This window comes from Ambystoma mexicanum, chromosome 4p (genome assembly GCF_040938575.1).
Source record: "Ambystoma mexicanum isolate Mex_15411 chromosome 4p, UKY_AmexF1_1, whole genome shotgun sequence".
NCBI lineage: Eukaryota > Metazoa > Chordata > Amphibia > Caudata > Ambystomatidae > Ambystoma > Ambystoma mexicanum.
In genome coordinates, this window is record NC_090927.1 from 39,888,948 (window position 1) to 40,177,305 (window position 288,358).

General features: G+C 47.1%; 1 protein-coding gene across 4 annotated transcripts; it reads right to left on the reverse strand.

Moving 5' to 3' along the window:
* Positions 1-72,963: 72,963 nt before the first annotated feature.
* Positions 72,964-213,044, reverse strand: LOC138452937 (zinc finger protein 84-like). Of its 4 annotated transcripts, XM_069605304.1 has the most exons (4): positions 212,936-213,014; positions 211,718-211,831; positions 78,975-79,094; positions 72,964-77,879 (listed from the first exon to the last, which is right to left on the reverse strand). In XM_069605304.1, exon 4 carries the CDS (start codon positions 77,273-77,275, stop codon positions 75,815-75,817), a length of 1,461 nt encoding a protein of 486 aa, XP_069461405.1. In that variant the 5' UTR covers positions 77,276-77,879; positions 78,975-79,094; positions 211,718-211,831; positions 212,936-213,014; the 3' UTR covers positions 72,964-75,814. The 4 variants fall into 4 exon arrangements, with proteins under 4 accessions (XP_069461405.1, XP_069461403.1, XP_069461402.1 ...); XM_069605302.1 differs by lacking the exon at positions 78,975-79,094 and having other exon boundaries at positions 212,967-213,044; XM_069605301.1 differs by lacking the exon at positions 78,975-79,094.
* Between the last annotated feature and the right edge of the window lie 75,314 nt (positions 213,045-288,358).

Genomic DNA, 288,358 nt, shown 5'->3' on the forward strand with positions numbered 1-288,358 from the left:
AAATAAAATCCTGCTTCCAAATCAAATAGGATTTAGATCTAAAGCAAGTACTGCCCATAACCTCTTGATTAGGACATCTGCAATAGAACATGCATGGCTGCGCAGAGAGCTCAATGTTTACTGTGCATTCATTGACTTCTCTGCTGCATTTGAAACGGTGAAGAGGAACCGTCGATGGCAGAAAGTAAACAGTTGGAACATTCCTAAAGGCCTGTTAAAAATGCTGATGTTGTTATATTCTGATACAAATGTTCGTTTGAGATTGAATGCCACAGGGAGGCTATCAGCAATGCTGCCTACAGGTAATGGCATCAAACAAGGATGCATCGTGGCAGCAACCCTTTTTAATCTTTACTTGGCAGATATGGAAGAAGCTTTTGGTAACATCGGTGCCAATCCAGTGAAGGTGGGACACAGTGATTGGCTGGTTGGCTAATGCCGATAGATTACACTCCTAGTGGCTCGCAGCAAATGTTGGATGCTTTTGCCGCTTACTCCTTTGCCAATGGCTTGACCATTAATTTCGAGAAGCGTAAAGTGATGGTCATCCCGGCAAAGAACTATGTGTGGAAGTTTAGTAATGAGAGAGTAGAACAAGTGCACACATAAATATTTGGGTTTTCTAATTGATGACAAACTCAAGTGGGCTCGCCATTGGGAATCAGTGAAATCTCGATGTTTAGTAACAGCGAATGCACGAAGCGTATTTATCGGAAGAAATGTGGGGTACTCTACACATGCCATATTAACGATATACAGCTAAAGTTAGAGCTATCCTGCTATACGCAGTAGCAATATGGGGCCGTCAATATTGGAGACAGCTTATAGCATTTGAAGCGCTGCTACTTCGCAAATTGATGCGGCTTCCCAGGAACATCTCTGTGGAATATCTCTACCTAGAGTTTGACCTGTAAAGTGTTGTGATGTCTTATACTAGCCAATGTGTCATGTTTTTTGTTAACTTGTGTAAATTACAGAATGATACCATCACTGTAGCTTACATCAAGGCTTTTTTGAGACTGGGTGGCAGTTCAATCATTGGCACAGTGGCACAATTCAAAGCATGCATGGGAAATGGACAGTTGGATATATATCAATGGCAGTCATGGGTAGACTCAAATCTTGGCTAAAAAGGAACATGCGTGATTACAGTTATGAACATAACATGCGTGAACTTGCATGCAAGGTGCACAGTGGACCTTATAGCCAATATAGGCTCACCCGTCTAAATGTGCCACAATACATCGTGGCGTATCCTAGTGTCACTACCTTTGCACATACTTACTAAGGAAATGCAACTCCTCAGTAGCTCTTGAAACAATGGTACTGAAAGGCGTGCCTAAAGAAATGTGCCAGTGTCGTCTATGTGGAGGCGATGACATTGAATCACTTTAACATTTCATAATTGATTGTGGAAGTCTGGCCAAGTTGCCTTATAAGTTTTTAAAATCCTATAATAACATGTTTGATTTTAACAACATTGCTGATGTTTGGAGCAAGTTCATGCAGGTGATGATATTAATCTTATTTATTTTACTGTATCTTTTTATCTCCAAATTGTGGATAAGGGTCTCTTGGAGCAAACAGTAATGCTGCGTAGGAGCCGGAATAAAAGCTGCGCTGATGAAAGCGAGACCAGAATGAAGGAGACTTGCGTGTAAACGGGCAGATACAAGGAAAGACGGAGGGCGGTGGTTGGATGCTTCGGAAACTACCAGGAGCCCGAGTGCGGGATCCGCGTCTCAGCAGCCGTGCTGGCGCGGCCTCGGAGAGTACCCCCCCGCCGATGGCGAGTACCCCCCGCCGATGGCGAGTACCCCCCCGCCGATGGCGAGTAGCCCCCCGCCGATGGCGAGTAGCCCCCCGCCGATGGCAAGGACCCCCCGCCGATGGCGAGTACCCCCCCGCCGATGGCGAGTACCCCCCCGCCGATGGCGAGTACCCCCCCGCCGATGGCGAGGACCCTTCCGCCGATGGCGAAGACCCGCCGCTACTAATATCTGGCGCCTGCACAGCTGCTGCGGACACTGGTGCTGCTGCGGACACTGGAGCTGCTGCGGACACTGGAGCTGCTGCGGACACTGGTGCTGCTGCGGACACTGGTGCTGCTGCGGACACTGGAGCTGCTGCAGACACTGGAGCTGCTGCGGACACTGGTGCTGCTGCGGACACTGGAGCTGCTGCGGACACTGGAGCTGCTGCGGACACTGGAGCTGCTGCGGACACTCGTGCTGCTGCGGACACTGGAGCTGCTGCGGACACTGGAGCTGCTGCGGACACTGGAGCTGCTGCGGACACTCGTGCTGCTGCGGACACTGGAGCTGCTGCGGACACTGGTGCTGCTGCGGACACTGGTGCTGCTGCGGACACTGGAGCTGCTGCGGACACTGGAGCTGCTGCGGACACTGGTGCTGCTGCGCACACTGGTGCTGCTGTGGACACTGGTGCTGCTGCGGACACTGGAGCTGCTGCGGACACTGGTGCTGCTGCGGACACTGGAGCTGCTGCGGACACTGGTGCTGCTGCGGACACTGGTGCAGCCGCCAGACGGAGCAGGCCGGGGTCACATCTTGATGGCCGTGAGACCGCCTTGCTCTGAGCCCGTAGCACTGCACTCTACCCACGGAGGTCGCTCCATGGGGGCCGCCACCCGTGCCCAATATAGCCTTAGGGATATCAGCTTGTGCAAATGATTGGGGTGTCGGCTTGGAGACGGAGGGGCTAGCCGACGGGCAGCTGCAGAGTGGGGCAAGGGTTCTGCTGCCATTGCTCACTGTAAGGTGCCCACACGCAGCGGGCATCCACGAGGGGTGTGCGTGTGCCTGCTGGGCTCGCAAGCTGGCGCAGAAGCTGGGCAGAGTCCGCACCCGTGAAGGCAGGCAAGTGGGAGCCGCTCCTAGGTTCCTGGGCATTGCGGAGGAAACACGGATGTGCAAAGATGGTGAAGGAAACGTGACAACTGGCGAAAGAGGGCCTCCAGCCCCGCAAAAACATCCGCTGTGGACGGGACATTGCGCGACCAAGGCGACCGCCTTCAAATGTAGCAGCATCTGTCACCCGGTAGGCGAGGACCGCAGCGACTTCTACCCGAGTACTTTATGAAGGCCAAGATCAGACATTGCCACAATTCTGGAGCAAATGACGCCTTAGGTAACTCGCCAGCTCTGGCAGGGTTCGGACGATTGTGCGCGAAGCGTGAGTGACTCACTCTGGTGAGACTATAACACTGAAAGCTCGCGGAGGAGCACAGGTACCAGAGGGTGAGAAACGGAAAGTGGAGAGACACCAGTAAGGAAGTAGAAGATATCTGGCCGCAGAAGACGGAGTGGAGGCCACACTGTGCAACTTGATCTGAGAGGTCGGGGTGAGTGACTCACTCTGGTGAGACGATAACACTGAATGCTCGCGGAGGAGCATAGGTACCAGAGGGTGAGAAACGGAAAGTGGAGAGAGACCAGTAAGGAAGTAGAAGGTATCTGGCCGCAGAAGACGGAGTGGAGGCCACACTGTGCAACTTGATCTGAGAGGTCGGGGTGAGTGACTCACTCTGGTGAGACGATAACACTGAATGCTCGCGGAGGAGCATAGGTACCAGAGGGTGAGAAACGGAAAGTGGAGAGAGACCAGTAAGGAAGTAGAAGGTATCTGGCCGCAGAAGACGGAGTGGAGGCCACACTGTGCAACTTGATCTGAGAGGTCGGGGTGAGTGACTCACTCTGGTGAGACGATAACACTGAATGCTCGCGGAGGAGCATAGGTACCAGAGGGTGGGAAACGGAAAGTGGAGAGACACCAGTAAGGAAGTAGAAGATATCTGGCCGCAGAAGACGGAGTGGAGGCCACACTGTGCAACTTGATCTGAGAGGTCGGGGTGAGTGACTCACTCTGGTGAGACGATAACACTGAATGCTCGCGGAGGAGCATAGGTACCAGAGGGTGAGAAACGGAAAGTGGAGAGAGACCAGTAAGGAAGTAGAAGGTATCTGGCCGCAGAAGACGGAGTGGAGGCCACACTGTGCAACTTGATCTGAGAGGTCGGGGTGAGTGACTCACTCTGGTGAGACGATAACACTGAATGCTCGCGGAGGAGCATAGGTACCAGAGGGTGAGAAACGGAAAGTGGAGAGAGACCAGTAAGGAAGTAGAAGGTATCTGGCCGCAGAAGACGGAGTGGAGGCCACACTGTGCAACTTGATCTGAGAGGTCGGGGTGAGTGACTCACTCTGGTGAGACGATAACACTGAATGCTCGCGGAGGAGCATAGGTACCAGAGGGTGAGAAACGGAAAGTGGAGAGAGACCAGTAAGGAAGTAGAAGGTATCTGGCCGCAGAAGACGGAGTGGAGGCCACACTGTGCAACTTGATCTGAGAGGTCGGGGTGAGTGACTCACTCTGGTGAGACGATAACACTGAATGCTCGCGGAGGAGCATAGGTACCAGAGGGTGAGAAACGGAAAGTGGAGAGAGACCAGTAAGGAAGTAGAAGGTATCTGGCAGCAGAAGACGGAGTGGAGGCCACACTGTGCAACTTGATCTGAGAGGTCGGGGTGAGTGACTCACTCTGGTGAGACGATAACACTGAATGCTCGCGGAGGAGCATAGGTACCAGAGGGTGAGAAACGGAAAGTGGAGAGAGACCAGTAAGGAAGTAGAAGGTATCTGGCCGCAGAAGACGGAGTGGAGGCCACACTGTGCAACTTGATCTGAGAGGTCGGGGTGAGTGACTCACTCTGGTGAGACGATAACACTGAATGCTCGCGGAGGAGCATAGGTACCAGAGGGTGAGAAACGGAAAGTGGAGAGAGACCAGTAAGGAAGTAGAAGGTATCTGGCCGCAGAAGACGGAGTGGAGGCCACACTGTGCAACTTGATCTGAGAGGTCGGGGTGAGTGACTCACTCTGGTGAGACGATAACACTGAATGCTCGCGGAGGAGCATAGGTACCAGAGGGTGAGAAACGGAAAGTGGAGAGAGACCAGTAAGGAAGTAGAAGGTATCTGGCCGCAGAAGACGGAGTGGAGGCCACACTGTGCAACTTGATCTGAGAGGTCGGGGTGAGTGACTCACTCTGGTGAGACGATAACACTGAATGCTCGCGGAGGAGCATAGGTACCAGAGGGTGAGAAACGGAAAGTGGAGAGACACCAGTAAGGAAGTAGAAGGTATCTGGCCGCAGAAGACGGAGTGGAGGCCACACTGTGCAACTTGATCTGAGAGGTCGGGGAAGCGTGAGTGACTCACTCTGGTGAGACGATAACACTGAATGCTCGCGGAGGAGCATAGGTACCAGAGGGTGAGAAACGGAAAGTGGAGAGACACCAGTAAGGAAGTAGAAGGTATCTGGCCGCAGAACACGGAGTGGAGGCCACACTGTGCAACTTGATCTGAGAGGTCGGGGAAGCGTGAGTGACTCACTCTGGTGAGACGATAACACTGAATGCTCGCGGAGGAGCATAGATACCAGAGGGTGAGAAACGGAAAGTGGAGAGAGACCAGTAAGGAAGTAGAAGGTATCTGGCCGCAGAAGACGGAGTGGAGGCCACACTGTGCAACTTGATCTGAGAGGTCGGGGAAGCGTGAGTGACTCACTCTGGTGAGACAATAACACTGAATGCTCGCGGAGGAGCATAGGTACCAGAGGGTGAGAAACGGAAAGTGGAGAGACACCAGTAAGGAAGTAGAAGGTATCTGGCCGCAGAAGACGGAGTGGAGGCCACACTGTGCAACTTGATCTGAGAGGTCGGGGAAGCGTGAGTGACTCACTCTGGTGAGACGATAACACTGAATGCTCGCGGAGGAGCATAGATACCAGAGGGTGAGAAACGGAAAGTGGAGAGAGACCAGTAAGGAAGTAGAAGGTATCTGGCCGCAGAAGACGGAGTGGAGGCCACACTGTGCAACTTGATCTGAGAGGTCGGGGAAGCGTGAGTGACTCACTCTGGTGAGACAATAACACTGAATGCTCGCGGAGGAGCATAGGTACCAGAGGGTGAGAAACGGAAAGTGGAGAGACACCAGTAAGGAAGTAGAAGGTATCTGGCCGCAGAAGACGGAGTGGAGGCCACACTGTGCAACTTGATCTGAGAGGTCGGGGAAGCGTGAGTGACTCACTCTGGTGAGACGATAACACTGAATGCTCGCGGAGGAGCATAGATACCAGAGGGTGAGAAACGGAAAGTGGAGAGAGACCAGTAAGGAAGTAGAAGGTATCTGGCCGCAGAAGACGGAGTGGAGGCCACACTGTGCAACATGATCTGAGAGGTCGGGGAAGCGTGAGTGACTCACTCTGGTGAGACGATAACACTGAATGCTCGCGGAGGAGCATAGGTACCAGAGGGTGAGAAACGGAAAGTGGAGAGACACCAGTAAGGAAGTAGAAGGTATCTGGCCGCAGAAGACGGAGTGGAGGCCACACTGTGCAACTTGATCTGAGAGGTCGGGGAAGCGTGAGTGACTCACTCTGGTGAGACGATAACACTGAATGCTCGCGGAGGAGCATAGGTACCAGAGGGTGAGAAACGTAAAGTGGAGAGAGACCAGTAAGGAAGTAGAAGGTATCTGGCCGCAGAAGACGGAGTGGAGGCCACACTGTGCAACTTGATCTGAGAGGTCGGGGAAGCGTGAGTGACTCACTCTGGTGAGACGATAACACTGAATGCTCGCGGAGGAGCATAGGTACCAGAGGGTGAGAAACGGAAAGTGGAGAGACACCAGTAAGGAAGTAGAAGGTATCTGGCCGCAGAAGACGGAGTGGAGGCCACACTGTGCAACTTGATCTGAGAGGTCGGGGAAGCGTGAGTGACTCACTCTGGTGAGACGATAACACTGAATGCTCGCGGAGGAGCATAGGTACCAGAGGGTGAGAAACGGAAAGTGGAGAGACACCAGTAAGGAAGTAGAAGGTATCTGGCCGCAGAAGACGGAGTGGAGGCCACACTGTGCAACTTGATCTGAGAGGTCGGGGAAGCGTGAGTGACTCACTCTGGTGAGACGATAACACTGAATGCTCGCGGAGGAGCATAGATACCAGAGGGTGAGAAACGGAAAGTGGAGAGACACCAGTAAGGAAGTAGAAGGTATCTGGCCGTAGAAGACGGAGTGGAGGCCACACTGTGCAACTTGATCTGAGAGGTCGGGGTGAGTGACTCACTCTGGTGAGACGATAACACTGAATGCTCGCGGAGGAGCATAGGTACCAGAGGGTGGGAAACGGAAAGTGGAGAGAGACCAGTAAGGAAGTAGAAGTTATCTGGCCGCAGAAGACGGAGTGGAGGCCACACTGTGCAACTTGATCTGAGAGGTCGGGGTGAGTGACTCACTCTGGTGAGACGATAACACTGAATGCTCGCGGAGGAGCATAGGTACCAGAGGGTGAGAAACGGAAAGTGGAGAGAGACCAGTAAGGAAGTAGAAGGTATCTGGCCGCAGAAGACGGAGTGGAGGCCACACTGTGCAACTTGATCTGAGAGGTCGGGGAAGCGTGAGTGACTCATTCTGGTGAGACGATAACACTGAATGCTCGCGGAGGAGCATAGGTACCAGAGGGTGAGAAACGGAAAGTGGAGAGACACCAGTAAGGAAGTAGAAGGTATCTGGCCGCAGAAGACGGAGTGGAGGCCACACTGTGCAACTTGATCTGAGAGGTCGGGGAAGCGTGAGTGACTCACTCTGGTGAGACGATAACACTGAATGCTCGCGGAGGAGCATAGGTACCAGAGGGTGAGAAACGGAAAGTGGAGAGACACCAGTAAGGAAGTAGAAGGTATCTGGCCGCAGAAGACGGAGTGGAGGCCACACTGTGCAACTTGATCTGAGAGGTCGGGGAAGCGTGAGTGACTCACTCTGGTGAGACGATAACACTGAATGCTCGCGGAGGAGCATAGATACCAGAGGGTGAGAAACGGAAAGTGGAGAGACACCAGTAAGGAAGTAGAAGGTATCTGGCCGTAGAAGACGGAGTGGAGGCCACATTGTGCAACTTGATCTGAGAGGTCGGGGTGAGTGACTCACTCTGGTGAGACGATAACACTGAATGCTCGCGGAGGAGCATAGGTACCAGAGGGTGGGAAACGGAAAGTGGAGAGAGACCAGTAAGGAAGTAGAAGTTATCTGGCCGCAGAAGACGGAGTGGAGGCCACACTGTGCAACTTGATCTGAGAGGTCGGGGTGAGTGACTCACTCTGGTGAGACGATAACACTGAATGCTCGCGAAGGAGCATAGGTACCAGAGGGTGAGAAACGGAAAGTGGAGAGACACCAGTAAGGAAGTAGAAGGTATCTGGCCGCAGAAGACGGAGTGGAGGCCACACTGTGCAACTTGATCTGAGAGGTCGGGGAAGCGTGAGTGACTCACTCTGGTGAGACTATAACACTGAATGCTCGCGGAGGAGCATAGGTACCAGAGGGTGGGAAACGGAAAGTGGAGAGACACCAGTAAGGAAGTAGAAGGTATCTGGCCGCAGAAGACAGAGTGGAGGCCACACTGTGCAACTTGATATGAGAGGTTGGGGAAGCGTGAGTGACTCACTCTGGTGAGACGATAACACTGAATGCTCGCGGAGGAGCATAGATACCAGAGGGTGAGAAACGGAAAGTGGAGAGACACCAGTAAGGAAGTAGAAGGTATCTGGCCGCAGAAGACGGAGTGGAGGCCACACTGTGCAACTTGATCTGAGAGGTCGGGGAAGCGTGAGTGACTCACTCTGGTGAGAGTATAACACTGAATGCTCGCGGAGGAGCATAGGTACCAGAGGGTGGGAAACGGAAAGTGGAGAGACACCAGTAAGGAAGTAGAAGGTATCTGGCCGCAGAAAACGGAGTGGAGGCCACACTGTGCAACTTGAGCTGAGAGGTCGGGGAAGCCTGAGTGACTCACTCTGGTGAGACGATAACACTGAATGCTCGCGGAGGAGCATAGGTACGAGAGGGTGAGAAATGGAAAGTGGAGAGAGACCAGTAAGGAAGTAGAAGGTATCTGGCCTCAGAAGACGGAGTGGAGGCCACACTGTGCAACTTGATCTGAGAGGTCGGGGAAGCGTGAGTGACTCACTCTGGTGAGACGATAACACTGAATGCTCGCGGGGGAGCATAGATACCAGAGGGTGAGAAACGGAAAGTGGAGAGACACCAGTAAGGAAGTAGAAGGTATCTGGCCGCAGAAGACGGAGTGGAGGCCACACTGTGCAACTTGATCTGAGAGGTCGGGGAAGCATGAGTGACTCATTCTGGTGAGACGATAACACTGAATGCTCACGGAGGAGCATAGATACCAGAGGGTGAGAAACGGAAAGTGGAGTGACACCAGTAAGGAAGTAGAAGGTATCTGGCCGCAGAAGACGGAGTGGAGGCCACACTGTGCAACTTGATCTGAGAGGTCGACTCACTCTGGTGAGACGATAACACTGAATGCTCGCGGAGGAGCATAGATACCAGAGGGTGAGAAACGGAAAGTGGAGACACACCAGTAAGGAAGTAGAAGGTATCTGTCCGCAGAAGACGGAGTGGAGGCCACACTGTGCAACTTGATCTGAGAGGTCGGGGTGAGTGACTCACTCTGGTGAGACGATAACACTGAATGCTCACGGAGGAGCATAGATACCAGAGGGTGAGAAACGGAAAGTGGAGTGACACCAGTAAGGAAGTAGAAGGTATCTGGCCGCAGAAGACGGAGTGGAGGCCACACTGTGCAACTTGATCTGAGAGGTCGGGGTGAGTGACTCACTCTGGTGAGACGATAACACTGAATGCTCGCGGAGGAGCATGGATACCAGAGGGTGAGAAACGGAAAGTGGAGACACACCAGTAAGGAAGTAGAAGGTATCTGGCCGCAGAAGACAGAGTGGAGGCCACACTGTGCAACTTGATCTGAGAGGTCGGGGAAGCGTGAGTGACTCACTCTGGTGAGACGATAACACTGAATGCTCGCGGAGGAGCATAGATACCAGAGGGTGAGAAACGGAAAGTGGAGAGAGACCAGTAAGGAAGTAGAAGGTATCTGGCCGCAGAAGACGGAGTGGAGGCCACACTGTGCAACTTGATCTGAGAGGTCGGGGTGAGTGACTCACTCTGGTGAGACGATAACACTGAGTGCTCGCGGAGGAGCATAGATACCAGAGGGTGAGAAACGGAAAGTGGAGAGACACCAGTAAGAAAGTAGAAGGTATCTGGCCGCAGAAGACGGAGTGGAGGCCACACTGTGCAACTTGATCTGAGAGGTCGGGGAAGCGTGAGTGACTCACTCTGGTGAGACGATAACACTGAATGCTCGCGGAGGAGCATAGGTACCAGAGGGTGAGAAACGGAAAGTGGAGAGAGACCAGTAAGGAAGTAGAAGGTATCTGTCCACAGAAGACAGAGTGGAGGCCACACTGTGCAACTTGATCTGAGAGGTCGGGGTGAGTGACTCACTCTGGTGAGACGATAACACTGAATGCTCGCGGAGGAGCATAGATACCAGAGGGTGAGAAACGGAAAGTGGAGAGACACCAGTAAGGAAGTAGAAGGTATCTGGCCGCAGAAGACGGAGTGGAGGCCACACTGTGCAACTTGATCTGAGAGGTCGGGGAAGCTTGAGTGACTCACTCTGGTGAGACGATAACACTGAATGCTCGCGGAGGAGCATAGATACCAGAGGGTGAGAAACGGAAAGTGGAGAGAGACTAGTAAGGAAGTAGAAGGTATCTGGCCGCAGAAGACGGAGTGGAGGCCACACTGTGCAACTTGATCTGAGAGGTCGGGGTGAGTGACTCACTCTGGTGAGACGATAACACTGAATGCTCGCGGAGGAGCATAGATACCAGAGGGTGAGAAACGGAAAGTGGAGAGACACCAGTAAGGAAGTAGAAGGTATCTGGCCGCAGAAGACGGAGTGGAGGCCACACTGTGCAACTTGATCTGAGAGGTCGGGTAAGTGTGAGTGACTCACTCTGGTGAGACGATAACACTGAATGCTTGCGGAGGAACATAGGTACCAGAGGGTGAGAAACGGAAAGTGGAGAGACACCAGTAAGGAAGTAGAAGGTATCTGGCCGCAGAAGGCGGAGTGGAGGCCACACTGTGCAACTTGATCTGAGAGGTCGGGGAAGTGTGAGTGACTCACTCTGGTGAGACGATAACACTGAATGCTCGCGGAGGAGCATAGGTACCAGAGGGTGAGAAACGGAAAGTGGAGAGACACCAGTAAGGAAGTAGAAGGTATCTGTCCGCAGAAGACGGAGTGGAGGCCACACTGTGCAACTTGATCTGAGAGGTCGGGGAAGCGTGAGTGACTCACTCTGGTGAGACGATAACACTGAATGCTCGCGGAGGAGCATAGATACCAGAGGGTGAGAAACGGAAAGTGGAGAGACACCAGTAAGGAAGTAGAAGGTATCTGTCCGCAGAAGACGGAGTGGAGGCCACACTGTGCAACTTGATCTGAGAGGTGGGGAACCAGCTGAAATAAAATGTCCCAAATATTACACAAGGCACAAAACATTCAAGTGACCTAATAGACACTAGGGGGGGCTGAAGCATGTGACAGGCCAAGGTGGGAGCTGACTGAGCTGCGAACAGGAAGAGAGGAGGTGATCCCTGACAGCAATAACCACGATAGAAGAGACCACACAGTAGACCTAAGTACTGTTGTGCACAGTGGTGGAAACTGTGGTGGAAACGGAGGTTCTAAGAATAAGTTTGCAGGTGGTGTTGGGGCGCACTAAAGTGGTGTCTCCTCAGCGCACCCTTAAGCAGTACTTACTTTTCAAGTGGCCATACGGAGCATCTGTAGGCAGATCCCGAGTAGGGAGACCTAAGGATAGTGACCTGGAATGTGTGGGGATTGAATTCCTATATCAAACGTAACAAGGTGATGATGTACTTAAGGAGGCTAAAGGTTGATGTGGCGTTACTACAAGAAACTCACCTGACTAAAGAATGGATCGGGTGGTTGTGAGGAAGTGGAAAGGCATGTCCGGAGCGACATATTTGGCTTACGCTAGAGGGGTCCTTACGTGGATTGCACCACATGTACCGTTCCGATTGCTGCAGTCTACTATAGATGGTGAGGGGAGGATGGTAATTAAGGGATTGGTGGAGAGCACGGAAGTAAATATCATAAACGTGCATGCTCCAAATCATGACACGGGAGCCTATTTTAAGGACTTGTATGCTAAAATTAGCCCATATATGGGATAGGGCGGTTATATGGGGTGGCGACTTCAATTGCACATTAAACCCAAGACTAGACAGATCGGATGAGAAAGTAGGAAGGCCTGCCCCAGCTGCGAAAGTCTTGCTTACCCGATTGCAAGACTTTAGGTTGGAAGATGTGTGGAGATTACAGCACCCGCAGGAGAGGGGGTATTCACACTATTCTGCCCCGCAGCGCCTAAGCACCAGATTAGAATATGTGTTTGTGGGGTCGGAACTGTTGAATGTGATAACGAATGCAAAGTATAAAGCCATAGTCCTCTCAGATCATGCGCCACTGATAGTCACGTGGCAGATCTCACCCCGTAGAGAGAGGGTCCCAACCTGGAGACTTAGGGCAGAGGCACTGAAGGATGTGGCGTTCAGAGAAGGCCTGAGGGAAGACATAGTGGAATATTTTTGAATAAACACTGGGAGCGTGGATTCGGCTGGAATGTTGTGGGAAGCGTTCAAGGTGATGGCATGAAGGGCGGCTATTTCGAAGTCAAATTGGATCCAAGGTAGCATTATGAATGACTGGAAGAAAGTGGAAAGGGAGCTGGAATCTAAACTACTGGAGGTAGGGAAATCCCCAGAGGCAGCAGAGATCACAACCCATCTACAACAAACATGTAGAGGGCATTGGGAATAATTATGCAATTTGAATTATAAGAAAGAGTAGAGAGAGAACATGCTGAAGGTGATAAGCCAGGCAGGCTGCTGGCATGGTTGTACAGGAGTGAGACCCCACGGCAAGTCATTAGAGTGATCAGAAGTGCAGATGGGCAGTTACAAGATACCCAGGAAAAGGTCTCTGGGATAAACTACTGTTTCCCAGAGCCTGTAAAGTGAAATTGACTTTACTAGAGTTTTAAATTCCTAGACCCAGCACACCCAATCTTACAATAGAGTGCTGGTGGGGTTACTTAGTATCCCGTGTCTAGTTACTCAGGTAACATTTATATGTTACCCTTTCCTCACAGAATGGGTGGTGGCAGTGGTTTCGTAACGAACTACCAAGGTTTACCCTAACCGCGAACTGTTTGCAGCTCCGGTAACGTTAAACAGCGGGAGCCATGTTTTCCAAGATGGCTCAGAGCCTCCTTTGTTAAAATGGTCCCTGGTCTTTTTTTCGCCCTTTCGTTGTGGAAAGGTCCTTCGAGTTTTTCTCTGTGCGCCAAACCAGGTTTGGTCTCTTTGTTCATTTCGCCTTTGGCGGGATTCTGGAGTGAAACCCGCCTCTGGCTCCAGAGTGTCTGGGGTAGGCAGGAAGTGTGGGAGGTGCCCGAAACTCCCTGTGCTTAGTCTCCTAGGAGACCCAAATGCACTCAGTGATGATTGGCTGGCTGCCTGTCCGGCAAGGACAGCCACCCTGCTGGGTGAGTGGCAGCTAGGCTGGAATGAATGGGAGAGAACTGAATAAAAGGTAAGTCTTTTGGCTTGCAAGGCAGAGACGACCACTGGACGAAGGAACCGAAGAAGAGCTTGAAGAAGACGGCTGCTGCAACTCCTGGACCATTGGTTTTCCCAGTGAAGCCCTGGCTGCAGTGCCGAAACGCCAAGTTCGCATCAACAGAGAAGCCCCTGCAAGGACGACTTCTCCCTTTGAGTTGGTGGGACCAATCAACTCCAACGTAAGCCACCTGGACACCCATCTCGGAACTGGTTGAATTTCCTCAGAGTTGCTGCAGGAAACCGTAGAGCCAGGGAGAGGGACACCAGATTGTGAGCATTACTTTTAAGCTGGCTTAAAGATTTTGGAAGATCCTCCGGACTCCCACGAAGTCGTACCGACCAAGCGTGACCCCCCCCTCAGCCGAGTGTGGGACCCCAGAACAAGGACAGTCAACCTTGACAGCCATGGAACTGCGTTGTTGCTGTTGCGGTAGCTGAATTGCGAAACAGCCACTGAAAGTGTAGTTTACCAGTTGCAAGCTTTGACCGTCCCAGCGGGATGCAGAAGTCCCCCGACGTCCTCCCTCTTGTCCCCACGATTGAGGCCCAGGAACAGCGAGATCTGCAGGAAGAGAAGTCATCAGCTGCATCTTTTTCTTCATTGGAAGGTGCTGTAAAACAAGACTGAGCTAACTTACCTCTCGCGGTGAAAGTGCTTGAAACATTTGCAACTCATAAGTATAATCAGCTTGTGGCCCAACATTATATTCTTCTTTTCGCCAACAACTTCTAAGAACTTGTGCAGAGACTTTTTCGTTTACTCACCAGAAGTGCTTTATCCTATACAAGACTTTAGCCCATTGACTTTGGCCTAGTTTATTGAAATGAATGACTCTTCTCTTGAACTGGGAAAATATTTGCACTGCTTATGAAATTTGTGATTTCCTATGTTCTAAATAATCTTTATCTTTTGCTAATTTAAGAGTATTCTGAATGCCAACAGTACAATATTAATGTCCCCAGCACCCTTGTTACTGAACTCACCTGGGGGTGTAGGTTGTGTCTGTGGGCCATCCCAAAGGAGTCTTGTCTGATTCAGAAACTCAGAGTGTACAGTAGTGAAGTATATTTGTGTTTTACTAAATTATTGCTCCCTTCTAATGAATGCTTTATAACTGACTGATAAATTAATATTTTTTTATGCAAGAAACCTTGAGTTTATTTGAATACCTGTAATTGTAGACCTCTGTGTAACATCACTGCTGCTCACATTTCTGCTCTTGAGATAAACCTGGCTGCTCAACACGCTACCAAAACTGTGTAGTACAAGCTTATACCAAAGGTTGGTTTGCCTATACCTGTAGTCATAGTTGTTTGTAGTGTTCCCAGAGGGTACAAACTTTGTCTAACAAATGTAGGAACCAGAAACTGAGAACTTGTGTATATTCGAACGTTTGTGAAAACCCAGAGAAGGGCCAGCTGCAGAGTGGTCAGGCGCCGTAGGAGTGCTCAGTCAAAGGACTCTTGCTGGCCCCTTTTGTGTTGAGAACTACAAGTACCAGAAGGCCCTGGTCCTACAAAGGTCACGTCAAATCCTTTCTACAATCAGAAGTCTCTGACTGGTGGTTGAGAGAGAAGGCTAGGGGAAGGGAACCCCGCTTTCAGAGAAGATTGTTAACTGTGAAATAAGGCAAGTGTGAACCCGACAGAGGGATGCCACAAGAAAGCTAGGAGAAGGAAACCCCTGCTTCCTGAAGAAAATGAGAAAAACGTGAACTGTGTTAGAAATACATGAACTGTGTTAAAGAAAGGCCGACTATCGACTCTGCATCCGCACCAAGAAAACTGTTTTTATTCAAGCTTGCATCTCCGCGGCATTAAACAACACAGCCGAACTTTTCAAAGTCTGCAAGGAACTGGCCAATCCTGCAGCGGCCCTGGCTGCACACTTCATCACAAAAACCCAAGACATCCTTTCACCCTCTCTTCCACACCACAACATACACCAACACGGAGCCTCCCTTGGACCCCGCTCCACTTACCCGCTCTTCTCTCTCACCCGTCACACCAGAAGAGGTCACCAGACAAGTCCGATCTATGAAGGCTTCATCAAAACAGATGGACCCCTGCCCCTCCAAAACCATTAAAGACAATATCGCCTCCAATATCCCTAGCATTGGCTGATCTCTGCAATCTCTCCTCCTCCAATGGAGCTTTCCCAACTGCCCTTAAGCAGTCCCTTGTGCACCCTCTGCTCAAAAAACCCTCTGCCGACCCCTCCATTTCGGCGAACTACCGGCCTATCTCCATCACTAATTTCCGGGGCAAACTCCTGGAGAAACTGGATATCTCTGAGCTGCCCCTCCACACTGAATCCATTGGTTCCTTCCACCACCATCAATCTGGCTTTACAGCATCCAGAGGCACGCAAACTGCTCTTCGAACACCTGTGAAGAACTGCTCTCAAATCTTGACACTAACAGGCCCTCTATCCTCATTCTCCTCAACCTCTCCTCTGCCTTCAACACGGTTAACCATAACATCCTGGGAATCACAGGTCAGGCTCTGGTGTGGACAACCTCCGTCCTCTCCGACCGCCCATCCCAGGTGGAACTCAGAGACTTTCACTCGACTATCACTCTCTCAACCTGTGGCATTCCCCAGGGATCTAACCTGTCCCCTGTTTCTTCAACATCTATATGGCTGCGCTGGCACGTGCGATTGCCACTTTCAACTCTAACTTCCAGTGCTACGCAACTATCTTTCAGGCTACCCTCAGCCGCCGCCTCCTCCTCCTCCTCGCTTATATCCGATTGCCTTTCCGCTATTCAGTCACGGTGTGCTGCAAACGACCTCTGCCTCAACGCCACTGAGATTGTTCGTACTGGGACCCCGGCTCCCTCTTTCCCACTCTGGCCAGCCTCCCTTGGCCCTGCGCCCGCACCCACCTGCGAAGCAAGAAACTTTGGGGTCATCTTTGACTCCACTCTCTCCTTCTCCTCTCACATTTCAGACATCTCTAAAAAAATCCATCATCTACACCTCCTCAGAGGCACTAACTTTTCTCACTTTCCCCCAGAGGCTCACTGTCTCCAGAGCCCTGGTTCTCCTGAGGCTGGACTATTGCAAAAGCCTCTTCCTCAACCTCCCTTCTTCTGCCCTGTGCCCTCGGCAACTCATCCAGAACCGAATCGCGAGACTTATCCTTGGCATCAAGCCAGGGACGGTTACCAGTCATTTCGTCGAAAACATATGGTCGAATAACAAATTGATCGAATGAAAATGGTCGACAAACAAATGGTCGACATCTAATATACACAATGTAAACAGGTCAATACATCGAATCCAACTGGTCGAAAGTCAAATGGTCGACAAACCAATGAATAATATGGACAGTGAATGGAGGCAGATAGAGATGGCCATTAACATAAAAAAAGGGTCACAGGAAATAACATAAAGAGAAGAGTAAAGCACCTCATATGAGACCAGTGATCGCAGATGACGGTTAAAAACAAACTATCAGTTCGTCAGAAAAGTGAAAGGGAGAGCAGCTGATCAAAACACGCGAGTGAATAGCGTATACGTGACTAAAACAAAGGTGAGTTAAACACACTAAAAAAGCAAATTACAGAGTGGTTCACAGTTTTATGTTACAAATGGGGGGGTTCCCCCCCAAGCCCCTGTTTTTTTTATATACATACGAACCCTCCCAAAAATAAAATTAGCAATCAAACTTTTTTTTTCAGCATGTATATGTTCCATTTTGCATTTTTAAAGTAACAAACCTATAACTACAAACTCGTTTACCCAAAATACAAGTGGATTAGTTAGATTAATTTTATAATTTTGCTATTTCAGATACTGCTTGCTAGAAAAAATGGAATTCATAAAATCCCAAAGGGGCGCAGCGCAATTAACGTATGAAGGCTACATATACAATAAAGAATGCACAAAACAAGAAAAAAACTATTGGAAGTGTAAAGAGTACACCAAAAATAAATGCAAAGGAAGGGCAATAACTGAAGGCAAAAACATAAGTTTAACCTGTGAACATAACCACATGCCGGACAATACGGCGGTTTTCATAAAGAAAACGCTTAACGCATTGAAAGAAAATGTAGAGAATAATAAGAATGAAGCATCAACTTCACAGGTTGACAAGGCATATGAAAGTTTACCGCTTCATATAACGGCACAGATGCCAAACACGTAAAACGAAATATAAATCGCCTAAAACAACAAAAAGAAAACTTACCCATGGCACCAGTAAGTTATGAAAATATGGTTATACCGGAGGTATTACAAATAACAGAAAAGGGAGAGCAGTTTCTATGGAAATCTTTAGAAATAAAGAAGGAAAAAATGTTAATTTTTACTACTTTTCAAAACATAGCGCATTTAGGAAATTCAAACACTTGGCATGGAGGCGCTACATTTAAAACCTGTCCTACACCCTTTCATCAGTTTTATAGCGTTCATGGAACAGTAAATGAAACCGTTACACCTCTAATCTTCGTTTTAATGCCAGGAAAAACAGAAGAACTGTACAGCTGTATCTATAAATTAATTCAAGAATCATTCCCAGAAAAAAACCCAGAAACTATAATCATGGACTATGAACAGGGACAAATGAACGCATTTTCTAAAATTTATCCAGAAACGTATTCAAGGTTGCTTTTTTCATTTTGGACAATCACTGTGGAGAAGAATTAAAAATTTAGGTTTACGAACATTATACATAGAGGATACCGAATTTCAGCACCAAATCAAATGATTGTACGCTTTAGCATTTGTAAAAGAGGACATGGTTACTACATGTTATGATACTTTGATTGCATCTAATTACTATACTAATCATGAAGAACAATTAAGCACTTTACTTGACTACATGGAAAACACATGGATCGGGCAATTTACGAGACATGGAACCCGACGAAAAGGGAAATATGAGATTAAAATATGGAATTGCTACACATCAGTAATTAAAAAAAAAACAAGAACGAACAACGTACAGGAAGGTTGGCACAGCAAGATAAACAAAGAATTCAATTCAAATAACCCAACTTTATGGCACTTCCTCAAAAGTCTGAAAAATGAGCAAAATAGACAAGAAATAAAACTGTCCCAAACACGGTCACTCGAAAACCGACCAATAGCGAAAAAAAAATACAGAGACCATGAAGAAAGAATAACAAGCATAGTGCACAATTTTGAAAATACAGAGCCAATACAGTACCTTGAAGCAATAGCCTACAATTTGAAATGTTAAGAATAAATAAAAATGACTCACCGAACTGAGAGCGCAAGCTCCAGGCTCAAAATCCATTCCCCAAGTACAGGAAACCGACTCCAAATGGGGGCTGCGTCCACAATCCATCCATGATTGGAAAAAAACATAATCCACTTAAAAGGCAAACTCCAAGAAAAACCATTAAAAAAAAGAAAATGCATCCAGAGAGTGGAAATCCAATGTAAAATCCGCCAAGTCCATTGAATCATCCATCCACGAAACGATCCAGCAGAAAATAATACATCCAGAAAGTGGAAATCCAATGTAAAATCCAAAGAAACACAGAGATCCTCGCGTTACAAAAAAAAGCCATCTGGTGCGGTTAAAAAATCAGATCCATTAAAAAAACCATTCCAAGACACGACCCAGCGCAAAAAAACCCATCCAAAGGAAGAAAAAACCATTGCAAACTCCATCGGAAAATCCCCCCAAAAAAATCCATAAGCAGGTCCGGAGCGTGAGCAACAGGTATCCAACCGGGAAGAAGGAACTTCTAAAATGGCGTCTACGTCGCGAACGTACGACGTCATGCGTAACAAACTTTGTACAAGTTAAATTTACTATAGTATTGAAAAATGGTCAAATAGCACCACCTAGCGTTAGAAAATAAATACACACTTATAACTTTTTTGGATTAATAAAACGTTTGCAATATTTAATTATTTTACAGGTTTAACTATACAATGTTGAAAATAATTAAAATATTAAAAATATACAGTATATTCAACTGCATTAATGTAACAAAAGAGAAATATATACAAAGTATATGCTTGCATTTCTTGTATTCGACCAAAAATAATATATTCGACCAAAATGTATTTCAACCAAATTGTAATTCAACCAAATTCAATCGACCAAATAACTTTTGACCAATTTACAGTCGACCATTTGTCTGGACAGCGCCAGGGACCACATCTCTCCAGCGCAGAAATCCCTTCACTGGCTCCCCGTGGCTGCAAGGATCAAATTCAAGACCCTTTTCATTGTTCACAAGGCTTTCTGGGGCCTGGGATCTACCTACCTGCAACGCTGCCTACCTAAATACTGTCCCTCACGAGCCCTATGCTCATCTACCTCCAACCTTCTGCGAGTGAGCTGGTTCTCCAACCAGAGATTTGGAGGGAGAACCTTATCCTCAGCAGGTGCCTCCCTCTGTAACAACATCTTGAGCCGGATCTCCTTAAATTCGGGAACCTCCTCAAGACTTTACTCTTCTCTTCCTTCTCCCTCTCACTCTACCCTGCTAAGTGAGTTCTCCGTTGTTTCCCTCTCCCCCTCCTCTTCCTTACAGTATGCCGACTGGCAGCCAGGAGTATCACTGGTCCCTGGCACCCTGCAAGTCCTCTCACGCACTTGCCCCAGGACCCTACACCCCATCCACACTCAATGCACTTGAGACATTAACCCAAGAGAGTGGCTCTTTCTGCACTTACCCCAGTAACAACTGACCGGGTGCACTTGACCCTCTCCCGCCCTGTGACCCTCTGTGCACTTGCTCGTTCCTTACGCACCTCGCCTTAAGATCACATGTCTGTTCTCCCTTGTTTTCACCTCTTAATTGCACTGTAAAAAACTGTAGAATCGCTGTCACGCCTATTTGCTGTATCCCAAACTGTTAAACGTATTTTGTACGCACTTACTCTGTCTGTGCAGACTATTATTGTCTCCGAATTTCAAGGGCTCTGAGTGACTGTTTGTTTTTTCCCCCATGTTCCCACCCTCCTTGAGCGCTTTGAAAACACTTGCCTGTGCATAGGCGCTATATAAATAAACAATACCATACCAAGATAAGAGGTATTTATCAACAGTAAATCCTAGAATACTTAGGATTTACTTTTTACTCAAGATTCACAAAGCATTTGATTCTATACCAGGGGGTCGGCCCATTGTGAGAGGGATAGGTTGACTAACAGAAAAGTACTCGAGATACATCATATCTACGGAAGTTAGCAAGTTGCCTGCATACTTAAGAGATCCCTTTCTCGTAAACCTTCTCAACCTTGGCTCTCTTCCCACCTGCGTTCCATGCACCCTCTTCTTCGTTGCTTCAAAAGGCGTTGGCTCAAGACTAAATCCACGCCTGATTGCTCCTCTTATTTCTCTTATCATTCTCTTTATGATGACTGTTTACTTACTGCTAAGCGTCTTTATTTTTTTTGGATCTTTTATAAACTCAGTCTACTCACCCTAGGCGTCTTTTTCAAACTCTTGCACGTCTTCTCCCTCCTACTATTGATCATTCTGCTAATTCTACTCTTTAGCCTCCGATTTTGCTCACTTCTTTTCCTCAAAAGTACTGTTTCTTCGCCAGGACATCGAAGCATCTAAGTCACCCCAAGAGCCCTCTCCCTCTCCAGTTCCTATTCCTTCTGCCTCTATTACTCACTTTGCTCCTGTTTCTAACTCTGATGTTTTCATTTTGCTAGCTAAAGCTCACCCTACTGCTTCCACTACTGACTTTATTCCCTCTACGTTAATTCTGAAGGTTTATCCTTTTCTTGTACCCTATATTGTCTCCTTTTCCAATATCTGTCTTTTCACCTCCACTTTTCCTTTTATTATGTAAGCACGCAACTATTATTCCTATTTTGAAGAAACCCACTGCTGATCCACTTCGTCCTATTTCCCTACTACTTTATCTTTCTAAACTTCTGAAACGGCCTGTTCATTCTCAGATTCCCACGTTTGTTTCTAATTCTACTATTCTTCCCCAATTTCAATCTGGTTTCCGCCCCTTTCAATCTACAGAAACTGCTCTTTTCTCGGTGCTGCACTCTCTTCTTTCTATTCAATACTCTAAGCACTCATCCTTTCTCATTCTTCCTGATCCATCGGCTGATTTCGACACTGTTGACCACTCCTTCCTTTTGGCTTCACTTTCATCTTTTGGTCTTTCAGGTTCGGTCCCGTCTTGGTTTCACTCACTCTCTGATAGAACTTTTTTGATCACTTGGGCGGGCAAGTCCTCCGAGTAATTCTTGCTTTCCCATGGAGTGCCTCAAGGGTCGGGTCTGAGTCCTTTATTTTCGCTATATACATCCTATCTTGCGGCTGTTATTTCTTCCTTTGAGCCATCTCGCCATTTCTATGCGGAGGACACCCAATTATTTCTTTCCTTCTCCTCTTTCTCTCCTGAAATTCATCACAATCTTTCTGCTTGCTTGGTTGCAATTAAATCTTTTATTAAATGTCCTCCCATTATCTAACCCTCAATGCCGGAAATACTGAGATATTGTTCTTTCCCGCCAACACTCGTTCTCCTCATCTTGCACCCTCTTTTATATCCTTTCCTCCATCTCAGCTCTCTATCTCACCATTCACTTGTAATATTGTTCCTTACTTTGGCACAAATCTTTGTTTTTCCTATTACAACTCATTAACTTCCCATTCCTGTCGTTCATCTCTATAATATTTGCAAGGCTCATCCATTTCTTACCTTTCAAACATCTAAACTTCTAATTTCTTCTTTCATTCTCTTTCGAATTTTCTACTGTTCATCTGCCCTTCTTGGGCTCCCCAACTTGTCTTGCACCTCTTAAATTAGTGTTCAATACTTCTATTCGTCTTCTGTGTCTTCTCTGGTCGCAGGACTCTATAACCTCTTCTATTGTAACAATCGCTTGGCTACCTTGGTTGGCTACCCTTTCATTCTCAAATAAAAAATTTTCAGTCTATTTAAATTTCTGTAAGGTCCTGCTCCTAGCTATCTTACTGCTCTGATATCTTTCTATATACCATCACGTTCTCTTCGCTCTTCTTCTCAATTCATACTTTTGGCACCCTGTCCCCCGGTTCACAGTCTTGTTTTCGTTCCTTTGAACTCCTTGCTCCTCTTCACTGGAACGCTCTTCCACTTTCTCTTCGCATTATCTGTGTCTATTCTCTGTTCGGTGGTTCCCTGAAATCTAACCTACTTCAACATTCTTGAGTGATTCCTTTCTGGATTGTATTGTTTACACATTTATATTGTACTGTTCCGTATCCTATGTACAGCACTTTGGTTTAAGGCACTTAATAAAATACAAATACAAATATACAATGCATTTGACAACTGTTGGAAAGTTTTGCATGGACGGAAGATTATTGCCTTGTTACCTTAGATGTGAAAGCTTTATATACTTCTATTGAACATGTCTTGGCACTCAAGACCCTAGATCATATCTATGCTAGTAGATCTGCTTCGCACCTTCTACATATTACCATGTTAAAGGAACTATTGGAATTTACCTGACAGAACAATATTTTTCTATTTGATAATATCTTGTACAAGCAAACTAGGGGGGTGGCCATGGGGACCAATTATGCTCCCTCTCTGGCCAGCCACTACATGTTTAATTTTTTTTAAACATCTTTATATATTCTGAGACTGATTATACACCAAGAATAAAGTTGTGGGTCAGATATATAGAGGAAATAATCATGATTTGGCAGGGTACAGAAAGAAATGTATCTGAATTTGTTCGGTTTTTCAACAACAACATTTTTGGTATACAATTCAGATCCCACTGAGATTGATTTCTTGGATGTTCATTTACATGTCTCAGGCAATGCCATTATGTCTCAAACCTTTAGGAAAACTACAGAAGTAAATTTGGTTCTAATAGCGAGTAGTTGTCACAAACCAAGTACGATTCGGAACATTCCAACAGGCGAAAATATAAGAGCACGCCGAAATTGTAGAGAGCTGCCAATATTTGAGAATGACTAATATTTTTGACAAAGGTTTAGTGCTAGAGGAAACAAAGATATTGTGATGAATGCAAAAAAGAAAAGTCTTACTTCGAATAAAAGTGATTTTTATTAAACCCAAACAGTCTAAAACACAGGACATGCAGACTGTAAAAATGGTGACACAATATCCAGTTGAGAACACCAAACTGTGCAAGATACTACTGAAACACTGGAATATTCTGTTGCTTGATTCTGGCTTGCTGCCATATCTGATGGATTGACCCACTTTGGTATTTACACAAGCCACGACGCTTAAAAGGCAATTGAGCCCTTCTTTTTTTAAACCATTGCATGGACACAAAACCTATCTAAGCCAGGGTATTACTGGGGTTTTCAGTTATAGAAGGAGTAAAATGTGCGAGTACACCAACAAATGTAAATCTATTAAGATTAACATCCATAAATGAACATTATAAGTTTGAACATCACAAGTTTCATTAACTGTAGGACCAAATTTGTTGTCTATTCTATTATGCGTCTGTTCGGAACTCAGATTTGAACAAATAGGCACGGGATTTTGACCAGGACTGATTTGTGCTGTTTTGGGAATCAATAGTCATGGGAAGGTTAAAACCTTTGTTGAATATCTACTTAAGAAATGTAATAGTTCTACAGTACCCTTAATAATAGTGAATTGGGCATGAAAAAATAACTCGCATCTTATGTGGTGTAGCTGAGCAGGATTTGGTGAGTTAGGGGAGTTGCCAGTTAGACTGCGGTTAGTGGCTTAATAATGTGAAATATCAGCGGTTCTAAGGGCTCGTATTAACTATAATCTTTTTTCAATGTAGCCTTGCTGTTCCCTCACCACTAATGTAAGGTGTGGGAATTAATGGTCAGCTAAGTTTGCACATTTTGTAACATTTTGGAATATTTACTTTGGCGAGTGCACTCCTCTTGTATGTGTCGAAAATACTGAGAGTATAACACATTTTTGGGGCCCCTAGTTCATATATTTTCGCAGATATTGACGACTTATCTATAGACAAAGATTCACTATTATTGTGAAATGTGCAATTATAACATTACATTATTTTTGTGTCCGGTGAGTTTTGGGCTTCATTAGCGTTAGAAGGCATTTCCCACCGTGAAGGGTAGGGGAAGGACCTGGAAAGGACAAGCAAGCGAAGAATTGTGAAAAAAGAAGACAGGGGCCATTTTGGAAAAATTGTCACCTAAGGGTGCCATACCGTAGCTGTGAAAACAGCTTGCGAATAAGTTGCAAAGAATCGGTAGTAAAGGTCTCTGCCACCAGCCATTTAGGTTAAGCTTGTCACTAACAGCAATGTCACAGGAGTAGTGAGAAAGGGGATACACTGTATCTCTCCCAGCACTCCACATAAGGTGGGGTGGCTGGTCTCACAAAATATAATGTAGAGGATATAAACATCCTTTCTACCCTTGGGAACAGTTGTTCACACAAGGTGATACAGAGAAAATAAAAAGGGTACCCCAAAGGGCAACCCAGCAGCACTACACAGAAAGTGTTGTGTGCTGCAACAATAAAATACATAATCCACTGGGTTGAGAATCACAAGGACAATTCAAGACAACACAAATTTTAAAGAGTAAATTTGTTAATTGCCTTTTGTTTTAGCACACAGTAGTTTCAAAAGTCACACACAGTTTAGCAAGCCACATTTCCCCCCCGAACATGATTGATAGTGGAGCAGCTGCCCCCCGAACAGCTTGCTTTATGAAACACAAACAATAACCATTAGGGAACATATTAGCAGAGAAGTCTCGTCGACATACCTGGATGCATTTCCCTTATTTGTATTTTCTTTGTACAGCTGAACTGGGCCTGTCACAGCACCCTATTCAAGGATTACCTCGGCCATCAGTGATGTTTCACAGGTGCATTGATTCTGTTAGAAATGACAATGTTCAATAAGTTTAATGAAACAGCCGCCTAGTGAGGCCTTACTGTAGAACCATTTGAAGCACAATTGTTCTCACGTTTGGTGAAATGACACGTATTGTACATACTGCAAGCTCCAGCACACAGTGATGTAGCACGCACTGCAGACTATACTGCACCAAACTCCCAACCCCCTACCACTCTCCTCAGCATTACCAATCCTAACACGGCCACTCTACTCAGCTGAACCGGTCTTCACTGTACTCAGTCTAGGAAGGAAACCCTCCCACTCAGCCTGTAATATCTAGTGAATTATTATTCCACCACTCAGTCACCTCCACGCCCCAGAGACCCATCCTGCTTTCCTCCCATAACCTCCTGACAACCTGCTTCCAATAGCCAATCCTCATTCTTGAAATGCCCAACCTCAGAGCCCCTTCCTGTAACCTCGGAAGGGTTTCTGTGAGTACTTTCTTGATTCTCCTGAGAGTCTGTAAATGTGCATCTTAGAGCTCCTAAACTTTAGAGCCCCCGATCCTCAAGCTCAATCCTCCCTGCCCAGAACCCCTCCTGGACCCTACAAAGAGGATCCATTCATCTCCTCTTATAGCACCCATCCCCCTTCTTATAAGATGTGTTTTCCCCCTTCAGAACTCCAATCACCCTCCTGTAGCTGCAGAAAGCCTCTTCATGCAGACTCAGCTCTACCCAGTCCTGGGTATCTAAGTGCACATTTTAATTTCCCCATTATGACATATGCCAGTAAGTCCAAGCATACTAAGATTATCCAAAAAAGGTAGCAAACGCCCCTCTCTAGAAAGAACATGGCATGATAACCTGTTCTGTGGTTTTTTTCCCACTTTGAGAGTCCGCAGCCATCGATTTTTGCTCACTGTACCCTTCACAGATGGGAAATATCTATTTGCATATCAGTCTTTGTCCCGCCCACATGGGCGTCCAGTACCGAAATGCTGAGGCAATTCCCTTCTGAACAAGAATACCAACAGCAACCCAGACACATGTTTCAGGACTGAATGCAGGGGACCCTCATGAAACTCCCCTTAGTCCACATGCCTCCAAACCTTCGACAGTTTTCAGAGCCACCATCCAACTTTTTTCAGATAATTCCCAGGAGCCTGTTCAGGACGATAATCTCCCGCAAAGAATCCATTCACCTTTAAAGCCCCCTCTGACACCACTAAAAGACCCCTTCCCCATTGTTACCCCAATAGGACAGTTCTCCAGGTCAGCCAGGCATCTCCAGTGCCATTCTAACTGCAAGGCTCATGGAAACCCCCAAGCATGCCCCACACCCACCCCAGAGAGAAAACTCGACTGCATAGCTTCGCCTCCTGGGGTGGACAACCGTCCATTTTTCGCGAGACTGTCCCCAAAATGACAGCTTGGGTCCCACGTTGCGCAGAGTCACCCGTTGGTGTCAATGCACATGCATGTCAGGAGGCTTGCTGCGCTTTGCCCCACAGGCCCTGGACAGAGCTCGGCTAGGTCACTTCCCTGCATGTGTAATGGGGCTAGTTGTGCAGTCACCCCTGTTGGTGTCAAAGCCCATGCAAGTTAGGAGGCTTGCATGCACTTTGCCCCGTAGGCCCTGGACAGAGCTCGGCTAGGTGACTTCCCTGCATGTGGAATGGTGCGAGTTGTGCAGAGTCCCCCCCCTTGGGTGTCAATGCACATGCAAGTTAGGAGGCTCGCATGGACTTGGACCCATAGGCCCTGGACAGAGCTCGGCTAGGTGACTTCCCTGCATGTGCAATGCTGCTAGTTCTGCAGAGTCACCCCTGTTGGGTGTCAATGCACATGCAAGGTAGGAGGCTTGCATGCACTTTGCCTCGTAGGCCCTGGACAGAGCTCGGCTAGGTCACTTCCCTGCATGTGGAATGGTGCTCGTTGTGCAGTCACCCCTGTTGGTGTCAATGCACATGCAAGTTAGGAGGCTTGCATGCACTTTGCCCCATAGGCCCTGGACATAGCTCGGCAAGGTCACTTCCCTGCATGTGGAATGGTGTTAGTTTTATTTTTTGTTCTCTGTGTTAAAATGCCATCTGCAACTAATGTTTACCAGCCTCGAGAGCAGAGCGCACAAGAGCGGCCAACTCGAGAGGAAGCCCTGCTCCAACAGGGCCTTTACTACTGAGCATGCGCAGATCTTCGCTTCCGGTATCATATCCGTCAAGTGGCTTTGATATGGAACATGCCTGTCAAGCGATTTCTATCGAGCATGCGCACATCTATTTTCCCGGTTTAGCTCTGAATATTCTACGCATACTTGGCGCATGCGCAGACCCACGACTGCCCCTGTCTTGCTCTCGGGAGCGCCCTGTATTTTGCATGTGCTTAGGTGTTTGGCACTGATGGGATCGTTACTTGCTCACCAGGTGGCCAATCAATGCCAAATGCCTAAAGCGTCACTCTATAGCAATATTATTTTGGTGATATCGCTAGTGCTGCCACCTTATCCACTAACATCCTTTATTTATTTATTTTTTTTAAAAAAATTTGCAAGACTGGGTTAGAGGATTATTGGAATCTATATACAACATTTTCTCAGAGAGATGTATTCAGGAAGGCATTGTCTCTTTTCAGCTTCCGACTGGCCATCTTACAATGTATTTCAGGCCCATATTATTTTCCAATCAGGGACTTCTAGTCACCATGCAATAAAATATTGTTGTTCTAACACACTCCGTCAGTGTTCTGTCTATTTATGTTTTTCTTTTTGTGTTATGTTTCTTACTTTTGAGACCTTTCCACAAATTTTTAGGTGCACGCTTGTTTATTCAGCTTATTTGGATGGGAGTCAGCTTGTTTTGGGCGTGTTTTGGAAGGGCATTCAGATTATTTTTTCCTTCCGACCTGGCAATACTGCTGGGCATACTTGGCGCATGTGCAGACCCGCCATTACCACGCACTTTCATAGTGCCTCTAAAAGATTTTTTTTAACACCCATCTGCTACCCTTTCCAAACACGGTATTTGCCACGTGTCAATCTTTTTATGAACATGTGTAAAAAAAAGGAAGTGTAAAAAAAAAAAAAAAGGGACTTATGTATCCCTCTTCTCCTCGGTCCAACAGCAAACATATGCACCCCCACCTTGACCCGTACTCACCACCCTCCCCAATTCAAACCCCCATCACTGGGTCCTCCCTGTGTCCCCCCCTGACCCGTACTCACCACCCTCCCCAATTCAAACCCCCCTCACTGGGTCCTCCCTGTACCCCCCACCTGTACTCACCACCCTCCCCAATTCAAACCCCCATCACTGGGTCCTCCCTGTGTCCCCCCCTGACCCGTACTCACCACCCTCCCCAATTCAAACCCCCCTCACTGGGTCCTCCCTGTACCCCCCACCTGTACTCACCACCCTCCCCAATTCAAACCCCCATCACAAGGTCCTCCCACCCCCCCAATTCAAACACCCATCACTGGGTCCTCCCTGTGCCCCCCCACCTGTACTCACCACCCTACCCAATTCAAACCCCCATACCTCGGTCCTCCCTGTGCCCCACCGACCCGTACTCACCTCCCTCACCAATTCAAACCCCCCATCACTGGGTCCTCTTTTTTCTCCACTCCACCTCACACCTCTGTGTTTTACAACAGTTCCATCAAGACTGATAAAAACAAAATTGGCCTCATTACACGGTAGGCGGTAAGATACCTCCCTTACCGGCATGGCGCTATCAGCGTGTCCGCCTTCTCAAGACGCCGCTAATTGCATGCTATTATGAGTATGCGGACACGAGCATAGTGCCATGCCGGTAATGACACTACCGCCATGCCGCTAAAGACCCCGTAAAGACCCTTAGCTGCACCGACAAAGCGCTGATGGCACTTCCGACAACACGCAAATAGCGGTCACCGTAAAATAGCGGAACCGGAAATAGCGTCATCGCACAGGACCGGGAAAGAGCACGGCGGCCATCTTCAAAAACACAATCCATTGCCATCCTCTGCCCCCAGGACTTGTTTCCACGCCAGTCCCACACAAAAGCATCCCGAATACCCTGACAATGCCAAAGGCCATCAAGAAAGGCGCGGATCGCCAGCGCAAAGAGAAATTCACAAACGAGGAGCTGATCATGTTGACGGAGACCCTTGCCGCAAATGTTGTTTTTGCGAATGACATGCAGCGTGAGACCCTCATGAAAAAAAAGGCCATCTGGGCAGAGGTGGCCCAGAAAGTCAGTGCGGTGGGCACCACCACCCGCACCGTCAAGGACTGCAGGAAGCGGTGGGACGATCTCCACCTCCGGGTCCGCAGCATACTGGCTGCAAATCGCAACCTGGCCATGGCCACAGGAGGTGGCGCTGATTCTCCCATCAAACTCAGGGAGTGGGAGGAGACCTGCGCCAGCACAATTGGCGTAGAATCCATCGAGGGAGTCGGGGACATGGAGCGTGGTGCATCCATATCATCAGATGGAGGTGAGTGTACACATTAAACGATGCTCTGTGAAGGGTGAGGCCCCCCAAAATGTGAGCCCAGAATCAGCTCATGGATGCGGCCACAAACATACATGCACACAACCCTGCCCATGTGAGTGTCACACCCCAAAACACACACATGCACGCATCACCACATACACGTGCAACACAGGCCCATGCATGCATGACCCACCTGACATCCCCATTACCTGATTGCCAACTAACGAAGTCCCAATGCATAGAGCAGCATGATGTAATTAATCGGCATGAAGCACGTTGAACCATCACCGATGCTATTCCCTATTTTTGTCCCCCACAGGCTCACAGACAGACAGCGATGAGCAGGGCACTGTGTCACAGGCTCCCCAGCCAAGAAAAAGGCCAGGGCACAGGAGACAGGGGACACCGCCACCACATCAAGGGGCACAGGGAGGATTGAGCACCAGCAGAGGGGTAAACGCAGCAAGAGCGCCACTTCACCAAGGCCTGAAGCCACGGCTACAATTGCTGCACCCACTGCAGTGATCCCCCCATCACAGGAAACACCCACGGAGGCCCGCTCTCTGCTGCCACCAGTTCGACTGGTGAGGCAGCAGCCACCGCGCCGCTGTCTGACGTGGAGGAGACCATTGACCTGGACACGCAAATGCAGACCCCCAGCCCCCTGCAATCCATTGAGGCAAACCCACGCCCACCATCTCGATCCAGTAGCCATGGCCATTCTGGCGACAAGACCATGGAAGGGTGCTGGAGCCCACAGGTGTCCTCATCTAATGGCCGAGCCATGGACCCGGGCGCAGCAGCCAACCCACGAGCTGGACGCAGTGGCCATGACCTGGCTACCATCAGCCAGAGGCAGGTGGAAATTACAGCGCTGGTTGGCCAGCATGTGGAAGAGGCAGCCCGTCTGAGGGAGGAGGTTAGGGCTAATGCAAGTCAGACGAGAGAGGGCATGGAAGCCTGCACCAACAGGCTCTGCAAGGAGATGGCCCAACTGAGGCAGGTCCTCACCCGCATAGCAGACGCTATGGACCGACAATACCCACCCCCCCACCACAGGATCAACCAGGCACCCCCCTCCTCTGCAAGTTCACGGCAGACAAGCCCCCGCCGCCACTCCTTGCGCACCATGAGGCGCACGCCCTCCCAACCTCCTAATGGTGGTGGTGGGCATGAGAAGTGGGGCCAGCAAGGTCTAGCTGGCACATGTGCAGCAGAACACCTACGTTCTACAAGCCACACATGGGGTTGTTGTGAGGGGAGGGGGGAAAGGGTGTTTTGGGAGTGTTGAGGGGGGAGGGGGCAAAGGGTGTTTTGGGAGTGTTGTGGGGGGAGGGGGGAAAGGGTGTTTTGGGAGTGTTGTGGGGGGAGGAGGGAGGGGGAAAGGGTGTTTTTGGGAGTGTTGTGGGGGGAGGGGGGAAAGGGTGTTTGCACAGTTGGGGCCATGCACTTTTTGTTCATGAATTAATCATAATACACTGTTGACAAGTTGAAACACAGGCTTGGTCTTCATCATTGTGTATGTGTACTTTATTGGGGACAGGACCCATTGTGCGCTTCACCACAAACACCAGTGCACTAATACCCATATCCATCCAACAGAGTTGAACCATGTGTCTCAGAATATTTGATAGCTCAGATGCTGACACACACCGTGTCCCTCCTGGGCATTGCCTCTTGCATAACCTGCAGCCCTGTTCCCTCCGTCCTCATCTCCTTCATCATCCTCATCAGGTGGTTGCATTTGAACGTCAGGGGGAAGTGGCACATTCCGTCTGATACACATATTGTGCAGCATGACACATGCCATGGTGATCTTCGTCACCTTCTCATGGCTGTACAGGAGAGCCACACCCGACCTGCTGAGGCACCGGAACCGTGTCTTCAAAAGGCCAAATGTCTGCTCAATCACGACGCGGGTACGGGTATATGCACAGTTGTATTCCTCTTCGTGCCTGTTCTGTGGGTTCCGTACAGGGTTAAGGAGCCACCTCTTCAGGGCATAGGCAGCATCACCTGCATGGGTGGAACAATGGGGACTTGTTACTGTTCACCTCAATTGCAACCTGTACATTTCACACTAATCACCTTTGCATTGTGATTAGCATCCACGAATCCCAGCATGCATGGAGACGATCAGTGTAACTGCAATGTGAGAAGGTAAGCTAGTCCCTGCAAGTGGACGTGCACCATGCATGCCTCCGGCAGTATTTCCCATCTCCTGGGTGTGGATGGGTCCTAGGTGGTCCTGGGGCCAGACAACCTTTGTACGACACTGCTAGTGTACTGCCATTATGATTCTGATGTCCCCATGCTGTGAAGCGGCACATCAGTAGTGGTGCACGGGTGTGGTTCTGTACAATAGCTACAGGTGATCCCTTTGCATGCACTCAAGGGCGCATATCTGTTGTGATGTTGTTCAACGCACATTTACATTATGCATATTGGCTGAATGTTGCTGCTTTGTGTCATATAGGGTATGGTATGATGTGCAATGTGCATGTGGATAGATGTGTCATGTTTGGCGTTATGGATTAATGTCTTTGCTGTGCAGCTTACAATTTGCATGTGGTTTTGTGTCCGGTCCATTGTGGGCTGCCTTGGTGGACATTGGCGTACATCTGTATGTCCATTTATTGTACGGACGACAGTCCACACCGAGTTGGAGTATGCATCTCTCCCACCCCCAATCACACCCCACATCACACTGCCATGTGCTTCCCCTGCGACTCACCAAGTAGCCACGAACGTTGTCCAGCATGTCGCTCCATGTAGCGTGGTATCGTTGAGTTCCGCAGGACCATTGAATCATGGGTTGATCCGGGATATCGGGCACAACAATGTGTAATTATCTTGTTTGAGTCCCATACCATTTGGACATTGATGGAGTGGTATTGCTTTCTGTTTCGGTAGACTGCTTCATTGTGATGTGGGACCACCAATTCCACATGGGTACAGTCGATGGTCCTGATGCAACTTGGGATGCCTGCCAGTGAATAGAAGCCAACTTTGGTGTTGGAGATCTCTTGGGCAGTCCGTGGCAGGGATATGTGTTCACTTGTGTGCTTCAGGAGGGCATCGAGCACCTGGGTCAGCGTGTGTGAATACTGGTTGTGAAATGCCATGCATCTGCCCTACCGTATGCTGGTAGGTGCCTGTGGCCAGGAAGTGGAGCAGAGTTACCACCGTCAGTAGAGTGGGGGGTGGCAGTACGGATGTCTATGAGGCTCACTATGTCGTTGTGAATAATGTCCACAATGGTGGTGATGGTATCCCGGTCCAGACGGTACAGGGTGTGTATCTGCTCAGGGGTTAGGTTGAATGGACTGGCTCGAATCCTGGGGATTGCTGGCTGCCTCTGTGGTATGACTAGGTGCACTGGTGGGGTTTGCTGGGCTTGTCTCGCCATCCTCCCCCTCCTGTGTCTTCTCTGTGCTGCCTGGTGTTGGTGCTGCAATTCAATCATGTTCTCCAGCCCATGTAATGTTGCTAGTATTGGAACCATCTTGGTCTGGGAAGGGGTGTGGTGTGCTCCTTTTCAGCTGCCCCAGTCTCCATTGCCTCCACCTGTGCTGATTGTGGCCACCTGTGGCAGGTGGGAACACTACTCAGGTCTCTTAACGGGTGGTTCGCAATGCCGGTATTTCCTCCATGCCGGTATGGGCTTCTTTGCCCAAAACCATGCCGCTATTTGCATGTCCGCATGGCTTGTAATGGCCTGCTCTTAGTGCCATGCCGCTATTGCCGACCTGAGGGGTCGCGCGCCCACGGACTGGCCGCTATTAGTGGCACCATTCTTAGCGGTTCCGCTAATAGCAGTTGTCCGGGTTGTGATTAGCAAGGGATTTTAGCGATACCGGTAATCCCTTACCGGTATCGTTATTCCCTTACCGCCTAATGTGTAATAAGACCCAATGAAAGAAAATACATTTAAATGACTACCATGAGTCTGTCATTGCACATCATGCAGCTTTAAGCAGCACCCACCTTCCAATCACACAGCATTCACACCTCTTAAGGGACATGCCCAGGACTATAGCCACCTCACCTTTACCTGTATAGACACTGTCTGCAGCACAGGAATAGTGCTCTGGGTCAAATAAAGTCAGCGCACGATGGCGGTTTTACCTCAAAAAATAAGGCAACGTTGTCCCTGGCAGTTCCCACCCACTTTGACCTCTGCCCATAAATAACCAGTGTTTCTACTTTTGACAAAGCACATTTATGAATTTCTCGGGCCATTTGTAACTATCTCACCCTCGGTGTTCGTGCCATATTATAAGTTCTGACCCTATTTAAAGTGAATGCTGCTCCATGAATATTATGGATGCGGAATTGACGCGCATCATGTCTCGTCAAGAGGCGAGTGCTCATCCAGTCCTTTTTTCTTTCCATTCTGTGATTGCAGTTTTCCATGTCTCACATTTTTCATCACCTGGGAGGCAAGATTTGTCTCAGAAAGCAGGAAAATAACTATTTTCCATAGGATTATTTTAGGAGGGAGAAAGTAAAAAATAGCACATTTGTTTTGTAGAAATCTCTGGAGTCTCCTGCCTAAATCGGAAGGTTTGGCATGCATGTGAAAAATCCATGGCTTAAAGTCGCAGAAAGCAAAGATAACTCTGGATGGCGCTAAGATTTCAAAATGAGTTGAAATGGGCCAAACAAAGGGTGAACTGACCCTGGCCCGCCATTCAAATGCCCTTTTCACTTTAAATTCCCACCCGGGGAATCTCTCGCCCGCAGCAGCAGCATGCGTGTGATTCACTGAATATCACATCTTCTTTAGTTGTATATTTTAGCCATCATTTTATGAGGTTTTTATTTTTTAATTATATAACTGTTTAATGTATTTAAATGAGATATAATCCTCCATTTACTCAAAAATGTTCAATGAAATGCGATTTGAATCTTGTTGAGGATGTGATTGTTATTTTCACTTTATTGGTCTTGTTCCTGAAATAAAGCATTTTGGATGATGATGAAGAAACTCTTTTTGCGCATCTCATCTCGGGCAAGTACCGAGTTAAGTACCGCTTGGCCGGGGTGTTTGTTGCTGCTCGATTCCGTTCGATTCTGCTGCTGCTACTTACCATTGCTGAGGATTGGTGTTTTCCTGTCAGCAGTGAAGCTAATGCAGTAACACCACGCGGATTGACAGAGACAATTGGCCCGCCTTTGCCGCACAGGGATTGGCCGGTTTTCTTACTTTCCCCCATTAGACTTGTGTATTTGAATCCAAAGCATGCGCATCGCGCGCGTGCATCTCGGGCAAGTACCGAGTTAAGTACCGCTTGCCGCTTAGCCGCGCAGCCACAGAGCCACGGTAGAGCTTAACTCATTTAACATTTGGATTACTGTGAATATGCACTAAAATTACATTTTCTTTTCAGGTGAGACAGGCCGCAAAATATATATTTGCTTTTGTCTCTTGTACAAGCTTTTGTTATTGTTTGATTCTGGTTGAGCATTATACATTATCCTGATTTTGTAACTTTATCTTTCACTAATGACCGCTTATAGCTAACAACTAACATGCCTCACATTGTGCTGTTGTCGCTAGCAACTCAATCCAACCTATTAACACACCAATCATCACTAGACTCTGCCTTGTTACCTTAAACTTTCTTTTCTGCCACGTCTGTCACCCCACGGTCTGCTAATAAGCAAACAAGATTTCCATTCAATCTTCAAAGTAGCAGATCTGGCACGTTGCCTCTGTCTCCTGTTACTATTTCATCATGCGAGGTACACACGCCTTCCCCTCTGACAATCGGGAAAGTTAATGCATCCCAATGCACGCCCATGAGGCGAGTTAACACTCAACCGATTTCAGATATGACCATGATGGAATCTACTAAAAATTGTCATATTGTGCATACTTCGAAGTTGTCTATTTCTCCAATTGTATTTCCCCAACTATTATCAGATTCAGTTGCGCTTTCAATCCATGCCAGCACACGTGAGTCTGACCTCTCCCCTAGAGGGGTTGAATGCATATCTAGTGTTACCTCTGCAACTTGTGACTCTCCTCATGTGAATGAATTGCCTATGCTGAAGTCTTTTGCACTGCCAACTCCACGTCCTAACAACCCTTATCCAACTGACAATTCGGCGCAAATCATATTATTGATTCCACCAGCTCTCACAGCAATTAATACCAAACTCGTGATCCGGCGCTATTAGTGCCGGGGAGTTCGGCGGTAGGGCTACTACCGCCAGCGGTAACACCGCCGGCGTTACCGCCAAAGTCGTTATCAGGCCCTCTGTCTTTACAGCTAAACATGCATTTGTAAATACCTGGATGGACAAAGTTTATCATACTCTAGCTAAAGCCGATATAACTATCGACCTGCTGTTGTCCAAACCCGATAAAGCAAAACTGAAGATTCAGCAAACCGATTGGATAAACACTTGCAACCTTTGTCTAACCTTTCGTGATGGTGACATGGCCCGCTTTCCACCGAAAAAGGTGGGCATTCTGCCCCCATATTTGATACGATGCCCTTCACCTAAACATCGCAATGGCATACTACGCCTTCGCTTTAACCTGTGGGTCACAAGTGACATAAAAGCAAGGCGCCGGCTTGTGCGTGCAGATCAAAATTGATGTCGTTTCTGTAAAGTTGACACAATTCCCGAGACTCTTGTTCACCTGATCACCGAGTGTCCAATGTTAAGATCTAAAAGAGAACTTGTATTCACAAGACATTGTGAATATTTGGGGAATATATCCCAAACTGAATGCTGGGCGGCTCTATTGGGGTGTAACAACAGGGCAATACAACTTGCTGCTATTCATTTTTTACACAGCCTAAATTTAGAAGAGAATGTGGCACTATAACCATAACTGTCAATGGCAGATACCAGGGAACCCAAGGTCAATTGTTTGGCAATAATCTAATCTAATTGATCATTTTATTTCGTTTGCATAATATATGTATTTGAGTTTGTCCTTTTTCTCTTCTTATGGGAGTTGTTCGTTCTGTGTTTTTTCATTTTCATGATAAATGTAATGATGAATTAATGTCATTTTTAAGAAATATTTTATGAATTTTGTATTATGATATGTTTTGATTGTATTTTGAAAGGTTGATTAAATTCAGCCAAATCAAATAAAAAGAAAAAAAATAATATTGACACTGTTATTTATTTACATTTACACTGGTTAGAAGGATATGATCAATGGCCTCACTGCTATCGGTGCTCCTTCCAGACATTTATTATCGAGGCAGATGCATGTCCTAAAAGATGTATGGCTGTCTGCCCTGGCTGTTGTCAATAACTATGTTCAGATCTTATTAACCAATCCTAGAATACATGTCAGCCTGCCATACTGGTATAAAAGCCTGTTGTAATATGCAAAGTCAACATCCTGGGACTTCAGGTAAGTGAATCACGTGGATCAGGAACACTCAGGACCCATTGGTCCCCACCACCAAGGCAGCTCTTCCAACTGTAGCTCCTGGAATCTCTTGGAAGGAACCCTCAACAATATGCATGCATTCCAGAACTCACTCATGACATCACCGCTGTAGGCTCACCAACACAGAGGAGAGGACTGGAATGCAAGACAATAAACACCTCCCCATGCATTCCAGAACTCACTCATGACATCACCGCTGTAGGCTCACCAACACAGAGGAGAGGACTGGAATGCAAGACAATAAACACCTCCCCATGCATTCCAGAACTCACTCATGACATCACCGCTGTAGGCTCACCAACACAGAGGAGAGGACTGGAATGCAAGACAATAAACACCTCCCCATGCATTCCAGAACTCACTCATGACATCACCGCTGTAGGCTCACCAACACAGAGGAGAGGACGGGAATGCAAGACAATACACACCTCCCTTGCTTCCACAATAAAAACCTACAGAGGGATAGGGTACAGGGATGGGGGCAGGATACCACACACCTCCCTATCTTCCACAACAAAAACCTACAGAGGGATAGGGGCAGGATACCACACACCTCCCTATCTCAAAAACACAACAAAAACCTACAGAGGGATAGGGTATGGGGGCAGGATACCACACATCTCTCTATCTTCCACAACAAAAACCTACAGAGGGATATGGTCTGAGTCCTGAGTAACAGATTGCTCTGGAAACGGGGGCAACACAGATTCTACATTCCAATGTGCATTCTGATGTAATCGTATGCAGTAGGATGCTACACCTGTAAATAATGTTGTTATTACAGGCTAGTTGGGACCTCACTACTGGCCTGTAATAATAAAATGACATCACTACTGCTCTGTAATCAGTTATTATACTTCCGTTGTGATGCCATAATGCCTGCTGTTTGAGCCAGCTGTGGAAGGGGCTTCATTGATAGCCACACAGTTCTATGCACTAAGCTGGAGAATGCCGTAAATAGTGTTTTAAGAAAATAACATATAAGCAGTAAAGATGGGTTACAGGTAAGTATACAGGGCTTAATATTAGACCGCAGCAATGTAAAAACAGGCCTCAGAACATGCTTTTCATTAGAACCAAATTCACATTTTACTAACTTGCTTAGTAGCTGCAGAGGCTGGAAGCACATTGCAAATTACATGTTCCCAGGATCATACAGTAAGAAATGAACAGCCTTGATACTTTCGAGGTCAGGAAGTAAAGCTCCTGGGTGCTGGAGAAAGGCAGTGAGTGCACCATCATTTTATAATTCGCCATATTAGTTCATGAAACCGGTCTACTGACGGATTCAAAAAGTCCCACTGCGGTTTCAAATTTCCCCCTTGCACACGCAAGCCTGGGAAGAGGTTTGAAGAGTTCTTAAAATAGAACATTAAAAGGGTAACTTGTCAATGGTTCAAGGCTTCTTCAGTGTCATGATCAGTTGTAGTCCCATGAGAAATGGACGAAGATGACCGGCAGCAGATGTCTCAATGTTTTGGCACTATGATGTGGCGTTTATAGACCAGTTTATCGCATGAGAAATGGGTGAAGATGACCGGCAGCAGATGTCTCAATGTTTGGGCACCATGATGTGGCGTTTATAGACCAGTTTATTGCATGAGAAATGGATGAGGATGATCGGCAGCAGATGTCTCAATGTTTTTGGCACCATGATGTGGCGTTTATAGACCAGTTTATCGCATGAGAAATGGATGAAGATGACCGGCAGCAGATGTCTCAATGTTTGGGCACTATGATGTGGCGTTTATAGACCAGTTTATCGCATGAGAAATGGGTGAAGATGACCGGCAGCAGATGTCTCAATGTTTGGGCACTATGATGTGGCATTTATAGACCAGTTTATCCCATGAGATATGGATGAAGATGACCGGCAGCAGATGTCTCAATGTTTGGGCACTATGATGTGGAGTTTATAGACCAGTTTATCGCATGAGAAATGGATGAAGATGACCGGCAGCAGATGTCTCAATGTTTGGGCACTATGATGTGGCGTTTATAGATCAGTTTATCGCATGAGAAATGGATGAAGATGACCGGCAGCAGATGTCTCAATGTTTGGGCACTATGATGTGGCGTTTATAGACCAGTTTATCGCATGAGAAATGGATGAAGATGACCGGCAGCAGATGTCCCAATGCTTTGGCACTATGATGTGGCGTTTATAGACCGGTTTATAGACCAGTCCTAGGAGCTTAACCCTGAGGAGGCCGTGTAGACGCAGACTTTGCGAAGGTCTGCCTAGTTGAAACACTCCCTGCACTCACAAGGGGGTGCTGGCCTTAAAAGGAAGACTCCGTGCCGAGAGGACTCGAGAATGTCCAAAGAAGGATACATGAGTGTACCTGTGCATGAATGCACTGGGGGGAGGGATTATTTTTATGGTTTATAGAACGCACCCTCAAGCAGTGCAGAGTGATTGGCCGTAGTAGTCATGGCTTTTAGGTCCACTTTCCCAATAGGGAGTGAGTGGGCAGCGGCACAACTGCGTTAGTGCAGAGGGTTGCACAGTAAGTGACGGACTTCGTTAGACGAGAGTCGCGTGTGGTGCAGGCAATTGGTATAGTTGCATCTAAGCTCAATTGTGATCTGCACACCAAATTTATGAGTAAGTCAAAAATGAAAAACAAATATTGATGTTCGGGTGCAGGGGAAAAAACACGGCTCTGGCGCTGGAAGCCGTTACAATAACATGAACAATCACAGTGTCCTAAGGTAATGGAATCTCCCGTTCCCTGCACACCTTCCTAACTGAAAACAGTCACATGTTTAGTAAGGTTATTATTACATATTCCAAGAGATCCTGCAATTGGGTAGTTCTCAAGAACATTCAATTATGAAGAAAACAACTTTGATATTTCATTTGTAGATTATTTAATCAACACACATGTAGTTCAAATTAGGAGCTCAATGCGTTACGGGCTAGGCCCTTCCTCAGGAGCAATTATATCTTGCGAAATGTATTTCTTCACTCTATGGGTCTGATCATGAGTTGGGCGGTATCCCGTCTGGCATACTGCCCAACTTTATTAGCATTAGAGCCCACCCATCCGGCGGTATGACTGCCGGATCACGGTTTGGGCCCAATTGGGAATTTATGGCGCAATTACCGTGCAGTAATACCACCGGTGGTAATTGCGCCAAAAATTTGCATTTTTCCTGCCAGATTCGAGATTGGGTGGACCCTTAAATTTTGGTGGTAACACAGTTACCGCCGCATTTAAGGGCTGCCGCCCAACTCGTGCATCAGACCCAATGTGTAATAACTTACAGAGAGAAATTGTCAATCAATCTTATATAATTCACATTTGTTGTGTTTGCACAATATCTGTTAAGCACGCTCATTCTAGAGGATTGCCCTTATTAATCACCTGGTTAGCAGGAATGGTTTTGTTTGTTTCTTTATTTGTTTGGCGCATCCAACCCAAGGGTATCTGGGCGCCTTTCACACAGAGGTTACAAGTATACTTTCAACTTAGTTACAGTGGATGCAAAAATACAGCATATATACAACAGATACAGTAAATTATACAGGATAGGTGAGGGAATATATTCAGAAAAGTACCGGTGCAGAAGAGAATAAATGGGTAGTCAGGGAGAGGATACTTAGAGTCAAGAACTCGGATATTATCGTCTGTACAAGACTAGAACTATCCATTTGTGTCATTGGTAACCAGCCACTTTATGGTATTGCACCTAAACATGAAGAAGTGTTGGTTGGCTCTCAATGAGGGAGGTAAGGTGTTCCAGGCTAAGGCTGCCATAACAGGGAAGCTACCTCCTCCTGCTTTTTTTAGTTTAAATCTGGGCACGACCAGACAGGATGAATTAACTGTCCTTGTGGGTCGTGCAGTGGATTTTTTAATGTTTCTCTCGGTGAGGTAGATAGGGGCTGCTTGATTAAGGCATTTATGCGTTAATGATAACGTTTTAAGCATAATTTTGTCCTTAGTAGAGAGCCATTTGATCAGTCTCCTCAGATGCGAGGTATGTTCTCTCCTTGGAATGCCATGAGCTGTTCTAAGAGCATTGCTTTGCAGAATTTGGATTTTATTGGTGATGTATTTACTCGCCCCCAAGTACAAAGAGTTACAGTAATCCAGCTTGGAGAGGATAAGTGCTCTAGCTGGGATTGCACAGCTTTCTTCTGATAAGAATGGTTTGCAGGCCCTAATCAACTTGCAGGTGTAAGCTGTAGAGGACGCCAGGGCATTAACTGGTTTGTTGAATGAAGGCAGAGTCGAGGTAAAAACCTAGAGTTAACTTCTTTTACCACTTTAATGGTATTACTGTTGATATTGAAGGCGGTATAGTTTGCGCTCAATTTGTTGAGGTTGGCTGTGGTTCCGAGTATTAGGAGCTTGGTCTTATCATCATTCAATCATAGGCCGTGTGCGGCCATCCAGGTCTGAATGATAAGGTATATTTTATTCTCCAAGGCCAGGTCCTTGTCATACTCTCCTGAGAGAGGTATGAGGATCTGGGTGTCATCTGCATAGTTAGTGTAGGGGACACCCAGATGGTCTAGGTCATCGAACAATGGCTTTTTGAATATATTATACATTGTAGGAGATATACAAGAACCTTGTGGCACACCACAAGTTATCGGGATCGGATCAGAAGCTCCTAGTGGAGAGAAGATTCTCATTGTCCTGTTGTTCAGAAAAGATTTAATCCAGGTTATAGCGTCTTGTGAGAAATACGCTGCTGAGGCAAGGTGTTTACAGAGAACTTGGTGATCCACCAGATCGAAGGCGGCCGGGAGATCGAGGAGTAGCAGCAGTGCTGTTTTGCCTTGATCCTTGAGTACATCGATCTGTGGTTTTAGGTCTATTAGAGCTGTCTCCGTACCGTGACGTGGTCTGTTGCTCCTGCGTGCTCCACCATCCCTAATGCTACCTCACGTATCGTGTTTACAATGTGATGCTAAAGCTGCTAATCTTGCAAATACTTACCCTGTAGTGACTAATAAGAGCTGTTGATATAGTTAACGAATTCTGAAATGAATATGTGCTGGTGTAAATATTATAGACGTGTAACCCCTTACCATTTTTACATTATACATTATTACATTATATGAATCCCTTCACCCTCAATGCAATTCAATACAAGTTGCAGCTTGCGAGAAGGCTATCATCGCGGGCATATCCAAGGCCACCTCCCCTGCCTTCCCATTGAAGCCTGCCAGAGAAAGCAATGGCCTAGCTACACCGCCTCACCTCCCCCAATTCGGCTGGAGCCGCTTCAAACATTCATGATTCCCCCGCAACTCACATGGCCACGAACAGCCACCTGAATTATTACAGCCCAGCAGCAAAATCCGGCCATAACCAGAGGCCAGAGGTGCCCCCTCATAGGTCCCACGACCCACCAGTTCACCCCAGATTAATGACGCTTGTAAAAGAAGGTTGTATACGAATTGATTGTTTTACAACTGCTCGAATGACAATTGACCTTTTCACAATTGACCGAATTGTGAAGGTCAATTGTACCATATATGTGGGGGGAAACCCCCCACCCAACGCCAAACCCCCCAAAACATATATATATATATATATATATATTACCAAACCGATATATATATCGACAGCTTACCCCGTGCCCTGAGACCCGACCCCGTGGCCTATGATACCTCGTCAACAGGATAACAGCAACCCTGTATTGATGTATAGCCAAAGTACCCCACCTAATGCGCATTCCTCCTGTGTTGTATTAACCTGTAGAATAACCTATTGTAGGATTTACAGGGCAACTGACATTGCAGCATTGAATGAATGGGGTGTGCCTGGCCGTTAGGGCAGAAAGTCAAGAAAGGCGTCCATCAATGACACTGACCACGCCTGACCGGACAGCGCCTTCCAGATGAGCCCAGCTGACCTGCCCAACCCACGTTGGCACCCGGCAGTGTCCACCAACCACGGAGCGACGCATCACAGCTGCACATATAGTTAGTCGACGCCACCCAATCCCCATGTCTATGTGTCCCCTATAGTGTGTAGGTGCCCATGACACTTTTTGTAATTATAAACGCCTGTCTTTGCGATTGTCAGACAGAGCGCTCTCGGAGTTTGCAGAGTTCTTTGCATGCCCTATTTGACTTAGATAAAGCTTCCCTTGAGCTCACCCGCACTTGGTCCTAGCCTTATTCTCATTCGTGGGAGAGTCCATTATTGCCTCTCATTGCGGGGAGGGTCGTGCTATCTGGGGACGCTTGCCTTCAGTGGTGACCCCGATTGCGTGATTACATCTCCTGGTACATCCCTTCGATCCACTCTGGCATGAAAATCTCCGGTCGAAAGGGGAGACGCACGGTACGCCTGCTCCGGAAAGCTACCCGCCTACGGCGACTGGTACGCTTAGAAGTGCGCACACAGAGAAAGGGTAAGGGATCCCGTTTCAAAAAATCCCTTTTGAGTACCGCTCGCCGGAGCTGGGGCTGGCCGTTGAGCGTGTGGCTGCGCCGCCTGGACGGACCCAGTTCGGAGACTCTCGGTTCAAGACGGGCACGTGAGTATTAAGTGCGAGTGATCATAAGGGATAAGGGGAATAGGGCAAGGGAGCAGGATTTTAAAAAAAAAAAAACGAGGTCATTTAGAAAGGGGACACGTCTGGGATCACTAGAATTAATACTATACTTTCTTTCCTTTTTCTTTGCATATGGCCATTAGGATCAAAAGGTGAAAAGAGATAAAGAGACGGGAACCTAGCTCTGCAAGGAGGTAGAAGGCGGCGCCGCATAGTGCTATCTTGACTAGTACTGGGAATGTATGAACAAGTGGAGAATAAGATAAAGGTGTCTGGTAGAAAAGGGAGACACAGTGAATATATTAGTTAAGGCTTTTCTTTCATTCTTTCTGGGTCTATAAATGAAAATAGGTTAATATTGAGTAAAGACAAAAGAGAGATTTGTGTTAAAATAAAAAAAAGAGGGGCCCTCAAAAAAAAAACAAGGGAGGGAAAAAAGAGATTAAAGGTTAACTTTCAATAGGGTATTGACTATCATTGTATATGCATTATATGTGTTGAAACAGAGCCATGTTATGATGATTTTAGTGAATTGTAAAATGTGCATGATCATGGTGTGGTCACGGTAAGTGTGACCAGGAAACATTATAAGGTGGTAAGCCCAATGAATTAAGCTGCTTCTTTTGAATACCTGTGCTGGAAATATTGGTAGTGTGTAGAAGGTGGTTTGCTCTTGTATGTACCCCGTAAGTTATTTTTAGTATAAGCTACACAACCACACCCTCCCTTATTGCCAAGATGTCAAAATAGTATAAGGTTTTAAAGACACACATATATGGGATACATTACTCACCGTAATCGTATTTCTGATGCTTGTATCTGCTTAGATTCACATGCTGTGCATAGGCCGACATCTAGTGGAAGATGCGGAGTATTACAGTTTGTTTTTCGAAACTCGAAAATGGGCGTCGACACAGGGCGTGCCAGTAATACTATCCCTAGTGTGACGTCCACTGTACCCAAGATCCCTCACGCGTCTAGGATCCTCAGATTGTATTTTTTCTGACATGAGGTAGCATGAGGAGTAGCGTGAGTACAGATAATCCAAGCAGATAGACAGAAAGGTAAGACTACAAGCAATCATGCGCCTTCTCTCGGAGGGGAGGAAGGGTGGGTCGCATGTGAATCTAAGCAGATACAAGCATCAGAACTACGATTACGGTGAGTAATGTATCCCTTCTGAGGCTTGTGGAATCTGCTTAGATCACATGCTGTGCATAGATTAGCGAGCAGTACCAGAAGAAGGAGGTGGGATGTGAGAAGGGTCATGAGCAAATAAGTGTCTTAGAACCGCTTGTCCCACTTGTGTATCTGTCTTGGAATGGGTGTCAATGCAGTAATGCTGAGTAAAAGTGTGAATAGAGCTCCAAGTAGCTGCTTTGCAAATGGTGTCAGGGGGAACATTTGCAATGAAAGCCAGAGTGGCCCCAATGCCTCTAGTAGAGTGGGCCCTTGGCGTAAAAGGCAGAGTCTTTTCAGAGAGTGAGTAACACAGCTGGATACAGTTAATAATCCACTTCGAGATGGCACCTTTAGAGACGCGATACCCCTCTCTGCCTGTAGCTACGGAGACAAACAGTTGATCTGTTTTCCTTAGCGGTCTTGTATTATTTACATAGTAGAGGACCGCCCTACGCACATCTAGGGTGTAGTTTCACCTCAGCCGAGCTTTGCGGGTTCTGGAAGAAAGCCGGAAGCTCGATGGACTGGTTTACATGGAATTTTGATATAAATTTAGGTGAGAACCTAGGGTGTGTGCGTAAAACCAGTTTGTCTTTATGGATAGTAAAGAAGGGATCCTGCACTGACAGACCCTGAATTTCACTGACCCTTCTTATAGAGGTAATAGCTACTAAGAAGGCCGTTTTATAAGTCAGGTGTTTGAGACTGCTTTTATGCATGGGTTCGAAAGGGGGGCCCATGAGCTTGGCTAGCACCACATTAAGGTCCCACCCTGGCGGTGGGTTTGAAATAGGAGGGTGAAGTCTCTTTACTCCTTCCATGAAGGCTTTAACTACTGGTACTTTCCACCACAACACCTTGCTATGGGAAGTGGTGTAAGCCGAGAGAGCTGCCAGGTGTACTTTCAGTGAGTTAAAAACCAATCCTGCATCTAGCAGGTGGAGCATGTATGTAACAATAGTGGAAGGATTGCAATCAACTGGGTTGATTTGTCTACTCTGGCACCAGATAACGAACCTCTTCCACTTGTCAAAGTAACAGTGCCTTGTGTTTGGCTTCCTAGATTCCTTTAGGATGTCCATACACCTCTGTGGCAAATTGAGGTGTCCAAACTCTATGACCTCAGGAGCCATGCTGCCAGGTTCATTGAGTTGGGTTGCTGGTGCACTGTTTGACCTTGGTGCTGGGACAGTAGGTTGTACCAGGCTGGAAGTTTGATGGGCTCGCACACCGCCATCCTGCGTAGGTGTGGGAACCACGGTTGTCTTGCCCACATGGGAGCAACTAGGACGAGCGTCATCGATTCCCTGTTCATCTTGATCACCACTTTCCTGATGAGAGGAGTTGGTGGAAAAGCGTACGCAAACATCCCTGACCAGTTCATCCACAGGGCGTTCCCCTCGGAGTCTGGTTGGGGGAACCTGGATGCAAATTCTGGGCATTGTTTGTTTTTGCTTGTGGCGAATAAGTCTATAGTGGGGAAACCCCACTGAGAGAAGAGATCTTCTACGACCTCTCTGTGAAGAACCCATTTGTGTTCCTCTGGGGGGGAGTCTCTGCTCAGAGCATCCGCTAGGGAATTGAGCTCCCCTGGAACATGTTGTGATGACAGGAAGATGTTCCGTCTGAGGGCCCATATCCAGATTGTCTGGGCAAGCTTGGACAGATTTGGCGAGCGAGTCCCTCCTTGCTTGTTCAGGTAGAACATGGCTGTAGTGCTGTCCTTCCGGATTTGCACTGACAGGTTTAGTAGATGGGGCTCGAACTCCTGAAGCGCTCTGAATACTGCCAGAAGCTCTAGCAGGTTGATGTGGTTCTTGGCCACTGAGTGAGACCAGAGACCCTGAGCTGTGTGGTGGAGATGGTGAGCTCCCCACCCCGTCAGACATGCATCTGTAGTGACTACTGCCTGTACTTCGGGATCGTAAAAGGGTTTCCCCTTTACGAGATTCTCTCTTGTCCACCAGTGAAGGCTTTGTACCAGTGTTGGCAAAACGACCACTAGATCGTCCCACTGACCACTTGCCTGAGACCACTGTTTCACCAACCATTCCTGCATGGGACGCATGCGCTGGCGCGCGTGGGGGACCAGGTAAATGCATGACGCCATCATGCCCAGTAAACGCATTGCTTTGCGTACCGTTATTTGTTGACCGGACTGATAATGCGGAATTTGCCGTAGTATATTCCGAATTCTTTCTTCTGAAGGAAAGGTCAACCCCTCCTGGGTATCCAGGATTGCTCCTAGGAATTGTTTTGAGGTGCTTGGCACCAGGCTTGACTTCTTCTCATTGATTGAGAAGCCTAATTCGTGGAGGAGGTTGATAGTCCTTTGAATGTTTGTCCTGCAAATTCTTGGGGTTTCCCCCATTATGAGCCAGTCGTCCAGATAAGGGTACACTGGGATTGCCTCCCTGCGTAGGTGTGCAGCCGCCACCGCCAGTACCTTGGTGAATACCCTTGGTGCTGAAGCTATCCCGAAGGGCAGTACATTGAATTGGTAGTGGCGACTGTCCACCTTGAAGCGCAAGTACTTTCTGTGCGCTGGGAACATGGAAATATGAAAATAAGCATCTTTCATATCCAAGGTTGCCATGTAATCCCCCTTTTTTAGGAGGGGGATTACCTCTTGTAGCGTGGTCATATGAAATTTTTGGGGCTTGACATACTTGTTGGCAGGCCGTAAGTCCAATACTGGGCGCATTGTCAAGTCTTTCTTTGGCACAAGGAAGTAAGTTGAATAAATACCCTTGTTTACCTGGTGTCCCGGGACGAGTTCTATCGCGTCCTTTTGTAGAAGAATGGCGATCTCCTCGAGGAGAATCTTCTGATGTTCTAAGGAGTGTACTCTTTGTCGTGGAGGATGGTTCCGGGGACGCTGCAGTAGCTCTATACAATATCCCGTGGATACTGTTGACAGCACCCATCTGTCTGATGTGATCCCTTCCCAAGCCTGGGTGAAGTTTGAAATGCGTCCCCCTACTGGGGTTGCGTGAGAAGGGACCCTGAACTGAGCGTCACTGCTTTGGTGGAGGCGTGCCGCCTCCCTTGCTGGGGCTGCCTCTGCCTTTACCACGACCTCTCCTATTACCTCTGCCGTACCCTGGGTAGACTGTTGGTTGTTGTTCCACTGTGTACCCTACCCCTGGGAATAGTTAGATCCTCTCTGGGAATTTTGGCCGTGTGGGCGACGAAAATTACTATTCCCTCTCTGGTTAGGGGGTTTATTGGTTAACTGGCCAAGGGATTTGAGTGTCTCGTATTCGTCCTTGGCATTTTTCAGTGCGTCTTCGACCGCCTTACCAAACAACAGATCGGTTTCCACCGGTTTGTCTAACAATGATGCCTGAGTTTCTGCCTTAAAACCAGACTGCCGTAACCACGCATGTCTCTTGATAACAGTACCTTCTGCTATCAATCTGCCTGCGTTATCCGCGGCGTCGAAGGTTGCTTTCAAAATGCAACCAGACACGGCTCTACCATCTGCGGAAATCCGAGCTAACGGTTCAGGAGCAGAGGCCATGAGAGCCGCGATTTCTTCCCACTAATGGCAGATGTAGCTGGCCAATAGGGTGGTGGAGTTAGCAATCCTTGCTTGATAGGCGGACGTTGAGGCTACCTTCCTGCCGAAACCGTATAGTTTTTTGCTCTCCTTGTCGGGAGGAGCTTCTGACGAAGACAAGGGTGTTCCAGCCCTCTTACGAGTGTTGGTAACAACTAGGGAGTCTGGCTTCAGATGTCCTCTTATATAGAGAGGGTCAGACTGAGCTGCCCTGAAAAGTTTTTCAACCCTGGGATTGACTGCTCTGGTGAGGTTTGGGTTCACCAGGGACGGATCTATTCTCCGCTGAATGGATTTAAGGATAGGGATGGTCTGGGCAACCGGCCTCCTTTCTCCCACTAACTCTTCTGCGAAGTCCCTTTCCTCCTGTACACCGTGGTGTCAATGTGGAAATGTTCTGCTGCGCGAGCGAGAACCTCATTTAGGAGGGGCTGGTTATCGACCAGGGAGTCGGTAACCGGGGCTTCGTTCTCTACCGGGGAATCTACTCTGTATGTTTCCGGGTCATCCTCTTCTTCTTCCTGTTCCTCATCATCCCCATAGTAGCCCGTCCCGGTTTGCTCTTCTATCATACCAAATTCTTGGTCTCCACAAAAGGAAGCCTCTCCTTGATACTGTGAGTATGGTGTTGCGTAAGTTTGTACCTCGAAGGGTTCAGACCTCATTGGGGTTTCAAACCGGGCCTTCTTACTCGGGGGGATAGGATCAGTAGAACCTGAGGGTGTTGCCCCTTGTGGATCATACGAGAGGAAATGTTCTGGATTTTTATCATAAAAATCAGCCAAAGAAGACATTCTTGACATGACCCTATCTATGTCTTCACTGGACCATTTTTTGGAACTGGGAATGACTCTCTCAGCAAGTCCATGGGATTTATCTTGAGTAGCTTTGCTGGTTGTGGACCTATCAGCAGACCTGGGCTTGTCTGTCTGTTTAGGGGGGGTGGAGTGTTTCACAGGTGTGGAAGAATGTACAGGTAGTTTCTTCTGCTGTTTTCCCCCCTCCCCGTGCGTAGAAAAATGTTTTCCGTGTCCCTTAGTGGCTCTGGAGTTTTTCGACGCCTGGCGTCGAGGATCGGGAGAGGTGTCCCTGTCCTTCGAGCGTGGGGCCTCGCTGGCTTCAATTGCGGGCTCCGCCTCCTGGAGCGCGGCCTGGGGGTGGAAGTCGTCTTCGTCTTCCGACGATTGAACTTCTGTTAGCCTAGGGAGCGAGGCACTCTTGGCAAGAGTGGATGATTGCCTGGAGTCATGCGGCGATCTTGATCGAGAGCGCCCAGAGGACACCGAATCGGACCGTTCTGTCTGTGCCTCTTTCCGAGAACTCGACGTCGTCGAGTCTCGGTTGGACTTAGTGTGTTTAGTGTGTGTAGTATGTGAAGCGCTTGCGTCGCCGGGGGTCTTCCCCATAGCCGCCCTGCCGGACGACCTTCCGAGGTCGGGGACCTGCGCTCGGCTGTCTTTCGACGCCGTAATGCCCTCGCCGTCCGAAAGTACGCGTTGTTGCCATCGCTGAAGGCGCCCTCCGCTGCCATGGCCGCCTGCCTGGCGTGGTGGGCCCAACGCTTCGTCGAACGGTCCTTAAGTGTCTTAGGTTTAAACCTACTACACGCTCTGCAGTTCGCTTCAGGGTGGTCCCTCGGCAAGCAGAGATTGCACGTGGCGTGCCTGTCGACCCAAGGGTATTTGCGGTTGCACTTGGGGCAGAATTGAAAAGGGGTACCCTCCATACGCACCTTGAGGCAGCGGGCTGTTAAGTGTAGGAAATGTATAAGGTGTACCTATATACCAAGAGTGTAGAGTATGTACCACCCCCCACTCTCCCTACTTGCAGGGCCGAGGCCAGCGGCCTACCAGGCCCGGGCCGAGGCCAGCGGCCTTCCGAGGCCCAAATCCGTCGTGCAGCAGCCGACGGTCGATTTCTTCTCCAGCCGGCGTCGAGTGTCGAAGTTCGACGTTGGGGTGGGGAAGGATGCAATAGATTAATAATTTAAAATTTTAGCAAAAGTATGGCTAAGGCCAGGGGACTCCGCAAGATGCTTCCGACCAGTATGGCGGAAAAAAACAATCTAAGGATCCTAGACGCGTGATGGATCTTGGGTACAGTGGACGTCACACTAGGGATAGTATTACTGGCACGCCCTGTGTCGACGCCCATTTTTGAGTTTCGAAAAACAAACTAATACTCCGCAGCTTCCACTAGATGTCGGCCTATGCACAGCATGTGATCTAAGCAGATTCCACAAGCCTCAGAAATATATATATATAGTGTTACGCAAGCCAAACGCATACAATGGGGGCACAGACACCCCTGGCCCATATCTGTAAGAGTTTACCTGGATATGCTGAACGCATTCGAAAATACCACGATCAGTGGGTCACAGAGTTAAAGGGAGAAGGTCTGCCCCAAATATGGCCCGAAGGAGGATCATTTGATAAAAATGTTCTAGACATGGTGGCTACCTGCATCTTTATGTAATATAAGGGGAAACAGTTTCACAATAGGAGGGAGATATTAGATCTCTGGCTATTGTTTGAAGAGGTGCCTCCTATCAAAAAGATAGAACCGACGACCAATTTGCCGTCCACCACTGACAACCCATTAATGATACCCAAAGGAGATAAAGAAATGACAGAGGAAGAAAAGGCAGGTGAAGTGACACGGTTGTACCCTATACTTAATAAACCGGTGCCCGCAGAGGGGTATAGCGACCCCACCTATGTGCCCCCAACTCAAGCTACAACAACACATGGCCCGACTGCACCCCCGCCGTATGAAAGTCATAGACAGCGGGGACAGATCAGTACACCCGCAGTAGACATAGAAGTTAACAGAGGACTTAGATTCAAGGCTCTCATTAGCAAGAGAGGAATTATCTAGAATTAAAATATCTGTGAGCAAAGTGGGACTAATGCTGCCCGGTTAGAGCAAACACCAAGGGCACAAAACAATGACGGGCGATTGAGGAGGGGTGGCAGAAGGGGGAAATATTGTTCAGAATACAAGAAGAGCCCACGCGAATAATAGAAATAGACGGGGCAAGTGAACATGCGGATGATGAGATTTTGGTCACAGGGGGAAGAGAGGATTTGTGGTGTGATGTGGAGGACGACGAAGAAGAAGGTGGGAGATTAAGTGTGGCAATGGGAGGAAAGAGTGGGAGGATGGATAGTGCACATTTGGGGAAGAGCAATGGATGAGGAATGGACAGGACGATTAAGAAATAGGCTGGGGAGAATGGCTCCACTAGGAAAGAAGGGAACGAAGGTGAGTACAAGTAAGCGACAAAGGGGAAGTTACAACTCCCATTGATAGACAGGGGAGGAGGGAGACCAAACTACTTACCCTGGGCTCAAATGGATAAGGCCAATCTGTTAAAGTTGTTACCACCACTGTCCGGAGGGGCAAGTAAGTGGATATCTGCATTTGAGAAGCACACAGCGGGGGTCCCACTGGCGGTAGGGGATGTAAAAAGCCTACTAGTATCAGCGGTTGGGGACCAAGCAGACAGAGTGTCGGTAAAAGCCGGTTTGCCGTGGGTGACATTAGATTGTGACCGTCATGATGGTGCCTCATTCAACACAGTGCGAGCACGAGTGTGGGACGCATTAAGAGAAACATTTCCAGACACCCCAGATTTACAGTCAGTGATGCAATGTACAATGAATGAGGGGGAAGATGCTATGGATTACATTTTTCGGGTACAGGAGATGTGGAGAGCGGAAACGGGCACGCCCAGGTACCAGTCAACATCATTATTTTATTTCATAATAAAGTGAGGCCTGCCTAAAGAGGTACAGAAGGCACTTGACAAAATAATAGTACACCACTCAAACGGATAAAGGAACGAGAAAAAGAAATAGACAATAAAGATTGGCAGATGAGGCCAAGTTAGTACAAACGAAACTGGTGAAGATCGCTGCAGCAGTTGCGGCGCTCCCACATAGCAGGGAGGGAGAAGAAGAGGAGGAGGGGCTGATAGCAATACAGGGGAGGATGGCAGTGAATTGGGCAGGAGCGGGACAACCACAGTGGAATGGACAGGAGCCGTACGGAGGTCCGCAGTGGTAAGACTGGTCCCCTCGAGGGGGACGAGGTGGGTACAGGGGACGCAGACGAGGTGGGCAGGGGTACGGTGGTAATGGAGGATATGGAGGGCAAGGCCCCAGAGGTGCACAAGGGAGCTGTTGGAATTGCGGGAGGTGGGGGCACTTCTCACGAGAATGTAGTAACAGACCAAACAACGGATTTCAGGACATGGAGCAATACGGTAACCCCCACCCAGGGAGCCCATACGGCCTCCCAATGGGAAGACAACAGAGGCAACAGGAGCAAGGGTATGTAGACCAAAGACCTGTTCAACACAATAGAACACAGGGTCACCCACAGAACGACAAACCTATGCACTACACACCAGGAAACCCTTTCGCAACAGTCGCGAACGTGGCACCTGCACCCGCACCCTGCAGCGGTGTAGCAGTAGTGTCAGGCAATGCCTTTAGTCAAGGGGAGCCATGAGGCAGCCAGCATAGGACAGCCCACAGGGAACACTTGCGTGTCCCCATCCTAGCTACCACCTACAATGAAGCGGAGGAACCATTAGTGGGGGCGCAGATAGGAGACAAGCATTCATATTTATGGTGGATTCGGGAGCCGAAAAATCATGCATACGTGAAGGTTGGTTTCCGCTTTCTAACCGTAGGTTGGAGACGCAGAGGTTCTCTGGGGCTGTCATTGAAGTTCCTTACACAGAAGATTTGGACGTGACAGTGGGGGGTAAAACAGTGAGAACGCCCCTACTGTATTACGAACATTCCCCAATAAACTTGCTCGGAAGGGACCTTCTCAGCAAGCTCAATATGACTATATCCTTCACAGAAAAAGGGATAGTTTGCTCCAACCCAGGAATATGCCCGCTGCGTGTAATGCTAGTGGCACATGCACGAGCAACAGCACCAGAGATACGTGGCATGCCGGTAGACGAAAGTTTTCATTGAAGGGTTGAAAACTCTAGCCCAAGTAGTACCTGAGCTAAAAAGGTTAGAATGGAGGGTACCAACAGAATTCATCTTCCGCCCAATAGTACGCACAGACATTACACCGGGGTCAGTGATATCTTTAGATTTGCATGCGGTACAGATATCAGCCAAAAGAATTGCAGTAATTGGTATGGACATAGACGGGTGTGAATGGCGCACTGTGTTGTGCATCAATGCTGACATTGCCTTACGTGACCTATCAGACGAGGATCTCTTTTCAGACTCAGAAAGTGACGGAGAAATAATAATGAAAATAGCAATACCATGTGACATCTTGATACAAACGAGACAAGTGCCTGTACAGTTAATGGCTGTGGTGGGAGCACCACCTTCCTTTTTTGATGACGACATGAAATTAGTGCCAAGCAACTTGTGGACTACAGGCCCCCATGATGTAGGGTTGTTGCACGGAGTTACCCCAGTCACGATAAAACTAAAACCAGGAGCAATCCTGCCCCGAGTCAAACAGTACCCATTGTCCTGTGAAGCTGAGGAAGGGATAAAAGAAACGATAAGTGCCTTATTGGCTCAGGGAATAATAATAATACCCTCAAATTCCCCATGTAATTCTTGCATTTACCCGATCAAAAAAGCAAAGGGAGGGGCATGGAGGATGATCCAGGACCTACGCCCACTAAATGGCGTCATACAAAAAGAGTTTCCCCTAGTCCCGAACCCGGCATCGATACTTTGCAGTATCCCAAAAAAAGCATTATATTTCACAGTAGTTGATTTGAAAAATGCATTTTTCTCCATTCCCCTGGCAGAAGAGAGCAGATACTTGACAGCATTTACACTAGGGGGGAAAAGATATGAGCATTGCAGGTTACCACAGGGTTACTGTGAGAGCCCCAGAATATTCAATCTTATCCTCCACGAAGACTTGGGAAACCTGACAGCTGAGAGCACAATCATTCAGTACGTAGATGACTTGCTCATATGCGCACAGAATGAGGAAGAGTGCAGGAAGGACTCAGTTACTCTCCTAACACTGCTGGCCCACAAAGGGTACAAAGTGGACAGAGGGAAACTACAATACTGCCAACCAGAAGTATTATATCTGGGACAGCTGATATCAAAGGATGGCAAAAAGATAATACCTGACAGAGTAGAAGCGATCACAGCAGTAAAAGAGCCAAGAATGGTAAAAGAAATGCAGAAGTTTTTAGGAATGTGCAACTATTGCAGAGCATGGATACTAGACTACTCAGAATACACAAGACCCTTACTACAAGCACTCAAAGAGGCTCAGCGGGAGAATAAAGAAATAAAATGGTTAAAAGAGATGAGTGACTCATTTGCGTCACTGAAAGAGCTAATTTCAAGCGCTCCAGTACTCGCCAACCCGGACTATGAGCGCGAATTTTACCTATTTTCTCACTGCAAGGGAACACTAATGACAGCTGTTCTGACACAAAAGACATCCATGGGACACAAGCCATTGGCTTACTACAGTGGCACACTCGACGCAGTTATGCAAGGACAATTCGCGTGCGAACAGTCTCTCGCTGCCGCCGCGTTCGCCATTAAGAAAAGTGCCACTATAATGGGGTGCTCTGTTACATTATATGTGGAACACTCCCTTTTTGCAATACTGGAAAGATCAAAAAGCACACTAAAAACACAGCGAGCAACAGCGTACGAGATAATATTATCCAGCCCCAACATCCACATAGTAAGGTGCAGAACAGTAAACCCAGCGACATTCATAACAGAACCATGTACAATAGAAGACATGCAAGAGCACGATTGTGCAACATACACAGGAGAACAGGGAGAGGGCACGGTGGTAAGTGAAAATGCCCTAACGGAAGGAGAAGTGTACTTTGTAGATGGATCAGCATCAATTGACATGGATATAGGTGAAAAACATGTAGGAATGGTGGTAGTGAGATTAGAAGAAGGTGAGTACGAAGTGTTAGTACAGTATCGCCTACCATCACACTTTACCGCACAAGCAGCAGAACTTGTTGCCTTAATTGAAGCATTATGTGCAGCCAAGGGATGCACAGTCACAATTTACACAGATTCAGCATACATGACTACAACGGTACACGGTTGTCTGGCCTGGTGGGGGCGGAGAGGGTTTCGTAGGGCGGATGGGACCCCAGTACAACATGCCGAACTGCTACAGGAATTAATTGAGGCACTAAAAGAACCTACAATGGTGGCAATCGTCAAGTGCCAAGCACATACGTCCAATACAGATATTGTATCTTTGGGGAACGCGGCAGCAGACGCTGCCGCCAAGGAGGTGTCATATTTCCAAAAGGAAGCTGCAGGTGAGTACATGTTGCAGCAACAAGCGAGTGAGGAACTACCAGTAGGGTACAATGCCATGCCCATATCGCAAATACTAGAGTTGCAGGAAAGAGCAAGTAATGAAGAAAAAGTCTTGTGGGAAAAAAGGGGTTGCAGCCAGTCGGCAACAGATTTACTATGGCGCCAAAATAACACAGGTAAGGTGGTGATGCCCATTAAATTGATGGAGATAGCATTCCAGCAATTACACTTTCCAGCACACAATGCTAAACGCCACATAGCAGCAGAGATACAGGAAGATTGGTTCGTGCTAGAGCTCCAGGAACATATATCAAGATTAGCAATGGAGTGCACAACGTGTCAAATATACAATTCTGGGATGACATTACGGACACTCAGAGGGACAATTCCAAAACCCACGGGGCCCTTCCGGGAACTACATATTGATTACGCAGACATGGGGGAAAGGTGTAATGGGGCACGCTACATGATAGTAGTTGTATGTCCATTTTCAAGATGGGTTGAGGCTGGTCCATGTGCACGTCCTGATGCTAAGTGCGCCGCAAGGTTCCTAGTGAGGGAAGTATACCCGTGCTGGGGAATTTGCGACCTGATTCGCTCAGACAACGGCACTCATTTTGTGAACAAACTGTTCAAGGAAGTTACTGCATTATTGGGGATCAAACACAAGCGTTGCTCGATTTATCACCCTCAAAGTAATGGCGTTGTCGAGAAGATCAACGGCCTGTTAAAAGGAAGATTGTCTAAACTATGCTTCTCACTCAAAAAGAACTGGGTGTATTGCTTATCCCTAGCACTATTCGAGTTGAGAAACCAGCCAAGCAAGGACCACCACTTGTCCCCTCACGAGATTGTGACGGGGAGAAGAAAGCACACAGCACATTCTCCGCTGCGTAGACACTCAGGTGCACATAGAAGCGCCACAATATTAGGAGATGAGTTTACTGATTATCTGAAAAAACTGACTAGGGCAGCGCGTGCAATCTCAAGACAACTTTCACCGCCATTTACAAGAGAAGAGGGAAACCAAGCTGTGTCATTTGTGGAACAGGACCCCCAAGGACAATTGATGCCAGACACGGGGGAAAGGTGTAATGGGGCACGCTACATGATAGTAGTTGTATGTCCATTTTCAAGATGGGTTGAGGCTGGTCCATGTGCACGTCCTGATGCTAAGTGCGCCGGGGGATTTTATTTATGTTAGAAGTTTTGTGCGCAGATGGAGGTCCCCAAGATTCCATGGCCCATACGAGGTCGTTTTTTGTACTCCCACAGCAGTCAAGGTTAAAGGGCTATGGTAATGGATACATTAAACAGACGTACGGAGGGCCTACAACAATGTTCAGGAAGAAGTGAATGAGGGGGCACAGACAACAGCAAACGATAACAAATAAAAACATTGAATGAAAAAGGTGCCGTTAAAAAGAAGTATCAGGTATATTAATATGCTAACAAAGAAGATGACTTACAGGTACGATAAAAAGATGATTGAATAACATTAATGATTGAAATGAAAAATGGAAAAAGTGATCAAATAAGAATGAGAAAATCTCTCTCTCTCTCTCTTTTTTTTCTCAGCATCCATCCCCTCTCTCTCCCTCTATCTCACACTATAATTGTCTGGTGGATACAGTACAAAAAGAAAATGTTTACATGTATATACTTAATGCACTTTTATGTCTTAAATAGGAACAACGATGGCAACAAATGGGCAGCCCGCAACGGAAAGCAATAGAATATCGAGATATAGAAATGCTATAGTAGAAAGTTGTAGATATTCGTATGAATGTGGACTGTCTGTATGCATCGTATTATTTTTTGTGATACTGTTTGGCATAAGCACTTATTGGTTCATAGCATTAATCTCCGTCGAGAGGAATGAGGGGGAGGGGGGAACAGAAGTAATATTGCAAATGAAAATATAACAACTGAAAGGGAAAACAAAGGTGATTTTTTGGTATGGAACGGATACCAGCTTGTGTGGGGGTATAACAAGAAACCGGCCAAAACAATCAACCACTCCAAGAAAAGCACTGCTGAAATGAATGTTAGCATAAGTCCCCTGCCAAATGTCTCTAACTACAATGCCCACAGTCTAAATGACCGCAACCCTTCTGTCATATCGTGGCTTTACAATACCCCCACCACCCCGCCCACACAAGTAACCACCCCTACAGCAGCCAGTACATCATATCACAGAATGAAAGAAGAGAACAAAAAGATGGCAGAAAAGTTTGCAACCTTATATGATGAATGGAAAGAGGGGGGTGTGGGAAAAGGGGGGTATAGAGCACACATCGCCCATGAAGCTCCAAGATACCTTAGAAATAATAGAAGAAAAAGGGAGGTGGGAAGCAGGAAGTATGACGAGTATTATGGTCTGGGTTTAGATCAAATGGAAGATCCAAGACACCCTAACCAGACCAATAAATGGTATGCGGACATGAGCGCAACTGCCAAGCAAAGAACAAATGAGAGTTGTTATGCCTGTTCCCTTATCCCCCATGCCTCAGGAACACCCAAGGTGTTGCTACCAAAAGAATTGCCTCTGATAAATGCCCAATGTCTCCTTCATCTTACGCTGTGCAGAATTAAGAACACCTTTCAGGCACACGAGATAACTTTTAGCATGCTGCAGAACGAGAAAACATGCTACCCGAAAGTAGAAGGTGTAATATGCCTGAAAGAACCATTTTTTGTAATAAAGGGGACATTATTCACAGACAACAGATGGAAAGACGAAGAAGTTACATGCAAGGCGGAGGCGCTGCGGGGAGTGTCACCTGAAAAGCTGCAGTGGATCGAAAGAACGTGTACACCCATCTGGAAGGAGCACATCACAAAGTTAACATGGGTGACTGCTATTGAAAAACCGTTCAAACTGCAGAAAGAAATAACATATGAACTATGCTTCCAGGAGGAAGGAAAGATCGCAATGGGAATAAACAAAGAATGCAACAGGACTCTCACCATTCCAGACATGAGGAAAGGGACAGCTGCACTCATGGACACCTACTGGGTGTGTGGCCGTCAGGCATACTTGCATCTCCCACAATCATGGAGCGGCAGTTGCTCATTGGCCACACTACATTCAGCACTAATGTTGATACCAGAGAGCCACATCGGTGGGGGCAGGAAAGGGCAAGACGCCCCCCGCGAAAACAAGGCCCAACCAACAGAAGAACCGCAGATGTATGTTTTGTCCTCTGGCAACAAGGAAGAAATGCTGTCCCGAAACAGGTGATCATCAAACTACATAGCCAAAGCATTTTCAGAGCTATTGGCACAGATCCCAGACAGATATCGATTGTTTAGCTCTGCAGAGACTTTCTTTGCCTCACTCATTCCAAGCATCCAGGCACGGGCAAATGCTAAGTGGCTCCAAATAACACGCTGGGAGCTGATCCAGTTAAACGATACTGAAGAAGGTTTCAACGTGATCAAGGTAGATCTGAGAGCCCTGCGGCTAATGACAATGCAAAATAGGTATGTCATAGACCTATTAACAGCAATGGACGGAGGTGTTTGCCGAAAAATTGGAAGTGCATGTTGCACTTTCGTACCTTCTGAAGACGCAGATAATGGTACATTGTCCCACGTGATCGCAGCAGTGCACAACCTGGGAGAATTAAAACGGAACGTGGGGCAGAAGCAAGCACGTGGTTCGACAACCTCTTCTCCTGGGTCCCATCATGGTTGTGAATGACTGTCAAACTACTAATGCCCACAGTAGTATTTTTGCTTCTGATTTTTTGTGTGTGCCAGATGGGCCTTCGATGTTGTGCAGGTGCAGTACCAAATGGTACATTGATGATGGTGACAATGGGCAATGCTCGAGGCACAGTGCAAGCTATGCAGGAAGCTCAAGTGCAAACAGGCGAAGAGCCTGGGCCTAAATACCAGATGGTGCCGGTATACCGCAATGGGGATATAGTAGACAGATTATGGCACACAACAATCAGAGAACCGCGAGAACTTGAATGGTATACAGAGGTGTGGGTAGGCTTGGAGGGGAATAGGGATTGTATATACCTGACTTGTACCCCAGACGAATATGCTAGAAGGGGAGAAAGCCTGAGGGGGGTGTGCAAGGCCTGGATGCCCATAAAGGGCACCCCGGCATGGGATGAGGCGGTGGCTGATGAAAAAGAATGTGAGCAGTTGGGGGATTTACGGTATTCGTTACTTAAGTAACGAAAGGGGGAAAATGTATGGGAGGACAGGTCAAAGAGACCCCCCTCCCCTGCAGTTCCCTCCTTGTGATGTCTATGGCTCGTCAGGGGACCCCCTGCCACCAGGGCCCAGGTGGTGGGTGGACCACTGGCCGACACATGGACCAAACATACTGTATTAGGTTAGGTCCAGGGAACCATTTTGATAACCAGAATGCCATCTTAAGACATGATTCCTCGTGCACTGCAGCATGGCCCCCACCTCCAGAGAGTCCTCGCCTGCCCCTGTTGCTTCCACTCTCTGGCAGATCCGCTGAAAGCCCGTTCCCACGAACAGTCGGACATGAGCTAGTGTTAGAGCAAACACTGTATCTTTCACCCCGAAAATAACTGTAAAACTGCCCTCGATGAAACAAAAGCCTCAATCACACACCAAGAAACTGTTCATACATATATACATATATATATACACATTGTATTTACAACGATATCCTTTCTGCACGACCCCCGTGCCAAAAATATACAAACACTGTACGAACAGAAGAATGTGTTATTGTAGGACAACCCGGTCACGACACTCAAACCCCCTCAGTTATGTGCACCCACTCAGTGCCCCTGGCCCCCTACTATATTCTTCTCTAGGGATAATATAAAGAGAGTGATATCAAGTCCTTATGCCATGACTAGCCTGATGCTGCTAGAGTGCAAAGGAACACAAGCGCGACAGTATTGTAAATTGTTTTAACGAGATACATAGAATGCCATCAAATGTAAATGTACGAGTTTAACGTGTATTTTACTGCTGTCAACAGTATTGGTCTGTTGCTCCTGCGTGCTCCACCATCCCTAATGCTACCTCACGTATCGTGTTTACAATGTGATGCTAAAGCTGCTAATCTTGCAAATACTTACCCTGTAGTGACTAATAAGAGCTGTTGACGAATTCTGAAATTAATATGTGCTGATGTAAATATTATAGACGTGTAACCCCTTAGCCATTTTTACATTATACATTATTACATTATACGAATCCCTTCGCCCTCAATGCAATTCAATACAAGTTGCAGCTTGCGAGAAGGCTATCATCGCGGGCATATCCAAGGCCACCTCCCCTCCCTTCCCATTGAAGCCTGCCAGAGAAAGCAAAGGCCTAGCTACACCGCCTCACCTCCCCCAATTCGGCTGGAGCCGCTTCAAACATTCATCATTCCCCCGCAACTCACATGGCCACGAACAGCCACCTGAATTATTACAGCCCAGCAGCAAAATCCGGCCATAACCAGAGGCGCCCCCTCATAGGTCCCGCGACCCACCAGTTCACCCCAGATTAATGACGCTTGTAAAAGAAGACACCTAATATTGCACCAACATTGTGTAAAAGCATCCATCATTACTTCTAACGAGACCCAAAGCTCAGACAGCTTACCCCGTGCCCTGAGACCCGACCCCATGGCCTATGATACCTAGTCAACAGGATAACAGCAACCCTGTATTGATGTATAGCCAAAGTACCCCACCTAATGCGCATTCCTCCTGTGTTGTATTAACCTGTAGAATAACCTATTGTAGGATGTACAGGGCAACTGACATTGCAGCATTGAATGAATGGGGTGTGCCTGGCCCTTAGGGCAGAAAGTCAAGAAAGACGTCCATCAATGACACTGACCACGCCTAACCGGACAGCGCCTCCCGGATGAGCCCAGCTGACCTGCCCACCCCACGTTGGCACCCGGCAGTGTCCACCAACCACCGAGCGAAGCATCACAGCTGCACATATAGTTAGTCGACGCCACCCAATCCCCATGTCTATGTGCCCCCTATAGTGTGTAGGTGCCCATGACACTTTTTGTAAATATAAACGCCCGTCTTTGCGATTGTCAGACAGTGCGCTCTCAGAGTTTGCAGAGTTCTTTGCATGCCCTATTTGACTTAGATAAAGCTTCCCTTGAGCTCACCCGCACTTGGTCCTAGCCTTATTCCCATTCGTGGGAGAGTCCATTATTGCCTCTCATTGCGGGGAGGGTCGTGCTATCTGGGGACGCTTTCCTTCAATACTGTCAGGAGGCCCACAAGGGCTAAACAGCAGAGTAAACCATTAACAGAAGAGAATGTAGGGAGGCACAACATCAATACTGTCAGGAGGCTCACAAGGGCTACACAGCAGAGTAAACCATTAACAGAAGAGAATGGAGGGAGGTACAGCATCATCAATACTCTCAGGAGGCTCACAAGGGCTACACAGCACAGTTAACCATTAACAGAAGAGAATGGAGGGAGGCACAGCATCATCAATACTCTCAGGAGGCCCACAAGGGCTAAACAGCACAGTAAACCATTAACAGAAGAGAATGGGGGGAGGTACAGCATCATCAATACAGCCAGGAGGCCCACAAGGGCTAAACAGCACAGTAAACCATTAAGGGAAGAGAATGGAGGGAGGTACAGCATCATCAATACAGCCAGGAGGCCCACAAGGGCTAAACAGCAGAGTAAACCACTAACAGAAGAGAATGGAGGGAGGTACAGCATCATCAATACTGTCAGGAGGTCACAAGGGCTAGACAGCACAGTAAGCCATTAACAGAAGAGAAGAACAAGTTACTTTCTTACCTGGTAATGTTCTTTCGATGAGATGTTCCTCCGACGTATTCCACATCTATGACATCTATGACAGTAATTACCACAGCTGTGCTGCTTCGGAAAAATTTTCGGCGTCTGCGTCGATGACGTTGATACACTGTCCCTCGAGGGCCTCCGTCGAGAGCCGACGTCACTGGATGTTATAAGTAGGACGCACAACGCCTCTAACCTCAGTTGTAGTTTTTTACCCAGAACATGTTGCACCAATCTTCTGCCAGTATGACTACAGAAAGCCTTGCGGAAACGTAAGCTGCAATCGCATAAGACATTCTGTAGAGGGGCAGGCTGGGAGGGTGCGATGTGGAATACGTTGGAGGAATATCCCATCGAAAGAACGTTACCAGGTAAGAAAGTAACTTGTTCTTCGAAGGGATTGTGTCCTCCGACGTATTCCACATCTATGACAGACTCCCAAAGCAGTACCAACATATGGAGGAGGGAAAAGAATTTAGAATTTTAGAATGCCCAATCAAATTGCAGAATAGAGGACCGCCTTACCAAAGGCTAAATCTTGCCCATGGATGGAATCCAGGGAATAGTGTCTGACAAATGTATGGACAGAGGCCCATGTGGCTGCTTCACAAATATTACGAATGGGAACACCCCTCTGCAGAGCAGTGGAGGCAGCCACACCCCTAGTAGAATGAGCCCGTAAGCCCACAGGAGGGTCCTTACCCGCCAGACGGTAGCATTCAGAGATTGTCAAGATGATCCAAAGGGACACGGTCTGCTTAGAAACAGCTTGACCTAAACGCCTTCCAGCGTATCCTACAAATAGCTGATCGTCCACTCTGACCCGGGACATGCGTGAGATGTAGAAACTTAAAGCTTTCCTAGGATCCAACCTATGGAGCCTCTCCTCTTCCTTACCAGGATGCGGAGGAGGATAGAACGCCGTAAGAATTACCTTCTGGCTCAAATTAAATTCCGACACAACCTTCCGAAGAAAAGAATGATGAACCCTAAGGACAACCCTGTCCTTATGGAACACCGTGAAAGGTGGCTTGGCGGATAGTGGCTGCAACTCACTCACTCTGCGAGCGGAAGTAACCGCAACTAAAAATACAGTCTTAAAGGACAACAGTCTCAATGGACAAGAATGTAAAGGCTCAAACGGAGCTCCCATCAGGTACTTTAAAACTAAATTCAAAACCCAACCGGGCACCTGGAAAGGTGACAGAGGAAACACATTAGTTAGCCCTTTGAGAAACTGAGAAATCAAAGAAATCTTAAAATAAGAACACTCCTCAGACGAGCACTTAAATATGGACAGCGCCGCCAGGTAACCCTTAATGGTACCAACCTGCAGGCCCTTGTGGGCTAAGGAAAGCAAAAAAGACAAAACCACAGGAATGGCACATGAAAAAGGATCTACATTCTTTACCCTGCACCAGTCGCAGAACTTTCTCCAACGGCAACGGTACAGGGATTTTGTTGCTGGCCTTCTGGCTGAGAGCAACACCTCCATCACGTCTTCAGAGAGGTCCCAATCCTTGTACCTCAACCTTTCAGAAACCAAGCATGAATGTTGAGAGACTTGACCTCTGGATGGAGAACCTGACTCCCCTTCCGTGAGAGCAGATCGTCTCGGTAGGGAAGACGGCGTGGAGGGCAGATGGACATGTCGAGAAGGTCCGGGTACCACGCTCTCCTGGCCCATGCCGGAGCAATGAGGATCATTCAGGAACCGAACCTCCGTAACCTCCGCAGCACTTGCGGAATGACGGGGACTGGAGGAAACGTGTACAGCAGTGGGAAGGACCACGTCACTACAAACATGTCCCCTAAGGCTCCTCTTGGAAGAAATTCCTGCGAGCAGAATCTTTCGCACTTCCGGTTGACACTGGTGGCGAAGAGATCCACTTGTGGCATCCACCAAAGGCGAAGATCTCCAGGAGAATCTCCTGAGCCAGCTCCCACTCGTGAGAGACCGTGCTCTGCCCGCTCAGAGCATCCACCGCCTCGTTTTCGTCTCCGGACAGATGAACTGCCGAGATCGAAATTTCCTGCTGGATGGCCCACAACCACAGCTGCATCGCCTCTCTGCACAGTGGGAGAGACCATGCCCCCCCCCCCTTTTTGTTGAAGTAGTGCATGGCCACTGTATTGTCTGTCAGAATCAGGACACTCTTCCCCTGCACAGACAGCAGAAAAGCCTTCAGGGCTAGCCTGACGGCCCTCAGCTCCAACAGATTGATATGGAGTCTGGACTCCGACGGAGACCAACGACTGCTGACTGTCAACTCGTTGGCATGAGCTCCCCATCCCGTGAGGGATGTGTCAGTCACGATAATCACCTCTGGCCGGGGTAGCCAAAATGGAGCCCCCTTCATCAGATTGCCTTCAACGGCCCACCACAGAAGATCCTGGGCGACCGAGGGCGGCACCTGAACGGGATCCGACATCCTGCCGGAGGACTGCGACCACTGCATCTTGAGAGCCCACTGCAGAGATCTCATCCGCAGCCTGGCCTCTGGCACCAGTAGAATGCAGGATGCCATGAGGCCGAGCAACCTCAAGAACTCGAACGCCGGGAGACTCTGGGCATGTTGAAACTTGTCCACCATCTGCAGAATGTCATGAGCCCTCACCTGGGGAGGCGAACACTGTCCCAGGGATGTGTCGAGCACTGCTCCGATGCACTGGAGCCGCTGGGTAGGTGTCAAATGAGACTTCTTTAAGTTGAGGGAGAAGCCCAGCCTGTGAAGGGAGTGGCAGGTGACGGACAGATGATCCAAAACCTGCTTGGGAGAGCGCGCCCTGATAAACCAATCGTCCAGGTAGGGTAGATGTGAATCCCCTCTTTTCTGAGATACTGTTACGCTCACCTGGTATCCACGGGGACGCCACCGAGCCAGCTGGTCCTTGATGCCCTTCCCAATGGTTCCCTGGTGGTCTCGGTGTCGAGGGAGTTCAGCCTGGAAAATGAAGACTATATCAGGATTGGGCGACCAAGGTAAGTAGATTAATCCCCTACCTCCTTATGTTTCCAGCCCCTAAATGGTTCTCTTCTCACCTGGTTGCCGAAATCGGTGGGCTCTCTGTCCTGCTCTCTGGGCAGCTGCGCGTTGTCTTTTGTGGGCGCTGGCGGTCCAGTTACTTCACTGACTGCAGCCCTCTTAGTGTCTTTCAGGTAGGTCCTATTGCGATTGATGGCGTCGTAATTTTTGCATGCCTTTTGTCTGTTCTAATGTCTCTTTTTATTTCCTCTAGGAGCGCGGAGTGTCCACTGGGAGAACGGGATGTGCTGGTTCTCACCAGGAGATGATGGCGCGCTAAAGCGCTATGATGCGGTGAGGAGGCGCTTTGAATTTCGTAGGTCGCAGAGAGTACCCAGCGCAGATGGAGTTTCCAGAGCAGTGCAGGTGGAAAAGCAACCAGCCAGGTAAATCTTTAAGCGCTTTTATGGTTGTAATGTCTCTGGTACCTCCGATAATGATGTCCTTCTCCTTTTCTCAGGTCCCTTCGATCCGGGCGGCGAACTCCTCCAACAGAGCTGCCCAGGAGCTGCGAGCAGAGAAGGATGAAGATTGCAGGTAAGATTCTGCTGCTAGCGATGTTCTTTGTTTTCTGCAGGTCCGGAATTCACCAGGTTCGAGAGAAAGCTGGACACGGTGAGCGTCACGTTGCTAGAAGCAAAGTAACACGAAGCATGTGGTCTTGTTCAGGTGTGGTTTAAATAGCCACTGTAAAGTAGTCCAGGTAAAGTAGTCCCCAGGCCACCACACCCAAAACACTAGACCGCATAGCTTGGTTCTAGGAACCCAGCTATGTGGATGCCTCCATGTTGGCTGAAAGCCTAAATAAAGTAGTCCCTTAAGCAGATGCCTTTCCTAACTGATGAGCCATTGTTGTGAGGACTGGCCCCAAGAGGGCCTGAAGAGTGGATGCCCGGCCTTATTAATGATCCGAGCCCTGATTCCACCTGGCCAATGGGCTTGACAGTGGGGATCAGGGCTGAGGGACGTGACAGCTACGCTGCCACCACCACCATTAGCTTGGTGAAGACCCTCGGGGCAGAGGTCAATCCGAACAGCAGGACCCGAAACTGAAAATGCGAGTTGCCAACCGCTTATCTCAGGTACTTCCTATGCTTGGGATGAATCGGCACATGAAAGTAAACATTCTTGAGGTCGAGAGACACCAACCAGTCCTGAAGTTCAAGGGCCTGGAGGACTTGAGAGAGAGTAACCATCTTTAACTTGCCCTGCCTGAGGAGATTTTTCAAACCACGCACGTCCATGATGCGTCTCAATCCCCCGTCTTTTTTCGGGATAAAAAAATATGGGGAATACCATCCCTTGTTCCACTCCGCTACAGGCACCAGTGCTATGGCGCCTTTCTCCAGCAGGGATTTGATTTCCTGTGCAAGGAGCGGATCCAGACTCAAAGAGAGCTTCCCCGGTGCATTGTTGTGAGGCCTCTGTCGGAAAGGAAGACAGTAGCAGTGGGCTATGATCTCCAGAAACCACACATCTGAAGTAATGGCATGCCATTCTACAAGATGCTGCGCCAGCCTTCCCCCAACCGCGAACCATGGGACATGGCCTCATGACTGAGCGGAAGCGGCTGCGGCAGTGCCTGAAGGCATAGAGGCAACTGCCCGTGCGTCTTTGGCACCTTGAGTACCTTGTTTTCCACCTTTAGTACTCCTACATTGGCCCCTTTGACTGGCAGCCGCCCTCGATCTAACAAAGGAAGAGTAGTATCGAAAGGAATCTCCCCTCCATTGCTGTCCCCTAGGACGAAAAGGCTGAGGTTGACGTACTGCAGCGCTCAACGACTTCGCTGCAGCTTCGGAGGTCTGCAACCTCTCAAGGCTCTCGTCAGCCTTGCTGCCAAAAAGATGGACACCATCAAAGGGCATGCTGAGAGGCCGGGACTGTACATCAGGAGCAAATCCCGACCTTCGCAACCACGCAAACCTGCGCATCACAGTGCTCGCCGCCATGGACCGGCTGACACAGTCTGCCACGTCCAGACCCGACTGAACGGATTCACACACGGCATCCTTGCCATCCTGAACGAGGGCAAGAAAACCATCCCGTTCCTCCCCTTCGGGAATATGTTCAGCCGCCAAAGATACACAGTTCCACAGAGTGCGAGTGAATCTTGCCAAGGCACAAACGGAGTTGGCTGCCTTTAAAGCAATACCCCCAGATGAAAACACTTTCTTCGCCCAACCGTCAAAGCGCTTGTCGTCATTATCCGGAGGGATGGTAGGGTACGCAACCTGCTTTGCTGGGGCCGTAGCTGCCTGCACCACCAAACTCTCCGGTGTGGGGTGCGTAGACAAGTAGCAGGGGTCGCCACTGGCTGGACGGTATTTATTCGGTAGCAACTTATTCACTGCCGGGGAGACTCTCCGGAGAAGTCCAAGCCGCTGCCACCCTTCTTTGTAAGGCCATATGAAATGGCAGCACCGGGTCAGTGGGAGGACCTTGGTCCAAAATATCTGTCAGGTCATCCTGCAGAAAATCCACAGGTGGAGCAGACCACCCCAACCCATCACCCTCGACATGAGACGCCTGTACCACGACACGGCGTGTGTACCAGGCTCAGGCCTGCCACACTCAACCTCCGGAGAGGTTTCCAGACCACTGGCGTCATGTAAGGATTGACGCAGGTCTTCCATCTAGGTAGGACCCGATAACAGGTCATCAGGAACCTCAGGAGGAACCAACCCCTCCACATCTGACACTTCATCCACCTCTGAGATGTAATCCAAAGGCTGGAATAAATCCCTGGATGAGGGTACAGAAAAAGGCTCAAATACAGGCCTCACTGATTTACTCCGGGCCTTCCTCAGAGTATCCACCGGCCTGCGGGGCACCTCTGACAAATCCTCCTCAAAAGGCGGCGAGGGCGTCAACGGAATCGGCGTTGAGCGAGGCGCCAACGACTTCAACAATGGCTTCGAGGCCGGAGCCCCGAGCATGTCCTTCGACTGCCTCGGTGCTGAAGGCGTCGACGACTTCCTCGGAGGCGGAGCCTTGAGAGAGTCCCTCGATGGACATGGCGCTGACGGCGTCAATGCCTTCTTAGGCGGCCTCACAGGCTCCAACGGTCTAGAGGGCGTCGAGGAACGGGACCTGGCACGGCTAATGCGATCAACCTTTTCCAATTGGGACCTCGACGGCTCCTGATGATCGCACTGACCGCCCGAGCCCGAAGGCGTGCGAGCGGTGGCCCTAGCGCGTTCCTTGCCGGCTTCTCTCGAATCGCCATCATCTCCTTGCGAAATGCGTCCCATTCCGCCGGAGATGAATGCTTGTTTGGACAAGCTACCCCCCGTCGGCGGAGTCCTCGGACGAGGACGTGGAAGGCGACCGGTGACGGCACTTCCGCGAATGCCTAGAGGAGGCAGAGGAATGGCAGGAACCACTCCGGGACCGAGACCCCCCGGACTTACGCCGATGCAGAGAGTCGCCCCTCGAATCGTCGGTCGAAAGCCCAGCGGATTTCGACTTACAGGGTTTGGAAACCCTACCTATAGAAAACAACTTCTTCTGCTCCCGCAAGGCCTTCGACGTCAAGGACTGGCATTCATCGCAGTCATCGGTGGCGTGGCTCTCGCCGAGGCACCACAAGCAGACGTTGTGCAGGTCCGTAAGCGACGAAGATATATTTCACAATTAACCAAGTACAAAGAACCGATTCAACAGAAGAAGAACCGAGGCGTGCCGAGATTCCTAAGTAAAAACGTACTGAGGCTGGAGGCGTTGTACGTCCTACTTATAACATCCGGTGACGTCGGCTCTCGGCAGAGGCCCTAGAGGGACAGCGTATCGACGTCATCGAAGCAGGACGCGGAAGCTGAAAATCTTTCCGAAGCAGCACAGCTGTGGTGATTACTGTCATAGATGTGGAATACGTCAGAGGACACAATCCCTTCGAATGGAGGGAAGTACAGTATCATCAATACTCTCAGGAGGCCCACAAAGGCTAAACAGCACAGTAAACCATTAACAGAAGACAATGGAGGGAGGTACAGCATCATCAATACAGTCAGGAGGCCCACAACAGATACACAAAAGGCAGGACTCACGAATTATAGAACCCAGGATTCATTTACATGCAAGTCAAGTAGGCTGAACAGGATGTGATGCAGTCTCACTTCTCAGACGCATGACTGGTTTTTCCAAGAGTTCCTGAACCCTCGACAGTCGCATGGTTGTTCATGAAACCTATTACCAGCCCTAGTTCCACACGATTTACCAAATAATTCCTGTTGGTACCACATCGAACTAAACCTAGGTGTAGTTCCTGTCAGGTTGAGGCGACCAAACGCAGGCATCTCCCCACCACACGCATACCCAGGGACAGACACCATCCTTCTACAAAGTTTGTAGCTTTTTCCCCTTTGCCATCCTGACGATTCCTCCTCTGGACTCCTTGCCCGAATCTTGTACTGTCTCCTGAGCCTGCCTTGGGACATCTTGGCCTGCTCCTGTCTTTCTGCTAAGTCTTGTTAGGGGGACACTGCCTCTTCTCAAGCCCGATCTCAGTGCATGTTATGGACTCCTCCTTACTACATCCACTGTCCCATCTCTCCTTGTCCTCAATGCCTCCCGAACGTTACGTGTATTGTTCTTCAACTACATGACTCAAGCTGCTCCAAAAACCAACACCGTCTGAATGAGGTCTTTCAGTTTAAAAGTTCTCTTCCTTTTCCCCTGGGTTGGGCTTTAAGTGATGGTATTGAACTGTGTTCTGTAATTGAGGCAGGGTTGGGATTTGTTGCTGCTCCTACTGCACCTGAAATCACTTTGGCCTTAGGGGGCTGGCCCAAGCTTGCATCTGATCTGCCCGCCATATTGGATGCCACTTCTCCCTCCTTGCTACTCTCTAGTCTTGCCTTACAGGACCTATATGCTCCGTTTACTATCAGCATGTGACCTGAATATTGGAAAAACTCTTTGGTAAGTTTTTAAAATACCCTAAATGTGTAGATGAAAATGGGCCTCATTACAAGTTTGGTAGGCCGGGGAAAAAAGTGGCAGTAACTCAGATTTTTGGGGTGGCAACGGAATTATTGCTGTTTTTCACAAACAGTGGAATCATGCATTTGGAGGTAAAGTGGAGGAGTTACCTCATACAAGAAACTGGAGGTAAATCTGCCACTTTGCGCCACCTCCACCCCCACAAAAAAGTGAATTTACCAGGCAGTAAATCTGCCAAAAATCCCTATGGACTCCAAAAATTACGATTTACCACCACTTGTAATCCTGTGGTAAACCTATTTGACAAAGTGGCAGTAACAGTAATCACATTTGGTGGGAATTCTGTAGATTTACCACCAAATTACCTCCAAACTCGGAATGAGGCCCAATATATCCTCAGCGCAGGAATGCTGCACCATGAGAAAATGATTTGATAACTGAGCTTGCAACATTGCATTAAGCAGGGATTGCAAGAGCTCAGAGACACCATGTTAAATGGAATGCCAAAAGTAAGATAGGCTTCTCCATGCAATGTCACCCATAACAAGAGTGGCTTGAAGCTATGAAGCAACCCAGATTTAATGAGTGACACCCTTACAACACCAGTAACGTCCACCGCAGTGCTCTAGGTGACCAAAACAATGCCTGCATCACAGGAGATTATGTGCATGTATCACTTGTATAAACAGGAAACTGTACAAACAGTTAAACCATTGGAGTATTCAAATAGATTGCTTGCCCAAGTTAGATTGCCATATGCCCATCTGGAGATGCTGTTTTAAAACAGCTGGGAAGTGTAAGAAAACAGGTGTCCCACCTGCTACTCCCTGGGGATCTGTCATCTAGCTGGCCAGGACACGGCCATCGCTTTTGGATCCAGTTCCTGGGGGTGGACCAGTGCAGGAGGATCACCTGGGTGAGGGGTCTTCGGGGAGTGGGACACCGGATGGCGAGATGCGGCATCCCCTTCCCTGTAATACCTTTACCCCATCCTACCAGGTAGGATATGTAGGAACTCTGCCCTCCCCTTTCCTACACAAACACTCACACAGACAGCCTGCTCTGGGAGAAAACAGACTAACACCCTAGCAGTATACCTGACATGTCCCAATGCAATGGTCAGGTGTGGTCTGGCAATTACTGACCATTACTCACACCCGACTTCCATTGAACTTCCCCACACGGAGAAAAGGCGGAGCACAAAAGCACACTCTGAGCGAGGCAAAGCACACGAAGGGACAGAAGTTCCGAGATGGCAGCTGAAAAAGGGGAGAAAGACGTCAGATCGAGAAGGGTTCAAGAGGAGGGAGATACCTTTGACCTTTTCGGCAAAAAAACATTGCTTTCAAGAAATCGTCATATTAGAAAGAGGAAGGCCAGGAAACCAGGCAGAAGAACTCTGCATTGTGTGTCAGAGATATCCGGGGCACTCCTGCGTGGCTAATCGAGTTGGGGAGAATCTGCAGCCACCGTGGTACTGTCCTTGGCTCCACAATTAAAGAAGCGCCAAAGAGATCAACACAGCCGGTGAGTTGGGGAGACTGATACAAGACCGGTCTATGTTGAAGCCAAGGTTGCAAGCAGCAACATGGTATAACGAGCGCTTGAACAAACCTTGTTAAAATGTGTGTGATGAAAGACTGAGTAAAGTTCAACTTCTGATGAATGCTTGAACTGTGAAAGGAAAGATACAAAATCATTGGCAGAGTGGTCCGGCACTACGTGGGTGCTCAATCGAAGGTCTCTGTACAGTACCCTGCTGAGGAGTGACAGAAGTGAAAGTTAAAGTGTAATGAGAAAAGAATTGTGAATCAAAGTGGTCCTGCGAAAGGTCGAGCAAAATCCTACGCACAGTCGAAAGTCTTTGATTTTTGATACAGAAAGGAAGGTTTGGAAAATGAGAAAATGGTTCGAGCCCGGTAGAGGGAGACCAATTGAGAACACTGTATTAAGGTGGGTCTGAGACCGGCAGAGAGGGACCATGGTTGAACAAAGAATCACCTAAGAAAGAAAGGTACTTTGAATGTTTGCTTGTCGCATCAGGCCCTCTGTAATAAGAGATTTAGAATGACAAAGAGACTTTGGCACAGAAGGCCCGATATTGAGGTTTTGAAATGCATCCTCGTGCTGAATAAGCCAGAGAATGTGCTAAGCTCGAGTGTGCCACCTTGTCCCGTGCTGAAACGTGGGAAAGTGAAGCCAACGGCTCAAATTTCCTGACTTATAATTTCTTCAACACTTTTCTTTTGTATAACATCGTTTCCCACATCATTTGTATTTAGAAATAAGGATTGGCAATAGGTTTATTAGTATAGGCCCTTTTATTTTGACAAGACTCTACTAGGACTGCGTTATTTGATGGTTGTAGCTTGCTTCCATCTTAGACTTAGGACTGGATAGGCGTTTAATCAATCCATTGAAGTCCAATAAACACCCTTGAACTGTGATCACTTGTGTCTGTTTGATACCATGTCTTCCTTACAGAAGTAACGTTTAGTTGCATGTACTTTGAAAGTTTTCTTGTGTCACAAAGTGTTTCTCATAGATCTCATCTCAGATGGAAAATCCTAAGAAACGGTAACTTGAGAGTTAGGCCACCTGAAAACCTTACACCTTATAGATTCAAATATGATATCATTCACTGCTCATCTCAAACAGTTCACTTAAAATCTTGACTAGTCAGAGTCTGTTTTTTGATTGCTCACCGAAAAAGTCATGTAACTCACCTACTTATTGAGCAAATGTCAATAAATCAATCAACACCTGGGAGGTCATTTTAAGAGTGTTATAGCTGAAATGCTTGTCATTATTTTCTGCCACTTGTCTGAGTGCGAGGATGCTTCATCTATTCTTACACTCCAGCTGCAAGTTTTCTCCTAGAGCTTTGAGGTGGCCACATTCACTTCATAAAACCACTTCATAGATTTCTTTTACGACATTTTCACAGCTGCTGGTTTTAAACTCTAGACCAGGGGTTCTGGAACCTTTGGCAGTACATATATTTTGGACTAAAACGCCATCAGCCCTAGCTAGCCTAATCAATGGCTGTGATCATGAGGCCAAAATCGGGAGAGCCTTGGGTTGCACAGTGCTGCTCTACACTAAATTTGATTTAATTATATGCACCCTTTATTCATAAGCTTTCCTTGAGGCACTTTCATCTTAGATAGCATCGAAGATACACGATTACTGCTCAAAGGCATCAGTGTTTGAAGGTTCCGCAGGGTGGACTGCATGGGGGGTCTGCTTCATAGTCACGATTACTGCTCAAAGGCATCAGTGTCTAAAGGTTCCACAGGATGGACTGCATGGGGGGTCTGCTTCATAGTCATGGTTACTGCTCATAGGCATCAGTGTCTGAAGGTTCCACAGGATGGACTGCATGGGGGGTCTGCTTCATAGTCATGGTTACTGCTCATAGGCATCAGTGTCTGAAGGCTCCACAGGATGGACTGCATGGGGGGTCTGCTTCATAGTCACGATTACTGCTCAAAGGCATCAGTGTCTAAAGGTTCCACAGGATGGACTGCATGGGGGGTCTGCTTCATAGTCATGGTTACTGCTCATAGGCATCAGTGTCTGAAGGTTCCACAGGATGGACTGCATGGGGGGTCTGCTTCATAGTCATGGTTACTGCTCATAGGCATCAGTGTCTGAAGGTTCCACAGGATGGACTGCATGGGGGGTCTGCTTCATAGTCATGGTTACTGCTCATAGGCATCAGTGTCTGAAGGTTCCACAGGATGGACTGCATGGGGGGTCTGCTTCATAGTCATGGTTACTGCTCATAGGCATCAGTGTCTGAAGGTTCTGCACGATGGATGCATTGGGGGGTCTGCTTCATAGTCACCATTACTGCTCAAAAGCATTAGTGTTTGAAGGTTCTGCAGGACGGACTGCATGTGGGGTCTGCTTCGTAGTCATGGTTACTGCTGAAAGGAATCAGTGTTTGAAGGTTCCGCAGGATGGACTGCATGGGGGGTGTCTGCTTCGTAGTCCTGGTTACTTAGGGAAGAGCAGGATCATCATTGTGATGTTAATGATTAATTACCATTCAACTGCTGCGCTATCAGGGAGGAACCGGATGTCCATATTCTTTCTGTCCTAAACCAACGTCTGCATTCTGATTGCAGTTTGTGAGCCTTTCCTGATATTTCATCCTCTCCTCTCTCCTCGTGCACTCTTCTGTCTTGAATATCACATGTAGTCTCTCATGCAAAGCGAGTGGACTTTTCTCAATATGGCATTTCTGAAATGCAGGCTTGTTTCTGTGATGTTGTGTAAAAGTGAAATCATGACAGACACTTGACTGGCCTGGAAGTCAAACTGTTTTCTCCCATGTGGGCTCTTTCAGATTGAATTAGACCAGCGACCTGCAACCTGCAGCGTTCTAGGTGTTTTGAACAGCAACTCCGATAAACTCTTACCACTGACTATGCTCAATAGAGCTGATGGATGTTGTACTCCAAAACATCTGGATATCCAAAACACTTGTTTGAATTAACTAAATTGCTGGACTGTTATCATAGATTGTCTGTGTTATGTGCGGTCTTGAATCTTCTTAGCACCCCCTATTACCTGTATGGTTTTTGGTGCATAATAAATAAAATCCAAAGGTTGCAGGCCTCTGAATTAGACTTGTATCATATTTTCTGACGTCATTTACACAAAAAGGGATTTCTCATGTGGCCTTAAACTGATTTTGTAACTAAAGCATTTCAGACATGCAGGGAACTGACCAGCGTTGTGTCCTTTGTGTGTTTTCTCCCATCTCGATTTTGGTTGCCTTTCTGACTCAAGCTTTCCTGATATTCAAAGCACTGAAGGTTTTACTCCTGTTTGGATGCACATGATTAGCTGCTTCATTTCTGGAAGATACTTCTCAGACATGCAGGGGGCTTCCCAGACATGCAGGGGGCTTCTCAGACATGCAGGGGTCTTCCCGGACATGCAGCGGGCTTCCCAGACATGCAGGGGGCTTCCCAGACATGCATGGGGCTTCTCTGCAGGGCATTGTCCTCTGTAGTTTGTCACAGAGAGAATTAAAGATCATTAAGGGCTGATTTTTTTCTGACATTCAGCGCTGTAGTATGGTTCTTTTGATGCATGGGTTTTTTGTATTAAGTTAGTTTAGAATTCTTGGCTGAAGCTTTTCAGTCATTCACTGCAGGGGAGGTTTTTCCTGTGTGGCTTCTCTTATGGGTAGTTAGGTTGCATTTGTGACTGAAGCATTTCTGACATTCAGAGCACCGATAAGGTTTGGCTCCTGTGTGGCTTCTCTCATGGGTGGTTAGGTTGCATTTGTGACTGAAGCATTTCTGACATTCAGAGCACCGATAAGGTTTGGCTCCTGTGTGGCTTCTCTCATGGGAAGTTAGGCTGCGTATCTCACTGAAGCATTTCTGACATTCAGAGCACCGATAAGGTTTGGCTCCTGTGTGGCTTCTCTCATGGGAAGTTAGGCTGCTTTTCTGACTGAAGCATTTCTGACATTCAGAGCACTGATAAGGTTTGGCTCCTGTGTGGCTTCTCTCATGGGAAGTTAGGTTGCTTTTCTGACTGAAGCATTTCTGACATTCAGAGCACCGATAAGGTTTGGCTCCTGTGTGGCTTCTCTCATGGGTAGTTAGGCTGCTTTTCACACTGAAGCATTTCTGACATTCAGAGCACTGATAAGGTTTGGCTCCAGTGTGGATTCTCTCATGCTTAGTTAGGCTGCTTTTCTGATTGAAGCATTTCTGACATTCAGTGCACCGATAAGGTTTGGCTCCTGTGTGGCTTCTCTCATGTTTAGTTAGGCTATTTTTCACACTGAAGCATTTCTGACATTCAGAGCACTGATAAGGTTTGGCTCCAGTGTGGATTCTCTCATGTTTAGTTAGGATGCTTTTCACACTGAAGCATTTCCGACATTCAGAGCACCGATAAGGTTTGTCTCCTGTGTGGCTTCTCTCATGGGTAGTTAGGCTGCTTTTCACACTGAAGCATTTCTGACATTCAAAGCACCGATAAGGTTTGGCACCTGTGTGGCTTCTCTCATGGCTAGTTAGGTTGCCTTTATCGCTGAAGCATTTCTGACATTCAGTGCACCGATAAGGTTTGGCTCCTGTGTGGCTTCTCTCATGGATAGTTAGGCTATTTTTCACACTGAAGCATTTCTGACATTCAGAGCACTGATAAGGTTTGGCTCCTGTGTGGCTTCTCTCATGGGTAGTTAGGTTGCTTTTGTCACTGAAACATTTCTGACATTCAGAGCACTGATAAGGTTTGGCTCCTGTGTGGCTTCTTTCATGGGTAGTTAGGCTGCTTTTCCAACTGAAGCTTTTCTGACAATGAATGCACTGATAAGGTTTTACTCCTGTACGGGTCTTCTTATGTAGAGTTGGATATGTTTTTTGGCTGAAACTGTTATGGCATTCTGTGTAGTGATGAGGATTTTCTTCTGTGTGGGTTTTCTCATTTTGAGCAGGATGGGTTTTCAGACTGAAGCTTTTCTGGAATTCATTGTCCTGGCAAGGTTTCTCTGGGGGTTTCATTTCTCCAGCTTGGATTTTGTTTAGCAAAGTTAACCTCATTACAGGGTCAGCCATTTGTAGAGAACGCTCTACGTTCATCTCTCAGTGCACTCCTGGTTATAATTGCATTGTACAAAGGAAAGCTCTTTTTAGGAGCTTCAATTCTTCACCTCTGTGTGTCCATGCAGGTTTAATTTTTGACAACATCTCCCCATTTGGGTGTTCTCAGAGAATCTTACTGCTTTATTGTCTTATGTTCTTAGTATGCTGATTGTGAAAAGAACATGTTTTTTAGGGTTATTGGATCCAACCTTGTTATGTAGAGTTTTCGAATTCAATGTACTGATATTGTTTTCTACTATTTGCATTCTTTTGTGAATAAACATGCTATGAATTTAGAATTAAATAGTAATTCCAATTCAGACTTGCTTTCGGGTCTCCTGCTCATCCATGCATTTTCTTTTACTTTTCAGAAGCATTTCCTTCTCCCGGTTACCTTGACACTCTGAATATGCAATGCGCGTGGTGATAGAAATCCTGTTAATAATGCGAAGCTTCCTCCACTCCCAGTTCTTGACCAGACTGGCCTTCTAGAAACGTCCATTCCATGAGATATCCAACATCCTCCCTTTTGTTCAGGTAAACCATTCTTCGGGCATTTTACATCTTTACCCTTTGCATTTTCTGTGCAGGCTTTAGAAAACTGTAAAAGAAAATTGTCACATTATCTTTCTAGACAAAGAAAAAATAAATAGACGTGCACAGTAGTGTTTCATTGGTTTACAAATGTTTCACATGCCTTTAAGGCTTCAAATTCTAAACCAAAGTCGTAACATAGCCAACATTAAGGCAACCTCCTTTCCCCTTAAAGCTCCAAGCCAGAATATTGCATCTTTCCGATCATATTTCTCTACAAATCTCCTCTGCATTTTATTCAGTCTTTGTGCAGAGCCCTAAATGGTGCAGATGCCTTAGTGACCACACCCTTCCCTTTTCATTACATACTCTAGAAATACTTTCAATGTTTGGAATTTTAATGCAATCTCCGAGCACCAGTCTTGACTGGTTCACACACAGCTCCGCTTTCAGCCATTTCAGAAATATACTGGGGTTTCCCCAACGTCTTATATCCAAATAAGAGTGCTCTTGTTCTACCTGGCAACCCATATATTAATACCCAACTCTGAATAAAGATACTCCATGCAGGAGACGTTCCCCAAGCCAAGGGATCTTCTCTAAAGTGCGTCCTCTATGCATTTCAGTCAAGTGGCTGCAGTACATTTTATCAAACGTCCACAGACCGTTCATTATCAAGGAGGTGTTTGTTTCAGACTCATGATTAACCCACATTATTCTAGAGCTTGGGTATTACTACTTTTTCCTCATTCAAATACCAATTACACAGTCTATTGTACTTATGTGTAAAACTCAATATAAAAGGGTTATATTGATATTGGCCTTGGGTCATTAATTGGGAACACATTTCTGATGAGAAATAAGCATTCTTTGCAAGCTTATTGGTAGTGTAAAAAACATTTGTGCATCGCAACCACTAAATATTTTATTTGCCTCCATTTTTGGGTGGAAGTAATGGAAGTGGCCAGGATGCAACCCTGCTTTAGGTCACGGGTCATGTGACTATTGTCCACAAGCTCTGCCCCCGCCACACCCCCTTTAGTATCTAGACGCCCCTGAACTGGTGCAGTAATTAAGGCCAGTATTTTACCCCATACACATGATAAAATGATTGAGAAATCTGTAGATGGAGGATATACTGGGGGTCAGAACGCTGCCTTACCCGAGGCACCACTCGCTCTTGCAGCATTAGCACCACTGGTGCTTGGGGGCTGGGTGCGGGTTCAGTCTTGTTGTCACATACGCAGCATTCTTAAGCTTGGGGGTCTCCATGGTTTCCAAACTGCACAGACGTGGGGGCATAATCATCAGTACGGGTCATAAGCGATACATTTCAAAAAATACATGTATAACATCAGACTCATCATAGAAAAAAAATAGGGTCTCTTCAATATAAAACGCACAAAAACAAAACACAAGGACAAACATTTAACAATCAAGAGGAAAGAGAAACAACATTGATAAAAAAGACTAATATATACCTTTGTTTTCAGGTATATACATAGTAAACGGACGCACCAGGACGGTGCAGTCACTAAATGCACTGTCATGAAAACTATAGACAGACTTACAAAGGGGTGCAAAGGACGGTCAACAAAGCTGAAGTTACCAGATATTGAACTATGTGGGCACAGTGAACACTGTCGATAGATGCACCTAACTGATGCCGTCGCTATCAAGACTAACATGCATGCTAATACCAAACTCACTGCAATAATCTAATCTCGGGCTCCGGGGTCGAATGATCAAATATCCATATGCTAGCTTCTGGTAGTCTGTACTTCAATTCTGTCTCCCTTCTTTCTGGTTACCCTTGATCAGTGTCTATCACTGTTCCAATATCATGCTAATACGTAAGAGATCTTTCTTTTGTGGTATTGGGAGAAGGATCTTCCAACTAACAGGAGTGAGTCATTCAGTGCTGGGTCGAAGGGAGAGAGGGATACCCCCCCACACACGGTCCTTCCACAACAGCAGACTAGACTCTGGGCCTATAATGCTACCTTGGACCATCAGAAGACCCATGTATCTGGTACAAGGTGTGAAAACCTTAAGGTGTCTCACTTACTAGTGCCCAGGGATCTGTCATCCAGGTGGCCAGGACACGGCCATCGCTATTGGATCAAGTTCCTGGGGGTGGACTAGTAAGGGAGGATCACCTGAGGGATCCTCTGGAAGTGGCAGTGGGCCACCTAAGGGTGAGACGCGGTACCCCCTTCCTTTTGACACCTTTTCCCCATTCTGCCCGGTAGGATACTTAGAAACTCTACCCTCCCCGTTTCCGACACAAACACTTTCTCACAAAGTGAACAACACTTTCTCACAAAGTGAACAACAACGGACTAATACCTGAGCCGTTTAACTGACATGTCCCAACAGAAGGGTCAGGCAATTACCAAAAACTAGACACACCCGACTACCCTTTCCCTTACACATAGGGATAAAAGGCGGAGCACACAAGCACACTCCGAGCAAGGCCGAACGCATGACGAAGCAGCCATTCCAGGGAGGCAGTTCAAACAGAGGCGAAAGGTGGTGAGACCAGAAAGAATGTCAAGAAGGGAGTTGCCATTGCCCTTTTCAACCCAGACCTGCAAAGCCTCAGATGAAAGATACGTAAGACCGGGAATTACAACTGGCAGGTGGAGAGACTGATGTCAGCGGTACATGGCACGCTCCTGTACTGATTGCCAGGGCGTGGAGGCAGGTTGGCCATCAACGTACCATCGTTGACTCCAGCAGCAGAAAGGAACAAAGCGAGTCCAACACAGCTGGTGAGTCGGAAGCAACTGATAGTCGACCGGCTTGTGTTAGGCTCGAGGTTGCAGTGGCAAAAGTAAGGAGATAAGTTAAACAAAAGGTTGTTGATGAACAAACTGGGTACCAGAGTCAGAGTGGTCCAGCGTCACGTGGGCACTCAGTCGAAGGTCTCTAGCTGGTGCCCCTCTCCTGAACAAAGAGACTGTGTTGAACATTGCGAGTAAAGGAAACTACAAGTGCTACTAGGCCTTAAGGAAGGCCGGTATAAGGTGTTAAGGTGGTCATATACAAGGGTCAAGTCAAATCCTTTGTACAATTGAAGTCCTTGACAGACTAAAGAGGATTTGTTGTTGTGAACTAGCATTGGCACCCGACTGAGGGGAACGCTGTGCAAACTGAGGATAGGAAACCAGTGCATGCCCTAAGCTAACAGTGACCTGGCGAGACGTGATCGCCCTTCGGAAGGTCTGAGCCCGGATGAGGGGGGCCTAATCTGAACATTGTGCTACTGTTTAAAAAGACATTAAACTTTCGATTATTGTAGGGGAAAAGAAAAACTAAACAAAGGAACTGTGATATTGGGGCAAATGTGAACCCGACAAAGGAATGCCTGCAAAATCACAGCGATGACAGAACTATGTGAAGTCTGACTGGGGGCTAAAAAGAAAGCCTGACTGTGGATGTGAATCCTGCATAGTGTTAAACTACCTATGAACACTGTGATGACAAGTGTGAACTCGACTGAGGGATGTCCACAGTGAGTGGTTGGTCTGAAACTGATTGAGGGAGGCTGACGAATGAGAGTTGGATCGGAGCCCAGCTGAGGGGGATCCAAGGGTGACAGGTGTTCACCCCATGTAAAGATTACCAGAAGGAACTTTTATTTTTGTTGTTTTGGCATATCAGGCCCTCTCAAGCAAGAGACTTTGCATGAGAAGAGACTTACGCACAGGAGGCCCCAATACTGGAAAAGGAACTGTAACCTCATGCTGGAGAAGCCCAAGAGTGTGCCGTGCTCGAGAATCCCACCTTGTCCCGTGTTGAAAACGTTGGGAAGAGAGACCCCGGCCAACACTTCTTTCTTTTCTTGTGAACATTATCCCACACTCTTTTGTAACGTAGCGGTAAGGATTGGCAATAGTTTATTTTTAGTATAGGCCCTCTTTATTGACTAGACTCCACTAGAACCATATTATTTGACTGTCGTAGCTTTCTCCCATCTTAGAGTTAGGTTTAGCCTAGTTGCTTATCACACCCATTTTACAGTATAATAAACACCCTTGTACTGTGATCATTTGTGTCTGTCTTGCTTTGATATCATGCCTTCCTTACAAAGGGGACAAAGGGGAGTGGGCCGCTTTACAGATTTTGACGCGCAACTAATCCTACGGAGCCCAAAATGAAGCATTACAAGAACTATGGGATGAACTGCAGGCTCTCGACAAACCAACACACAGACCACACCTCACAGTAATACACTACTGTTAAAAGATACCAGCCCAAACACTGGCTACCCTCAGTCTGTACAACACCCACTGCTCTTGAGGTAGGTCTCTGCTTTATAAAGAATAAAATACAAATTTTACCATGCTTATATAACTCCTTCAGAGTCTCATTTGGGATCTCCTATTTTTCGTGTACAAGAAAGAGGGAACCCTTCCGCCTTGCATTGATTCCAGGTTATTGAATGCAACGACACTCAAGGATATACCCATGTCTCTTGATAAAAGACATACTGGAGTCCTCAAGGAAAGCCAAGATGTATTCCCACCTGAACTCTGCAGTGCCCATCATTTAGTCTGAATTAGACCAGGACACGATTGGAAAACTGCCTTCTAAATGCCTTTTGGGCATTACGAATACATGGCAATGCCCTAGGATATTGGTACTGCTCTGGCAGAGTTGCAATGCTTTATGTGGGTTTACTTTGATAATATCCCTGGGTTTTCGCCCTATGAGTCATATGTGTGTCATGTTCAAGAAGTCCCGGAGCACCCCAGGAAACAATTTATAGGCCAAACTAGAAAAATGCTTGTTTGATGTCGCTTTTATTGACTTCCTGGGGTACATACTCAGTCCTAGGGTTATTGAAATGGATTTACAGGTATAGGCCATCATAAACTGGAAAGGCCCTCCATGAACTCAAATCTGTTCAGTGTTTCTCAGCTTTGCAATTTCTTACTGTGGCTTTAGAGCAGACTCTGCACGGCCATCACAATATCTGACCCATCTTCTGAGCACCAGACGAAGATTCCAGTGGGCTGAAATTGAAAGGGCGGCCTTACAATCTCTCAAATAGGCCTTTATTACGGCTTTGGCGTAGAACCCCGGACAATGACCTACCCTTGTGTTGAAGTCTGCACAGATCACTGCAATCTTCAATGTTTCACAGTCAACAATGCAGAAACAGTAGACAAGCCTTGTGGCTGTGTCTGACTCTGCAGTACGATCACCTTTCTTCTAGGAACACAAAACAGAAAAGTGGATGCCTTGCCTCATTCTCTACATGAACCAGAGGAAAGAAATGCTGGGTTACTTCCTCTCACCCATAAACATATTCTAGCTGCTGTGGTTTCCATTCTACGAGTACAGCATCACAAAGCAGTGAATGCAGCCTTACCAGGAAACTGCATGGCAGGTAATTTTTGGTTTCTTAATAATTGTCTATAGCTTCTGACAGCTGATGTGCAACGTCAAGTTCTATCTTTCTTGCGCGATTCAAAGCTCGCCATGCACAGAGGGGTCTGAGGTAACAATTACTTCAGCTGCAGTTTTTTTGCCCAAGATGGGTCATTCAAGTGCAGGAATATATACACTGTGTCCATCCTGCACCCAGGAGAAAGTAGAAAGAGATCCCACATCCTCTACACTGAAAGCCCCAATCAGCCCATTAATGGCTCCCAGTGGGTCTACTTGCGCCTTGTAAATACTCAAATCAAACCATCAATAGGCAGGTACCACACCCCAACCAATGGCTCCAGCCAGGTGCAATTACTGCAAAATCACTGTTAGGCAAAGAATGCTTTGACTTACCCCCACCCACTTCAACCCCTGAGATTCAGGACATGTACCTCATTATGTTGTAGACTCCTCAGTGCACCAGCTTTCAGGACTTGTCTTAATTAGCATCACATTGTTTTATGAACACTGAGTCCCGGCATTGAGACTCCTGTACCCTGGCTCCCATAACCGGTCCTACAAGAGTACTCATTGCAGGAGAGGAGTGGTGGCAATAGTCCACAATCTATTCCTTGAACCATCACACACTGACCATCCCATGATCTGATTGTGTGCCCACTCCACATAAACCACCCTAACTGTTGCAAGCTCCTAGCCAGCCATAGAGAGTCAGCCGCCACCTCAATTCTTTACAGATGAACACCATTTCGCTAAAAATCAATTACTGCTAGCAAATGGCTAATGGCAAGTGCCCATTTTGCACTGTAACTGCTATTGTGAGGAAGTGCCATCTGGCAAGGGTGCAAAGTCCTGGCTTTTTAAAGTCCAATCACCTGGGGACTTGCGTCTTTAAAAGAAGGGGACTCCCACCCCTTCTTCAGATTCTCTCAGATCCTCTCAAGACACAAACATTTGCTCTGGAAGAAGTCTCAGTACTTTGGGAAAGTTGAACTTTCCAAAGCCCTCAGCCTGAGGTGTAGGAGAAGCGGTCCAAGGCAGAGATCAGCTCCTTACCCACTCGCAGGGCACATTGGGACTAAACTTTGCTGTAGAGCAGGACCTGTCACTCTACCCCGGAATCGCCTAAGCTGGAAGAGCAGACCCTGTACGGAGCCATCCTGTCCTCTGATCTGCCAGAGTGGGACTCACAGCAGCCGGAGGGACAGACCAGCCAAAGCTCACGGTTCTGCTGCACCTTGAACGAGAGGAAAGACACTGGCGCTGGTTTTTGCACTCCTCCAGAAATCTTTCATGCACTTCAAAACCAGCTCAACGATGCATCGTGCCCCAACTGAGCCAATCCCCTGCTAGGGCCAGATCAAATGCAATGCTGAGACCCTGATCCGAATCACTGGGGTGTCACATAGATACTCTGACCAGGGGTTACAACCAAGGCTCAACCTGGCTAGCCCTTGAATGGTTGCTTCACCGACCAGCACATAAGACCACCACATTGACGACTTCCGCCCGCTGACACAAACCAGTGGAGCGTCACTCGCTCCCAGCGGCTAAAGCCAGACTCAGCCTGGCCCAACTGCAAAGAGATGCTGGGACCACCCGACTTGCATCTTTGAAAGCCACCTACCACTGAGCAACCACATTCGCCGCTACTCAACGCTAGCTTGCTGTTTCGCTCCATATGATTGAACATGACCGAAATGAACTTCATCCGCTCGCATGAAAGTTTGCTAACCCACCAAGAACCAAATCCCGGTACTGCTTACCACGAACTGCCCCCACTCGGTCCACTTGGGGCCTAGAAACTGGTTAGGACACGATTGCATCTGTTAATATATCTTGTTTGTGGTTAGTAACTTACCCACCACCCCTGGGAACCACGCTCAGGGTGCTACTTTCCTCAGTCTGTGGCATCTTATCTGTCCTTCCTGTGAGGTGGGTTTTCGTAAAGTATTTTCCATTTGTTCTATTGCAGATGATGTGTCCAATTAAAGTATAAATATTTGTATAGAAAGTTGATCGGACGTTCCCTTTATTTTGCACTGTGTTTGGATCACTACTGGTTCACTTTCAACACCCCTCTTAAGAGCACAGCCTTACCTCGGCCCACGCTACCAAAAAAGGCAAGGTGGTATTTCTCTTTACTGTCCCTGTTTTACCTTTACGATTGTGCTGGTATGGTCTCAATGCGCTGTAGGTTGAACGCAGTTGGGGGACAGAGGTCCATGTATAGAAAATTTGTCAGAATGATATGATATATGATCGGTTATTTAAAACGTGCTTAATACCCAGAGGATTCTAAGCGCAGACCTGGGGATCGAACCTGTGGTGCTCTGTGTCGTCTTGTTTCCAAGGTGAGCAAGTTGCCCTTGAGCTATCCTCCAGATACATTGTGTGTGTGCATTTTAGCCAAAACGAGGGAAGTAGGGTGGCCAAGTCCCTGTTAGTCACCCATGTCGAGCAGGTAGATGGGTGCTATAAAAGTGTTGAGAGAATGCGAGGACAGGAGAGATATGATGCGTGCAGCTAGACTAAATTTTGTCATGGGGGATAGCTGCATTCTAATGGAAGATGTGTTGTTCACTGTGTCTTAGAGTGGTGCATGAGGATTTGAGAAAAACTAAACAGGACATTACGTATGATATAAATGTGCAATATATAAACATATATGACATTCATTACTCACTGTAATCGTATTTCTGGTGCTTGTATCTGCTTAGATTCACATGCTGTGCATACAGTCTGACATCTAGTGGTAATCACAGAATATTGCATCTTTTGTTCGAAGATTGAAAAGGGATGTCGAGCTGGGCGTGCCTGTAACACTATCCCTATTGTGACGTGTAGTGTACCCATGATCCCTCACGTGTCGAGGTCCAGCCAGTTGTTTTTGTTCTGCCATGAGGGAGCCTGAAGAGAATGCATGAGCGAGTGCAGAAGCAAGGAAGATGTAATATGTCCATGTTCCTTCAACTCCAAGAGAGGAGGAAGGATGGACGCATGTGAATCTAAGGAGATACAAGCATCAGAAATACAATTATGGTGAGTAATATAGGTCTTCCGATGCTCGTGAATCTGCTTAGAATCACATGCTGTGCATAGACTATCAAGCAGTGCCAGGAGTGGTAGGAAGTGAGAAGGAATGACAATGAAGAGATGTCTTAACACCGCTTGACCCACCTGAGAATCAATCTTAGAATGTGTATCTAAGCAGTAATGTTGAGTGAAAGTGTTGAGTGAAAGTGTGACCAGAACTCCAGGTAGCAGCCTTGCAAAGAGAATCAAGAGGAACATTTGCAATAAAAGCTATAGTAGCTTCTGTGCCTCGAGCAGAACGTGCTCTAGGCGTAAAGTAAAGGGTAACTGAGTAACACTTGACTTAGAGAGCGGGTCCCCCTTCTCTACTAGCGGCAACAGAGACAAAGAATTGATCCGTCCTTCATAGTGGTTTTGTCTTATAAAGGTAGTACACAACTGCTCTCCTAACATCTAGTGTATGGAGGCTTCTTTCAGCTGAGTTAGTGGGATGGTGAGAAAGTTGGGAGTTCAATGGACTGGTTTACATGAAACTTGGAAATCAATTAAGGTGCAAACCGTGGGTGTGTACAGAAAGCCACTTTGTTTTTATGAATAGTAACAAACAGGTCTTAAATTGAGAAAGCCTGCAGTTCACTAACCCTCCTAATGAAAGTAACAGCCACCGGAAAAGCAGTCTAATAGGTGAGAGGCTTGAGAACAGCCTTGTGCATGAACTCGAAAAAAGGAAATCACAGTGTGAGTGCATTTTAAAATACAGATTGTATGGGTTTAAACTTCATTAGAAGCAACTGTTGCCTCAATCTCACATCTAACACCTCGAACTACAATATCCAGGAGTGTTGTAGTCTGCGTGTTCTTTTTAATTTGCTCACTGGCACGTGATAAATCGGTTTGTGCCGGTCCATGCTGTCAGGGCTGTGGGGCTACTGAGTGAGTAAGCACTCTGTTTTCTGCACAATACTTGCTGCCTGCTACTGGTTATGCATCCTTTGCAACAGATTGAGATGGCCAGAGCAAACTCTGAACTACATTCTCCTTTGCCTGTGCATCGCTGCACCACCACGCATTTCGCCAAAATGCTGATTCAGCATACACAAAGTGGGTCCTCCCCCCCATTCTGTTTGGAATAAAACAAACAGTCGTGGAGAACCCGTACAAGGAAAGGGTTATTACACTCTTGAATCCAGTGTCGATTAACATGCAACCCTCTCCTCTCGCTACACAAGGTCATGGCAAATGCAAAGACCTGCAAAACCCAGCTGTTCAGGGAACCTATGATATGGCTGTCCATAGTCTCTTTTCAGAGCCCGTGATTACTCAAAGGGATGGGGTTCCAGTATCCAGTGATATTCCCCCCCACTCCCTCTGCTAATGTCATACTGGATTCTAATCTGAAGATGAAGTTAGCACTCCTGAACACTCGCGCCATCATTAAACATGCCACAGAGGTGGCAGATGTATTGTATTGACTATTCACAATCTTGACATGATCTGTCTCACGGAAACTTGGCTAAATGCATAAACTAATCATGCTGCACTATTGGCAACACCTGTGGGATATAAAATGATCAGATCGTAAAAAGGGCAGAGGTGGTGGAGTTGCTGTGATTATTTTAAATATGTTCTTAGCACTAACATTCTTGATGGCTGTAAACAGCTCTCCATTAGAATCTGGATTTTACGTCAAGACCGGAGGCGAGCATTATGCTATAACTTCTTTATTACTGCTTCCAACAGCTTTTAAAATTTTAACTTTTTCTTTCCTATTTTTTTCAGCTTGATAACTGCAAACACGAGAAAAAAACAAACAAAATACAGAGAGAAAAGATAGCTAAAAAACTACACTCCACATGAGTCCCTGCAGCATAGTAGTCATGAGCATCTGTCCTGCTGTCCAATCAGGACTCTTCCTTACGTACAAATCCCTGCTGCTCTAGGTCCTTTCCTCCTCTTTTTTGCTGCATCTGACAGCTAATTGACTCCATACTACCTCACAATACAGTGTTTGTGTAGAATTTGAAATATTTTCTAATATGTGCTTAGCATTGCACGTGCTAATAATGTACAATATATTATTATTGTAGAACATCACGTAGGTAGATCATACGCTTACATTTCTCACTGGCACCGGCATCCTTCATTCAGTGCGATCGAGTGTGTCGCGTACATACTATTCCAAAAGCATTCCACTTTCACCTTCTGTAGTATTATTACAGCGCCTTGCTTGACAGATTGCAGCAGGCCCGTTCACACAGCGGTGATATTATGACGCGCCAAGCGTCGGGCGGCGCATGCGCATTGGTTTACAACACATAATGTTTCAAATCGAACTCGGAACACAATTCCACCACTCGGCAGGCACTAAAGATGCTATAAAAAGTGCGAACACAGCGTTTCAATGGCATTTAAGAGGCTAAACTACTATTATTAGATACAAAAATAACATATATATATATATGTTTACACTGCACGTGGTAGCGGGCGTGTAGTTATGGTTAAGTTGCTAAACCCATAGGAAGACCACTTTTTGGGCGGCTTATAACTTCGCTCCCCCTGGAGGAATCCTCACCAAACTTTGCAAAAAAAAGTATATGGCCCGCTCTGCAAGTTTGGTGAGGACTCGTGCAGAAGTTATAGGGGGAGGCCCCAAAACATTTTTTTTTCCATGAATGGGCACAAACTTTGCGCACGGCTACAGCCCAAACGGCTGGATGGATTTTCACCAAATTCGTGGCCGGAGCGGGAGCTTTGTTCCGAAAGCGTGCTTTTGTGTGTTTGGTGAAAATCCGATTAGTACTTTTGTTGGAAAGAACTGAAATGTAAGTCTAAAAAAAATGAGTGATATCTGGCCCCTCTCCGCGGGCCCATTTCCCTGTTCGCTCCGCAGGCAGCCTTCTCATTGGCTTGCATTGGACGCAGCCGGTGGTTGGCTGGAGGGATGCGTGCTGTGCGTCAAAAGTTTTGGAAAGTGCCGCCATGGTGTATGGGAAGAGAGTGCCGCACCGGAAGGGGTTGCAAAACATGGTTTGCAGGATGAGGTGGGTGAAGGAGGGGATGAAAAGTTTGGGGGAGTGAAAAACGGAATATATGATACATTTGTTCAGGTCGAAGACGACTGTGGTGTACGCGAGCAATGCAGCAATTTGCAGGTAGCTCCTCAGGCGAAAACCTTCTGTGGTGACTGCATGGGCGCTTCATTGGGAATGTGGACTGCATTGCAGATGATGCCTAGAAATTGTCAATGTGTTGTGCTGTTTCCTAGGGGTGCCGGTGCTTATGTTGACTTTGTGGGTTTCCATTGTGTTATGTCGGTGGCTGTGGTACGTTTGTGAAGAGTGATACGTGGCCAAATGTTCCCATGCATGCCTGCATTGCCTTGCAGTGGTTGTGGGCAAAGCCTAGGCTTTTGGGTGCATGGGCGTACCCAAGAGCCTAGGGCTTGTGCACCACCCCCGCAATGCAATGCAATGCCTCCATGCATAGGAGAGCAGTGAGGCAATTTGCGGGTAGCTCATCAGGCGAATACCTTCTGTGGCGATTGCGTGGACGCTCCCTTGGAAATGAGGACTGCATTGCATACGATGCAAAGAAATTGAGAATGGGTGACATTGCCACATGGAAGGTTTTTACACCATCAGAGTTTTGCGATATGGACCATTTACGCAGCAATGCACATATACTTCATTGGCGGTTAGCTGCACAGGCGACTATCATGTTTCGGTGAGTGCAGGCAGACTCCATTGGGGATGGGGAGTGCATTGGAGACAATATGAGGATATCTCCAGTCGGTGTAATATGTTGTGTTGTGCCTGAAAAGCCCCTACTGCCTTGTGTGCATGGCTAGGGCCCTTGGACCCAACAGTCTGGCCACTGGTTGGAAGTAGGTTTCAGAATGTTGCCTTGTTTGGGTCTGTTTCTATACCCATACCTACCTGTAGTCAGGAAAGCTATGTGGCCCCATGTTTCCATGCATGGCTCTATTGCCTTCTAGTGGGTGTGTCCAAGGACTAGGCCTTGGGCACAACCCCCGCAACGCAATGAGGCCATGTATGGGACCACTGTGATATTGCTATGTGGATTGCACACATATGTATAAAGAGTGCATTCCCTTTGCCTTTGGATACGTTATTATAACCATACCTTCTGACATCCCACAGAAGGTACTCACGTTTGTAGAATCATTGTGGAGGACATGTTAAAGACTTCTTACAGCAGCAGTGGTGAGACATGCCAGCATTTGCCTTTGGAATGGTGCGGCTGAGAACAGAGCCTTGCTTCAGGGAGTGTAGTAAGACACTAGAGCATGCATGGGAGCACTGTGATAATGGTATGTCGATTGTGCACATATGTATACAGAGTGCATTTGATTTGCCTTCGGTAAGTTATTATAACCATACCTTGTTCCATCCCACACACTTTTAAATATGTAACTGTCCTAAGGTACTCGCCATTGTGGAGGACATGTTAGAGTTACTACAGCAGCACTGATGAGATATGCCACCATTTGCGCTTGGAATGGTGTGGCCGTGAACAGAGCCTTGCTTCAGGGAGTGTAGTAAGACATTGGGACATGAAAGGATTTTATTACCATCACACTTTTGCGACATGGACCATTTACACAGCTACTCACATAATTCATTGTCGGGTAGCTGCACAGGCGACTACCTTCAGAGCCCATTGGGGATGGGGAGAGTATTGCAGATGATATCAGGATATTTCCCTTCGGTGTACTATGTTATGTTGGGAGTGGCAAGCCCCTACTGCCTTGTGTGCATGGCTAGGGCCCTTTGAACTAACAGTCTGGCCACTGGTTGGATGTAGGTTTCAGAATGTTGCCTTCTTTGGGTCCATTTGTATACTGATATGCAACTACAGCATACACTCTTGGAAATATGCATGTCTCTTATGGGTGCTCACCATTACAGAATGTTGTGGAGGACTTTTTGCAATTAGTACACCACCAGAGGTGGCGTGCAGTTCCTGCACTTGCATATGGTGTAAGTCATTGGACTTGTTGCCGTTCACGGACTGACATGCCACCATTTGTATTTGGTATGTTGTGCCCCTGATAATAGAGAGTGAAGGAAGATATTGCGACATGATATGAGTTACTAAGCATCACATATTTAAAGTATGGATAATGTACAGACCGACCCACATACATTTGCACCGGACAAAACCATCTACGCCGTTAAGTCCCGCCATATACAGGACGGCAGGCCATCTGACTGTTAGCTTTCTTTTGCATACTTGTTGAGATGGCCAACAAGCGTGGTTGGCGTTCCTATTGTGTGCAATTGTAATGTGTGCATCGCTTCCATTACCTATACGTGTGGGCACGTTACACCATCACAACAGTCACTGGCATAGCTGACTTTAGTTGTGGAGAGTCGTTGGTCACGGCGTGCACTGCAGGTATTTTCATTATGTGCGTACCAAGTGTAGCACACTCTGTCATGTGAGCACCTAGCTCCGGAAAGGATAAACAAAAGCAAAAGCAGACATGCGCACACAGAGCATACGGTTCCAGAACATTCCCATACTTTACGAACACTGAATTTTTGCAAGTGCTTTATTTTGCTACAGAATGTTCAGAAGAACGTGTAAGGTGGCTGTAATAATCGCTCTTTCATTTCGCAAACAAAATATAGTGTGCAATGCTGTCTGTGCTCTTCTGTACTTCTTCGGTCGTTTGGCAAAGTGGAAAAGGGATTACTTTATGGTCCTTGGTGGGCCATGTGGAAGAACACATTCTTTGCAAGGTAGACAAGGTAGCAGCTGTTGCCTCTGGGATGCCTCACATCATAAGCATTTGCAGGTTGGTTCGTATTGCCGGAACTGCAAATGGACATACAGGCCCATATCGGTCGGCCCAGAGAACGACGACAGAAAACACATTGCTTATGGTAACCTTGCAATGCTTGGTCCACCACCCGTCTGTTGGAATGTGGAAGGAGTGGCACGCGCAATAAGGTGCAAGGTATCTGAGAAGAAACAGGAATAAGAATAGATGTAAGTAGCCGTTATTAGTGGCAGCGTACAGGACTTGAGTTTGTGGGAAGGATGACGTAATAGGTGGCTGCCTCATGGACCTTGTACTGTGTGTTATTGAGTAGCATCATATCTTAACCCACTGCCTTGCTCTCTGTTTTGTAGGTGATACTGTCCTTGTACGGCTCCACACAAGCAAAATGTCTTTGAAACTTTGCCGTGAGATGCTCCTTTCTTGCGTTTCCTTTTTTTTAAATAAATGACAGTGCTAGCGAGTGTTGTTAGACCCACGGCACAAGGTCTCTGTGTGTGTCCAAATAAAAAAATTAAAAAACAACCCTCATGGGGGGTCCCCTCGGATTGCAGGAGAATGCAGGAGCTGGTTTGCTAAAAAATGCAACATTGAAATGTGAGTTGTCGATTTTTGTGTGCCGGTTGACTGCTGAGTGCACCTACGCCCGTTATTACTTTCAATATAGTGAGGTTGTGTAGAACTAGTAATTGTTTGAAAGGGCATAGTAAGTGCAAAACAGGGAATGTAGCACTGCACGAGTGAGCATAGGATGTGATGTTTCACTGCACGAATTACGTTCCCTTTTCGCCTTGTCCTTTATGTCTGGATTTCGAGAGGCTGGGAAAGAATGGCAACAAAACGTAGTAGAATCACAGTTGCAATTTACGGGGATTGGTGGAGACATGCCACTGTAACGGCACATGATTACTGCCGTCACAAACCTCTGTATAATGCATATAGAGAAAGTGTGCGGTAAAGAACTGCAGCTTAATACATTTTAATCGTAATACACAAGTGATATAAAGTTGCACTTACATAACTTGGCCAAATGCCATGCTTGTATTGGGTGGGCGACAAATTAAAGTGTATCGCGTATGGAATCGTTGCAGACTACCTTTGGGGCACACGGGCAGAGCAACTGCACTGTAAGTTATGTATCCTTTTTTTCGACAATTCCATACAATGTCTGCCCGTGGAGCTAATCATGCTTCCCACTCAAGGTTGTTTTACAAAGAGCATTTGTCCTTTTGAAGAAGAGGTATGTTAGGATGCGCTTTCTGGAGATCATACTGGAAAAAAAAGGATCCAGGCGGCAACGTGTTTTGATTGTACCATGCATTTCCGAATGTTGGATAGTGTCATTACGGTGAAGTTAGTACGACGTATAAAGAGATGATGGTGCCGTACACATGCTGCACTGAATGCAGAGATGGCAACATACATAAAATTTGCTTTTACAGTCCCTAAGGAACATTTATATATGCAGTGTGTTACGAGGCAATGGTGGCCGATGGCAGACTGTGGGCGCGCTGGCTCAGCATACGTGGGTGGCAGGGCCATCGTACGTAGTTTGGTGTCTTGCAGCATGAACATGTTTGGGGCTGTCGATAAGAGACAAGGAATTACTTCTTACCTCCTTCAAACATTGTAAGGGGGGGTATGGTGTTCAAATGGTGTTTCCATTATACAATAAGAAAGGGAAACAGAAGTTTGAAAGTTTAAGGCGTAACGCAGTGTTTGACATATGGCTGCCGAGCTATGTACCATGTGCTGCAGTGACATCTATGTTGTAAACCTTCTTTTGAAATGGTGTACACAACAATGAAGATGACCTAGTGACAAACGGTGCCAGTGGAATGCGAGGAGCCAAATGTTGCAGCAGTTAGGACAGTTACGTAAGACATATAGATGCACTGATCAGATTATCGGGTAGGTTACTGTACTGTAGTGCATTCAGTGTGTCCACTTATAGGTTTAGGTGAACAGTGTACGTAGGAAACAGGTTATCTATTGTGTGTGTGGAAGAAATTCCAGGTAATGTGAACTGCAGTGGCTAAGGGGTAGGTGGCTGTGTTATGTGTGGGGTTTCTGGTACGTGGATAGATGTTTGTATGCATAGTTGTACAGTGCAGCTGCAGTTGTGGGCAGGGTCTACAATACTGAGTGTATGGCTGGAGCCCGTACACTGTACTAGGTGTAGTGAAGCGTGTAGGGCGTAGGCACAAGCTGCGTAGTGTAATGTAGGTGTACATTGCAAATTGTGGCATTGCTATGTGCATTGCAGAAATAAGTGCACACATTGCACTGTGGACATTGTAGAGACGTATGATACCAATAATTGCATACTTACTGTTTGGATTGGGGAGGGCCTGTGCTCTTTTTTGTGTATGCAATGTGAAATGTAGCAATCGTTGCTGCATTATCTATGTGAAAAGAGAACAGAACATGTTAGAGCAGGTATTTTGTTACTTTGCAGTCCACTGCATTGCATACATTTATTTACTTTGTGGACCCTCATAACTAGTACTTTTTAAGTACTATGCTTTGAACCAGTGTACTGTGCAATGTGCGCAGTTCCTGTGTTACTCTGCATAATCATTGGGTCTGTGGGGGGGAGAAAAAAAAACTTCAAAATTTCTTTGCTGCTATGGTGCACAATGAATTACACTAACGTTTGGAGTGGTTATAGCACTTTTTAAGGTGTACTTTTGAAGTGGGAGGAAATGTAATAGTTTACGGTTTCTGGCCTATACATGTAGGTAGGATGGGTGGCGTTGTATATCAGTTGGTGTTTTGTAAATGCTTACCTGGTTCCTTTTTGTAGCACTGTTTCTTCATACATTTGGTTGCTGCTGGTGTTTTGCAAGTATTGTGGCATTGTACTGTGCTGCTGCAGAATTGTGATGGTAGTTACGTACCTGTTGGCGTACTGTAACTGCTCATACTTTGGAAGTGTTCGAGGATATTTTTGTAGCACAGTAGTTGTTGAAGGTTGAGTTCGGTTGTTGTAATACAGCAAATAACATTGTAGTATTCTGGTTGCAGTTAGATACCAGATGGCGTATTCTAACGGTTTACAGTGTCTCATTCCTATAGGGTATGTTCACAACCTTGTGCATTCCTGTTGCTACTTTCACATCTGTGTACATTCTAAAGTGGTGGTGTACCATTATGGGTTTAGGTAGTGATAGTACCATATGTATAGCATTTATATGAGTATTCTTTGAGAGGCAGTGACGCATTTGCATAATGGTAGTTTCAGGTGTTACTGAGGATAGTTTTGAACCCTCGTACTTAGTACTTTGCCTTTTATCTATCATGTGGAAAATACTGCTGCTGTCATTTATGTACATGTATTGTTTGTCTGAGTGTACTCATTGGGTTCATTGGGGATACAATTATCCAACACACACTTTAATGCATTTCTTGAATGTTTGCTGTATGCGAAGTTGCTTTAGGTCGACAGTGTGGAAGGTAATTATTTGTGCCATTACGAGGGTACTGGTTGGTGCTGGGGAGTAAGGTATAGTAGTTTTGTACATCAATGACTACATTTTGGCTATAAGAATATTAAGTAGGCATTTACAAGATGTGCAGGTAATCTCTGCTTTGGAATGATGGAAGTATTGCATTCCCACCAGGAGCATTGCTTTCTAATGTATGCGGTATAGTGGCCTCTGGTTGTGTGTGTCGCCTGTGTGCTAGATTATGGTTACTGTTGTGAAGGCTTTCTTGCCAAGTGATAGCTGGCTATGTGTGAAGGCAGTAAGTTTGCAGTTGTTTTGGTTCCATCGGCATTGTATCTTAAGAGCATTACAATTACATATTGACTATGTAAGACTATATGTAGCGTTGAATGATTATCAAAATGTGCACGACGTACGGAATATGCAATGGTTTGCATTTTGCACCAGTTGCTGAAATGGAATGGAGTCACAGTTAGGTATTGCTACATACACAAAGCATTTGTGGGGACTTGCTCCCGAATGACATGGTTGCAGAGACTGCACGTATGTTTCCATATGTAGGAATGTGAAAGATTTCATTTATGAGTATGTTTTTCCTTTCCAGTATTTGTAGTAAGTACATTAGAAATTCCTGTGGATCTTCTTGTCGGTTTAACGTAAATTTTACCATTCCAGCACAGTAGTCCAATTCTTGCCTTACTCCTGAGACACTGTACATTTTGTCAGGATTACTTAATGCATTTCTGTGAAGGACAAGCATTTGTAAACACAACTGGTCTGCGCCATTTAAATAAATGTTTTCCACAATTGCTGGCATTTGGAATAGAACATTTATTGTTATATTTGCATAGCAATTAACACCTGTTGTATTAGACGATTTGAATGGACCAGGTATTTCTGTGTCTGAGCACGTTGATGGAAGGGTATGTGGTGTGTTTGAAGAGACACTTTTGTTTGTGTGTGGAGTTGGGTATGTCTTGTCTTTATTTACTGCTTTTGTCTGTGCTTTTGGTAGTTGATGTAGTATGAGCTGATTTCAATGTCTTTGGTGGAACTGTTGCCAAATCATTTAGAACTTCTGATGGAATGAGATTTCTTTTCAAAGGTTTGGGTTTCGGAGGACCAGGGTACATTTTCAGATGGGGTGTGTAGAGTGCACGTAGTCTATTTTACTCTATGATGCAAGGAATGTCTGTGCCGACTGCAGTTGCATCAACATTCACTAGCTATAGTCCTCCCAGTGTATGTAGCCGTGACAGTGCAACATAACTCATGCCTTCTTTAAAGACTGTGCTGCCAATGTCAATCAATGCTTGATCTAAGGTTAGGCCTTGCGATTTATGAATAGTTACTGCATAAGCTAGCGACAGAGAAAACTGTTCTCTGCGTACATACATGTCTTTGAAAAGAAGGAATCAAGTCATTCTGCGTCCTATCTTTTTAACTTCTGAAAGTTTGTCAAACTGGATGTTGACAAACTGAATGCTGTTGTCCCGTGGGTATGTCGGGAAGGCAAAACCAGAACTTTGTATCGCTACACAGTAGACCCAAATGCACTCCTAGGGGGACTAGTGTCCCAATGTAGTTCACTTGATCACACAATTCGTTACCTCACCTGCAGTGGGGGCAATTATTTGCTTAAATTTCAACACGGTTTTAGAATTCAAAGGTTAGATTAGGATCATACTTCCATGATAGTTTCTGTCGACATTAAATAAAAAGTAATAACAATGACATTTATTGTTATTCAAACAAATTCTTAAGTGTCCACATCCTTCATATGTTACATCCAATTAAAGTCAAAGACCATAAAAGTAGTGATACATATCAGGGACAGATGTCCTTGTTACTAACAAGATCCAATGGTATCCTAACCAACTTAGTTAGGTTTAAACCAATTCAAATTAGCTGGTTTCCGCGAAAAATATATAGGTTCCAGTGTTTACATACATTCACACATGGATTTTCCACATTTTGTCATAAAATCTTTATAGCACCAAAATAGCTAATTGTCGGTGCTCCTGTGACCAATGCGTTTCGGATCCATCTTCAGGGTGTGAGCTATATGTTCCTAGTCAGTAAAACTTCTCAGAAGAGGCCCTATAGGGTAATCAAAAATGAACATTCAAACATGGGACAGGCAGGGTCCTAATTTCAGTATTCTGCATATTAGAGAGTTACACTAACCTTTGTATTTCTTTAGCAGGGACCAATTCTGAACCTGTAAGGGTTAATAAATGATGTAAAGACGAGAGGGCACTTACATACGTTCTAACATTAGCTGAAAGCCAAGGGCAGAGGAAGTCAACAACTGTACCAAGTGCTCCATTAACTAAACCTTGCTCAACGTCAGGGTTACGCTTTAGCATTACTCTACAGTTTACACATAATGTTAACATTCTGTCCAAATCAGCTGTGTTGGAGGTAGAGTTTTCTAAGGTATTTAATCGTGCTATGGCTTGTTAACAGATATGTATTGTCATACCGTGTACGTCTAGTTTGTCTGTGGCGTGAATGTCCACTAGCGTTTGGTTTTCTTTTTTCAGCATTGTTGCATTGAATTGTGCACAGTTTGCTAGAGTTGGCATTAAGGACATATAGGTGACATTTTTGTGAGCTAATTGTTCCATGACATCAGTAGCATATGTGTTACACGCGTACAGCTCATGGATGCGCCTAGTATTGAGGGTAGACTGCGCCTCCTTTTATAGTACACCAATCCGTATGTTTTTTTAAATGTTGGCATAGGTGAGGTCTCTAGACTGATGCATGTTTTGAGTTAGTTCTCTGTATTGGAAATGTTGCCAGAGATTTACGTACCCAATGCTTCTAAGACTTTTACGGCACACTTTGTGTCCTAAGGTTTTGAAGATAGGTTCACCTTTCACTGGTGTTAATTGAAGAAGATCTCCAAAAACAATTACAGGTTTTCCTCCAAACAGTTCTTTGTAGTCTGTTTTGAGAACCTCTTGCAATCTGATGTGAATCAAAGCTAACACTAGGTTAGAAACCATGCTCACCTCATCTATTAGGAGCATTTTCATTTGTTTAAAAACTGTGTTGCTCCATGGCAGATTCTGCTGAAAGTTTATAGTACTCTAAATTTATTTTGGAAGGAGTAGTAATCAGTGTAGAGTGACTCCACCCATGTTGTATGCAGCTAAACCTGTGGGGGCGGTTACAACAGCTGAAAGGTTGTTGTTTGTTAATTGTTGGAGGTATTTGCTGATAATCTGTATTAAGAATGTTTTCCCTCACCCAGCTTCACCACTTACATACAGCAGTACAGGTTTGTAGTTGTCACAGGTACAAGTTTTACTTTCGTGTTGTATACCATGTTCAATTTTTTCACTTACTTCTAGAAAATTGGTACGCTGCTCATTGTTTATTTGGGATTTCAGTACAGACAACTCTTCTGCAGATTGATCATACTGAAACATGGCAGTGGTTACTTCCGTCATGGCTCATTCTGCCTCATTTGCTGCAAGTGGCTGACCAAGTGGTTCTTGGCTGCCTGTTATAGAAGGTTCACTGATCTCAGAAGTGTCTACATTTAGTTGTGCTTGAAGTTCGTCTTCTTTTTGGCGTTCATTGTCCAATATGGTTTTGTACCGTGAACAGATTCCATCTGTAATTGTACTGTCACTTGCATTGAAAGCATCCTCATATGAGGCGTGGGTGGCTAATAAATCTTCTTTTCTCCATGGTTTGAAAAGTTGCAGTAGAGCCATGTAGTACAGTCTTTGTGTTGAGGAGTTTTTAATGACAATTTCATATGATTAATGAGGCTGCGTTTGGTAAGTTTCACCACGCTGCCTTCACAACTTTCTACTCTGTATCTACCTTTTTTCTAATCTGGTTTAATGTTATTTTTGTATGAGAAGTTTTGGGATATCTGGTACAGGCACATGGCACAATACGCCTGTTTGGGTAGTATGTGTCCAATAAGTTGTTCTTCAAAATGTCCTGGCTGTTGGGATCGTTTTTGGCTATTGTTTGTATGTCTTCATACGATTTTAGTACTCTCTTTCTGGATGCAGCAGGACCAAGGCTTAGCCACACGTTTTCAGATTTCCCATATAAGGCGCGATGCCAGTTAAACGGTCTGCAGCTTCGTAGGAGCCACATTCTCTATGGGACAGCATTTTTATGCCAAAGCTGTACACATTTTGTGACAGTGTTTTGTCAGATGATATGTCCTCCCATAGATCTGTGAGCTCCGTTTTCTCTGCTTTGGTTAAGTAGGTTGTGAGATATCATGCAACTGCAGTGGAATTGTCTGCAATGACATTAACATTAGCATTCCATAGGAGGGCAATTATTGCATTGTAATCTTTGATGTACTTTGATGTTTCGCTCCTTTTTATGCAGTATGGATTCTTGGCAGATTTCCCTTTCACACTGTGTTGAACTGAAGACATGAAGCTGTTTACTTGCCCTGTTGCTGAAACTGGTCTAGGGAAACTAAAGCAGAATTTGGTGTAGTATTTGCCTCCGTTTTTATATTTGTGCCGACAATACTTGTCACACTTGTGTCTCTGGAAAAGCTAAATTTGTGCATGTAGGTTACTATGTATACTTTCTGAAGGAATTTCGCAAGTGACACTTGTGAATGAACTGCAAAACAGTTTCATCACTCTCCTCACCAAATTGAGGAGCATATTTAAGCCACAAAAGCATGTGGATGTGTGGTGCTCCTCTGGCTTGATATTCGTTTCTCCATAAGAAGTGTTCTACTTCTCTGAGGGGAGGAAGTGCGTTATTGTAAATGAAGTACAGCATGGCAAGGAAGCGATGATGGAAGTAGCGTGAAACATTTACAGGATCAAGCGGGCAAAGTTCTCCCGGTGTTTTCATGCCTACACCGGTTTTGTTTGTTTTTGCTATGCATAGGAAAGTGTGCAAGACTTCTCATGCATACTCTGCAAAACTTAAAGTGACAAACCATGTGGGTGGACCAAGGTTGCGCAGCATACACCGTACATCTGCGTGCCGTTGGACCCAGTACTCTTTCGTACCACGCATATATGCCAAGAGATTTGTAATACTTGACTGTAAAACTTTGTCCTCGTCTGGTACCTTTTGAAGTAGCAGTGTAATAAACATGTTTTGAAAATGGGAACCTGTTTTCAATGTGTGTGCAACTCTATACCATAGCGTTGCAAGTTCACTTTCAAAGAGGAGGTGGAATATGTACTCCCCTAAATCTAGGGTCTTTAGAAAACATTTGTAAGCAGCGGTATTCTTATGCTGTTATTTGTGTGCATTTTTCATCATATCTTCCACCTTTTCCAGTCGGTAAGAGTAGAGGAAAGCCTTGTGCTTCTACACTTTTTTCCCCATATACAGATTGGCGCTCCTTTGGCTTGCTGCATTTGATATGTTTCTAGTGCATCGTTTCTGGTGTCTTTGGAGTGCAGTGGGTGAATTGTAAAGTGGTCTAAAATATTGGGGCTGCAGTTGGATGTAGACGTTGAAATTGGCCAGTTTTGAGGAGTCCTGAATTATTTCGGTCGTTTCTCTCAGGTTTTCTTCAACGTTTATTTCTTTGTAGTATTCATTGTGGTTTTTAAGGTATTGCAAGGCTTCCCTAACTTTGTTTAAGTCCACTAGTTGCTGCCAAATTTTGTTGTCTTGTGTAGGTACACCATTTACTAGGATAATCAAAGATTCTTCTATTGGCCTTTGCACTCGTAGATTGTCTACATTTTCTTTCAGATCTAATGGCAAATAAACTACTTTCCCACAAATGCCTTTCAGTAATTCGGTGGGAGGCAATTTTGCAGTTTTCGGTTGAACTCGTATTATTGTTTCAAATGGGTGCACTGTTCGGATTATAATGCTCTCATACAAATTAAGCTGCTCCAGTGCGTTTGGCAGTGGAAATACTTGCAAATTATTACTTATTGCCCATGAAGGCCCTTGGTTATTGTCAAGTTTTGCAGTGCAGTATGTGCACAGTATAGAGGTGTTCGTAATTTCGTATTTGTTTTCAGCTATAAAGGTACAGAGCTAATTGAAACCGTTGGGATTCTTCATTGTCTTCTATTTTCTGCATTATATCTATAGTGCTGTTGCTCTTTCTATAGAAAGTTCTACGATAACACACACATACTTGGTTTGGCATTTCAGCAGATGTGCTTTTGAACTTTTTTTATTTCTTTTCTTTGTGTGTGATATAAAAAGTTGATAGCTGCAAGGTTGTCAGTACAGCTGCAAGATTGTCAGTACCGTTGTCTGAAAATGCTGGAGTTTGTAAGTGCTCTTCAGTTCCACAATATTTCCTTTGGATGTGCTCTATTTCTTTGAGCACTTGTTTGGCTGTACCGTGTAGAATATCATTTAAATGTTGCAGTGCTAAAGCTGGACTTTTTGCATAGTACAGTTTGTAAACTAGATTTCTGGCTCTTGAGTGGTGGGTTGCTAACATTTTGATACGGTGGAAGGTGCCTTTGCAAGCAGGACCAGAAATACAAGCTAAGGAATGTCCTTGTATTCCTGTGTAGTTGCGAACTGGACAGGAGTCCACAGTTTGTAGTATTTTTCTTTTTCTTTTCTTGTTGCCTTTGACATAGTGACTGAGGAACTGCTGCAAAGATTTGATTAAGCATTGGCGAACAGTACACATTGATGTGCAAGGCCATTTGTAGGTGAGACATGTTGGTTTGGTGGAATGGAGAGTAACATCTAAGCTTGATGGGGATATTTCTAAAAGCAGTGTTTCTTCTTCCATTATGGTATTGCGTATCTCATACCCTCGTCCACTCCGATGTAAGGCAATTTGGTTGGTTTGTTCTTGCTTGTATGATTCTTCATTGAAGTATGGCTGTGTGTTGGTGGTGTGACTCAGATGTGGCCAAAGGTATCTATTCCGATATTGCATTTGTTTCGAAGCAGTCCTTGTAATTTACCAATTAATCTTGTTAGTACTATCTATAAGAGCTTCCAGGATGACTTTTTTGTGGTAGGTTTTGAGGGTTCAGCGTGATTTCTGCCCTCTATTTATAAGTTCTGAAGGACTCTGTGGTGGAACATTTTTTGGAATGCTTGCATGTGGTTACATTACCATTTGTACATGCTCTGTTAGCAGTACTGCGCTTTGCACAGTTTTGAGTGCTTTTCTTTTTAGTCTCACATTTTGATAGATGAACTACACTGTCTTTACTGGTAGGTGCATCTGATTTCCTTAATGATTGGATTAGTTCTTTTTTTTTTATTGTTTAAAGTGCTTTTGGTTAATTAAAACCTTATACACTACAAAATGTTAACATTGACCATACATAGTTACATATTTCACATAGAAAATCATTAATAAACACATTTTAAAATTAATTCTTGTTTACAAACTAAATTCTAAAAAACACATTTACCAAATACCTCCCATTACACACTTCTAAATATAAAAGGCTGCCCCAATAAAAACCTTAATTTCTCCGTCATAAATAACTGACCAGAATTGGTCTGATTCAATTCTTTGCATGTCCCCTACTAAATTTGAGTACCCTTTAGTGTAGTATTCTTTTAAGTTTGGGCAAAGAGTTAAAATATGTCTTACTGTCTCCACCTCGATATTACAGTATCTACACAATCTTTCTGCACGAGGAATTTTTGTTCTTACCCCGATAATTTCATTACACGGGAGAATGTTCAACCGTAATTGTAATATGAATCTTCTCATAGCTTTATTTCCCGTGTTAAGCAGATACTGTCTTGGTGTAGCAGGCTTGAGGCCTTGGAGAGCATAAGAGGAATATCTAGACTTTTTGTATAAATAGGACTGATTGTCGCATAAATCCCAGATAAAAGCCTTATCTTTAAGGCTTTTCTTAATGTACATAATGTTATCTTTTCCCATATGTACATTATATCCTAGGACTTCTAGAAATGTTAATACTATTTTTTGTAAATTTAAAAAATAGGGATTCTTAAATCTGCCTTCACTTTTATTTTTACCTATAAGGTTGAGCATGTTACCTTCATCCCCATCCCCCAAAATTATTCTTAAATAGAGTTTGCAACATTCTATTTTCCATAGGGTCAAGAGGGATATTAGCCCCAATTCGCATCTTATCGCTTGTATTGGTACCGAATTTGGGAGTCCTAAGGCTGATCTCCAGATCTTCCCTTCAAGTAGATGCAATTTGCACAAATATTTGCTTTCTACAGTTTCCAGTGCATACATAATTCCAGGAATAATACAACTTTTATATATCTCGAGTAGACCTTCGACAGAGTGACCTCCTTTACTGGTGATATATTTTCTTATAACTTTCCATTTCTTTACTATTTTAGAACTCACCGCCTCTTGGAACAATTGTATGCAGGGATTGCTCAGAATAGGCATCCCCAAATAAGGGTAGGCCTCCACTACCTCCAGTTTAGTCGAGTTTATCTGCCACCTAGAAATAAGCCTTTTCTTTTCAAGCCTGGTGGCTCCAAGTACCATAACCTTAGTTTTGTTTATATTGATACTTAGGTTATTCTTTTCGGAGTACAATAATAGTCCATTCAACATTCTTTGCAACCCTACTGGAGTTTTATCCAAGAGGACGGTATCATCCGCATACATCAGGCCACAAATGGGTTTTCCCGCTACTATTGGTGGAAAGTTATTTATAGTCGAAAAACTTTCCCACATATCTGAGACATACAAATTGTATAATATGGGAGATGTCACACATCCCTGCTTTAGACCGGTGTTAGTGGCGATCTCTGGAGATATCATCCCTCCTTTGCCCAAACAGATGGAAACCGTGGTTTCCCTATACATTTCCCTCAAAAAGTGCAAAATTTTGGGACAGATATTTTTCTCACTTAGTTTCTTCCACAACAACCCCCTATTGACACTATCAAAAGCTTTTGAATAATCTACAAAGCACACATACAGTTTTTCCCCGTTATCCTTTGACCCTGCTATAATGTAATTCAGCATTGTTAGGTTATCAATGGTAGTTCTTCTCTTTCAACTTCCTGTAGAAGTTCTGCTGGCACTGGATGGCTACTTTCTATGCTTTTAGGTTGCGTGGCTCTATTTCTGCATTACTTTCTATGGAGTTGCAGTTTGGTAGGCATTGTGTAGTACCTGTTGGCGAAGAAAGGGAAGTGTGGGTGTGTAGATTTTCAAATGTATATGTGTGCAATGTGCATGAATCGGTCAATAGGAGGATGGGCATATAAATGGAAGTGTGTCACTGTGTAATGGCCTCTAACTTACGCTTGGGGACAGTATCTTACTATGTGGGATTAGTCTAATGGTGGTGACAAACACTGAGCACCTGTAGAGGTGTCATGAGTAACAATGAAGTACATACTGGTGAATTGCCGCAAATCTATATGCTACAATACAATAGTGCACTCTTCTAGTAAGACGTACAACACTATGATGGTACTGTACTGACTTTGTTGCTTGGTGAGTAGGTTTATTGCAGGTTGTATTTTAAAGTGCACACACCAGTGGCTTTCCGGAGCGAGGTCAGTACTGCACCTGTATAAGAAGATGGTAAGAAAATATGTTGGCTAATGGCATAATGCTTACATTTGTACAATACATTCTTTAAAACTATAGGGGGATGTCTCGGCAGGAAGAGAAAGTGTGTGCATATAAATGGATGGCTTACTATATGAATGGGGGTTTGGGAGCATACGCATATTTGTTAAGGGATGCAGGTGGGTTATTTGGGAGTGTATTATATGACGTCTTATTGAACACGTGTATTAGTGTAGGACTATTCACTTTCAAAATGGAGTACTTCGCATTTGTGTGTGCATTTGCATGTACTTCTCTGCATATATATGCTTGCGACATGAGTGGAGTCATTGTTTCCGGTGTTTAATGTCCATATGCGCATTGATGAATGTTACTGTTGTCAATGCACACATACATTTTTTTTCTTTTTTAAGTAAAGTAATCTATGAAGTGTGAAAGGTAAATGGCAGGAAACTTGTTATGCATGCAATGTATGCACTTGGCTTAGGTTGATGGGATACGCTGACTGATCCTTTTGTGTGCGATTTTTACAAATTTGAAAGGAGGTGCTTTAATGGGGAAGCATTGTAAAATTGATGGAACAAAAGAACAGAGTAACCGTTTGAATATAACAATGGCTGCTATGGGCAAATGGCAACTTTGCCAGCACCTACCACTGTAGGAGCCATTTCATGGTAGTTGAGAGAAAAAACAGTATGAATTTTGAGTACGTTATGGAGATTCAGTGCCAGTTGCAACAAACTTATACCAGTTGCAAATGTACTGTACAAAAAGTAGTGATACCTACAAGATGTGGTGATGGGTAGTGATGCCGATGTATGTGGATGCAGAACTCATAGATCATTTTACAGTACTTTCCAGTGCAGGTGCTTTTGATTCACAGGACACTTGAACTCTGCGTGTTTAACGGTTGGTATGGACTGTTCAACAGAGGTGATAGTGTTAGATGCAGAATTCTTGGATGTAATTGGTGAATGTATATGTGACCGTTTAACAGTAGCCAATGAGGGAATGCTGGGAAAACACTACTGGAAAGGGAAGACGCACTGGGCCTGCTTTACAGGGGCGCGGCCCTCGCTGTAATTGGAGAAAGCGCACGTGCTACAAGCTGTCCTTAATACGCTTGCCATGGAAATGGGACTACGGATTATCGAATCAGGTGTATGTCTGCTTTTCTGTTCCACAATAGGATGTTCTTCTGTGCCCATGAGAACCTTCATGCTTCTAGTGTGACGTTTGTCAGTGGAGCTGATATTTTTTTCCCCTATTGTAATTAGTCTTCTGTTCCACAAAGTAAAATGTAGTTTGCAGAAACTTGTGTAATAATGTAAGGAGGAAAAGCAGAGAGCAATCCCCACCAACTACCACACAAAAAGGTGTTTCTTTAAACCGTGCTTTACAAAATTAATAATAAACACTTTTCACAACTACCAACAAAGCGGCCCTTCTCTATCAGGCTTTAAATGTGTTAGCACAGCCCCCACACAGGACAATGTGTTCGCGGAAATTGCGGTATTTGGGAGGTGCGCACATGCTACATCAGGGTCTTTTCAGAGTGGCTGACATGGAAATGGGACTGTGCAGTAGTTGGGATTGGAAAATACGATTTCATGGGTGTGGTGTGTAGTAACAGATTGTGCCAGAACATGTGTTTGCAAATAGGAGTGGAGATGGCTATGGTTATTAGTAGGCGGACTATATGGCTTTTGGGCAGCTCCTGGATAGATTGGGTAAAAGTATACGCAGAACGCTGTGCACTGGCAGCACACCTTGGGTTCCGTAATGTCGATGTGCAGGTTCCTGAGCAGAGTCAACCAGGGCCATAACCTCATCCCATTTAGCGCAGTCGTAGCTTTCCAACAGAGTGGAATTGTTGGCGATTCTGGCTTGGTAGGCTGCGGAAGATGCTACCTTCCTCCCCATGGTATAGAGCTTCTTGCTCTCCTTGTCTGGGGGAGCTTCAGAAGAGGCCAATGGTGTACCAGCTCTCTTCCGGGTAGCTGTGACCACAAATGAATCCGGCTACAAGGGATCAGATGGTGCCGGGCGGAATAGTTTCTCTATTCTTGGGTTGACCTCCCTAGTTTGATTGGGCGTTTCAAGTGAAGGTTGGCTGCTCCTTTGAACTGACTTTAACATGGGTATAAACTGGGTAGCAGCCTTCCTGAACTCCAGGATGTTCTTCACAAAACATTTGTCTTGCTGAGTCTCTTGAGTGTCAATGCCAAAGTGCTCAGCAGCTTTGACTAGGATATCATTGAACAAGGGCTGATTATCCACTGGGGGATCAGGTCAAGGGGATCCTGTGGAACTGGAGAGTCCATAGCATAGACCTCTGACTCATCGTCATCATTATGGTCATCATCCCCATTGTCATCCACAGCATAATATTGATCTTCTTGATACCCTTCAGCATCTGCATGTAAATCAAAGTTCAGCAGAAGTGCGAGACTTTTTTGCAGAGGACATATCATAGATATCAGTAGAGATGAGAGATCTTTTCCCTGATGGATGGGATGGCGGACGGGGCTTAGGAGTTGCAGGTATAATCTGAGAACTGGAAGCCTGAGTAGTGGGGGGTGTATTCTGCAAGCTTTCAAGAACATGGGGGTGCTCTTCAAATAAGTTAGCAAAGACAGACATTGTGGCCATTACTCTATGTCCTGTGCTGAACAGGTGGCAGAGCTGGGGATTACCCCAGGGCAAGGTATAGCAGGAGTGAGGGGTATAGACAAGTTCTTGTCCCCCCTCCCCTTCCTCTAGTAGGATCTCATCATGCTCCTGTTCAGTGTCCCTGGCAGGGGTAGGCTCCTCACTATGAGGTTTGTCTTTATGGGCCTTATTTTTGTCTTTCTGGGAGTTATCCGTGTCCTCCTGCTTATCCTTGTGATTCTAGCTTTTAGAAGACGATTTCTTTGAACTAGGAGCTTTGATTAGGCATTCTGGGACATGTTTCTTGATTAAAGGAGAAAGTCCTGATTCTCTAGGCCTCCTCCGAGGTGTAGACGAAACAGGTTGAGTTTCGGTACTGGGAAGGGCTTCCGCTGCATCCTTCGGCGTTTGGCAGTTGGTAGAAGGGGTTTTATGGGCGGCGTCTTTGGTCTTATGGGGACTGTCATGAGGCATCCAAGACTCGGAGTGCCCAGAGGACAGCAAATTCACAGATTTGCCCCCAGATGCCGAATCTCAGCGTGCGTGCGACAAATCGCTGCGGGGTATATGTTTGGTGTGGGGGGATGGAGTGCTTTTGCCGCCGGGTGTAGTCCCTACAACAGAGCCACCGGCCTGTCCATGGCGGCCTCGGCCTGCATGGAGTGATGGGTCCAACGTTTCGTCCTATGGTCTTCAAGGGTTTTAGGTCGATGAAGCTTGCAGGCTCGACTTGTCGTGGTCCCGATCAAGACACAGGTTTCACACTCTGTGCTTATCGATCCACGTACATTTTTTGTTACAGGATGGGCAACATTTTAAAAGTGTCCTATCCATATTTGGGGCAGGCAGCAGGCCGACCAGGGAATGGGGTGGAGAAATACATTGTGTAAAGACCGCCCCCCATTCTCCCTACTGTAAGGGCCTAAGCCCGTTCGGCCTTCCAAGGCCAAATGTAATCCGAAGTTGCTTCATCCGACGGTTTGTCTTGTCCTTCGTTGTGGATCTTCACTGCGTCAAGACACGGCGGTCAAAAAGGACAGGAAGAGTAACTATTTTTTAAACTCTGTAAAGTAAATTGCGTTAGCTGAAATTGCACTCCGCATGTGAAGTGATCGCTCATGATGGCAGAAAAAAACTATCTGAGGGACCTCGATGCGTGAAGGACCATGGGTACAGTGGACGTTACACTAGGGATAGTATTACTGGCATGCCCCGTCGACGTCCCTTTTCGAATTTCGAAAACAACAACTGTAATACTCTGCAGCTTCCACTAGATGTCGGCCTATGCATAGCAGCCCAGGTGATCTAAGCAGATTCCACAAGCCTCAGAAATTATATATATATATGACTATTGGCTAAAGATACTGGTGTCGCAACTTGACGGGTGTGACAGTGCATTTTCCCAGCTACACAGCCTACAACCAGAACTAACATGGCTTGTGATTTGGGGGAGGAGGTGTGGAGCGAGGACATCGAACAAGAGGTAGGAGAGGAGGAGGCAGACCTCTCTTAAGGTTTCAGAAAGGTATTGGGGACGCCCTAGTGAGAGCAGAAACTCTGAGTTAAGCCTCTACAGGACAGGTTGCAGGTCCTGGAAGACATTTTGGGCAAGAAAGCAGGCATACTTGAAGACACAGGTGAGGGGACCTCCACAGATAAGCCTCCTAAAGACACTGAAAAGGTGAGTAAAGCAGCCTGGAAGAGGAAGGCCTCTTCTACTCACCCCAGCTCAATGATGGGGATGAAGAAGCCGTCCCAGGAGGCGACTGATGCATTTACTAGGCTTAAGAATGCCTCCCTATTAAAGTCAGCCCTACCCAGCCTCGTACCCCCTACCCCAAGGCCGAAAAATACAGGGAACGCTCCCTCATCCTCTGAAGAGTTCGAGCAGTATGAGAAAGAGGAGGATGACAATGCTAGTATTGGTAATGAGAGTACAGAGCCGCAGAGGAAATTATCCTGCAAGCCGAAAACCAGCAAAGTGGAGAGCCCCCATGATGAAGAGGACATGTTTGAACCAGAAGCAATCAGGCACCTCAGATCGACCAAATGGACCCATCACCTACAGTAGCGTTGTCCATGGCACAAAAAACGTGCAAACCCTTAGAGAAGGAGACTAGATTCTGCCTGACATAAGAATGTCCAAGACCCGAACTTACCGGAAGAGTAGCAGATACCCCGGAACTGGACCCCAAAATGCTCACTTTTGAGACAAAGGCTGGGAAAGATGCCAGGAAGAGCATGGACCGCTCTTGGAGGACATGCCAGGACAACGGTTTAGACCTGGCAGGGCCGATTGCGAAAATCGTGGACCTTGCAGAGAGAGCGAAAGACACAGGTGAACCAGTCGACACACACATCCTAGCAGGCTGGGCACAACGAGCGGTATGCATGCTCGGGAATCCAAACTGCACAATGTCATCAGAGAGACGCAGAACAATGCTCCTAAAAATTGACAACAAATTAGGAGACCTAGCTTCCTACAAGGCATGGGAAGGATCACAAGGCTTGCTCTTTGGAGAAGAATTCGTAAAATAAATTGAAACGTTGTGGGGACATTTACGGCCTTAGAGAAAGCACAAGCTTCTATTAGGAAAGTCTTCCCTGAAAGAGTTTTTGCAGGAACCGGTCGATACAGAGGCCGCTCGATGGGCCATTTCAATGTAAACAGAAGGCCCCAAGGCACAATACTGGAAATCAAGGCAGCAATATGCCCTTTGCCCCCAACATAGGCCGAGGCTACAGAGGTCGCAGAGGGCGAGGATATTTCAGGCAACAAGGAAATGCCACAGGTGAGAGCGCGTATATCGACATACCCTCCAGTAGGAGGGAGGACATTACTTTTCATAGACCTCCGACGCATGGGTTTCCCGAACAGTCCAAGGTTTCGAACTAGAGTTTCTAGGGACTCCAGAGCAGCGCAGACCTCCCTCGCGCATAAATATCTCTCATGCGGATAGAATATTGTTAGACACAGAGATCCAAGCTCTAGCAAAGAAGAGCACCATAGAGAGGGTGCAACCACACACAGCAAGTGTTCTAAGCAACATGTTCTTAGTCCACCGCAAAGGCAAAGTGCGACCAGTCATACATCTAAAAGAATTGAACAGTTGGCTAGTGTACAGACACTTCAAGATGGAGTGAATCCATCTTTTTGAAGATCTACTCAGGAAGGACGATTGGCTAGCACGCTTAGATATGAAGGACGCATATCTGACGATACCGATAGCAGCAGAATACCGTCCCTCTTGAGGTTTTCCTTTGGAGGCCGGAGATATGGCAGTTCAAAAGTCTGCCTTTCGGCCTTGCCTCAGCGCTGTGGGCCTTCACCAAACTCATGAGGCCCCTAGCAGTCACCCTTCGAGATCAGGGAATTCAGACGATCATCTACTTAGATGACATCCTGTTCATGACAGGAGACAAAGAAAGGTTATAGAAACAAGTAAACTGGGCAATATCCATAATATCAGGACTAGGATTCTTGGTCAAGGAAAAACCTGCCGCAACCCCAAGATGAGATCCATAAAGAAAATCTGAGAGCAGATCTCAAGAATCCGGTTATATCGCTTCAGAATCTAGCCAGGATAGTGGGACACCTAGCAACTTCTATCCAAGCAATATTTCCCAGGCCCCTACACTATCGAGCCCTTCAGCGGCTCAAGATCAAATACCTCCAGAAAGGTTGGAGATATCATCAACTAGTGCCGTTAGACGAGGACAGCAAGACAGAACTTCTCTGGTGGCTCCACAATATGGAGGCATGGAACGGCAGAGCCATCTCCGGAGACGTTCCAGAACTCATTATAGAATCAGACGCCAGAGATCAGGCTGGGGGGCCAGATGCAGGCAGACAGAAACAGGAGGGAAATGGTTGCTAGAGGAACTAGAACTGCATATCAACTACCTGGAGCTCCTAGAGGGCTCTTTTGCAGTGAAAGCATTTGCCAAGGCGCAATACTGTATTCTGCTGTGGATGGACAACTCAACAGGCTTAATTAGCCCCAGCATAGGGATCGACCTCCTTGCCTTGAAACCAGTACTTAGCCAACCATGTTCCACCGGAGTTAGAAATTACAGGTTAGGCACCAGACTCGCTAGTTACTGTTCTCCACAAACCAAACCTGGAGATAAGGTTCCCAATAACCGAAAGCTAAACACACTAATTCTACCAATAAAATTCGAGACAACCCAAGCACGAGTGGTCCCAACCCTCCCAATATTACCAACTCCCATATAAAAGGAGCCCTAATAAATGCCAGATCCATGGTAGCCCATGCCATAGACATAGCCGACATAATCAATAGTGGTGAAATAGACTTCCTAGTAATTACTGAGACTTGGCTTCACGATGCAGCATGACCTTCCCTGTTACTGGCCATACCCGACAACTACACGATCCTAAGAGCGGATAGGGAAACTTCCAGATGAGGAGGCATCAGCGGCATTGCCAGGACAAGTTTGGGGTTTACAGTACTTCCTTCACCTTCAGTGAAGACGTATGAATTATTAACGGTCAAATTAACCACAGACAATGCTAGCACTCTATGTGTTCACACAATTTATAGACCGCCTGGGCCTATCAGTGCTTTTGTGGAAGACATCGCATCAATACAAATCTCAATGCTAGGGGACTTTAACTTAGGTTACAACGACCCTAATGACCCACTTGCGCAAAGAGTTAACCAGCCTACTCATAATAAAGGGAAAACGTTAGATTGGGTAGCAGATCTCAATTGCGAAACTACAATCAAATCTGTCGAACCTACAGCATGGACTGACCATTACTTAATATCTTCCACAACACTAGCCAGCTGGGCAGTAATTAAAACCAACTCAACAGCTTTGCCTCTTCTCACCAGGAACAAACGGAACATCACAGTAGACAAGTTATTGCCCCTCCTATTACCAAAGTTGAATGCCCTACCAGACTCTTCAGACGCAGCCCTGCTCGTAGATATATACAACTCGACCATAACCTAAGCGCTAGAGACTATCGATCCACTTAAAATGAGAAAAGGCAAACCTAGAGCCCACCTCAATTCATGGTTTACACCCCAGGTAATAGCCAGGCGGGCAGAAAAAAGAAAATGGGAAGTCCTATGGAAAAATATTCCTTCTAAGGATAACAAATATAACTTGAAGGAAATGTCCACAAAATACAAAACGGAAATCTTGTTAATTAAACGTGAAACCTACAATGATAGGATTAATAAAGCTAGTTCTAGTACTAAGGAATTATTTATTATCTTAAGAGAAATGGAATCCCCAATTCCCCTTGAGGACTCATGCACGAAGGACAAAATATGGTGTACTAACATCCAAAATGAACTTTCTAATAAAATTGTCACTGTTCAAAACAAAATTGCATCCAAAAGGCTTAGCCTTACTAAATCAGATACCCACGACAGACCTCCAGAGTTTTAAATTCTCCCAAGTCACCACGACAGAGGTAGAAAAGATGATTTCCTAGCTCAAGCCTTCATGATGCCAGGGAGACATTTGCCCAGCCCAAATAATGAACGATGCGGTCAGAGACCTAGCGCCATTCATCACAAAACCAATGAATGCCTCATTTCAAATGGCAGAGTCCCTTCTAACCTTAAAGATGTCTGGGTTCTACCACTTTAAAAAAAGCTTCAATGGACCCAACCATTCCCGACTAATTATAGGCCTATCACAACGGTACCATTTTTACTCAAGATATTAGACAAAGCAGCGTACCTACAGATGCAAGCGTATCTGGAGACAAATAACCTTTTACGCCTGCGACAATCAGGTTTCAGAGCACTTCAAGGTACAGAAACTTCGCTGATAGATCTCAAAATGCAAATTGATCAACTTAAAGATAACAGGCAATGTGCTCTACTACTTCTGCTAGACCTATCAGCAGCATTTGATCTGATGGATCACACTTTGCAAACACCTTTCCTCTGCTGCCCACTTCTCCCAAGAAGTCACAGCATGGATTCAATCCCTTAACAATAGGACAATGAGAGTATTCTCTCCCTCAGCCTCTGCAGACCCTATACCCATCACATGTGGAGTACCACAAGGTTCTTATGTACAATATATTCACGAAGCCTCTGTTCAACGATCTGAACCGTCTAGGTATCATCTACACCAATTATGCAGATGACATCCAGATACTCCTACCCCTATCTGGTGACTACGAAGCAGACTTGGCCCTAGTAAATAAAATATATCTAATCATTCAGGCATGGATGGCAGCCCATGGCCTGTGCCTGAATAATGACAAGACTAAGATCTTGATCCTAGGAGCGCCGGCCGTTCAATCTTAATAAACTCAGTGACAAATATTAATTGTTCAATATCGACGGTAGTGTTATCAAAGTGGCCAAGGAGGTAAAAACCTTATGCCAGATTAGTGAAAGTGCATGGATAATGGCGAAGTACCAATCACCAACAACTCAGTTGATAGTAAAGGGGAACAGATCCGAAGGCATCGCCATCAACCGGGGACCCGCCAAGGATGCCCACTCTCCCCTATGGTGTTCGCACTAGCCATGGCGGCCTTTGCGGGAAGAATTAGGCAAAACCCAGACATACACGGAATCTCAGTGGGAATCAGGGAATACAAAGCGGCGTTATACGCTGACAACGTTCTCCTAACAATCACTCACCCAATCACCTCCCTTGACCCCCTGCGAGAAGAGCTCCAAGCGTTTGGGAGACCATCAGGATTCAGAGTGAAAATACGATAAATTAGCTGCACTAGCAATTAACATCGCGAAGACGCAGAAGGAAGAACTCTCCCCCAAATTTCCTATACCCTGAAGACGCAATCCATTACCTGGGGGGTACGTATCCCCAAAAACCACACCCAGATATACCACAGCAACTTCCCACAACTATTTAGAGAATTGAAAAGGGACCTAAACCACTGGAACAAGCAAGAAATATTATGGCTGGGCAGAGTGGCGGCAACGAAAATGAACCTGGTCCCAAGACTAATCTACTACTGCATGGCACTACGGACACACATCCCAGAGAGTGAGCTCAAAGACCTACAGCGAGATATACTGAAATTTATCTGAGGGGGGGGGGGTGAGAGCCCGAACAACGAAACGAATAATGACCCGTGGCTGTAGCACTGGAGGGCTAGGAGCACCAGAGGTAACCAGGTACAAACAAGGTGCTCAACTAGCTCCCGCATTCACATGGTCACAAACGACGTATCCTCCATACTGGACGCAAATAGAGGCAGCATGGTGCAAATCTCCCCTATCCGACCTCCCGCACATGCAGATGCCAAGAAACCAACCAATAGCAGGGCCCCTGGAAGCAACATATAACAGTATCGAACTGTAAAGCAGCAGCACGAAGATGGGGATGTATGGAAGTCCTAGGCCCACTAACCCTGATCTGGGGCAACCCAGACTTCTCCCCAGGCTTCCAGCCTCTTAGCTTCGCCAGGTGGCAAACGGGGGGCCTTCGAACAATTTCAGACTTCCTAGTGGGAGGCAATCCACTTACGTTTGAGGAGTGCAAAACCAAATTCAAAGTCCCAGAAACCAAACGATTCAGATACTCCCAGATACGCCACTGGCTATCGCAAAGAACTGTCAAGGAGAAGGGCTCCAGAGACCTAACGGCACTACAACGTACACTGACAACAGCCCCAAAGGGAAGGTCTCTGCATTATACCGGCTAGTGGATAAACACGACCCCCACAATCAAAGAAAGATAAATGATCAGCTGGGAAAGAGACCTGGGGCGACCAATAGATGAGAGCACCTGGAACAAGATTTGGACGAGGAACCACAAAAGCACCCAATGTATCACTAACAGAGAATGCGGATATAAGATCTGTTATAGATACCACATCTCCCCTACGCAGCTGCATAAAGCCAACCCAAACATCCCATCGGGCTGCTCGAGGGGATGTAGAACCGAAGGTACTTGTTCCACCTATTATGAACATGCCCACAAGCAGCAACATACTGGAGAGAAGTCCTGAACCATATAAAAGCAATCACAGGCCTCACTATCCCCTGGGACCCAGGGATCGTCCTGCTGGGGGGCACAGGCGACGGCAAACTCCTCCTCACAGGATATCTAGCTTGCCTATGCACGCACCTCCTAACAGCAGAGAAAATCGCACTATTGAGACTCTGGAAGAACCCTACAGGCCCATCAATCCCGCTGTGGTGGGCAAAATGCTGGGACACTTTAGTCGCAGAGAAGATTACAGCCCTAAGAGCAGGGAACCTGAGCCACTTTCAGAACACCTGGGCCCCATTCATGGACTTAGCAGAACAGTTCCCAACCCTCTCCCGTAGGCCACCACTGGCTAGGATGACCAAGAGTCCAGGAAATACCACAGCGGCAAGGCCACCCTCCCCATCTCACCTCGCCACGAACTGAATGGAGGCCCTGCCCAGAGCCCGTCCCCCCATACCACTAAACTACTAAAACTAATCAGATTTATTCTGAATCTTGCGAAATGCCTGATGTACTGCTTTACGTTAAAATGCCAATAAAATGTTCTACTGCTAAAAAAAAAAATGTAGTGACAAATATTCATTGTTCAATATCGACAGTATTGTCATCCAAGTGGCCAAGTAGGTAAAAACATTAGGTTTCTACCTAGATTCAGCCTTGAACCCAGGCAAACAAGTGAATACTACTGCATCGGCAACAGCATACACTTGCAAGTTAATACATGCATGTAAACCATTCTCACCCATTGAGAGTTGCATCACTTTAGCGCAAGCTTTAATTTTCTCAATACTAGATTATTGCAACGCCTTTATTTAGGAGCTAGCAAATACATCACTAACAAACTCCAAATTCTACAAAACAATGCACTTAGGACTGCATTAAGACTGCCCAGGAGACAACATATATCGGAGGCCAGGAGAAAGCACAATTGGCTATCCATCAAGGACAGGATTCAGTTCAAAATAGTTTACATCACCCATAAATGTCTAAATAATGCAGCCCCGCAGTACCTAAGGGAAAAAGTTGTCAGAAAATCATCAACACGCCCCATGAGGACGGCCAATACCCACTGCATCCTAGTCCCCAGATTGAAGCTGAAAAGAGCAGGCAGTAGTAGTTTTCCTGTTCTGGCCGCCCATCTTTGGAACGCCCCCCCTGCTCATCTACGAATTGACCAGACCTTTCATAGCTTTAGGAAAAATACCACAAGTTGGCTAGTTTCGATTGACATATAATTTACTATATAACATCCACTACGCTTGCCACTGCAGATGTCCGATTGTCGAAATGTACCCTCCTTTTCTTGTATATAATTCATGACACGTTTTGTATTGTTGTATATAATGTTTTTTTTGCTAATATTCTATGGGTCACTGTAACCTTGACATTTTTTTGCAATGTGCCCCGATACCTAGGGGTTTGATGCCATATATAAATCTAACAAACAAACATCTCGCCAGTAAGATAAGTAAACAAGCTAGGAGGCACGAAATCCAAGATGTTAGCAGAACTAGCGAAGGGCTTCTGGCATTTCTGCCTAGAGAAAAATATATCTGTCACGGCGGAATATCTTCTGGGTGCTCTGAATACAGTAGTGGACTGGAACTCCCGATATTTGCTAGACTCGAGCGACTGGACACTACACAAGTCAGTCTTCGAGAAGTTACAACACAGATGGGGGCTTTTCCATATAGACCTGTTTGCCACAAGGCTGAATACCCATAAGGCGAAGTACTTCAGTTGGAGGCTGGACCCAGAGGCTTAGGAAGAAATACTTTTCTTCACAGCTGGAGCGACCAGATACATTCCACTTTTCCCCCTTCCCGATGCCGGCGAGGGCACTAGCAAAGGTGCGCAGAGACAAGGTGGAGTTGGTGATAGTGACACCAAAATGGAAATCGCAAGCTTGGGTTCCAGTTCTGATGGAACTTTTCTCTGATTTTCCACAGAGGATTTCTCACAGAGCGGATCGCCTAACAGATCAGCGGGATCCCCACACCCACTAGTGCAAGACCAAACGCTAACGCTACTAGCTTGCAGAGTTTCAGGCGCAGATGGCGTCTGCCTGGACTTTCAGAAGAAGCTACAGAACTTATCAAAGTATCATGGGGCCCTTCCACAGTCAGAGCCATCATTCCGCTTGGCAAACCTGGGAGATATGGTGCAGGGTGAGGGGTATTCCTCCCGTTTCAGCCCCTATAGTGCAAGTGATACATTTCCTAGCGAGCCTGCCTACTCAAGGCAGAGCCTACAGGACAGTCGGGGTGTATAGATCAGCGATCTCAGCGGCCCACAATTTTGTAGACAGTGTTCAAGTTGGAGAACATCCGGCAGTAGCTAGGCTAATAAAGGGGGTAAAGGTTAGCAAACCTCTGCAGGCAAAATATTCCTCCCTAAGGGATGTTAACAGAATCTTAACTCTGTATGAACAATGGCCACGTAACAAGCTACTATCGAAAAGGCAATTGTCAGGAATATTAGCCACACTACTTTGTCTGGTATCCTGTAAAAGAGTTTCAGGCGTGAAGGCTTTTGAGATCGACAGGAAAGTGTTCTACCCAGAGGGCATAGCATTTTATTTATTGAAATATAATAAATAAATCGCGTTTAACATTGCGCAGCGTACCAAGACTAACTCCAAGGTGATCTCATATCCATATTTCCCGAACAGCAGCAAATTACGTGTAGCACAGTGCATAAAGTGTTATGAAACCTCAATGGTGGCAGTAAGACCACAGGGCATCAAACAACTATTGATAGCACGCAGAAAGCCATATAAAGCGGTAGCGCCAGCCTCCATAGCTAGAGGGTGAAAGAAATAATGGCCCTGGCAGGAAAAGACATTTACGTATTTAGACCTCACTCGACCACAGGAGCTATGGCTTCCAGAGATTTTGCAGGAGGAGTTCCACTGCAGGAGATAATGAAGGCAGCTGACTGGTCAAGCGACTCAGTTCTCAGAACCTTCTATTTCAAACCAGTTTCTAATACTGCCACAGCCGTTGTAGAGAGCTTTGAACAAGCATAATGCTCGCCTCCGGTCTTGACATAGAATGAAGATTGCCCAAGCGTTTAGCAAAGATAGTCTTGATTCTATTAAAGACACACTTGGCCAATCTTCACTGATAACACCACTATCAACATAATAACTATCCATCGGCCACCTTCCAGTATGTCTCTATTTGATGAGACATTGCTTGGAAACCGAACCAAACCCACATCATACTTTTAGGTGATTCTAATCTCTGCGACAATGACAGTACAGGCACTATTGCTGTCTCACTTACTACGTTTCTGCAGGTTATTGGGCTTCAGCAACTTATAAAGACCCCCACCCATAAGGACGGGCATACCTTGTGGTAGGCTCTCACCCATAATCTTCAATCCTCGTTCTTATTACCCAATGTCCATCAACTGACCACACATCCTCCTTGATCTTATCCTCCCGGCTGCCTATAAAAAAAAGGTCAGGGCACAACCTTGTCTTGATATTAAAAAAAAGAAATCTTAACAGAGTGTCTAGTTCTGATTTCTCAAATGTCCTTCTCCCACTGAGACCTTCCGCCTTGGCAGTTTCGGACATTGATGCACTGGTGCAGGAATATGCCAACATGACAGGTGTAGCTATCAATAAATTGACACCCATTTGATATAATGAAATACAGAAAACATAAAAGAACCACAGAAAGACAATGGGGGAGGGATCCTTGATCCACATCTCTGGCACTTTATCACTTGACGGCTGCCGATTCTAAAAATAAAGTCGTTGTAGCCGTACAAAAGGTCAATTATGCACAAAGAATCAACAATGGCAAATTCGATTAAAAAAAAAGAACGGTTCTCCATTGTGCGAGAACAGGACCGCAGGAAATATATCGCTCATGAAGCTCCTCTCAGTGACACTTGGTGTCAAGACATTCAAGACACTTTCAACCAAAATGAAGAACCATTAATCTGCCATCACTATCCATAGGCTGGAGATAGCGGACAATCCTGGAAGTACACTTAAGAATGTGGTCTCAACGACCATCCCAGGCAATTCTGGTACAGAATTCAGATTGAGTTCCATCACTCAAATGTCTTTGACTCCATTCTATGTCTATCTCCCCTAATCACTAGTATTGCTAATGCATACATAAATAGTTTGGGCCCCCCCTGGGAGCCTCAAGGAGGTCTGGATCACTCCCGTTCTGGATTCGGAGGCTGTTGGAAGATAGGCCAATGTTGCATACTTATAATTTTTATACAAGGTCACTTATTTGCAGCTCCGAGAGCATGTGGAAAAGAACAACCTGCTTGGTATACGTCAGTCTGGCTACCGTGCAACGCATGGCATGGAAAAAGCAATGCTGGTCCTATGAGCAAACCTGGTGGTAATTGTCGATAACGGCAGGGTTGCACTTATGTTACTCAACCTTTCTGCCGCGTTCGACTTGGTGGATCATACTTTATTGCTAGAAAGACTGCGTAAACTTGTGAACTGTTCAGAGTTAACCATTGCCTGGCTTGCCTCATTTATATGTCATAGATCAGCGGGAGTAGCAATGGGTGGATTCCAGACCCATCCAGAGATATCCTGTGGCGTCCCTCAGGGCGCCTGATTCTCGCCACTAGTGATCAATGTATACATGTGCCCCCTTTTTGACCGCTGGGCAGCGCCGGCATCAAATATACCAACTATGCCAACGGCAGCCAGCTAGTCTTTGAGCTCTCGGGTAACTAACATGGATTCTATTCTTATTAATGATACAATGTGATTAAAGAATGGTTGTTCGCAAATTCCTTGGCATTAAACAAAGAAAAACAATGGAGGTGATGATTGTAGGCTCCAGTCAGAGAATAAAAAAAGTTAGACGCAAGGTATAGCCACTTCACCATATCTGATTGTGTTATCCCAGAAAGTCACTTTGTTAAAATGATGGGCGTCATCCTAGACTCTGGGTTAATAATGAACATTGGCTAGCATTACGGTGCTGGACTGCCCCTGGGCAGGACAAAGCATGATATGTGGGGAAATGTCTTCTCTGTGAAAAGAACAGTGAGCTTAAGACTTGGTTGAGACAATCCCAGGGGCTATCCACCCAAGAACAAGTAAATGGGCTGTGTTCGTGCTGGTAGAGTTTCCCAGACCCCCCCCTGTTTTGCAATACCAAGTAACTTTGGGCCTCACCCTAAGTTACCAGGGGACTCCAGACGTGGACCCCTTGCTCACTGCTCTTACAGAGACACAGCTTCACCTCACTGATGATGCTGAAACACGTGTATGGGGTTGCTGTGGTACTCTTGTTCAGAGGAGAATTGCCTAGCATTTCGGTGCTGGAATGGCCCTGGGCAGTCCCCTTAGATTTAGATCTTTGCCAGTACTTTGGTAAAAACCCTCGGGGCTGACGCAATGCCGAAGGGGAGTACTTTGAATTGATAGTGAGTGTTTAAGTCAAAGTAAAGTGTTCTCTATCTTGAACCCAAGGCACTTTCTGTGGGCTGGCAACAATGAAATATGAAAGCATGCATCTTTCATATCCAAGATGGCCATGTAATACCTGTGCCTTAGCAACGGCATTACCTCCTGCAGAGTGGTCATCCTGAATCGCGGAGTCTTGGCATACTTGTTTGCAGGGCGCAGGTCTAAGACAAGGCGCATGGTAAGGTCCTTTTATGGTACAAGGAAGTTTATTGATTAAATACCCTTGTTTACCTGATCTGGGAAGCCACTTCTTTGCGAAGGATGAGGAGATGGTCCGACGACAGTCGTCTGCTTTTTGGCAGATCGGGGGTTTGTAGGAACTCGAAGCTGTAGCCTTCACCTACTGTCTTGAGCACCCACTTGTCTGAAGTGATCCCCTGCTGTGCGTGGGTGAAGCATGTTATCCGACCTCCTCCTGGAGATGCATGGGAGGCGACCCGAAACAGTCACATGCTGGCAGGGCCAGGGGAGCATTCCTACCCCTTCCTTTGCCGCGCCGAAATCCCCGCTGTTGAGGGGTTTGATAAGCGCTGCACGCTCCTTGGCCAGTATACCAGGATAATCCTCCTGCACTGTAGGAACCCCGAGTGATGAGAGAGAAGGACTGCCCACAAAAGGACCAGGAGGTATTAAACACCCTGCGTTGCACATACGGCCTGGTAGAGATTTGATTGAGAGATTTTAATGTCTCATGCTCCTCCTTTGCCGTTAAAAGAGCTTTGTCCACTGCTCTGCCAAAAAAGCTGACTCTTCAGTGGGTTTGAGTGAGGCTTGTGTTTTGGGTTTAAACCTGGAATGTTTCAGCCAAGCATGGCGTTTTAAAAGATTTCTCTCAGCTAACACTCTTCCAGCCATTTCCGCAGCATCAAGCATGTTTTTTGAGATATTCTGTGTGACCCGACGTCCTTCTTGTACAAGTGCACGACATTGCGATTTAGCTGGTACAGGAACATTCTGAAGTCCATCATGTACCAGGCCCCATTGCACATTATTGAAGCTGGTAAGCAGTGCTAGATTACTTGCAATGCGGGTGCTGTAGGTCACAAAAGAAGCCATTCTCTTGTCTCAGGCATAGAGTTTCTTATAGTTTTTATCAGGCGGGGCCTCAGATGATTACAGAGGAACATCTGCGTGTTTCCTAGCAGTGGTAACCACCAGGGAGTCCGGAATGGAGTGTCCCTGGATATAAAAATGGAGCAGAGGGTGCGGCCCGAAACATTTTCTCCACGCGTGGATTCACAGCCCGAGTAAGGGACGGCGTAAGTAAAGAAGGGGCAATGCGCTTCTTAATGGAGTCGTGAAGGGGAATAGCCTGGCTGAATGGAACGTTTTCTTTATGAATGTCTTCCACAAGTCAGATACGTCACCTGAGTGGCCGCGCTGCCTTCCTGAAAATGTTCTTGAAGAGCAGCTGGTAATTAACAGGGGGAAGGGTCCCTGGGCTGGATAACGGGAGGGGCGACTAAGAAGATATTATCAGGCCCTGCCTCATGAGCAGGGGTAGAGGGCCAGCTCCCCATGTTGTCCATGTGAAGCCATGCGTCCGGATCGAGAACTAGGCTCCTGGGAACCATCATCATGATCTGGAACAGAAAGCGTCATCACCTTGATCATACTGACAAATGTCTTCAGTGGGAGCAGGCAGTTTCATGCCAGGAGAGGCAGGGGCCATGGGGCACTGAAGCCTAGGAGACTTGCAAGGCATAAGTTTATCATCCTCGAAAGAGTGACTTCTTTCAAACTTATTAGAAAAATGAATGAATTGAGAGACTTTGTCCATGCATTCCTCAAACCTTTCCCTAGTCCAGGAACTAGAGGCTGGGGTTTCTGGAAGTGGAAAAGCTAATTCTGCATGAACAGGGCTTTTGGAGCCTTGTAATGACTGTGAAAGGGGAGGAGGCAGCCTGTGTATAACCTTGGGGCAGGGAAGAGGGTAACTGGGGGCTAGAACCATGTGAAAGGGTGTGTTTTGCTTAAAGAAACATGTTTTGGCGCATCTTTCGACGTGTCAGAAGCAGGCGTGAAAACTTTAGGGGAGGCACTGTGGAACAGAAGAGTTGGTACCATGCACCACATGTGACAGCGGAGGTGCAGCGGGTCCTGAACCATCAGGTTCACCAGGCGTCGCCAAAACATTTGACGGGCCTACAGCTGCTAGAGGCCTTTTCAATTGTACCGTCTAAGGAGTCCGCAGGTTTGTGTGTTTATCCTTGGAGTGTTAATGGTGCCCCTATCACCAGGGGGTGGCTTCCGAATAGCAGTACGTTCTGCATGCCTACAGGGACTGGGGAGAGGCATGTAGGAGTCAGCCAACTCCACGTCGTCTTCGGCTTCCGAGTGGGAACCGTAGCTGCTAGAGGACAGGGGTGGATTGCCCCTCGGCCAATCGGCCAGTGGCCGATACGAAATTGGCCAGTCCCTGCCTGGGGGCCGGTTTCTGCCCATGCTGGGCCGGCATGAGGAAGAAAAAAAAAAGAAAGCAAAAAGCACCCGCAGGACAGCAACGACTGCAGCAGGAGCCAGGAGGCTGCCTGCAGGGCTGGGCTGAGCTGGGCCTGGGACCACGGCACAGTGGCGGCGCCAGTACCCACATTATGTTGCTTTCAACTTTGCAGGAAGCAACAAATTTGTTGCACTTCTTTGCAAAGTTCAAAGCAACTCGTTGTGCCTGGGGGCCGCCAGCGCTGGGCCAATACAAATGGAGCTGCAGAGGTTGAAAGAGCAATGAAGACATGGAGAGAGAGTGACAGCAATGGGGGAGGCGGCAGGAGAGGCAGTGATTTATTACTAAAAAAGTGGTATTGCTGGAAAGTATCGGAAACATCCAGGGCTGGTCCCGCTCGCAGGAAGCAGGATAGCAAACCAATGCCGTGCAGCAGAGGAGTGACTCTGCACAACCCCTCCGACACCTCAGCAGAATACAAAAAGCAGGACGACATGGACCAACAACGAGAGGGAGCAAACAACGGCTGCAGCAATGAAACATTTACCGCCCGGCACACGAGGGTGTCAACGAAGCCCCAGAGGGGCAGCAGGTGTGATCCCTCCATACTCACCTGACTCAGACTCAGCGTGGCAGCCTCCGATACTGAAACTAAAAGCGGCCCTGCAGGAAGGAAATGGAGAGCCAGGCCCGTTCCTTGGCCCACTGGAAGCTAAACATTGGATGCCGCGCTGGGAAGGCAGTGACTTTGTCCCAACCCGCATGACATCAGCACGGCAGGCAAAAGCCAGAGACGGCGGCAGCACAATGCGCTAAGGAAAGGAAGAGCCAGTGCTGCCTACAAGCAGAACTGAAGGTGCACGGAAGTGGACCAGTCCAAGCCTCGGATGCCAAAAACCGGAGAGCCTGCCCCTTCTGCAAAACCAGGCCTGCCTCGGGTCCCCCACCCCCTCGTCCCCTATGGCAGGCTGTAATGACTGCTCGGTGTAGGCAATGTACCGGTTGGTGATTGTAGGAGGCAGTGGCGTGGGCAACCCTGCGCTCACCTTCCAGCTCATTCAGGTACAGGCGGCCCAGGAGAAGAAAAAGAAAGAATTAAGAACATACAGCTCTCGTGAGGAACCGAGCTTCAGGAGCGGCACTGGCAGACTGACACTTCCCCAGCCCATCCATTACAGCTGAAATGATGCAGTGTGAGCAGTGGCCAGGGCCACACACAAGGCGGCCCTGGGGGAATCGGAAGAATGGTCTGTGCCCGTGTGTAACAAAACACAGCGAGTGCCACTGGCTGGACGACCGTCAGTGCCCCAGCCCTTCCAGCACATCTGTAGCTTCCCAGAACAAATTAAGCTGGGACAGCGTGAAAAGGGATTAACTGTGTGCTTGGGAAGGCAAAGGCGGGCGGCACAAGAAATTAAATTAGCCGACTGACAAGCGGCTTTTGAAATAGCCTTTGTTAAAATGTATGTGAGCAGACTCCCGTGGGCCCCTGCGACGAACACTCCAATACATGGAAAAAGTCATTGTTTAAATTGCTGGCCCTGCTCACCAGCTTATAGCATGACGGAACAGAGCAAGGATCAGAGAATGAACACCAGTTTAAACAATGGTGCTACAGAAGGGCAAGCAGGCGGAATTCTTCCCCTGCTGCAGGACCAGACACGGCAGAAATTTTGCCCCAACCCTTACAAAAGGGAGAAAGGACAATACCGCGGCTATCTTCAAAGCGACTAAGAGCAGACAGCATCTTTCAAAGATCAGCACTCCGGCAATGGACGTTTGCTGACCTGGCCACAGCCCATGAGGGAACCGTGAGTAACACTAAAATAACAATATGAACAGAGATTTTAATGATACATTTGGTGGTCCATTCTTGTATGAAATGTATATCACATTAGTGAAATCATAACCATATTTTTCGTAGTGTACTTAGGAACAATGCTATATAACATCTCCCTAAACCTCATTCTCACTTTCATACTTCCCCCACTTCCTATCCAACCATCGTCACCCTAACCCTCCTTTCCTTCTGGGGTTCGGAACCCTATATAAGCATCGACTAGCAGCAGGCCTCAAAACCGCAGTGGAGGTGGTAGGTTCATGTCACTCCTGCGCCTTGTAGCTGTGGACCCCGTCACAGAACTGTATGCAAAGTTATGTTATTTTAGGAGTTGTGTTGTCCATAAGTAGCATTTTCTGTAAAGTTGTTAATTGCCACAATTCATGGATGTGGTTTGAGGGCCACTTTTCTGAGGCGAGGGGTGGGCCACATTCTTCAGGCGAGGGGTGGGCCACTTTTTTTTGGGGTGTCTGGGCCTATTTCTTGTCCCAGTCCGACCCTGCTAAAGGAGTCCTCATCCGAGGCGACAGTGGGAGAATGGTATTCGGCCTGCATGGCATATGCCGCCCACCGCTTTGTGCACCTTTCTTTAAGCGTTTTGGGCCTAAAGAGTCAACACGCCTTGCAGCGCCACTCATCATGGTCATGAGGTAGGCAATTGTTACACTCCTTACAAGTGTCCCTCCACGAAAACTTATTTTTACCAGAAGGGCAACATTTCAAAGGAGTTGGCTCCATCATATAGTGGAAAAACAGCAGCCAGACGAGCAAAACAAGAGGAGGGGAGGGAAAGAAAGGCATTCTTTAAAGAGATGTGTTGAGAATTAGGGACCCTCTCCAACTACTGTAAGGCCGAAGCCTGAAAAGAAAAAGCAGCCGTGGACTGTCAGTCGAAGACTCGCAGGGCGACAAATGGGAACAGTCGAATAAAATCGGCAAAGGTTGCGTCTAAAATGCGTAGAACAGCAATCAGTCTTGTTAACACAAGCTCTGCAGGAAAGCGACCGACTAGAATGGGAGCCAACAACAATCTGGGATACCTCAACGCGTGAGGCCTCAGGTGTACATCGCACATCGCTAGGGAGTATTACAGGCACGTCCAGGTTGATGTGTGCGATTACCACAGAAATGAGGCAACCTGCTGATCTGAGCTGACATTTGGGTTGCACAGTATGGTTGAAGCTTTTGCTAAGGCAGAGCCTTGTATATTATTCATATTACGACAAACCTCAAACAAGTGGCCAAAGAAACAAGTCAAATGACCTTAGGCAGGACCAAGCAGGCATGTTTGAGCTTATCCATTAAGGGCTAAATGTGGCCATGGGGCAGAAGGGTTAGTTAAAAAGGTATAATTGCAGCACAGTCAAGCATAGGAGTTACTGGGGGTGAAAGGTTATTTGTTTAATGTACGTGGGCATATTGGAGTTAGATCGTTTGTTTATGGTGCCCGATTTAAACATTCATTTTGGAAGTCTTCAGGGTATATTCCGTTTCCCCCCCGGTTGTGGAGTGTTCTAAGAATGTTATGCCTCATGTTGCGGCTTTTGAACCGCAGCGTAGATTGTTATCCTAGCGGTCATGCAGGAACTTCATTTTTATTCATGTTATTGTTTAGACCTAGCTTGAGAGCAGCACAGTGCTGTACTGAGTGTGGGTAGTGTGACAAATCCCTAGATGTCATCACTTCTCCCCCATGAGGCCAGGGAGGTGAGGCCGCTACCCAATAGTCCCCATGAGGGTGGTACTCAGCGGGTAGATCTCATCTATGGGAATAGTGATGACCATCTAGGGAGAACGTGGTATGCCATTACCTCACCTAACTCTCCTTTCTACCCCATACACTATCGTCTTTCCCTCACACTGCCATGTATCTATGTAATATAGATAAGACCTTGCCAAGTACTGAGACGAGGAACAGCGGGGAAAACCGATGAAACCTTCAAGTACTGGGATGAAGGTGAATGCGTATGACCCATTAGGAAATAAAGACTTCAGGGCCAAGACAAGATGAGCTGTGGAGTTATGAAGAATGCACCATGGAGCCAAAGTAAGCATTCTAGTCATTGCAACCAATATACAAACAGCAATAGAATAAAAAGGGAAGGAGGACTCGATCCTGTGTTCAGCCCTTCCTCTAGGAGAAGGTTGGCAGTACGGAGAAGAGAAGTCGGGTGAACTGAGACGTGAGGCAAGAAGGCGAAGTGTCCACACAGGGTCGGAAGCAGGAGGACTGTTAGGGAGGATTCTCATTCTATGGCTAATTTCCCTTACCTATAGAGTCCCCCTGCAGCTTTGCTGGATTTTAAGGGTTTGTTTCTTTTTACCTGCTAAGAGTGAGACTCTTTTTCCCACTCTTAGGCATTTTTGCTATGTGTGTTCTAGGCTATTTTTGTGTTTAATGTCTATGGGATTTTCTCAACCCCATAGGAACCATCTTTATTCACATGTGTTACACAGCACCCTCAGTGCAGTGACACAGGGGTGTCATAGCGACCCCCAAACATAGACTCCATACCCTGGGACTGACTACTGTCTCCCAGGGCATGTAAAGTCCCCATTGACTTTACTAGTCAATTGTTATGAACTTAACCAGTACAACCCATCTTACTATGGAGGTACTGGGAAGGGTTAATAGTGTTTCCCTTATGTTCATTTTCGAGGGGGTACTGTACAGTCCCTCTCTCTAAAGTTTCTGCCTGGTGGCAGTGGTTACTACCATAAATATTCGACCGCAAATATTTTCCTAATGGGATTTTCCCATTGTTCGAGGCTACCACTTTTTCTGACAGCGTCTAACATACCGCTGGTTTATTTTATTATTAACTTTACTCCGCTAGGTTTTATTTGCCAGAACTTTAATATGAATTCTTTCTCGTGTCTTTCTCTAAACTCCTAACCCAGGTCGGGGATCCTTTGTTCGTCCTTTTGGCGGGCTTCTGCCAAGAAGCCCTCCTTTCGGCGCCACTGAGTCTGGGGTGGGTCCGTTGTGCGGGAGGGGGAGTATTTCATTTATATCCATCTGACCTGGGATCTGATTTAAATAAGGCACATGCCTCCCCACCAGAAATAAATGGTAAAGCTGTGCCTTGGCTGCTTTATGCAGGAAATTTGGTCTTGACTAAGGAAGTGCTGTACCAATGTAAATCACCCCAGTAACAGACTCTGTTTAGATTCTGCAGGAAACAGAGGAAGTTGAATCTCTGAAACATATAAATTTATTCTGTAAAGAATTGACGTCTTTGAGAACATTCTATCTGGGAGATTTTATCAAGAGCACAAGCACTTTAAATGGAGAAGAATTGTGGAGTATGTTTGTAATAAGTGAAAATATTTCTTTAATTTTTGGAATGGTTACATTTTTAGACATAGTTTTTAAATCTGAACACTGATTTTATAATTCATTCTAGAGCGTACTAAACGTATTGATGAGCTATGAGAAATGTTGGAATTGTATAAACATGTGAAAGGTTTGTAATAAACCCGTCATATAATAAAAAGAATAAAAAAAGTTACCTCCAAATAATATTCAATTGAAAATGGAATACTCTATGAAGGTGAGTAACGTTTCAAGTACTTCATACCCAGCAACTGGAGGGACATCAGTTAAGGTCAGTAAAAGCACTTACTTACATCAACTCTGCAATATTCAGTGTAAGGCAAAAGAAGGTACGACAGAACACCAGTTATACTGGTCAGTAACTATGTGACACTCTCTAGGAACGGTTTAAGCAGTCCGTTCCCTATCAAGAAAAGGAGCTTACAGTTCACGCTGGGGAGTAACAAGCAATGCCAAAGCCAGCAGGATCAGGAGGATCCTTTTGGGGAGCCAGCAAGTACACAGTTCTGATGACAATCTTTAGAGTAAAGTTAAGTAACCAGTTCAGGATTCTTGTAAAAGCACAGAGCTCAAAGAGTACAGGCTGCAAGACCGGCACGAGGGATTTGAGGTCAAGTCTCAAACGAAGAAATCAGAACTTCCCAACCAAAGGAGCACCGAAAATGGACTGAAGCAAGTATACCCCAAGACCCACAGTACCTGAAGAGTGAAGTTGAAAATGTAGCTGCTCTCCTTCTGGATGCAACGATGAAGAGCCCGATTCCTGTTCCTTGGTCGTGGTGACGAAAGGGAGGACCTCTGGCGGACTTCTGCGGCAGCACTCTAGAGAGGGGGTCAACAAAGGATTCAGCTCTGTGGTTTTGGCACCTTTTTCTTGGTGTCAAGAAGAAACTAATATCGCTGGTTGAATTTGCCTCAGTTTCTCGATCCTGAACTCTTGTTATGGGACTTTGTAGAGAGAATTCCTGGTTCTGTAGGTCCCTCAGGATGCCTGCGAAGTTTCAGTGAGATTTGATGTTCGCCAGACAATGAACTGGCGAAGGGTCCAGGTTCCCCAGGTATTCGAAGTTCCAGTGGTCGAAAATCCTCGCCTTATATGCTGTAACCCATTCATTCACTCCTATGGAGCTGTCCATCACCAGGAGGCTGGCTGTCCTACAGGACAGCTAGCCATCCTGTTCAAACTGCATTCACCCAGACACACCAACAGACAAAGACTAGATATGTTTTGGGACCCTCCCTCACTTCCTGCCTTCCCAGACACACTGGAGACTTGGTGGGCTTCACAAAAGAATCCCGCCAAAGACAAACCTCAGAAAGGGCCCACCCCCTCTGAAAGAAGAAGAGCCCAGAAGGAAGACAGGGGCCATTTTGAGAAAATGATCATCCATCGGTGATGTAATGCAGCTGAGAAATCAGCCTGCAAGTCCACTGCCCACAAATGGTAGAACAATATCCACTGCCACCACCCATTTAAGTTTGTACGTTTTTGTAACTAGAAAGTTACAGGAGCAGTGGAAAAGGATCTACAATGTAAGCTCCCAGCACCCCACATAAATTGGTGTGTCCTGGTCCCAAAAACGAAAAGCTAAGATAAAGGTTACCTTACTACTCTTGGGAACATTTGTTCTCACAAGAAAATAAAAAATTAAATGGAAGTCCAAGGGACTCCCCAGCAACACTGCACACAATGTGCTGTAAAAATCAATTACAGATACCTGTATTGAAATACATGGTGGAAAGCATGACTCCAATAAAGTAAAAAGACAACACAAAAGCAGTATAATAGGATTCCCACTCAGAGCAAAAGAATGAGTGAGTGGGAAAAAGTTCCACTCACTCAGGAGAACAGAGCAGAACATCCCAGAGTCCAGCAAAAAGTGCCTGGGTCTCTCAGGCTGAGAGGAATTAGCACAGAAGCTGAACACTCCCCTAACACTCGTCGGCCGCAGTATAAGGAACAGGAGGATTTAGTCCACTCCCGGATGAATCTCTTGTTCCAGTTGGTCATACTTCCTGGAGAAACCATCAGCATTCTTGTGCTTGGTACCAGACCGATGCTCAATGGTGAAATCAAAGCCTCGGAGGCTGATGGAGCACATGAGCAGTTTAGGATTCTCCCCCTTCATCTACATTAACCATCTCAAGGGTTGGGGGTCTGTCTGAATTATGAAAGTAGATCCATACAAGTACGGTCTAAACTTCTTCAACGACCACACAATGGCATCTTTCAGCCCTTGAAATGCCTTCACAATCTTCAACCCATCTCACTTTATTAGGGAACTTTGAAGAAGATATGACATTCAATGGAGAAGCTATGGACCCATAGTTCTCTATAAAGGTCTGGTAGTATCCTGTGAGGCCTAAGAAGCCTCTCACCTGGGTCCAAGTTGTAGGGATGGCCCAGTCCTGTACAGCTTGTACTTTGCCAGGTAAGGCCTAATCTCACCTCCTCCTACCTCATGTCCAAGGTAGACCACTTTGCTCTGACCAATTTGACACTTAATTATTTTTTACATTTGTAAAGTGCCTAAGCCCAAGGGCATCAGGGCGCTGTTGCAATCCAGTTACACTGAGGTTATCAATAAGATGGTGGTGTGGTAACAGGCAGGCATAAAAATGTGTACATGACACTTAGACAAATACTTTATTGTCAGGTTAGGCAAATGGACAAGTTTTTAGCACTTCTCGGAAGGGCCAGCAGGCCGCTTCAGTCCTTAGGTCAGGCGGGAGGGCATTCCAGTGGTTCACTGCCACTGTGGGGAAGATGGATCCCCCTCCTCTTGCTATTTTTACCCTAGGTAGGGACGAGTGATGTGCATACATGGATCCTGCTGGTCTGGAAGGCTTGGCGCTCGAGATTTTCTGGCATAGATATTGGGGGCAGTATTGGAAAGGCATTTGTGGCCAATGGGCAAAGTTTTGAAGATGATCCTTTGAGCTTTCTTCCTAGCAGATGTAATATGGCCTCTTTTCAGCCAGTTCTAGGCTGCTCGGAAGCATTGTTTTGGATTATCTGTAATTTGTTCAGGTTTTTCTGGGTAGTTCCTGCAAAGAGGACATTACAGTAGTCCAGTCTTGCTCCAATGATTGCTTGGGCGATGGTCAGGCAACTGTCCGGCGAGAGGAAACGTCTAGCTGCATTGATGAGTTTAGCTGTGTAGGCCGATGTGGAGGCGGTCGCGTTCACTTGTTTGGTGAGGGATAGGGTGGCATCCAGGTTGACACCTAGTGTTTTTACAGCAGAGGAAACGGGTATCTGTATTCCATCTATGGTGAAGGAGGTGAATTGAGCATTGAGTTTCTTTAGCATCGTAGGGGAACCGACTAATAGGTGAGGGTGTCTTTGTCGTAGGAGCCTGACAGGGGGAGGAGGATTTGGGTATCGTCAGCATAGTTGGTGTAGAAAATGCCGACGGTGTCAATGAGGTTGAATAATGGTTTGGTGAAGAGGTTATTAAAAGTGACAGGGAGACGCATGATCCTTGGGGTACTCCGCATGAGAAGGGTGCGGCGCTCACAATGTCTGAGAAGACGCTCATGGATCGCATGAATGACGCAGTGTTTTGTCATCTACTAGGTCAAAGGCAGCTGCTAAATCAAGAAGGAGTAGGAAAGCTTTCTTGCCCTCATCTCTAAAATCAACAAATTGGCATTTCAGATCTAGTAGCGCTGATTCCGTACCGTGGCCAGGACGGAAACTTGACTGGTGCATCCTGAGGATGTGATTGGTTTCAAGGTAGAGCTGTATTTGGTTGTAAGCTGCTCTGTCTAGTATCGTTAGTAAGAAGGGAACTGTCGTGATGGGTCGGTAGTTGTTGGGTGAGAGTAGATCCAGAGAGGGTTTCTTTAGTAAATGGAGTACCCAGGACTCCTGTAGGATGACTGGTACCCAGCTAGAGGAGAACGAGGCATTTATGAATCTTGAGAAAAATGGGATCAAGGCGGTGGCACTAGAGAGCCCAACCAAGCTGGCGGACTCCTACTGAGCTCTGCACGATGGCTCCTATAAATCCTGATAATAGCCGCACTGTGGCAGCCTCAAGCATCCATCTGATGCACGCGGAGAGCACTGTGCAACACCCCCCCTGAATTATATGGTCCACAACGGCTGAAGATCCTGCTACGGCTACTTTGCAGACACGGCCGCAGGGGGGGCGGACGGCAGAGCCAGGGACCCGCTGTAGGTGTGAGGCCCAGGACTGGCTCTCTACCGCTGATGGGATGAGGAGGTGCCCCCCCACCCACAAGCGAGGTGAGACTAGAGGCAGCTGGGGAAAGGTGCCGGAGTGCTGTACTGCGCAGCCTGGGAGCGGAGGCAGTCAGGAGTCCACCCCCTGACACCAGTGATACGGAGTAGGATAACCCGGACAATAGAGTAAAGCAGCGGGGAAAACACCAGGTGAGGCAGGGGTCGGGCCGCTGCTGGAGGGACGACAGGGTTGTGTTCCCCCCCCCACGAGTAGGCTGATCAGGGTGAACCAACAGGCCAACAGTTGCTGAGAGTGGTGCTGCATTGTACTGCCATACAGCCAAGTGGCAGAGGCAGTCTGGAGCCCACTCCTGGTGCAAGAAAACATCAGCCAAGGCTGCCGGTCTGCACAGACATCAGACCGACCATAACAGTGGAAAACACCAGGTGAACGTGGGGCCAACAGACTGCTTGGGAGGCCGCCCGGAACACACGCTGGTAAATAAGACAGGTCAGAGCGGAGTGGGGTACAAACTGTCTCTGAGGAGCCGGGCTCCGGTGGAGCTTTGACTGGAGGCCAGGACTCGTGCAACCATGATCCCCTTATAGCTGGCTCCTTGTTGTCCGGTTCCCTGGTAGATGTAGAACGTAGGTAGTTAATGCAATGGTTATTTGTCATCTAACTTTCTTACCACATTCGTTTAGTGGCTATCTACACTTTCCCCTGTATTTACCTTGTTGGTTGGTTGGGCCTTAATGTGGGCAATTCAGAGTCCTGAGATTATACCAAGTCAAGATGAAGGAAATAACCGGGATTCTTGATTGGTTGAAGGAGGAACAAAGAGGCCAGGCAGAACATTCTAAAATGCCTTTCATTGAAATATAACTTTGAGTAAGTCCTGTTTCTTTTGTGTTCCGAGTTTAGGTCTGGAAATTACTTCGAAGACTATTTCAGTTGTGAAGGATTAAAGGAGAACAAGTATCTTCATGAATAAGGGGGGCGTGGCTACAGTGCCATGGTGTAGGTTGCAGATCCCAGAGGCTCCCGTGATCTGACATTGATCCTGGCATTAACTATGACTAATAAGCATCTGCTAACTACTTCTTGCAGTGATTCGGTGGTCGGAGGGTGCAGGGCACGTGGTGGGCGAGGATCGCTGTGAATTGCAGCTTCCTGGTGACAGAATCGTAAGACGAGTGGCCGACATGAGGAACAAAGGAGATGGCGCTGGAATCGAGTGAACAGACCTATGGGGCAGTGACCGGGCCCCTGCGAGAGGTACTGCTGATGCGGCAGTCAGATGCAGCGAAACATCCTCGGCAGCGTTGACTGTGCCTGGCAAAGTTGTGGCAGTTCGGCAGCAATCATGGACCGAGAAGGACTTGATACATTGTGGCTATGGACAAAGGAGTTACACGAGACGCAGGCTTTGCGTGAGCAGTGAGAGCCCAGACGGGAGCTGCGGCCGGGAGCTGGACCACATCTGATAGTAAGCTGCCTGCACAGAACCGATACCATTGTGCATCGTTATAACCGAGCCGGATGTTTTTTTCGCTTTCTATATGAAGCTTCACGATATGTGCCATACGAATACAAGATGGCGACCAGCCACCACGGAAACAAAGGAATGAGGGGCGGCCCATAAAACTCAAGTGTGCCAACACAGAGACGAACGGTACGGATGAAGGGGCACAAGAGACCTGATTGCACATAGACTGACAGGCTTGGGGAAGAAGTGGGACGGAACGCAACTGATGCGTATGCTCAAGAAGTCCTGGGACCCCAAGGGACCGGGAAGAAAAGGTGAACACCCACCCAAAAAGCACGGAGCGTGAGGAGTGCTCCGGTGGGGGGGCTGGGGAGCAGAAAGTGAGTGAAAAGACGGCAGCGGGCTGCATGCAGGCTCTGTTGCCAGCGTGTGGAAGCAGGGCAGCACATCTACTCGCAGTCTTCAAAGGTACACGTGAGGTGTAGCATGTAATACATACAGGTGGGGACAAAGGCATGTGCCAACGTTGACTGGTGCAGAGAGGGCCAGCACAGTAGGAAGCAAGTGCTGGAAGAGGCACATAACTAAGAGCAGCGCTGGGGCACGGATGGTGCTGGGGTCGGGTGACTGACCTTTTTTTTATTTTTTTTGTTGGCCTGACTGAAAGACTTGTGCCCAAGGCCCTAATTGGGAGTGCCCATCCCCAAGAACAAATGGTACTGGTGTGATCAGGGTGGATGTGTTGCCAGAAATAAAGGAGAATATAGGAAGACCCTTGCATTGTAAAAACTGAAAGGGGTCAGGACCTGATTTGCCCTGCACGGTCACTGGATGGCGGCATAAGAAGTAAGGAATCAAGCAGGCTAAAGGCAAACGCGGCGGGAAAGTACCCATCAAGGCGGGCATATAACACCGGGCCCCACAGAGGTCCGAGGCACAGTGAGGGTGCGCCTAGTGGCCTGCTGGAGTCGGCTAAGGGGCCATTGATTACGGAAGTCGGAGGACTGGAGGACACAGCCCACTCGAAAGGCAACCTTTCATACCACCGCATATCGCTACTTTCAAAGTAGATGCTTCAGCGTCTGACTGAACTGGTGGAGGCATGATAACACTGCAAAGCTGGAACCAGACACGCAGGGAAGTTTGCATAATGTCAGTGAAAGGAGCGAGGGCCAAGAGCAAACAACCCACAATGGAGACCTTCGCAAAGGTACAGAGGACTCACTCAACCCCAGTGCAAAGTGCGGCTGCGGCTTCTGTAGAAGGCACCCCAGAAGGAGAAAACCAGCAGGTCTTAGCCGCCATAACAGAACTGAGCGCCAAATGGGGGATGGCAATGGCAGATCTACGGACGGCCATGGAGAACAAAATAGACGCAGTAGGAATCGAAGTCACTCTACTGCGACAGGATGTTAGGACACTGGCAGAAAGGACAAGACTAACACAGATGTCAGCACAAATAATGCGAAAGAGGTCCACATACTAAAAAAACAGGGTGCTAACCTTGAAAACCGAGTGGAAGCAGCGGAAGGAAGGGCAAGACGGAATAACATCCGGGTGGTTGGCCTGCCGGAGGGAGAAGAAGGCCAAGACCCCATGGACTATGTGGAGAATATGATTCTGCAAGGGATAGGGGCAGACAAGCTCTCACAAGGGTTCACGGTTGAACGTGCACATCGGGCCCTGATGAGGAAGCCACGGCCTGGGGCCACACCGCGAGCAATAATTGCGAAAATCCTGAACTATAAAGACAGGGAGAAGATCCTGGAGTATTTTCGTAAGGGAGGAACGATAGAAAGAGCATCCACTAACATCACGGCATATCCAGACTATACTATGTTGGTGCAAAGGCAACGGTATAGCTACGTGGCGGTCAAGAGGAGACTGCATACGGCTGGTATCAGGTACATGCTCTTGTACCCGGCGAAGTTAACAGTTTTGCACAAAAGCAATGCGCTCTTTTTTGATAACCCAGATGAAGCGGCGAAGTGGCTGGATTTGCAGGGCTGTCCAGAGCAAGACGAGGAGCAGGATCGCCGGGAGCACGATAAGTGAGGAGAATGTATCGAGAACACTGAGGGGATAAGCGGGAGGGGAGTCCTAGCATAAGGCTTTGGAATATTTGAACTGTGTTGTGTAGCTTACGGACTTTGTGACCCTATTGGACTGGAATATAGTGAATACAATGCGCAAGTGAATTGGGTAGCACTAGTCGTAGTAAAATTAGAATAAACGGGAGCGACAGGATGAAGGCAACCTACCCCCAAGAATTAGTAGTAAGGCGGCCATTAGGGTGACTTTACCCTGCTGAGCCGCGAGTACAGGCTTTGTCAGAAAGGGCTAGATGCGGGGGTGCCTGAGATCCAGGGATGGAGCTGGGCAACAGTTGGGGAGGATGTTGTTGGGGAAAGGTGGGGAGGTGGGAGGGTTTGTAGTGTTCATAGTTAGGTGAATTTCAAGTTGGGGTACAAGCCTACATAGACGAGTTAAGCAACTGGAGTCGGATTGCATAGGCGGGGTACGAAGAGGGACTCGGACATGCCATGGGGGATCTTAAAATAATCACTTGGAATGTCAGGGGACTCAATAGTTACCTGAAGAGAAACAAGGTTATACTATACCTACGGAGGCAGAAGATAGATATTGCCTTGTTACAAGAGACGCACTTAACGCGAGATAAAATGGAGATGATTGGGAGGAAATGGAAGGGAACTGTGGTGGGTTCGTCATACTCGGCTTATGCTAGGGGTGTAATCCTTTGGGTGGCACCACACGTCCTGTTTTAACTGTTACAGACGCTGGTCGAGTCGGACGGGAGGATGGTCGTAGTGAGGGGATTGGTGGAAAATAGGGAAACAAGTGTTGTAAACACGTACGCCCGAACCAAAATACAGCAGCGTACTTCAAAACCCTGTGTAACAATCTTAGCATGTGTGTGGGGAGTGCGGTGATTTGGGGTGGGGACTTTAACTGTGTATTAAACCCTAGGGTAGACAGATCAGATGGAAAAATTGATAGGCCCGCCCCGTCGGCTAAAGCGTTGCAAGACTTTGGGTTGGAAGATGTATGGAGGGCGTGCCATCCTTGTGAGAGGCAATTCTCGCATTATTCTGCCCCGCAGCAACTGCACACAAGGCTTGATTATGTCCAAGAGATACTGACAGAAATCACGCAAGTTGAATATAAAGCTAGGGTCCTCTCGGACCACTCGCCCTTGATCCTTAGATGGTAATGTTGTCCCCCGAGAGCAAGAATCCTGACGTGGCGCCTCAGGGCAGAGGCGCTCAGAGACCCCCTTTTTAGGGAGGACATGAGGGAGGAGATTGTTAGCTACTTTGAGACAAATACGGGCAGTGTGGATTCGGAGGGCACATTGTGGGAGGCTTTCAAAGTTGTGATGAGAGGAGTGGCCATAGCAAAATCTAGGGGACTGCAGGGAGGGATCCTGGCGGACCTGCAGGAAACTGAGGGAGAACTGGAAAGGGCACTTAAAGGATAGTTCCGGGACTTTTTTTTTATTGTCCCTACGGGTCGGCCATGTGTTTGTAAGCATAAATCGGTAGATCGTAGGAAACTTTCCTATGGACCTTACCCGACTTTTCGCCCATTATCGCACTCGAAATCAGCCTCCATTTTGTGATAATCCTATCATTCCGCCGCATCGACCTGGCTCACCTGCCTTTGCGGCACTAAATCAAATCCCCCGCCCCTGAGCCTGACATCAGCAGACGCGTACTGCCCATTTCAAGCACGTCTCGTGTCAACAATCGCTGCGCCTCAGCTATTGACGTGTTGCCATGGAAATGGCAGGACGCCTCTTTCCCCAATAAGTATAAACAGACCGTTTCACAACATACAGCAGCAGATTTTCGATTCCATTCCTCTCTCTGTGTTACTTTGAGTATTCTGTGACTCGTTTCAGTGCTCTGGTCAGCTACCTTCGCCGCTTGTAGCCCGTGTGAACACCTGTACCATCTCTGTAAATTATTTTACTATCTTTACCGCACAATGGCCACAATAATGCCGTATATGTACGAGCCCGAGTACACCGAGGAGGAACTACTGGAAAGGCAAGCACGCGAAAACGATGGGGATTCGGACGGCAGTTGGGAGGACCAGTCAACGGATGAAGAGCCTGGACCATGTCGCATGGACGGCGTCTCCACCTGGTGCACGTGCAATCGGTGCGAGCTAATGCCAACTGAGGAGGAGAACTGCTGCTGCCGTGAAAATTCCGGGTGCTTGGCCTACATTTCGGAAAGCGAGCAAAGTCAGCAGGAAGGCGAGCAAAGTCCGCAATGCATCACCGAGCTGCCAGAGTTCAGGGAAGCCTGCCTCTCACGGACAGTGTTGAGGATGATGATGGTGCTTATGCACGAACTTCGTGGCACTGTTCGTCCGCGTAATCCGAGTAACGAGTAAGTATACTCTGTTTGTGATGTCAGTGATGCCACCACTATTTCATGGTCGTCTCCCACATATAAAATTACATTTACATATCATTCGAACGCATGTAAATTGGTTCCATATAGTGCATTTTCTAGATATAATTTTTTTCTAAGAAAAATGACATGTGTTACCTGAATCGACATTGATAAGAAAGTTTGGTCAGTTTAATACAGTTTGCATCTTTTTTTTTCACAGGTGGTACAGGCTGGTGGCCTATCGTTGCTTCACTTGGTGGCTTCACGGGAGGCTCGGACACCGCGTTCGGAGAGTAATACCTGCCTGTGCGGTACTTGCCATTAGACAACATTTCCCCAGTGACAGTGGACAATACCGCGGATTTTCCCTCGATGTGCTGCAACCTCAACTTTACAATGTGTAATGTTTATTATTTATGTTTAATTAAAATCTAAAATAAAGCCCAACATATATTTTAACAATGGTTGTTTTGATTTTTTAAATGAATCTAGTGTATATTCTCCTGGGAGGGTGAGGTATTTATAAACTCACCCCCCTGCCTTCCATGTAGTAGATCCTGCAGCCATCCTCTTACATTCAGTTAGATGGCCTCTCCTTGGTGAGGCCCTGCGGCAAACGGGTCTTGTCTGCACGACCACCGCCCCGATCCACCCCCTGCCCTATCAAAGGCAGTTCGCACCGGGGTACTTGCGCTGCTGGCAAGTGGAGCTGTCAGGGAGCGATAAAGGCCAAGAGGTGCCAAAGACCATGTACACTTCAAAGTGGTCTATAGAGCATGGGTTGTTGTTCCCATGTCTACCTCCAGACCCCGTGTCTCCTGCCAAGCATCCCCCCTCACGCTGGACGGCCCCCTGCAATCCACATAAGTGTGTCTCCATTCACGAGTCTTCCTGTGTCTTGTCTGCACGACCACCGCCCCGATCCACCCCCCGCCCTATCAAAGGCAGTTCGCACCGGGGTACTTGCGCTGCTGGCAAGTGGAGCTGTCAGGGAGCGATAAAGGCCAAGAGGTGCCAAAGACCATGTACACTTCAAAGTGGTCTATAGAGCATGGGTTGTTGTTCCCATGTCTACCTCCAGACCCCGTGTCTCCTGCCAAGCATCCCCCCTCACGCTGGACGGCCCCCTGCAATCCACATAAGTGTGTCTCCATTCACGAGTCTTCCTGTGTCTTGTCTGCACGACCACCGCCCCGATCCACCCCCCGCCCTATCAAAGGCAGTTCGCACCGGGGTACTTGCGCTGCTGGCAAGTGGAGCTGTCAGGGAGCGATAAAGGCCAAGAGGTGCCAAAGACCATGTACACTTCAAAGTGGTCTATAGAGCATGGGTTTGTTGTTCCCATGTCTACCTCCAGACCCCGTGTCTCCTGCCAAGCATCCCCCCTCACGCTGGACGGCCCCCTGCAGACCGCATAATGCCACGACATATACACGTCATTCATTCACAAACACACCCCTGTTTCGAATTCTTTATAACCCACTTCATATTTCTAATGAGAACTTCTTTGCGCTTTGCTAGTCAACCCGTGAAGGTGCTGGTTATCTGCTCTTCGTCTCTGTGAACTTCCGTGACCACTTTGAGCAAACTCGTCAGTTTGCAACCTGTGAACTGCTCCCTGTTCTACGACAAGAAACTACTCTGATCCCTGCATCTAACTGTTTGTTCGTCAAGGTAAGTCCATGTACCATAATCATTTTGCGTCCAATTTTTTAATTTATATCTATTTGCTAGTAGTCATCAAATTGCATCCATGTTTTCTTTTCGTTCACGACAGTACATGCAAGGAACTAGTCACATGTTCTGAGTTTAGTCAAATTACTTTTTCTATTTTTTGAAAGTTATTGAAATACTTATCCGCATGTGAATAACGTGTATAGTTCCAAGAACCAAAACGGACCTTGCATTGAACCTTTTATGTGTCATTTAATGTTTTAACACATTGGTATTCATAGAGAATTGTTGATCTTTACTTTTCAGAACTTTCCATAATGCCTGCCTGTTCCATTGGCGGTTGCCCTTCGAAGACCCATAACAAATCTGAAGGTACTATAATGCATGTTTTCCCTAAGACAATAGATCAGATAAGAGAATGGGTCCGATATTGCGGATATCCAGCCTCTGAGATAGAAAGTAGAGTCCTAGAAGTCTTTGCGGACAAGAGGGGTGATCGATACCGCATCTGCAGCAGGCACTTTAGCCCAGACATGTACTCCACATCATTGCTAATAAAGAAGAAAACACCGCGAGCGAGGCGAAAATTGCTCTCAACCGCTATTCCCACTCTATTCGTCCACATCCCTCCACTGGTGAGTCAAGTTTACATATTTATCTCTCGGCATTGCGGTAGTGTGTAGCATTAGCTAACAATAATTTCCCCATTTATGTATCCACTCAATATGAAGGCGGAAGATTCTCCATCCGTGTCGTTATTGCAGTCATCAGCCACTTCAAGCACCTATCGGGTAATCTTACTTAGCTATTCTGACACTGACTTGTTTTAGGCATGTAAATCAATAGTTTTAATTGATCGTGTAATTATTTTACCTAATGGTACACCACAGTACTCGTCCTCTAGTCTTTGTTTTCAGTTATAATTATTGTTATCCAAAATAATGCAAGTACTGTCTTTCAGGGAGATGCTGAGGAGTCCAACGCATTGACGACAACCGTAGATGTCACTCAGATGCTCGAGGTACGTTTCCGGACAGTTCCATCGATGGAGATCATCAGATCTTGCATTCTTGTAGCGTGATTGTTACACACAATGTTTCTTTCGTTTTTAGCCATTGGTATGTCCTTCTGTCGTCGCCCTCCTATGTGTCTTCTTTTTTCAATATTGTGTTCATTACTAATGAAAGTCCTATGTTTCAGGGAGTCGATGGAGCATTAGTCCAAGAAGAAGGGGGAGCATGCAGTTACGGGTCGGCGCAACAGCTTGCAGAAGTGTGCACCGCAGTTACAGCGTCCCTTGATGTTCTTATGCATTTCGAGGTATGGATACTGACAGATCAATCATGCGAGATCAAATGACGTGATTACATCCGCTATACTTCCTTCTTTATTAACGCAAGTTCTATGTTTCAGGGAGCTGACGGAGCTTCTTCAACAAGAACATCACCCCTAGTAGTTGATGCAGATCTCTGGGTGGTGACACTTCCAACGATGGAGCAAATCGAATCATATTTAGATTTCCATTATTTATTTTAGACAACTGATCATTTGTGCAGGTCTATTTAGATGAGCCGTTGACGCCTGCAGAAAGTTTATGTTCTTTTAAACAAAATAGAAAACCATACTAATGCAATTACTGTGTTTCAGGGAGTTGCTGAAGCGTCATCTTCAATAATATCATCAATGGAAGTCTATGCGGAGCCCGAGGTATGGATCTTGACAGTTCAATCTAACTAGATCAACAATGCGTGAACTATTGTCGTTTGAATGTTCTACACAATGCGTTCATTCGTGTTTTGCTATTGAGATGTACGTGGGTATTGGTCCCCAAGTACATTTTGTGTTTTCAATATTATTATACATACTAATGAAAGTTCTATGTTTCAGGGAGTCGATGGAGCCTCAGTGAGTGATGGATGTGCTTATCATGAAAATATAGTCGTTGCAGCGCGAGAGGAAGTGGAGACATGCACACACGAGTCGGAGCAACAGCGTCCAGATGTTGAAGTTCGAGGAAAGAAAGTTTCAAAGAAAAGAAAGCAAAAGAAGGTTAGTGTCCTGTTCACTATATTATGTTGTCTTTCACTGTCAATAGTTCAATACTGTAAGTTGTGTTTAAACTGAACATCCCTTTTCTAATCTGTCCTCTAGTTGCGAGTGGGTGTAAGAACTAGATCTACACAGACAGTGAAGCGAACGAGAGATGTTGCTTGTCAAACCTTTTGGCAGGGACTTGAGACTGGAGATGCATCGTGCCAATGGGAAGAATATGAAGTGATTGACAACGGAGCTATACCACCACCAGCCATTGATAGTGAATGTCCTCCTGGTAGTTTGGATGCAGTCGTAGATCAATTCACAGAATCCACACCCGCAAAAAATAAGAGCGCGCGAAAGTTGAAGACATTGTTTTTTTCTCCCATCTCCGGACAAGGAACAGATGTTGCAATGGAAGAGAATGAAGTGGACGACAATGAAACACCATCAATATCACTCAGCATAGCGGAAGACGATATCAGAGATTGTACCTTTCATGCGAGTGACATGTCCTCAACGTTACAGGCCGAACCAGCTGGGATGCAGAGTGACAGTATAAGGAAAGAGGCCAAATTCATTGTATTCGATAGCTGTTTGATGGATATTATTATGATGATGAAATGTGGGCATTGGGTTGGTGGGGAAGTATGTGGGGAGCCATTGATTAATGTGACTCGTGCAATTCGAGGCACTAACCTTAAAATACATGCCACCTGTACACAATATCATCCGTTCGCATGGTCTGCACAACCCATGCTGGGGCAACTGCCGGCAGGCAATCTACTTTGTGCAGCGGCCGCACTTTTTAGTGGTTCAAGTTTTAAAAAGTTACAGTATTTCTTTCAGTTTGTGGGAATCCATTTCATTGCGAAAAGTCAGTTCTACAAATACCAAACCGATTATCTATTTCCAGCCATCAGCGAAGCTTGGAGAATGGAAAAAATGTCAATGGAAAGTACATTCGCGGGCAAACGCTTCAGGCTAGCCGGTGATGGACAGTGCGACAGCCCAGGATTTTCAGCCAAGTACTGCACCTACCACTTTCAGGACATGGAAAGTAAGAAAATTGTGAGTTCGGTGGTCGTGCAGGTGTCACAAAGTACATCCTCAGTGGCCATGGAGAAAGTTGGCTTTGTAGCATCATTGCAAGAACTACAATCGCGGGGAATGGTGATCGACCTGATAGCCACGGACAGACACGTTTCAATTGCCAAGACAATGAGAGAAGAGTACAAAAATATAAATCACCAATTTGACGTATGGCATCTTGCAAAAACAATCAATAAAAAATTGTCGGCTGCAGGAAAAAAAAAAGATATGCAAGGTATTTCACAGTGGTCCAAGTCAATCAGCAACCATCTTTGGTGGAGCTCAAAAACATGTGAAGGGTCGTTGGAAATTCTACTGGAAAAATGGCGGTCAGTAATGTTGCACTGTAGCAACGTACATCGATGGTCGACAAATGAGCATTTCCACAAATGTGAACATGGCCATTTGTCCACAGAGGAGGCACGGAAGAAGAAGTGGTTGATTCCTTCATCACCCACTCACAAGGCCATTGAAAAGATTGTATTTGATAAAACTATAACAAGAGATTTGAGGGGACTCACAGAATTCTGCCACACAGGAGATTTGGAGGTGTTCCACAATATGTGCCTAAAGTACAGGCCCAAAAGATTGCATTTTGGCATGGAAGGCATGATAAATCGGACTCTTCTAGCGGTCTTGGCACATAACCATAATGTTGGCCGTCAACAAAGTAGGACGACCGGAACTTTAGGGACGCTTCGCTACAATAAGGCCTTCACTAAAAGAAGTAAACAATGGGTGATCAAACCAGTGTTTGAGGATATGCAATATGAGTTTATTGAGAGACTTATCGTAGATGTCCTCGATAGGCACATACATGGAGTGGTGAACGAACCTATGCAGGGGACAACTGCATTGCCACCCAACATTGCCTCTGTTCCATGTCCACCTAAAGCAGAGCTCATTGAGAAATACACATCACGGTTTAAATGATTGTAATTTGATTGTCTGTTCTCTCGAGTCTCCTCATGTTGCAGGCCCATTGCAATTAAACCAAACAGTAATATAAATCATTTGTACAAAAATTATAGAATGTTTCCGTATTACAAACACATGGCCGACCCATAGGGACAATAAAAAAAAAGGCACGCAGACAAGATGTCCCTAAAACTAACTGCAGCTAACTAGAAATGTGTGCTCGCTCAAAGTGAAGGTCAGCTGCTTTGATGTTTTGCTCGGGTGGCGGAACAGCCCACGACCCAATATAAGGTTCTATTGTGATTTGACCTTGACAGGCCGGGACCATCCTGAAAGACTAAGAAAAGATAATGAATAAAATTTCAGAAACGAAACGATGAGCCACGTTCATTAGAAGAAGTAACGTCGGCAAAGAAGGAGTGGTGTTTCGGGTCTGCCCTACACAGAGACACAATGGAAAATGCAAATATAATGTAAGTAACTTTTGATGAGTTTATACCGCAATTTCATTACTATACAGTGGCTTTAAAGACGGGTTCAGTTGTACTTGTTCGTTCTATGTGGCATATTGTTTTCTACCGTGCACTATCTTGAGGAGAAACATCTGCTTTTACTGAAGCACCTCAAAACCTTCCTCTTTGCTTCTGCTTTCTCTCTCCCTCTCCCCTGCTACAACTGGTCCACTGTCTGCGACCTCAGTCCTGGGCCCTTCCACTCTCCACCTGCACTGCCTCCCTGTCAACCCCTGCACTGGGGGACTGTCTCAGTATCCTACAGCCCCCCCTTCCCAGCACTTGTTCTGCACTTACCTTGCACTTGCCACCAGCTGGCCCTATTTATTTATTATTTTATGCTACTTACCTTGTACTCCACTCCCCCCCCCTCCATGCCTCGCCACGCCTTTAAACACTTGTGTACACCCAGTAGCGCTGTCCTCGCTATGAAATGAATAATTTTAATAAGGATCTGATGGTGAGACTAATTTCATTTTTTATGTTTTTAGGTACATCATTCACTACTGTCTGTGTCACGAGTACCAGACACTGGCGGACGGCTTCTACAGCCGCCAGTTGCTTCTCCGCGTGAACAACGTTACCACCCTGACCATTTTATGGGACGATCGCCAAGTACAAGTATGCCCTTACGCGGTACTAACGGTTAGATGCAACATACCTACCGTTGTGGTGGCCTAGTGCCTCGTTGTTGGAACAGCCATGCGATTATCAGTGCGACCGAAGAGCTTATTTTTATCGTAAACCAACACCCTGTGTACTGCACACGAACATCGCTTCCCTCAAGACGAACTAATTTGGATCGAGAGCAAAGAAAAATGCAAATCGCTGAATATTCTCTAAACATTTGATGTCCAATAAACGTACTTTGCCAAATGTACAATCTTGCCGTTTGCTTTTAAACCACGGTTTCACATTCCGAATTGTGGTGCTGTATTGTGAGATGCTCTAAGACCCTGTGTACAGCAAAGGACCATCGCGTTCCTCAATACGAACTTTTTGGAACATGAGCAAATAAAAATGCAAATCGCTGAATATTCTCTAAACATTTGATGTCAAATAAATGTACTTTACCACATTTACAATCTTGCGGTTTGATTTCAAAGTACAGTTTCATATTCCGAATTGTGGTGCGCTGTATTGTGAGCTGATCTGTGTTGATTTCCGGGGTCTGTGTGGAGTCGCGTAGAAGACGCCTGGGCGCGTTTGCCTACGCAGCTCAGTCACGTCACGGATAGAGGCGGGGAATATGAATGTTTTGATAAAGTCTGTTTCAGGGGCGGGGGATTTGATTTAGTGCCGCAAAGGCAGGTGAGCCAGGTCGATGCGGCGGAATGATAGGATTATCACAAAATGGAGGCTGATTTCGAGTGCGATAATGGGCGAAAAGTCGGGTAAGGTCCATAGGAAAGTTTCCTACGATCTACCGATTTATGCTTACAAACACATGGCCGACCCGTAGGGACAATAAAAAAAAAGTCCCGGAACTATCCTTTAAGGGCGAAAACAGTACCAACCAGGATTCTGATCTGATACTAAGACTGCAGCAGAAGTGCGCAGGGCACTGGGAGAGATTGTGTAACCTCAACTATAAAAAGTACATAGAAAGACAGCATGCAGGTGGAGATAAGCCAGGAAGGATCTTAGCATGGTTGTATACGAGCGAAACCCCTCGACCCTCGATTAGATCAAGAATAAGGGAAGATGGAAGGGCGGTGGATACCCAAGAGGGAGTTAATCAGGAGTTTGCAAACTATTATGGGCTGCTATATGGGGATGATGGGGAGGATAATCATGCAATGATAGTGGAAACATTGGAGGACATGGGACTGCCGCAGATTAGTGCCGAGGAAAGAGAAGAGTTGGATGCACCAATTACCCTAGAGGAACTAGAGGAAGTGGTGAGACAGTTGCCAACTAGTAAGACCCCGGGGGCGGATGGACTCCCAAGTGAATTTTACAAAATATTTAAGGGCAAGGTGCTTCCCCCTCTGTTAGATATGTTGAATGAGGCGTATGAGCTAGGCAGACTGCCAGAGTCACTCAGAGAAGCAATTTTAATACCACTACCCAAACCTAACAAGCTAAGGGATATCTGCAGCTCTTATAGGCCCCTGTCGATGTTAAATCAAGACAGTAAAATTCTGACTGCCGTTTTGGCAAACAGGCTAAGTAGAGTCATAGGCAAATTAATACATCCGGATCAGACGGGCTATGTCCCCAATCGAAATATATCTAATAATCTTAGAAGGCTCCACAGAGTCATTGAATATGGAAAAGAAAGTGAGGATGAGCTGGCAATTGTTTCATTGGATGCAGTAAATGCCTTCGACTCGGTCAAATGGCCATGGTTGTTGGCGTCCCTGGCTGGCTATGGGATGGGTCCAGGATACCTACAGTGGGCTAAAATGTTATAAAGTGAACCGTTGGCCAGAGTGAAAACAGGGCCGATAATATCGGAAAGGTGGAAACTCCGTAGGGGAACCAGACCCGGCTGTCCATGGTCCCCCATGCTTTATATATTGGCCCTGGAACCCTTAGCGATTTATTTAAGGCAACAATATGACCCGATAGGCATCCCTGTGGGAGGTGAACGTCACCCGATATCCCTATATGCAGACGACATACTATTGTATTTGCGGCACCCAGAGAAGAACCTCAAATACATTCTGGAGGTGGTGGGTAGGTATGCGGAGATGTCTGGTATAGCAGTGAACCCTCAAAGGTCAAGCATGTTCCCATTAGGTGTATATAGATGGATCCCCCTGAAACAACTACCGGTGTTGCAGGTACCATGGGCGGACAGTACATTTTGCTATCTTGGAATAGATATATACCACACAGTGGAAGAAGAGCACAAGCGCAATACAGAGGTAGCCATTCAGAAAATAGAGAATTGCATGCGGTTTTGGGTAAAGCTGCCTTTAGCAATGATGGGACGTGGTGCAATGTTAAAGATGGTGGTCCTTCCTAGGCTCCTGCATTATTTCGGGAACATCCCGTATTTGATACCCAAGAAGTTCTTTGGTAAACTGGACAGCATATGCAGGGACTTCCTGTGACACGGTACACGAAACAGAGTAGCCCTCTGGAAGCTACAGAATTTTTACGAGAAGGGGGGTATAAAATTGCCCAATTATGAAGTCTACTATGTTGCAAGTCAGCTGCAATATGTGGCTAAATGGCTCTCGGAGGAGGCAACTTCTGAACATAGGTTGCTCATGCGGGACTGTTCCACATTTTGTCTGAAGGAGATCATGTGGTTGCTCCTAGCAGTAATGGTCGGGCGCCCAAAGATGATGGTGCTTGGATGGAAGATGTGGCGTAGGGCTTGCCAATTGATAAGAGAACCCATACCTGTGCTCCCCTCAGGTGCCACTGGTTGCACTGGCGGCGGAGAAGAGCAGTTAAGGATGCTAATCAGAAACCACTGGGAGCCGGCTGGGATAGTGACAATGGGGGATATTTGGCGGGATGGGACTATAACAGATTTCGAGCAGCTGGGGGCGGAAACTGGACTACACAGTGGCCAGTATATCACGGATCATAGATTGGTGCGAAACATTAAGTGCACGTGGCCTGAACTGGTTGTGGAAGAACCAGACGTCACTATGGACACAATATATGATATAGCGAAGGGGGGACATGAGACATCTAGAATATATGAGGTGATGATGTCTAAAGTGGGGAAGGAAGTGGCGCAGCTAAGACTGGAATAGGAAGGGGAAGTGGGAGCCCCGATGGAAGATGGGATGTGGGAACGGGTCCAAGGGTATCACAAGAAGGTGTTGAGGAACGCAAGACTTCAACAGATGCAACTATATATTACGCATAGAGTGTATCTGACACCACAGAGGATAGCCAAGTTCAAAAATGCAGGACGGCAGGCATGCCCCAAATGTGATGAGGAGAACACAGGCATAATGCATATGTTTTGGTCATGCCCGATTGTTGACAGCTTCTGGGGGGAGGGCGCCCATAAACTTGCAGAAAAGTGTATCAAGATTGTGGTGGATACAGTGTGGGCCTGCCTGTTAGGGGGATTCCCTAGGCCACGAAAACTTGGGCATGTAAGCAAGCTGAAAGATCTGGCATATGCGCTTGCAAAAAGGAGAATTGCTATGGGATGGAAGACATGCCATAAACCACGATTGGAGGTATGGTGGAAAGATTTACAGAAATGGGTGGAGGCGGAAACCATGGTATAGCAAGAGGATAGAAGTGCTGGGGGAGAAGAGGAGGCTGAGACCTTGATGGCTTGGAAACTATTGATAGCAGAACTATTTGGGTCAATGCAAGACCCATCGGAACCCGCGGAAAGGAATATTCTAACACAAGATGCAAGAATAGAACATTAGTAGCAATAGGCTCGTAAGGGGGGTTGGATAAGGGTATCAGTGAACGTGATTGAAGAATGTATAACTGAGACGTTATTGTATACACTGCAAGTTTGGTTTGTAATGTTTGTTTAAATACTTAATAAAAATGTTTTTTTAAAAAAGTATCTTCATGAATAAAGAAGACCTGTGATCATCTATTCAATTAAGTTAAGTGATGTACTTCTGATAAAATATTAGTCCATTATAAGAAGTATGTAAATTGTTTTAAAAGGAGTTTATTATTCCCACACTCACACTAATTCTAGAATATTTTAGTCAACAGGAAATAGTTAAATTCAGTATACCTTTATTCCGACTCACAAGTGTTTCCTTTTGACAGTATTCAATATTCCTCACGCAGGCGCATTAGAGTATTCTGCGCAGCTGTAGAAATGCACTACTCGACTTTCGTATGCTATAACACCGACATGTTTTATCTATGCAGCGTATACTAAAAGCGTTGCAGTTTGGTTTGTCCTGAAGTGAGGTGAAGTTGCATGTTGCGTTCGGTGTGAAGCAGATTCCAACTTCAGGACAACAGAAAACTGAATCGGGCACCACGCTCAGAGAGAAGCGAGCAGAGAGGAAGACTTTTGCCGTCCTGGTTTAGGTGACGTCTTGAAGAGGTGAGCTGCCCAGCGTTTGTAGCACAGAGACCATTTTCTTTTTTTTGACAAGCGCCGAGACCGTCTTTCTCCTTGCTAGTTCCTGAATACTGTTCACGCGAATTTCAGTTAACACAGGCTTGCCATTCAGGCGGATTTAAATAGAATTAAAAAACCTTTCTAAATAGCATGTAATTAAAGTATTATTAGTAGTATGAGAACTTGTGAAGTGCATCAGGAGTAACTTTCAGTTTCTGAATACAAGAGACTGTGGCAAACGCACCTCAGGAAGATAAACGAGGTTGCTGATGTGAATTATTTCTTGAGTGCAATTACTGTGTAAGCAGAGTATTTACAGTAAGACTGATCTTAGTTTTAAGGAAAAGACTGTTTTGGTTTGCATTTTGTTTAACTCAGAAGAAAAGACATTCAAAAAAGTCTTACAAAGATTGAAGTATTTCTGGATTTCACAGTAATTTGTTCATATTCAATTTATGGAGTTCAACGTATGATGTAATTCCTCTTGGCATTCTGAAGAGGCTTCTCAGGTACTAAGCAGTTCTAAGGGTAGGGGAAGGGAGGTGGTAGTAGACCGAAAAGACTTGCTCTGTTCATTCTCATTCATGCAAATATCAGTGCCAGGGCTGAAGAGAGTTTTTTTTATTTGATCCCATTCCACTTTCCTCCAGGGGTGTTCTGAACTCAGCTGTAGATCAAATCAGTTGTGAGCGGAATGCGTTTGTGGGTCTGTGGGGTTCAGCAGCTTCCGAGGAACTTTCAAAACAGGACCCGACACTCATGCAATCCCGTTAACTGGAGTAACGCTACAATAGTTCAGGATGGAGGAATGTGTTGAAACATTGTGTAAGGAGCTGTAAGGAGGATCTGAGCTTTCCTCCCCCATTTGTGGTGGAGAGAGCCAACCATATACAAGCCGCCCAACCAATACCTGGAGCGTACCCCCACTCCGTCATCGCTCACCGACTGAACTATGAGATCTCTAATACGACGGGGATGCAATCCAGATATACCCAGACTTTTCGGCAGCAGTGCAGGCTTCAAAACAGTCCTTTGCAGGGGTTAAAAGATGCCATAGAGAATGTATTATTCCTTACTCCATGCTGTTCCATGCAAAACTCTGTAGTCAGCACGATGGGAAGACACTAGTTTACATATCCAGAGGCAGCAAGCTCTTTCTTGGATGGAATCGGCAGGCGTCCCCCCCGAAGTAATCCAAGGCCCCAAAATGGTATAGGGGACCGGGTCCAGAACGAACCTTGAGCTGGGGACGTATAAAGGTTGCAGTGTAATGGGCAAGTATGGGAGGTTGAATAACACTGGGGCGACTGCTGGCCACTTTGTTTCTTAGACCAGGCTGCCTCAGACATTTGTATACCAAGGGTGGTGGAGCCTCGCAAGTTTGGCTGGGCACTAGCGCCCCCAAGCACAGCATTGGTTACGGTTTAGGGAGTGATCCAGCGGGTGTGTTGCCTGTGGGGGAGGAAAGACTGGGAGGGATAGGGAATGGGGAACAAGGGGGTTACAGGGGAACATCTGGGAAGGTTGCGAGTGGCTCATGGGGGGGGGGCGATTTGAGTTATTTTAGTGGGGAGAGGGGTTACCGGGTTCAACTGGGGATTGAGGGGGGACTTGGTTTCTGTTCTGTTTGTCGGGAGTCCGAGTCTTAACCTGGCATCTCACCAGCATGTCCTTCAATCCCAGTCAGATTAAGCGTAACTGGCAACAGATACATGGGTGAGGGGAAGCGGTCTCCAACAATTGAAAACCCCTTCAGCAGATGGTATTCCAGGTAGGAACATGGAACATTAGAGGGGAATAACCCTTCCAAGGTCCGGAAGGTCAACAGTACCTTAGAAGGCATCGGGTAGAGGTGGCCTTCATCTAGGAGACCCATCTCACTCCATCCTCCGAATACAAATGGGGCGCCCATTGGAGATGTCATAGGTAATTCTCCTCCTACTCCTATGCGAGGGGGGGGTGGCTATTTTGATTGGTAGGGGAGTCAAGTTTTGTTTGGTCTCAATAGCAAGAGATGATGAAGGGAGGGCCCTACTGGTGTGTGTGTGGCATCCTTGAGGATGTACTGGTGGCTCTGGTGAACTTGTAAGCCCCCAATGTAGGCAATTCGAATGCATTGGACTGGGTCATGGTGAAACTGGCTGGGTGTCAGGGCGCCACCATCATGTGGGGCAGAAATCTAAATACGGTGATGGACCCTCTTAGCGATGGATCCGGGACAGGTCAGGGCCTTGTGACTAAAGCGAGCTTGCGGGTGCAAGAAGACATACAATCTTATTGACGGTTGGCGACATCAGCACAGGGATTAATGGGATTAACACCTTCCACTCCTGGGTTCACGGATCCAGCTCTAGGCTTGTCTACCCATTGCTATTGAGTGGAAGGAGGGGGCATTTGAAACTTATTCCTATGCTTCCTGGGTAGGGCCAGTCACGGTTGCCTTGGGTCCAGGGCTCCGGACCCAGGGCACTCATGCGGGAACACCTTTAGGAACCATGAACCCCTTTCGTCTACGATGCCCTCATGCCCACCTGAATGTGATAATTCAAGGGGTCAATAAGACTCCATTTGTAATTCACCGACTACATTTTGTAATCCTAAAGACCTCACTCCGGCCTGCAGTAAGTCAGATCCTTCCCCCCACACCTCTTCCACTCTGCCATCCACACAGCTGCTCGGTTCCCATGAGAAGGCTGGCTACGAGAATGCAACAAAACCCACACTGTATCACTTGCTTTCCGACTCCCTTCACCAACTCAGATACAACTCATAGCAAAGGCCACAGCAAAAGTTATCCATCTCTGTAAACCTGCATCGCACCCCACAGACCCCGGCCATAAAAACATAATCCCTGTGTACTCTAGGGTAAAGTCAACAGTTGGAGAAGGCCCTTGAGCCAGTAAACCTATTCTTCTTTGAATATAGATAACAGCAAGCACGCTTTCCTGTCTTGTGCAAAATCATACAAACCTACTGATAAGCTACGAACTCCTATGAGTAAAGCAATGTAAATACATATGTGTGTGCAACTAGAAGTCCCTAGACTAACCTATTATGTTGGAAGTGTAATACATGTATATATCGTCCCACAATTCTGCAACAAGCATAATACTAATGACAATAGTTAATGAAACATGGATTTATACGTGCTCGCATAATGCTACCTCGTCTTCGACAGAACTGAATCTAACTATATATTTTGTTGATAAATATAACGCGGGAGTTAGTCACTGATGGTCATTACACTGGATCTTTAGTCCCAACACATGTGCTAATGAACAAATGAACAAATGCAACTGTTGAGTCAAAGAAATGTTTTAATAGATTGGTTGATTATCTACGAACTATTTATTTCTTTTTCGTAGTAAACCTGTTTAAGTGTAAAAAGATGAATGCATGCCTTAAGACTATGTGACCCAAATGCAAAGCAGCCAGCCACGTGATAAAAAGCTGTATGTTAATTGCATCCCGCGAGGCCTCGAACAACCACTTAGGTATGGGACCAGACAAGCAAGGGGGCCTCAAGTTAGCCAAGTTCATCTCGGGGCCAACACAGAGTTAGTGACGTTTGGACATTTGAACACTGAACCCCCACATTGAAGTATTTGCATAGTATGATATGTGACTATAACCCAGTCATCCTGGCTATACATTCTGAAATTCCTCTTATTGATGTTGATGTTGAATAGACACTTCTGTCCCCTTAACCTCCACCCCTCGTTTAGTATATCCTGAATACGTTTGGACAGGGGTGTAATACCTCTGATAAGGCGAATAATTCATGATCAGTAATAAATAACGTCCACCTTAGAAATCTGTTTTCACAAGCACTAGAGACACCGGCATTGCTGCCGGATGAATAGGTCAGAGTTCTGAATGGATGAGAATGAGTGGCCACAAGGGCAGAATGTAGCGAAGATAGGATGTCACAGAAGCAACACGAGATGCCAAGCTGATGAGCCCAACTGAACGTTCAACCCCAAGTTCCACATCTTCTCGCCACGTGCCCACGGACCAACCAGCCATCGCTGACCCTATAGCACCTATTAGGTGCCTGTCCTTAGTACCCAATCATGATTGACTTTGTGCCCCTTAGGCCTCCCCCCTCTTGAATGTTGAAAACTGTATGAAAACGATTTGTAACATGGTTTCTGCAGAGCGCTTGCGGCGTGAGCAGAGTAGATTCTGTTTGCCCTAATTTAGATAAAGCCTTTAACCACACTCTCACTTGGTCTTATTCCCTCCTGGGATGTACCTTTATTGACTCTGCTGGGTGAATCACTGGCAGTCTTGGGGGCCTCTCACCTTCATTGGTGACCCCGGCGCAATAGCGTTCTTTCCCGTCCTTCTGGCACGAGACACCCCACGGCTTTCACCCAGAGTGCGCTCCCTCAAGAGCTACCCGCCAACGGCAACCGATACACTTAGACGTGCGCACACAGTAGGGCGAGCGGGTACGGGATCCCTCTTAAAACCCAAACATACCACTCCCCGGAACCGGGCGTGGTCTTTGAGCGAGGAGCGTCGCACTGACCGATCGGGTCCAGAGGGTCTCGGATCAAGGCGAACACGTGAGTATTAAGGGCGAGTGACATTAAAGGCACGGGTGGGAGTCAGATTGAGAGGTCTTGGGAGAAAAAGGGTATAATCTTTTATAAGGCGAACAAGGTGTGAAGAGTTGTAACTAGAGGGAGCAGAAGGGGCTCTGGGAATCCGGGTCTTTCCTATATTCCATACTATTCTCAGTCTATCGCATATGGCCATTAGGACACGCAACAAAGTATAAGGTGTAAAGAGGCTAATGGGAATCCTATCTCCGTTGGGGGGTGGAAGGCGGGGCCGCATAGTGCTATCGTGACTAGTACAGGATATATGGATATGAGAAATTGAGGTAAAAGAAGATAACGTAGGGGTCCAAGGGGAGACCCGGAGTAGTTCTTAGAAACACTTTTTTCCAACGTTATCTATTTTCTCTCTCTGAAGCGAACGAACTGGAGTAAAGTGGAGGGAGATATTAAACTTAGTAAAGAATAGAGGACTGGGCAAAAATAGAAGGGGTGTAAGGGGCAGGAGGAAACAATTTGTGTTTATGTTTTTTTTTTGTTGGTGTCTATGTGAATCGGTAAACGTCTGTCTTTTGTGTGAAAAGCGTATTGGTATGCACAACAGCAAAAAGTAAAATTAACATTATATGAAAAAAGTTACATGTGTAAAAAATATGGTTTAAGATATTGAGAAGGGAAGTGAACATTTAAAATGGACTGAGAAGGAGCGTAAAGTGTGTCAGATTGTGTATTGGAAAAGAAAACAGGTATAGAACGGAAGTGTCAGGTAAGGTGTATTAAGAGTAAAAGTATAATGGGTGCGGAAACGCCCCTCGCCCATATATGTAAAACTTTACCGGGGTATGCGGACAAGATCAAAAAATATCACAACGTCGTGGAGTTGAAAGGGGAGGGACTACCCCAGATGTGGCCCGAAGGAGGCTCTTTTGACAAGGAGGTGTTGGACATGGTTGCCACTTGTTTGTTTATTAAGTACAAGGGAAAACAGTTGCACAACAGGAGGGAGATATTGGACCTGTGGCGCCTATTTGAAGAAGTGCCCCCAAGCAAGGATAGTGAACACAGTACATCTCCCCTGACAACAGCTGGCAACCGAAGGCCACCCACACAGGATGGAAAAGCAATTGCGGTCACGCGCGTTTACCCCTTATTGTCAAAGCCAGTGCCTGCAGAAGGATTATAGCGATCCCGAATATGTAGCACAACCCACAGCACCCCCCACAATTAAGCCATCCCGCGCAGTGCCATCCCCGTATGAGAGCCAAGGGAAAGCAAATATCCCTACAATTGACATTAACAAATTCACACAGGATCTAGATTCGCGGTTGACAATATCTCGGGCTGAGTTATCTCGCCTAAGAGCTATGGGAGAGCAAGGAGGGTCACCTACCCCCATATAGGGCAAACTGAAACGCCCCAACCCAGTGTAAGGCCAGAGGAAGATGGGTTGGAAAAAAGGTGAGATACTTTTTCGAATAAATGACACTCCTACGTGGATCATAGAAATACAGACAGCGGACAAGAGGTAGAGGAAGGAGGGGTAGTGTCGGACCGAGAGGAAGAATATTGGAGTGACTTAGAGGAGCAGGAGAAAGAAGAGAGAAGGTTGGGATTAGCAACTGGTGGGGCCTCGATCAGGGAGAGGTTGACTCCCATGGAAGAATGGAGGGGGAGGTTGAAAAACAGAACAGTGTGTATGGCTGTGATCGGAAAGAAAGGGAAGAAGGTGAGTACTAAGAAGAGAGGAAAGGCTTTACAGTTGCCATTAATACACAGGGGGTCGGGAAGACCAAACTACATACCGTGGGCACAAATGGACAAGCTAACCTACTCAAACAACTACCCCCACTATCCGGAGGCGCCAGTAAATGGATATATGCCTTTGAAAAGCACACGGCGGGAGTGCCCTTGGCACTAGGGGATGTCAAAAGCCTACTAGTATCAGCAGTGGGAGATCAGGCTAACAGGGTCTGGGCAAAGGCGGGGTTCCCAGGAATAACATTAGACTGCGACCGCCACGATGGGCCTCATTTAATACAGTACGAGCGCGCGTGTGGGATGCGTTTAGGGAAACATTCCCAGACACTCCCGACTTACAGTCAGTGATGTAATACACGATGAATGATGAGGAAGATGCAATGTCCTTCATTCTCCGGGTGCAAGACATGTGGATAGCGGAAACGGGTACAGCCTGGGACCAATCAACGTCCCTTTTTTATTTTATTATCAACAGGGGGCTCCCAAAGGAGGTGCAGAAAGCCCTGGATAAAATAGCTGTGATAGAAGCCAAGTGGTGGCCTGAAATTCAAAGCATCATAGTGCACCACTGCAAGAGGATCAAAGAAAAAGAAAAGGAGATAGCCCAGCGGCGGTTAGCAGACAAGGCTAAATTAGTGCAAAGCAAGCTACTGAAGGTCAGTGCAGTGGCAGCAACCGTTGCAGCAGGAAGGGATCGGGAGGAGGAAGACGGGCAGCTGGGCATACCAATGCAGATGGTGGCAAACTGGACAGGTAACGGTCAGGACCAATGGGCAGAGGAAAACCAATATGAGGGACCGCAGTGGCCAACGAGAAGGGGGGGCCAGGTAACAGAGGAGGATTCAGGGGACCACAAGGAGAGGGCGTAGGGTATGGAGGGCCCAGGGGGAGAATGCAAGGCCAGTGTTGGAACTGTGGGAAGTGGGGGCATTTTATGAGAGATTGCCGAAGCAGATAATTCGTACTCAAACGAGCATCAGGTCGGACACCCCCGACCGGGAAGCCCTTACGGGCTACCAATGGGAGGAAACAGGCGGGACAATCAGGCTGACCCAAGATACATGAATGAGCGCCCATCACCTCTGCAAGATACGTCCTCCCACCCCCATTGTCATAGCAATACCAGCCCCACGCGTAACAACGCCTACGCCACCCAACCAACAGGGCACCGACTGCGCCATGTAGGGGCATAGCAATGGTAACAGGAAATGTTTTTGATGTAGACGAACTCCCGTGGCATTCAGCATAGGACAGCCCACAGCACTTGCATGTCCAGTACTATCGATAAATCATAACGCGGCGGAGGAACCACTCGTTAGGGCAGCAATAGGAAACAAACAACTCATTTTCATGGTGGATTCAGGAGCGGAAAAATCGTGCCTCAGTGAAGGCAGGTTTCCGCTTTCTAATCAGACTTTGGAAACGCAGTGGTGCTCTGGGGCGGTGGTCGAGGTTCCATACACTGAAAAACTAGACAGAACAGTGGGAGGGAAAACTGTACGTGCCCCCGTATTATACTATGAGGAATCACCCGTCAACCTGCTGGGAAGGGACCTTCTCAGCAAGCTTAACATGACCATCTCGTTTACTGAGAAAGGAATAGTGTGCTCCAAGCCAGGCATATGAACCATTCGTGCCATGTTAGTGATACACATGCAGACAGACTTCCCACAAACACGAGGCATACCCGTAAATCCTGACATGTTTATACAAGGGCTGAGAAGACTAGCACAAGTTGTGCCAGGATTAAAGAACAAAAAGTGGAGGGTTCCCTCAGAATTCATCTTTCGCCCAGTAGCAGACCCAGAAATAGTGCCAGGATCCATTGTGTCCCTGGACATACACGCAGTACAAGTATCAGCCCAGAAAATAGCAGTAATAGCAATGGACATGCATGGATGTCAGTGGAGAACAGTGCTGTGCATAGACGCCAATAAGGCCCTCCGAGATTTGACAGATGAAGAACATTTTTGTGATACCGAAGACGACGGAGAGATACTGATGTCATGATCCAAAGAAGAGCGATGCAGTCACCTCTCATGGCAGTGCTCAAAGTCCTACCCGCATTCTTTGAGGAAGACAAATCCCGAGTGCCACAGCAACTCTGGACAACAGGCCCACATGATGTAGGGTTATTACATGGAGTGACTCCTGTAAAGATCAAGCTCAAACCCGGAGCCATTTTGCCACGAGTGAAGCAGTACCCCATATCGAAAGAAGCTGAAGAAGGTATAAAAGACACAATATATGCATTAATGGTACAGGGTCTTATAGTGCCATCTAATTCGCCCTGCAACACATGTATGTACCCGATCAAAAAAGTCACGGGAGGGGCATGGAGAATGATCCAAGATCTACGCCCACTAAATGACGTGGTACAGAAGGAGTTGCCTCTTGTCCCAAATCCTGCCTCAATTCTGTGCAGTAGACCCACCGAAGCTACACATTTCACGGTAGTGGACTTAAAGAATGCGTTCTTTTCGATCCCACCCGATCAAGGCTCCTGGTACTTGACAGCCTTCATGCTAAGGGGGGGGGGTTGCACGAAGACCTTGGGAATATACACACCGCGAGTCCCATAATTCAGTACGTAGACGATCTATTGGTCTGTGGAAAAAGCAAAACTGAGTGCAGAAAAACTTTCATCCTGCTGACACATCTAGCGCAGAAGTGGAACAAGGTAGACAGGCAGAAGCTGCAGTACTGTCTAACAGAAGTACTGTATCTGGGACAGTTAATTTCCAAAGATGGTAAGAAAATCATACCAGACAGAGCAGCGGCAATAAAAGCAGTGAAGGAACCCAAAACTGTAAAAGAAATGCAAACATTTCTCGGCATATGCATCTACTGCCGTGATTGGATACTTGATTATGCAGCATACATCAAACCTCTTTTACAAGCACTCAAGGAAGCACAGCGAGAAAACACAAAGTTGCAATGGACACAGGTAATGCACATAGCATTTAATGCACTTAAAGAACTGATATCTACTGCCCCGGTTCTCGTGACCCCTAATTATGAGCAGGAGTTTTACCTATTCTCACACTGCAATGGCACACTCATGACAGCTGTATTGACACAGAAAACGTCCATGCGCCGTAAGCCCCTGGCATTCTAAAGCGGGACACAATGCTGTAATGCAGGGACACTTCACGTGCTAACAGGCTCTCGCAGCCGCCGCATTCGCGATTGAAAAGAGCTCCACAATCGTGATGGGATGCTCCGTCACATTATACGTGGAGCACTCTGTTTGCCATCCTTGAAAGATCAAAAAGCATGTTGACCACCCAAAGAGCCACAGCATAAAAATTGATCATCTCTAGCGCTAACATTCATATTGTCCGATGTAACAGCGTAAAACCAGCCACCTTTATCACTGAAGCATGCACTGTAGAATAAATGCAGCAGCACGATTGCGCCACATACACAGGAGATGAAGATGACACGCCAAAGCACACGAAAAAAATGCATTGTCAGAGGGAGAAATATACTTTGTGGATGGTTCCGCCTCCATAGATTGTGAAACAGGAGAAAAGCACGTGGGAGCAGCAGTAGTGTGGGTAGAGGATGGGGAATTTGAAGTAATTGTGCAAAAAAGATTGCCCCCACATTTTTCAGCTCAAGCAGCAGAGCTAGTAGCACTCATAGAAGCACTTCACGCAGCAAAAGGATGTATGGTCACTATTTACATAGAATCTGCATATATGGCAACAACAGTACATGGGGAGCTATTACGGTGGGGAAGAAGAGGGTTTCGAAGGACAGATGGGTCCCCAGTGCAACATGCAGCATTATTAGGAGAATTGAGTGATGCATTGAAAGAACCTTCGCTTGTCGCAGTGGTAAAATGGCAGGCCCATACCAGAGGTGATGACGTCATCTCATTGGGGAACGCAGCAGCGGACACTGCCGCGAAAGAAGCGTCCTATTTGCCGCAACTCCAAGCAGGTGAGTACATACTGCAAAAAACAGTAGAGGAGATACAGCCAGAGGGCTTCAATTCCTTACCAGTTTCTCAGATAATTGAGCTTCAGCATGATGCCCCTAACGAAGAAAAGGAGATGTGGGTGAAAAGGGGATGTAGTCAATCTCCAACTGATTTACTATGGAGGCAAAACAATACCGGTAAGGTAGTGATGCCAACAAAATTGTTAGAGGTAGCTTTTAAACAGTTACATTTCCCAGCTCATAATGCAAAACAAGATAGCATCGCAGACATACAGGAAAATTGGTTTGCCACCGGGATACAGGAGCATATCCCAAAGCTGATAGTAGAATGTGTCAACTGCCAAACGTACAATTCCGGTATGACCCTACGGACCCTCAGAAGGACATTACCAAAACCTGAAGGCCCCTTTAGAGAGCTACATATAGACTATGCAGACATGGGGGATGGATGCAAAGGGGCTAGGTATTTGATTGTTGTTGTGTGCCCATTCTCCCGGTGGATAGAAGCAGGGCCCTGCGCTCATCCAGATGCGCGGTGCGCCGCCAAGTTCGTAGTGAGAGTGGTGTTTCCCCGCTGGGGCATCTGTGATGTCACGTGTTCCGATAACGGAACACATTTTGTAAACAACATGTTTAAGCACACTACCGCCATGCTAGGTATAACCCATAAGCTCTGCACAATTTATCATCCGCAATTGAATGGCGTTGTGCAAAAAATGAATGGATTGCTTAAGAGTAGATTGTCCAAATTGTGCCACACACTCAAAAAGAACTGGGTGTATTGTTTACCCCTGGCGCTTTTTGAAATGAGAAACCAACCCAGCAAGGACCACCGCGTGAAATAGTGACAGGTCGGAGAATGCATACAGCCCATTTGCCCTTGCGCAGACTACCCGACGCTCATCAAAGCGCCACTGTTTTAGGAGAATTCCATGAATATCTCAGAAACTTGACAAAAGCAGCGCAAGCAATAGCAAAACAAATAGCACCCCCCTTCACACAGGACACCTCCACTGATGCAGTAGCCTCCACCACAGAGAACACAGACTGCCAGCTGATGACGGGTGACATGGTGTATGTAAGGAGTTTTGTGCGAAGATGGAACGGGCCGAGGTTTCATGGCCCCCTACAAGGTGATCTTCTGCACGCCTACGGCAGTAAAGGTGCAGGGACTTCGGTACTGGGTACACCTGACCGATGTGCGTAGAGCCCAGAGCAACGTAAATGACCCAGGTATTCAAGAAGTTGAAGGTGAGGTCAGTAGACAACCAGAGTAGAGAAAAGTACCCGGGAACCAGTGCCAAATCAAAAATGAACATAACTCAGGAATGATAAAATGTGTAAATAATTGTACAGTGAAACAATAATTGATGCATAACCAAAGAAACAAGTTAATAAGTGAATTGTTTATTGGTCTGTTCCTTTCTTTGTCCTGTCCCCTCCCTGTTCATTTCCGTAATTCTACTGTTTAGTGCCTGAAATGTTAACTGAAAATACGTTTTTTTCCCTTTCTAGCAGTAGAATGGTATAGCCGCACCTTGCCTCCCTCGGTTCTTCTCCCCCAGGTTTAAGGTGTGCAGGAGGGAAACGGAAGGATGCGGAAGACAGAGAATGCATAACTAAAAAAAATGAGAAAATGAAACTAGATATGCGAAAGATGGTAACCCAGAAATGGCAAATTAAGATGTGCAATGTGATGGGTATAAGCAACACACAAATGTAAATATGCAAGATTAACAAATGCCTAGGTTTCATTTATTAGGAGCTTCAATGGGCATGGACGAGCCCCCGGCAGCAACAAGCAATAGTGTAAATAGGAGTAGGCGGCGGACAAATACATATCCTAGTTATTCGTATGAATGTGTGTTTGTGTGTGCAGTGGTATTCTTCTCTACTCTGTTTGGTCTGTTCTTATATCGGGTGATGACTTTCATTTCAATCTATGCCGTCCAGGGGGGTGTGGGTATTGAAACAATCAGTAAAGGGACTCATTTAATTTGGGATGGAGCTAAGCTAATATGGGGTCACGCGGTTCCCGAGGTTGAACATAATAATGTCAATACCACAAGTGTTGACTCCAAATTTAGTGTGTAAACAATAAATGATCAAACCCCTTCAGAAATAACCTGGGGTCAAAACCATCCATATCCAACAACTGTACCCATGTCAGAGGGAGCAATGTCCAATGGCCCAGTCACCAACAAGGGGGGGGGCGACGCAGGACAACGAGAGGGGCCAGGGAACTAAAGTGGAAGGGCCGAGAAGGAGGGGAAACAGTACAAGACAAATGGGAAGAATGTTATAGAGTTGGCCTGGACACAGTTGATGATCCACAGCACCCCCACCAAACAAATAAGTGGTATTCGGACATGAGTCAAACGGCAAAGCAAACAACTAATGAGAGCTGCTGAGGGAAGAGGAACATGGGAAGAAACGAGAACTGCAGCAAGACCCTCATAATACCAGACATGAAAAAGGGAACAGCAGCACTGATGGACACATATTGGGTTTGCGGCAATATGGCATACCTGCACCTCCCGCAATCCTGCAAGGGGACGTGCTCCCTGGCAACGTTGCACTCGGCGCTGATGGTAATCCCTGAGAGCCACATCAACGGGAGGAGTAAGCATGTAGCGATCGAAGGTGAACCGTCCCTAACGCCACCCGAGGCAGAACCAGCATACGCCATAGACGAAGAAGGTGCCCAAGATCCACACCGGAGGAAGAAATGGTCCTCCAACTACATCTCAGCCAAGTCCTCCGAGCTATTAGCCCAAATACCCGACTGGTTTCGACTATTCAGCTCTGTGGAGATATTTTTTGTGTCTCTCATCCCCAGCATCCGGGCAAGAGCAAACGCCAAGTGGCTCCAGATAACCGGATGGGAGCTCATCCAGCTGGCTAACGATACTGAAGAGGGGTTCAACGTCATCAAGGTAGAACGAGCCCTGCGATTGATGATGATGCAGAATCGATACATATTAGACATATTAAAAGCGATCGATGGAGGTATTTGCCAAAAAATCAGGAGCGCATGTTGCACATTTGTACCTTCTATTGACGCTGAGAACGGTTCCCTCTCACACGTGATAGCTGCAGTACACGACCTTGGCGAACGGATGAAGAATGAAGGAGGGGCACAGCTCAGCACCTGGTTTGACAATCTTTTTTCATGGGTACCCTCCTGGCTTGGAATGACAGTGAAGCTCCTGGTGCCACTCATCTTTTTACTTCTCCTTTTTTGTGTGTGCCAATTAGGACTCTGATGCTGCACAAACGCAGTACCAAATGGTGCACTGATGATGGTAACAATGGGACGTGCAAATGGTGTGGCACAAATAAAACATGAGGCTGGTGATTACACAGAGCACAAATGCAGAATGACTGCAGTATACAGTACAGGACACATAGTGGATAGCTTATATCATACAACCATAAAGGAACCCAGAGAGTTACAATGGTATAAGGAAATATGGGTAGACCTGGAGGGTGATGGAGGGTGCATTTACATGAGCTGTACACCAGACGAATATGCTAGAAGAGGACACAGTCTCAGAGCAGTATGCAGGGCATGGATGCCAATAAAAGGGACACCTGCATGGAATGAAGCAGTGGCAGAAGAGGAGGAACGCAAAAGGTTGAGAGAGTTACAATATTCGTTACTTAAGTAACGAAAGGGGGAATGAGTGGAAGGAGGGGGGCATTTGAGACCCCCCCCTTATTCCTATGCTTCCTGGGTAGGCCCAGTCACGGCTAACTTGGGTCCAGGGCCCCAGCCCAGGGGCACTCGTGCAGGAACACCTTTAGGAACCATGAACCCCTTTCGTCTATGATGCCCTCATGCCCACCTGAATGTGATAATTCCAGGGGTCAATAAGACTCCATTTGTAATTCACTGACTCCACTTTGTAATCCTTAAGACCTCACTCCGGCCTGCAGTCGTCCGCACAGAGTAAGTCAGATACCCCCCCCCACACCTCCTCCCCTCTGCCATCCACACAGCTGCTCGTTTCCCACAAGAAGGCTGGCTACGAGAATGCAACAAAACCCACACTGTATCACTTGCTTTCCGACTCCCTTCACCGACTCAGATACAACTCAAGGCCACAGCAAATGTTATCCATCTCTGTAAACCTGCCTCACACCTCACAGACCCCGGCCATAAAAACATAATCCCTGTGTACTCTAGGGTAAAGTCAACAGTTGGAGAAGGCCCTTGAGCCAGTAAACCTATTCTTCTTTGAATATAGATAACAGCAAGCACGCTTTCCCGTCTAGTGCAAAATCATACAAACCTGCTGATAAGCTACGAACTCCTGTAAGTAAAGCAATCTAAATACATATATGTGTGCAATTAGAAGTCCCCAGACTAACCTATTATGTTGAAAGCGTAATACATGTATACATCATCCCACAATTCTGCAACAAGCATAATACTAATGACAATAGCTAATGAAACATGGATTTATACGTGCTCGCATAATGCTACCTCGTCTTCGACAAAACTGAATCTAACTATATATTTTGTTGATAAATATAACGCGGGAGTTAGTCACTGATGGTCATTACACTGGATCTTTAGTCCCAACACATGTGCTAATGAACAAATGAACAAATGCAACTGTTGAGTCAAAGAAATGTTTTAATAGATTGGTTGATTATCTACGAACTATTTATTTCTTTTTCGTAGTAAACCTGTTTAAGTGTAAAAAGATGAATGCATGCCTTAAGACTATGTGACCCAAATGCAAAGCAGCCAGCCACGTGATAAAAAGCTGTATGTTAATTGCATCCCGCGAGGCCACGAACAACCATTTAGGTATGGGACCAGACAAGCAAGGGGGCCTCAAGTTAGCCCAGTTCATCTCGGGGCCAACACAGAGTTAGTGATGTTTGGACATTTGAACACTGAACCCCCACATTGAACTATTTGCATAGTATGATATGTGCCTGTAACCCAGTCATCCTGGCTATACATTCTGAAATTCCTCTTATTGATGTTGAATAGACACTTCTGACCCCTTAACCTCTACCCCTCGCTTAATATATCCTGAATACGTTTGGACAGGGGAGTAATACCTCTGATAAGGCGAATAATTCACGATCAGTAATAAATAACGTCCACCTTAGAAATCTGTTTTCACAAGCACTAGAGACACCGGCATTGCTGCCGGATGAATAGGTCAGAGTTCTGAATGGATGAGAATGAGTGGCCACAAGGGCAGATTGTAGCGAAGATAGGATGTCACAGAAGCAACACGAGATGCCAAGCTGATGAGCCCAACTGAACGTTCAACCCCAAGTTCCACGTCGTTTCTCCATGTGCCCACGGACCAACCAGCCATCACTGACCCTATAGCACCTATAGGTGCCTGTCCTTAGTACCCAATCCCGATTGACTTTGTGCCCCTTAGGCCTCCCCCCTCTTGAATGTTGAAAACTGTATTAAAACGATTTGTAACATGGTTTCTGCAGAGCGCTCTCGGCGTGAGCAGAGTAGATTCTGTTTGCCCTAATTTAGATAAAGCCTTTAACCACACTCTCACTTGGTCTTGGTCTTATTCCTTCCTGGGATGTACCTTTATTGACTCTGCTGGGTGAATCACTAGCAGTCTTGGGGGCCTCTCACCTTCACTATCCCGTGAAAAGAGTTCAAGTGAGGCGACAGCTGGATACTCCCTTGGACCCTGTCAGACCACTCCCCTTCACTCTGGAGTGCAGGGTGGATAGGGTAGAGAAGGGGGGCCACTCCTGGTCATTCAAACCGGATGCACTCCAGGACCCAGTGTTTTGCCAAGAACTACGAGAGGAAATTCAGTCTTTCCTTCAAATTAACAAGGGCTCTGTTTCCTAAGTGGGGGTGCTTTGGGAGTCTCTTAAGTGTTATATCAGGGGGTGTGTATGGCCAAAGAAAAAGGGTTTCTCCGGGGCATTAGAATGGACCTCACAGAAGTGGAATCTCGGTTCATAATGTATGCGTGTGAGTGCTGTATGAATCCTTATTGATTTCTTTCTGTTAAACGATCCACCAGTGTAATATGTGGAAACGCTGTCTAGATCTTTATGTGCTCCAAGCAGTAAGGACTGCATTTAGCCTAGCCTGCACTTAACAGTGACCTACATCTATTGTGATTAGTACATTAGACGCTACTAATTTCCTGCAGTAGACATGCTTCTACCTTGCTGTATTCAACTTGTAGTTCTCAGGGAACTATATTCCCCAGCTACCCCGGAACCTCCTCTTCCCGCCGGTGGCGCGTCAGTGCCGGCACGTATGCAGAGGGTGGTTTTCACCGGTTCTCGCTTGGGCACGGATGCTCAGCGCTCTTAGCTTGCTACACTGGCGAGTCATCGAAGGGGTAACCTTGGCGGTCCCATTGTTGATACACTGGTCGGGCTGTTCCTAGTACTGCTATCAGACCAATTTTTGCAACCCCTCATGAAGCGCAATGGTGGAATTAAGTGACACCAGGGCGGGGAACCCAAACCAGATAGATTTAAAGCAGCCAACAGCTCCCAGTAGCCCACACGGGAGTGCAACTAAATCCCCCATGGTAGTAAATAATCGGGTTAAGGGGTTTCTAACCTTATCTGATAATTCTAGATGTATGCATCCTTTGAAATGTCTACTACTAAACACCAGATTGCTAGTTAAACACGCCCTAGAATTTACAGACTACATTGTAGAAGAAAATGTTGACATCTGTGCCCTGTCTGAAAATTGGCTGCATGCGGCAGGCCTCTAGCTATTACTAGCAGTCCCAGAGGGATATAGTATCCTTAGGAAAGATTGTCTCTGTGGTAAAGGCGGTGGGGTGGCGCTCATCTTCCCCAACGACTTACCCATCAGACAGGTGAATCTTGTGGAAATACCAAATTGTGAAACTTTATCCATTAAAATGTAACTCAATCCTAATACCACACTTAATCTATACATTTTTTATCACCTGCCCTCTTCTATGCCGGATTTGGTAGCCAACCTAAGTGAACCGATTTCTTCTACTCTTAAACCTAAACCCAAAGTAGCCGTGGTTGGAGACTTCAATCTGAGTTTCCACGACTCTTCGACTCTTTGGCGAAAGCAACCTTGAGTGCATTGGAAAACCTTGATTTCACTCAATATGTATTGCAACCAAACCACTCTGGTGGTCGAATACTTGATTGGGTAGTGGCACACGGAACTGTACTTGATAAGACAGAAGTGAAACCTTGTCCATGGTCAGATCATGGCTTCATAAAATCCAAACAACCATTAATCTCTTCCATTAAGAAAGTCAAACAGTCACGGGGAAAGCCCTCTGTCGCAATTTACGAAAACTTACTCCAGGGGCACTAGCCCCTCTCTTTGCTCCCTACTTAAACAATCTTGCTCAGTATAAGTCAGCAGCCGACGACTTGTCAGCAGTATATACCAAAATAATCACCAAAGATGTAGATAGCCTAGCTCCCCAGAAACTAAGACCAGAAAAGGTCATTCCATCCAAAAGCTGGTACACATCAGAAATACAAAACCTGAAAATTAAGAAACGCAAGACTATGAGGAAACGGTAGAAAACACTATGGGTCTCATTACAACCCTGGTGTTAAGGGGTTAACGGCGCCGTAAAAGGCTGCAGCGCCATTAAACCCTTAACGCCAGATTCACACTTTAACGCCTGCTTTTTGCAAGCGTTAAAGTCCAAGGCGCTAAGCGACCTTGGTGCTAATTACGGCACCGTAATTTACGGTGCCGTAATTAGCGCCTTCCCCATCCCCATTGAGCCCTATGGGGAAAAAATGGGAATGGGGAAGGGGCAATGGTGAATGGGAATTTACCGCCCCGCCAACCTTGGAATGGGGCGGTAAATCCGCCATCCACCATGGCGGAATCCGGCATGGACCATGGTGCTAATAGCACCATGGTCCAACGCCAGGGTTGTAATGAGGCCCTATCTGCTGATGACAAATCCAACTACAGCTAAAGAGAGCCTACCTGTGATGCAAAAAAATGCTCCTATGAGAATAGGATTAAGACCACCACGTCAGACACAAGGGAACTGTTTTAAGATCCTAAAAGAAGTGGAAGACCTCTGCCCCATCAATATCACAGTCGTGAAAGACTCAGACTGGGACACCCAAATTGAAAAGGCTATGTCCAGTAAGATCTCCATGATCAAAGGGGACATTGAAACCAGGTTTGCCCAAATTAATCCGCCATCTCTCTCTATTCATGTTCAACACCAGTCCCCCCCGATAGATCCTTTTACCTTTCTAGAGGTAACTGAAGCAGAAGTTCTGGGTATATTCTAAGCGCATTTTAAATAACCAATCACATCATGTACTCATGCCCCGCACAGCGCCTCTCCTGGAGATGCACACCTGGTGGGAGTGGATTTAGTTGCATCATCTATGGCACTGCCATGGCTCAGTGGGACGCTGCTGTGCAGCCGACAGCAGTGCTCTCTGGTTTTGCATTTGGTTTGTTCGACTCCCTGCACTCATGTAGGTGGAGGAAGAATAACACTGCCATGGGGCGTGTCTGCCATACCTGCATGGGGCTGACCAACTGGGCCCGGCACATGTTGATGTGATGGCTGCACAGTGTTGTGGATACTCACACGCCACACTCCTGCTGGCACTAAGTGTGGCCAGCAGGGGAATGTGGTGCATTGCACTTGGATAGGCTGCTTGTCACACCTTTACACTCCCCACCAGCTCAGGGGTGCAATTGGTGGCCTCCCCCAAGGTTGCTGTGGAGGTCACCCTGACAGTCAGGTCCAGCTGTGGGGTCTGCTGGCATGTATCCCATTCCATTACTGCGAATATTGAGGGAAATATATGGATGGTCATTTGCTAAGTGATTTTGAGGGGTTGGGGCGAATGACTCGCCTCCTTGCACCCACTTCCTCGATCCCCTCCATGTCAAGGATGCTGCTGCACTTCTCCCATGGTGTGAGGATAAGGGGCTCAGTGGTTCTGCCTCCTGCTGGTGTGGGGAGAGGAGGCCCCACACCCTGACCGATAGGGCATTCCAGAGTTTGAGACTGTCTTCTGTATCCTGGGGACCATGCAAACCGCTGTCACCTTCTGGCTTATTGCCGGCCAGATTGCGGTTTTACGCTGCCCAGAGGTTTTCCTCTGCCTGCTCCCATATAGCTCTTAACAATGTCCAACCACCTAATCGGTGAGGGCTATTACCTTTCCGTCACAAAATTTAGGCTTCTGGACCCGGTTTTCGAGCACCTTCCCTTGGGTCTTCTCCTGTGACATGATCCCAGTGGCTTTTAAGGTCTGATGTGGGGGATTCAGGGTGGATTCTGTTCTTAAAGATGGCAGTCGCCATGCTTCCCGTTCCGGTAAATACGCTATTTCTGCAGGTGCTATTAGCGCCGGCTACTGTCCAGCAATAACTATAATTGCAACAGGGTTTCGGCAGACTGCCTTGTTTCAGCACTGATTCCGTTGGAAGGAATTAGCATTACCGTCGAACAAATGTGAGCATTCGCGGCACATTGTGATCCACTGCAAAATGCCCCGCAGGTCACGGCAGTAACGCCAATTCCGCTCAGTGGCTTTAACGCAGGAATACCACCGGACTCCTGATGAGGCCCTTTGTGTTTTATTCTGGCTGCAAACAACCTGGCAGCAGTATTCTGAACCACCTGCAGACATTCAAGAACTATCTTGTTAATGAAAGAAAGCAACAGTCAATTTTGGAGTTGACAATTGCCCTGGCAATAATAGCTGTATGGTGACAAGGCAACAAAGGGCTTAATTGTCTTAAAGGTCTGGGATAATAACTACAATAACTAATGGTGGCGTATATATGTCCCACCATGACGTGGCATCGAGAGTGACTCAAAAGGATTTAGCTTTGGGCAAGGCCTTGATAGAACAATTATCAACAGTGAAAGAATCATACCTTTCCCGAAGAGATCTCGCTCAGTGGCAGATGCAAGTAAAAGTAATTCAGTTTTTCCACGATTGAGACACATGCCACTAGCATTCATCCACATCTGTACCTTCGAAAAGAAATAGTTCAGTGCTGTGGAGTCAGCTTCATAGTTGCCTGACAATTACAACAACATTTGATTCGTCATCCACATAATTCTCAAAAGCCACATCATGATCCAAAATAAGATCATGAGGTGGTTTCATGAAGATATTAAAAAGCAGTGGTGCCATAGTGGACCCGTGAGGAACACCACAATCCAGAGGAAGATTGGGAGAAGACGACTGTCCAAGCACTACTCCAGATGTTCCATCTTTAAGAAAGGAAATTATCCATCTTGTAGCTTCAGGACTAAATCGGGTGACCTTGATTAATCTGTCACCTATGATCTCAAAGTCTACAAGATCAAAGGCAGCCGACAGGTCAAGAAAAACAATACCTACCTTGCCACAATCTAACAACTGAAGAATGGCATGGCCGTTTCAGTTCTATGTGACTTCCGGTAACCAGACTGGTGTAACCCCAGAATGTTGTGTTATTTCAATTCCTTTTTTGTTGTTGTATAAAACCTGCCCCAACTTGAGCAGTGCTGGTAGTAGCTGTATGAGCTTTACATACAGCTACGGCCAGGGTCTGGATCTTGTGTCTTGAAATAAGACACTGGAAAATACCAGGGTCTGGATCTTGTGTCTAAAACAGATGTGTCATCGTTGTACAAAATACTATATGAAGGCCTCGCTTTTGGCCAACGAATGTGTATAAATGAATGGTTTATTTTTTAAAAGGTGTATATGTGTCATTCTGGTAAAAAATTCAAAACAAATGTTTTATGAGAAACTAAACAGTTCCATGGTACTGGTTTGAATAAGTGAAGGTGGGGAGTGTGACATAATAACCTTGGCGATTTCCGTTTGTTTTCCTATAGTATACCTGGATGACCACGGCTCACCAGGAACCCTTATTTGAGAAAAGGGATATAGGCTAGAACACGATAGAAGTGTTTTTGTTAATAACCTTTATTATATGGAGTGTGCTATGTGATTAATCTAATGTCAGTACTCCTTTCCCGGGGATAGCCAGGGAACGGTAGCAGCTAGGTAGATTCTGACACTGGGGGTGGCTATTTAAAGGATACCCCCAATTCCTCGTACCCTTATGGCATACTGCAACAATATCCTACAATATCCCATGCAAGCTGAGGACAGACCTTTTCAACATCTTCCCTTAGATAAAACAGCACACACTGAGACAAGGAAGAGGACTGCACGAGTAAAGATCACTCGAAGTGAGCAGTCTAGTGTCTGGAAGAATCTGATTGGTTCTAGTGAGCTGCCTTTTTCAAAGCGGGAGTTCAAATATGGCACAGCTGACAGGAGAAGGGACATCCTGCCAGTTAATTACTATCAGGGAAAGCCAAGCTGTCAGCCGGACAGTCGAGCACTGAGACTCGAAGGGAACGCAAAAGATACTTTCCAGCTCGGGCTGGGAATCCAGGGAGAGGCGAGTGAGGCAAGGCAGCGGCACTGAGAGAAGAGATGGCGGTGTCTGGGCTGAAGACGCATCCCCGAAGGCAGCAGAGACGCTGAAGCAAGGCCCAAGGAAAAGGGGAGGCTTTGCACCTGCAAAATAAGCCTGGGCATTGCACAGACAGTCTTCCGCTGCAGAGCCAAAAGCAGAATAAAGAGAAAGTGAACACGAAGAGGGACCTGAGCGAGGGAAGAGAAACCACAGAAGACACCCTAACGCTGGTAAGCCAACGGTGGAGGGTTAAGACAACGAGTTGGGACAGGGGAAGGTAATCCCTACCCGAAAACGGGAAGCAAAACCCTTCAGCTTGTATCATAAGTGTTCTTCATAGACCCAGTACTTGTGGGGAGTTAAAAATACAAGTAAACCAGTGTTAAGAGGAACTTGGGGAAGCTACGTACACTCCCTTGGTTCTAGATGTTGAGGAACCTAGTTAAAGTCCTGGACAGAGAAGTGTACCAGGCAGGCTGGAAAAAGTTAAGGAGATGGAAGGGAAGAACTATACCACTTCTTGTGTGAGCTATATAAAGACCTGGCAGGAGAGTACACCAGGTGCGCGCCAAGTCTGGCAACCCCAGAACTTTTTGCTTTACTGGTGGATTTTTTTTCCCTATACCTCAGTGAGTGGGAACCTTTTTCCACACAGACAGAATCTTTTACTCTTTTTTATGGGTGTCATTTTTAAGACTCTCCATAGTGTCTTTTTAATGCTATCCTCTTTGACAGCATTTGGCATTGTACTGCCTATTGTTGCTGCGTTGCCCTTTGGACTACCCTTTTGACCTTCTCTGGCTAACCTTGTGAGAATTAAAGTTCCCATGGGTAGAAAGGATCTTTGGATCCCTTTTACAGGTTAGGTGAAACCAGCACTTCCCACCTTATGTGGAGTGTTGGGAAGATACAATGTATCCCCTTTCTCTTATTAACTGTAACATTTCTGTAACAGGAACAAGCTTACCTTTAATGGCTGGTGGCAGTGGACCTTTTTACTAATTCGGTGCACCTTTACCACAGGCTGTTTCCAAACATTTTACCAAAATGGCCCCCTGTCTTGTTTCTTCGCCCTTTTAGTGTTCCTTGTCCTTTCTTGGCTCTTCCCCTGCCCTCCAGGGTGAGAATGTCCTTTGTGTGATGTTTGATTTCGGCAGTAATCCTGTAGATCCCCCGCCCAGGCTTCATAGTGTCTGAGAAGGCAAGAAGCAAGGGAGGAGCCCAAAACCCTGCAGCCCTCCATCTTTCACCTTGCTTGTAAGGAACAAACTCCCAGTGGGGGGGATGGCTGTCTTCAATGGACAGCCACACCGTTCCTTGCTGTAAAATGCAGGGAGAGAATGAGTTGTGCTGTAGTTCCTGATAAATACTCAGATCCTGGAAGCTGCTGACAAGTCGACCACTGAAACCAAATCCAAAGAGGAAGATGAAGAAAATGCGGCTGCGACGATTTCCACCACCCTGAGAGCCTGCTGTGTAACCAGAGCCTGCTGCAGCCCTTCCTTCCAATAGATCTGTAAAACAACAACCCTGACCCAGAGCCTGGTGGGATCCACTAGACTCAAGACCACCTGCATTTTGAACCATCCCACATCGTACTGTGACCTTGTGGGCTGCAATACCCCCATACCCTGGGACCTAGAGCCATTGTGTGGTGCATGGTCTTCCAAATCCTGATTCTTGCTAAAATGGGTTATGTAGAATGCGCTTAATACCCAGAGGTTTCTAAGCGAGCCCCGGGGATTGAACTGGCGTAGTCTTGCTTCCAAGATGACCGCATTGCCCCTGAGCTATCCTCCCGAAACACGTAGAACTGAGTGTTATCCTAAATGTTGTTATAGGTTTCTACTGTTCCTGGAATGAGTGTTCCACTACTCAAACAAGTATACTTGCAGGTTGGTCTACTATGTGATTTCTTTGCCGAGTGTCATTGCAGGACTGACAGGGTTCACTACCCTTGCATTACTGAAAGTAATCAAAAAGTAACTTATAGTTTTACTCCCCATGAATAGGTGTGTCCTATACTAAATGTGTTTAATAAGGACTGACTTAACTAGAATTACTTTCTGAATCAGGTCCATGCTTTGGTCTGTGTACTTTAAAGCATAGCATGTTATACATGTGTTTATGACTCTATAACCAGTACTTACCCCAAGACTTAACTTGGCCTACTTGTATTTAAAATATTTTGTATAATACTTCTGGTTGTAAGAGTTTCTATTGAATCCTTGGTGTACTACAGGTTCAGTGTACTTTCCTATAACCCTCTCTCCCTCCCAAGATAAGCCTGGCTGCTCCATCTATACTACCATGAACGTAGGGGGTACAGCCTTATACCAAGGCTGTAGCCCTTAAATGCGGCAGTAACGGTACTACCGCCGCATTTTAGTGATGGCCCCATCGCGAGTTGGAGGCTAAATGGGCTGTTTTACCTCCAGCCTTTTTCTAGAGGTGAAAATCCCATTTAGTGTCCTGTGATACCACCGACTGCATTAGCGCACACTATTACCGTTAGCACTCAACCCAGTTTATATCAGAGGCACCCAACGGTGCTAATACAAACGAAATGATTATAACCAATTTCACTACGATGTTGAATAGCATCCGAAAGCAGGTGCTGTTGAAACGGTGTTATAAATCCAGTATGGAAAGATCAAACAAACTGGGTCCCCAGAGGCAAGGAAATGACAAGTTGGTAAGGGAAGCCAAAAATATGATGCGCTGTGAGATAGCGCACGTTATAACGCTACATAATAACATAACTGAGGCTAAGTCTATATCCTCTAGGATTCATGAAGTGAAAAAGAACTGTAGACAATGGTTAAAACAGCACAGGCGGCAGTGCGAGATAGAGCAATGGCAAAACATTGCCAATCTAGCACTCACGAAGAACACCTTAGGGATTTGGCAATTACTGCGAAGTGGAAAACAAAGAGACTTATCAGTAAATTGCATCCCAGAAGCACAATGGAGTGCCCACATGAAAGCTACCCTTGGCCGTGCTGAAGATGCAAAAGACAGTTTTCCACTGCCGATAGAAATTTGGGAGTGTAAAGTTTCAGTGTTAGATTTAGTATTGATAATAGAAATGCTAAAGAACTCTCGGGTGGCCGGCCCGGATAGCACATGTTACCTATTGCTGAAAATGGAGCCAGAATTATGGGCAGTGGCTCTCCATTTATTATTCACACAAATAGGTAAGCTGAGTATGATCCCCAAGTCATGGACGATAAGTCATATACTTACAGGCCGATTCATGGAATGAATGTGCGCTAAAAAAACGGCGCACGCGTGCGAAAACGTGCGATTCGCAGTGAAATAGCGAAAATCGCAGTGCAAGTGCGATTATCGCATAGAAAACAGCGCACATCTATTCATGGAAGTCCGTGCACGTGCAAAATGTGGGATGTGCGCTGAAAAAGTGCGCGGCGCACGCTGGCGCACAGGTCATCGAACGCTGTGCGATAAGGCCACAGCGAATTCGCACATAGCGCGGCGCACATAACAAAAGTAGGCGTAACACGGGGCGTTACACGCAGAATGGGAAACAACTCGTGACAATGTGGGCGTCACGGGGGAAGTACAGGATGCAAGTGCGCGGAACGCCCACACGCTCGCCTACAACACGTATTCATGGAATGGAATAGGGAAAAACAGCGCACGGCCAAAGACGCGCACAGGCCCATACATGTCCGCCACACGAAAGCAGGCGGTAGCGTTCCTGCGCAGGAATAAAATGTGCGCCAAAGTTCTACACGCGATTGTGCTGGGTGCGTGTATTTCAGGTGTGCGTGAGAAGTTCCACACGCGATCGGGCCTGGGGGAGCGTGTGCGTGTATTTCAGAGGTGCGCGAGAAGTTCCACACGCGATCGGGCCTGGGGAAGCGTGTGCGTGTATTTCAGGGGTGCGTGTAAAGTTTTACACGTGAATGGCCTGGGTGCGTGTATTTCAGGGGTGCGCGAGAAGTTCCACACGCAATTGGCCTGGGCGCATGTATTTCAGGGGTGCGTGAGAAGTTCCACACGCGATTGGCCTGGGTGCGTGTATTTCAGAGGTGCGTGAGAAGTTCCACACGCGATTGGCCTGTGCGCGTGTATTTCAGGGGTGCGCGAGAAGTTTCACACGCGATCGTGCCTGGGGGAGCGTGTGCGTGTATTTCAGAGGTGCGAGAGAAGTTCCACAAGCGATTGGCCTGGGTGCGTGTATTTCAGGGGTGCGCGAGAAGTTCCACACGCGATCGGGCCTGGGGGAGCGTGTGCGTGTATTTCAGAGGTGCGCAAGAAGTTTCACACGCAATTGGGCCTGGGGGAGCGTGTGCGTGTATTTCAGGGGTGCGCAAGAAGTTCCACACGCGATCGGGCCTGGGGGAGCGTGTGCGTGTATTTCAGAGGTGCGCGAGAAGTTTCACACGCGATCGTGCCTGGGGGAGCGTGTGCGTGTATTTCAGGGGTGTGCAAGAAGTTTCACACGCGATTGGGCCTGGGGGAGCGTGTGCGTGTATTTCAGAGGTGTGCAAGAAGTTTCACACGCGATTGGGCCTGGGGGAGCGTGTGCGTGTATTTCAGGGGTGGCAAGAAGTTCCATACGCGATCGGGCCTGGGGGAGCGTTTGCGTGTATTTCAGAGGTGCGCGAGAAGTTCCACACGCGATTGGCCTAGGCGCGTGTATTTCAGGGGTGCGTGAGAAGTTCTACACGCGATTGGCCTGTGTACGCGATTCCATTGGACCAAAGGCCCTGACAGCGCAGGCGCGTCTGTGCCGTGAAACGCGTGGGCGTTTCCCTGTACCCGGGGGAATGTTACAAGACCAAATACTGCACGTCCGAGTGTCAGCCCACGTAATTGGAGGATAGGGCCTCAGTGCGTATATGCGGAAGTGACGTTGGACTTGTGGTGCAGTTTAAAAGGTACGTGTAGTACGTCATTTCCTTGTACGTGCTTCTCGTGGAGAGCGAGTGGGTGAAATCTGTACTTCTTGTCGGTTCACACGCGATTTACTTCACAGCGTTTCTAGTTCGTACTCCCTGTTACCTCCGTCAGTATTTTTCTGATTTTCTCTTCGACCTGTTTCCTCAAACAGCGTTGACTTCTCCTTTTGTCCCGTCTCCTCAGACAGTGTACAAATCTTCTTTTGGCGGGGGTGTTGCCAACGCACACACGCGTGTATTTTTCACGCTCTTTTCCCAGGCAGACGGTGAGTCGCGCACGTATTCACCAACTGTGCTAGCCCCGTGTGTAGCGTACCCCTTCAGAGGTCATTGTAGGCTGCGTGTGGCACGCATACATTCATTTTTGTGTTTCTGGGTGCCACAGAGTAGTGCGGGTTCCTTTTCCCACGCACGTGGTCTACGAGGGGTCGCGTGCACGTCATTTTCTGTTTTAGGGGTGCCTGTGCGTTGCGTGACCCGTCATCTTTCCCAGGGGTTCCATACAGCCTTGCTAGAGCACTTGGGTACCAATTCCATCTAGTACCCTACCCCTTTGACCCCCAATTGCCCAGGACAATTGTCTACTGCAACTCCCATACGCACAACTCCATCAGTGCCAAGGCTGGGAGGCGAGCAAGCGGTACGGGTGGCAAAGGTGGCCGAGCCTCAAGAGGTGGGTGTGGTGGGCGCGGTAGGGGACATGGCCAGGATTTGCAGACTACCCCTAGCCCCCCACGTGTGGAGGACCAGTCAGGGACACACATCCCCCCCCCATGGTTGAGGGAAACGTGGCTGACACCATCCCTGCTCAGCCCTTATTGGACCGGCCCGTTGTGGCACCTGACCTAGCACAGGGTGACTCCCAGGCTGACTTCCAGGTCGCCAAGTCTAGGCCAGTGTCACCAGGCCACGTGGTACAGGGGCAGCCATGTCATCTGCTGCCCCGAGTAGGCGGGGTGGGGAGGCTGCAGGGGCAGCTGCAGCTCCGTCCACCCCAGCTCTGACTCTCCCAGCCAGGGCAGTGTTGGTCCCGGTACATCAGACTGAGGTTCCCCCTGCCATCATCACACTTCAGCTAATGCCTGCAGAAAGTCATGTGGTCAGTGTGCCATCGCACACTACTACTACACAGTCCACCGGTGCTCCTGCCTCTAGTGTCCAGAGCGGCGTAGGGCACTCCGGATCCCCACCACCCACAAAAAGAAAGATGAAGAGTGCTCGTCCAGTACAGGCTGATGACCCCGACACGGCTACACGGTCCGGCACGCCAAGGAAGCCTAGCTTCAATGATGCCGAACTGGATGCACTTGTGCAGTATGTGTCCGAACATGACGCCGAAATGTCGGTCACTTCAGGGTGTAGGATCACACCTGCTTGACGTCAGGCACACTGGCAGTCCATCACGGACAGCATAAGTGCCCTTGGGTTTGTGAGGCGCACAGCTGTTGAGTGCTACAAGCACTGGAACGACCTTAAGCGCAAAGCAAAGAAAAAGCTGGCCTCAAGTCATGCCGCAACTCTGGTGACTGGAGGTGGGTCTCCACAAGAGGACATTGAACTCACTCTACATGAGCATGTTGCTGGGACCTACGTCACAGAGGAGCAGATCCAAGGTGTGGGAGAACTGCCAGATTACGAGGCATTGTCCGGTGAGTCCACATGCATGTGTGTGTGATCCATGTGTATGTTGTTTGTGGGAGGGGTTCTGGTTGAGTGCCAGGTCAGGGTGTGTGTGCCTGAGTGTTTTGGGCCACCCATGTGCTTCATCCAATTCATTCGACGCCCCGGAATTTGGGTATTACAGTATCCCTTCTGCCCACACTAGGCATTTTGCACTACATCGCGCCAGTTGCCCTTGAAGCATCTTGCAACAACATTGCTCCGTATTTAGCTGTGTTCATTCAGGCTGATTGTTGAAATTCACCAGGTTCTACTGCGCATCACTCTGCCCTATTGTCACATATATGACATGCCTATGGTACATGCCATCTGTGTGATGGCATGTGTCATGTATGTGTATTGGACATGCCACTCCCAGGCCAATGTGTGATGGCACTGCTAGCCAGCATGCAGCTAATGTGTTGCTCTTCCATCTTGGTGTCATCAGTGTCTGACATTTTCCTCCCCTTCCAACTCATGGACAGTGCATGCATGGGAGGGTTATAGTCATGTGGGACATGTGTAAATCAAGTACTGGTACTGCAGCTTGTCTGGCCTAATTGCGTGCCATGGTGCTAATGCCTGTTTCCATTTTTTGTCTTTCAAGTTTTTGCAGAGGATGACGCACTTGATGCCGTTGAGGGTGAGGAGATGGTGCAGGCCCAGGAGGGATCTGAAGCACGACCAGGCACCAGTGGGGGACGTGGTTTGGTGGTGGGGGAGAACCCTCTCTTGCTGCAGGCCATACTGTCCAGGGGTGTCCCTGGCTGCACCTCCCCAGAACTCTTTTCAGGTGTTGATTCGGATGAGACCTATGTGGATTCGCAGGTATGTGTTCATGGAAGGGATACGGTTCTGTCCGACCCACCTGCACCAGGGGTAGAGCCCACTATGGGGAAGTCAGTGTTGGTAGGTGCGCCTGTGGTGGTTACGGATGCAGGGCCACACTCCGCAACATCTGATCCTGTTCCTGGGCCATCAGATAAGAGGGGAAATGCAGTCCTGCAGCCTCAGGCAGTGCCGACACAGCAAGGCGCAGTTCGCCTTGCCCCAGACAGGTGTGGTGCCCGCCAATGCGGTGGCCGTCCGCCACCGGGCAATAGCACATGGGAGCAATCCATATACGGTATGGCCAAGCAACAGGCAGCATCATCAGAAATGATTGCTCAAGCCATGGAGAGGGTGGCCACTTCCATTGTCTCCCCAGAAAGGCAGATGGAGCTACTACAGCAGGCAACAGACTCCATTTGCCAATCAGTCAGGGAGGATATGTTGGCGTCCAACAGGGACAGACAGGCGGCCCTGGACAATCTGAGGGAATCAATTTCTCTAGATGCCCAGGGACAGAGGGAAGCCCTGAGGGGAGAGGTCCGGCACCTCAGGCAGACTCTTGTGGACCTTGAGGCTTCCACTGTCACCAGGACGGAACAGCTGCTGGAGCGTGTCACCCGTACGCTCTCAGCAGAGAGGCAGGCAACTCGGGCGGAGGCCCGGGCAACTCGGGCGGAGGTCCTAGCAACACGTCGGGTGTTGCATGGGGATCTCTGCACCATATCCCTCCAGAACGAGGCCTTCCACACCCGCATGCTTGCTGCCATGGAGGACCAAACTAGGGCTTTGCATGGGCTGCCTCCCATAGCACCACCACCTCCTGTGGCAGCAGCAGCAGAGGTTGAGGAGAGCGAATCCAGCAGTGAATCTCCCACGATTTGGTAGCCGTGCAGGCCATAAGCCCATGGAGGTGTTTTTTTTTCCCAACATTCACACAGGTGGCTGTTGGTGGGCACCCTGTCCTCGGACCTCCTGGGTGGCCTCCCCCACCCCCCCTGGCCCACACATGGCCATTTTTGATTTTTGATTTTTTGTTGCAGTGTGTTGCCTTGTGTGGCTCCCGTGGGCATCCACTGTATTCCGGCTGGGCACATGCAGGCTTGTCCTGAGTTTGGGTTAGATGCTTGGGTTCGTGAGACACACACCCCTCCTGCTTCCCGTTTCCATGGGCTTGCAAAGGGTGTGCCCAAGTGACATTGACTTACACAGTGACGTTGGACTCCCACGACATGTGTGGGCAGTCTGTAGTCAATGCTGTGTATACATTCCTAGTGCATATTGTTGTTGTATTGTGCACTGCATGGTGTATTGATGTGTGCTTGTGCATCCATGTCTCCCTCCTAATTTGCAGGTCATTCCTCATGTCTTCACAACGCCGTCCACTTTGGAGATGGAGCTCATGTTGTGAGCAGTGGACTGCCAGATGTGCGTGTACAGTTGGAGGTGGTGGATGTGCTGGCATTCTCATGTTGTAAGACTACGTATCCTTTACCTTAGTACTGTCATGTTTATGCTATGTCGATTGTATTGTGGTAAGTATTTGGCCATGTGTGTTATTATTTCTACATTTATGTGGGCATATTGTGTATGGCCAGTTTCCATTAGGGACACTGTACTTTGTGACACGTGTCATGTTTGGGGGATGACTTTGTTTGCTCTCACATGGCATGTCATGCCATGGTGTGTTGGGGACGGTGCTGGGGAGGGGTTGGGTGACTTGGCACTGTTGTCATGTTGTATCTTGCAAGGGGGTAATGGTTTTAGCAGCATAGACGTGTGTCTTTTGAACACAGCATTGGTGGTGTTTGTGTAGGTAGGGAAGCACACAATGGAACACTTCCAGATGTACAATCTCAGGCTGGTATGGTTGTGACAGTTGACTGTCCATTGACACATCATAATTGTCAGTTACAATCATCATTGATTGTCAGCTGGTATGTGCCAGGGCTGTATGCACTCCACAGGGGTGTGATTTTATGGGAAGTAATTAGCCACGAGCTGCATACGGGCTGCCTCACCCCGTGCCCTTTCCCCTCCCATGCGCAGCGGGCATGCATGTGGTTGGGGATGTGGGGGCACCACCATGTCCACGGCCATGCCCCGGCGTGTTGCAACATTGTGCAGGACACATGCTGCCACTATGATCCTGCACACTACTGGGGGAGCGTATAACAGCTGCCCGCCAGAACGGTCAAGGGAGCGGAAGCGTGACTTGAGCACTCCGAATGTGCGCTCCACGATGCCCCGGGTTGCAATGTGGGCTGTGTTGAATCTTACCTGGGGTGGCGTGGTGGGGTTCCGAATTGGCGTCATCATGTGGGTGCTGAGAGGGTAGGCACTGTCCCCTGGGGAGGTGGTGATGGGTATCATTAGTGGGGTTGTGACATTACTCAGTATCTGACATGCATGCATGCGCAGTGCCATTTATACTCACCGAGCAGCCATGTATCGCCATGCCGCCCAGCTTCTATGTCCCGGTTTAGGGTAGACATTCTGTAGATGAAACTGTCGTGGGTGGAGCCTGGATAGTTGGCGTATACTGAGGTGATGATTCCCTTGGCATCACATACTACCTGGACGTTGATGGAATGCCAGTGCTTGCGGTTTCGATAGATGTGCTCAGTTGCCCTGGGGGGACGTAGAGCCACATGGGTGCAATCAATGGCACCTAGAACTTTGGGGAATTGTGCCACCCTGTAGAAATCCTGGCCGACAGTCTGCCTTTCTGCAGGTGTTCTGGGCAGGTATATGTGCCTGCGGACTGATGGGCGTGCAGTGATGATGGCCAAGACCTGGTGTAGGCAGCGTGACTACGTGGCCTGTGACACCCCCCCCCCACTATGGCACTTGTCCGTTGAAATGATCCAGTGGCCAAGAAGTGCAGTACATTGAGGACCTTCTCCAGGGGGCTGAGTGCTTGGGAGCACAGGGTGGTTGATGTGAGGTCATCCTCCCACTCACTGACCAGGTCGAGTATTATGTGAGGTGGAAACCTGTACCTCCCATACAGATGGTCATCAGGCATCCCAAAAAGGCTGGTTCTGGGTGTATAAATTCTGGCCCTGACTATCCTCCTCCTCCTCCTCCTGCGGTATCCCACGGCCACTGCTGCTAGGAACGGTATGTTCATCCTGGCGTCTGAGCTTGTTTGTTGTTTGCGTGCACTTCTATGCTGTGCGGGTGGACGTACGCCTACTTCCTGCTGGCGTACGTGTTTCCGGATTGGCCACGTTCGATTCCATGAATACGTGTTGTAGGCGAGCGTGTAAAACTTCCCGCGCACCCCTGGAATACACGTACCCAGCCCAATCGCGTGTGAAACTTCTCGCGCACCCCTGAAATACCCGCACCCAGCCCAATCGCGTGTGAAACTTCTCGCGCACCCCTGAAATACACGTACCCAGCCCAATCGCGAGTAAAACTTCCTGCGCACCCCTGAAATACACGTACCCAGCCCAATCGCATGTGAAACGTCTCACGCACCCCTGAAATACACGCACACGCTCCCCCAGGCCCGATCGCGTGTGGAACTTCTCGCGCACCCCTGAAATACACGTACCCAGCCCAATCGCGTGTAAAACTTCCCGCGCACCCCTGAAATACACGTACCCAGCCCAATCGCGTGTGAAACTTCTCACGCACCCCTGAAATACACGCACACGTCCGGTGAACTGGTCCAGGGTTGGCCCAGCCCTTGGCGATGGTTTTGCGATCTTGATGGCTTTTCCTTGCGCGAAGGCGTTGTTGGGGCATAACTGGCGCTGCTGCAGGCTCGCTGCGCCACTCTGCGCCACGTCTGCTTTTGGAGGCGAGAATCCATGAATACGCTGTGCGCGGAAATTGATTTTATCGCACGCGGCTGGCGCAGACATTCGCACGGACACGCTGTGCACCAGCCGCGTGCAACACTTTTGTGAGGAATTACATGAATCGGCCTGCAAGAGTGTACAAGAAAGGCGCCTGGGATAACCTGGCAAATGTTCGTATGTTGGCTATGTTAGACATCTCCACAAAATGTTTTGCATGTATCCTGCTTCTCTAAATGCATGGATAACCGAAAATAAAATCCTGCTTCCGAATCAAATAGGATTTAGATCTAAAGCAAGTACTGCCCATAACCTCTTGATTATGACATCGGCAATAGAACATGAATGGCTGCGCAGAGAGCTCAATGTTTACTGTGCATTCATTGACTTCTCTGCTGCATTCGATACGGTGATGAGGAATCGTCGATGGCGGAAACTAAACACATGGAACATTACTAAAGGCCTGTTAAAAATGCTGATGTTATATTCGGATACAAATGTTCGTTTGAGATTGAATGCCACAGGGAGGCTATCAGCAATGCTGCCTACAGGTAGTGGCATCAAACAAGGATGCATCGTGGCAGCAACCCTTTTTAATCTGTACTTGGCAGATTAAAGAAGCTTTTGGTAACATCGGTGCCAATCCAGTGAAGGTGGGAAACAGTGATTGGCTGGTTGGCTTATGCCGATGATTTGCTGCTGATAGATTACACTCCTAGTGGCTTGCAGCAAATGTTGGATCCTCTTGCTGCTTACTCCTTTGCCAATGGCGCGACCATTAATATCGAGAAGATTAAAGTGATGGTCATTCCGGCAGAAAAAAACACCCAAGAACTATGTGTGGAAGTTGAGTAATAAGAGAGTAGAAAGTGCACACATAAATATTTGGGTGTTCTAATTGATGACAAACTCAAGTGGGATCGCCATTGGGAATCAGTGAAATCTCAATGTTTAGTAGCTGTGAATGCACTAAGCGTATTTATCGGAAGAAATGTGGGGTACTCTACACATGCCATATTAACGATATACAGCTAAAGTTAGAGCTATCCTGCTATACGCAGTAGCAATATGGGGCCGTAAATATTGGAGACGGCTTATAGCATTTTAAGCGCTGCTACTTGGTAAATTGATGCGGCTTCCCAGGAACATCTCTGTGGAATATCTCTATCTAGAGTTTGACCTGTACAGTGTTATGTCTTATACTAGCCAATGTGTCATGTTTTTTGTTAACTTGGGTAAATTACAGAATGATACCATTACTGTAGCTTACATCAAGGCTTTTTTGAGACTGGGTGGCAGTTCAATCATTGGCACAGTGGCATAATTCAAAGCATTGAAGGGAAATGGGCAGTTGGATATATATCAATTGCAGTCATGGGTAGACTCAAATCTTGGCTAAAAAGGAACATGCCCGATTACAGTTATGAACTTGCATGCAAGGTGCACAGTGGACCTTATTGCCAATATAGGCTCACCCGTCTAAATTTGCCACAATACATCGTGGCGTATCCTAGTGTCACTACCTTTGCACATACTTACTGAGGAAATGCAACTCCTCAGTAGCTCTTGAAACAATGGTAAGGAAAGGCGTGCCTAAAGAAATGCGCCAGTGTCGTCTATGTGGAGGCGATGACATTGAACCATTTAAACATTTGATAATTGATTGTGGAAGTCTGGCCAAGTTGCCTTATAAGTTTTTAAAATCCTGTAATAACATGTTTGATTTTAACAACATTGCTGATGTGTGGAGCAAGTTCATGCAGGTGATGATATTAATCTTATTTATTTTACTGTGTCTTTTTATCTCCAAATTGAGGATAAGGGTCTCTTGGAGCAAACAGTAATGTGATTTTAATTGTGCAATTTTGTATACTTGGCTGTGAGTCATGATTTATAAGTATGTATATATACACAAAGCCTCTTGGCAGAAGGTATATTAATAAAAACTAGAACTTAAAAATGTAACCAATGGCCAGTGCTCATGGCTTGCAGCCATGGCCAGTCCCCAAATCCATGGGGCATGGGCTTCGGCCGAGGCGCATTCCCCAATAAGCAAATCAGAGCAATAATTTGCGTTTGCCGAGGGCCAGGTCCACTACCCAGACACCAAATATAGATCACTAGTTTTTCTGTTTACATTCTTACACTTGGAAAAATAAAACACAAGACATATATTCAAGAAACATGCTTTCAGGTCCTTGCTAATGCTCGCCGTGCAAGTCTGTTGTGATCTAGTCCACCACTTCAGGCTGTAACCGCAAGCAGAATATTGTTTCGCATTCAGACCTACCACTTCGGCCTTGCCGAAATGCCCCAATAAGCAAATTACAGTACACATTTCTCCTTGCTGACGGCCAGGCCAAATGCCCAGACACCAATGTTTTATCACTGTGTTGTGTACTTACATTTTCGCACTTCTGAAAAAAATAAAACACAGGACATGTTTGCAAAATCATGCTTACAAATTCTTGCTGACCCTCCTCGTGCATATTTGCTGCAATCCCATCCAGCACTTCAACCTGTGCCAACAAGCAGATTTTTTTTCCTCATTCAAACCTATCACAATTTCAGAAAAGCTTACCACATAGTCGGTTCCCTGGTAGCCATGCCCACTTTAACCCCATTGCTGGTCTCTCGTGGTCATGGCCAGTAGCAAATTGTCCCTCGGTCATCAAAGTTATATCACTATTTTTCAAAAAATAAAACACGGACACATTTGCAAAACCACGCTTTCAGGTCCTTGCCAATGCTCCTTACACGAGTTCCCTGCAAATCCATGCAGGCTTTGTTTTTTGAAAAGTGTCAAAATGTACGTACATAAAATAGTCATAATTTAGCCCCGACTTGACAAAATCCATCCAGACTTTGGACAAACATTCAAAGTTGGGTTTATAATCTTTCTGAAAATGTTGTCCACATTCGTCAAACGGCAACAAAGTTATAAGCCATCTAAAACTGTGGAGACCCCCCCCCTATAATTTTGCCTAGGTCTACAATACTTTTGCAACCTTTTGTGCAGATTCTTCAAATGGCACCACATTTATAAGCCTTTAAAATATTTTGGGACCCCCGCCCTTAATTTTGTTCCCTCTTGATCCCTCTTGCCAAAACAGCACCACACTTTGCAGAACCATTCAGAGTCATGTCTAGAATGAGATTCCATAATTTTATGCAGTTTCGTTGAGTGCGCCAAAGTTATAAGCCATCCAAAAACTGCTTTTCACCAACCCTGTAGAAATAGGCATACATCGCCCCAAACATCTCAGATGTTCGTGAACATCACAGGACAGCCCCAGATTCCGACTGTTCGCAGACATCGGAGAAGAGAAACGCCAGTACTTTGGGATTGTTAAGGCCATATCCCAATCCATCCTCATCACCCCACACATCTCTCCCAAGATTGTTTCATTAGTTTGACAAGTGCAATGTTGTGTTTAATATGTTTTCACCGCAGTGTTCGCAGACATTGCCCGCTGTCTGCGAATCCAACATGGCGGGCGTTTCCAAAAATCTCACGCTTTTCACCATACAATCAGCGGGCGCGTCTAATGTCCACAGACCTCATGCCGCACTCTGGGCCATTCAAAGGCCTGTCCGCGGACCGGACAGGGAAGTGAGACCGCAGACCAAACCTAGGAGGTCACTTAATTCTTTTTACCTACTTTTTGGCCGTTTAGGAAAAAAATACTGGACGGATTTACACCAAATTTACAAAAGCACGCTTTCGGGACCAAGCCGTCGCTCCTGCCGAAATTAGGTGAAAATCCCACCAGCAGTTTGGGCTGTAGGCGTTAGCAAACTTTTTTCCATTGTGTTTATGGAAAAAACACACATTTTGGAACCCCCCTATACCTGTGTTCCCCTTAACGAAACCTCAAACTTCACAGAATCGATCTGATGGGGCCATATACTGTTTTTGCAAAGTTTTGTGAGGATTCGTCCAGGGGGGCAAAGATATAAGCCACCCAAAAAGTGCTCTTCCTATGGGTTGAGCAACTCAAACATAACTACACGGCCGCTAACGCAGGCCGTGTATGTCTGTTTGAAATGTTCAGCATACTTCCCAACATGCTAAAAACCTGAAATTTGGAATGCGAGTAGGTTGCATAAAATAGACAATGTAAAACGTATAAAATATACATTATTCAGATTTTTGCCTTAGTCCGGCAAACTTCAGCAGTTCATTGTTTCTAAACTTTAGACGCTGGGCCTCATCACGAGTTTGGCGGTAACCCTTACATCCGGCGGTCGCGCTATTACCGCCAGATTTAAGGGTCTGCCAAATCAAGGCTTCGGCGGATTTCTCCCCAGCTCTGAGCTGGGGGGAAATATGCCGAAAATGTGCGCTATTACCGCCGGCGGGAAATCCGCCGGCAGTAATAGCAGCAATAAGTATCCCAACGGCATAAAAACCGTAAAAGAAGGTGTATTCAGGAGTCCTAAGCCGGGGAGTCCGGCATCCCGAATGCCAATGGCAAAGCCAAGTGGCCCATCACAAAGTCCTGTGAGAAACCTGAAGCTGTCTCACCCGCTAGTCCCTGGAGAACTGTTGTCCGGGGAGTGGAAGTGGTACACCGACGGGCGAGACACGGTGCCCCATTCCCTGTAACACCTTTTCCCCATCCTACCCTGAAGGATATTTAGAAGCTCTACCCCTCCCCCCCTTTTCCGACACAAAGGGCCTCATTCCGAGTTTGGAGATAGCCATGGCGCTATTAGCGCCATGGCGGTCTCCAAAATCGGTCCGACTCCGGTCTGGTGAATGGAGTAATTACCGGTCTAGTCCGAGGTCGGCGGGACCGGTAATTCCCCATTCAACAGACCCATTCCCCATTTGAGCCCCCATAGGGCTCAATGGGAATGGGGAAGGTGCAAATAATGGTACCGCAATTTGCGCTACCGTTATTTGCTCCCTGGACCCTTTGCGGCTCCCGCTAAGGCGGCCTGGTAGAACCAGGCGGCCTTAATGGGACCCGCAAAGGGACCTCGGAAATAGGGCGCAAAGGGATTACTGGCACCAGTGTCATTACCGGTGCTGGTAATCCCTTTGCGCTAGCCTTGAAATGAGGCCCAAACACTTTCTTAAACCGTAACAGACAATGAACTAACACCAGAGCTGTTTACCTGACATGTCCCAACACACAGGTCAGGCAATTGACAATAACCACGCACGCCTGATGGCCCTTTACCTTCCCCACAGGGATAAAAGGCAGAGCACGAAAGCACACTTTGAGCAAGGCCGAACGCACAAGTAAACAGCTACACAGAACCGGCAGTTCAAACGGAGGAGAAAGGTGGCGAGACCTGGAAGGACGACAAAGGGGGAACTACCCTTGTCCTTTTCACCTCAGACCCGCGAAACCTCAGAGAGAAATAAGACCGAGAGTTAAGTCTGGCGTGTAGAGGATCAGATGTCAACGGTGCACGGGGGCCTCCCGCATTGATAGCACAGCGGGGAGGCGTGGGAGCTACTGTGGTACCGTCCTTGACACCAGAGGCAAGACCAGCCAACGGGTTCAACAAAGCGGGTGACTCGGAAGAAGCTGTTAACAGAACTGACATGTGTTGAGCCCAAAATTGAAACTGCCTATTCTTATGCTCTCAGCCAAAGCTGAAACTGCCTACTTCTATGCTCTCAGCCAAAGTTGAAACTGTCTATAAGACTATGCTCACCTGGTTCACGCTCATCATGTTCCTCTTTTGTATTATGCAAGACACTGTACCTTGCAGTGGCAATTACTATATAGTCTTTAATAATGTCCTAGCCAAACTTGGTTGTCAGAGACATTCCCCCATCCCTTGTCCTACACCATTCCTACCCACTAGGTCACCCTTCCCACCTAGCTACCCCCAAAATCACACCACCACTATCGCTGATAGCCCTGCTGTCATCCCCGCCAACGTTAGCCCGGATAGAACTCTGCGTCATCACAGACCTCACGCTCCATGTCCGACAAGAGGTATCAATCCCAGTACTAAACCTGACCACACCAAACCACATACTAAGCTCTCCACAACCCAGCCAATAGATATCACACTCAAGTCAATCCCAACCTCACAGCCCGTAACAATAGACTAGGCACCAGACTCTATCCTATGACTAGCAAACACTCTGCTATACCCCAGACCAAGTCTCACAAAAATGACACATCCCTTAATAAGCCTAAATTACTCCCTTTAAAAGGAGCACTACTAAATGTCAGATCCCTTGTGGCCATCCTACAGAAATCGCTGACACCATCCTGACCAACAGAAACCTGGCTTCATGAGGCAGCAGGACCGTTCTTAACCCTAGCCATCCCAGACAAATAGTCCATCCTCAGAGCCAACAGACCTAATGCTCGGGGGAGGAGGTGTAGCTATCATCTTTAAATCCTCTCTAGACTTAAGATCTATCACGACCGTTCCACTTAAATCCTGCGAGCACCTCACTATCAAGTTGCAAACCTCTCACAATAGCACCATATCCATGCACATCATATACAGACGCCCAGGTCATCCTGGAACCTTTGAGGAGGACATTACCTCTCTAATAGCTGAAAATTCCAAACCTGCATCACAAATGATCATCATGGGTGATTTCAACCTTGGGTACAATGACCCTAATGACTCCACAGCCTCATCCTTAGCTAATGCCTTAGTCGAGCATGGCCTCACACAACTTAGCGTTCAACCTACCCACCAAAAGGGTAGAACCATCGACTGGGTAGCTGCCCTCAATTGCAACATGATGTGCAAAGCCCCCTAACCACTCACCTGGACCGACCACCATCTCATCCCTCTAGACATTAACATCAACAATTTAGACACAAAAAAGTGCCCTACTGCACCAGCCTGTCTGACCAGGAATAAGCGCAATATCACTGCTGAAGCCTTAATACCTCTAGTCCTCCCATCCCTCAATGCAGTTCCAGCCACTGCCGACATCAACCTATTGGTCAACACCATACCATTGCCCCATTGAAATTCGCAAAGCAAAACCGAGAGCCCATTTGACCTCATGGTACACCCCTGAACTCAAATTACTAAGTAAAAAGAAAGCTAAGTTAGAAGCGCTTTGGAAAGCGGCACCCTCTGTGGAAAACAAAACCAATCTTACGAATATCTCCTCCCTATACAAATATGAGATTATTCAACAAAAAAAGAATCCTAAAATGTCAGGATAAAATAAGGCAGGGTCCTGCACCAGAGAACTCTTCAATATCCTGAAAGAATTAGAAAACCCTAATCCACCCACAGACCCATGCACTAAAGACAAACCCTGGTACACCAGTATTCAGAATGCTCTTGCCAATAAAATCACAGGACTCCAATCTAAAATTGAATGTAAACGACAACAACTAACCAGCAGCAAATCTACCAGCCCCATCACACCACCGCCCATTGACAATAACCCAGGCTTCACTTTCAAAAGGGTCACTCCACTAGAAGTACAAACAATTACAGCCGCACTAAAACCATCCAACTGCAAAGGGGACAGTTGCCCTGCCCAGATTATAAAAGATGCAGCCAGAGATCTCTCCCCCTTCATCACTAAACTAATAAACCTTTCCTTCGCCTCCACCTCAGTCCCTAGCAACTTAAAACAATCATGGGTTCTCCCTCTGCTACAAAAACAATCTCTAGACCCAACTATACCCACCAACTACAGGCCCATCACTACGGTCCCATTCCTGTTAAAAATCCTTGACAGAGTTGCCTACCTACAAATTCAGGACCACCTTGAGACAAACTAACTGCTAGGAATACGTCAATCTGGCTTTAGACCTCAACATGGAACAGAAACGGCCCGTGTTGACCTCAAAAGTCAGATTGATGAAATCAAAGACAAAGGCAACGCCGCCATCCTACTCCTCTTAGACCTATCAGCAGCCTTCGACCTGGTCGATCATAAAATCCTGTGCAACCACTTATCGTCTGCTGCTCATTTCTCCTCCTCTGCTGTCACATGGATACAATACTTCCTGGCCAAAAGAACCATGAGGGTTTTCTCACCAGTAGCGGCAGCTGACCCCATCCCCATCGCATGTGGTGTCCCACAAGGCTCATGTGTCTGGCCTACTTTGTACAATATATTTACAAAGCCACTCTTTGACAAATTGGACCGTCTGGGTGTCACCTATACAAACTATGTGGATAACACCCAGATACTCCTTACCCTATCAGGTAACTACAATACGGATGTCACCCGATTAACGGCATCTTTACCATCATTGAAGCATGAATGGCCACACACGGCCTCTGTTTGAATGATGAGAAAACGGAACTTCTCCTTGTCGGCTCTCCCAACATCCTCTCGAAACTCAGCCCTAACTACAACAGTATCATCATCGATGGCAATACTATACCCATCGTCAAAAGTGTAAAAACCCTCTGCTTTTATCTTGATGCTAACACTAACCTCTCCAAACAACTCAACATGACTGCCTCAGCCACAGCCTACACTGGCAAGTTGATCAGGGCCTACAGACCCTTCTTGTCCTCCGATAGCTGCCTCACTCAGGCCAGGGCTCTCATACAGTCTAAACTGGACTACTGTAACAGCCTATACCTAGGTGCAAATCAAGCCATCATTATTAAATTACAGGTACTCCAAAATAATGCGCTACGCGCAGCTCTAAACATCCCAGGGCGTGACCACATCTACACCACCAGAAACTCATGTAAGTGGCTCTCCATAAAACATAAAATTGACCTAAAAACTATTTGTCTGACTGACAACTACCTTAAACTACCTTGTCCCTCCTTATCTCACCAATAAATTTACCTTGAAATCTGCTGCCAGAACCACTAGATCTTCCAACACATTAGGCCTTACAGTGCCCAGATACTCCCTGAAAAGAGCTGGAGGCTCCAGTTTCACGGTCCTTGCTTCCCAACTCTGGAACACCCTACCATTTAACATTAAATCCATCAAGTCCTTTCAGTCATTTAGGAAACAGGCCATCAGTTGTTTACTGAATAGACCCTAGCACTCACCCCATCTCTCTGTTCGATGCTACTACCATGTGTTCTTGCCCGTAAATATGTTTTGTTTTCCAACTACAAATTGAACAATGTATAATTGTTTACTTTTATTATGTACTATGTAACCTTGTACCGAAGCGCCCTTTTACCTCTGGGTCTGGAGCGCTATACTAAATAAACAAACAAACAAACATCCCTCGCGAACAACAATATGTTAGTGTACGTTGGTGCCAGAGAATACAATTGCCTCAAGAAATCTCCTGTGTCCTTCAGGAAGGTGGGGGTAGATGTAATCAGTGGTTGTATGATCTGGTCTATATATTTGGAAAGTGGTTCAAGTATGCCGCCTGTCGCTGCCACAATCCGACACCCAGCAGGGATTGATTAAAGACTATTGAATCTTTGGACATTTGGAGGAAATGGGAATAAGAGGATGGTTTGCTGTCAAAACTCAAAAAAATGTGTTTTAGTTTAAATAAGTTTGTTCAATTCAGCTTGGTCTAACACTTCTTTGATAACTGCTTGTATGGAACATGTTAGGAGCGGTTTCCTAAAGTCCATTTAAGGGCTTCACAAAACTGTCCACTGAGGCAGTACACAACTCCACACTTAGTATAAGACTGACCACCTGAGTATTTGGTAGCGTAGACAAAGCAGCTAGGCTTATTTTAGGAGGGAGAGAGGGCTGTAGGAAAGTACAAAGAACCTGTAGCATACAAATAGTTCAAAAGAAACACTTTGACCCATAAGTATTATATAAAAATGAAGGTTTATTTTAAATACAAGTAGGCCAAGATAAATCTTGGAGGGGCTGGGGGAGTAAGCGCTTTGTCATAGAATCATAAACACACTATAAAAACACAACACAATGCTTATGGTACACAGACCAAAGCAGAGACCTTATTCAGAATACTAACCGAAAATCTAGGTAAATCCAACCCAATTAACCACATTTAGAATAGAACACATCTATTCAAGGGAAGTCAAACCATGTTACTGTTAGATTACTTTTTGTAATGCAAGGGTAGTAGACATTTTCAGTTATTCCGTGACACTCAGTTGTAGAAATCACATAGGAACCCAAGCTACAAGTATACTTTTCTTAATAGTGGAACACAAATTCATGGAACAGTATGAACCTACAACTAATTTTAGGATAAGAATGAGTGTGAATGGGCTACTACCTCATTATAGAAAAAAGCATTTTCATACAAATCAAAGAAGGTTCATACAGTTCAAGGGATAGGAGAGCAATGCACTCGTCAACCAACCCGACACTAGCCCTAAATCATGAATGTATAAGTAAAATAGCGAAAGTGACCATATGCGCCATTTCCTACAATTATAAATCAATTATATACAAAATAAAAGCAGTGTTCCAAAGTTATTGCCAAGTCATTTCTCTTTAATGGACTGCTGCCAACACATGTTTCCTACCGGTGTCCAGTCATAATATCGAAAAAATAAAGTCGAATGACAAAAAAGTCGAATCAATAATGTCGAAAAAAAAAAAGTCGAATTTGTTTTTTTATTATTTATATATTTTTTTTGGGTTTGGTAAGTAAAAAAAAGGGGTAAAATAAAAAAAAAAAATAGAAAAAAAGGGGGGTTGGGGGGGAACCCCCCCATTTCGAATAAAAAATGTATTAAAAAATAATTCGACTTTTTTTTTTTCGAGATTATTTTTTCGACATTTTGACTTTCGATTTTATTGATTTCGATTTTATGTCTAGGAACCGTTTCTACCTTCACCATCAGGTCTTCTTCAGGACTAAAATCGTGTGCATTTGAGTCAAATGATATCATTCACCAAACGCATAAGTTATTACACCAAAGATTGTTGCATATTATACATTACCACCATATTAGAAAAAGAAATCCATATGTCCCGTAACATCTGTAAGAAACCTGAGGGTATTTTCCCAAGTAGACCTTGAGAATCCCTTATTCAGGTGGTCAGGGAAGGGCTGGCGCTCTCAGATCCCAGCCCTCGGAGCGGACGAGCGAGCGAGGATCACCTGGGTAGATGAGTCCGGGGTTATGCTTGGGGAAGTCCCCCAGGTGAGACGCTGTAAGAGGCCTTCGTCCTCCTCGCCTTCGTCCCTGAAGTTTTAGTTTATTCCACATCCATCTCCTTCCACCCAAGAATATACCTTACCCAAATCCAACAACCCCTCCATATCTGGTAAATCCAATAGAAACTCAAAACCCTCTGCACCAGAATCCCTGTTCTACAGTTGTGTACCCGAATACTCCCAATCACTCTCCCCACGTCCCCCTGATTATTATTTCCCGAACTCTCAATCTGTTGTGACAAAACACTACCCTTCCCATGATCTCTCCTATTCAATTCACAAACCCTACAAAGCTCACCTTTGTAAGTTAACCAACCACCCCCTTCCTTATGACACCTTTTCCCCATCCTATCCCGTAGGATACTTAGAACATCTACCTCCCCCTTTTCCGACACAAACACTTTCTTACACCATGACAGACAGACTAATAACAAAGCTGTTTACCTGAAATGTCCCAACACAAGGGTCAGGCAGAATCAGGCAATTGCCAATAATCATACACACCCGACGACGAGGCAGCTGTCCGGCACAGTAATTCATGAGGAGGAGAAAGGCAGCAAGAACCGAAAGGACGTCCACGAGGGAAGTGCCCTTGTCCTTATCGACTCAGACCCACAAAGCCTCCAAGAAAGGAATTACAAGGCCAGGAACAACCAGCATGTGGGGTACCACGTGTCAATGGTGCACGGAACCCTCCGACACTGATAACCAAGTCATGGTGGAACACTCGCTACCCCTCATGCCCGGCTAATTATCCCCCGATCTCCATCACTCCTTTCCTGGGCAAGCTCCTGGAAATGTTGCCCATCTCCTAGCTAAATCTTCACACCGATTCGGTTGCTTGTCTCCATGGCCATCAGTCTGGCTTCAGAGCTGCCAGAAGAACGGAAACTGCTCCCCTGAACATCTGTGAAGACCTGCTCTCCAACCTCGACTAACATCCCTTTTGTCCTCATCCTACTCAATCTCTCTTCTGTCTTTGACACGGTCAACCATGCCATCCTGCTCAACCGTCTCTGTGATAACCAGGGTATTACCGATCAGGCCGTGGCCTGGCTGACCTCTTTCCTCTCTGATCGACCCTCCTAGGTCCAACTTGAGTCCTTCCTTTCCTCTATCTCACTCTCTACCTCTGGGGTTTCCCAGGGGTCTAACCTCTCTCCCAGGCTTTTTAACCAACACCTGGCACCCCTCGCCCACCGCATTGCTGCTCTCTGCGCCAACTTTCAGTGCTATGCGGATGACACTCAGCTCATTTTCAGGCTTCCTTCTGCTACCTCTTTTCCTTCTCTCATCTCCAACTGTCTGTCTGCTATCCATGCGTGGTGTGCCGCCAATGATCTCTGCTTTAATGCCAGTAAGACAGAGATTCTCCTCCTTGGCACACCTGCACCCTCCTTTCCTGTCACTCTCTGGCCGGTCTCCCTTGACCCTCTTCCTGCTCCCACCTGCGAAGCTAAGAACCTCGGGGTCATCTTCAACTCCACGCTCTCCTTTTCTCCTCACATCTCTGACGTCTCTAAGTCAAACTACCAACTGCACCTCCTCAGAGGTAGTCTTCCTTTCCTCTCCTTCCCCCAGAAGCTCAATGCCTCTAATTCTCATAGTTATTGATCCCATCCTAACATAAGGCACACCATATTGATTTGTAGAGTCTCCACATCTACTGCTCATTTGCCTGGTGGCCTGAGTGGCAATTCCAAGATGGCTGCCGCCTGCCCATCAACCTAGAAGGACCCTCGGAGTCCTCCTCTTCCCACCTGCATGTCTGCTGATTGGGGGTGAGATTACACAAATTGGCCTATTGGGGACCGGCAGGCTTTAGCCGGCCCCCTCTCCTAAGGCCCACTTTCTAAGGCCCACTTTCTAAGGCCCACTTTCTAAGGCCCACTTTCTAAGGCCCACTTTCTAAGGCCCACTTTCTAAGGCCCACTCTGTTCCCCTGTCCGTTGCCTGGTTGGGTCTGAGGGTCCTCTCCTACCCCCTCCCATGTAATGGACCACTTATCATTTCTCTGAAAGTTGGTTCCTTTAACCTCATTGATCCTTTCCTTCACACCTGGGACTGTTCGCCCTCTCACTTCACCTCATCTGGACTGCGACTAATTTAGCCTTGCCCAGTTGCTGAATGCGTTTCACCTTGCCCTGCAGAAATTCGTAGTTAGCTTTGTCCAGTTGCTGCAAGTATTTAACCTGTTCTGCTGAAAACTGAGTTTAGTTGTGCCTTGTGTGTTACTTGTGTTTTTCACTAGCTGGTGTGCTTCCCTCTGTCTCCCCCCCTCCCTTGAGCCGCCAACCACTACGTACAAGTGCATCAGTGCTTCAGCCTGGTAAATGTCTCCCTCTTCCATTTCAGCCAACCATGTAACTATCTATCTCTCCTATCCTCTCCCAACTGTTTCACTATCTCCTATCCTTCTCCTATCACTAAATCTGTCCGGAAGAAACTTAAGGGCATGTTGGGCTCCAACCCAGGCCTTCCTATTGCACGGCTTCCACCAGAGAGACTATCGCCGACATCCTCTTCTCATCTGATCTATGGACTCACTACACGGTCAGCTTTCACTCTCCTATCACCTCTTCTCCCATTAATAGTGGCACTCGCTGGAAGGTTCTCTTGATCTCTTCGTCCTTTCCAGAGTCATCATTAATGTTTATCTCAATGGAACCATCATGGTTCAAGGTCCTCAACCCAACCTTCTTCTCTCCGAGCGCTGCTCCCTCGCCTCTCTAACCTCACCTCTCCCTCAGCCCAGGCTCCCTTGCCCTCTGTGCCTTCCTCATCCTCCTAGGTACAGGCGCCCCTACCCTGACATACTGTCCCGACTCCCTTGTCGTCCTTGGCCCCTTCGCCATCCTCCACTATCCCCCTGGCCCACTTGCCACCCTCTGGGGGACCACGGTCCCCTGTGTCCACCCCCAGAGGAAGACCCTCAAAGATGGCAAGCTGCTCCACATTGCCACTCTCAACACTCGCTCACTCATGGATCTGGAGCACGCCAAAATTGTAGAGAGCTGCCAGTATTTGAAAATGAATATAATATTCTTGACATAGAGGAAACAAAGATATTGTGATGAATGCAAAAAAGAAAACTCTTACTTTGAATAAATGTGATGTTCTTAAACCCACAAAAAACAACGGAGGGATTCCAAGCAAAAGAATTACCCACGGCCGTGCCTGGAAAAAGCACGTGAAAATAGACCAACTAAGAGGCCGGGATATGAAACCTAGTTTGGGTAAAGGGACAAGACTGGATAAAGTTCAAACATTTAGTTACTAATACAATTAAATCCACATAAAACACATAATACACTGGGAGGTGAAAAAATTCAATTCACATCCTATACATCATTGAAAAATTGATTTATTAATTGAATAAAATATACCGTAAGGATTATAAAATCTCATGATATATCAAAAACATAAAGATAATAAAATACATTTCAAAACATACTAATACATATGTATCAAATGGTATTCATTCAAATTAAAGTGCAACACAACCAGACTCAATCACATCACCAATCACTCCATCATACTAAACTCATACAAAACTAGAGTGCATACTTCAACAAAAAAAAAACAATAATCTCAAAAGTGCACGAAAAGTGCACCATCAGCAAACTATTTGCACAAAATATTCTATTACCATAGATGAATTATAGTTAGTAACAAGTACTGTACTACTAGAAAATCAAGTGTCCGAAAATAGGAAACCTTAATATGTCATCTTAATTGACAAAGAAGACCAATCATAAAACCGACATGTTTCTTTCCATCTTCATAGTTGAAATAGTTCAGTGGAAATTCATCAGGGTAAATTGAGGTCTGAAGTCTTCAGTGGTGAATGGTACTGGACAGTTACACAACTCTGTATACCAGTCTTGGCCTAACACCCAAACAAAGGAACAAAAAATTACTAATCTCATATCAATCCATTCAATGAGTTCAGTAAATGCATGTGTTATGCTCTATCAATGGGCATAAGTGCAAGATCAAAATGACCTTTATAAGAAAAAATTCACCTACAAACGGTCAAATGCAAGTAATGAGCAGCCCTTCAGGGCATAGGAATAAAATTAATAGAATTCAAGCCCGATGTGCATTGTAAGAGAGCAAGAAACAATTAAAAATATCCCATAAGTGATCTGGAGAATATTGATATAACACCGGGCTCAAATATACCATTACTCGAACGCAATGTAATAGTACCTAAACTCGTAGAATAGAAATGAATGGCTTAAATTGCATTCATAGTGATCCGGTCAAAACATAGAGGGCACAATAAAAATTGATATCGGTTATCAATAGAACCAAACCCCGAGCCCTCCGTAGGGAAAGGAGGAGTATCAAAATGGTACTATAAACTAAGAAGGGGCAGGCATATAAACCGTCTACAAAGAGTGCAGTAAATCTAAATGGCCATCAAAGCAGAATGGAGATACCGCCGAATTGCACTTACTATGCTGTGAGCCGGGAACAACTGTACAAGACAGTGGGTCGGTCGTGTAGTGATGAACAGTGCGCTGTAAAACCAAGCGCAGTACCTGGAAAGGATTGCCCTACGAATGAAGAGAGCACGACAACAAACAAAAAAAATGTTGATGTTAAATGTATGCGGTATCCGAGTGCAATACCACAAACTAGTGTCAAGCATCATAATGGGACCAAAAAATGGTAACAACCAGAATGTCATTAATATCACATGAAGAATGATGAAGATAAAGCACACTTACTGGCTAAATCGGTATCAACAGAAGCGTAGTATAAAGTTGAACCGTAATATATCCAATCCCATAGTTGAAGGGAAATGTCATGTAGAAGAGAGACGCTGCTTTAAACGTATGTCACCTCTGACTGTTCACCATGCCTGATAAATCAATAAACCCATGGGCAAAACTGCCATCACTAGATTGAACAATCAGTAGAACAAAACAACAAAAGAACAGAAAGTGACAGCATGCAATCTCTGTCGCCAGCAAAGCTGTGTGCAATTACCGTATCAGCAGATGTCGACAAATGAAAGTAATAATAAAACTCATGCTTTGAAGGAGCTGCTACACCGTAATGTCAGAGACAGAAGTCGTAAGCCCATGTGAAAGGTGGACCATGTAACATGTGACACAGTAATTCGAAACACAAACAAAGGAACATATGCCCAAGTACCCATGGAACAATCCTGCAAGAAACGAATGCGTGGCCACTGTGACACCGTAAGCAGTTGAAACATACCATAAAAAATCATTGTAAAGTCATGTCCTTACCGAAAACTAGCATCCGACTCCCGTATGTTCCGCGAATGAAAACAACCTCTCTGAAATAAAAGAGGGACTGATAAGATACAATGCGCCGGCTCAATATAAGCCGCACAGCATCATGGTATCGATCGAATGAAACCACAAAACCGAGTGAAGTACGGGCGGCCATTACGAAAAGGTGAAGTAGGACGCACTGTTAAGTGGTAACAAAGGCAATTAAAGGACACGGAAAGCAAAACACTGTATACAAACAGTATCCTGGTGAAAAGATGTAATGCACCAACACAATTCTATACATACTCAAATGAACCAAATTAAATTCAAAATAAATGCAGAGATTGGGCACATCTTTACCCGTGTCCATAATTATAAACCTCCAAAATAAACAACAGAACCCGGAGTGACGATGAACATGAATAGTTCATGTTGTAATATAATCACAACCCAAAAACTAGAATCACAGTACCAGGTCTAGTTGTTCGTTCAGACCAATCAAGTAGCTTTTGGTTAAAAATATTAACCTCATTTCTTCTTTCATCAAGATACTTCTGCTGGTAATACAACCATTTGTAGTGCGTATCTTCTTTAAGATTGTCCATTGTAGATCTTCGCAGTCATGATTGTTAATCAAAAAATGACCGACCATGGGAGCTGAAATGGTTTTGTTCCTAATACAGCTCTTATGTTCAGTGAAACGAGTCTTCACTTTACGTTCAGTTTTTCCAATATACAATTTCGGACAAGAGCACCAAATCGCATATATTACTCCACTGGTGTTGCAATTAGTGAAGGCATGTTGTTGCCAGGGTGTCCTAAAACCAATATCCACAGATGTGGTACGTTTAGTTGATGAACAGCATTTGCCGTGTCCACACGGAGTATGGCCACTAGGTCTAGTAAGACCCCATTGTTCAGTGATGGTAAGTTGTGGTTCGGACTGGTTGCTAATATCATTCCTGGTTAAAAGTTCTTTAAGATTGCGACCACGTTTAAACGCACATCTAGGTGCAGAAATTGGGTTTTCGCACTTAGATAAGAGATGCCAGTTCTTCCTAACTATACTCACAATCTTGTGGGACAGAGGACTGTAAGTACTCACAAACACCAGACCATCAGGATCTGGTGCGACAGATTTGATCTTATACTCTAAAAGGGCTTGTCGATGGTTATTGGAAGCCCTTTTAAGAGAACATTTTACAATTTTACAAGGGTAACCTCTTTGAATGAGATTCTCACTCAAATTGGCTGCTTCTTCATAGAATGTATCGAGATGGTACTATTCCTCTTCAACCTCAAAAATTGACCAAAAGGAAGGTTATCACAAAATGTTTTAGGATGGAAACTGATATACCTTAATAACGAGTTACGGTCAGTGGGTTTGTGAAACGGTTTAACTTGTAACATGTTATTGATGGTATTTACTTCAATTGTAAGATCTAAAAAGTCAATTTTGTGTCTGTCATGATGGATCGTGAACTGCAGGAAAGGATTGATGCCATTGAGCCAGTCAAAGAAGGCCAATGGTTGGTGTTCATTTCCATGCCAGATCATCAACACGTCAACAATATACCTTTTCCATAAGGTCTGATGTTGACGAAAAATGTTGGTCTCACTGTAGATGCTTTGAAGTTCTACTGAGTTCGCATACAGATTAGCTAGGGTCGGTTCTTAAACCCAAGCAGTCTAAAACACAGGACATGCAGACTGTAAGAATGTTGACACAATATTCAGTTGAGAGCACCAAACTATACAAGATACTATTAAAGCCCAGACGCTTAAAAGGGAATTGAGACTTTTAAACCATTGCAGGGACCCTAAACCTGGCTAAACAAGGGTATTACTGGGTTTTTCAGTTGTCGAATGAGTAAAATGTGTGAGTACACCAAAGAATGTAAATCCATTAAGATTAACACCCAAGAAGAATTTAACATCACAAGTTTCATTAATTTTAGGACTACATTTGTTGTCTATTCTATTATGCGTCTATTCGAACTTCATTATATTGTCAGCACAATCCGGGAGTTAAGGATTCAGATTGGCGAGCACTTAAATACATTGAACAAAGATGATCCAAAACTCCCTTTGTCTGTTCATTAGCAAGAGAGCCATCAAATGGACTGCAAGGCAGATATTACATTTACTGATTTTTAACAATACCAAAGAAGCTCAAAGGGGGTGACAGAAATGGCTCTAAGGAGGGCGGAATCCAGGGCAATCTTCAAATACAGAACTGTGTTCATGGGTCTGACCACGGAACATGGGATGAGCTAATTTCTTTAAATGGGGTCTCTTGTATGAGATAGGGTCTGATGACTTGTTATTGAGGAGAATACTGTGTGTGTAGGGTTAAATTGTTCATGCCAACATTCGAATGCCAATGATAGTAGATATCTTTAGTTGTAGATGTTTTAATAACCATGTGATGTACTACTGGGAGATAAATGTGAGGTGCGAGGACCATCATATTAAAGCAGAGCATGGTATAACAATGGCGGCGGAATGATAGAAATACTAATTGGATACACAGAGTTGAAAGTATTGGTTTGGATGCCCATGGGTCCACCAACAAGAGAGTGTACTTGTTTTAGTAAGTCTATGGATTTGAACATATAGGCACAAGATTTTGATCATGACTGCTTTGTGCTGTTTTGGGAATCTATAGTCATGGAAAGGTTAAAACCATTGTTGAATATCTACTTAAGAAATGTAATAGTTCTACAGTACCCTTAATAATAGTGAATTGGGCATGAAAACATAACTCACATCTTATGGGGTGTAGCTGAGCAGGATTTGGTGAGTTATGGGAGTTGCCAGTTAGACTGCGGTTAGTGGCTTAATAATGTGAAATAGGAGCAGTTCTAAGGGCTTGTATTGACTATAATCTTTTCTCAATGTAGCCTTCCTGTTCTCTCACCACTAATGTAAGGTCTGGGAATTAATGGTCAGCTTAGTTTGCGCGTTTCGTAACATTTTGGAATATTTACTTTGGCGAGTGCAGACTCTTTTGTATGAGTCGAAAATACTGAGAGTATAATACATTTTTGGGGCCCCTAGCTCATATATTTTCCCAGATATTGGCGACTTAACTATAGACAAAGATTCACTATTATTGTGACATTTGCAATTATAACATGAAGTTGTGTGTGTCGGTAAGTTTTGGGCTTGATTAGTGTTAGAAACGATAACTAACGTAATGACGTCACTTGCGGCGTGATGCCATGATGCTCTTTTTGTAAATAAATAAGGTGGGATGTAAAATGGCGGCCGTGTGTGCCGCGAATCATCGCGAGTGGCTCCATTTGGAGAAGAGAGTTCTTACAGACTCTTTAATTTTAAGTAACATCTCTTTATAACACTAGGATGTGTTTTAAGATTCCCCCTTTTAACTATTTGAGGCACATGCATATAGGCATTTGTGGCACTTTTTCAGGTTGAAACCTTCAGGAATGAAGATTACTTCTTTTTGAACTTTTGACTTAATAGTATTTCATTAACAGGAGGTAAGAGTACTTTGAATTGATTAGTGGTTTGGTGGTGGTCTATCCTTGAATTCTGGACTTGAGTCGCAGTAATGTTACATATTGCTTTATTGTACATTTTGCTTTAGGCCATTACATTGGTGTGCCTTATATAATAGGATGGGATTAATAACTATCAGTATTAGAGGGAAGAGGAGGCCTTTCACTGGAATTTAATTAAGTGTTTGACAATCAAGTTTATCTATGAAGTAAGGACCCCTGTCCAACTTGTGCATTTTGTGTGGTGGGGTTCTTAACGCTTAGATGGAGTTCAGGATACTAGTGTTTGTGTCCTTTCTTTTATTTTCAACAGATATATATTGACACGGCTAGATGATACCTTGCCAACACGTTGCAGTAGTTACACTCAGGATAGACCTTACATATATGTGAGATTGGTACAAAAGTACCAAGGTATTTCATTCTATTTCTAATTCTTTGGACCATATGATGTGTATGTACTTGAATATTTATTTATTTTAGGCACTGGGAACATTATACATGTCAAAGAATAAGCAGGAGAATGATGCTTTATAACTGATGTTAGTATACACCATTCTCTCCATAACAACGGTAATGAAAACATTGGTAGAGCCTTTGTTTGCTAGTTAATTCCCACAGTGGGCATGGTTTTGGTGGTGGACACAAGGACTTGGTGGTGGCAATGCGTTGTTTTGCCCTCTAGGCATTCAAACAGTATAATGGCAATTTCAATGCTGCATCATGTTATTTTATGTGGCATCTACAATGGGTACTAATATGAGCTTTTATATATGCGTTTCTCCCAGCTCCTTGAAAACCACGCTGTGAATCGGGTTTTATCCTTGTGCTTTAACTATTACGGATGTAACGGGACATATGGATTTCTTTTTCTAATATGGTGGTAATGTATAATATGCAACCATTTTCAGTGTAATAACATATGCGTTTGATGAATAATTTGAATCTGATGCGGTCGTCCGCCGTCACTGCCATAGCCGAAATTGGCGGATACCTCCGCGTTGGAGCTGGAGACACAGAGGTAGGGTGTTTTAGTCCCTTCTCTGTGTTCTTGCTTCCAGCCCCAGTTATGTAGCGCAGCGCCACTGGGAGTATTTAACTCCCCGCCTCCCGGTTTGCCGCTGCGTTGCAACCCACTTTGGATGCCTTCCTGTTTCCGGGTTTCCTCGCTCCGATCCTCTGCCGTCTGCCTTCGGATCTGCCAGAGGGTTTCCCTGTTCTCCTGTGTTCCTGGGAAAGCTACTCTTCGCTTAATTTTTCCTACCGCTGCTCCAAGCGGTACGCTGCTGTGCTTTATGTCCTGGCAGGTTCTGTTTCCGGCAGCATCTCTCGCGCTCTCTCGCTCTCTCTCGTGCTCTCGCTCTCTCTCTCTTGATTTTGGGAATTTCCCCATACTCTTTCTGCTGGGCTCCTCTGAGCTGTGCTTACTGCTTACCTTCTCCCTCTTCCTGGATCCAGTGCCATATCTTTGACTTCCCTGACACTGCTACTCCTTGGCTTCGACTTCTTGGACATTCTAACTACGAACTCTGCTGCTTGCCTCTCACCATTGCTCCTAACAGCGATTGTCCTGTCGTCTGGATTGGAAGGGTCGACGCTACACCACAGGGTTTTTTCCCTTTTGGGTTTTTCCCCCCGATTTCTGGCTTGGTTGCGGAAAGGCAGTCATGGGGCAGCTGTTCAATCAGCAGTCACTGTGGCTTCCCTCCGTGACAAGCATATCCATTTAAAGAAGGGGAGAGACTACCTTGCACGACGACGCCTACAAGAGACCGACAACTCAGACAGCTCAGGTGAGGAGAGTGTGCTTACAGGGGAGAAAGAGATTGGCTTGCACCCTTCGCCACAGATTGCAGCGCCGAAAGGTCTAAAGATGTCTGCTGAGGAACAGGTCCAAGAGCTGTGGAAGGCTTTCCAAGCAATGGCTCAGGAGCTACAAAGAGTAAAGACTGAGAATGCTCTGCTTAAACAGATGGTATCCGCTAGAGAACCTGCCCCCCCGGAATTACCACCCATGGCGCTGTCCTCTGGGAAATGGCTCTCCCAAAAGGGTGAAGGAGTTTCTGGAAGCATGCATGGTTTATTTCACCTTTAGGCCTCGTACCTTCGCTACAGATCAAGCCCGGGTGGGTTTCCTAATTTCAAATATGACAGGAAACGCACTGTCCTGGGCTACACCATTGGTGACCAGTGGAAACGCCATTTTGCAGGATTTTCCCGGGTTTCAGAGTCTACTGAAGCAGACTTGTGAACGGCCAGACCTGTCCTTCACCGCCTGCGAAGATTTACTGGATGTCAAACAAGGCTATCTGGATGTATTGTCATACAACTCCTCCTTCAAAACTTTGGCAGCCGGAGCAGGGTGGCCCGAAACAGCACAATATGCCATATTCAGGAGAGGATTGAAGGAAGAAATCAAAGATGAGTTGGCCAGGACTCCTCGTTCACCCACTTTTTCAGATCTGCTGGTGGCTGCTCTTCACTTAGAGTATCGTCTCCAGGAAAGAAGGGCGGAGCGTCGCAAACAACGAAGCCCTGGTTATACTCCAGAACCCTCTGCACACTCACTCCCTGGTCGCTCTACTGCTACTTTTTCCGAAGAACCAATGCAGATTGGCGCCACCAGAGCACCTTTATCCGCTGCTGAAAGACGTCACAGAAGAGAGAAAGGACTATGTGCCTACTGCGGTTCAGACCAACACCTTCTCAAGGACTGCACAGAACTGCCAAACAAGAGATCGGGAAACGAATACCCTCGGCGTCAGTAGGAACAAGGGTGCGGGGGTCTCCCAACATTTCTCATTGTCCCTGTGTCTCTCTTTCAGTTTCCTCTCCCGAGTCTAAAGATGACTCCAGACTCATGGTGATTCCTGTACATCTTGACCTAGAGAGCAGACAAGTAAAAACCCTAGCTCTACTGGATTGTGGAGCGGCGGGTAACTCCGTTGACACCCTGTGGGCAGACAGGGTGGGTCTCCGCCAGATACCACGGAAAGAAGGTTGAAGGAGTGGATGGGTCACCATTGTCTTCTGGTCCTATTACCCATACCACGGAGGAACTTTCCTTGACGATAAACCAACACAAGGAAGTTTTATGTTTTGACATCATCAGGGCCGCCCATTTTCCCATTATTTTGGGCATCACATGGCTCGTAGACATAATCCACGGATAAACTGGACCGAGAATCAGCTGAGTTTCAGTTCCCCGTATTGCGCAACCAACTGTTTTCTGTTGGAGAGTCGGGGAGATCTACAGCCGGTTAAGATTTTTTCCATCCATGCATTACCCAGTTTTTGCTCAGGGTTTTCTGAGGTGTTTCAGGAGTGCCTTTATGCCAAATTGCCGCCTCATCGGCCTGAGGACTGTACCATCGACCTGGAACCCAATGCCCTGGTTCCGTTTGGTCGGATGTTCTCTTTCACGCAGACGGAGAAACAGGTTCTTCGGAAATACTTAGATACCAATTTGGAGAATGGCCTAATACAACCTTTAAAGTCCCCTGCAGGAGCTCATTTATTTTTCATCAAGAAAAGCGACTCCGCCGACCTTAGACCCTGTATAGACTACCGAGGCCTAAATAAGGTTACCATTCGTGACAGGTATCCGATGCCCCTTATCACTGACATCATTGAGGCTGTACAAGGGGCTAGAGTATTTACCAAGCTTGATCTTCGAAATGCATACCATCTGCTACGGATTGCCAAAGGAGATGAATGGAAAACAGCATTCCGTACCCCTCTGGGCTTATTTGAATATAAGGTAATGCCGTTTGGATTGGTGAATGCCCCAGTGGCATTCCAGAGATTTATGGACAGAATGTTTTCCGACATGCTTTCAATATCAGTCATCATTTATCTGGATGATATCCTGTTTTTTTCCCCTAACATGAGGGATCACATCGAACAAGTCAAGCAAGTTCTGGATCGCCTTCAAAAGAACAATCTACTGGTCAAGGCAGAAAAATGCAGATTTGCCGTACCTTAGGTGCAATATTTGGGATATGTTCTGTCTGAAGAAGGGATCGCCATGGACTCCCTACTTCTGTCCGGGAGGTGCAGCGGTTCTTGGGACTTTCGAATTATTACAGGAGATTCATTCCAAACTTTTCAAAAGTGGCGTTTCCCATTACCCGATTGCTCAAGAAGGAAGCCTACCCGTTTTCCTGGTCCGCTGAGGCGGAGAAGAGCTTCTGTCATCTGAAAAGCCTTTTCTGCTCGGCCCCGATTTTTCAGCATCCGGATCAGACACTACCGTTTATTCTGGAGACGGACGCATCCGCCATTGCTGTTGGGGCCGTGTTACTTCAGACCATTCAGGAAGTAGATCTAAAACTCTCTCTCCCAGCCAACTCAATTATTCCGTTCTTGAAAAGGAGTTACTGGCGATTAAATTGGCCTGTGAAGAATGGCAGCACCTCCTCATGGGTGCCCGCCACCAGTTCCTCATTCGCACGGATCACAAGAATCTGAAAGCCTTACAGGAAATGGAATGTTCAAACTCCAGTCAGGCAAGATGGGCCTACCTATTTTCACAGTACGATTTCCGGATCACATACATCCCTGGGTCGCTTAATCGACTAGCTGACGCTTTGTCTCGCAAGGACTCCCACACTGAAACAGTGTCTGTCAAGACCGAGCCCATGTTCTACGGAAACCAGATCCTAGCTATGGTGGGTTCCTTTCTTCAAGAGGTGAAGGCCGCTGTCACGCAAGAGTTGCCTCAAATCTCCTTCCTTCCCGATTCCCCCTTCCAAGTAAAGGATGGATGGGTGTTTTATAAGAAGAAGTGGTATATCCCAGAAGGCCCGCTACGCAGAAAGATCCTGAGATGGTGTCATGACTCACGTATGGTGGGACATAGAAGCGGAGACGGCACCTTAGAACTCATCTCAAGGTCGTTTCTAAGGCCCAACATAAGAAAGGAGGTGTTTGAGTACGTGAGATCTTGTCCAATTTGTGCCAGGGCCAAGTATGCCTCGGGCAAACCTCTAGGACTCCTCACTCAGGTGAAGAAGCCGACTCATCCGTGGGGACTCATCTCCACGGACTTTATAGTGGATCTCCCGGAATCTCAATCATGTACTTGTATCATGGTGACAGTGGATGCTTTTTCCAAGTTGGCACATTTCTCCCCCCTTCCGGGACTCCCTACCGCAACCAAGATGGCCGAGACCGTTGCCCGAGACATTTTCAAATTACATGGTCTCCCCGACAAGATAATTCCGATCGGGGAAGTCAGTACATTTCTAAATTCTGGACAGCCTTGTGTACCCGATTGGGGGTAGAAAGAGCCCTTTCTTCCGGTTTCCATCCGCAATCCAACGGCCAAACCGAGCGACTCAACGCCACTCTAGAACAATATCTGAGAGGTTTCATTTCCCAGCATCAAGACAATTGGGTCTCTCTACTTCCCTCGGCAGAGTTCTCTTACAATAATTCCAAGCACTCCGCCACAGGTCTTTCTCCATTTTTTAGTACTTACGTAGTCCACCCACGATTTCTATTACCAGAGGTGCCCCGATTTTCCAACTCACCAGCGGCTGAAGAGTTTTAAGAAATATCCAAGAGGCTCAGACCAGCGCATTGCAAGGATTGGAAGATAGCAGACGAAGGAATAAGGTTGGAGCTGACAGGCACCGTAGAAAATGCCCTTCCTGAAGGCCGGGAGACAAGGTGTGGTTGTCTACAAAGTACCTTCCCCGATGGACACGACCTTCCAAACTGTCTCCACGCTTCCTGGGTCCTTTCCCCATTCTCTCCTAGGTCAATCTTGTGGCCTATCGTCTCCAACTCTCCCCTTCTCTTAAACGCATTCAACCTGTTTTTCACTCCTCTCTCCTCAAAACCTACTATCCAGATCCCCACCACCGGACTCTCTCCCGGCAAATTCCTGTGTCTACATCCACCCAGGAGGAGTATGAGGTTTCCGCTATTAAAGATTCTAGGTTTTACCGTGGTCGGTTGGAATACCTCCTGTCATGGAAAGGTTACCCGGAGTCGGAGGACTCCTGGGAACCAGCTTCCCAGTTACATGCCCCTCGGTTGCTTGCCAGATTCCACCGCTTGCACCTGGGGAAGCCGGGGTGGTTGCGGTCTAGGGAGGGGCATACTGTCATCCGCCATCACGGCCATAGCCAAAATTGGCATATACTTCCGCGTTGGAGCTGGAGACACAGAGGTAGGGTGTTTTAGTCCCTTCTCTGTGTTCTTGCTTCCAGTTACGTAGCGCAGCGCCACTGGGAGTATTTAACTCCCCGCCTCCCGGTTTGCCGCTGCGTTGCAACCACTTTGGATGCCTTTCTGTTTCCGGGTTTCCTCGCTCTGATCCTCTGCCGTCTGCCTTCGGATCTGCCAGAGGGTTTCCCTGTTCTCCTGTGTTCCTGTTTTCCTCGGAACGCTACTCTTTGCTTCATTTTTCCTACCGCTGCTCCGAGCGGTACGCTGCTGTGCTTAATCTACTGGCAGGTTCCGTTTCTGGCTACTCCTTGGCTTTGACTTCTTGAACATTCTAACTACGAACTCTGCTGCTTGCCTCTCACCATTGCTCCTATCAGCGATTGTCCTGTCGTCTGTATTGGAAGGGTCGATGCTACACCACAGGGTTTTTTTTCCCTTTTGAGTGTTTCCCTGATTTCTGGCTTGGTTCTGGAAAGGGAGTCATGGGGCAGCTGTTCAATCAGCAGTCACTGTGGCTTCCCTCCGTGACAAGCATATCCATCTAAAGAAGGGGAGAGACTACCTTGCATGACGACTCCTTCAAGAGACCGACAACTCAGACAGCTCAGGTGAGGAGAGTGTGCTTACAGGGGAGAAAGAAATTGGGTTGCACCCTTCACCACAGATGCACATGATTGGAGCCCTGAAGAAGACCTGATAGTAAAGTTCGAAACACGCGTTGGCAGCAATCAATTAAAGAGAAACGACTTGGCAATAACTTTTGAACATTGCTGCTGTTTTGTATATAAAATTGATTGATAATTGTAGTATATAGCGCACAGTCACTTTTTTCTATTTACTGACATTTAGTATAACCTTCAGTTATACCAGGTGAGTAAGAGCTAAAGTTGCAACAAACCATTACAGCCGCTTTTTAGATGAGAAAACTCAAACTAAGGGGAGAAAAACCTTTTAAAACTACCTTAGAACTGCCATGGAGCAGCTCAGGGAATCAAAACCCAACAGGAGAGTAAATTACTATGTCCTCTACTATCCACACACAGAGTGACTACAGTTAAGTAAGAGCACATATTTGATTTTAACTCTGTATTACAGTTTCTGAAAAACAGCAGCACTTCAAGGTCAGTAATTAACCTACTATAATTTTTAGAGAGGCATAATGCAACTCCAAGATAAGAAAAGCCTTAAGGTAAGTAATACCCCAGCCAACACAGTACCTCAGCACAGAAAAGCTTTGCAGCACGTCTTCAGTATCTGCAGCCAAAAACCTGGTCGATGAATTCCTTGTCATGAAGACTGAAGACAGGACACTGGAAGGGAATTTGCAGGAGGGATCAATGAGGAAGACTCCATCCAAGAGTTTCTTCAAGGCTGGTCGTGGCTCTGGTGCCCTTTTTCCAGGAGCCAGGAGAAGTCTGAATATGCTGGTTGATTTCTTGTCGCTAATCTGGTCCAGCACTCCGGTGAGGGGACTTCAAGGATTCAAATCATGCCTCTGGATGTCCTGCAGGATGCCACCAAAGTTTCAGCGATATTCAGAATACCATGCACAGCACGATGGTTCGTGGTCGCCGGGTATTGGTGGTCTGCAGTCCAGCAAGGTTGCAGCATGTCCATTTGATGGCTCAAAATGCAGGCCTTCTTGAGTCTAGTGGATCTTACCAGGCTCTGGATCATTGTTTTTGGGATCTCCAGGTCGCTGGGAAGGAAGGGCAACAGCAGGCACCGATGACACAGCAGGGTCTCCGGTCGCGGAACATTTTATTTTTCGGCCGGCTTTTCTTGATCTTTGGATTTGGTTCCAGTGGTCCACTAACTCTTCAGCTCCTAGGATCTCAAATTATACAGAAACCCAGCCAAAAAACAGGTGTGCAACATTCAAACCTGAGGGGGTAGCAGTCCTTTCAGGAAAGCCAACCTCTCAGTTGGAACTGGTTCAAAGCAGGCAGGCTAGAAGACAAAGGGCTGCACTGTTTTGGACTCCTCCCTCACTTACCGACTTCTCAGACACTCTGGAGTATGTGCGGGCTTGGCCTTTCCCACCCTGGAGGATAGGGGAAGGACCTGGAAAGGACAAGCAAAAGGAAAATGGCAAAAAAAGAAGAAAAGGGCCATTTTGGAAAAATGACCACCCAAGGGTGCCTTACCGCAGCTGTGAAAACAGCCTGCGAATAAGTTGCACAGAATCGGTAGTAAATGTTCTCTGCCACCAGCCATTTAGGTTAAGCTTGTCACTGTAACAGAAGTGTCACAGGAGTAGTGAGAAAGGGGTACATTATCTCCCCCAGCACCCCACATAAGGTGCGGTGTGCTGGTCTCACAAAATATAATGTAGAGGATATAAATATCCTTTAGATCCTTGGGAACAGTTGTTCACACAAGGTAATACAGAGAAAATAAAAAGGGGACCCCAAAGCGCAACCCAGCATAACTGCACACAAAGTGCTGTGTGCTGCAACAATAAAATACATAATCCACCATGTTCAGAATCACAAGGACAATTCAAGACGACCATACAAATCCAAAAAAGTACCTCTTTGTTAATTGCCTTCTTTTTCAGCACACAATAGTTTCAAAAGTCAAAAGTTTAGCAAGCCACATTTTCCCCCCTCTGCCCCTGAACATGTTTCATAGTGCAGCAACTGCCCAACGAACAGCTTGCTTTATTCTTTTACAGGGAACACATAAAATAACCAATAGGGAACATACTAGCAGCGAAGTCTCGCAGACATACCTGGATGCATTTTCCTTATTCGCATTTTCTGATACACGGCTTAACTGGGCCTGTCACAGCGCCCTATTCAAGGATTACCTCGGCCATCACTGATGTTTCACAGGTGCATCGTTTCTGTTAGAAAGGACAATGTTCAATAAGTTTAAAAACAGCCCTTAGTGAGGCCTTACTGTAGAACCATTTGAAGCACAATTGTTCTCACGTTTGGTGAAAGCTTCAGCACAGTGATGTAGCCTGCATTGCAAACTATACTGCACCAAACTCCCAGCCCACTACTACTCTCCTTAGCACAGCCAACCCCAACTCACCCACTCCACTCAGCTGAACCTGCCTTGCCTGTACTCAGTCTAGACACGAAACCCTCCCACTCATCCTGTAAATCTAGTGAAGTATTATTCCACCACTCAGTCACCTCCACCCCCCCAGAGACCCCTCCTGCTTTCCTCTTTATAATTTCCTGACCACCTTTCAGTAGCAAACCCTCATTACTGGAATGCCCCACCTGGGAGCCCCTTCCTGTAACCTTGGAAGGGTTTCTCTGAGCGCTTTCTTAACTCTCCTCAGAGTCTGTACCTTTGCATCTTAGAGCTCCTGAACTTTAGAGCCCCTGATCCTCAAGATCAATCCTCCCTGCCCAGATCCCCTCCTGGACCCTACAGAGAGGCTTCATTCAACTCCTTACAGCCCACATTACGCCTTCTTATAAGATGTCGTGTTTTCCCCCTTCAGAGCTCCAATCCCCGTCCTCTCGCTGCAGATGGCCTCCTCACACAGACTCATTTTTACCCAGCCCCACTTTAATTGCCCCCTTAAAGACGAGCCAATGATCCCACACATGCTTGGTTTTTTCTCAAGTGTCAGGACTGAATGCTGGGGACCCTCATGACATGTAATCATTGGGGAGCCATGTCATGGGACTGGAGGGCACATATGCCCCCGAGTCACCACCTGCCTCCTTCCAGATAAATCCCAGGAGCCTGTTCAGGAGGATAATCTCCCTCAAAGAACCCATTCACCTTTATAGCCCCCTCAGATACCACTAAAGCCCCCCACACCCCTTTCCTGATTGTTTCAGTTCCTTCTCACTCCCTTCAGAGTAGCCCTGATCCACACAGAACCTCAACTCTCAGGATCTGGTGGGTGGCAGCCCCCCTCCCAGCACCCCACTCCCTTCCATAGACTTGAACGGGCTCGTCGGCACTAGAACATTTCACTAACATGCGCACATTCTTCTGCCTTGCATGTTTACCGGCCTTGAGAGCAGCTCTCACAAGCGCCAAAGAGTCTTTACTTCTGAGCATGCGCAGAGCTTCGCTTCCGCCACATTTAAGTACCGTTACTTTGCTATCGAGCATGCGCAGAGCTTTGCTTCCGGCACAGATACGTACAGTGACTTTACTATTGAGCATGCGCAGAGCTTCGCTTCCGGTTCAGCTCACGGATATAGTATGTCTGCTTTCACGCATGCGCAGACACGCACAATGCAGCATTACTGGCAATTGATATGATAAGTCACTATACAAATATAAACTCACAAAACACAGACATGTAGTTTTGCTTTTCCAATCATAAAACCAGAAATGCCAGAAAGCAAAGAAGAGTGAAATAGCGGATGCTGAACGTCGTTACCTAAGTTATAGTATCCTTTAATGTCCATTGGTTGCCAACACTCAGGGTTCATGTAGAGGCAAGGAAGGTAGGTACACGAAGACACAACATATGGTAACGGACAATGGATACCATGCAGCCAGCTTCCTGGACACTGGATCCCCCACACCCATGCAGCCAGCTTCCTGGACACTGGATACCCACACCCATGCAGCCAGCTTCCTGGACACTGGAGCCCCCACACCCATGCAGCCAGCTTCCTGGACACTGGATACCCACACCCATGCAGCCAGCTTCCTGGACACTGGAGCCCCCACACCCATGCAGCCAGCTTCCTGGACACTGGATACCCACACCCATGCAGCCAGCTTCCTGGACACTGGAGCCCCCACACCCATGCAGCCAGCTTCCTGGACACTGGATACCCACACCCAAGCAGCCAGCTTCCTGGACACTGGATCCCCCACACCCATGCAGCCAGCTTCCTGGACACTGGATCCCATGCAGCCAGCTTCCTTCTGCCAACTGACAACAGTCACCCTTAGAACACAGGACCCACATTCCACGAATCCCAGAAGCTCTGACATCACATCACCTGATCCACACCAAAGCAAATTACTACACTTCTCCCTCCTTTAAAAGAAACACCAATGGAACGAAATGGAGGTAACGACCAGCACAACTAGACACCTCATCCCATGCACACCACACACCCAAGAGTTTTCCCACCAAGCGGCCAACATAGTAGAAAATACACTGACGTCCTTAGGAGAATACAAACGCCAACACAAAGCAAACCAAAGCATCAGAATGCCAGGACTCAACTCCCAATAACAAAAGGGGTAGACAACGATGGATCACAACAAATCTAATGCTGTCAAAGAATAAACACCACCACAATATCAAACACATATCAGAACACGCACCAGAACTCCACTCCCTCTTTACACCAATGCAGGACTGGAACAAAAGTGCCCACCAAAGTGGAAAAAGGACACTAACGCACACTGCACCAAACCGACCGGAACACCACAAGAGACAAAGGGCCTCATTAGGACTCCGGCGCTAAACCATGGTGCTATTAGCACCATGGTCCATGCCGGAGTCCGCCATGGCGGAATGGGGAATTACCACCCCATTCCGAGGTTGGTGGGGCGGTAATTCCCCATGCCGCCATAGGGCTCAATGGGAATGGGGAAAGGGGCTAATTTCGGTACCATAATTAGCATCAAGGCCTCGTAATTAGGCGCTAGGTGTTTAACGGCGCCGCAGCCTTTTACGGCGCCATTAAACACTTAGCACCTGGGTCATAATGTGGCCCAAAAACGAGAAAAAAATCACTCCACCTGCCCTGGGCTGTCCCCTAGGGGCTCAGGCTGCCACATCCAAGCGCAAACCATGCTCGGGTGAGAGCAGCTTAAAACTACCCTACCAAATCTGGCCCTGAAAAAAAACAAACTCCTTCCACTCTGGACTGACCCCCAGAGCCACAGTCCTTCCACATTTGAGAACCGACCAGCTCGCTTACCTGCGAGCAACACCACAACTACCCACCATCCCATCGGACAGCCAACAATACCCGTAGAACACCACCTGTAAAACATGCCCATATTCTCAGCATTAACACAATACCGACCAAAATAGTCCTCTGGCACTTTGCCACTGTCGAACAAACAACTTTAATGAGACAAAAATAAAAAAATATCCCAAAAAGGACGCCTTTGCTGCAGAAACCCATCCACGTCCAAGATGAAGCAACCCAAATACCATATGCACAATGGCATAGTCACACCTCAACCCCTCCAAACACAACGCAGTGCTTCCTTGCGCCATGTATCTTTAAATTTCGAAAACTCCTCAATACCACCAAACACACACATAGCACATCTTTGCGTCATGAAGCTTTAAATCATGAAAAATACCTCAACGCCTCCAAAACACAGCACATCCCTGCACCATGTAACTTTACACCTCCAAAACACCTCAATACCACCAAACACACACATAGCTCATACTTGCACTATGTACCTTAAGTCACAAAAACACCTCAACTCCTCCAAACACACAATAGCACATAGCTCATCGTTGCACAATGTACCTTAAATCTCGTAAACACACAACGACCTCCAAACAAACAAAAACACACCCCTGTACCATGTGAGCTTAAATCTCAAAACACCTCATGTTATACTGCTGAGGTGGGCCATTCACACGCACACTGAATGACAGACACAGGAGCCATTGCCTCTCCAACCTTCCCTTTATTCCTCCATGCTCTTACTGCCGTTTCCCTTCCCATGGTCCTCCCCTTCCTCCTGCCTCCCGCTCCTTCCCATTAGTCCTGGTCTTCCCTCTTAAAGGGGCTCTATCCTTTTCCCACTTACAACACCTCCCCCTTGCTTAACATGAGACTTCCCGGGTCACATTTGTTCGAAGAGACGTTGGGGTCTCTTTGTGGCCCGGTGGGGCCTGCTTGGTTGCTCGTGGGTCTCTTCCACGCTCTCTTGTTGCAGTGTTTCATAGGTCTTTGCTCTCTCCTCTTCCCTTCTCTCAATCTCTACTCCCTTCATCTGTTCCTGCTCTTCAAAGTATAGCTCGTGGAGGAGGGAGTCCTTTGGCGTCATTTTGCCGTGGTTCTCCGTCATAGTTGTCACCCGCTCTTCGGGCACGTAGTCCTTCTTGTGGGTTACTTTGAATGACCTGTAGTGGACGCTGATGAGTGCGTGCTGTAGTGCTGTCCGGTGACTGAGACAGCTGTGTCCTCTGGCGGGACTCGGTATCATGCGGATGGTGTCCGGCACTCTGCGCTCTCCTTGGTTCGGGTCACGTCGTGGCTGTCCTTTGGGCTGTTCTATCTGTGCTGTCCTCCATTGGGCGGCATGGTCTTGGGGTTTGTCTAGGGGGTATTCTTCCACCCTTGTCTGGTACGGTTGCTTTGTACTGCAGTTTTCTGTGACTTCTATTCCCCCCCCCGTACGATATTTCCAAGGGCACTGGGCGGTTGCGAAGCTCATAGTCCTCTCGCAGGACGGGTGGGGTTCGTGTGCCAAGTGCTGGTCCGTAACGGTCGAGGGGTTGTGCATTCCTGAGACTTCTGGGTGGGCTGGTGTTCACAATCGTGATGTCTTTTCTGATGTCTAACCGTGCTCTAGGTGTACTCGGGACTCTTGCCTGGGGTGTGGGTTGGCATGTCGAGCTTGTGGGTGGTCTTGTCCTGCACATTCTCTGAAGGTGACCTTCCTGGCCACAGCGCCAGCATGTTCGTCCAAAGGCTGGGTATGGTTGTCTGTGGGTGTGTTTCCACCCTTGCCCGTGGCATTGTTCTGTGTCCGGGCTTTATGGCCAGTGTCTTCTCGGTTTCCTCCTTCTCCAGGGTCGAGTGGGCTCAGAGTATTGCCGTCGCTCTTCCGTGAGGGCTGCGATGGCGTCGCGTTCCATTTTCCTTTCAATGGTGTCTGCCTGTGCCTCAACTCTCTCGTATGTTTTTGCTATATTCAGTATTTTCCCTAGGGGTACGGGCTTTATGAGAAGGTGTTTCCTGAACGTTGACGAGGTGCACCCTTCTATGATCCTTAGTCTTATAGCTTCTTCATCATTGAAGTTGGCGAAGTCGCAGTCTCCTATCTTCTGCTGGAGACGTATGACGAACTCCCCAATCGATTTGTGTGGACGCTGCCTTTGTTGTTTGAATGCAAGGCGTTCGTAGTCTTTGTTGGATCCTGTTATGAGTTTGTAGTTTAATGCATCGAGGAGACGTTGGTACGCGGTTTTGTCTGTAGCTGGGATTGTCTTGATGATGTCCTTTACCTCTTTTCCTACCAAGTTCCAAAATATGCTGAGTTTGTTGGGCGGGTCTTTGTTCCCAATTGCACCTAAAAAGTTCTCAAATTCTTCGACCCATTCCTCCCATCTTGTTCCTTGGTTGTGGTGCGGGATCAAGGCGAATGGGTTGGGCCTTCTCATGATGGTGCCGTATGAAGTGGGGCCCAAGTCTGCTAGGGCTTGCGCACTTGCGTCGGCATCTGCTTGCGCTGGGTCAGTCATGGTGGTCGGTGTTTAGTTTGGGTATGGAGTCACGGTGCGCTTGCGTGTGATCTTTGGCGGCAGATTGTTGTATTTTGATCCTCTGGTTTGTATGGGTGGCGTTGTTTTTACTTTTGCCGGTCCTGTCTGGTACGGGTCTTCTCTGCTGCTGGTAAACATCAATTTGGGTGGCTTTTCATGTCTGTCTTCTCTTTCTTTCCTGTGCGTGTCCTTGTGGTGGTGTTGGCGCGGCTCGTCGTGGGTGCCACTGCGTTCTCGTGTCCCTCCCGTTGTTTCCCCCGTCTCGTATTGCGTTGGTCGGGGTGGCTGGGTGTTGGCAGGGTGAGTGCACTCTTGTGCTGGCTCTGGTAGTGGTGCTGCCCTCGTTATGCTAGTGCCAGATGGGACAGCTGGCAGTTTGGCAGGCTCCTGTGTGTTACAAAGCGTTCAATGTCAATTTGGGTGCTGTGGTCGCTTGTTTGGTGTGCCAGGATGTGGCTCTCCTTCTGGGCAGCTTCAGCTAGCTGGTTTGGTAGGGTGGGACACCTTCGAGGTTCGTGGTGGCCTTCATCAGTGGCGTTCTGGCAACGTTTGTTGTGTATCGCCTTTCCTTCCTTCCATTTATTTACTCATTTATTTCTCAGTGGGTGTCACTGGTGGGGGCCGCGGGGTTATTTCTGATGGGCTAGTATCTCGTTACTTTTGTGATGTCACTTTGTGGGAGACACGGGTTTTCCCTCCTTGTATTTTGAGTGTCACTGGGTGGGAGACGCGGGGTTAACCTCATTCGGTTTTATTGCTGTATTATACGTTGTCACGTTGGGGAGACACGGGGATTCCCTTTTTGTGTTAGCTTTATTGTTGATTTAGTGTCACATGTGGGAGACACAGGGTTTCCCTTATTGGCTGCAGCGTAGCTCTATGGTCTTTTTTTTTCTCTAATGTCACGTGTGGGTAGACACAGGGATTCCCCTTTCTTTTTACCGACTGTCACTGTGCGGAGATGCGGGGTTTGGTACCTGCAATAGCCGCGTACTCCTCCCTGCATCTCGCTCTCGCCGTTGGGGCTGCTCTTGGTGGCGGCTCCTCCTTCTGCTGCGCTGCGTCCAGCGGTCCTCTCTGTCGCTGGGTGGGCTCCCACGATGTTCTCCTGCTGCCGGGCCCTGTCCGGCGGTCTTCTCTGCTGTCGGGGTGGGCTCCCGCGATGTCTTCACTGCTGTCGGGGTGGGCTCCCGCGACGTCCCTCTGTTACAGCAGGGCCACTCATACCTGCTGCGTCTTCTGTTGCTGTGGGCGCACGGGCCCTCCGTTCCCTCCGCTGCTGGGCGCACATGCCCCTCTTCACTGCGGGCACACGGGCCCCAGGGTGCTGCTGGGCGCACCGGCCCTCCACCTTCTCTGTTGCCGGGCACGCAGGCCCTACCTCACTTTGGGCGCACAGGCCCTGCCGCTCGCATGGGGCTCGCAGGCCCGATGGTGCTGGGCACGCAGGCCCACTGCGGACACTCGGGCCCACTTGTAATTTCGGGGCGCTCTGGTCCACCACTGTTCCTGGGCGCACGGGCCCACTACGAGGGCACACAGGCCCGTTACTCTGAGCGCGCAGGCCCGCTGCAGGGCTCACGGGTCCTTTCCTTGTGTTCCTCTTCACTGCGGGGCACACGGGCCCTCCTCCAGAGCTCCTCACTGTTCTCCCTCTGTTGTGGGCGACCGGGTCCTCCGTCACCTCCGTTGCTGGGCACACGGGCCCCTCCTCAGTGCAGGCGCACGGGCTCTCGGCAGCTGCCGGGCACACGCGGCCACCGTTGGTTGCTGGGCTCGCAGGCCCGTCTGTCTTCACTGCGGGCTCTCGGGCCCACGGACACAGCTGGGCACACGGGCCCCCGTTGCTGCTGGGCACCCGGGCCCTCCACTACTGCTGCTGGGCACACGGGCCCTCCACCACTGCTGGGCACACGGGTCCTTCGCTACTGCTGGGCGCGCAGGCCCTGCACTACTGCTGGGCATACGGGCCCTTCATTACTACTGCCAGCTGGCCGTACAGCTCCTGTTCCCATGGACATCTTTTGGCCATTTTCTCCACGGCGCGGGACGTTTCGCTTCGTCGCCAGTTGTTATACTGCTGAGGTGGGCCATTCACACGCACACTGAATGACAGACACAGGAGCCATTACCTCTCCAACCTTCCTTTTATTCCTCCATGCTCTTACTGCCGTTTCCCTTCCCATGCTCCTCCCCTTCCTCCTGCCTCCCACTCCTTCCCATTAGTCCTGGGCTTTCCTCTTAAAGGGGCTCTGTCCTTTTCCCACTTACAACACCTCAACACCTCCAAACACAACACCGTATATCCTTGCGCCATGAATCTTTACATTTCGAAAACTTCTCAACGCCACAAAACACCCAATGCTTCCAGACACAATACAGCATATTCCTGCACCATGTAACTCTAATTATCGACACACCTCATGCCTCCAAACACGCGCGCAGTACATCCTTGCACAATATTACTTTCATGGCACAAAAAGGCACCATGTAAATCCTTGTACCAATTCATTTAACTGAACCTCATTACATCCGTCTAATAAAAGTACAAGAACAACTTGGTGTCAACCCAACTCCCTCATGTCTATATAAACATTACAAGAAATGCAAAAAGGTATACTGTAAAAGCAGTGTCCACACCCAGAACACCCAACCCGCACCCTCATGCCCAAATCCCCATTTATGGGGTGCAACAAAAAAAGTCCACCTGTAAATAAACAGCATACTGTAAAAGCGGTGTCTATATCCAGAACAGTCAAAGAGCAGTGTCCATATCCAGAACACGCCAACCCTGCAGCCTCATGTCCAAATTACCCCTTGAAGAAAAAACGCTAACCCAGGGGAAACCTAAACACCTACAGGAAAGGGCCACAACATCAACACAAAACAGAGAGACAACAAGGGCCCTGACACCTACACCAGTAAACCATCCCAGGGAACACCCTTTCCCACTAGTAATGGGCCACAACGTAAACATACACATGTAATAGAAACCGGCCCAACACCAATACAAGCTAACTAACTCCTCTCTAACCCCAGCCAAACCTGACTGGGTTCGTGAACCACCTCTATAGGTCACAGTCAAATTGTTTCACCTTGCCCGAAATGCTCCGGCATACTCCACACTCCAAGTCTCCATCGAACAGGTGCTTCGATCGAGCACCATGCAGAACTGAACTATTGTTCCTGTGCAGACACCTTGCGAAGAAAACTTTCCGGCACCATCATCACCTCTGCCTGGATCCCCGCCAGACGTATCACCTCCGCAGGCAGGAATGAAAACTCTTCACTTCCACAGCTGCGTGGCGGCGCAGGGATGGCAAGTTTGGTGCACTCCTCTGAAACACCACCAGTGGCGGCGCAGGGATGCAAAACCAAGTGCACTCTGCTCCCAGCACCCGCTGAAACACCACCAGTGGCAGCGCAGGGATGCCAAACTCAGTGCACTCTGCTCCCAGCACCCGCTGAAACACCACCAGTGGCAGCGCAGGGATGCCAAACTCAGTGCACTCTGCTCCCAGCACCGGCTGAAACACGACCAGTGGTGGCGTGGTGATGTCACACTCGGTGCAGCCCTTCTTGTCCCTGGCCGCTCGCACTGATCCACGGGGAGACACTCTTGTGCCCCTAGAGCAGGGTCGTGTGTGAAAGCGACTGGCCTGTCCAACTCCATGCCAGGGGAAAATGCCTAAAATGCAAAAACAGCGACAGTCACTTTTCCAGGCTGTGTTGCAAGCCCATCCGTCAACATTTCCTTGATTGCTATCCCTGGCGGACCTCAAGGGTACCGACCGGTGGCTCGCTACTCCAGTGTGGTGGGGGCCTGCTATTGACATCCAGCAGGCCCCTCGTGGTGCTATGGAAATCAGCACACTGAAGATCCAGTCCCTCTGGGTATTGGGGCCTGCTCTGGACAGCCAGCAGGCCCAATGTTGCTGTGGGACACCAGCACCATCTAGAGTGGGGGCAGTGCGAGCCATGCCCCTGACCATGCAGACCTCTGTCACCGTACTGGCACAAGGGTCCCATGGCATTAGGGCATGCAGGCCTACATAAATGAGACACAGATCAGTCGTTCCTCTTCAGGAGTCTGCAGCTGTTCTGCTCCAAGTGTCTGCAAAGGCTCCTTTTATTAGCTTGCCCATGTTAAAAGGGCAATACATAGGGGAGGGACACATTCCCTTAAAGGGGCAACACACTGGGGATGGTCACACACCACACTCCTCCTTTTTCATAACAAACAAAAGTTACTAAAACATAAACAATCCCCTCCCCCATTACAGAACAACATTACTTGGGCTCAGAATCGTAGGATCAACAACAAATAGGATATTCCACGGCTACACACATGGTGCTCACATGGTCAAAGACAGACTACACATATTAACACACTCTACACAAAACCCATGGGTGACAGTCACGGATAGTGAACCGCCAGTGGAATTTTGGCAGTTCGACCACGTTTCAAAAACCCTTTATTAACCTGGTTGTGGAACTGCAACCACTGAATGACCACATTGTTAGCTGCCAACTGCGGGATCACAGCTTCACATATTTACCAAAACCACTTTAAGCATGTAGCTAATATGCAGGCTCACAACACCAAAACGCGGGTTTGCACAAGTCCTCTTTAAGTAATTGCAGGGCTGCAGGAGACCAATTCACTTTCCATCAGTGTCCGATCAGGATAGTCATTTCCACGGGTCCAGGTCTGTTGATGTTACAATACAATTCAAAGGCTGGTAAAGCTGCATCTGGGGGCACCAGGGGTGACATCGGCTTAGTCCATTGACATTGGGGTAGGCAGCGAGACGCGCGTAGCAGGGCGTCCAAGCTGGACCAGGGTGAGGCTTGGTCAGTCCCTTGACGTTGTGCAGTCAGCTAGACGCGGGTAACTGGACATCTACGCTGCACCACATGATGTTCACAGGGCCTGGGGTGACAGGATATCATGCACCACTCCTTTCTTGCAATCAGGAGTGTCACCATGTTACCAAGGCACAGGAGGGCCCACAAGCACTTGTGAGGACCTGCAACCCTCTATTGTATCACCTATCAGGCCCTGGCCTGGCTAACCTTGTTCCTCTCTGATCGACCCTCCCAGGTCCAACTGGGGTCCTTCCTTTCCTCCATCTCACTCTCTACCTGTGGTGTTCCTCACTCTCCCTCGCTGTTCAACCAATACCTGGCACCTCTCGCCCACCGCATTGCCACTCTCTGTTCCAATTTTCAGTACTATGCGGATGACACTCGTTTTCAGGCTCCCCTCTGCCACCTCTTATCCTTCTCTCATCTCTGATGGTCTGTCTGCTATCCAGGAGTGGTGTGTCCCGCCAACAATCTCTGCCTTAATGCCAGTAAGACAGAGATTCTCCTCATCGGCACACCTGCACCCTCCTTTCCTGTCACTCTCTGGCTGGCATCCCTTGACCCTCTTCCTGCTCCTCACTGTGAGGCTAAGAACCTCGGGGTCATATTCGACTCCACACTCTCCTTTTCTCCTCACATCTCTGATGTCTCTGAGAAGTCAAACTACCAACTGCACCTACTCAGAGGTATTCTTCCTTTCCTCTCCTTCCCCAGAAGCTCACTGTCTCTAGAGCTCTGGTTCTCTCTAGGCTGAACTACTGCAACAGCCTCTTTCTAAATCTGCATGCTTTTACTCTCCGCCCTCTGCAACTCATCCAGAACAGGACCGCAAGACTTGCCTACCCCCAGGCATCCGGATCAAGCCCATCAGCCCCGGGAGCAGGCATCCAGATATTTAATAAAACCTCAGCAGCCCCGGCTGGGGGCTGTCTGGGTTCAGTCCTGGCGCCTTAGGCACCAGGCTCATAATAGAAATCAGTCCTGGCGCCATAGACTTTACTTACCTCGTGCAGACCATGCTGCAAATGAATCCAAGCCAACGTGAGGCCTGGAAGGGACTATTTTACTACAGGGACTATTTTTTACTCGGGTGTGGTTCTAGGGACTTCTTATCTGGAACTACTTTGGAGGCTATTTAAACCACGCCAGAACAGCAGCACATGCTTCGCGTTATTCTGCATCCTGCAGCGTAACGCTCAACGTGCCTGCAGTCAGCATCCAGTCTTCAGCCACGCCCGTCTCGAATCCAGAGCGCCTAGCAATAGAAGAAAGAAGAAGGAAAGGTTAGAAAACAGATATTATTTCAATCCTTACCTGAATTCCGGATCCATCACGTCTACGAACTTGAAAAGGACATTATTCTACACGCGTTGCATCGCCAGCTGCAGCGCCGCGCCATACTCACCAGTCCTCACAGCATTTTTCGATCCGGCCCAGCCTCCATTATTTTCTCCCCCAAATTCCACCATCTAGGGGACAAAAGAAACATAAGGTGAGCCGAGAGAGCCAACAAATACAACCTCTCTACCATAGACTTACCTGATTAACAACCAGAGGCATAATTCCGTAACAAACCGCAACTTCTTACACCGCACCTCTAAGGAGAGTGAAACCAGCAATTTAAGCACACGCATCTTTTGACGGACAGTGTTGGGTAATACAGACACTTACCTGAACACCATCAGCTGCCACAAGACAATCTTCCCTTGGACCCAGCTGCAACACAAGAAAGGAAGGTACAAGAGTGAACATCGGACATATTGAACTCTTTGAACTTTATACTTACGGGTTCTTGCCTGGAACCTCGGAGTCAATATTCGTCCGGAACTCATCCAACGCCTTTAAACCAGTGATGTAACTGGTATCTACGCGCCCCTGCATTCCACGCAGGATGGAGAACTCATCATTTACAAACATAAGGTGAGCTTACTGAAAGTGAATATCGGTGGTGATTAGTGGGGAGAACAGTGGGGTGCCATTACAAAAATCCACGGGTGACAAAATCCCTTTCTCCACTTGCAGGAGAATACTTCTATGGGTCAAGCAGACGAGATTAGGCGGTCCAGTCCAGTCTGTCTCTGCACTACGCTTCACGTTGGAGGAGGTCGCAGCTGTCCGGGTCCGATCGACGCCCCCTGTGGGAGCCAGGTGAGCATAACAGAACGCGAAGCCTATCTACAAATTCCCACCCGGGCGTTATGGAAACCTCCGAAACAGACCAACTAGCCCAATTATTAGGGGAACTTAGGGCAGAAGTGCACGCTGCGCGCCAAGAGACTAATGCCCTCAGGAGAGAACTGATTGTGTCAAAGGAACGCACAGATGATCTTGCTAGACAACTGCTACAAAATCAAGCTGGGCAAACACCCCTACCTAGACTCGGGGGAAACCCAGCTCCTGTTTCATCGAGCAATCCTGTGCAAGTAATCCTACCAGGGGCTATTCCTTTAGCTCCACCCGAACGCTTTGCTGGGGACCCAAAAAGGTTTGCAGTGTTTATGAATCAATGCCGCTTGCACTTTTTATGCAGACCTGGAGCTTTTCCAAATGACCAAGCCAAAGTAGCCTTTGTACTATCATATCTTAGTGGCAGCGCAGCTGACTGGTCAATTCCACTAGTTAACCAGGATGACCCTCTTCTTCGGGATTTTCAGGGTTTTCAAAGAAGCATGGAAAGACTATTCGCCAGACATTCACAGGGACAGGCCGTGGATAACAAACTTTTATCCCTGCGACAGGGTAATCAGGATCTACTAACCTATATCGCAACCTTCAATAGGTTGGTGGTGGAAACCGGATGGCCTGAGGAGAAACAAATTACATTATTTCATCGTGGGCTTCGGGGAGAACTCAAAGATGTTTTGGCTCAAGTTGTGAACCCACCTCAGCATTGCGCAGAATATATAGATTTAGTGGTCCAGTTAGACCACCGACTTTAGAATAGAAAGGCTGATCGAGCTAAGTTCGAGAGTCGGGTATGGGTTAAACCCAATGTTACCCCCAAAGGAACAGATGCATCAGAACCTATGCAGATCGGGGGGGTTAAAGGACCCTTAACTCAAAAGGAAAGAGAAAAGAGACAGCACATGCAATTGTGTCTGTACTGTGGAACTGCAGGACATTTTCTACGGGATTGCCCTATAAAACCACCCAGAAAAGTAGTAGGAGTGTCTGACAAAAGTCAAATAGAGCCTGATTCGGGAAACGACCACGCCCGACAAGCGTAGAGGTCCGCTTGCCGAGCTTAAAGAAGGACACTCAGACCTCCCACCTAATTATACCAATGGTCCTAATTGATCAAAGGCAGCCATCACGTATGCATGCAGTAAGGGCATACATTGATAGCGGGGCCGTAGGAAACTACATGGACCACGAATTGGCCTCAAGGATGAATCTACCCCTTTGCAAAAAGACCGCTTCGGATGTCATCATCACAGTCGATGGAACTGAAATTGTCTCTGGGCCTGTAATACATTCCACTACTGAGCTGACACTGTTGGGTCAAGATGGGCATCAAGAAACTATTGGGTTTGATTTAATCAAGGCCCTGCAATTCCAAATAATTCTGGAAATGCCATAGTTGGAAACACATAATCCTTGTATTGATTGGCGAGAGAAGAGAGTGACCTTCCCAGATTGTGCACACACCGGTTACCTGGAAAAAACCTTGAACATAAGCCTGGCCACCGTTACTAATCCAGTTGTGCAGTTACCTCAGGAATATCAAGAATTTCAGGATGTTTTTCTAAAAGAACAGGCAAATACCTTACCACCTTACGGATCACACCATTGTCAAATTGACCTAGTACCCGGTGCACAACCTCCATGCAGTAGAATCTACGCCCTTACGGAACCCGAAAATCTTCACCTACGACAATATCTGGACCAATACCTTGCTAATGGCTTCATTCGTCCATCCAAATCTCCTGCATCCTCAGCTCTATTCTTCATGCCTTAAAAGGAAGGTGACCTTAGAACGTGCATAGACTACCGCGCATTAAATCAGATTACGGTAAAAAACCGATACCCATTGCCTCTGATCCCCGAATTACTAGACCAAGTAAAGGATGCTTGTATCTACACTAAGTTAGACCTCCGAGGGGCATATCATCTGGTACATGTAAAGAAAGGCGATGAATGGAAGACTGCCTTTCGCACCAAGTACGGGTTATTGGAATACTATGTGATGCCCTTCGGGTTGTGCAATGCCCCAGCAGCCTTCCAGTATTTTATGAACAATGTCCTTCGTGAACTCATTGACGTCTGTGTTGTCGTATACATAGACAATATTCTAGTGTACTCCTCCTCAGAATCAGACCATGTGAAGCACGTTCGTGCAGTCCTAGAGAAACTACGCCAGCACAAGTTATACGCAAAATTGGAGAAATGTGTTTTTCATTCTACAGAAGTTGAATTCCTGGGATCTATCCTGACTCCAAAAGGAGTTCGAATGGACTCTCGAAAGGTGGACGCAATCCTCAAGTGGCCATCTCCCAGTTCTGTTAAAGGGGTACAAAGCATGCTTGGATTTGCTAATTTCTATCGCAGATTTATTCCTGAATTCTCACATATTGTACACCCCATCACAGCACTTTTGCGAAAAAACAAACATTTTTTGTGGACTGAAGAGGCTGAAAGAGCCTTCCAAGAGCTAAAATCGAAATTCACGTCTGCACCCGTCTTAAAGCATCCACGCCCTGAGCTTCCATACATAGTTGAAACCGATGTATCCAGTTTAGCCATGGGAGCTGTCCTGTCCCAGAAGGATCCCGAAACCGGTCAACTTCATCCAGTTGCATTCTGGTCAAGAAAGTTCTCAGCACCCGAATTAAATTATGCGGTTACTGATAAGGAGTTATTAGCCATCAAGTCTGCCGTCAAGGCTTGGCGGCATTATCTTCTCGGTGCCAGGCATACCATCACTGTAATCACCGATCACAGGAATCTGCAGTATTTGAAAACAGCCAAGGCCCAATCATCGCGTCAACTTTGGTGGGCATTATTCTTTGCCGAATTCGATTTTGTGATCACTTATCGACCAGGTTGTAAAAACGGCAAGGCAGATGCCCTATCCCTAATAGGGATGGGAGAAGCATATTCAAACCCGAAAGCAGTGCCTATAATTTCAGAACAAAGAATTCTTGGCATAACTACTCTACAGACTCTAGAAGACATTCATTTAAAAATCCAACAACTTTTCGATCCAGCAGCCCTGCAGGACTGGGTAAAGAAAGGCCAAGATTATTCAGTCATCAATGACCTGCCTTACTATCAAGGACGTCTATTTCTACCACACAAGGAACTAAAAGAACTAGTCCCCTCAGGCAAAGGGCGGCTCCTATGGCTGCAGCTCCCACTGTGTCTGCAGGTGTCCGCAGGGGACGCTTGGCGCCGGTCCACCTTGTTAGCTCCACCTGCTCCCTCGGCCCGCCACACCTACACCTGTTCACTTCATTCGCATGGTGCCTTTACTTCACTGTGCACTGCTAATTGTGGTAAACTAGGGTTTTTCTCCCTTCGCAGGATTTTCGAACTTAGGTGGCCTCTCCACTGGGCACCTGATATGCATTACTGTGTTCACTGTGCTCTGAATTTGTGGTAAACTAGGGTTTTTCTCCCCTCGCAGGATTTTCGAACTTAGGTGGCCTCTCCACTGGGCACCTGATATGCATTACTGTGTTCACTGTGCTCTGAATTTGTGGTAAACTAGGGTTTTTCTCCCTTCGCAGGATTTTCGAACTTAGGTGGCCTCTCCACTGGGCACCTGATATGCATTACTGTGTTCACTGTGCTCTGAATTTGTGGTAAACTAGGGTTTTTCTCCCCTCGCAGGATTTTCGAACTTAGGTGGCCTCTCCACTGGGCACCTGATATGCATTACTGTGTTCACTGTGCTCTGAATTTGTGGTAAACTAGGGTTTTTCTCCCTTCGCAGGATTTTCGAACTTAGGTGGCCTCTCCACTGGGTACATGATATGCATTACTGTGTTCACTGTGCTCTGAATTTGTGGTAAACTAGGGCTTGCCGCTCTCTTCCTGTCTGCTTATGCTTGTCCTGTCTTCCCCCCACTCCCTCCTATCCCATGGTGCTCTCTATCTCACCTATCTTTTCTAACTGCTTCTCCATTGACTATCCTGCTCTCCTCACTAAATCTGGTAGGAAACAGTTTAAAAAGGACATCCTAGTCTCCAACCCAGGCCTCCCTATCGCTGACACCTAAACCAGTGCCTCCTCTAAGTAAACTCTCACTGACATCCTCTTTTTCGTGCCTTCACCTAACCTATGGACCCTTCATATGGTCTCTGTGCTCTCTCCTTTCTCCTCTTCTCCCATTAATGGTGGCACCCGTTGGGATGTCCTCTTGGCCTCCTTTCACTCCTCTAAGGCCCTCATTAATGTCTACGCTAATGGGACCGTCTTGGTCCAAGGCCCTCAGGCCAACCTTCACCTCTTTGATAGACGCTTCCCGCACCTCATCAACTTCCTTTCCTCTCCTGCTGTCCCCCCTCCTCTGTCCTCGGCTACCTTGCCTCTACCCTCCCTCCATGCCCCCTCCCGTGCTCCTTCTTCACCTCCACAGGGCGTACCTCTGATCTATACCCCTCCCCGGAAGTCCTTCAAAGATGACAACCTTCTCCACATTGCCACTCTTAACTCTCGCTCCGATATCTGCAGCCTTCTTGAGGAACTGGACCTTGACATACTCGGTCTCACTGAGACATGGTTCACGGCCAGCTCTCACCAGCTTTGACACACTCCTACCTGACGGTTACAAGATCCTCTCCGTGCCCAGGCTCAACTGTGCTGGGGGGGGTGTGGCCCTCATCTTCCCTGAGTGGATTTCTGCCACTGTTACTCCCACGCAGACCTACTCCTCTTTTGAATGTCTTGTCTGCCGACTCTCTCTCTCTCCTAGCCATTACCTTACCGTGGCTACAATCTTTCGGCCACCTGGTCAAATTTCCTCCTTGCTCTCCGAGTGGGCAGACCTCTCCTCCTCACTCCTGTCCTCAACCACTCAACTCCTCTTTCTTGGAGACTTCAACATCCACCTGGAGGCCTCCTGTCCCCCCTCTGGACTCTTTCGCGACCTCTGCGACTCTCTCACTCTCTATTCTCCCGTCTGGGCCGACTCATTCTGCAGGGCACACTCTTGATGCCCTGATCTCTTCTGACCGTCCCTCTCTCCACTCCTCTCTCCTGGAGTGATCACTTTCTCCTCTCCTCCCACCTCACCCTCCCTACCCACAGGCAAAGCCACCCTCATCACTGCCATCTTCTTTCTCGGTCATCCGACCCATGAAGCGAGTGTCAGTTGAGGCTTTCGCTGCCACCTTCTCGCCCCCTCCCCCCCTTTCAGCTGACTCCCACCCTGACACAGCCCTCTCCACTCTCTACTCTGCTATATCTGATACTCTTGATATCCTTGCCCCTGTCATGAGAATCCGCCTGAAGCCCAAAGCCAAATGTAACTCCTGGTATGACTCGGATCTCGTCACCCTTAAACGCAAGTGCAGGGTGGCAGAGAGGAAATGGCGTGCTTCATGTTCATCCTCTGACAAACTGGCCTGTCGCCTGCTCCAAAGGCAATACCGGCTCTCCGTTCTCACCAAGAAGAGAGCCCTTATCCAAGCCCGCATCTCTGCGGCATCTAACAATTCAGCCGAACTCTTTAAAATCTGCAAGGAGCTGGCCAACCCTGCTGCAGTCTCTACCTCTCCTGTCCCCTCCCAGGCCCTCTGCACGGCACTGGCCTCTCACTTCATTTCAAAAACTCAGGACATCCTGTCCTCACTCTCCTCCTATCACCTCCCCCCCTCTATTCACTGCCCTTCCTCTGGCCCTTCTGCAGCCACCCCTCCTCTCTCCTTCTCTGCCTTTCCCCTTTTTTCTGCTGATGAGGTTTCGAGACAAGTCCGATCTATGAAAGTCTCGCCAAAACAGGTCCACCCATGTTCCTCCAAAAATATCAAGGACCACATCGACTCCTTGGCTCCTGCCCTTGCTGACTTCTGTAATCACTCCTTCGCCTCTGGATTCTTCCCATCCCCCCTCAAGCACTCCCTTGTGCACCCCCTTCTTAAGAAACCCTCTTCCGACCCTTCCTGCCCAGCTAACTATCGCCCAATCTCTATCACTCCCTTCCTGGGCAGGCTCCTGGAGAAACTGGCCATCTCCCAGATAAATCTCCATGCTGAATCTGTTGGTAGCCTTCATGACCATCAGTCTGGCCTCAGAGCTGTCAGAAGCACGGAACCTGCTCTCCTGAACATCCGTGAGGACCTGCTCTCGAACCTTGACTCTAACATTCCATGTGTTCTCATTTTGCTTGATCTCTCTTCTGCCTTTGATACTGTCAACCATACCATCCTGCTCAACCGTCTCTGTGATAACCTGGGTATCACTGGTCAGGCTCTGGCGTGGTTGACCTCTTTCCTCTCAAATCGACCCTCCCAGGTCCAACTGGGGTCTTTCCTCTCTGACATCTTTTTCTCTACCTGTGGTGTCCCCCAGGGTTCTAACCTCTCTCCCTGGCTGTTCAACCAGTATCTGGCACTTCTCGCCCACCGCATCGCCGCTCTCTGCCCCAACATTCAGTGCTATGCGGATGATACCCAGCTCATTTTCAGGCTACCCTCGGCCTCCTCTTCTCCTTCCCTCATCTCTGACTGTCTTTCTGCTATCCAGGAATGGTGTGCCGCCAACGACCTCTGCCTTAACGCCAGTAAGACTGAGATTCTACTCATCGGCACACCCACTCCCTCCTTCCCTGCAGCTCTCTGGCCGGCCTCTCTTGGCCCTCTTCCTGCTCCTACCTGCAAGGCAAAAGACCTTGGGGTCATCTTCGACTCCACACTCTCCTTCTCTCCTCACATATCCGACGTCTCTAAGAAGTCACAGTACAAACTACACCTCCTCAGAGGTATCCTTCCTTTCCTCTCCTTCCCCCAGAAGCTCACTGTCTCTAGAGCCCTGGTTCTTTCGAAGCTGGACTACTGTAACAGCCTCTACCTAAATCTGCCCGCCTCTACTCTCCGCCCTTTGCAACTCATCCAGAACAGGACTGCGAGACTTGTCCTTGGCCTCAAACCCAGGGACCGTATCTCTCCAGGACTGAAATCACTACACTGGCTCCCAGTGACTGCGAGGATCAAGTTCAAAACCCTTTGCATTGTCCACAAGGCCGTCTGGGGCCTTGGGCCAAAATACCTTCAACTCTCTCTTCCTAAATATCTTCCTTCTCGTGCTCTTCGCTCATCCGCCTCCAACTCCCTCAGGATCAGCCGCTTCTCCAAACAACGAGTTGGGGGCCCGCTGCAGCAGCCTTCCTGCCTCCCTGAAACTTGAGGAGAACCATCTCCCGTTCCGGAAGCACCTCAAAACCTTCCTCTTTGCCTCTGCTTTCTCTCCCCCTCTGCCCTGCTAAAATTACTGAAACTGCACTGAATCTGCAACTGGGCCACTTACCGTTCTCGGTCCTTTCCCCAGCCACTCTCCCCTGTACTGCCTCCCTGGCAACCCCTGCACTGCGGGACTGTGTCTGTATCCCTACAGCCCCCCTTCCCAGCACTTGTCTGCACTTATCTCGCACTTGCCACCAGCTGGCCCTTGTCATTTATCCTGTATGCTTTTGCACGATCTGAATGACACCTGGCCTAGTAGGATCGTTGTCTGTCTCCCCTTGTTCCCCCTCCCCCCGCCTCGTCGCGCCTTGAAACACTTGTGTATAGGCACATTACAAATGCCATATCATATCTCCAATTATCATGATGCCCTTATGGAAGGACACTCAGGTATCGCAAAAACTGAAGCTAAAATTAAAAGACAATTCTGGTGGCCTACCTGGCGAAAGGACGTGAAGTAATTTGTGATGTCTTGTGGTATCTGCGCCCAAAACAAAAGTCAGAAGAAAAAAACAGCTGGCCTTTTACAACCTTTGGATATTCCACCTACACCATGGCACACCTTGTCTTTAGACTTCACTACAGATCTACCTCCGTGTAATGGATTTAACACCATTCTAGTCATTGTGGATCTTTTTTCCAAAATGGCCCACTTTATTCCTTTAAAAGGATTACCTTCCGCTTCGATTTTGGCCAAGGAATTTCTCGAAAACATTGTTCGAATCCATGGATTTCCTTCCGTATTGGTCTCTGACCGAGGTAGTCAATTCATTTCGCAATTTTGGAAGAAATGCTGTCAATTGGCGCAAATCGACGTAAGGCTATCAACCAGTCACCACCCCCAAACTGATGGTCAGACGGAGAGGACCAACCAGACTCTTGAACAATACCTACGTTGTATGCTACACCAAACCGAAAGCAATTGGAAAGATATTCCGAATACGCATACAATAACTCCGTACATTCAGGAACCGGACAAAGCCCCTTTTATACCATATATGAACATCATCCTCGAACCTCAGAACTCGATTCGCCTCAACAATTAGAAATGCCTGCAGTGACTCATCTGCACTCTACTATTACACAAGCCTTTAAGGAAGCAATAGAACACTTGAAACAAGCAAAGGAGAAATACAAGAAAAATGCTGATCGACATAGAAGTGAAACTCCACAATACCAGATTGGAGATCAGGTTTGGCTGGCTGCAAAACACATACCTCTAAAGGGAACTCAAACTTTCAATCCTAGATACTTGGGACCTTACACCATTAAGGCCATTATCAACCCGGTGGCCGTCAAATTGGAATTACCCTTTAATATGCGGATTTATCCTGTCTTTCATGTTTCACTTCTAAAACCAGTTCAACCTGGGACAAGATTAACCAAACCACCTGACCCCATCCTAATAGATGGAGAACCTGAATTCGAGGTAAAGAATATCCTGGACTCTTAGATGGTTAAATCAAGACTTTATTTAATCGACTGGAAGGGTTACGGACCACAAGAAAGGTCATGGGAACCTAGTGACCACGTTCATGCACCTCGATTGGTGAAGAAATTCCATCGGAACTTCCCAGACAAACCAGGACCAAGGGGAAGAGCAACTTTTGAGGGGGGGGGGTGTGCTGTCATGATGCCTAGCCCCGGATCAAGCCCATCAGCCCCGGGAGCAGGCATCCAGATATTTAATAAAACCTCAGCAGCCCCGGCTGGGGGCTGTCTGGGTTCAGTCCTGGTGCCTTAAGCGCCAGGCTCATAATAGAAATCAGTCCTGGCGCCATAAGCGCCAGTCTCATAGACTTTACTTACCTCGTGCAGACCATGCTGCAAATGAATCCAAGCCAATGTGAGGCCTGGAAGGGACTATTTTACTACAGGGACTATTTTTTACTCGGGTGTGGTTCTAGGGACTTCTTATCTGGAACTACTTTGGAGGCTATTTAAACCACGCCCGAACAGCAGCACATGCTTCGCGTTATTCTGCATCCAGCAGCGTAACGCTCACCGTGCCTGCAGTCAGCATCCAATCAGCATCCAGTCTTCAGCCACGCCCGCCTCGAATCCAGAGCGCCTAGCAATAGAAGAAAGAAGAAGGAAAGGTTAGAAAACAGATATTATTTCAATCCTTACCTGAATTCCGGATCCATCACGTCTACGAACTTGAAAAGGACATTATTCTACACACGTTGCATCGCCAGCTGCAGCGCCGCGCCATACTCACCAGTCCTCACAGCATTTTTCGATCCGGCGCAGCCTCCATCATTTTCTCCGCCAAATTCCACCATCTACGGGACAAAAGAAACATAAGGTGAGCCGAGAGAGCCAACAAATACAACCTCTCCACCATAGACTTACCTGATTAACAACCGGAGGCATAATTCCGTAACAAACCGCAACTTCTTACGCCGCACCGGTAAGGAGAGTGAAACCAGCAATTTAAGCACACGCATCTTTTGACGGACAGTGTTGGGTAATACAAACTCTTACCTGAACACCATCAGCTGCCACAAGACAATCTTCCCTTGGACCCAGCTGCAACACAAGAAAGGAAGGTACAAGAGTGAACATCGGACATATTGAACTCTTTGAACTTTATACTTACGGGTTCTTGCCTGGAACCTCGGAGTCAATATTCATCCGGAACTCTTCCAACACCTTCAAACCAGTGAAGTAACTGGTATCTACGTGCCCCTGCATTCCACGCAGGATGGAGAGCTCATCATTTACAAACATAAGGTGAGCTTACTGAAAGTGAATATCGGTGGTGATTGGTGGGGAGAACAGTGGGGTGCCATTACAAAAATCCACGGGTGGCTAAATCCCTTTCTCCACTTGCAGCAGAATACTTCTACGGGTCAAGCAGACGAGATTAGGCGGTCCAGTCCAGTCTGTCATCTCTGCACTACGCTTCACGTTGGAGGAGATTGCAGCTGTCCGGGTCCGATCGACGCCCCTGTGGGAGCCAGGTGAGCGTAACATTGCCTTTGGCCTCAGGCCTAGGGATCGTATCTCTCCAGCACTGAAATCTCTGTATTGGCTCCCAGTGGCTGCAAGAATTAGGTTCAAGACCCTCTGCATTTTCCACAAGGCCTTCTGGGACCTGGGGCCTCAATACCTCCAACTCTCTCTTCGTAAATAACTTCCTACTCATGCTCCTCCCCCCTTCAACTCACTCCGGGTCAGTCGCTTCTCCAAGCAACAAGTTGGTGGTACATCTCTTTCTTCGGCTGGGCCTCCCTCTAGAACAGCCTCCCTGCCTCTCTGAAACTTCAGGAAAACCATCTCCGGTTCCGGAAGCACCTCAAGACCTTCCTCTTTGCTTCTGCCTTCTCTTTTCCTCTCCCCTGATGATTTCCTGTCTGATACTGCACTGATCACGTGGCTAACCTCCGATTTTGGGCTCAGGGCCCTGCCCACCCAGTTGCACACCGCACTGCCTCCCGGCAACCCTTGCACTTGGGTCTATATCTGTAACCCTACAGTCCTCCTACCTGCACTTTTGGACACCTGCTGTCTACACTTACCCTTGCACCTGCCACCAGCTGGCCGCACTTCTTGTTATTGTTTTGATCCCATGTACAGCACTTTCCCCTGGCACTTTTTCCCTCCCCCTCCCCTGCACTTGCGCAATCTCAATGTCACTTGGCCTAGTAAGATCCTTTTCTCTGTCCTCCCTCTGTTCCTCCTTCCTTGCCTCGTTGTGCCTTGAAACACTTGTGTATAGGCACGTTACAAAAGCTATATCATATCATATTGCTCCGAGCTCTTCTCCTGGGCAATGAGCTTGAGGTCTGCATTGGCCAGACACAGATGACTGTCACAAATCCTGAAGCACGGTTCCGTGTTGACCCGTCGTGAAGAATATATTTCTTCCTACCAATGTGATTCTCAGGAGTACGAAAGGACAGACTGAGAAACTAATTGATCGGAAGATGGTGTAGAGTCGTTGGGATCGGTAGAGTTGAGCGGACCGCAAACTTCACGATAGATGGAGAATCCAGGTTCCTTTCAACGACTGCAGAATATTACACTGATTAACAATCAAATACACCCCTTTCTGGATAAACGTTTAACAAATAATTAACAGACTAACCTGCAGAAAACGGGTTTTAACCAGAAGTGTTTCATGCAAGAATGTCCTCAATACTGGGGAAATCTGGAGACCATAAGAAAAGAAAATACAATCAGTACCAGATAGTGAGTTGTAGAGAATGGTAAGGAAAGTTAAGTTTCTTACCCTGGTTTCCCTGGAAGTGGTCGTCTCTGGCAAATCTCCTTCTCCTTTTCTGTACGAACTGTGTGATGGTATCTGCCCCCTGTCCGACGAACCAAATAATCCAATGGTGCAAGGAAGTCACTAGTCCAGCAACAACCTATTCCCGCCGGCACGAGGACGCCTAAAAGGTGCTCAGGAAGTCTCTAGTCCAGCACCTAGCCTATTCCCGCCGGCACGAGGACGCCTACAGCACCCTGGAGGAAAGGACAGGGAAGGAATAGGAGGGGAAGAGGAAGGAAGGAAAGAAAGAAGGTAAGAGGTCTCCCAACCTTCAAGGTCCGAAATCAACTTAACCAAACCACTAGGCAAGAATAACCAAAAAACAATCCGAGGTCAAAATACTAGAACAGGTAAGGGCAATCCGTGAGCATATCCAATAAACGTAATCCGAGATCAAAAAACACCAAAAATTTCCAAGCGAGAAGAGCCACTGTCAATATGGGATCAGAAGCAGCGAGAAGTGGGCGCCGGATGATTAAGTACCTGAACTACCGGCAACAAGATGGTCACGTGACCCAGTACGTTTTCTATCACGTGGAAGACGCCGCGCCCACTGACGTAACCTCCATGGTAACTTCCACGTGAGGCGTCGGGAACTACGTTCCCGACGAAAATGTCTACCGCGAGTAGAGCGTGGATAATGCAAGCCCGCCTCCTGTCTGATATTCGAACGCGACAGGCGCTTTTGGCTACGAGAAGACAAGAGAACCGAAGGGGTATCACAAGACCTGAAGCGTTTTCTGACAGTATCCTCCCCCAAAGGACCCCCATGCCCCCGTGAGGCCAGAAACTGAGACACCAACAACGGGGCATGCACATTCTGCACTGGTTCCCATGTCCGATCTTCCGGACCGTAACCTTTCCAATCCACTAAGAAATACCTGGTACCACGAGAAACCTTAGAATCAAGAATGGAATTGACTTCATACTCCTCTACCCCTTGAACCAATATCGGAGATGGAGAAGCCACTACCCTGGTACTGTCCACACAAGGCTTAACCATGGACACATGAAAGACCGGATGTATCTTCCAAGAGCACGGCAAATCTAACTTGACTACCAATGGACTCAAGACATCCTTTACAACATAAGGACCGACAAAACGTGGCAACAAGCATCGTCGTCCTGGAATGCGTAAATTCTTTGTGGACAACCATACCCGCGAACCTGGAACGTAATTGGGTGCAGGACGGCGATTCCGATCAGCGTACTTCTTTGCCTGCTCTTGAGCTTGTTTCAGATGTTCCAGCACCCTATCACGGACCAGAGACAGATCCTTGATACAAGATTGAACTGCCGGGCAATCCGCAGGTAGTTCCAAATCAAGAGGTAGGGTGCGTGGGTGTTGCCCATATAAGGCATAAAATGGCGATGTTCCCGTAGATGAATGGCTGGAATTATTATAAGCGAATTCCGCTAATGGAAGAACGGCTAACCAGGATTCCTGATGTTGAAGGATGAGACACCTGAGATACTGCTCCATAGTAGCGTTCACCCGCTCTGTTTGACCATCCGTCTGGGGATGGAATGCTGTGGAACACCGTTTATCCACCCCTAATGAGAACATAAGATGCCTCCAGAAACGTGACGTGAACTGGGACCCTCTGTCAGAAACCACAATCTCAGGTAACCCAAAAAACCTGAAGACATGTCGCAAGAACAGCTCCGCCAGCTTAGCAGCTGATGGCAAACCTTGGCAAGGAACAAATAGAGAAATTTTAGAAAAGCTGTCAACCACCACCCATATAGTATCAAAACCGTCGATCAAAGGCAACTCCACCACAAAATCCATGGTAATCATCGCCCATGGTCTGGCCGGCACTGGTAATGGCTGTAGTAACCCCATAGGTTTCGCCGAATGGGATTTACATTGGGCACAAATGGCGCAGGTCGAGATATATTGCGAGACGTCTCTTCGCATAGAGGGCCACCAACACCAGCGTTTGAGGAGTTCGAGGGTTTTCTGTGAACCAGGGTGCGCTGCGATAGCAGCGTCATGACATAAGGAAATAGCTGCACACCGGGTATCCTGATCAGGCATAAAGACACGACCCTGGACATAAGGAAGACCATGCAAAATATCCATGTTATATTCTGCCAATTCTGCGGGCTCTTTATCAACCCAGGTCTGGAGCGTTGACTTCAAAGTGGGTTGTAGAACACAACTACAAACCACTTGTGTTGGTAATAACAATGACCCATCCTGTGGACGTGAAACATCATTCCCCAAGCTTCTGGATAGAGCGTCAGCCTTGGAATTTAGAACACCTGGGCGATAAGTCAACGTAAAGTTGTACATAGAAAAGAATTCATGCCAGCGGGCATGTCTCGCAGTGGTGCACGTCAAGGACTGCAAGGCCAACAGGTTTCTGTGGTCAGTAAAGACCTGGACCGGTACTTCCGTACCAAGAAGATGATGTCGCCAGACCATAAATGCGTCCCTAACAGCCAACAATTCCCGTTCAGTTACGGTATAATTGCGCTCATAGGGCGTTAACTTGCGTGAATGATAGGCGACTGGATGTAATTCCCCGGTATCAGCGCATGTCTGGGACAGGATAGCTCCTACCGCAATATCCGATGCATCAGCTTCGACGACGAAAGGACGTTTGACATTTGGATGCAGCAAAACAGGAGCTGTAGTGAATGCGGCCTTTAAAGACTCAAACGCTATTTGGGCGTTATCGTTCCATAAATAAGGTTTCTTGTTACTGGTCAATTCGGTGAGGGGTGCAGCAATAGAAGAGAACTGTCTAATGAACCGCCTGTAAAAGTTAGAAAACCCCAGAAACGATTGCAACTCTTTCCTTGAAGTTGGTACAGGCCAGTTTAAGACCGCTTTTACCTTACTACTACTCATCTGCACTCCTTTGTTGGTGATGTCATATCCAAGGAACTCGACCTGATTTGCATGGAATACACATTTTTCTAACTTGACAAAAAGGTGATGCTCCCGCAAGCGTTGTAAGACTTCTGAAACATGACGTACATGATCTTCCATAGATGGAGAATAGATGAGTATATCATCTAGATAGACGATAACGAACCTGTCGATCATGTCACGCAGAACGTCGTTGATGAAATTCTGGAATGTGGCCGGGGCATTGCAAAGCCCGAATGGCATCACCAAATACTCGAATAGGCCATATCGGGTCTTGAAGGCGGTTTTCCATTCATCCCCTCGACGAATCCGGACCAAGTTGTAAGCACCCCTTAGATCCAATTTGGTGAAGAATTCTGAAGACCCTAACTGATCCAGTAAGACAGAAATCAGCGGAATCGGGTACTGATTTCGGATAGTACCTGCATTGAGCTCCCGATAATCAATACAAGGTCTTAAGTCACCCTCCTTCTTGGGTACAAAGAATAGCGGTGAAGCAAATGGAGAGTGAGAAGGCCGAATAAAACCTAACTCAAGGGCTTTATCCAAATATTCCTTAAGGACGACTTCTTCCTTTTGGGTAAGGGAATAAATACGTCCCGATGGTGTCTTAACATCTGGTTTGAGAACAATTGGGCAATCGTAGGGCCGATGAGGCGGCAGAATCTCCGCTTTCCCTTTGTCAAAAACATCCTTATAACTTGTGTATTCGACAGGCAATACGGTGTTAACAACTGCTCCAATGGTAACCACAGAGTTCAACAAAGCCCGACTAGGAGCTTCAGGTGCTTCATACATAGACTCTACTGAATTGCATGATCGAAGACATTGCTGAGAACTGAAAGCGATAGCCCCGGTCTCCCAGTTAATGACCGGATTATGAAGCTTGAGCCATGGTAAACCCAGGATTAGTTTATATTGCGGTGCCATAATGACGTCAAATGTGATGGTTTCCGAATGCTCAACACCAATGGTTAACAGTAACGGAATGGTATGTTCAGTAACAAGCCCAGAAAGAAGGGTTGATCCGTCAACGGCATTGACTACCTCAGGAACACTCTTTGACAATAAGGGGATACCCCATTTCCGAACATATTGGGCATCAATGTAGTTACCAGTTGCCCCAGAGTCAAGAACAGCTGCAGAACTCCAAGGCGTGACCTGGTCATAACTCAACATAACGTCAATATAGAAGGGTGTGGACAACAAGGAACCCTGCATGGAAGAGCTCGGCGTAGGGGTTCCTTCTACGACCGGGCCTTGGCGTTTCCCGACTTGCGGGGTCTCTTTGGGCATGCACTGAGTAGATGATTAGCGGAACCGCAATAAAAGCACAAATTGTTCCGTCTGCGATGTTCTCTTTCTTCCGATGTTAACGGGCCCCTTACTGCCCCGATTTGCATAGGTTCATCACCGCCAGAAACAGGAATTGGGGAAACGGTAGTATTGACCGGAATTACTCTCTTCTCCCCTTTTCTTTCGGCGCGTCGGGCATCAATCTGAAGTACTAGGTCCAAGAAATCAGGAAAGGACGTAGGAACCACCGGAACCGTGGCTATAGTATCTTTCAATGAGTCCGACAATCCTTTATAAAATAGGGCTGCCTTTTTATCTTCCGGCCAACCAGTTTCAGCAACCAACTGATTAAACTTAGCCAAATATAACAACAAAGGAGTATCCCCCTGACGGAGATTTAACAATTCCAGATCCGTGGCTTGAGTCTTGTAGCGAGTATCAAACACCCTAGTCATAGCACTGATCAATGCATCGCAGTCGAACAATAGCGGACTGCCTTGTTCTAACAAAGGATTAGCCCAAACAGCGGCCATACCACCGAGGTTTGATAAGACAAAGGCAGCTTTTGTAGTCGCATCAGGAAACGAGGTAGGCCGACACAAGAAATGCAACCTGCATTGGTTAATGAAAGTCCGAAAGGATTTAGGATCCCCAGTAAACCTTTCTGGGGGAGCAAGCGGGAACTGAGCGGCCATGTACACATGCGTAGAATCAGATCTGACTGAAGGCCCTGCCTGACCTGAAGTGGAAGCGGAGGCCAAAGATGGTGATCCTGTAACCACTTCCCTGATACCAGCTTGCATTTCGTCAATGCGCCGGTGGGTGTCAGCCTGGGCCGCCGTCATATCGGCACGTAGGTCGGCCACCAACTGAACCAAAACGGCCAACGGGTCATTCGCGGCATCCATGATAAGGCTTCTGATTCTGTCACAAATCCTGAAGCACGGTTCCGTGTTGACCCGTCGTGAAGAATATATTTCTTCCTACCAATGTGATTCTCAGGAGTACGAAAGGACAGACTGAGAAACTAATTGATCGGAAGATGGTGTAGAGTCGTTGGGATCGGTAGAGTTGAGCGGACCGCAAACTTCACGATAGATGGAGAATCCAGGTTCCTTTCAACGACTGCAGAATATTACACTGATTAACAATCAAATACACCCCTTTCTGGATAAACGTTTAACAAATAATTAACAGACTAACCTGCAGAAAACGGGTTTTAACCAGAAGTGTTTCATGCAAGAATGTCCTCAATACTGGGGAAATCTGGAGACCATAAGAAAAGAAAATACAATCAGTACCAGATAGTGAGTTGTAGAGAATGGTAAGGAAAGTTAAGTTTCTTACCCTGGTTTCCCTGGAAGTGGTCGTCTCTGGCAAATCTCCTTCTCCTTTTCTGTACGAACTGTGTGATGGTATCTGCCCCCTGTCCGACGAACCAAATAATCCAATGGTGCAAGGAAGTCACTAGTCCAGCAACAACCTATTCCCGCCGGCACGAGGACGCCTAAAAGGTGCTCAGGAAGTCTCTAGTCCAGCACCTAGCCTATTCCCGCCGGCACGAGGACGCCTACAGCACCCTGGAGGAAAGGACAGGGAAGGAATAGGAGGGGAAGAGGAAGGAAGGAAAGAAAGAAGGTAAGAGGTCTCCCAACCTTCAAGGTCCGAAATCAACTTAACCAAACCACTAGGCAAGAATAACCAAAAAACAATCCGAGGTCAAAATACTAGAACAGGTAAGGGCAATCCGTGAGCATATCCAATAAACGTAATCCGAGATCAAAAAACACCAAAAATTTCCAAGCGAGAAGAGCCACTGTCAATATGGGATCAGAAGCAGCGAGAAGTGGGCGCCGGATCATTAAGTACCTGAACTACCGGCAACAAGATGGTCACGTGACCCAGTACGTTTTCTATCACGTGGAAGACGCCGCGCCCACTGACGTAACCTCCATGGTAACTTCCACGTGAGGCGTCGGGAACTACGTTCCCGACGAAAATGTCTACCGCGAGTAGAGCGTGGATAATGCAAGCCCGCCTCCTGTCTGATATTCGAACGCGACAGGCGCTTTTGGCTACGAGAAGACAAGAGAACCGAAGGGGTATCACAAGACCTGAAGCATTTTCTGACAATGACAGGGTGCCTTGGTTACAGGGTGTCTGAGCCGCTTCTTGAGGCAGGAGTCACTGTTGCTGATGGGGTCACAGCAGTCCTGGCCAGTCCCTCCCTTCCTCCAGGCTGGATGACAGGTCAGATGATGTCCCAGCTCGGGGTTGGCGGGAATCACACCCAGGGCCACACCGGCCTGGTCTATGGATGATGGGCCTGGCAGGACGCACACCACTGGCAAGACAATGAGGCCACTCGCCCAGTTCTCTCCCCCAGGCAGTGGTTGGGTAGGAAACCTGCCATTAGCAAAGGGCGCCCACCAGTGGCCGGGTGTCGCTGGTGGCAAGGGTGTTAAGGCCACTTCTTCACCCGCTCACCCCGTCAGGAGTAGCTGGCATAGCACTCCCAGCAGCAGAGGGCGCACACATGTGGCATGATGTTGCTGGGGCCAGGTTGTTGCTGGTGGCAGAGTATTTGAACACCACCCACTTTGGCACAGCAGCCTCCCGAGCTGTGCCATGTGTTTCAGTGATAGGTAGCACACACATGTTTGGTTCCCTTTGCCACCTATGGGCACTGGTTTATTCAGGGCAATTACATTGTCTGTGCAGTCACAGTCACGCTTCTTCTGTAAACACTTCTTCTGTGAACCCTCGGCCCACACATTCTGACTGCCAGCTGGCCCTTTCACTTTCAAGTACACGAATTTCATGGAATTTACTCTTTATTTTTTAGTCCACGTTGTTCATACTGTACTGGCACGGGTCAGAAGACCTTAGCTATCATAGCATAGGGTGACCAGATTTTCTAAAAAAAAAACCCGGACGGGCTATGGAAATAGAAGTAAGACTAAAGAAAATACACATTCGACTTTAGTCCTACTTCTGTTTCGTTGGCCCGTTGCGGGGGTCATGGAGGGGGGGTGCTAACAGTCACACTCCTCGCATTGGAGGAGACCGCTGGGGAGGGGAAGGGGGAGGAAATGGGGGCCCATTCTCACAGGAAAGTTGCGCCGGGACCCGATTTCGGGATTTCGAAATCGGGGCCCGGCAAAAAAAAAACGGCAAAAAAGGTCTGTAATCAAAACCCCGGACGGGGTTTATAAACTAAAAAAACTCCCGGGACCCCGGGACGTCAGGTGATTTCCCCGGACTGTCCCGGGAAAACCCGGACGTCTGGTCACCCTATCATAGCATGTTGTGCAGGGAAAGGAGCATTAGCAGCGATTGCCTGGTGTACAGAGATAGGATCTTCCTTCCTGGTGCGCGATGTCATTTGACACTGGGGTTTCCTCTTTGGAGTACATACAGGTTGATCTGCTGTCACGTGCACCACATAGCACACATCTTTCCTTTTGCCTGTTCCAGTCATGCAGGGCTGGGTTGCCCTGGCAGTACCCTCATAGCTTGCACACTCTTGCCAGCACCTTCTTCTCGTCCCCTTTCCTTGTATGTTTAGGCTGAGTAGTGTGGGTTCCCCTTCGCTCAGATACCCTAACCCTGGTCCCCAGATATTGCAGCAAAAACAGACAGTTTTTTGTTGGTGGAAAAATTATGGCCGTAGGCTTATTTTATTTTCTACAGAAAATAGCACAAATAATAACATGACAAGCAATAAATGACACCAACTTGCTTTTGGGCACTTCGTGTACCGGATGTGTAGATGCCCCTCCCTCTTCTTGGCTGGTTTTATTTACCCGGGGCATCCGATCCTGGACACGTGCCGCCACACCTGAGTGGGTGAAGCCTCGGCCGCTCAGGTCCCCCCCAAAAAGCGTCCCTACTTACAACCTCGCTCAGCCAGGGGTCTAAAAATGTTAACCGTAAAAATTCCCATCCCTTTGTTAGATAGATGTATCCCATCCTGGTGGAACAAGTCTGGATTGTTCTGGGACAAACCATGCTTTATAAACTGGAGCCCCATGCTTCTGCAGTACTTTTCTACTGCCTTGTTGAGCTTTTTCCTTGCAACTTGGATTGCATGCCTCCTGTGCGCGCCGTACCAAACTCTGCGTGTGATTATCTCCGACATGAACATTTCGGTTTTCCACCAGCAATGCGCTATCGCCCTTAGGGACCCGCAGCAGTTCGCCCTCATTTGTTTTGACTAGGTCATTTCCACCCAGGTGGATTACCAGGTACTCTGGTGGGTCCCTGAAACCGAACAAATCCGACAACCGGTCGTTGATGTCCTCCCAATGCATCCAGGCAGGCCCCACCAGGATGTTATTGTCTTTTTAAAATGTAGACCCTTTTTGAAATCTTCGATCCACCTGCCTGCCCGGGTTACAAATGAGTGGCCGACTATCCATGCCGACTTGTATGGGCTCGTATCTGCATTGGGTGGCTAGGAAAGAAATCATATCAAGTGTTCTCTTACATATCTTTTGAAGCATTGAGACCTCCACCCCCCGATTTTTCTCACTCCTTTTTCTCCCAAACCTCCCACCCATGCTGACGTGGCTGCCCCAATTCTAAAGGAGTGGGTCCCAAATTCCGCTGCATCCCATCCTGCTAAGGCTATGGTTTTTTTTAGCACTGCCTGGAATTGAAATCTGCTGAGCGCCCTGCCATCCCTGTTGATTAGTAGTTGGCCCCCTACATTGGGCCGTACCTCGATAAATTCTTGTGTAATGCACCTGGGGCAGTGCCCCCTATCCTTAATACAATTCAGCTCTATTGTTCTGCCCTTCCCCATTTGGTCTGTTTTCGATTTCCTAAGTAGTATTGACATGCCCTTGGACCCTAAGCGGATGCCGCCTCTTGCTAGGCCGTCCCCTGCCACCGTGTTGCGTGCTACCAGTTCCCCAATCCTAAAGGCCCCGCAATACGCTAGTGCAAAAGCAGCCCTGAACAGCTTTGTCTCATAAACGTTGCTGCATGTGATTTCCAACAACTGCAAGAGCTTTATCATTTTGTAAAAATTCAGTGGTCTCCTACTATCCGGCTTCTTTCCCTCCAATTTTGCCCAGCCCTTCCTTGCATATTTTATCCGAGGGCTACGTGTGGGGTCTGCCACCCCTGCTACCTTAGCGGAATATGCGACAGCGGCCAAATGAGCTGCCGCCCAGCTTTTTCTTTTCCCTTGCGCAAATACTTTCTCCAGGAATGCGCACATTTTGGAGATTGTGATCTCCCCCACATCTTGTAAACCGGTTTCTTTTAACACATTATTTACATTTTTCTTGTATTGCTTACCAGTCTTGTATGTTATGGCGTTCCTGGCCAATTTTTCTATCACCTGGCCTTGTACTTCCTCTTCTGAGTCAACCTTGTAGCTGACCGTTTTTTCTCCATTGCTTCTAATGGGACCCATGCCTTCAGTGGCGTGGGCGTTTTTTTCCTGTTTGCGTCTGGCCGCAGCTCCCGGAATTTGTCCCACTGGAAACGAGACAAGGCGTCAGCGACCACATTTGCTTCCCCGGCGATATGCCTCGCCTTTAATGCCACATTATTATTCAGACACTCCAATGTAATTGCCCTCATCAACTCCAATACCAGCGGGCACGATGCGCTCCCATTGTTTACTACATGCACTACCGCCATATTGTCTGACCACACATTCAGCTCCTTGCTATTCAGCTCTGCCTCCCAGGCACACAGAGCTACCCAGATAGGGAACAGCTCCAGTAATGTGATATTGCTCGTCCAAGATGCCTCTTGCCATGCTTCTGGCCACTTTTCTGCGCACCAGTCTGTTCCTAATATTGCCCCAAAACCCCCGGCTGCATCTGTAAATAGAACCCTACTGCTTTCTTCGTTTAGTGGTGAGCGCCAGATCACTGCTCCGTTGAATGTTTTAAGGAATACACCCCACACTTCCGAATCTTTCTTAATTCCCCCGCCAATTCTGACTCTGTGGTGACCTTCTTTTGCCCCTCTTGTTCGCTGTTCGATCCTTCTCTGAAATATCCTGCCTTGTGGTATAACCCTTCCCGCAAAGTTTAGTTTACCTGCCAGTGATTGTAGTTTTTTTAACCGTGGCCTTGTTTTTGCCTTTTAGGCTTTTAATTGTTCTTAAGAGGTCCGCTACTTTTTCCTCCGGGATCCTGCACACTCCCTTCCGTGAGTCTATTTCTACACCCAGAAATTGTATTCTCTGAGTGGGGCCCATTGTTTTTTCTTCTGCGAGCGGGAAACCCCACTCCTCTGTTAATGCCATGAAATTATTTAGGGTTGCCCTACATAATTCGGAACTCTGTGGTCCCACGAATAAGAAATCGTCCAAGTAGTGGACTACTTGTGCCTCCTCCAGCTCCATTGTGAGTGACCATTGTAAGAACGAACTTACTTTCTCAAAATATGCACACGAGATAGCGCAACCCATTGGTAGGCATTTATCAACATAATATTTTCCCTCCCAGTACATGCATAGCCACCTTTGTGATTCCCAGTTGACTGGTAGTAAGCGAAAAGCTGATTTTATATCTACCTTCGCCATCAATGCCCCTTTCCCTGCTTTCCTGACCACCTGTACTGCATCCTGAAAATCTGCATATGTCACTGATGCTGCCTCTTGTGATATGCCGTCGTTTACTGATGCCCCAGGGGGGTGTGATAAGTGATGTATCAGCCTGAACTCGCCTGGTTCCTTCTTTGGGACCAGTCCCAATGGTGAGCATATATATTCGTCAAATGGGGGAGACTTGTATGGTCCCCCTATCCTTCCCAGTTCTACTTCTCTCCTGATCTTCTGGCCCACCAACACTCTGTTTTCTAAGGCGGATTTCAGGTTTTCTGGGATAGTCTGTGAACCGTGACCCTCAAAAGGTATTTTGAAGCCCTCCTGGAAGCCTCCTCTGATTGTCTTTGCGATTTCTTTGTCTGGGAACACCTGTAGCCACTTTTCCATTCTCTCAACTTTGACTGGCGTGGCCCCTTTCTCCATGTTTTTCTCAACTCCGTTTCTCCAGAACCCTGTGTGTGCTAGATGTTGTTCTGGTACATTTTGCTGTGCTATGTTCGCCCCTACAATTTTCGCATCTGTGGCTGAATTTGCATTTCTTGCCCCAGCTGCATGGTACCCCGTTTTCAAAGTTTCTACATTGTGCCGCCTCTGTCTTACTCGGCCCATTGGTACTTCGGCCACACCCTTGTGCTGTTGGCAATATATTGTTTTGCCAACTTCTCTGTGTATTGTATTGCCTGCTCCGAAAACTCTGCTCTCTTGATCTGTCATAATTGCTCTCATATCTTCTGTTACCGTATCTATAATCGTTTCTAGACTCGTTCTGCCAATATTGCCTCCTTTGATATCCCCCCGAACTGCTCTGCTCCCTGGCGTCCCAATTTTCTTTTAGCACATTAAATATGTACAGATTTAAATTCTCTTCGTCCCAACCTATGTCTGGGAAGCAATCCATTTCCTTTCTAAATTCATGGTCATATTCTTTTCATGCATCCCCCCCAAATGCTTTCCTTTCTCCCCCTGATCCAGGCCCTGGGAGCCTACCCGTAGTAGGTGAGCTCCTTACCTGTCTTGTAGTTGGCCCTCTTTCTCAGGGGTATTTATACCCCAGTGGCCTATTGTTGTACCTGCTGGGGGCAGGACTGCCTCCTGCCCCCATGTTGTTATTTCTAGCACCTTTCCCCTGGAAGTTTGGGTTGCCCTGGCTACGCCGCGGGTGGGGGCGCCGCTTGGCTGCCCCTCCCCTTACTATTTGCGCCGTTTGGTTCCCCCCACCCTGCGCCTAACCCCCCCAGGCCCTCTATCGTGCCGCACTTTGTGCCGCACGGGGCCTAGGGCAAAAGCTCCCAGCCTGTGCTTGCTCCCATGCAGAGGGCACTGAAAGCTTCCTCCGAGAGCCATGTTCACTGGCTGCACTCATTCTACTTACTGGGACGGAGCCTGAATGACCTGAGGCTTAGCACTTTCCTTCCTGGGTGACAGTAGTGTGAGTGCTTATATTCCGTTCATTACAGTTTAGTGTCCATGCTGTTATCGAAAGTCTATCATGCTCCACCGCTCTCTCATTACAGATCTGAGCCAGGATCTGGGCCTGAGACGCGTTGTTACCATACTGGCTCTGCCACATATTAACTATCGCAGTGCCGGCAGTGAACATGACTAGATGCTGTGGAGGGGGCAGGGACGGTGACAGTGTGCACCAGCCCTGGAGACTCCAGGCTACACATAGATCATCTCCAAGAGGCCTCTGCCGGTGTTTCCGTTCGGATGTGCATGGGGAATGTTGTCCAAGACACTTCATGTAGTGGCAGGATACCCGTTATAATATACTGTTGAAGGGCAGTATGGGGGACATTGGCACTTGCAGTTAAGGTGGCAAGCCAATGCAGCAGGCTCTCATCAACTCCACCTCCAAGGCAAAGCGTGCTTATTTGCAAATGTTCCACACTGCGTCCGTGCCTTCTTTTAAGAGCTCCGATCACGGGGCACATTGAACATTCCCTCTCATTTTGGAGTCATCTCCGGTGGGAGTGCACCAAACACACATACTGCACTATTGTTATTGTGCACACAAAAGCGGGCAGACGTTTTATATCATCCCCTTCCTGATTGTATTTTCATTCTATTCCAGCCAACTCACCGCCGCTGTGCACGGGTTGGCTAGAGACATGCACATCTTTTGTTTTTTTCCATGCTCCGATGTGGAGCACTTCATTATTCACTGCCGGTGGGACCCGGGACTCTCACTTTCCCAGCTCCGATCCCGGAGCACCGTTCACTTTTGCTCTGACCTGGAGCTATTGATTTAACCGCCGGCGGTCAGGTCTTGCAGCAGCTGGGCCGCCAGTACAGCAGTGTTCTGCCTGCAACATTGCTGGAGGCGGGCAGCCTCTGTCCTTTATGTTGGTTTCACCGCCAGTGGCCCGGTCTTGCTGCAGCTGGACTTGCCGGTACAGCAGAGTATTGTCCACACTATTGCTGGAGGCGGGCAGCCTCTGTCCTTTATTTCACTGCCCGGCCTGGGACATCTCTCTCTCCCTCCCTCCTGACACGCTACGGTGTCGGGAGGGCCAGCGGGCACTTGCCTCTGCAATGTTATCGTGGCTGCGGCCGCTCCACTTTTCCTTGCTGCTGCGGCCGCTATGTTACTTGGTTGTGGGAGGGCAATCAAGCCCTCCCTCATGCCGGCAGGCCTCTCCTTCACTTTGGGGGAACAGGCACTCACCAGTCTTCTTTTGTGGCAGATGCCGCACATCCGGGTGGCGACAACCCGCACAGCCGATGTTGCTTCTGTTGGGTTGGGGGGCGGGTGCTCCACTTCTTTTTGCAGTGAAAGCCGCAGGGGGGGCGCGGGCAAACTCCCACCCTAGCCGCACAAGCACCCTCCTCAGAGGGCCGCGGCCAGGGAAAATCGTTGGCAGGTCTCCCCCTTGATTTTTCCTCACCATCCCGACTGGAATGGATGCTGCATGCTGCTTTCTCTCCCGCAGCAGAGGACAGCTCCCTCCATCCTTACCCTCTCAACAACCACAAAGAGAAAGGGGAAAAAAAAAAAAAAAATTAAGAACAACAGGGACAGGGAGTCCCTCCAGGGTTCTTCTCCTCGTCACCAATGTGGTGGGGGCCTGCTATGGACATGCATCAGGCCCCAGGGTGCTATGGGACACCAGCACCATCTGGAGTGGGGGCAGTGCGAGCCATGCTCCTGACCATGTGGACCTCTGCCACCATACTGGCACGAGGGTTCCACAGGATCAGGGCATGCAGGCATGTGTTTCCATGGTGTAGGCCTACATAAATGAGACAAGGACTCAGTCATTCCTCTTTGGGAGTCTGCAGCCGTTCTGCTCCACGTGTCTGTAAAGGCTCCTTTTATTAGCTTGGGCCATGTTAAAAGGGCAATACAAAGGGGAGGGACACATTCTCCACATTCGCAGAGTGCCCTTCTTGTTAAAAAATACTTGATCGAGCGGCCTATCTGCAGATCCAAGACCACTTAGAAACCAACAAACTCTTAGAACTTAGACAATCTGGGTTCCGCCCTCGTCATGGAACTGAGACTGCCCTGATAGATCTTAAAACTCAGATCGAGGATCTAAAAGACAAAGGTAAACTAGCCCTCCTCCTCTTACTTGACCTATCCGCGGCGTTTGACCTAGTCAATCACCAAATCCTCTGCCGACACCTTAAATCAACAGCCCACTTTTCAGACAGAGCCACAGCCTGGATTAGGATCTCTCTGGACAACAGGCACATGAGGGTCTTCTCCCCGACTGCTTCTGCTGAACCAGCACCCGTCACATGCGGAGTACCCCAAGGATCATGCGTCTCACCCACTCTTTACAATGTTTTTACGAAGCCACTCTTCGATATTTTGGATTCTCTGGGTGTCATCTATACCAACTATGCGGATGACACCCAGATACTCATACCCATCACCGGTGATCACACAGTTGACACACTCGCCGTCAACTCCATCTACCAAGTCATCCAAGCTTGGATGGCCAATCACGAACTCAGTCTGAATGACAAAAAGACAGAGATTCTTATCCTTGGCACCCATCAAAGACTTAACAAACTTGACTCCGCGTTTAACTCTTTTGCATTGATGGTAACATCATTAAAGTTTCAAAAGACACCAAAACCCTCGGCATTTACATCGACTCCACACTATCTCTTTCTAGGCAAACAAATGCAGTCTCGTCCTCAGCTGCATACACATGCAAGCATATTACAGCCTACCGCCCCTTCCTATCCCCAGCCAATTACACTACATTAGCTAGGACCCTGGTCATGTCTAAAATTGACTATTGAAATGCCCTCTATCGCGGCAATAATCAAGGAATCTTAGCAAACTTCAGATTGTCCAGAACAACGCCATCAGAGCTGTTTTAAACATGCCCAGGAACCATCACATTTCCGACACTAGAAAAAGTCTCCGCTGGCTATCAGTCCCAAATGAGTATCTCTAAAAACCCTTGCTCTCACGCATAAATGCATTGCGAACCAAGCACCTTGTTACCTAGCCAAGAGATTCACTATACACACCGTTAACAGACCCCTCAGAAGTGCCCAGTCCAACTGCCTATCCATGCCCCATTTCAACCTACTTCGATCAGGGGGCTCCAGTTTCCCTGTTATGGCAGCTAAACTTTGGAATTCAATACCAAACCCTCTTAGAGCTGAACCCTCTTTCCATGCGTTCAAAAGGCAAGCAAAAGCTTGGCTGTCTGCACCTATCACCCTCTAATTCAGACGATTCACCCCACACACCCGCCCAGACTTGCCATCTTGGCAGCCTGCTGCACACTTGTAAAGTCTAATGTGTATTATTTGCAACTGTCTATCATTTTGCTTATTTTACCTCCTTTTGTTCTAATCTGTACATTAACATTAACTGTAATCTACCTTTATGTCTGCATACAACTATTCTGTAAATGTGTAAATACCGTCATGTATAGTAACTGCCTCAGATGTCGAGGCCTGTATCTTAAATTACGCGCCTGGATGCCCTTGGGCCAGGTGCGCTTTATAAATAGATAAAATAAAAATACAAATTCCCTTAAAGGGGCAACACACTGGGGAGGATCACACACCACACCCCGTGCTGTCTCCGACCTCGTGGGTATGGAGAAGCTCTTGCCGGGTGCAGTGTCCGTGCCCTGCTGCACCCCCCCTCCCAGCAGCTCCTATCCTTTTGCCTCAAAAACTAGTCGCCAGTGAAATAACAGACACTGGATCCCCACACACATGCAGCTAGCTTCCTTCTGCCAACTGACAATGGTCAACCTTAGAACACAGAAGGATCCACATTCCACAAAGCTCAGAAGCTCTGACATCACAACAGAACTTCTGACACCAGATCACCTGATCCACACCAAAGAACGTTACTACAATAATAACAACGGATGAACACAAGTGGGGCACAATCCCCCTCAAAGAATCCAACTGCACTGCTCAAACAATGCCCCACGGATCCCAGCATGAGTGCCCTCCTCAAGGCCCATGCCCACCCCAGCGAGAGCCCAGGACCACTCGGATTTCCCTCACCCCCTGGAACCTGTAGTCTGGAAGCTCATTCCCAGGCCGGTCTCCCACCAGGTCACATTCTTCTTCCTTAAACATTGCATGTTTACCGGCCTCGAGAGCAGATCACGCAAGAGCGTCCAGCTCCAACAGTGGCTTTATTTCTGAGCATGCACAGAGCTTCGCTTCCGGCACCATATGTGTCAAGCGGCTTTGCTATCGAGCATGTGCACAGCTCACGAATATAGTATGTATGCTTTTGCACAGGCGCAGACCCCGCGTTTGGCTATAGTATGTATGCTTTTACACATGCACAGACCCGCGATTGGCTATAGTATGTATGATATGATAGTGTGGGATGTATTTACCCACTCAGCAGTACTTCCCCACATCACCAAGCTGCACTTCAGTAGAACCAGCAAAATGGCTGCGCTGGCTCCTGTGAGCACCATTGCATCCAAACTGCGTTTTGCAGCGGCAAAAAGATGGCTGCACTGTTTTGCCAAGCACCATTGGCCAAGATGGAACAGGGAGAACCCTGAGAAAGGCTACTAGGGTGTTCTTGTTTGTCTTAAAGAAATGGAGTGAAAAAGCAGCGTTGCTTTGCTGCAAGCCCAAAGTTCCCATTGAAAAACTGAATATTTCACCTTTAAAATGATGCTGCTCTGATGCTATTTTTCCCTGTTCTTCATCACACTACCTTTATCAAAAAGACCCTGTCATGCCAAGCCATATTCACATTGTGCTCCATCAGAAAAGAGCCTTATTCCTGAATGGCAGGCTGTGCCAGCCAAATCTGAGAAAATCAACAAAAGCTTTACTTCAGCTGCACGGAAAAATGCATAAACATTTGCAACAAAATGTCAAAATCACTGCTTATAAAGAAATTCTAGCTTTCGGTGCACATGTCAATTTCAGGAGAGCTTTGCCTTGTACAGACTGTTGCGTAAAAAGATTTGGCTACAGCTACAGAACAATATTGGGAAGTAGATGGAAGAGAAATCCCAGCAACATTTACGATGTGTCAAAATGGGCTTTTATCAATCAGAAAAAATGCCTGTTTTAAAAGCACCATGTTGAGTAAAAACCTGTTTGCGCCCAGCAATGTAAAGGGATTTGTTGCAGGGGAAACATATATGGCCTGTTTTATTCAACAGGCTTGTTTTTGATTCAGGGCAAAATAAAATAAAATACAACTTAAACTACATTGGCTGGATTTTGCAAGCTCCAAAACAGGTTATTCCTGTTGGCTAAGCTAAGACCTCCCCCAAAAAGAACCACCATAAACTTTCAGGACACTTAGCTGATAATTACTATGTTGGAAAGCTTTGACTGACCAAGACAAAGAAAGTTCACATACTCATCAGACTTTCATCTGGGCTGAGGCCTCTCCCTATTAAAATTCTTGAACACTGAAGTGTGAAAAAAAAAATCACAACTTCCCGTGACTTCTACAGGAAGCTTGAAAGAAGGATTCCATGACAACCGTGGACTGAGGGGGTAGCCTGGAAAGGCATGACCATATATGGGGAACAATACTGAACATTTGCCTCCAAAGACTATGGGCCTCATTACGACCCAGGCGGTAAGGGGTTTACGGCAGCGTAAACAGCGCCGACCCTTACCGCCTGAGTACGAGGTCCCTTAGCGCCATGGAGGTTTTAACACCTGCTTTTAGCAGGTGTTAAAATCCATGGCGCTAAGGGACCATGGAGTTAATTACGCCACCGTAATTTACGGTGGCGTAATTAACGCCTTCCCCACTCCCATTATGCCCTATGGGGCAAAAATGGGAATGGGGAAGGGTAAATGGGGATTGGGGACTTACCGCCCCGCCAAGGTCGGAATGGGGCGGTAAGTCCGCCAACCACCATGGCGTAAACGTAGTTTACGCCATGGTGGTAAAGTCACGGCCCAGGCGGTAACTTACCGCCTGGGTCGTAATGAGGCGTTATGTTATTAATAAAAATGTTAAGACTTATCTCTGCAGCAGGACTTTGCAAAAATGTAAAAGTTATACAGTTTAAATATGATTTTCGTGGCTTTCAAATAAGATATCCTGGCTGTCCATAGCATTTATGGGGCATGACCGCCATAAGAATGTGAATCATGGGGAAGGACATATGATGGAACGTTAATAATGAACAGAAATATGCCCCATGATAATATGTACACACCTAGAATTTTAGGCTGAATATTTCACACTAAAAATGACCAAAGATTATTAGAAGGGCGAAACAATGGGCCTCATTACGAGTCCGGCATTAACCGAGGCGGTAAAACCGCCTGGTTAACGCCGGACTCGTATTACCATTCCGCCTCCGTGATTCCCGGAATTACCGGGGCATTACAACCCCGGTTTTCCGGGAATCACGGAGGCGGAATGGTGTAAATCCCCATTCCCATTGAGTCCTATGGGACTCGATGGAAATGGGGATCATGGAAACACCGGCAGCATCTCGTAATGCTGCCGGTATTTCCTCGTCCGCCTGCATGTGGGAGGTGTTAAACCCGCCAGGTCAGACCTGGCGGGAACATCACCTCCCGCCTGCAGGGGTCGGACTCAGGCGGTCCGGAAACAACGTTATTTACGGACCGCCTGGGTCGTAAGGAGGCCCAATGCCTTATAGACTGCACAGTTGGACTTGCATGTTCTACATAAAATATGTAATCTGCCCATGTGATTTATTAAGATGCCATAACTGTAAAAATGTGCCATTTATGGCAAAACTGGATTTTAGCAAAAGTAACTGAGGGAGGGTCTGTACATTGTAAAACTCACATCATAAATCTGACATCATGCCCGTTAAACCCAACCAGCTGAGAGCAAGGTGTCAACCATCACCTTTGTCCAATCCAGTTGTGTGGAGGCATGCTCAGCTAAGCCTGCCCTTCACATCATCTGATGACGTCACCATGCCTTATAAATAAGAGTGGTTGACAGAGACTCATACTCTCTCCTGAATTTCCTGCGCTGCATTCCTGATCTGCTACCTTCATCCTGCCAGATTACAGATCCCACTGCAAAGCCAAAGCATCACTGACCCTACTCCAGCAAGGCCAAAGCATAGCTGAACCATCTCTGCCAAGGCCTAGATTCAGAAAATCCCACTAAAAAGGGGAAAAGCTGTGGTAACCTTTTTGGGAAGCATCCTGAAACCAGACCGCTTCTTGCCACTACCTGCATGCCCGCTGCCCTTTAGTATCCAGTGAACAGACCTTTGCCCAGCTGTCTTTTGCCAGGAGAGTCCACTGTCCGGTGACCAGAATCTTTTGTGACCAGAACCTGTTGACTGTTCAAAATCCCAGACTCAAGCGTGGAATGTGAGTATCTCTGCATCCCAGAGAAACACATAATCTCCCCATCTTGACCCCTTTGTCTTTATTCCACTTTCCAAGTCATCCTATCCATACCCTGGTAACCTGTTTAATCTGTACAAATTCCCTGTGCATCTTGGCATTTATCTCCACGCGTTAGTGCCACTTTCCTATTCCTTTTGGTCCTGTATAGATCATAAGTCCTTAATCATTTTTTGAGTAATTAAACTAATTTTCACATAAAGTTGAACACTGGGGTGACCAGGTTGACGTTGCGAATCAACCTTGGATCTTACTGTGTCTCTCTTTATCAATATAGGCTTAATAATTTAGTTTAAGTCAAACCTGCTCTTTTCTCAGCTGATTTTCTTTTCTCTTTCACGGCTTCATTTTACCCAAAGCAAACCTTTTTCTATCATGCAAATCTTATCCAGTTTGGTAGCTACAGCCATCCTTTCACCTCTGTATTGTCCCTGGGATATACATCTGTCTCCCAACCTAAACACTGCATTGAAAATCCAAGTATTTCACCCGTTTTTCATTAAATTAGTTTGTGTCATTTTAAACGGGAATTGAAAACAAATGCAATTTTCTAACGTGTGAATTCGGCTGCCGCATGTTCTAACTTTCCACTTGTTTTGGAATTGTATGCCTTTTGTTGATTCATTGCCTTGTGATTGCTAGTGTTTATATATTGCTGCCATTGTGAGAAATCATATTTGCCTCAAAGATTTAACCACACCTTAATTAGTTATTTGTTAAAATCCAAGTGTCATTTTAGGCCTTTTCCTGACTACCTGCTGCTTCTTTCTATCCACTCAGAATACGATTATTTGTGGGTTGAGGGAACATTGCAGGGGGAAACCTTACCTTGGGTGCTATCTATGCTAAATCAAAAAGTGCTCCTACTTAAATATGCTTTGGATATGTTATAGGATAAGGTTAACCAAGTGCATTGTAATTATCACCCCATTGGTGATTGCTCCCCAATATTAAAAATTGTGTGATTTCTTTGAATTTTAAGAACAAATAAATATTGCATTTCACCAACCGGCCTGGTTCATGGTCCATTGTGACCCGGGGTATTTGTAAAAGGGGATCCGAGACGGGTCAGTACTGGCTCAAATTTGAATTAATTGAAATTAAAGAAAAAGCATTCCTATTGAGCGCCACATCCCAGGCCAAGACCAAGTGTTTAATACCCAGAGGTTTCTAAGCGCAGACACAGGGATTGAACCTGTGTTGCTCTGTGTCGTCTTTCTTCCAAGGCGAGTACGTTGCCACTGAGCTATCCTCCCAAGACAGGTATCAATGGTATCAACCGTTTGCACATGTGTGACAGTATGCTGTCACACATGCGCAGACCCGTAAATAGCAATAGTATTTTTGCCTTCACACATGCGCAAATGGTTGATACTCATTCCCATCCGAGAAACAGACCATTGGTTGCTAGGTCCATTTCTCAGATGAGAAATAGCTGCTTCAGTGTGAGTGGGCTTGTTCCCATTACAGAATTGGCCCTTTTTGCCCCTAGTGGTCAAGTCCTGCATAATAATAGTTTTTAGCTAGTTCCCATTAGACGAGAGGGTCTTTCTGCCTCACCAAGTCGGTGGGCCGTTTCTCTAATGGGAAATAGCTGCTTCAGTGTGAGTGTGCTAGTTCCCATTAGACGAGGGGACCTTTCTGCCTCTCCAGGTCGGAGTGCCGTTTCTCTAATGGGAAATAGTTGCTTCAGTGTGAGTGTGCTAGTTCCCATTAGACGAAAAGGACCTTTCTACCTCTCCAAGTCGGAGGGCCCTTTCTCTAATGGGAAATAGCTGCTTCAGTGTGAGTGGGCTAGTTCCCATTAGACGAGAGGACCTTTCCGCCACTGCAGGTCGGAGGGCCGTTTCTCTAATGGGAAATAGCTGCTTCAGTGTGAGTGGGCTAGTTCGCATTAGACGAGAGGACTATTCTGCCTCTGCAGGTCGGAGGGCCCTTTCTCTAATGGGAAATAGCTGCTTCAGTGTGAGTGGGCTAGTTCCCATTGGACGAGAGGACCTTTCTGCCTCTTCAGGTCCGAGGGCCTTATCTCTAATGGGAAATAGCAGCTTCAATGTGAGTGGGCTAGTTCCCATTAGACGAGAGGACCTTTCTGCCTCTCCAGGTTGGAGGGCCGAAATAGCTGCTTCAGTGCGAGTAGGCTAGTTCGATTAAATGAGGGGGCCTTTCTGCCTCTCCATGTCGGAGGGCTATTTCTCTAACGGGAAATAGCTGTGTCAGTGTGAGTAGGCTAGTTCCCATTAGGCAAGGGGACCTTTCTGCCTCACCAGGTCGGAGGGCCGTTTCCCTAATAGGAAATAGCTGCTTCAGTGTGAGTAGGCTGGTTCCCATTAGACGAGGGGACCTTTCTGCCCCTGTAGCCTGTTCAAAACCTTAAATTGAATTAAGCGTAACCCAGCATTCAGTGAAATGTTGTTGGTAAGTGAGCAGTGCCTATCCCATTTATTCTCATCAATGGGCCTTTGTAGATCTCTCTCCCATTTGTCCTTAACCCGATTCACTTTGGGGGTTTGGGCCTGTATCGTTGCATAGTTTGGATATTCCCAGGCCCTCTTTGGTCACGACCAGCTGTGTGTATGGATGTAAAGGGGGTTCATCCGGGAAAAGTGGCCACCTCTTTTGAAATGCATACCTCATACGATAATACTGAAGAGTTTTAAGTGGCCCCCCACCCAATGCCCTCAACAACTCCTTTAGAGCTACGAACTTCCCGTTAATAAACAAATCTCCCAGTTTCATCTCCCTGTTTGGGTCCCAGGATTCTTGTAATGTGCTATCGTGGGTCGGGGGAATGCCCGGATACTTCCAAAGGGGTATCTCTGGGTTATAGGGAGTTTCTATTCTCATTCTTTTGTATATAGCCCCCCATGCCCTAACCATGCAGATTACCGGGTTGTACTCGCATGTATCTTTATATTGTGCATCGAAAATTACAGATTGTGTGTTCGTAGGGTGTGTGGTGTATTCCTCTATCCATGCGTGGGGAGGTTCATTGGAATCATCATACCAGTATTTCGCAACATAGTAGTAGAGCTCAAAGTCCGGTGCAGCTATACCACCCGAGGAGTATGGTTCGGTCATTTTCTCCCATCCTATCCTTGCTGTTTTCCCATTCCACAGGAATGTCACAGCCATAGAACAGAGCTTTGCAAAGAAGGTCCTACCCGGCTATATAGGGACGTTCACAAATAAATATAATAGCTTGGGTAAGATTACCATTTTGAGTATTGCGATCCTGCCATATAGCGAAATTGGAAGGTGCCCCCACAATTGCAGTTTAGCGTTTAGTGATTGTAGCGCACTCTCACGGTTATCTGAATACAGTGTGAGTCTATCTCTGGAAACCAGGATCCCTAAGTATCTGATGTGTTGTTGCGACCTTTTGAGTCTGCATATTGCGTCTGGGCATTTGGTGGCTGGTGTTAGTGGGAATATTTTGGATTTGGCACTATTAATAATTTATCCAGAGTATGCTGCAAACTCTTGTATTTCTGCCATAATGGGTGTAATGTTGTCCTCGCGTTCTGGAACATATAATAGCGTATCATCCGCATATAAGGAGATTAGTTGTGGAGCCTTTCATCTTTATCCCTCTATCTACATGTTGTAGTCGAACCGCAGCTGCCATTGGCTCTATGGTTAGAGCAAACAGTATGGGCGAGAATGGACACCCCTGCCTCGTACCTCTCCCAAGCAGGAACAGCTCCGAGATGGATCGGTTGGTTAGTACACGGGCGCCAGTTTCAGTGTACAGCAATTTCACATACCTAATGAAGTTGGGGCCTATCCCGAACGCCTCCAGTACAGCCAGGAGATATACCCACGAGACCGAGTCAAAGGGCCTCATTACGACCCGTGCGGTAACCATGGCGCTAGTTGCGCCATGGTTGCTGCCGGTATTTTACCAATTACGCCATGGTGAATGGCAGAATTACCACCCCATTCCAAGGTTGGCGGGGCGGTAATTCCCCATTCATCATTGGCCCTTCCCCATTCCCATTTTTGCCCCCAAAGGGCTCAACAGAAATGGGGAAGGCGGTAATTACGGTACCGCAAATTGCGGTACCGTAATTACCTCCAAGGTCCCTTTGCGGGTCCCATCCTTAACGGCTGGTAAAACCAGCCGTTATGGTAGGGACCCGCAAAGGGACCTCTTATTTGGGCGGTAAGGGATTACCGGCCCCAGTGCCCTTACCAGTAATGCCTTACCACCCGGGTCGTAATGAGGCCCATAGGCTTTTTCGGCATCGAGAGATATCGCCACTGCACTCCTCCCCGGGTCTAATTGCGCCATAATGCCAAAAGGTTTACGCAGGTTTAGGGCCGTGGATCTTGTGGGGATAGACCCGTTCTGATCAGGATGTGCCAGACTGGGCACTGCCGGTAGAAGGCGATTAGCCAGTACTTTTGCAAATATCTTCGCGTCAGTATTTATAAGTGAAAGGGGTCTGTAGGACGATACCTCTCGTGGTGGTCATCGAGGTTTAGGAAGCACTGTTATCACAGCCTCTCTCATCGACGGGGGTAGTATACTACTCTCAAGGGCCTCCTCCCACACCTGCACCAGTATCAGGACCAGTATCAGGACCAGTTCCTCACAAAACTCTTTATAGAATTCAGTGCCTATCCCATCTGACCCTGGAGCTTTACCCGATGATAATGCTTTAATTGCCTCCATAATTTCCTCAGCAGTCACAGGCTGCTCCATTGCCAGTCGGTCCTCATCTGAGAGTTTTGGTAGAGAAAGTGCTTTATAGAATTCAGCGCCTATCCCATCTGACCCTAGAGCTTTACCCGATGATAATGCTTTAATTGCCTCCATAATTTCCTCAGCAGTCACAGGCTGCTCCATTGCCAGTCGGTCCTCATCTGAGAGTTTTGGAAGAGAAAGTGCTGCAAGGTATGATTTAATCTCAGAGTTTATTTTAGTGTCTTTGTTAGCATACAGTTCTTTATAAAATGTAACAAATTCCCCGTTTATCCCCTCTTCCCCCAGAAGCACCTACCCTTGTGGTGTTTGTATGCTAATAATCTGGTTTGGTTGTTTGTCCTGTTTTAGCAGATTAGACAGGGTTTTCCCAGCTTTGTTTCCTTCCCCGTATCTGCGCGCCCGTATGGGTGCCGCTATATAGCACATTTCTCTAGTGGACAATTTGTCAAATTCCTGAAGGTGAGTATGTATTTCAGCCAATACTCCTTTGTCTTGTGTGCGGGTATAAGCCTCTTCCAACTCGCTCAATTTACGTTCAGTGTCAGTTAGCTCAGCCCGTACCCCTTTCAGAAGACCGGTGGATTTGGATATCAAGACTCCCCTTCTTTTTGTGTGTCACACAGCACCTTCAGTGCCGTGGCACAGGGTTGTCTTTGAGACTTCCCTCGACTCCATTTCTGAGGCGACTACTGTCCCCCAGAAAAGGGGGAAGTTGCCATTAACTTTACTTAGTCAATCTACCACAGATCCAGTACACCCCATTTTCCATGGAGTACTGGAAAGGGTTAACTCGTATCCCTTTGTATCTGTACCTCCTAGAGCATTATTTTGCTCTTTTAACATTTAGACTTGGCTGGTGGTAGTGGTATCTACCCTAACATTGCTACCCCGATTATATTAGATAAACGTGGTACTGTTCGTGGCTATTATATTAGCCTTGAACATAAACCCGCTTGACCAAATCGTCTTTCTCTTGGCTCCGGTTGGGTTTATTCGCCATTTCTTTTTGTTAAAGTCCTTCTTGTGTTTTACTTTGCGCGGCAAACTAGGTTTGCCTTCTTTGTTCACTGTCTTTTGGCGGGCTTCTGCCCAGAAGCTTTCCTCAAGGCACCTGGGTGTCTAGGTGGGCTGATTGTGGGGGAGGGGTGTAGTCACCCCCTGCACAAGGTATCCTAGGAAACCCAAGTCGCACTTTGTCATGATTGGCCAGGGTAGTTGTCCGGGCTGGACAACCCCCCCTGCTTGGTGATTGACAGCCAGGCTGCGTGAATGGGGGTTTTTCGCATAAAAGGCAGATCTCTTGGGCTAGAAGTCAGAGAGTCGCCACTGGAACTACAAGGAACCGAAGAGAAGCGGAGAGATCGACGGCTGCTGCAACTACCCCATCCCGTTGAAGCCCTGCTGCAGTCCTGAGCTATCTGCCCTTCAACGACTCAGAAGATCCAGTCCGGAGTCGTCTTCCCTTGAGCTTGGTGGGGATAACCAGCTCATCTTCTACAGCCAGAGGATCCTCTTCCGTGGTCAAAATCGCTGCACACTGCTGTAGTGGTCCGGATAGCCACCTGAAGAGCCTCTCCAGTTTTTCAGAAGTGCAGTTTTTATTCCTTATCGCTGCTGCCGGCTTCATCCCTGTGTGGTGCAGACCCCCTTCAGACGTCCTCCTTCACAACGAAGCTCCAGGAATCATGGGCCTGCGGGAAACCAACAGGAACAACTGCCAGGGCACCCGCTGCACCATTGGAATAAGGTACTGTGTTCTGCTGAGGAAACTGGGTGAATCCCTTTTTCTTCATTTCCAAGGTTTGCCCTGGTCTTCCCACCTTCTTATAACTTTTGCTTCTGATGGCTACGTGAACTGTCTGACCGTGTGATCTTCGGCAACTGGCCCTGTTGTCTTTCAACTCTGGTGCTGGCCCTTTGACTTTTGACCTCCTGTCTCTGAGTGTTTCTTGATGCCCTCTGCCTAACCAAAATATTGCCTGTGATTTTTGCCTCCAACTCCCTCCTGATATCTCAGGTGCTAAGTGTGTTTTTGCCACGGTAGCATTTCATGTCACGAATACGCGTTTGTTTAGTAGACCAAATTGTCAAAAAGTGATCGCAATCGTATTCGCGGTAACGTGTTTTGTTCATATTACCGGGTCATTCAAACAAAGGGAACTGACCTTGAGACTTACTGTACAAAGTTAATTGGTTAGTTGTAGTATATTTAACGTGTGTTTTTTATTGAAGTGTAATAGTGTTGTGTTTAAAATATTTAATGGTTTAAAAATAAATGTACTTATATTTTTCTACCTGATATCTTGAGTCAGTGTTTGCTTGAGTCACAGTAATCGTGGTCCCTTTGTGTAATCTCTGCTACTGCTCATATACTCTTGAGATTCGCCTGGCTGCTCCGCTACTGCTACCACTCTGACATAGTAGTTCAGGCTTGTACCAAAGGTAAAACTTGTATTGACACCTGTAGTCTTAATTGTGTGTAGTGGTCCCTACAGGCACTGCACAGGATTTTGCCTAACAAAGGCCTCCCACACAGTGGAATACCTATCGACTGTGCCTGTATTAATAGTGAAAAACACAGCTATTTTGACGTGTAGTGCTTTCACCACCCCGGGGTCACCCAGCAGTCCACCGGGCATTCTCCACCTTCCAGTGTGCCTGGGGGCGTCACAGACCGTCGCCTCCAACAACACAGGGGAATGATCGGATAGGGGCAATATCTCACATCTTCAGAGCAGCAGTTACATCAGAGGAGACAAACCAATAATCAATTATAGATTCAGAGTCATGAACCGAGGAGTAATACGTGTATTTCCTAAGACCAGGATGTAGTTTGCGCCAGGCATCCACTAGCAACAACTGCAGTAAATTATTACCCAGGGTCAAGACCGTCTTCCTAGGTGTTCTAACAGTGGCAGTGGATCTATCAAGCGTGGGGTCCAGGGGCACATTGAAATGCCCCCCCCCACATTATGATGGAAACATTGATTGAGGCAATTAGCTGATACATATTCATATAGAAGGCTGAGTCGTCAATGTTAGGTCCATATGTGTTTATCAGCAGTAGTTGTTGGCCTGCGATCTCACCCCATACCACAACATATCTACCAAGTTGATCGACCTTTTGGCCTACTAGCTTGAACCCCACGCTTGGATGGATAAGGGTGATAACCCCTCTGGACTGGGATGAGTAGTCTGTATGGAACCTCAGTTTGCCCCATTTGGGCAGTATATGCATATTATTTATTCCCATTGTATGTGTTTCTTGCAACATCAGGATTTGGGGGCACCGTCTAGCAATATAATTGCCAATTTTCTTAGCTTTGTCTGGTTATTTAGACCTCTGACACTCCAGGACATCAATCGTACCCTTAACCCGTCACCAGTGCATTAGAAACAAATATTCTGACGATATCTCGTCCCTCAGGGTCCTGACACTTATGCAGTGTGTGCAGCGCCAGCACCCGAGCAACCACAATTTCAAACATTAACGAACCTTTCATCACATCCAACCCCCCACCGGGACATAGTGCCTTCTAGGGGGTATATCGTTCCGTTCTATACCTTAATAAGTTTGTGTTACAACAAAAACAAATTCCATTCCCTCTTCCCTCCCATCCACCCTCATCATCACCCCCAACTTGACGATGTTCCCAAATAAACTTGTGGAATATTCCAGTGGTAGCCATGTTACTGCACATGACCGCCAAGATCGGCCCCGGCGCTCCACTCAACCATGGTTTGTGGGGCCACCCTTGATTTTTAGTTCGACAATACCTGCGTCATAAAGGATACTGCAACTCTTATACATATTCTTCCAATACATGCCTTTAGTCTGGTGGTCGGGGTCTGTTATTCTGTGCTGGTCTGCTCCCTCTAGGGGCAAGGGGTATAGAAGTTTCGATATAGGTCATGGCTTCGGCCGGCGTCTCAAAGAAGTGCGCTCTTCCTATGTGTTGAATTCACATCTTGGCCAGGAACATCAAAGCGTAGGAGATTTGACGTGCCTTCAAAAGTTTGACAGGTTCATAGGATCTTCTGCTTGCCTGTACCCCGGCGGAAAAGTCAGGGTACATGTGTATCCGATGTTCTTTGTATTGCAGCGTGCCAGCCTCTCTTGCCATTCGCAGAATTGCATCTCTATCCCTATAATTAAGGAGCCGGGCAATTATCGTGCGTGGTGGTGCTCCTGGCTTAGGCACCAGCGCCAGTGTGCAATGTGCTCTCTCTATTAAGAAGTGTTCGGAGAAGGATTCCGGCCCGAATAAGGACTTGAGCAATGTTTCAAGCTGCTTTTCCATTTGACCTTTCCCAAAGGATTCCGACAGGCCCACCACTCGGATGTTGTTTCTCCTTGATCTCGATTCGAGATCCTCACACTTATCTTGTAGTTTGGACATAGTTTCTTTAATCTGGGTGATGTCATGACCATGATGTGCAATGGTATCTTCATTGATACTTATTCTGTTTTCGGTTTCCGTGACCCGTGCACTTTCTTTATCTACTCTGGCCCTCAAGGAGCCAATAGTGGCCACTATATCGTCCAGTTTAAGATGAACTGCGAGGAATCCCTTTTGTACAATAGTTGTCAATCTATCTTCTCGTTCATCACTTTCTGGCTCGCGGTTGCAGTGGGACCCGTGTGTATTTCCGCTGTGGTAGTTTGGTTCTGACTGCTGGTGTAAGTGTCCATTGGTCCTTTCTTCTTATTTCCAGGAGTCTTGCTGCTTTGGCTGCCTTGTGCTGTTCACCCATTGTAATGTGGTGGTATATTATACTATGGGTTTCTCAGTTGTCAATGGTTAGGTTGGCTGTGTCGCTCCTTCACTCGACGCCTGTATGATGCAGGACTAGGAAGAGTTGAAAGGGTGCCTGTTTATGTCTGATACCTCCAACTCGTGCATACCACGAATGGATTGTGTCCCCCCACGTAGTTCTCTTGCAGCACTCCTCAGTCTGTGCTGGCTTATATTGTTATTCTATCCTTGTGTCAATATATACAGCATCCGGTGGTCGCACTTGCAGCCATTTCAGGACATAACGGACCGTATTCGTACCTGCTCAGTTTCTCAGAGCGTTATAACACAGTTTATGCTGATCCACAGCGCTGCAGCCGCCACGTGAGCAGTCCCATGTTCCAACACGGGGCCGGACAGAGAGGAGTCCCCCGAGTGTGCTGCGTTATAATCGCCCGCCCAGCGTGTGCTGCCCCGATCAGACCGTGGCCCGCCAAGTAGTGTTTTATCAGGCTGAGCAGTTTGTTCCAGTCCGGGGTTTTTGCCCCTCTAGGAGCGCTCTCCTAATCCGGCCCTTGGCCAATCATGCTGTGTATCAGCGGCTTGCTGACCGGACATCACCAGCGGAGACAGGGATACGCGTCTCTGAACCGGGCACTCAGAGCACGTGTTACTGTTGCAACCGTGTCGCCCCCGGGCTCTTCAACTGCTCGCCCCCGCGGTGGCCAGGTCTCGGCAAGCCAGTGCCACGCGCTTCCTTTGGGGCCCTCGTTCACTCGCCACTCATCGCAGCAGCGGGGTAGCCAGGCCCCTCCAGTGACAACTATGCCACTCTGTGCGCTCACCTTCCAATGGTGTCCAAGTACACCAAACACAATACCACCGCTCCCCGATCCACCCCGGGTCTCCTACCCAGCGTGCACGGTGCCAGCTCCGGGCCTCTCCACTCCGCAGAGCTGCAACCACCACCGGCGCTCCAGGGACCGGGTCGCACTATGGGCCTTCCTCTGGCTACGGTGTTCAGCGGGATCGATGGGCTATTTGCATGCCCCAGCTGCCGGCATACCTGCGGGTCACGGCCCTTCCACATGGTCCTCCAGCCCACCCTTTCTCCAGTCGACTACCTCGTACAGGGGCTGTATTCCATTCTTGTGTTTCCCAGCCGTAGCCGCGAGTCGTGTGACGAGACTCTGCCCATTTACGGCCCTCCGTCTCACTGCATCCCCGGCCGCTGGGTAGTTCCACACGGTTCCTGCCGCTGGATTGCGTTGGCCCTGTATGTCGGCTGATCTGAAAACAGCCACAACTTAGGAGATGGTGCTCACAGCTTTCCAGGATTTTCACCACATGAGCACGGATGTTCGGGCTTTCAATGGATCCGTTTTACAGCTCAGCAGGCGGATCCTTAACGGCTGATTCAGTACAGATGTTACAGTGGAGCGGGAGCTCTGAAATCAGGCAGCCATTCCTTCTGTGCGCAACAGCGCCCCTCCTCCCCCGACTGAAGCATTTTTGACATTCAGAGCCCTGATAAGGTTTGGCTCCTGTGTGGCTTCTCTCATGGGTAGTTAGGCTGCTTTTGACACTGAAGCATTTCTGACATTCAGAGCGCCGATAAGGTATGGCGCTTGTGTGGCTTCTCTCATGTTTAGTTAGGCTGCTTTTCTCACTGAAGTATTTCTGACATTCAGAGCACCGATAAGGTTTGGCTCCTGTGTGGATTCACTCGTGTTTAGTTAGGTTGCTTTTCTGACTGAAGCATTTCTGACATTCAGAACACTGATAAGGTTTGGCTCCTGTGTGGCTTCTCAAATGGGCAGTTAGGCTGCTTTTCTGACTGAAGCATTTCTGACATTCAGAGCACCGATAAGGTTTAGCTCCTTTGTGGCTTCTCTCATGGGTGGTTAGGTTGCTTTTCTGACGGAAGCATTTCTGACATTCAGAGCACCAATAAGGTTTGGCTCCTGTGTGGCTTCTCTCATGTTGAGCTGGATATTTTTTCTGACTGAAACGGTTATGACATTCTGTGTGCTGATGAGGATTTTCTCCTGCGTGGGTTGTTTTCATTTTGAGCAGGATGGGTTTTCAGACGGAAGCTTTTATGGCATTCATTATCCTGGCAAGGTTTCTCTGGGGGTTTCATTTCTCCAGCTTGGATTGTGTTTAGCAAGAATGCCACAGCAAAGTTAACCACATTACAGGGTCAGCCATTTGTATAGAATGTTCTATATTCATTTCTCAGTGTGCTCCTGGTTATAATTGCATTGTACAAAGGAAAGCTCTTTTTAGGAGCTTCGATTCTTCACCTCTGTGTGTCCATGCAGGTTCCATTTTTGACAACTTCTCCCCATTTGGGTGTTCTCAGAGAATCTTAATGCTTTAATGTCTTATGTTGTTAGTATGCTGATTGTGAAAAGAACATGTTTGTTAGGGTTATTGGATCCAACCTTGGTATGAAGAGTTTTAGAATTAAATAGTAATTCCAATTCTGACTTGCTTTGGGGTCTCCTGCTCATCCATGCATTTTAATTTTTTTGTACTTTTCAGAAGTATTTCCTTCTCCCGGTTGCCTTGACACTCTGAATATGCAATGCACGTGACAATAGAAATCCTTTTAATAATGCGTAGCTTCCTCCACCCCCAGTTCTTGACAAGACTGGGCTTCTAGAAACTTCCATTCCATGAGATATCCGACATCCTCCCATTTGTTACAGCTATACCCATTCTTCAGGCATTTTTCATCTTTACCCTTTGCTTTTTCTGTGCAGGCTTTAGAAAACTGTAAAAGAAAATGGACACATTATCTGTCTACACAAAGAAAAAAGAAACATTAGACATGCACAGTTTCTTTATTTTTGAAATCGTTTTTTATTGGTTTATAAATATTTCACATGTCATTAAGGCTTCAAATTCTAAACCAAAGTCGTAACATAGCCAAAATTAAAGCAACCTCCTTTCCCCTTAAAGCTCCAAGCCAGAATATTGCACCTTTCCGATCCTCCCAATTCTCTACAAACCTCCTCTGCATTTTATTCAGTCTTTGTGCAGAGCCCTAAATGGGAGCAGATGCCTTAGTGACCCCACCCTTCCCTTTTCATTACATACTCTAGAAATACTTTCAATGTTTGGAATTTTAATGCGATCTCCGAGCACCAGTCTTGACTTGCTCACCCACAGCTCCGCTTTCAGCCATTTCAGACATATACAGGGTTTCCCTAATGTCTTAAAACCAAATAAGAGTGCTCTTGTTCTAGCTGGCTACCCATATCTTAATACCCACCTCTGAATAAAGATATTTCATGCAGGAGACGTTCCCCAAGCCAAGGGATCGTCTCTAAAGTGCGCCCTCTATGCATTTCAGTCAAGTGGCTACAGTACATTTTATCAAACGTCCACAGACCGTTCATAATCAGGGGGGTGTTTATTGTTTCAGACTCATGATTCACCCACATTATTCTCAAGCTTGGGTATTACCACTTTTTACAGAGAGTCTCTTGTGTTTATGAGTACAACTCAATAAAAGGGTTATATTGATGTTGGTCTTGGGTCATTAATTGGGAACACATTTGTGACGAGAAATAAACTTTCTTTGCAAGCTTATTGGCAGTGTAAAAAACATTTGTGCATCGCAAACACCAATTATTTTTTTTGCCTCCATTTTTGGGTGGAAGTAATGGAAGTGGCCAGGATGCAACCCTGCTTTAGGTCACGGGTCATGTGACTATTGTCCACAAGCTCCGCCCCCCCTTTAGTATCTAGACGCCCATGAATTGGTGCTGTAATTAAGGCCAGTATTTTACCCGATACACATGATAAAATGATTCTGGGTGTCAGAATGCTGCCTTACCCGAGGTCCAACTCGCTCTTGCAGCATTCGCCCCACTGGTGCTTGGGGGTTGGGTGCGGTTTCAGTCGTGTTGCCACATACACAGCATTCTTAAGCTTGGGGGTCTCCATGGTTTCCAAACTGCACAGACGTGGGGGTATAATCAGCAGCACGGTTCCATGCATGTGCTTTGCCAAGGGTAAGAGTCTGGCTGGGAGGCATACTCTCATGTGATTCACCATAAAACCCAGAGGACTTTCACAAGACTCTGTTTGACAATTGCTTTCAGTCTGCAAGGAGACACTAGGGTTGGTGTTTTTAGCTTCCTGCGGTCTCCTTGCCTCTGCTCCGCCATCGGTTGTTGGCGGCGTGTTTCGTTGAGTGGAGAGAGTGAAATGTCTCTGAAATTGGCTGGAAACAAAGACAATTCTCAGACATTTCGCTCTGGCCACCCACCGAAACACACCGCCAACAACACATGGCCTACCGTCCCGCATCCCCACACGTGTCCCGATGAAAACGGTACTGCACATGTGTGAGTGCACCTACCTGGGGCGCAAAAGGAAAAGGGTAACCCACTGGTAACACCAAGCCTTTCGGCACTGCACATTTATGTGGGCAACCTACAGATCTGGGCCTAGGGTGTCGAAGCCAGCAAGGAAAACAGGGAACTCCATGCATTTCCGAAAAGAGGACACCCGTGGGAATCCACAGAGGTCTGCCTTGCGCAAATTGCCCCCGTTTTTATTAGCCACAATCCCCGACAAAATGTGATGTTTGGTGGGGGAAAAAACACAGTGTTCACTTTGTCTGGGGTTCTAGGTAATAAATTCTTGGCCGATTAGCACAAGTCAGACCTCTGCGGATTCCCACGGATATCCTCTTTTCGGAAATGCAAGGGGTTCCCTGTTTTCCTAGGTGGTTTGGACACCATAGGCCCATATCTGTATGGTGTGCCAGTCTGGAAAAATCATGACATTCAGCTGTCGGAAAAGACTTGGGGTTAGGGGTGTTTTAGGCTTTCCCCTTGGCCCCCAGGTAGGTGCACCCACACATGTAAGGCACCGTTTTTATCGGGACACGTGTGGGAACGCGGGAAGGTATGACATTTGTTGTGTTTGTGTGGTTTTCATAACGGTTCGACCCATTTGTTGGTGCCCTTTGTCACACAACCCTTTCATTTCCCAAATGTGCCCTACATTTAGTCGCTGCTTTAGGCACCATACACTTTTGTAACCTGCACAAGTCACCTACCCTTGAAAAGGTCTGCCTGTGCTCTTACAAAAAAAAGTATGCTTGCCGTTCCTCACCACATTGGTTTTCCTGATTTACACATGCTAAGTACGTATGTTCAGGCCGTAATCATACAACTCCTGTGTACCATGGCTCAGTGTTTGGCTTGTGGTATTGCTTGTTTTATGAAACACTACAAAAAATGTGTGATTGCCTAACTGCAAGAGTCGGGGGAATGTAGCGGAGCACGGTTTTTCTCCAAATTCATAGAAGCCATTGCCGTACCAACCCAACCATGTCCACCACATACCTTTTTTTCAGTCATTTTCTATGGCATTTACCCCTACCTAGTTGTTTCCCGACCTGTGCAAATCACCCCTTCCTAAACTTGGAATTTTGTCCACTTTTCAGAAATGTATGCCTTTCTGTCCTCCAATTCGGCTTTCCTACCCTTTCCTTCCATTCCGTCCACTCATGTCCAATTGACAAAAATGGCCAAAATCGCCTACCTCTCACAAAATGGTTGATAACCATATCAAAATATTTTTTTCGTTACCACTCAACCTGTTCTTGAAAGCCAGGAAATTGGGGAATTCAGCACAGCAAACCATTTGTTCCCATCTCTAACAAGGAAAAAACCACAGGCTTCTTTGTACATCATTTTATTGGCATTTTCTGAAAAAACACAACATTTTTCGCCCTTTTTGGTTATTTTCTCTCACCCCCCCTATAGCAACCTAGGATTCCTGGGTGGCGTTACAGCCGCCTACATGTGGGGGAAAAAAAGGTGCCATATTTGGCCGAGATAGCTCATATAACAAAAAAATGTACAAGGCATTGAATGGCGACATACCTTGTCACTGGGGGGAAAAACCCATGGCACTTAAAGGGTTAACCATCACACACCAACCATCCCATGAACTGATTGTGTGCCCACTCAACATAAACCACCCTAACTACCTCGGGTAAAAATGTCAAGTGGCAAGCTCCTAGCCAGCCATAGAAAGTCAGCTGCCAACAGGGTGATGCCAGAGCTCAGGCCTCAGGGGCCGGCGTATGGTGCTCACTCATCTTGGGCCCGGGCCACCCCCGGCTCACTCTGACATGCTAATGAAAGAAATTAGCAGGCCTGCCTGCCTGGCTGCCCCCTTGGCCTCCTGCCACCAGGGCTGGGCCGGGGGCTGGGCCTGGGCCCCGGGGCACAACACACAGTCTGGCCTCCCCTGGCGGCACCTTACAACAAGTTGCTTTCAACTTTAGGAAGTTGTTGTTGCCCTTTGTGATGTGAAAAAGTTGAAAGCAACTGTTGTGCTTGGGGGGCTGGGCCGGGCCCTGGGAATTGTCTGTGGCTCAGGCCGCGGCCCAGACTCTGTGTCGCCACTCGCCGCAATTGGACTACACTGACTGACTCTTCATACCACATGACGTGCTAGAGAGAGGATAAGTTGGGCCTCTCCTCCCTCCCTGGGCATGATGATTTTTTTTTTTGGCTAGTGACACCGGCAGCAGCAGGCAGCGCCAGGAGGAACCAGCCCACGAAACGACAAGTCCATACTCCACGGCAAACAGTCAGCACCTGTCCATCCCGAGAGACACTCCAGTCCCTTCCCAGCAGCAGCAGCGGCCCAGAAGACTCGGGTCACTCACGAGAGACAGACAGACAGAGACCGAAGTTCAGCAGTCAGCACACTGTAGGAGCCGAGCCTGTGCTCTGTCAGGTAAGAAGAATTTGTTGTCATATGCAGCATTTAAACTTTTTCACTGATGATTTGAATTTTCAATGTAATTGCTGCAAACGTACGGCAAGAAATATGCGTAGCCGTAGTCCACAAAACAGTTTTCATTATTCATCAAAAGAGGAGTGTGATAAAGTGATTTAAATGGGCCTTTTATTATATATTGATGGTTCTACCAGCAACGTAATGGCCTCTGTGGGAGTGGGACCGTGTACACAGGCAGCGGCTGGCATTTCTAATATTTGTAAGTTGGGGGTCTAGCGGTAATGGGTGTGCCACAGAAGCGAGGGCACAGTCTCTTGTTCCCAGTTAGGGCCAGGAGAAGGCTGGGGGAGGATGGAATGCGTTTCTGGGGCTAGAGGAGGGGTGAGGCTGCAACTAGCCTGCAAGTGGGGGGAGAGTCAGCAGTGGAATGTGTTGTTCTGTGGGTGCGAGTGCGTAACAAGGAACGCAGATTCTGGGAAAGGTTTACTGTAGGAGGTATGTTGGCAGTGCAGGGTTCCAGACTGGACATCTCAGTGTGCCTCGGGTTAGAATCCAGAGGCGGCATTATTATCAGCCAAAATCTTGGTGCTACAAGGATTTTTCACTGAGGGAGTGGGCATCCCGAAGGCAGTTCCCGATTGTCCTCTCAAGTGTGCATGCGCACAGGCAGAGGTTTGTGGGTTTTGTAGTGGTATAAGAGTATTGGGAAGGCTAATTCAGACATTAAGTGCATGTTCTCTTGGCTCCAAGTACTGCAAGAGAGAGGGCGGAGTTGAAGTCAGAGGAGACCGGGCGAGTTAAGATTTGAAATATGGACGCACGTAGATAGAATCATTCATGCTCTTTGTGCTAGTTCGACTCTGGGTCAGGGCAAGTGCAAGCATTAGGCGAGGTTAGGCTTTTGCTGACAATGTGAGAATCAAGTTGGAGTGGCAAATGCCGCCCCTGGAAATAAGCGCTTTTTTTAAACATTATTTATTTTCGTACACAATATTTATTTTCATTCTTGTGAAGGTGGCACTGCAGGCAGCAGGCGCCTTGAGGTTCGGGTGTGGCGTGGTGTTGTGCTGCCTGTCAAGGTGCTGCGCGTGGGCTGCACCTGTGAGTAGCACCACACGTGCCCACATGCAAATGTTATGTTCTGTGTTGGCCCTGTAGTGGCTGCAGCCTCCCACTGCCAGCCTGACCGAGAGACAGCTCAGTCAAGCCCAGTCAGAAGTGAAAGAGGGCAGCATGTGATGTCAGCACCGCCTGACTCTGAGATGGAGACAGCCTGGCAGCGAGCGAGGAGAGGATAGAGGAGTACACAGTACACTCCGCCCCAGCTAGTACGGGGACAGCACAGATACTGCCAGCTCAATTGCAAGACACCATCAGGGGTCAGACACGTTAATGAAATGGCGGTAATGCTCAACCATCCCCGTTTGTGTTTAATAGGATGGGACAGTTAGAATGTTGCTGTTTATTTATGTTGTATTAGTGTATTTGCACCCTGCCCTGGGAAGAATGTCCATCCTGTGGCATTGAAATGCATTGCTGCTTTGCTTTTATGAATTTGAATCTTCAATGGTGCTCTCCAGTGAACAGTAACAGGCCGAAGCCCTCACATTAACAAATGTGTTAGGTTTCGTTTTCTCAGAGCCCGTTAAGAAGGCAACAATTGTCATGCCTTGTTTTGCTTCAATGCACCACCTTCACTCCCTTATTGTGACTGTGACTCTGGGCGTAGTACATAACATAGTTTGTGTTTTTGCTCTTCATGACTCAACTTGCCCGGGTGTGGGGCAGATTTTCAGTCAAGACTGCGTCGTCTGTGCAGCCGTGGTGTGATTCAGAAGGGTTTTGAAACTGTACAGCAATGCTTTCAATGGGTTACTGTTGTAGCGGGCGACAGAAGGCTTATTTCACGCTAGGCCACTGTGCAGCAGGTCAGTCAGGTCACAGGTCAACTAATATGATCTTGTCTGCGGACCAGACCGTGTGTGCATGTGTGTCTGGTCTCTGACTGAAGGAGCCATATTTGCTATTTGGTTCTCACTCGTCTGTGAACAGCAGTCAGAGTTCAAGCTGACAATGGGTTTTCCGTTTCCCGACCTACAGTTCAGTGTGGTGTTTTTACATTCCCTCTGTAGAAGGATTTTCATTAGCTTTTGTGGCCAGTGCTTGACATTCTTGGCCCCTCTGCTGAGACTTCTACCAACTAATGACAATGCAGTAATGCTATGTTGGCCTATTAAACCCCCAGCTGCCTTATTGAAATATATGACTGCCACATTTGTATTCATTATATACAGCACAACCAAACCTGTTTGTGCTAAAAATACAAAGCATAGTTCTATTTTTTTCTACTTGCAACTATTTGTGCTTAAAATGAAAAAGCATAGTTCTTCTAGTCTTTCTATTTCCAAAGTGGGTGCATTGGAACTAGAATAAGTCTAACTTGCCCTCTGCCCTGTGACAGCCCACCAGGCCACTCTAACATGCAGTGAGACATGCAAACGGGCTCTGCGTTGGATGTCAGCAGCCTGCCTCTCTTCACAAGGCCCACATGCGTGACCCTCAAACATGTTCTCCCAGGACTAGTAAAGAGGGAGTCGAAACTTCAGTTGTTGAGTTCTCGAATTATACTACTAACATGCTAGCATACATTCTTACACTCACACTAGACTCAACACACAGAAGCTATTCACTGATACTAAAGCAGACCTACTGATTTTAAGAATCTTTGTTTCTATGCCCCCCCCCTCCCTCCCTCCCTCCCTCCCTCGTATGACCATATACTCTGTCATCACATACCTAGGTGTAGCCGCCTCGTGACCATCTTCAGGCATTAGAGGATTATTGTATGGGGCATATCCTCAAGAGATTGCACTGCAGTGCTGTCATATGCTGGGCGTCCGGTACCCAGAGCCGTAGCCAGGATTCTCAAGCAAGTGGGGCCGGAAGCTAATGTAGTTGGGCCCACCGCAGTGACATTAACATCTGTAGGTGGGCCGAGTGGGCATTTACAGATTTTGGGTGTGCCTTGCCCACTCAGGCCCTACCCTGTCTACGCCTCTGCCAGTACCGCCATCAAAAGGGCATTTATCACCACAACATGCCGGGCCTTTTTACATCCTATGTAAGCAACTCACTGTTGTGTGCAGCGGTAGCACCACATGTTGAGCTACACAGTCAACAAAATGGCTCGAGTTTCGCTGGCGCATTTTACTTGAGGGCAGCATTTTAAAAAGACAGTAGGCCTGATTCATGGAATATTTTGCACGGTGCAAACTGACTTTGCATGGCAAAAAGACACTTTGCACTATTCCATGAATCAGGGTGTTTGTTGGCAGTGCAAAGTCACTTTGCACCATTGAAAAGTAGTTTGCACCGTGCAAAACATTGCATGAATCAGGCCCAGTATCTTTCAAAATAAGGTAATACAAGCACCTGTTAGTGCTTAGAAGCTAGTGGCGTCTGGCATGAAGCATTATATCAGCACATCATATTACAGTGATTTTGAAAGCTTTGTGTCTACCTTTGTTAAAAAGGCTAGATTTGATGACACAAAGGTTAACATGAAAATCAAAAGGAGCCCTCTATAAAACTTGCTGTGGACACTTTTCCACATCCTAAAGCACCCATTTATACGGAATCCTTCATGTTGAGCCTCTCTGATGTTGCTTTAAACCAGGATGAATCAAGCCCAATTCTTCTACAATCCGCAACGAGCCAAAATCAAAATCTATGTATACTGATAGATAGCTCAGTGAGTTAAGCACACACCTCAAACATCTGTTTTCAGCTTGTGGGACAGAGGTTTGAGGAATCACGGCAGGGCCGACTTGGCCCTTCATCGGGCTGAGATTGATCAGTTGAGGGGTAGTAATACCTATTATTACAGCGGTTAGAAGCGGGATGAATCATATATGAAGTGCCAGATCAAAACCTGATACTATCCCCACCACTGACATTGAAGCAAAAAACACCACTGCTCACCTTCTAAAGCTCCACGGTTGAACCTCCTCTTACCGGCCTGTGTCTAGTAGCAGCTTCATTGTATTGTGAGAGCGCTGCAGATATCTAACTGTTGTAATACAATACAAATGCATGTTGCAGGTCGGGAAATAGGTGACCTGTGAGAGATCCAGGGATACCTATGAATACTGCAGATTTGAACACGGTGCATTGAACGTACTACTTACTAGTGGGATACCAGCTTGTGCAGTGCACACAATTAGACTAGAGGTGCATTGCAAGCACTCTATGGATATTTCATTAGAGGAACACAAATGCATACTTCTCGGGGAGCCCAGTGCTTTGTGGGAGCTGTTTCATGTGTATCAGAGTGAGTACATCAGAGCATTTATGAAAGTCTATATAGAGGTGCATTGTGAGACTTCTGCTGCTCCACGGATATATTGTACTATGACTCCCATGATCCTCGCCATTGACTATGAAGGCTAGGGCTGGTGGGAGTTATAGTCCAAAACATTTGGAAAACCTAAGGTTTCAGCCTGCTGCACTAATGGAGTAGCATACAATGGTGCAAGCCCAGATACAGGTAAATGGTAAGTGGTAAGAGATGTCTCAGTGCAGGAAGAGCAGTGAATGGTGCAGATCAGAATACCTTTGCCTGCCAAGCTATTACAGAAAGGGCAAGAAACATATACAAATCTGGCTGGGTCCCACCTAATTGGGCATCATCAGTAAGGTGTAACTTGGGTCTCTAGATCAAGCAGGCTCCGGACCCACCCTAGGTGTTACTCACCAACTAGGATGAGGATAAGGAGGTGACTAGGACTGGTATTCACAGGGTTTGATTGAAGAGCTCGGATGGGGCCTCCAACCGAGCCTCCTCTCTGTGAGGGTATAGATCTTTAAAATGATATGACCCTCTACTGATGATTAAAACAGTACAAGAGCCCGATCACCCAAAAGAGCGGGGAGAACACACCGCCACGATTTTACCAGCTGTAAAAATAAAGAAGAAGAGATGAGTTTTATGATTGCAGACCGAGGATGGATTTTCCTACCTAAAGACAATATCACTGTCAAGACTATTCAAGGAACTATGACAATGGGTTGGAATAGGAAAGAAACACTCCTTACCACAAGTAGAGTTGGGATCAATCCAAGGTGAACAAAAACGGCAGTATAAAATAATAAACGGGCATGTTAGTGAGGGTTCTAACCCGAACGGCACAAGGAGCGCACTAGTTCCGGGTTGGTGCACACTCTGCGCAGCGTCCCCCTGTGCACTTGTTGAAGAAAGGTAAACGCAATCCCCAATGTCCAATAGATCAGAAGTGATAGAAATGTCAATGAATCCCAGATGGTAAATTCCAAGATGGTAAATTCCACAAAGGTAGTTTGAGATCCTGTTAGATGTGCTGTTCGGGGCTAGTAGCAAGGGCCAGTGTAATGACAGAAGGCAGGTGTGGTGTGAATGGAAAACTTATAAGCAACCGCAGTAAAAAGGCTTGCAAAAGGGAGAGCAATCCGAAATGCACGGGCACTTTCCTTCTTTATTACAGGCTAAAAATAGCAGTGATAAATGTTAGGTGAATCACTCAAAGAAGGCTGGAAAGGGTCCTGTTAACGTGCGGGCGGCAGAAGTACAGAATCGTGAGGCAAGGCAGTCCGTGCAAACAAGATATAGGTCCTGGTACACTAACCTGGCAGTAAAGTACAAAGCAGTAGACAAGACGGTCCGTTAGGCAGGCAAAGGTCAAGAAATCCAGATTTCCAAGAAAGGACGAAGACGAAACTTCAAAGGCGCCAGCAGCTTCAATCAGAAGCAGCGAGCCGAGTGAAAAGACTGCTTTTACCCGAAAGTGAAAGCAAAACGTCAGAGCATGGTGATTGGAGGCGCAGGACACATGATAGTGCAGTGGAGCATCATGGTACTCGTAGTTTGTTCGATCCCTGCCGCAATCTCCATTGTAAAAGGAACGGGGGAATGAAGCGCCGCACACCATAAGGAAGGAAACAGGTCTGCGGGTACCTTTTAAAAAACAAGCCCGTCTTCTGGAATGATGTGCACGGCGGGATGTAACACTAGGCCAGCTCTAATGTATTTTAGCTTTCTCCAATCCCACTGCTTGCTGTTTGGTGGGAAACTCACCATACTGAGTGACTTCTAATACAGACATAGTGTAACACTCACCTGATTCCCGTAGAGGCGCCGGTCTTGACTGGGCGTATACCGTATCTTCAAAGGTGATGTGTAACACACGGCTGGCTCTTTGGGCTGGACCTCTGTGCACTGTTTGTCTGACTCGAAGGGTAAAATGTCTGCAGATAGAAAATATGGGATTAAGGAACTGGGTTATTGAATGTCTCTCTCTTCTTCCCTTTCTCTTCTCCTGTAGAACACCAAAGGTTAACGCTCTCACCTTAGGTAAGTGAACGCTGTGCTCTCCATCTGCCTCGGGGCAGGGTGCTGTAACCAGTTTCTTCACTGGATAAGGGGAGCAGGCCTCTTGACTTCAGAGGACTGCTGTCTGTCGTTTACTGCACGAACGGTAAGTTTCGAGTAATTCTAATGTCTTTAAAGTCTTTAGTAATGATGTTTCTTGTTTTGCAGGGTTCCGGCGATGGCGGATGACGGGCTGAAGTGAGTTGAAGATGGAGCCCGTGTGATGAATAGAAGCGCCTGGAAGCACGTAAGTAAGCGCTTGTTGCCTGCTTCACGATGCGCTCTAACTGTCTTTTTATTTTGCAGGTACAAGTTCGGAGCGGCTGCAGGGTGCCGGAATACCCACTGGGTTAGATGTGGAAAGGAGTAATGGCACGTGAGTATTAAAGTTCCCCAATGTCTTTAAACGCACCTTGTTTTGTCTTTCAGATCGAAGGCCTCCGGAGCGTGCGAAGAGTTGGTAAGCTTTTGTCTTTCAGATGCCGGAATGCAGTGTGAAGACCTCCGGAGCGCACGAAGAGTAGGTAAGCCTTTGTCTTTCAGATGCCGGAATGCAGCGAGAGGCGTTGGTGACAGCCGATGGACCAGGTAAGTGAAGAGCTGTCACTGAAGACCGTAATGCTAACCTGTTCTTTCTTGTCTTTATAGGTGTTGCTGAAGACTGGATTCAGGATGGTAAGCCTTTTTCCGTAGGCCCAGGATCAGATGCAGAAGACACGATGAGCGTTCTGCTGCAGAGGATGCAGAATAACGCAAAGCAAGATTCATCCATCGGGTGTGGTTTAAATAGCCTCCTGTAGTGCTTAGGTGTCTCCTTCCACAGCCACGCCTAGCTAAGAAAAGAGTTCCTGCTTTCCAGAAGAGTTCCAGTGTTCTGAATCTAGGGAGTGGCTCCTGCCCCACCCAACAGGAAAAGTTGTTCCAAACAGAAGAGGATCAGAGGCTCAACTGGCAGGCAAGTAAGCAGCATGGTCTGCTGCAGGTAAGTCCACCCAAGCATTATGAGCCCGGCGCTTCCAGCGCTGGGACTGGGCATATTTATGAGCCTGGTGCCACTGGCGCCAGGACTGGGTCCAAAAGGTCCCAATTGGGACTGGTTGGCACTCGGAACCTGGGTTATGGATCTGCTTCCAAGGAAGTTGGGAAAACCCTGACCTTTTGGAAGCAGAGATCATGACACATAGCCCGAAAAGTAGATGCATTGCACACAGGCTTGAAATGCGGCCAAATTTGCACCAGACCTGCAGATGCTCATTTTACTATAGCCGATATCATAGCTTAATGGGTTGAGCACACTGTGATGTGTGTGTGATCTGCAGGTTCGAATCCCAGCAAGGCCATCTCAGCCTTTCATCCCAAGGACGATAAATGTGTACCAAGACAGGTTGGGTGATATTGTATGCATATTTGTTCTATAAAAAAGAACTCAAGCGTAAGTGCTATACAATAACATATCATTTGGCCTTGGATGTCTGCTTGTATTCACAGTTATTTGACAATATGGATCTACACACATAGATATTAATGATCCATTCTTGTATGAAATGTATATCACATTAGTTAAATCATAACCATATTTTTCATAGTGTACTTAGGAACAATGCTATTTGATGGCCACTTCCTGTTTTGTCAAGGGGTGAAAGGTAGCGTTTCATTAATGGCACTGATTCTGTAGAAACATCTGTGTTTGCGCAGGGAGAAACGTGGTAGGCAATGCATTCCGTTCTATAGTGTTGCGCTTTGCTGGGCACAGATTCCTCAGTCAGTGTTCACTCTGTATCAAGTCTCACTCGCACACATTGTTTTTTACAAGCCCTTGCAGTTGATGTCTAGTTAAGAGCTTATATTCAAATGACCTTTATCTGTTTACTGCAATCCCAGTTCCCTGCACTAGCACGTTACTATCTGGAAATTCTTTAGCAATTTGCATCCTCCAAATGAAACAAGGAATACATCAACACAGCACAAACCATCCTCTATTGTTTTTTAGCTCCATTTGTATGCAGCCTTTATGGACCTGGATGCTCTACTCCTTTTTTTGTGACAGACTATCTATGGTTTAGCTAGCTATTGGGGGATGTTTTGGCGCCCATCATATTTTGTTACAAGCCCTGCACTTTATTTATATGCTATATACTGTGTTTATTGGGTTTTCGTCATCTTTACCTTGTTTCTTTTTGCAGGCAGTCACTGTTCAAGTATCCACTCTAGTCAGGCGTTAGCGCGGAGCTACCAACAGCCAGCCAGGCGAGCCCATCCCTGTGGGTAAGTAACCACTAGTGACTGTACATCTTCAATGCAGTGCAATGTAAGGTGGTCCTGTATAGCATGACTCAAGACCACTTAGGCAGCCTTTATTATGCACACCTGTTGTCTCCCCCCAGAAGCACAGCCACCCTAGGCTCCAGTCCAGCCTATAAGCAGCCCAGTGACCAGGCAGCACTCTGAGCCTATTCCTCCTCTTTCAATCTGACCACGTTTTGTTATTGTGAATTTGCATCCAGACCTCATGTGTGCTAGGGCAAAAGGAAAACTTGGATTATACCTCTCTCAAACACAGGGGTGGAGGGTAGGATGATTACACAAACGTGTGCATTTGTGTGCATGCAGCAGGAATTCACTTGCTATATGCACCCTTGGTGTTTTCATAAATTAATGTTAGGCAGAATCCAGTGCAGTTCCTTTAGGGAGCACTACGCCAGATTAGGACTACAGGTATGAGCAAGAAAATCCCCTTTGGTATCAGTCTGTACCACAAAGATTTAGTTGGTAGCTGTGGCTAAGCAGTCAGACTTATCTCAAGAGGGAGATGAGCAGTATTCAGGGTTTACACAATAGGTATTACAGCACTATGGCACAAGGAAACTCTGACCAAAGCTTTGTATCAAAAAGAGAATATATAGATTTATTTTATACACATCTAAGTCAACACATCAATCACAGTTGATAAAGCAAGTTAAGTTTAGTCAAGAAAAGTAATTACAACTCCCTATTCAATTGTAGACAAGTTTGCGGTAGAGTCAAAACTGAGCAAAACGGCACAGTGAAAATCAACTACAAATCTAACAATTTAGCGAAAGAGAGGGAAAGCGCAAGTTAAACCAAAATATCTTCAGACACCCCCTAGCAACACTTCCCTGAAGTTTTGTGAACAAGTAATGCACAGTAATACTTTAGCAGAAAGATAAGTAATTGAAAACTGAGCAAAATTGCACTTCACAAGTTAAAACAGTAGGAAGGAAGAGGGGTTTAGGAGATTTAGGAGCATCACCACATTTCGAGCCAGAGTCAGTGGTACAGGACCAAGAGCTTAGGAGCAAAAATGTTCTTGTAGCTGCAGTCGTCTTTGGTTAACGAATGGTGAAAAGGTAGATGCGAGGCGAAAGACAAAGTTAGACGAAAGGGCGGCCAACCCAACATGTAGGTAAAGGATTTAAAACACCTTTAGGGCTACCACACAGAAAGGGAGGCCTGGCGGAACAAAGTACCTTTGAATGGAGAAGTGGCCCCTGCGGTGGCGGTTGTTCCTGGTAGTTCCTGCAGTTCGGGGTATCCAGCAGAGGAAGAGGGGCTCTCATCGTGGAGGAAGGTTCGAGTCACTGCACTACCCAGGGATGAAACCTGCCGCGGTGCTGCCAAACGGAAAAAAGGTAAGCTGCTTTAAATCGCGGTTCGGGTGGATGGCTGCCTGGCTATCTGGCCTCCAAGTGCTGGGCACTGGCGATTCGACCAAGGAAGGTGTGAGGAAGCGATTGACGAACTGGTTGGTCACACCGGCTCAAGGAAAGAAGGCTCTTGCGAAGAAGATCTCCTCTCGTCGTGTGGAAGAAAAGTGGTGAGACGCTGGAACATGGGCTTCACGGGTGGTGCAGGTGCTGAAGATGTCCGTGGCTTCTCTCCCCTTCGGTTCTATAGTTCCAGCGGCAATGTCTTGCTCTTCCAGTCCTCAGGACCCTGCTTTTATGCAAAAAGAACCCCATTCATACAGCGTAGCTGTCACTCACACAATGTAGTGGTCATCCTGGCGGGAGACCCTCCAGCCTATCAGGATAGAGTGCGACATGGGTTGTGGAGGCCACCCTGTCCAGGGGGCCTACTCCCCCTCCCACACAATGGACCCACCCCAGACTCAGTGGCGCTGAAAGGAGGGCTTCTTGGCAGAAGCCCACCAAAAGGATGAACAAAGGAACCCCGATCTGGGTTAGGAGTTTAGAGTAAGACACAAGAAAGAATTTATTAAAGTTCTGGCAATTAAAACCTACCGGAGTAAAGTTAATAATAAAATAGACCAGCAGTATGTTAGAGGCTGTCAGAAAAAGTGGTAGCCTCGAACAATGAGAAAATCCCATAGGAAAATATTTGCGGTCAAATATTTACAGTAGTAACCACTGCCACCAGCCAGAAACTAGAGAGAGGGACTTTACGGTACCCCCTCGAAAATGAACCTAAGGGAAAAATTATTAACCCTTTCCAGTACCTCCATCGTAAGATGGGTTGTACTGATTAAGTTCATAAGAATTGACTAGGAAAGTCAATGGGGACTTTACATGCCCTGGGAGACAGTAGTCAGTCCCAGGGTATGGAGTCTATGTTTGGGGGTCGCTATGACATCCCTGTGTCACTGCACTGAGGGTGCTGTGTAACACATGTGAATGAAGATGGTTCCTATGGGTGAGAGAAAATCCTGTAGGCATTAAACACAAAAATAGCCTAGAACACACATAGCAAAAATGCCTAAGAGTGGGAAAAAGAGTCTCACTCTTAGCAGGTAAAAAGAAACAAACCCTTCAAATCCAGCAAAGCTGCTGGGGGGCTCTATAGGTAAGGGAAATTAGCCATAGAATGAGAGTTCTCCCTAACAGTTAAAGGCATGGTCTAGTAAAAATTTGTATTGTCCCTCCGGGTCGGCCATGTTTTTTTAAGCCTAAGTGGCTCAATTTTAGAAAACTTTCCTATGGACCTTACCCGAGTTTTCGTCCATAAACGCACGCGAAAACAGGCACCAGGGAGCTGCCATTTTGTGATAATCCTATCACTTGCCGCATCGCCCTGGCTGACCTGCTTCTGTGGCACTAAATCAAATCCCCTGCCCCTGAGCCTGTCATCAGCAGACTCGTACCACCCATTTCCCAACGCCAAAGCACGTCTCGTGTCAACAATCGCTGCGCCTCAGCTAATGACGTGTCGCCATGGAAATGACAGGACGCCTCTTTCCTCAATAAGTATAAACAGACCATTTCCCAACACACAGCAGCAGATTTTCTATTCCATTACTCTCTCTGTGTTACTTTGAGTATTCTGTGACTCGTTTCTGTGCTCTGGTCAGCTACCTTCGCCGCTTGTAGCCCGTGTAAACACTTGTACCATCTCTGTAAATTATTTGACTTTATATTTACCATACAATGGCTACAATAATGCCCTACATGTACGAGCCTGAGTATACCGAGGAGGAACTACTGGAAAGGGAAGCACGCAAAAACGATGGGGATTCGGACGGCAGTTGGGAGGACGATTCAACAGATGAAGAGCCTGGGCCTAGTCGCATGGACGGCGTCTCCACCTGGTGCACATGCAATCGGTGCGAGCTAATGCCAACCGAGGACGAGAACTGCTGCTGCCGAGAAAACTCGGGATGCCTGGCCTACATTTCGGAAGGCGAGCCACGACCGCAATGCATCACCGAGCTGCCAGACTTCAGGGCAGTCTGCATCACACGGGCCGTGTTGAGAATAATGATGGTGCTTATGCACGAACTTCGCGCAACTGTTCGTCCTCGTAATCCGAGTACCGAGTAAGTATACTCTGCTTGTCATGCCACTCCTATTTCATGTTCTTCTACTATATCCAAAATTATATATTCATATCATAGTAATGCATGAAAGTCGTTCAATAGTGTGCATTGTCTAGATAGCATTTGTCCGTACAGAATGCCATTAGTTACAAGAATTGTCATTGACAACAAACGTTTATTAAACTTATCGTGGTCATTTAAAAACAGTTTGTTTCATTCCTTTTCACAGGTGGTACAGGCTGGTGGCCTATCGTTCCTTTACATGGTGGCTCCACGGGAGGCTTGGACGCCGCGTTCGAAGAGTGATACCCGCCTGTGCCGTTCGTGCCATAAGAGAAACGTTCCCGAGTGACAGCGGTCAGTACAGGCGATTTCCTCTCGCTGTGCAGCAACATGACCTGTATAATCTTTAAAGTTTTGCATTTTTCTGTCATGAAAATAAGATACAAAATAAAACACCACATATTTTTTAACAACGGTTGTTTCGATTTTTTAAATGAATCAAGTGTGTCTCCATTCAAGGATGGACGTCAGACATCTGTGCTCCGAATGGGTGAAGGTCTGGTCGCTGTGAAGCAGGGTGGTCACTATCTATCTAAGCTAACATAACATATTCTCGATAATGCATGCACTAAATAACACTTGTTCAAAGTCTTTCAGTAGGTTATGTCTCTATAAAAGTCACACATATATCTATACTAACAATTACCATTGGATTATACAGGCCTTAGGTTAAGGGTCTTGACCACTATAATACACCAGTTGAAGTGTGGGTCTGTGCTTACAAGAATCTCCGGTATGTGGCATTTGGTATTGATAAGCAACGATATACTATCAAAGGCAGTTCGCACCCGTGGATGAGCGCTGGCATGTGGGGCTGTCTGGGGCGGGAACGGCCAAGGTGCCAAACAACATGTACACTTCAAAAGGTATCCCACGCCAAGGGGCCATCGGTCACATGGCCTCCTCAGACCCCGTGTCTCCAGCTAGGCCTCCCCTTGGAGCAGGCCGCCCCCCTAATACCACGACATACATACGTCATTCATTCACAAACACACCCCTGTTTCTAATACTTTATAAACCACTTGATATGTCTCATGAGAACATCTTTGTGCTTTGCAAGTCAACTCCTGAACGTGCTACCTGGCAACCACTGAGATCTACACTAATCTGCTCGTCATCGTGCTATCCGTGAACCTCTGTGACCGCTTCGAGCATACCCATCAGTGCGCTACCTGTGGCCATCCACCTATTCTTCCGCAACATACTGCTCTGCTTGCTGAATCCAACTGTTTGTTGGTCAAGGTAAGACCATGTATCCTAGTCATATTTCGCAGATTTTTAAATTTCTATCTATTTGTGAGTAGAGTACACAATAGTGCTATGTTCATTGGTTTCATTGCTATTGACTTGAGTTTCCATTGTTATGCTATCAATAGATCTATTTATTTTCATCTTTGTCTATTGTCATCGAATTGCATCCTTCGGGAGTCCAGTCTATGATGTAAGCATATTTCCTTCTCGTGCAAGACACAACATCCAAGGGACGAGTCACATGTTCAGATTTCAGTCACATCAATTATACATTTCTGCAATTTATGCAAATACTAAGCTGCACATAATGAACTGGTATAGTTCCTGCGACCAAAACAAACCTTGCATTGATCATTGTATGATTCATTTACTTTTGTATCAAATCTTTATTCATGAAGATTGTATAATAATGTCGATATTTACTTTTCAGATTTATCAACAATGCCTACCTGTTCGATTAGCGGTTGCCCTTCGAAGACCCATGCGAAATCTGAAGGCACTACAATGCATGTATTCCCGAAAACTGTTGATCGAATAAGAGAATGGGTCAGACATTGCGGATATCCACTGGATGAGCTGGAAAGTAGAGTCCAACAAAGTCTTACAGGACAGGAGGGGTGATCGATACCGCATCTGCAGCCGGCACTTTTCCTTGGACATGTACACAACATCTTGGGTAACAAAGAAGAATAAACGGCGAACGACACGGAAATTGCTCGAAAACACTATTCCCACTCTATTCGTCCACATTCCGCCACCGGTGAGTCAAGTGTCCGGATTTAGCTTTAGGCCTTGCGGTAGTGTGTAGGTAGCTGAATGGATTAATTGATATTGTAGGTGTTTTATCCCTTGTAATAATTTCGATATTGATATGAGTGTATAGCTTTTTGAATAATGACATTTATCAATATATTCTTTTTCAATTTCATAACCCACAAATGAAATTATATATATATATATATATATGAAAATAATATATATATTATTATATATATATAGTTATATATATATATAGTTATCGTCCACTGGTGTTTGTTTTCAGTTATAATTAGTGTTATCCATACTAATGCAAGTACTGTCTTTCAGGGAGATGCTGAAGCGTCCGCCACATCTACAACATTTCTAGATGTTCTTCACCAGGAGGTATGGATACCGACAGCTCCATCGAGCGTCATCATCAGAGCTGGAATTCTTGTTGTTTGATTGTTCTACACAATGTTTAATTTGTGGTTAGCCATTTATATGTACCTGTGCTGTCGACCCCAGGTGTGTGTTATGTTTTCACTATTGTAATCCTCACTAATGCAAGTACCATGTTTCAGGCAGTTGATGGAGCGTCAACCCCTGCACTTGATGCGGAGCCTGACATTCAAGTAATTCCGGGGGAAGTGGAAGCGGGACCATGCGTATACGAATCGGCGCAACAGCTTTCGGAAGTGCGCACTACATTTGCAACATCCATAGATATTCTTCAGCAGCACGAGGTATGGATACTGACAGCTCCATCATGCGTGATCATATAACGTGATTCCAATTGCTATACTTTCTTCCCTATTAACACAAGTGCTGTGTTTCAGGGAGACGACGGAGCTTCCACTACAATCACAACATCCCATTTAGATGATGCAGATGTAAATAAATCAGAGAAATAACTCGATGAAATGTGATCATATTTAGATTTTCCTTGATTCTTTTAGACAATGCATCATTTGTGGTTATCTCTTTATATGTACCTGTGCCGTCGACCCCAAGTGTATGTTATGTTTCCAATATTGAAAACCATACTAATGCAAGTACTGTGTTTCAGGGAGACGACGGAGCTTCCACTACAATCACAACATCCCATTTTGATGATGCCGATGTAAAGGAATCGGAGAAATAAGTCGATGAAATCTGCATATTTATATTTTCCTTGATTGTTTTAGACAATGCATCATTTGTGATTATCTCTTTATATGTACCTGTGCCGTCGACCCCAAGTGTGTGTTATGTTTCCAATATTGAAAACCATACTAATGCAAGTACTGTGTTTCAGGGAGATGCTGATGCCTCCTCTCCAATACAACCATTCATGGCAGTCCATGCAGAGCCAGAGGTATGGATACTGACAGTTCCATCGAAATAGATCATCACAGGTCTAATACTTGTTGTTTGATTGTTGCACACAAATCGTGTTTGGCTATTGAGATGTACCTGTGTGTTCGTCCTCACGTGTGTTTTATGCTAACAATATTTTGATACATAGTAATGAAAGTACTATGTTTCAGGGAGACAATGGAGCCTCATTCCGTGCTGTCTATGCGGATACAGAAAATATACAGGCCGATTCATGGAATAAATGTGCGCCGAAAATTCCGGCGCAGAGGGGCCTATACGTGCGCTGCGCCGAAAAATAGCGAAAAGCGCAGGGAAACCAGCGCACGTCGATTCATGGAAGTCCGTGCGTAAGAAAAGCATAGGACGTGCGCTGAAAAAGTGCGCGGCGCACGCCGGCGCACAGGTCAACCAACGGCGTGCGCCACGGCCACTGCGCTATCACTCCGAGCGCAGCGCACAGCTCTAAAGTAGGCGGAACACAGGGCGGGACACTCGGAATGGGGAATAAAATGGGGCACAACACTCGGAATGGGGAAGAATGTAGGCGGCACGGGGAAGTACAGGAGGCAAGTGCACGGAACGCCCACACGCTCTCCGGCAACACGTATTCATGGATTCGAACAGGGCAAAACAGCGCTCGATCAAACCAGCGCACAGGCCCAAAAACGTACGCCACAAGTAAGCAGGCGGTAGCGTCCCGACGCACTCAACGAAAGTGCGCCAAAACCTGCGCCAACAAATACCACCCACATACAGCAATGGGCCATACCGTGACCCCAAAGGACTAATGATGTGCAAAGGTGTACGCCATTTACACGGACACCCACTGTTCAAAAATTCGCGCGTGTGTGTACAACGGGTTGCGCGAGAAGTCACTCGCGCGATTGCCCTGGGTACGTGTATCCCAGGGTGCGGGGAAGTCCCACACGCGATTGCCCTGGCCACATCGATATCAGGGGTGCGTGTGAAGTTCCACACGCGAAAAGCCAGGGTAGGTCATTTACAG

What these genes read in the sequence shown, in the direction of transcription:
- LOC138452937 (XM_069605302.1), bottom strand. Translation starts at nt 77,275, where the DNA reads ATGAACGTAGAGCGTTCTCTACAAATGGCTGACCCTGTAATGAGGTTA.